This window comes from Salvelinus fontinalis, chromosome 6, assembly GCF_029448725.1.
Source record: "Salvelinus fontinalis isolate EN_2023a chromosome 6, ASM2944872v1, whole genome shotgun sequence".
Classification (NCBI taxonomy): Eukaryota; Metazoa; Chordata; class Actinopteri; order Salmoniformes; family Salmonidae; genus Salvelinus; species Salvelinus fontinalis.
In genome coordinates, this window is record NC_074670.1 from 78,177,714 (window position 1) to 78,406,976 (window position 229,263).

Consider the following 229,263-nt stretch of genomic DNA (forward strand, 5'->3'; position numbering starts at 1 on the left):
TCAGCTCTAGACCCCATGGCAGCAGTATAGTTAACTGTTCAGCTCTAGGCTCCATGACAGCGGTATAGTTAACTGTTCAGCTCTAGGTCCCATGGCAGCGGTATAGTTAACTGTTCAGCTCTAGACCCCATGGCAGCGGTATAGTTAACTGTTCAGCTCTAGACCCCATGGCAGCGGTATAGTTAACTGTTCAGCTCTAGACCCCATGGCAGCGGTATAGTTAACTGTTCAGCTCTAGGTCCCATGGCAGCAGTATAGTTAACTGTTCAGCACTAGACCCCATGGCAGCGGTATAGTTAACTGTTCAGCTCTAGGCCCCATGGCAGCGGTATAGTTAACTGTTCAGCTCTAGGCCCCATGGCAGTGGTATAGTTACCTGTTCAGCTCTAGGCTCCATGGCAGCGGTATAGTTAACTGTTCAGCTCTAGGCCCCATGGCAGCGGTATAGTTAACTGTTCAGCTCTAGGCCCCATGGCAGCGGTATAGTTAACTGTTCAGCTCTAGGTCCCATGGCAGCGGTATAGTTAACTGTTCAGCTCTAGGCCCCATGGCAGCGGTATAGTTAACTGTTCAGCTCTAGACCCCATGGCAGCGGTATAGTTAACTGTTCAGCTCTAGGCTCCATGGCAGCAGTATAGTTAACTGTTCAACTCTAGGCCCCATGGCAGCGGTATAGTTAACTGTTCAGCTCTAGGCCCCATGGCAGCGGTATAGTTAACTGTTCAGCTCTAGGCTCCATGGCAGCGGTATAGTTAACTGTTCAGCTCTAGGCCCCATGGCAGCAGTATAGTTAACTGTTCAGCTCTAGGCCCCATGGCAGCGGTATAGTTAACTGTTCAGCTCTAGGCCCCATGGCAGCGGTATAGTTAACTGTTCAGCTCTAGGCCCCATGGCAGCGGTATAGTTAACTGTTCAGCTCTAGGCTCCATGGCAGCGGTATAATTAACTGTTCAGCTCTAGGCCCCATGGCAGCGGTATAGTTAACTGTTCAGCTCTAGGTCCCATGGCAGCGGTATAGTTAACTGTTCAGCTCTAGATCCCATGGCAGCGGTATAGTTAACTGTTCAGCTCTAGATCCCATGGCAGCAGTATAGTTAACTGTTCAGCTCTAGGTCCCATGGCAGCAGTATAGTTAACTGTTCAGCTCTAGATCCCATGGCAGCGGTATAGTTAACTGTTCAGCTCTAGACCCCATGGCAGCGGTATAGTTAACTGTTCAGCTCTAGATCCCATGGCAGCAGTATAGTTAACTGTTCAGCTCTAGACCCCATGGCAGCGGTATAGTTAACTGTTCAGCTCTAGGCCCCATGGCAGCGGTATAGTTAACTGTTCATCTCTAGGTCCCATGGCAGCGGTATAGTTAACTGTTCAGCTCTAGGCCCCATGGCAGCAGTATAGTTAACTGTTCAGCTCTAGGCTCCATGGCAGCAGTATAGTTAACTGTCAGCTCTAGGCCCCATGGCAGCGGTATAGTTAACTGTTCAGCTCTAGACCCCATGGCAGCGGTATAGTTAACTGTTCATCTCTAGACCCCATGGCAGCGGTATAGTTAACTGTTCAGCTCTAGACCCCATGGCAGCAGTATAGTTAACTGTTCAGCTCTAGACCCCATGGCAGCGGTATAGTTAACTTTTCAGCTCTAGGCCCCTTGGCAGCGGTATAGTTAACTGTTCAGCTCTAGACCCCATGGCAGCGGTATAGTTAACTGTTCAGCTCTAGGCTCCATGGCAGCAGTATAGTTAACTGTTCAGCTCTAGGCCCCATGGCAGCGGTATAGTTAACTGTTCAGCTCTAGACCCCATGGCAGCGGTATAGTTAACTGTTCAGCTCTAGACCCCATGGCAGCAGTATAGTTAACTGTTCAGCTCTAGGCTCCATGGCAGCGGTATAGTTAACTGTTCAGCTCTAGACCCCATGGCAGCGGTATAGTTAACTGTTCAGCTCTAGACCCCATGGCAGCGGTATAGTTAACTGTTCAGCTCTAGGCCCCATGGCAGTGGTATAGTTACCTGTTCAGCTCTAGGCCCCATGGCAGCGGTATAGTTAACTGTTCAGCTCTAGGTCCCATGGCAGCAGTATAGTTAACTGTTCAGCACTAGGTCCCAGGGCAGTGGTATAGTTAACTGTTCAGCTCTAGGCCCCATGGCAGCGGTATAGTTAACTGTTCAGCTCTAGACCCCATGGCAGCGGTATAGTTAACTGTTCAGCTCTAGGCCCCATGGCAGCGGTATAGTTAACTGTTCAGCTCTAGGTCCCATGGCAGCAGTATAGTTAACTGTTCAGCTCTAGATCCCATGGCAGCGGTATAGTTAACTGTTCAGCTCTAGACCCCATGGCAGCGGTATAGTTAACTGTTCAGCTCTAGATCCCATGGCAGCAGTATAGTTAACTGTTCAGCTCTAGACCCCATGGCAGCGGTATAGTTAACTGTTCAGCTCTAGATCCCATGGCAGCGGTATAGTTAACTGTTCAGCTCTAGACCCCATGGCAGCGGTATAGTTAACTGTTCAGCTCTAGGCCCCATGGCAGCAGTATAGTTAACTGTTCAGCACTAGACCCCATGGCAGCGGTATAGTTAACTGTTCAGCTCTAGGCCCCATGGCAGCGGTATAGTTAACTGTTCAGCTCTAGGCCCCATGGCAGTGGTATAGTTAACTGTTCAGCTCTAGGCTCCATGGCAGCGGTATAGTTAACTGTTCAGCTCTAGGCCCCATGGCAGCGGTATAGTTAACTGTTCAGCTCTAGGCCCCATGGCAGCGGTATAGTTAACTGTTCAGCTCTAGGTCCCATGGCAGCGGTATAGTTAACTGTTCAGCTCTAGGCCCCATGGCAGCAGTATAGTTAACTGTTCAGCTCTAGACCCCATGGCAGCGGTATAGTTAACTGTTCAGCTCTAGGCTCCATGGCAGCAGTATAGTTAACTGTTCAGCTCTAGGCCCCATGGCAGCGGTATAGTTAACTGTTCAGCTCTAGGCCCCATGGCAGCGGTATAGTTAACTGTTCAGCTCTAGGCCCCATGGCAGCGGTATAGTTAACTGTTCAGCTCTAGGCCCCATGGCAGCGGTATAGTTAACTGTTCAGCTCTAGGCCCCATGGCAGCGGTATAGTTAACTGTTCAGCTCTAGGCTCCATGGCAGCGGTATAGTTAACTGTTCAGCTCTAGGCCCCATGGCAGCGGTATAGTTAACTGTTCAGCTCTAGGTCCCATGGCAGCGGTATAGTTAACTGTTCAGCTCTAGATCCCATGGCAGCGGTATAGTTAACTGTTCAGCTCTAGATCCCATGGCAGCAGTATAGTTAACTGTTCAGCTCTAGGTCCCATGGCAGCGGTATAGTTAACTGTTCAGCTCTAGATCCCATGGCAGCGGTATAGTTAACTGTTCAGCTCTAGACCCCATGGCAGCGGTATAGTTAACTGTTCAGCTCTAGATCCCATGGCAGCAGTATAGTTAACTGTTCAGCTCTAGACCCCATGGCAGCGGTATAGTTAACTGTTCAGCTCTAGGCCCCATGGCAGCGGTATAGTTAACTGTTCAGCTCTAGGCCCCATGGCAGCGGTATAGTTAACTGTTCAGCTCTAGATCCCATGGCAGCAGTATAGTTAACTGTTCAGCTCTAGGCCCCATGGCAGCGGTATAGTTAACTGTTCAGCTCTAGACCCCATGGCAGCGGTATAGTTAACTGTTCAGCTCTAGACCCCATGGCAGCGGTATAGTTAACTGTTCAGCTCTAGACCCCATGGCAGCAGTATAGTTAACTGTTCAGCTCTAGACCCCATGGCAGCGGTATAGTTAACTTTTCAGCTCTAGGCCCCTTGGCAGCGGTATAGTTAACTGTTCAGCTCTAGACCCCATGGCAGCGGTATAGTTAACTGTTCAGCTCTAGGCTCCATGACAGCAGTATAGTTAACTGTTCAGCTCTAGGCCCCATGGCAGCGGTATAGTTAACTGTTCAGCTCTAGACCCCATGGCAGCGGTATAGTTAACTGTTCAGCTCTAGACCCCATGGCAGCAGTATAGTTAACTGTTCAGCTCTAGGCTCCATGACAGCGGTATAGTTAACTGTTCAGCTCTAGGTCCCATGGCAGCGGTATAGTTAACTGTTCAGCTCTAGACCCCATGGCAGCGGTATAGTTAACTGTTCAGCTCTAGACCCCATGGCAGCGGTATAGTTAACTGTTCAGCTCTAGACCCCATGGCAGCGGTATAGTTAACTGTTCAGCTCTAGGCTCCATGGCAGCAGTATAGTTAACTGTTCAGCTCTAGGCCCCATGGCAGCGGTATAGTTAACTGTTCAGCTCTAGGCCCCATGGCAGCGGTATAGTTAACTGTTCAGCTCTAGGCCCCATGGCAGCGGTATAGTTAACTGTTCAGCTCTAGGCCCCATGGCAGCGGTATAGTTAACTGTTCAGCTCTAGGCCCCATGGCAGCGGTATAGTTAACTGTTCAGCTCTAGGCTCCATGGCAGCGGTATAGTTAACTGTTCAGCTCTAGGCCCCATGGCAGCGGTATAGTTAACTGTTCAGCTCTAGGTCCCATGGCAGCGGTATAGTTAACTGTTCAGCTCTAGATCCCATGGCAGCGGTATAGTTAACTGTTCAGCTCTAGATCCCATGGCAGCAGTATAGTTAACTGTTCAGCTCTAGGTCCCATGGCAGCGGTATAGTTAACTGTTCAGCTCTAGATCCCATGGCAGCGGTATAGTTAACTGTTCAGCTCTAGACCCCATGGCAGCGGTATAGTTAACTGTTCAGCTCTAGATCCCATGGCAGCAGTATAGTTAACTGTTCAGCTCTAGACCCCATGGCAGCGGTATAGTTAACTGTTCAGCTCTAGGCCCCATGGCAGCGGTATAGTTAACTGTTCAGCTCTAGGCCCCATGGCAGCGGTATAGTTAACTGTTCAGCTCTAGATCCCATGGCAGCAGTATAGTTAACTGTTCAGCTCTAGGCCCCATGGCAGCGGTATAGTTAACTGTTCAGCTCTAGACCCCATGGCAGCGGTATAGTTAACTGTTCAGCTCTAGACCCCATGGCAGCGGTATAGTTAACTGTTCAGCTCTAGACCCCATGGCAGCAGTATAGTTAACTGTTCAGCTCTAGACCCCATGGCAGCGGTATAGTTAACTTTTCAGCTCTAGGCCCCTTGGCAGCGGTATAGTTAACTGTTCAGCTCTAGACCCCATGGCAGCGGTATAGTTAACTGTTCAGCTCTAGGCTCCATGACAGCAGTATAGTTAACTGTTCAGCTCTAGGCCCCATGGCAGCGGTATAGTTAACTGTTCAGCTCTAGACCCCATGGCAGCGGTATAGTTAACTGTTCAGCTCTAGACCCCATGGCAGCAGTATAGTTAACTGTTCAGCTCTAGGCTCCATGACAGCGGTATAGTTAACTGTTCAGCTCTAGGTCCCATGGCAGCGGTATAGTTAACTGTTCAGCTCTAGACCCCATGGCAGCGGTATAGTTAACTGTTCAGCTCTAGACCCCATGGCAGCGGTATAGTTAACTGTTCAGCTCTAGACCCCATGGCAGCGGTATAGTTAACTGTTCAGCTCTAGGTCCCATGGCAGCAGTATAGTTAACTGTTCAGCACTAGACCCCATGGCAGCGGTATAGTTAACTGTTCAGCTCTAGGCCCCATGGCAGTGGTATAGTTAACTGTTCAGCTCTAGGCCCCATGGCAGCGGTATAGTTAACTGTTCAGCTCTAGGCTCCATGGCAGCGGTATAGTTAACTTTTCAGCTCTAGGCCCCATGGCAGCGGTATAGTTAACTGTTCAGCTCTAGGCCCCATGGCAGCGGTATAGTTAACTGTTCAGCTCTAGGTCCCATGGCAGCGGTATAGTTAACTGTTCAGCTCTAGGCCCCATGGCAGCGGTATAGTTAACTGTTCAGCTCTAGACCCCATGGCAGCGGTATAGTTAACTGTTCAGCTCTAGGCTCCATGGCAGCAGTATAGTTAACTGTTCAGCTCTAGGCCCCATGGCAGCGGTATAGTTAACTGTTCAGCTCTAGGCCCCATGGCAGCGGTATAGTTAACTGTTCAGCTCTAGGCTCCATGGCAGCGGTATAGTTAACTGTTCAGCTCTAGGCCCCATGGCAGCAGTATAGTTAACTGTTCAGCTCTAGGCCCCATGGCAGCGGTATAGTTAACTGTTCAGCTCTAGGCCCCATGGCAGCGGTATAGTTAACTGTTCAGCTCTAGGCCCCATGGCAGCGGTATAGTTAACTGTTCAGCTCTAGGCTCCATGGCAGCGGTATAGTTAACTGTTCAGCTCTAGGCCCCATGGCAGCGGTATAGTTAACTGTTCAGCTCTAGGTCCCATGGCAGCGGTATAGTTAACTGTTCAGCTCTAGATCCCATGGCAGAGGTATAGTTAACTGTTCAGCTCTAGATCCCATGGCAGCAGTATAGTTAACTGTTCAGCTCTAGGTCCCATGGCAGCAGTATAGTTAACTGTTCAGCTCTAGATCCCATGGCAGCGGTATAGTTAACTGTTCAGCTCTAGACCCCATGGCAGCGGTATAGTTAACTGTTCAGCTCTAGATCCCATGGCAGCAGTATAGTTAACTGTTCAGCTCTAGACCCCATGGCAGCGGTATAGTTAACTGTTCAGCTCTAGGCCCCATGGCAGCGGTATAGTTAACTGTTCAGCTCTAGGCCCCATGGCAGCGGTATAGTTAACTGTTCAGCTCTAGATCCCATGGCAGCGGTATAGTTAACTGTTCAGCTCTAGACCCCATGGCAGCAGTATAGTTAACTGTTCAGCTCTAGGTCCCATGGCAGCAGTATAGTTAACTGTTCAGCTCTAGGCCCCATGGCAGCGGTATAGTTAACTGTTCATCTCTAGGTCCCATGGCAGCGGTATAGTTAACTGTTCAGCTCTAGACCCTTTGGCAGCGGTATAGTTAACTGTTCAGCTCTAGGCTCCATGGCAGCAGTATAGTTAACTGTTCAGCTCTAGATCCCATGGCAGCAGTATAGTTAACTGTTCAGCTCTAGACCCCATGGCAGCGGTATAGTTAACTGTTCAGCTCTAGGCCCCATGGCAGCGGTATAGTTAACTGTTCAGCTCTAGGCCCCATGGCAGCGGTATAGTTAACTGTTCAGCTCTAGATCCCATGCCAGCGGTATAGTTAACTGTTCAGCTCTAGACCCCACGGCAGCAGTATAGTTAACTGTTCAGCTCTAGGTCCCATGGCAGCAGTATAGTTAACTGTTCAGCTCTAGGCCCCATGGCAGCGGTATAGTTAACTGTTCATCTCTAGGTCCCATGGCAGCGGTACAGTTAACTGTTCAGCTCTAGGCCCCATGGCAGCAGTATAGTTAACTGTTCAGCTCTAGGCTCCATGGCAGCGGTATAGTTAACTGTTCAGCTCTAGACCCCATGGCAGCAGTATAGTTAACTGTTCAGCTCTAGGCTCCATGACAGCGGTATAGTTAACTGTTCAGCTCTAGGTCCCATGGCAGCGGTATAGTTAACTGTTCAGCTCTAGACCCCATGGCAGCGGTATAGTTAACTGTTCAGCTCTAGACCCCATGGCAGCGGTATAGTTAACTGTTCAGCTCTAGACCCCATGGCAGCGGTATAGTTAACTGTTCAGCTCTAGGTCCCATGGCAGCAGTATAGTTAACTGTTCAGCACTAGACCCCATGGCAGCGGTATAGTTAACTGTTCAGCTCTAGGCCCCATGGCAGCGGTATAGTTAACTGTTCAGCTCTAGGCCCCATGGCAGTGGTATAGTTACCTGTTCAGCTCTAGGCTCCATGGCAGCGGTATAGTTAACTGTTCAGCTCTAGGCCCCATGGCAGCGGTATAGTTAACTGTTCAGCTCTAGGCCCCATGGCAGCGGTATAGTTAACTGTTCAGCTCTAGGTCCCATGGCAGCGGTATAGTTAACTGTTCAGCTCTAGGCCCCATGGCAGCGGTATAGTTAACTGTTCAGCTCTAGACCCCATGGCAGCGGTATAGTTAACTGTTCAGCTCTAGGCTCCATGGCAGCAGTATAGTTAACTGTTCAACTCTAGGCCCCATGGCAGCGGTATAGTTAACTGTTCAGCTCTAGGCCCCATGGCAGCGGTATAGTTAACTGTTCAGCTCTAGGCTCCATGGCAGCGGTATAGTTAACTGTTCAGCTCTAGGCCCCATGGCAGCAGTATAGTTAACTGTTCAGCTCTAGGCCCCATGGCAGCGGTATAGTTAACTGTTCAGCTCTAGGCCCCATGGCAGCGGTATAGTTAACTGTTCAGCTCTAGGCCCCATGGCAGCGGTATAGTTAACTGTTCAGCTCTAGGCTCCATGGCAGCGGTATAGTTAACTGTTCAGCTCTAGGCCCCATGGCAGCGGTATAGTTAACTGTTCAGCTCTAGGTCCCATGGCAGCGGTATAGTTAACTGTTCAGCTCTAGATCCCATGGCAGCGGTATAGTTAACTGTTCAGCTCTAGATCCCATGGCAGCAGTATAGTTAACTGTTCAGCTCTAGGTCCCATGGCAGCAGTATAGTTAACTGTTCAGCTCTAGATCCCATGGCAGCGGTATAGTTAACTGTTCAGCTCTAGACCCCATGGCAGCGGTATAGTTAACTGTTCAGCTCTAGATCCCATGGCAGCAGTATAGTTAACTGTTCAGCTCTAGACCCCATGGCAGCGGTATAGTTAACTGTTCAGCTCTAGGCCCCATGGCAGCGGTATAGTTAACTGTTCATCTCTAGGTCCCATGGCAGCGGTATAGTTAACTGTTCAGCTCTAGGCCCCATGGCAGCAGTATAGTTAACTGTTCAGCTCTAGACCCCATGGCAGCGGTATAGTTAACTGTTCATCTCTAGACCCCATGGCAGCGGTATAGTTAACTGTTCAGCTCTAGACCCCATGGCAGCAGTATAGTTAACTGTTCAGCTCTAGACCCCATGGCAGCGGTATAGTTAACTTTTCAGCTCTAGGCCCCTTGGCAGCGGTATAGTTAACTGTTCAGCTCTAGACCCCATGGCAGCGGTATAGTTAACTGTTCAGCTCTAGGCTCCATGGCAGCAGTATAGTTAACTGTTCAGCTCTAGGCCCCATGGCAGCGGTATAGTTAACTGTTCAGCTCTAGACCCCATGGCAGCGGTATAGTTAACTGTTCAGCTCTAGACCCCATGGCAGCGGTATAGTTAACTGTTCAGCTCTAGGCTCCATGGCAGCGGTATAGTTAACTGTTCAGCTCTAGACCCCATGGCAGCGGTATAGTTAACTGTTCAGCTCTAGGCCCCATGGCAGCGGTATAGTTAACTGTTCATCTCTAGGTCCCATGGCAGCGGTATAGTTAACTGTTCAGCTCTAGGCCCCATGGCAGCAGTATAGTTAACTGTTCAGCTCTAGACCCCATGGCAGCGGTATAGTTAACTGTTCATCTCTAGACCCCATGGCAGCGGTATAGTTAACTGTTCAGCTCTAGACCCCATGGCAGCAGTATAGTTAACTGTTCAGCTCTAGACCCCATGGCAGCGGTATAGTTAACTTTTCAGCTCTAGGCCCCTTGGCAGCGGTATAGTTAACTGTTCAGCTCTAGACCCCATGGCAGCGGTATAGTTAACTGTTCAGCTCTAGGCTCCATGGCAGCAGTATAGTTAACTGTTCAGCTCTAGGCCCCATGGCAGCGGTATAGTTAACTGTTCAGCTCTAGACCCCATGGCAGCGGTATAGTTAACTGTTCAGCTCTAGACCCCATGGCAGCGGTATAGTTAACTGTTCAGCTCTAGGCTCCATGGCAGCGGTATAGTTAACTGTTCAGCTCTAGACCCCATGGCAGCGGTATAGTTAACTGTTCAGCTCTAGACCCCATGGCAGCGGTATAGTTAACTGTTCAGCTCTAGGCCCCATGGCAGCGGTATAGTTAACTGTTCAGCTCTAGGCTCCATGGTAACTCCTGTTGGACGTGGCCATAAAACTCTGATAGAAGAAACAGATGCCTGTCCACAAGGTGACCTGTCATATTTCATCTCTGTCTTCTTTCAATAACTACAGAAGAGATGCAGCCCCAACAACCACTCTCTTTTAGATAAAATTGTATATCTATCCATTTGTATGTGTTACTTTGAAAATGTGAGAAATTACATTTCAAATACTTTCCTCTCTTCCTGACCATTATTTAAAACATGATTAAATAAATAACTGTACACACAGCAAATACTATTGCACACACACGCACGCACGCACACACACACACACACACACACACACACACACACGAACACTCATGTAGTGTTTCTCTGTTTGTTTGAGGAGGGTAACAGTGGTCCTATACAGGTCTCAGGGGCGTCACAACCTTTCAGTCTTCCCTGATGATGTAGAGGGGTCCTCAGCTGTCCAGCTCTATGCTAACCCACCCCTCCCTGAGAAATGCCCATTAAAGAATTAGAATGTTCCCCTTCAATGCGCCAGCCAGTAAAGAGACCCACAAACATATAGCACACTAACAAAAGATGTACTGTTAAGAATCCTACCATGACTCCTTAAGGAGTCCTACCATTACTCCTTAAGGATCCTACCGTTACTCCTTAAGGATCCTACCATTACTCCTTAAGGAGCCTACCATTACTCCTTAAGGATCCTACCATTACTCCTTAAGGATCCTACCATTACTCCTTAAGGATCCTACCGTTACTCCTTAAGGATCCTACCATTACTCCTTAAGGATCCTACCATTACTCCTTAAGGATCCTACCATGACTCCTTAAGGATCCTACCATTACTCCTTAAGGAGTCCTTAAGGAGCCTACCATTACTCCTTAAGGAGCCTACCATTACTCCTTAAGGATCCTACCATTACTCCTTAAGGAGCCTACCATTACTCCTTAAGGATCCTACCATTACTCCTTAAGGATCCTACCGTTACTCCTTAAGGATCCTACCATTACTCCTTAAGGAGTCCTTAAGGAGCCTACCATTGCTCCTTAAGGATCCTACCATTACTCCTTAAGGATCCTACCATTACTCCTTAAGAATCCTACCATGACTCCTTAAGGAGCCTACCATTAGTCCTTAAGGAGTCCTTAAGGATCCTACCATTACTCCTTAAGGATCCTACCATTATTCCTTAAGGATCCTACCATTACTCCTTGAGGATCCTACCATTACTCCTTAAGGATCCTACCATTATTCCTTAAGGATCCTACCATTACTCCTTAAGGATCCTACCGTTACTCCTTAAGGAGTCCTTAAGGATCCTACCATTACTCCTTAAGGATCCTACCATTATTCCTTAAGGATCCTACCATTACTCCTTAAGGATCCTACCATTATTCCTTAAGGATCCTACCGTTACTCCTTAAGGATCCTACCATTACTCCTTAAGGATCCTACCATTACTCCTTAAGGATCCTACCATTACTCCTTAAGGATCCTACCGTTACTCCTTAAGGATCCTACCATTACTCCTTAAGGATCCTACCATTACTCCTTAAGGATCCTACCATGACTCCTTAAGGATCCTACCATTACTCCTTAAGGAGTCCTTAAGGAGCCTACCATTACTCCTTAAGGAGCCTACCATTACTCCTTAAGGATCCTACCGTTACTCCTTAAGGATCCTACCATTACTCCTTAAGGAGTCCTTAAGGAGCCTACCATTACTCCTTAAGGAGTCCTTAAGGAGCCTACCATTGCTCCTTAAGGATCCTACCATTACTCCTTAAGAATCCTACCATGACTCCTTAAGGAGCCTACCATTAGTCCTTAAGGAGTCCTTAAGGATCCTACCATTACTCCTTAAGGATCCTACCATTATTCCTTAAGGATCCTACCATTACTCCTTGAGGATCCTACCATTACTCCTTAAGGATCCTACCGTTACTCCTTAAGGAGTCCTTAAGGATCCTACCATTACTCCTTAAGGATCCTACCATTATTCCTTAAGGATCCTACCATTACTCCTTAAGGATCCTACCATTACTCCTTAAGGATCCTACCGTTACTCCTTAAGGATCCTACCATTACTCCTTAAGGAGCCTACCATTACTCCTTAAGGAGCCTACCATTACTCCTTAAGGAGCCTACCATTACTCCTTAAGGATCCTACCATTACTCCTTAAGGATCCTACCATTACTCCTTAAGGATCCTACCATTACTCCTTAAGGATCCTACCGTTACTCCTTAAGGATCCTACCATTACTCCTTAAGGATCCTACCGTTACTCCTTAAGGATCCTACCATGACTCCTTAAGGATCTTACCATTACTCCTTAAGGAGTCCTTAAGGAGCCTACCATTACTCCTTAAGGAGCCTACCATTACTCCTTAAGGATCCTACCGTTACTCGTTAAGGATCCTACCATGACTCCTTAAGGATCCTACCATTACTCCTTAAGGAGTCCTTAAGGAGCCTACCATTACTCCTTAAGGATCCTACCATTACTCCTTAAGGATCCTACCATTACTCCTTAAGAATCCTACCATGACTCCTTAAGAAGCCTACCATTAGTCCTTAAGGAGTCCTTAAGGATCCTACCATTACTCCTTAAGGATCCTACCATTATTCCTTAAGGATCCTACCATTACTCCTTGAGGATCCTACCATTACTCCTTAAGGATCCTACCATTATTCCTTAAGGATCCTACCATTACTCCTTAAGGATCCTACCGTTACTCCTTAAGGAGTCCTTAAGGATCCTACCATTACTCCTTAAGGAGCCTACCATTAGTCCTTAAGGAGTCCTTAAGGATCCTACCATTACTCCTTAAGGATCCTACCATTATTCCTTAAGGATTCTACCATTACTCCTTAAGGATCCTACCATTATTCCTTAAGGATCCTACCGTTACTCCTTAAGGATCCTACCATTACTCCTTAAGGAGCCTACCATTACTCCTTAAGGAGCCTACCATTAGTCCTTAAGGATCCTACCATTACTCCTTAAGGAGCCTACCATTAGTCCTTAAGGATCCTACCATTACTCCTTAAGGAGTCCTTAAGGAGCCTACCATTGCTCCTTAAGGATCCTACCATTACTCCTTAAGGATCCTACCATTACTCCTTAAGAATCCTACCATGACTCCTTAAGGAGCCTACCATTAGTCCTTAAGGAGTCCTTAAGGATCCTACCATTACTCCTTAAGGATCCTACCATTATTCCTTAAGGATCCTACCATTACTCATTGAGGATCCTACCATTACTCCTTACGGATCCTACCATTATTCCTTAAGGATCCTACCATTACTCCTTAAGGATCCTACCGTTACTCCTTAAGGAGTCCTTAAGGAGCCTACCATTACTCCTTAAGGAGTCCTTAAGGAGCCTACCATTACTTCTTAAGGATCCTACCATTACTCCTTAAGGATCCTACCATTACTCCTTAAGGATCCTACCATTACTCCTTAAGGAGCCTACCATTACTCCTTAAGGATCCTACCATTATTCCTTAAGGAGTCCTTAAGGATCCTACCATTACTCCTTAAGGATCCTACCATTACTCCTTAAGGATCCTACCATTACTCCTTAAGGAGCCTACCATTAGTCCTTAAGGAGCCTACCATTACTCCTTAAGGAGCCTACCATTACTCCTTAAGGAGCCTACCATTACTCCTTAAGGAGCCTACCATTAGTCCTTAAGGATCCTACCATTACTCCTTAAGGAGCCTACCATTACTCCTTAAGGATCCTACCATTACTCCTTAAGGATCCTACCATTACTCCTTAAGGAGCCTACCATTAGTCCTTAAGGATCCTACCATTACTCCTTAAGGAGCCTACCATTACTCCTTAAGGATCCTACCGTTACTCCTTAAGGATCCTACCATTACTCCTTAAGGAGTCCTTAAGGAGCCTACCATTACTCCTTAAGGAGTCCTTAAGGAGCCTACCATTGCTCCTTAAGGATCCTACCATTACTCCTTAAGAATCCTACCATGACTCCTTAAGGAGCCTACCATTAGTCCTTAAGGAGTCCTTAAGGATCCTACCATTACTCCTTAAGGATCCTACCATTATTCCTTAAGGATCCTACCATTACTCCTTGAGGATCCTACCATTACTCCTTAAGGATCCTACCGTTACTCCTTAAGGAGTCCTTAAGGATCCTACCATTACTCCTTAAGGATCCTACCATTATTTCTTAAGGATCCTACCATTACTCCTTAAGGATCCTACCATTACTCCTTAAGGATCCTACCGTTACTCCTTAAGGATCCTACCATTACTCCTTAAGGAGCCTACCATTACTCCTTAAGGAGCCTACCATTACTCCTTAAGGAGCCTACCATTACTCCTTAAGGATCCTACCATTACTCCTTAAGGATCCTACCATTACTCCTTAAGGATCCTACCATTACTCCTTAAGGATCCTACCGTTACTCCTTAAGGATCCTACCATTACTCCTTAAGGATCCTACCGTTACTCCTTAAGGATCCTACCATGACTCCTTAAGGATCTTACCATTACTCCTTAAGGAGTCCTTAAGGAGCCTACCATTACTCCTTAAGGAGCCTACCATTACTCCTTAAGGATCCTACCGTTACTCGTTAAGGATCCTACCATGACTCCTTAAGGATCCTACCATTACTCCTTAAGGAGTCCTTAAGGAGCCTACCATTACTCCTTAAGGATCCTACCATTACTCCTTAAGGATCCTACCATTACTCCTTAAGAATCCTACCATGACTCCTTAAGAAGCCTACCATTAGTCCTTAAGGAGTCCTTAAGGATCCTACCATTACTCCTTAAGGATCCTACCATTATTCCTTAAGGATCCTACCATTACTCCTTGAGGATCCTACCATTACTCCTTAAGGATCCTACCATTATTCCTTAAGGATCCTACCATTACTCCTTAAGGATCCTACCGTTACTCCTTAAGGAGTCCTTAAGGATCCTACCATTACTCCTTAAGGAGCCTACCATTAGTCCTTAAGGAGTCCTTAAGGATCCTACCATTACTCCTTAAGGATCCTACCATTATTCCTTAAGGATTCTACCATTACTCCTTAAGGATCCTACCATTATTCCTTAAGGATCCTACCGTTACTCCTTAAGGATCCTACCATTACTCCTTAAGGAGCCTACCATTACTCCTTAAGGAGCCTACCATTAGTCCTTAAGGATCCTACCATTACTCCTTAAGGAGCCTACCATTAGTCCTTAAGGATCCTACCATTACTCCTTAAGGAGTCCTTAAGGAGCCTACCATTGCTCCTTAAGGATCCTACCATTACTCCTTAAGGATCCTACCATTACTCCTTAAGAATCCTACCATGACTCCTTAAGGAGCCTACCATTAGTCCTTAAGGAGTCCTTAAGGATCCTACCATTACTCCTTAAGGATCCTACCATTATTCCTTAAGGATCCTACCATTACTCCTTGAGGATCCTACCATTACTCCTTAAGGATCCTACCATTATTCCTTAAGGATCCTACCATTACTCCTTAAGGATCCTACCGTTACTCCTTAAGGAGTCCTTAAGGAGCCTACCATTACTCCTTAAGGAGTCCTTAAGGAGCCTACCATTACTTCTTAAGGATCCTACCATTACTCCTTAAGGATCCTACCATTACTCCTTAAGGATCCTACCATTACTCCTTAAGGAGCCTACCATTACTCCTTAAGGATCCTACCATTATTCCTTAAGGAGTCCTTAAGGATCCTACCATTACTCCTTAAGGATCCTACCATTACTCCTTAAGGATCCTACCATTACTCCTTAAGGAGCCTACCATTAGTCCTTAAGGAGCCTACCATTACTCCTTAAGGAGCCTACCATTACTCCTTAAGGAGCCTACCATTACTCCTTAAGGAGCCTACCATTAGTCCTTAAGGATCCTACCATTACTCCTTAAGGAGCCTACCATTACTCCTTAAGGATCCTACCATTACTCCTTAAGGATCCTACCATTACTCCTTAAGGAGCCTACCATTAGTCCTTAAGGATCCTACCATTACTCCTTAAGGAGCCTACCATTAGTCCTTAAGGATCCTACCATTACTCCTTAAGGATACTACCATTACTCCTTAAGGATCCTACCATTACTCCTTAAGGATCCTACCAATACTCCTTAAGGAGCCTACCATTACTCCTTAAGGATCCTACCATTACTCCTTAAGGAGTCTACCATTAGTCCTAGGTTAGGATCTTCTGTGATATCTCAGAGGCACACTGGCTCTGGCAGCCAAAGCAGCCAAATACTCCACCTAAACGTGAATTGATTCTCAATTGCGGTACGGTTATAGAAAGATAAATCCCTCTACTTTCATATCACATAAAAAGTATTTCACAAATGCAAAATCTACACTTACTGTATACTGTTTTAACCTGTTTTAACCAGCTTTATCACAGTTGCAAATGACAGTATTTTTCAGTGACAACATATTTCTGGAGGTCCTTCTTCCACTACATACAGGAGCATGCTAGATAGCTAATTAGCACAAGTGGTCCCTCTGTCTTCTGTCTTCGACAAACAAGCCCTGTAACATGGAGATATGGCCGCGAGGGAACACTAACCCCATAATTAAAAAGGTGTGTATCAATTTTCTGTACAGCACTTTGAGATATCAGCTGATGTACGAAGGGCTATATAAATAAATTTGATTTGATTTAACCTTTTGGTTTTTTGAAAAGTATTTCTTGCTGATATGAAAGATAAGGTCCTTATGCTTTCAAAACAGGTCAGACCGAGCGTCGGGGCTCATCACAAAACTCCCCAGTACAGAAGACCCCTTCGTCTAATGACTCCTATGTGTAAAGGTCACTCTAGAACACATAGACAGGAAGGAAGAGAAGGTCTTACAGTCTTATTTTAGAATGTATGCATTTATTATTTTAGAATGTCTACATTTTTTCCCTCATTAATCTACACACAATACCCCATAATGACAAAGTGAAAACAGGTTTTTTGAAATGTTTGCAAAGGTATTTAAAATGAAAAACAGAAATGCCTTATTTACATAACTATTCAGTTCCTTTGCTATGAGACCAAAACATTTCTGCAGCATTGAAGGTTCCCAAGAATGCAATGGCCTCAATAATTCTTCAATGGAAGAAGTTTGGAACCACCAAGACTCTTCCTAGAGTTGGCTGCCCGGCCAAACTGAGAAATTGGAGGAGAAGGACCTTGGTCAAGGAGGTGACCAAGAACCCAATGGTCACTCTGACAGAGTTCCAGAGTTCCTCTGTGGAGATGGGAGAACCTTCCAGAAGGACAACCATCTCTGCAGCACTCCACCAATCAGGCCTTAATGGTAGCGTGGCCAGACGGAAGCCACTCCTCAGTAAAAGGCACATGACAGCCTGCTTGGAGTTGGCCAGAAGGCACCTAAAGGACTCTCAGACCACGAGACACAAGATTCTCTGTTCTGGTGAAACCAAGATTGAACTATTTGGCCTGAATGCCAAGCGTCATGTCTGGAGGAAACCTGGCACCATCCCTACGGTGAAGCATGGTGGTGGCAGCATCATGCTGTGGGGATGTTTGTCAGCGTCAGGGAGACTAGTCAGGATCAAGGGAAGATGAACGGAGAAAAGTACAGAGAGATGAAAACCTGCTCCAAAGCACTCCGGACCTCAGACTGGGGCGAAGGTTCACCTTCCAACAGGGCAATGAGGCTAAGCACACAGGACCTCAGACTGGGGCGACGGTTCACCTTCCAACAGGGCAATGAGGCTAAGCACACAGGACCTCAGACTGGGGCGACGGTTCACCTTCCAACAGGGCAATGAGGCTAAGCACTCAGGACCTCAGACTGGGGCGACGGTTCACCTTCCAACAGGGCAATGAGGCTAAGCACTCAGGACCTCAGACTGGGGCGACGGTTCACCTTCCAACAGGACAATGAGGCTAAGCACTCAGGACCTCAGACTGGGGCGACGGTTCACCTTCCAACAGGGCAATGAGGCTAAGCACTCAGGACCTCAGACTGGGGCGACGGTTCACCTTCCAACAGGGCAATGAGGCTAAGCACACAGGACCTCAGACTGGGGCGATGGTTCACCTTCCAACAGGGCAATGAGGCTAAGCACACAGCCAAGACAACGCACAAGTGGCTTTGGGCTAAGACTGAATGTCCTTGAGTGGCCCAGCCAGAGCCCGGACTTGAACCCAATCGAACATCTGACCTGAAAATAGCTGTGCAGCGATGCTTCCCATCCAGCCTGACAGAGCTTGAGAGAATCTGCAGAGAAGAATAGGAGAATCTCCCCAAATACAGGTGTACCAAGCGTGTAGCGTCATACCCAAGAAGACTCAAGGCTGTAATCACTGCCAAAGGTGCTTCAACAAAGTACTGAGTAAAGGGTCTGAATACTTTAAAAAATGTCAGTTTTTAAATTTGAATTAAATGTGCAAAAACTTCTATAAACCTGTTTTTGGTTTGCCATTATGGGGTATTGTGTGTAGATTGATGATGGGAAAAAATATTTAATCAATTTTAGAATAAGGCTGTAACGTAACAAAATGTGGAAAAAGTCAAGAGGTCTGAATACTTTCCAAATGCACTGTAGTCTACTAATATTGATCAGAACACCTAACCCTCAAATCTCCCTGAACTAACCCCCAAACCTCCAACCTCCCTGAACTAAACCCTGACACCTGACCCTCCAACCTCCCTGCTCCCTCTCTCTCTCTGTGTGAGGAACTGACCCTCTAACCTCCCTGAACTAACCCCTGACACTCCAACCTCCCTGCTCTCTCTCTCTCTGTGTGTGAGGAACTGACCCTCCAACCTCCCTGCTCCCTCTCTCTTTCTGTGTGAGGAACTGACCCTCTAACCTCCCTGAACTAACCCCTGACACTCCAACCTCCCTGCTCCCTCTCTCTCTCTGTGTGAGGAACTGACCCTCCAACCTCCCTGCTCCCTCTCTTTCTCTGTGTGAGGAACTGACCCTCTAACCTCCCTGAACTAACCCCTGACACTCCAACCTCCCTGCTCCCTCTCTCTCTCTCTGTGTGAGGAACTGACCCTCCGACCTCCCTGCTCCCTCTCTCTCTCTCTGTGTGAGGAACTGACCCTCCAACCTCCCTGAACTAACCCCTGACACTCCAACCTCCCTGCTCCCTCTCTCTCTCTGTGTGAGGAACTGACCCTCCAACCTCCCTGCTCCCTCTCTTTCTCTGTGTGAGGAACTGACCCTCTAACCTCCCTGAACTAACCCCTGACACTCCAACCTCCCTGCTCCCTCTCTCTCTCTCTGTGTGAGGAACTGACCCTCCGACCTCCCTGCTCCCTCTCTCTCTCTCTGTGTGAGGAACTGACCCTCCAACCTCCCTGCTCCCTCTCTCTCTCTGTGTGAGGAACTGACCCTCTAACCTCCCTGCTCCCTCTCTCTCTCTCTGTGTGAGGAACTGACACTCCGACCTCCCTGCTCCCTCTCTCTCTCTCTCTCTCTCTCTCTCTGTGTGTGAGGAACTGACCCTCCAACCTCCCTGCTCCCTCTCTCTCTCTGTGTGAGGAACTGACCCTCCGGCCTCCCTGCTCCCTCTCTCTCTCTCTGTGTGAGGAACTGACCCTCCAACCTCCCTGCTCCCTCTCTCTCTCTGTGTGAGGAACTGACCCTCTAACCTCCCTGCTCCCTCTCTCTCTCTCTGTGTGAGGTACTGACCCTCCGACCTCCCTGCTCCCTCTCTCTCTCTCTCTCTCTCTCTCTCTCTCTCTCTCTCTCTCTCTGTGTGAGGAACTGACCCTCCAACCTCCCTGCTCCCTCTCTCTCTGTGTGAGGAACTGACCCTCCAACCTCCCTGCTCCCTCTCTCTCTCTGTGTGAGGAACTGACCCTCTAACCTCCCTGCTCCCTCTCTCTCTCTCTGTGTGAGGAACTGACCCTCCGACCTCCCTGCTCCCCCTCTCTCTCTCTCTCTCTCTCTCTCTCTCTCTCTCTCTCTCTCTGTGTGAGGAACTGACCCTCCAACCTCCCTGCTCCCTCTCTCTCTCTGTGTGAGGAACTGACCCTCTAACCTCCCTGCTCCCTCTCTCTCTCTCTGTGTGAGGAACTGACCCTCCGACCTCCCTGCTCCCTCTCTCTCTCTCTCTCTCTCTCTCTCTCTCTCTCTCTCTCTCTCTCTCTCTCTCTCTGTGTGTGAGGAACTGACCCTCCAACCTCCCTGCTCCCTCCCTCTCTCTGTGTGAGGAACTGACCCTCCAACCTCCCTGTTCCCTCTCTCTGTGTGTGAGGAACTGACCCTCCAACCTCCCTGCTCCCTCTCTCTCTCTCTGTGTGAGGAACTGACCCTCCAACCTCCCTGTTCCCTCTCTCTGTGTGTGAGGAACTGACCCTCCAACCTCCCTGCTCCCTCTCTCTGTCTGAGGAACTGACCCTCTAACCTCCCTGCTCCCTCTCTCTCTGTGTGAGGAACTGACCCTCCAACCTCCCTGCTCCCTCTCGCTCTCTCTCTGTGTGAGGAACTGACCCTCTAACCTCCCTGCTCCCTCTCTCTCTCTGTGTGTGAGGAACTGACCCTCCAACCTCCCTGCTCCCTCTCTCTCTCTCTCTGTGTGAGGAACTGACCCTCTAACCTCCCTGCTCCCTCTCGCTCTCTCTCTGTGTGAGGAACTGACCCTCTAACCTCCCTGCTCCCTCTCTCTCTGTGTGAGGAACTGACCCTCCAACCTCCCTGCTCCCTCTCTCTCTCTCTCTGTGTGAGGAACTGACCCTCTAACCTCCCTGCTCCCTCTCTCTCTCTCTCTCTCTCTGTGTGTGAGGAACTGACCCCCAACCTCCCTGCTCCCTCTCGCTCTCTCTCTGTGTGAGGAACTGACCCTCTAACCTCCCTGCTCCCTCTCTCTCTGTGTGAGGAACTGACCCTCCAACCTCCCTGCTCTCTCTCTCTCTGTGTGAGGAACTGACCCTCCAACCTCCCTGCTCCCTCTCTCTCTCTCTCTGTGTGAGGAACTGACCCTCTAACCTCCCTGCTCCCTCTCCCTCTCTCTCTGTGTGGAAGTGAGCTAGTATAAAATACCACATGGTCAATGAAGCATTATAATGGTATGGAGGGGAACAAGAGAGGTCTTTTAGAGACTGGTATTGTAGATTTATTGGTCTTCCTTCATCCCTGACACACACTGGAATCTACAGGATCCTACAGCTGGGTTGAAATTATTCCTAAAGTTTGTCTGACTGACTGGACTTTAAGCTTTAGTCTGCCTTGTTTGCTGGACCCTCTAGAAACCAATGCTTCATGCTCGCCTTGGTCGATTTGGCAAGCCCTCCTGTGTGTTCAGTCAAATATTTGTGTGGTAGACCTAAATCAACATGAATTTAATGATTAGCTCCAGTGTGAGGAAGTCCCAAGGCTGTAGAGGTAGAGAGGTATTACTTTACAGCAGCTTAAGTCAACTTCTGGGTCGGCATCAAAGCTGCAGCAACTCCCAGTCTCCCTCGCTGGATCTTGAGGGCTTTAAAAGTATTCTGTTTGGCATAAAAGCTGAAGCAGTGTCTGAGGGAAACACCTTGGAATGTGTCTTGTTCCATTCGCCCAAATACTACCCATCGAGGGCAGACAGGGCAGAAAGGGCAGACAGGGCAGACAAGGCAGAAAGGGCAGACAGGGCAGACAAGGCAGACAGGGCAGACAAGGCAGACAGGGCAGACAGGGCAGACAAGGCAGACAGGGAAGACAGGGCAGACAAGGCAGACAGGGCAGACAGGGCAGACAGGGCAGACAAGGCAGACAGGGCAGACAGGGCAGACAAGGCAGACAGGGCAGACAGGGCAGACAAGGCAGACAGGGCAGACAGGGCAGACAGGGAAGACAAGGCAGACAGGGCAGACAGGGAAGACAGGGTAGACAGCAGAGCTCTGTGCAGTTGGTTAAAATGTGGTCTAGATCCTGTAGCTGGCACCCTGACAGCGTAACTAACCCTGGCAGTGTAATTAACCCTGGCAATGTAATCTAGAATGTTCCTTATCACTGTTAGCTTGTGTCATCATTATCCTTTTACTAAAACATATTGGATTCACTTTTGAATAGTTTGATGCATTATTCGTAAATGTGCATAATATTACTAGAAATCATTCATCAGTGATTGTATTGCCTTCAAGTGTAGAATTACACCACATATAACAGACTGACCCCCCCCCCCCCCCCCCCCCCCCCGCACATAGACTACTGCAGCATAGCTACTGGAGGCTGAGATGGGAGGGGTCGGGGAACACTGTGGCCCTGTCTGACGATACTCCTGGACCAGGCCAACCAGGCAGGATATAACCCCACTCACTTTGCCAAAGCACAGCCCCCACACCACTAGAGGGATATCAACAGACCACCAACGTCCTACCCTGAGACAAGGCTGAGTATAGCCCACGAAGATCTCCCCCACCGCACGAGTCCTGGGGGGGGGGGGGGGGGGGGGACCGGACAGGAAGATCAAGTCAGTGACTCAACCCACTCAAAGTCGAATATAGTGAAAAAAGCCTGGCACGACGTGACGCACCCCTCCTAGGGACGGCATGGAAGAGCACCAGTAAGCCAGTGACTCAGCCCACGCAATAGGGTCAGAGGAAGACAATCCCATTTAGCAATGTATTCATCCCTGCTTGCTGAAACACTCTGGGTGAGACAGTTGTATTAACAAAAAGCAGTTTTGTCAGAGTTCCCAGTCCAGGGTTCCCAGTCCAAACCAATGACTGAATCTATTGGCTGAGAAACTTTGTTCAGGTCAAACTGAGAATTTCTGTGGTAAAATAGATGTCCTGGCTTTGATACTCTCTACAGTGGATATCCTCAGAAGGCTAGATGACGTGGCTATGAGAAGTTCTACAGTAGATGTCCTCAGAAGGTGAAATATCCATGTATCTAATGGCTGACCCAGGCATTAGCTTGAGGAGCTGATGCAAGTCTTCATGTCTCAGACGAGGGATGGCATTGCATTTGGCACTAATTTGATGACCAATAAATGTATCTCAAAAATATATTTGTTCACGTGAATTAATCTATTTTCTTTCCATATCATTACTGTATTTGTGGTAAAATAAGATTGACTCCGTTAGTTTGACTTATTTTCGTATTTTCTTTTTTGTGCAAAAGGTTTTCATTCCCCACGCCTATCTTGGCTCACTCCCCACGCCCCTCCCCAGAACTGTTTCCTTCACTATATATTCATGGTCGCATCGTTATCGGACTTGTCTGGAGTGCGGAGGCGGACGGAATAAAGGGGAAAAGGTCAAAAATGCAGCACTTAACTTTATTCACTCTGGCGCTCACCTTGATTGCAACGATTTGTTTGGCAAAGTCACCCTATCAATCAGTTCTTCAACACAGCAGGATAAGAGGCCGGCAGCATGGGTAAGGCTGCTAACTTATTCAAGTGATGATGTGCACTTAGAACCTTCTGCGCTATGCAATTCACAGCAAACATGACTTTTGTTCGTATAATTACGAAGGAGGATTGTTGTTTTATGTTAGAAAAATATAGAACCTACAACGCCTACTAATTTTTTAATGGCATACTTTGTTGTGCTTCACAACTGCAAAGCAATGAAATATTCTCTCATCTCTTTTTAGACCCAACGTGTGCGCGATGCAAAAGATACAAGGGACTGACAAGAAATACTTCACCAACTGCAAGCAATGGTACCATCGCAAGATCTGCGGCAAGCAGACGTGAGTGTAATATAAACACGTTATTAACATGCATGTTGATTTTAATGGTTGACAGTGAGTTGATTTATTATAACGTGCTGCGTCAATATATTTGTATTTAGCCTACTGGTGTAGACTATAAATCTAGTGTGGATGGATAGGATGCGCTTCATCAGAAAGGATGAGGATCCCAAACTTTTTGTTGGTCATTTGTGCTGAGCAGACCATTTCCTTTATTGTTCATTTAGATACGCAAACAATAGATTTCAAGAAGGATTTATGAGTTTTCCACTGGTTTAAATGAGGAATTTTCCTTTCGTGTGGGTTTCATGAAGGAGAACTCCCAACTAAGATTGTCAAGCTGAAAACATTAGACCTTCACCTCTATTCTGCTGGAAGCTGCAGGGGTAAGGACGGAAACCAACAGATGTGGGATGTAAACCATAGCATAGATGTACAGTAAATGGCGTACAGTGAGAAGGAATTGCTTTGACTTTGAGTTATGCTCAAATTAGTCCCAAACACCAGCTTGCATAAAATCTCCCCATCTTCAAAGAGTAAGTGTGATGAAGGTGACCGTTTTAAAGAGTACATAAGTGAAATTCCTTCCTGAATCAGTAGCCACAAATAGTTACGTCGCGAACGAAACATAATGACTCGCTGTTGTAAAAGTGACATGCAGTGAGGTCTGTTTTCAATCATCTTCTGGGATTGAGGTTGTTATTACAAAACCTTGTTAAGATTGGTTCAGTTGGTAACCAGAATGTTAAAGTGGGAAATGCTTTTTCTTCATCATTTTACGAGAACCTATCCTGCGGTCATTGGGTTCTGCCAGGACAGTCTGATGCCAGTGTAGATGAGACAGGGAGTGCGTTCAAAATGGGAGAGAACTTCTCCTTCGGTCGTTGAGATCTGCCAGGACAGTCTGATGCCAGTGTAGATGAGACAGTGAGTGTGTCCCAATTGGCACCCTATTCCCTATATAGTGCACTACTTTTAACCAGAAACCTATTACTTTTGACCAGGGCCCCTAGGGTTCCATTTGGGATGAATAGTCTGCTATAATGCAAGATGTCCCAACAGTCATGGGAGAGGAAAAATGTTAATGACTTAATGGTCCAAGTAGCCTAGTGGTTAGAGCATTGGGCCAGTAACCGAAAGGTTGCTTGATTGAATCCCAGAGCTGACAAGGTAAAAAATCTGCCGTTCTGCCCCTGAACAAGGCAGTTAACCCGCTGTTCATAGGCCGTCATTGTAAATAAGAATTTGTTCTTAACTGACTTGCCTAGTTAAATATATATATTTTTTTAAATCGTGAATTTCACAGCAGAAAGGCATCCGCATGCCTCCCAGCCAAAAGAGTTTGTGCATATATTATGATGACGTTTCTGTTCGTTTTGGACTTCGGTAAGGTATTTTTTGGGGGGGGGTTGTTTCGGGCACACAACATTTTTTTCTTGAAGCAAGCCCAAGTCAGTAGCCAAGGTATACACCCCCCCCCCCCCCCCCCCCCCCCCCCCGTTGGTGATTCGTCAATAGTTGCGATTCTTCAATAAATACTTTGTTGTCATTCAACGAGAGACGACTCGTTTTCAATCAAATTTTTGCATTTAGAAATACTGCACCAAAAATCTTAGTTAGATGTAAAATTGCGAAATTGACTTCGGAAATGACTCGTCCATGAATCATTGAGTCATCCGCTTTGCTGCTGTATCCTCTTCTCTTTTTGTGACGTTGACATGGACTGGAAGTTTGATAAGTTTCAGTGTTAGTATGGGGAGATAAATAGCTGGGTTCGTTAGGTAGTTAGTTTGGACGAGATAAATAGCTGGGTTCGTTTGGGGGAGATAAAGAGCTGGGTTAGTTAGTTTGGACGATATAAATAGCTGGTTTAGTTAGGTAGTTAGTTTGGGGGAGACAAATAGCTGGGTTAGCTAGTTTTTGGGAGCTACATAGCTGGGTTAGCTAGGTAGTTAGTTTGGGTTAGTTAGGGAGTTAGTATGGGGAGATAAATAGCTGGGTTAGTTAGTTTGGGGGAGAGAAATAGCTGGGTTAGCTAGGTAATTAGTTTTGGGGAGATAAATAGCTGGGTTAGCTAGGTAATTAATTTTGGGGAGATAAATAGCTGGGTTAGCTAGGTAATTCGTTTTGGGGAGATAAATAGCTGGCGTTAGCTAGGTAGTTAGTTTGGGTTAGTTAGGGAGTTAGTATGGGGAGATAAATAGCTGGGTTAGTTAGGGAGTTAGTTTTGGGGAGATAAATAGCTGGCGTTAGCTAGGTAGTTAGTTTTGGGGAGACAAATAGCTGGGTTAGCTAGGTAATTAGTTTTGGGGAGATAAATAGCTGGCGTTAGCTAGGTAGTTAGTTTGGGTTAGTTAGGGAGTTAGTATGGGGAGATAAATAGCTGGGTTAGTTAGGTAGTTAGTTTGGAGGAGAGAAATAGCTGGGTTAGCTAGGTAATTAGTTTTGGGGAGATAAATAGCTGGCGTTAGTTTGGGTTAGTTAGGGAGTTAGTATGGGGAGATAAATAGCTGGGGTAGTTAGGTAGTTAGTTTGGAGGAGAGAAATAGCTGGGTTAGCTAGGTAATTAGTTTTGGGGAGATAAATAGCTGGCGTTAGCTAGGTAATTCATTTGGGTTAGTTAGGGAGTTAGTTTGGGGGAAACAAATAACTTGGTTAGCTAGGTAGTTACACAGTAGATCATGGATACCCTGTGTCTCTCTAATCAATCAGTCCGGGTAGTGTTAAATAGCTTGACCACCTCTGAGGGTAAAAGGACAACTCGGGTTACCAACATCAATCTTCCAGATTGGCCCTGTCCTGGACAATGGGCAGTAAAGGCACTGACAGCCTTACACAGTAGCGGTGGTTTGATCGACGTCAATGTTAACGTCCCTGCAGGGGGCAAGATGCTATTGGTTATTGCTCTGTCTAACATTCCTCTGAGACTTTGTTGTAGGTTTTGTATGGCATGGGAAAGTCATGTGTCGACCAATGCACCTGTAACGGATGTGAAATGGCTAGCTAGTTAGCGGGTACGCGCTAGTAGCGTTTCAATCAGTTACGTCACTTGCTCTGAAACCTATTAGTAGTGTTGCCCCTTGCTCTGGAGCGATGGGTAACGACGCTTCGTGTGTGTCAGTTTGTTGATGTGTTGATGTTGATGTGTGCAGAGGGTCCCTGGTTCGCGCCCGTGTTGGGGCGAGGGGACGGTTTAAAGTTATACTGTTACACACCATTATACTGCCTTGCCCTGCAGTGCACGGGAATGGGTGTGTTAAGGAAACAGGCATTTGCTATTTAAGATAAGTGGGTCTTGGTGTGTGAGTGTGTGTGAGAGAGAGAGAGTCTTCTGTTCCTGGATTTGTCTTGTTATTTTATCTCCCTTGATGAGTATTGTGAAATTATCTGGATGTTTCCTGTATAATTTTTTATCACAGACACAAACTTGATGACTATGTAACGGGAGACGTTTGCTGGCGATTCACAACAGTGTTTCTTTCATTGGAAATCTCCTGAAAGTTGAAGAGGAAGTGAAACTTTGCTGTGGGCGCTGGATGTTTTGGAGGAAATGATGGCTTTAGAGGGTACTGTTGAGAGACTTCCGTCCCTAAACGCACACTAATCATTCATAAGGGAGCCATGAAAAATGTGACTTTTTCCATAGCAAGCCAGGCCTAACTGTCAATTTGAGAAGGCTGGGACTGGGAGATTGAGAGTTGGGCTCAAAAGGACAAACCTGGGCTCGTGTCAACAAAGGTTTCAAAAGGCTTTTATCTGCTTGGATTTAATTATGTTTCCAGACAGAGACAGACATCCATGGAAAGAGAGAGTCGAGTTAAAATACTATGTAGAACATTTATAATACTGGTATCCTTTAGCCTGTCTGTAGTGCCGGAGGTGCAGGGGTTTGCCGTTTTGGGACTATTAGATTGGCCTGTTATTACCAGGCAAGCAAAAAACAAATCACAGAACGTTTTTTATTTTTTTTTATTCAAAAAGGGATGCACCGATATTACATTTTTGTCCGATACGATAACCGATATTTAAAATTTTCACGGCCTTTTAAGCATTCTAGTACGGTTAAATAGTTAACACACACACACATGGACGCAGCGGTCTAAGGCACTGCATCTCAGTGCAAGAGGCGTCACTACCGTCCTTGGTTCGAATCCAGGCTGTATCACAACCGGCCGTGATTGGGAGTCCCATAGAGCGGCACACAATTGGCCCAACGTCGTCCGGGTTTGGCCGGGGTAGGCCTTCAATGTAAATAAACATTTGCTCTTCACTGACTTGCCTAGTTAAATAAAGGTTCTCACACACCACACTGACCAAAACATTTTTTTGTTGCCATTTACGTATGTCCCCATTACCAGTAAAACAATCAAAACCTATCTATTTCACTTACTTGCTGTGCTGTTTCGTTGTTCAGTCGTTTCATTCTCAACCAGGATTTCTTCATACATGTCCCACAGTGAAGTTTCAGCTCTGTCCGTGGCCTCTCTTCCTCGGTGCGCACTGTCACTGTGTCTGTTTCCATCTTGTCCAGCTGTGTCTGTAACATTTCACGTAAACCCTGTTTCTTGTCTGCATCGAAGTAGCGGTCCTTGTACCTAGCAAATCAAATGTTATTGGTCACATACACATGGTTAGCATATGTTAATGCAAGTGTGGCGAAATGCTTGTGCTTCTAGTTCCAACAGTGCAGTAATATCTAACAAGGAATCTAACAATTCCCCAACAACTACCTAATACACACAAGTGTAACAAGTAATCTAACAATAGCATCGAGCATGGTGGCGACACAGTAAAGAGGCTCCGAGAGAATGACACCGAATTGCTTGTTCACCTCGAGTACTTTTGTAAGTTTTAACCCCACGGTCTGTGTGGGCAGTTTTGTTGAGCAGGCGTTTCCATGACAGAGGGTATCACGTCTGTTGTTGATGGGCTTATGTCTCCAGTCAGTTGTTCGAATGGAGCCAGAAGTGTGTTCATGTTTCAAACATGTTCTCAAATGCCATTGAAATGGCAGCAGCAGTATGAGAACCAGCACATTCTTGAGCATGAAATAGGGCTTTCCTCAGTACTAAATCCTCGTCGACCCACTGTGCTGTCAGACTCAGCATGCTCATGGGGCTGACATCACTAGTCCAAATGTCAGTCGTGAAGCTAATAGCAGCTTATAGATGTACGTTTCAACAATACTGTCTAACTCCGGTAGGGCAACATCTGAAAAATAGTGTGTACTGGTGCTCGACCAGTCGGCGAAAGCCAACATCAGCCACGACAGAGAACGGTTGATTGTCAAGGACAATGAATTCCATTATCTTGGCGTTAATGGATTTTGCCTTTGAGTTGTCTCGCTGATATTTTCTTACTCTTTTCAAATGACTGCTGGACTTGAACTTGTTTAGTTGTTGGAAGTGTGAGCTTAGTATCTTTATGCTTTTGTTCTGTGTAGCGCTGTATTTTCCGTGGCGTCATTACGCCATCTTCTTACGTTATATAGGTATGCCTCGTCAGCTTTGACGTCGGTTTTGCACATCGGTGTTAAACTAGACATCGGGCCGATGCCTATGTTGTAATTTTTCACAAATATCGCCCGATTCCGATATGCTCACGATATATCGTGCATCTCTAATTTCAAATAGTATTTGAACCCAGGTCTGGATGGAGGGCAGTTTTGAACACTGTGGTGTGTTAGCAACTTTCATCGTCCTGATCTGAACAATCCCTGTCTGTGTGACTGAGTGGCCACTGGGCTTAACATGTAATGGGTTCGGATGTAGGCCATGGGGACGTGGTGCTGCTGGTGCTAGAGAGGTTACAGGTCACTTGAGGAGAGAACCCATAACTATGAGTCACCAATAACACTAACAACACTCCTTAGTTACCTCCCAAAGCCCCACTCTCAACGTCAATGCATTGGTTCTTTTGTTTTCTCAGCAATCACACTATGTTTTGAAGTAGTAACATTTCACCAAAGGTGAATCCCAAAGCTAACAGGTCTATAAAGCTTTATACACGCTTACTTTTACTACAAATTACATCTTGTTATTTTGTCTGGGAAAGGAACGTTTTTGTTGTCTATTCTTAATCAATAAAGCAAGAAAAAATGTTGTTTGTTTGTTGATACAGTACCTATGAATATAATGCCAAAGTGAGAGATGACTGTGTGGGAAATCCAAGTCTGTCTAGCATGCTGATTTCAACATGGAACCCATAAAGTCAAATGGGCCTTCGGTGTCTTCTTTAGTACTTCCTGTATGGTGGACAGCTTGCCTCAACACTTAGAAGTCTCAATGTACACTGTGTTTGAATTATACGACCTTCCTGTTTATTTTGTCAGAAATCCATGGCTACCATCTTTGTTTATGCTTGCGGAGAACAAATCAAAGTTGAGTTACCATCTGTTTTGATAATCAGTCTGGTCTGGTTTCCTGGCTACTGTGTTTTACAGGGTTTCCCCGTAACCCCCCCCCCCAGCGCGCTCTCGCAGAATGTTTGGATTGTCCCCTAACCATGTTCCTGAGCTACCAACTACCCTCTCCCTAGGAGTATAACAGGAGCTGATAGCTCAGATCATTGCCTGGTCTTTAACAGCTTTTACAGTATAGTTCATTATGCTTGAAGTGGGTTGTGGGGACGGTGTGGTTAACTAGGGTTGACGTAACCAAGTGGGTATAGACTGTGTGTGGCTCAGGTAGTTTTCCATTGACTTTCATCAATGTTAGGACTCAGAGTTGGTCCTCTTTTTTACATTTTAGTCATTTATCCAGAGTGACTTACAGTTAGTGTATTCATCTTAAAATAGCTAGGTGTGACAACCACATATCTCAGTCATAGTAAATTGCCTAGCGGTTAGAGCGTTGGGCCAGTAACCGAAAGGTTGCTGGATTGAATCCCCGAGCTGAAAAGGTAAAAATCTGTCGTTCTGCCCCCCTGAGCAAGGCAGTTAACCCGCTGTGGATGTCGTTTAAGGCAGCCCCCCGCACCTCTCTGATTCAGAGGGGTTGAGTTAAATGTGGAAAACACATTTCAGTTGAAGGCATTCAGTTGTATGACTCGTACATCCCTTTCCTTGACATTTTCCTCAGTAAAGAAGCTATGGGGGGTGGGGGGGGGGGGGGGCTACAGCTTGAAGAGAGGGTTTCAGATGTTTTCAGAAGATGGGCAGGTACTCTGCTGAAGAGTTTTGATTGGTCTGAGTGGGATCTGACCTCCCTTGGGAGGGTCAAGAGACCAGAGCTGGAGTACTTGGGTTGGAGTGTAGCAAGGGGCTGCAAAATGCCAAATGATTTTTTGTGTAGCATTCCACAGCTTTTGCCTTGTCTTTCTTTGTGTGTTATATATTGTTAATGTTGCCACTGTGTTCCATACTATAACCTATGTGTGACACTGTTTGATTAGTAATACGAATGTTTACACAATGGACCAGCATCCTTTTAGTCATTTTTCTTGATTTCTGGTTGTATGGAGAACTTGCCACCGAATGTACAATTAAAGTCAGAAGTTTACATACACCTTAGCCAAATACATTTAAACTCAGTTTTTCACAACTCTTGACATTTAATCCTAGTAAAAATTCCCTGTCTTAGGTCAGTTAGGATCACTACTTTTATTTTAGGAATGTGAAATGTCAGAATGATTTATTTCAGCTTTTATTTATTTGATCACATTCCCAGTGGGTCAGAAGTTTACATACACTCAATTTGTATTTGGTAGCATTGCCTTTAAATCTTCCACAAGCTTCCCACAATAAGTTGGGTGAATTTTGGCCCATTCCTCCTGACAGAGCTGGTGTAACTGAGTCAGGTTGGTAGGCCTCCTTGCTCGCAAATGCTTTTTCAGTTCTGCCCACAAATGTTCTATAGGATTGAGGTCAGGGCTTTGTGATGGCCACTCCAATACCTTGACTTTGTTGTCCTTAAGCCATTTTGCCACAACTTTGGAAGTATGCTTGGGGTCATTGTCCATTTGGAAGACCCATTTGCGACCAAGCTTTAAATTCTTGACTGATGTCTTGAGATGTTGCTTCAATATATCCACATAATTTTTCTCCCTCATGGTGCCATCTATTTTGTGAAGTGCACCAGTCCCTCCTGCAGCAAAGCACCCCCACAACATGATGCTGCCACCCCTGTGCTTCACGGTTGGGATGGTGTTCTTCGGCTTGCTAGCCTCCCCCTTTTTCCTCCAAACATAACGATGGTCATTATGGCCAATCAGTTCTATTTTTGTTTCATCAGACCAGAGGACATTTCTCCAAAAAGTACGATCTTTGTCCCCATGTGCAGTTGCAAACTGTAGTCGGCTTTTTTATTGGGGTTTTGGAGCAGTGGCTTCTTCCTTGCTGAGCGGCCTTTCAGGTTATGTCGATATAGGACTCGTTTTACTGTGGATATAGATACTTTTGTACCTGTTTCCTACAGCATCTTCACAAGGTCCTTTGCTGTTGTTCTGGGATTGATTTGCACTTTTCGGCACCAAAGTACGTTCATCTCTAGTAGACAGAACGTGTCTCCTTCTTGAGCGTTATGACGCCTGCATGGTCCCATGGTGTTTATACATGCGTACTATTGTTTGTACAGATTAACGTGGCACCTTCTTGCATTTGGAAATTGCACCCAAGGATGAACCAGACTTGAGGAGGTCTACAATTTATTTTTATTTTTATGAGGTCTTGGCGGATTTCTTTTGATTTTCCCATGATGTCAAGCAAGGAGGCACTGAGTTTGAAGGTAGGCCTTGAAATACATCCACAGGTACACCTCCAATTGACTCAAATTATGTCAATTAGCCTATCAGAAGCTTCTAAAGCCATGACATAATTTTCTGGAATTTACCAAGCTGTTTAAAGGCACAGTCAACTTAGTGTATGTAAACTTCTGACCCACTGGAATTGTGATACAGTGAAATAATCTGTCTGTAAACAATTGTTGGAAAAATGACTTGTCATGCACAAAGTAGAGGTCCTAACCAACTTGCCAAAACTATAGTTTGTTAACAAGAAATTTGTGGAGTGGTTGAAAAACGAGTTTTAAGTGTATGTAAACTTCCAACTTCAACTGTAGCTAGTTAAAAGCTTCCTTTTCGTGGATATATACCACTTATCTTTTACTTAACATTAAGGTTCACATTTTTATCAGGTAGCTTAGTGGTACACCTTTGCTTTGCTGTTCTCTTTTTGTTTTTACTGGACGGGAGCCTGTGTTTCACTATCGGTCCCTTAGTCCCCTTTTAGGAGTTTCCTTTGGCCAACCCTGGGTCAGTGGATTCCTCTGCTCCCTCTCTCTCTCTCTGAGGAAATTAGCTTTTATTACCTTCCAGGACCAGCTGAGCCCAGTTTAGATTTATTGTGGAAATATCTTAAATGCACAAAATGGCAGAACTATGTGTATAGCATGTGGTTGAATCATTTATCCTAAGACATATTGCTCAGTCTTTTGTAGCCTGGTCACAGATCTGTTTGTGGCAAGACAACACAAACAATATCTGCGACAAGGCTAGAGTCTTTTGATTTGAAAGGGTCATGAGAAAACTGACCTGTTGTTTTCATCTCTGATTGGCTGTGTGTTCTTATTGGTCGACAGGGTGATCAGCTATGAGTGTTGCCCCGGTTACGAGAAGCTTCCAGGAGAGAAGGGTTGTCCTGCTGGTAAGAAGAAATATGCAAATCGAGTTATAGCTCACTCACTTACTATCCGTATAATGCAACAGCTAGTTATCAATGTGGGAGAATTATTTCTAGACAAGACGCCTGTCAAACAAAAACATGGCATCTCACTTTGGTTGAGAAATATACACCCATCAAGTCGACATTTCATACATTCCCCCATATGACGTTTAAGAGTGTAATTTTTTCCAGCCCTGCCATTGGTGAACATCTACAACACGCTGGGTATGGTTGGAGCCGCCACCACTAAGATGTACTCAGAGAGGGCTCAGCTGAGGGAGGAGATCGAGGGACCAGGGAGCTTCACCTTTTTCGCTCCCAGCAACCAGGCCTGGGCGGCCCTACCCACTGTGAGTCTCGTCTTCACAGGAGAGGGATACACTGAGAGAAAACCAGAAAAATGAAGTATAATTCACCCCAATCCTGTTGCATCTAGAGATATTGTGTTACGCTACGTGGTGTCCGCCTAATCAACCACATTAGAGTTTCAAAGTTCCTTTTTAGGAGCAGTAGCTATAACCAAGTTCATGTCTTTTTTAATATATATGTATTCAGACCCCTTCAGACGTTTTCCTCATTTTGTTATGTTACAATCTTATTCTAAAATTGATTACATTTAATGACATTTCCCTAATCAATCTACACACAATACCCCATCATGACAAAGCAAAACGTTTTTTTTGTTTTGCGAATGTATCAATAATAAAAAACAGAAATACCTTATTTACATAAGTATTCAGACCCTTTGCTATGAGACTCAAAATTGAGCTCAGTTGCATCCTGTTTCCATTGATCATCCTTGAGATGTTTCTACAACTTGATTAGAGTCCACCTGTGGTAAATTCAATTGATTGGTCATGATTTGGAAAGGCACACACCTGTTTATATAAGGTCCCACAGTGCATGTCAGAGCAAAAAACAAGCCATGAGGTCAAAGGAATTGTCCTTAGAGCCCGGAGACAGGATTGTGTCGAGGCACAGATCTGGGGAAGGGTACTAAAACATTTCTGCAGCATTGAAAGTCCCCAAGAACACGGTGGCCTCATTCTTAAAATGGAAAACGTTTGTAACCACCAAGACTCTTCCTAGAGCTGGCCGCCCGGCCAAGCTGAGCAATCAGGAAGAAGGGTCTTAGTCAGGGAGATGACCAAGAACCCGATGGTCACTCTGACAGAATTCCAGAGTTCCTCTATGGAGAAGGGAGAACCTTCCAGAAGGACAACCATCTCTGCAGCACTCTACCAATCAGACCTTTATGGTAGAGTGGCCAGACGGAAGCCACTTCTCAGTAAAAGGCACATGAGAGCTCGCTTGGAGTTTACCAAAAGGCACCTAAAGGACTTTCATACCATGAGAAACAAGATTCTCTGGTCTGATGTAACCAAGATTGAACTCTTTGGCCTGAATGCTAAGCGTCACGTCTGGAGGAAACCTGGCACCATCCCAAAGGTGAAGCACGGTGGTGGCAGCATCATGCTGTGTCGATACTTTTCAGCGGCAGGGACTGGGAGACTAGTCAGGATCGAGAGAAAGACGAACAGAGCAAAATACAGAGATCCTTGATGAAAACCTGCTCCAGAGTGCTCAGTGCTTCAGACTGGGGCGAAGGTTACTTTCCAACAGGACAACGACCCTAAGCACACAGCCAAGACAACGCAGGAGGGACATCGGGATAAGTCTCTGAATGTCCTTGAGTGGCCCATCCAGAGCCCGGAATTGAACCCGATCGAACATCTCTGGAGCGACCTGAAAATAGCTGTCGCATCATTTATACCCAAGAAGACTCAAGGCTGTAATCGCTGCCAAAGGCGCTTCAATAAAGTACTGAGGAAAGTGCCTGAATACTGATGAAATTGTGTTATTTCAGTTTTTTTTTTTTATACATTTGCAAAAAATTCTAAAAACCTGTTTTTGCTTTGTCATTATTGGGTATTGTGTGTAGATTGATGAGGGGGGAAAGAACGTTTTAAACCATTTTAGAATAAGGCTGTAACGTAACAAAATGTGGAAAAAGTCAAGGTGTCTGAATACTTACCGAATGCACTGTATATACTGAACAAAATATAAACGCTACATGCAACAAAAGTTCATATAAGGAAATCTGTCAATTGAAATAAATTCATTAGGCCCTAATCTATGGATTTCACATGACTGAGAATACAGATATGCATCTGTTGGTCACAGATACCTTTAAAAAAAAAGGTAGGGGCGCGGATCAGAAAACCAGTCAGTATCTGGTGTGACCACCATTTGTCTCATGCAGCGCGACATCTTCTTCGTGTAGAGTTGATCAGGCTGTTGATTGTGGCCTGTGGAATGTTGTCCCACTCCTCTTCAATGGTTGTCCGAAGTTGCTGGATATGGGCAGGAACTGGAACATTCTGTCATACACGTCGATCCAGAGCATCCCAAACATGCTCAATGGGTGACATGTCTGGTGAGTATGCAGGCCATGGAAGAACTGGGACATTTTCAGCTTCCAGGAATTGTGTACAGATCCTTGCGACATGGGGCCGTGCATTATCATGCTAAAACATGAGGTGATGGCAGAGGATAAATGGCACAAAAATGGGCCTCAGGATTTCATCACGGTATCTCTGCGCATCCAAATTGCCATCGATAAAATGCAACTGTGTTCGTTGTACGTAGCTTAAGCATGCCTATTCCATAACCCTACCTCCGCCATGGGGCACTCTGCTCACAACGTTGACATCATGAAACCGCTCGCCCACACGACACCATACACGTGGTCTGCTGTTGTGAGGTCGGTTGGACATACTGCCAAATTCTCTAAAACAACATTGGATCCGGCTTATGGTAGAGAAATTAACATTCAATTCTCTGGCAACAGCTCTGGTGGACATTCCTGCATTCAGCATACCAATTGCACTCTCCCTCAACTTGAGACATCTGTGGCATTTTGTTCTGTGACAAAACTGCACATTTTAGAGTGGCCTGTTATTGTCCCCAGCACAAGGTGCACCTGTGTAATGATCATGCTGTTTATTCAGCTTCTTGATATGCCACACTTGTCAGGTGGATGGAATATCTTGGCAAAGGAGAAATGCTCACTAACAGGGATGTAAACAAATTTGTGCACAACATTTGAGAGAAATAAACATTTTGTGCGTACGGAACATTTCTGGGATCTTTTATTTCAGCTCATGAAACATGGGACCAACACTTTACATGTTGCATTTATATTTTTTGTTCAGTGTATATTGTTAGCTTGTGACTGATTGTTATTCTGATGAAAATATGACTCTGGTTTTTATGTAGGAAATCCTGGATGCTCTGGTGAGCAACGTGAATATTGAGCTGCTCAACGCACTCCACTACCACATGGTGAACCGCCGTTTGACCTCTGAGGACCTGAAGCATGGATCTGCCTTCCCCTCCATGTACCAAGACTTCAACGTTCACATCCACCACTACCCCAACGGAGTGAGTAGCATCTGTCCAATGTTAATGTTGCATTATATTGGAAGCACAGGCGGTTGGTTACACCTTAATTTGGGGAGGACGGGCTCATAGTAATGGCTGTAATGCTATTGACACATCAAACACAGGGTTTTCCATCTGTTTGGTATCATTCCATTCACTTCATTTCGGTCAGCCATCCTGCCCTCACCAGCCTCCTGTGATTGGAAGGTATATGATGTTGTGACCTGGCCTGGGCCCAGATCTGTTTGTGCAATATGACCAAGGAAGTTGGAACCTCTAGAGAGACAAGCTCAACGACAAAAAGACACATGAACAGACATTTCGTGGTCTAAAAATCTTTCTTTTTCAAACGGTCACGTTGACCATCGATCGAAAGACAGCTGAACAAAAGATCACAACATGTTCTCTCGTCATTGCAGATTGTAACGGTGAACTGTGCTCGTCTGGTGAAAACAGACCAGCATGCGACCAACGGGATCGTGCACGTCGTGGACAGAGTCATCACCGCGGTTACCAACAACGTGCACACTTTCATCGACACCGATGATGATCTGGAGACGCTTCGTGTAAGTAAACGACTTTAACAGTTTGTCACTTCATCCATTCATTCATACAGAACTCTCTTACCATTTTATACATGTTAAACATATGATATGATTCAGTGTTGATTCAGTTTGTGATTCTATGTTTTTTAGACTGCTGTTGCTGCTGCTGGTCTGACCCAAATGCTGGAGAGCGATGGTCACTACACGGTGTTCGCTCCAACCAACGAAGCCTTTGAGAAGATCCCCACTGAAATGCTCAACAGGATCCTGGGAGACCCCGTGGCTCTGAGAGGTGAATCCAAAGGACAGTTGGATATAGAACGGGGAGATAGATATTGGAAATAGAACGGGGAGATAGATATTGGATATAGAACGGGGAGATAGATATTGGATATAGCACGGGGAGATAGATATTGGATATAGAACGGGGAGATGCATATTGGATATAGAACGGGGAGATAGATATCGGATATAGAACGGGGAGATAGATATCGGATATAGAACGGGGAGATAGATATCGGATATAGAACGGGGAGATAGATATCGGATATAGAACGGGGAGATAGATATCGGATATAGAACGGGGAGATAGATATCGGATATAGAACGGGGAGATAGATATCGGATATAGAACGGGGAGATAGATATCGGATATAAAACGGGGAGATAGATATCGGATATAGAACGGGGAGATAGATATCGGATATAGAACGGGGAGATAGATATCGGATATAGAACGGGGAGATAGATATCGGGTATAGAACGGGGAGATAGATATCGGGTATAGAACGGGGAGATAGATATCGGATATAGAACGGGGAGATAGATATCGGATATAGAACGGGGAGATAGATATCGGATATAGAACGGGGAGATAGATATCGGATATAGAACGGGGAGATAGATATTGGATATAGAACGGGGAGATAGATATTGGATATAGAACGGGGAGATAGATATCGGATATAGAACGGGGAGATAGATATTGGATATAGAACGGGGAGATAGATATTGGATATAGAACGGGGAGATAGATATCGGATATAGAACGGGGAGATAGATATCGGATATAGAACGGGGCGATAGATATTGGATATAGAACGAGGAGATAGATATTGGATATAGAACGGGGAGATAGATATTGGATATAGAACGGGGAGATAGATATTGGATATAGAACGGGGAGATAGATATTGGATATAGAACGGGGAGATAGATATTGGATATAGAACGGGGAGATAGATATCGGAGACGGAAACCCAATGACTTATTAACGTGAAGTAAGTTCTACTTGTGTCTGTACTCTCTATCCAGACCTGCTGAACTATCACATCCTGAAGAACATGCAGTGTGCAGAGTCTATCACATCTGGCAGTCCTCTGGAGACCCTACAGGGGACTGTTCTGGAGGTGGGCTGTGATGGGACTGACATGACCCTCAACGGGAAGGCCATCGTCCAGATGAAAGACCAGCTGGGGACAAACGGAGTCGTCCATTACATCAACGAGCTCCTCATCCCAGACTCAGGTATTCAAATCAGAGCCAGATCCTTAAGTTGAGAGTTGTTGCGTCAACGCCAAATATAAGGCTGTAATTCAAGCTATTGGACTTCTACCTTCTTTTATGAGATTATTAGTAATGGTCATTTAGTCTGAGAAGGTCTCTGACTGCCATAGGAGTTGAGAATCTGAGAAGGTCTCTGACTGCCATAGGAGTTGAGAATCTGAGAAGGTCTCTGACTGCCATAGGAGTTGAGAGTCTGAGAAGGTCTCTGACTGCCATAGGAGTTGAGAGTCTGAGAAGGTCTCTGACTGCCATAGGAGTTGAGAGTCTGAGAAGGTCTCTGACTGCCATAGGAGTTGAGAATCTGAGAAGGTCTCTGACTGCCATAGGAGTTGAGAGTCTGAGAAGGTCTCTGACTGCTATAGGAGTTGAGAGTCTGAGAAGGTCTCTGACTGCCATAGGAGTTGAGAGTCTGAGAAGGTCTCTGACTGCCATAGGAGTTGAGAATCTGAGAAGCTCTCTGACTGCCATAGGAGTTGAGAGTCTGAGAAGGTCTCTGACTGCTATAGGAGTTGAGAGTCTGAGAAGGTCTCTGACTGCTATAGGAGTTGAGAGTCTGAGAAGGTCTCTGACTGCCATAGGAGTTGAGAGTCTGAGAAGGTCTCTGACTGCCATAGGACTTGAGAGTTTAGTATACGTGTGTCTGTAAGGAATGCTACTGCAACGAATATAAAGTAGATTCAACTCAATAATTCATGTTGAGACAAGACCTCAAGGCTACTTAAATGAAGAGTCTTCTCCATCTCTGTTCAATGAGAAATGTTCATTTATGTACTGATCTTTTTTTAAGTTAAAACCTTGTTGGAACTGGCCCAGGGATCCGCCGTTACCACAGCGACCAAGCTGTTTGTTGATGCTGGTCTTGGCTCCCACCTTTCTGGCTCAGAGGCTCTGACCATCCTGAGCCCTCAGAACGAAGCTTTCAAAGGTAACATCGATCGATGGCGCTCCCTCCATCTTTTTCTCCCCCCATCTCTATCTCTTTCTCTCTCTCTCTCCCTCGTTCTCTCTGTGTCTCTCTCTCTGTGCTAACAAACAGGAGTGACTTGAGCCATGATTCTTGAGCCATTTCATAAATCTGATAACTTCTGTATCTATTGTTAACAGAGGGGGTGACGATGACTGGTGAGCTGAAGAAGCTGTTGAAGAACCACATCCTGAAGGAGCAGCTGTCTTCCAGTTTACTGTACCACAGACAAGAGCTGGAGACTCTGGGAGGAATCAAACTGAGAGTGCTGGTCTACCGTAACGTAAGTACCACAGATCAAATCCCTCTGGAGGACCTACAGCTGGCATCCGATGATACAGAAGCCTCAGTGCAGATTGAGCTGATTTAGGAGATTTATCTAAAAGTAACTCTGAGCACAGTTGTTCTTCTGGAAAAAAGACAATACTCTTCCTAAAGGTTAAAGGTTAACTCATTATGTAGATTACCCTCTTCCTAAAGGTTAAAGGTTAACTAATTATGTAGATTACCCTCTTCCTAAAGGTTAACTCATTATGTAGATGACCCTCTTCCTAAAGGTTAAAGGTTAACTAATTATGTAGATTACCCTCTTCCTAAAGGTTAACTCATTATGTAGATGACCCTCTTCCTAAAGGTTAAAGGTTAACTCATTATGTAGATGACCCTCTTCCTAAAGGTTAAAGGTTAACTCATTATGTAGATTACCCTCTTTCTAAATGTTAACTCATTATGTAGATGACCCTCTTCCTAAAGGTTAACTCATTATGTAGATTACCCAAAATACACTATACCAAATTATAAAGCATGATTGTGCTGTTTTCATATTAACAATGAACAGTTTCTGTCTGGTCAATTCTCCAAATGAGTCAGGGAAGTAGGCCTAATACGTGAAGTTATAACCCCGGAAACAGGTGTTGATCCAATGACACGAGAGAGTCCCTCTACACATCCTCCTACTGTAGAATAGTTATCTAGAATGTTGTTTCACACCGTTTTTCACAGCTCTGTTCTCTCCTGGGTGGCAGAGGAAGGTTGTTCCGGCAGCAGTTCTCACATTTAAATGGGATTTCCAGACGACCACAAGAAGCTTTTTTTCCAGAGAGAGAGAGACCACTTGTGAGCCATCGGTTCAGAGTGAAGGGAAGACAGGAAGGGAGCCATGTGTCAGGCAATGTCCCAAATGGCACACTATTACCTATATAGTGCACTACTATTGACCAGGGCGCATGGAGTTCAGGGCCCATAGGGTTCTGGTCAAAAGGAATGCACCTGCTGTCTCTACCTCTGAATGATCGGCTATGAAAAGCCAACTGACATTTACTCCTGATGTGCTGACCTGTTGCACCCTCGACAACCACTGATTATTATTATTTGACCCTGCTGGTCATCTATGAACGTTTGAACATCTTGGCCATGTTCTGTTATAATCTCCACCCGGCACAGCCAGAAGAGGACTGGCCACCCCTCATAGCCGGGTTCCTCTCTAGGTTTCTTCCTAGGTTTTGGCCTTTCTAGGGAGTTTTTCTTAGCCACTGTGCTTCTACACCTGCATTGCTTGCTGTTTGGGGTTTTAGACTGGGTTTCTGTACAGCACTTTGTGACAGCTGATGTAAGAAGGACTTTATAAATATATTTGATTGATTGATTGATTGATTGATTGATTGATTAAGGTAATGGGATGCCATTTGGGATGCAATCATGGTGATGGGTGGAGCAAACATTACTCTAACCTCTGTCTGTTCCCACCTCTCTCTCTCTCTCTGTCTGTTCCTCTCTCTCTGTCTGTTCCCCTCTCTCTCTGCCTGTTCCTCTCTCTCTCTCTCGCTCTCTCTCTCTGTCTGTTCCTCTCTCTGTCTGTTCCCACCTCTCTGTCTGTTCCTCTCTCTCTCTGTCTGTTCCTCTCTCTCTGTCTGTTCCCACCTCTCTCTCTCTCTCTCTCTCTCTCTCTCGGTCTGTTCCTCTCTCTCTCTCTCTCTCTCTCTCTCTCTCTCTCTCTCTCTCTCTCTCTCTCTCTCTCTCGGTCTGTTCCTCTCTCGCTCTCTCTCTCTGTCTGTTCCTCTCTCTCTGTCTGTTCCTCTCTCTCTCTGTCTGTTCCCACCTCTCTCTCTCTGCTTGTTCCTCTCTCTCGCTCTCTCTCTCTCTCTGCCTGTTCCCCTCTCTCGCTCTCTCTCTCTCTCTGCCTGTTCCCCTCTCCCTCTCTCTCTGTCTGTTCCTCTCTCTCTCTGTCTGTTCCTCTCTCTCTCACTCTCTCTCTGTCTGTTCCTCTCTGTCTGTCTGTTCCCTTCTCTCTGTCTGTTCCTCTCTTTCTGTCTGTCTGATCCTTTCTCTCTGTGTATTTTAATAACAGAGCCTGTGCATAGAGAACTCCTGTATCGCTGCCCACGACAAGACTGGACGTTTTGGCAGCATGTTCACAGTCGACAAGGTCCTGACTCCCCCAATGGGCACCATCATGGATGTCCTGAAGGCTGATGACCGATTCAGGTGAGAGTCATTGAATCAGTGAATGAATCAGTGAATGAATCAGTGAATGAATCAGTGGAAAGGCTTACCAATGTTGTCCTTAATAACATCTTGAGGCAATATGATTCAATTTCAGAAGAACAAGAACAGACATGTAGCATATGTACAAAAGAGGGCACACTGTAAAAATAAAAAGTCTCAGAACACCATGATTGTGTAATGAAAACGTGACAAGTAGTACACCTAAACTGAAATCTGGTGTTTGAATGTAAACCCAATGTAAATGGTATGATACACATCATAGATTTTAAAACAGAAGTACTCTGAAACACCCAAAGTCGTTCTTCAACCTGAATATTGTTAATTTTACGAAAGTGTTGTGAAGACACTTTTTTGGGGGGGTTTCAGTGAATGTAAAAGGCAACGTCAGAACACAAAGTTCACATACAATCAGTTTAGAAATGCAAATGGTTTATAGTCTAAATATTGATTGATGAAGGAGGCTTATAGGGAATAGTTTTTTTCACCTTTGTTTTTTCAATGCTTTATTTAGACAGATTAGAAACAGGAGGGGCATTACGGTGGTACATTTCCTCTGAATTTTACCCACCCAATCACACAGCCACACTATTAGAAATTATTCTGGGGTTAATTGAAATGAACACACACACAAAAAAAACATATACTTAATCAAAATGAATGCAAGTCGTGCTAAACCTGTTGTCTAGCAGTAACGCCCTCGGATTAGAGACGTCATTCCTCTCCCAACCGCTCTCCCAACCGAAGACCGGAGTTAAATTCCCTGTTCCAACCCTTCAGTCTGTTTCTCCCACCTATCTGTAATCACCTGTTCCAACCCTTCAGTCTGTTTCTCCCACCTATCTGTAATCACCTGTTCCAACCCTTCAGTCTGTTTCTCCCACCTATCTGTAATCACCTGTTCCAACCCTTCAGTCTGTTTCTCCCACCTATCTGTAATCACCTGTTCCAACCCTTCAGTCTGTTTCTCCCAGCTATCTGTAATCACCTGTTCCAACCCTTCAGTCTGTTTCTCCCACCTATCTGTAATCACCTGTTCCAACCCTTCAGTCTGTTTCTCCCAGCTATCTGTGATCACCTGTTCCAACCCTTCAGTCTGTTTCTCCCATCTATCTGTAATCACCTGTTCCAACCCTTCAGTCTGTTTCTCCCAGCTATCTGTAATCACCTGTTCCAACCCTTCAGTCTGTTTCTCCCAGCTATCTGTGATCACCTGTTCCAACCCTTCAGTCTGTTTCTCCCACCTATCTGTAATCACCTGTTCCAACCCTTCAGCCTGTTTCTCCCACCTATCTGTATCCCCTTTGTCATTTCATAACGGTCTATTTTTAATGTATGCTAGTCGTTTCAATGAGTTGTTCATTTAAATTTACCAAAATAATGTAAAAATTAATCAAACTTAATATGTTGTTAAAAACGTAAGTATCTTTCATGAGTATAACCAACGAGAGAAAATTGAGTGATTGAACTCATTGGAAGTCTTTGGTTTTAACCACATTGCATTTCCTTGTCTTGCCACGTGATTCTGTTTTTAGAGGATTGTGGGTTATAATTTTTTGTTGTTGACTTTTTCATTCTTTCACACAATGTTGTATGAATGTTTTGAAGAAAGAAACTTATATTTCTAAATTAGTATTAAGCTTGTTGTGCCATGAGGTGTAATGGATCATGATGAACGCACATCGAAACCGTCAGACAAATTGACGTTCAATGAGCACAGCACCCATTCCCACATTCATGGTTGTCAATGGAAGAGGCAAGTGCAGAATCCTCACGTCTTGCAGTTTTACATCCAGTTAGTGCCGGTGGTTTGAACACTACGCTTGACAATGCCTGCCAAACCCCAAACCGGTATAAAAATGGCAAATTATCAAATACATAAAACAATGTTACCATTAAGACACCAGACAAAGTGATTTAATTCTGCATTAGACAGGATTCAAAACATCATAATAGTGTTTAGAAGCTTTAGAGAGAGGAAACGACACCAAAAGAGACGGTATCTAATTCTGCACTGAACAGGACACGAAACACCAAAATAGTGTTTTCAATCTTTTTCGGTTAGTGCTCCCAGTCACTGGCAAGGTGTTGCACAACACTTGATTAAGTGGTGTTACGTCACACCATGTCATGTTTCAGAACATCTCAGGATGATGCGTTTCAATACTCCATCAATGTGAAAAGTTTTGTCTCCTTCAAGTTGGTGGCAGCTCAGTTGCCACTGGTTTTGGTGTTACAATACACTTCATTTTAACAGTGTAGCTTCTGCCTACGTAGCACAGCGTGTGTTCTTCTTCTGTGGCTATAGCCCCCAAGCGTCTTAATGGTTTTTCCAGAACTGAAAGGCTCAAAGGCAATATGCTGCTTCATTTCCACCCACATTCAGAGACCTGGTTCTTTTTCCGTTTACTCTGTATGTTTTCACTACCATTGTTCTGTTCTTCCATGATTCAAATGATACATGTTTGGTATATTTGGCACATCAGAAACCACAACTCTTCGATGTGGTAAAATCTTTCCTATTAGTCAACTCAAGTCCTCTTTCTTCCTCTGAAGATGTTTTAGCAAACTGTCAGTGTTGGAAATCAGTCAGCTGTCAAGTCTTCTTTGTTGCTCTGAGGGTGGTCTTTCTAAGTGTGTGTTCCCTTCTTTTTTCCAGTCTGTTGGTCGGTGCCATCCAGACGGCTGGCATGACAGAGCTGATGAACCAGGCCGGTCCCCATACCGTGTTCGCTCTCACCAACGATGCTTTCAGCGCCTTGCCAAAGGCTGAACTCAACAAACTCATGGGTAAGGACATGCCCTGGCTCCAGACATTCTAGTTTTTCTAGAACAAAGCCAGTCTCAAACGAGAACACAGGGTTGAGGTCTGGTAATGTAAGACTAGGATAATTATAACAGATACCGCTCTGCCATATGTGCTCTATCACATGTATGTTGTGTATGTCGTGTATGTCATATGTAGTGTATTTGGGTGACTGACATCCTGCCTTACAAACAACCAAACTGTGAACAGGTTTCACATGACTGGCTTTGCAAAACACTGTACTTTTCCAGCAAAGAAAAATCAATGGCACCAAGGACAATCTGATTTGTCCCACAGTGAGAATATATTCGGCAGACAGACAGAACTATTTGAATGAACCTAATAACCCATCTACACCCAGGAAATGATGACATGGTAGAATGCATCTTGGATGCTAGCACACGTATGAATGCCAAACAGCTGTGGTTAACAGGAGAACAGTTGTTCAGTTACAGTATGACCTACCTACAGTATACTGCAGCTACAATTACTGTTTGGGTATATAAAATAATGTATAATGAATAAACACTGCTGTTTGTTAAAAGATTGCCTAACTGTTTTGCAACAACACCTGTTTAGATGAGCAGGACACGTTTAGACAAATAGAATCATGTTCAATGACTTCAAGTTCAATGACTTCATGTTCAATGACTTGAGAATGTAGCTGTAATGCTAAAGTTATGCCAAGTACCTTAACTCATCAGTTTCATGTTACGCAACCAATTAATTTTCACTTTTTAAGCATTCATTCTTCAGCAGTGTTTTAATGCAGACTGGTAGTTTTCCTATTTCCTCAGTTTGTAAACGTCTAGACCATAGAGATACAACATGATCCGGTAGGTGTTCTAATATCAGCTTGTTGTCTAGGCAACCCCCAGGAGCTGGCCGGTGTGTTGAAGTACCACATGGCTAAGGAGATTCTGGTCAGTGGAGGAGTGGGCTCCCATACCAGACTGAAGCCTCTGCAGGGAGACAAACTGGAGCTGAACATGGTACAGTAGGCCCTCGTGACTGTTTGATCCTGGAACACACGATCCTGGAACACACGATCCTGGAACACACGATCCTGGAACACACGATCCTGGAACACACGATCCTGGAACACACGATCCTGGAACACACGATCCTGGAACACACGATCCTGGAACACACGATCCTAGAACACACGATCCTAGAACACATGATCCTGGAACACACGATCCTGGAACACACGATCCTGGAACACACGATCCTGGAACACACGATCCTGGAACACACGATCCAAAAACACACGATCCTGGAACACACTATCCTAGAACACACGATCATGGAATACACGATCCTGGAACACACAATTCTGGAACAATTTGATCCTGGAACAATTTGATCCAATAACACAATGTTTGATATTGATACTACTAACATGTGTACCACCAGTTCTACCAGTACTAACATGTAATAACAGTATGAACATGTACTAACATGATCCGAACTGAAAGGCTACTAACATGTACTGGTAGTGCATGGTAGTACTGGTAGTGCATGGTAGTACTGGTAGTGCATGTTAGTACTGGTAGTGCATGGTAGTACTGGTAGTGCATGGTAGTACTGGTAGTGCATGTTAGTACTGGTAGTGCATGTTAGTACTGGTAGTGCATGGTAGTACTGGTAGTGCATGTTAGTACTGGTAGTGCATGGTAGTACTGGTAGTGCATGGTAGTACTGGTAGTGCATGGTAGTACTGGTAGTGCATGGTAGTACTGGTAGTGCATGGTAGTACTGGTAGTGCATGGTAGTACTGGTAGTGCATGGTAGTACTGGTAGTGCATGGTAGTACATGGTAGTGCATGGTAGTACTGGTAGTGCATGGTAGTACTGGTAGTACTGGTAGTGCATGTTAGTACTGGTAGTGCATGGTAGTACTGGTAGTGCATGGTAGTACTGGTAGTGCATGTTAGTACTGGTAGTGCATGGTAGTACTGGTAGTGCATGGTAGTACTGGTAGTGCATGTTAGTACTGGTAGTGCATGTTAGTACTGGTAGTGCATGGTAGTACTGGTAGTGCATGTTAGTACTGGTAGTGCATGGTAGTACTGGTAGTGCATGGTAGTACTGGTAGTGCATGGTAGTACTGGTAGTGCATGGTAGTACTGGTAGTGCATGGTAGTACTGGTAGTGCATGGTAGTACTGGTAGTGCATGGTAGTACTGGTAGTGCATGGTAGTACTGGTAGTGCATGGTAGTACATGGTAGTGCATGGTAGTACTGGTAGTGCATGGTAGTACTGGTAGTGCATGGTAGTGCATGGTAGTGCATGGTAGTACATGGTAGTACATGGTAGTACTGGTAGTACTGGTAGTGCATGGTAGTACTGGTAGTGCATGGTAGTACTGGTAGTACATGGTAGTACTGGTAGTGCATGGTAGTACTGGTAGTGCATGGTAGTACTGGTAGTGCATGGTAGTACTGGTAGTGCATGGTAGTACTAGTAGTACTGGTAGTGCATGGTAGTACTGGTAGTGCATGGTAGTACTGGTAGTGCATGGTAGTACTGGTAGTGCATGGTAGTACTGGTAGTGCATGGTAGTGCATGGTAGTACTGGTAGTGCATGGTAGTACTGGTAGTGCATGGTAGTACTGGTAGTGCATGGTAGTGCATGGTAGTACTGGTAGTGCATGGTAGTACTGGTAGTGCATGGTAGTGCATGGTAGTGCATGGTAGTGCATGGTAGTACTGGTAGTGCATGGTAGTACTGGTAGTGCATGGTAGTACTGGTAGTGCATGGTAGTACTGGTAGTACTGGTAGTGCATGGTAGTACTGGTAGTGCATGGTAGTACTGGTAGTGCATGGTAGTACTGGTAGTGCATGGCAGTACTGGTAGTGCATGGCAGTACTGGTAGTGCATGGCAGTACTGGTAGTGCATGGCAGTACTGGTAGTGCATGGTAGTACTGGTAGTGCATGGTAGTACTGGTAGTGCATGGTAGTACTGGTAGTGCATGGTAGTGCATGGTAGTACTGGTAGTGCATGGTAGTACTGGTAGTGCATGGTAGTGCATGGTAGTACTGGTAGTGCATGGTAGTACTGGTAGTGCATGGTAGTGCATGGTAGTGCATGGTAGTACTGGTAGTGCATGGTAGTGCATGGTAGTACTGGTAGTGCATGGTAGTGCATGGTAGTGCATGGTAGTGCATGGTAGTGCATGGTAGTGCATGGTAGTACTGGTAGTGCATGGTAGTACTGGTAGTGCATGGTAGTACTGGTAGTGCATGGTAGTACTGGTAGTGCATGGTAGTACTGGTAGTGCATGGCAGTACTGGTAGTGCATGGTAGTACTGGTAGTGCATGGCAGTACTGGTAGTGCATGGTAGTACTGGTAGTGCATGGTAGTACTGGTAGTGCATGGTAGTGCATGGTAGTACTGGTAGTGCATGGTAGTACTGGTAGTGCATGGTAGTACTGGTAGTGCATGGTAGTACTGGTAGTGCATGGTAGTACTGGTAGTGCATGGTAGTGCATGGTAGTGCATGGTAGTGCATGGTAGTACTGGTAGTGCATGGTAGTACTGGTAGTGCATGGTAGTACTGGTAGTGCATGGTAGTACTGGTAGTGCATGGTAGTACTGGTAGTGCATGGTAGTACTGGTAGTGCATGGTAGTACTGGTAGTGCATGGTAGTACTGGTAGTACTGGTAGTGCATGGTAGTACTGGTAGTGCATGGTAGTACTGGTAGTGCATGGTATTGCATGGTAGTACTGGTAGTGCATGGTAGTGCATGGTAGTACTGGTAGTGCATGGTAGTACTGGTAGTGCATGGTAGTACTGGTAGTGCATGGTAGTACTGGTAGTGCATGGTAGTGCATGGTAGTACTGGTAGTGCATGGTAGTGCATGGTAGTACTGGTAGTGCATGGTAGTGCATGGTAGTACTGGTAGTGCATGGTAGTACTGGTAGTGCATGGTAGTGCATGGTAGTGCATGGTAGTGCATGGTAGTGCATGGTAGTACTGGTAGTACTGGTAGTACTGGTAGTGCATGGTAGTACTGGTAGTGCATGGTAGTACTGGTAGTGCATGGTAGTACTGGTAGTGCATGGTAGTGCATGGTAGTGCATGGTAGTGCATGGTAGTGCATGGTAGTGCATGGTAGTACTGGTAGTGCATGGTAGTACTGGTAGTGCATGGTAGTACTGGTAGTGCATGGTAGTACTGGTAGTGCATGGTAGTACTGGTAGTGCATGGTAGTACTGGTAGTGCATGGTAGTACTGGTAGTGCATGGTAGTACTGGTAGTGCATGGTAGTACATGTTAGTGCATGGTAGTACATGTTAGTGCATGGTAGTACATGTTAGTACTGGTAGTACATGTTAGTACTGGTAGTGCATGGTAGTGCATGGTAGTACTGGTAGTGCATGGTAGTACTGGTAGTGCATGGTAGTGCATGGTAGTACTGGTAGTACTGGTAGTGCATGGTAGTACATGTTAGTACTGGTAGTGCATGGTAGTACATGTTAGTGCATGGTAGTACTGGTAGTGCATGGTAGTACATGGTAGTACTGGTAGTACTGGTAGTACATGGTAGTACTGGTAGTACATGGTAGTACATGGTAGTACATGGTAGTACTGGTAGTACATGGTAGTACTGCTATAACATGTACTAACATGTAATAAGAGTACTAACATGTACTACCAGTGCTAACATGTACTAAAATATAGTAACAGTATGAACATGTACTACCAGTACTAACATGTACTACCAGTGATAACATGTACTACCAGTGATAACATGTACTACCAGTGATAACATGTACTACCAGTACTAACATGTACTACCAGTGATAACATGTACTACCAGTACTAACATGTACTACCAGTGATAACATGTACTACCAGTACTAACATGTACTACCAGTGATAACATGTACTACCAGTGATAACATGTACTAAAATATAGTAACAGTATGAACATGTACTACCAGTACTAACATGTACTACCAATACTACCAGTACTAACATGTACTACCAATACTACCAGTACTAACATGTACTACCAGTGATAACATGTGTACCACCAGTACTAACATGTACTACCAGTACTACCATGTACTACCAATACTACCAGTACTAACATGTACTACCAATACTACCAGTACAAACATGTACTACCAATACTACCAGTACAAACATGTACTACCAATAGTACCAGTACTACCAATAGTACCAGTACTACCAATAGTACCAGTACTACCAATACTACCAGTACTACCAATACTACCAGTACTACCAATACTACCAGTACAAACATGTACTACCAGTTAATGATACCAGTCTACTATTTATGATTTTGTTTTCATTGGAGAAAATGTAACTTTTTTTATTGTGTACTTCTATGGCTTACATAATTTGTGCACAACGTATTGATATACAGTACCAGTCAGAAGTTTGGACACACCTACTCATTCAAGGGTTTTCTTTATTTTTACTATTTTCTACATTGTAGAATAATAGTGAAGACATCAAAACTATGAAATAACACATCATGTAGTAACCATAAAAGTGTTAAACAAATCAAAATCTATTTTATATTTGAGATTCTTAAAAGTAGCCACCCTTTGTCTTGATGACAGTTTTGCACACTCTTGGCGTTCTCTCAACCAGCTTCACCTGGAATGCTTTTCGAACAGTCTTGTTGAGCACTTGTTGGCTGTGCTGAGCACTTGTTGGCTGCTTTTCCTTCACTCTGTGGTCCGACTCATCCCAAACCATCTCACATTGTAGTGTATGCCAATGTAGAAAATAAAGAAAAACCCTATTTTCTTTACTATGTAGATGAGTAGGTTTGTCTAAACTTTTGACTGGTACTGTACATTCTTTCAACATGACTTGATTGTCGTGAACCCCTATTATGAAAATATTAAGTATCACCTTATAAATGCCCTGTATGTTTTTTCTCCTTCAGAGGAACCAGACCGTGTACATCAACAAGGTCCCAGTGGTTGAAGCCGACTTGATGGCCACCAATGGAGTTGTCCACGCTGTGGGAGCCATCATAAAGCCACTGTGTAAGAGCAATCGCTTTACTGTCCATAAATACTGAATAAACCATCTCACATTACTGTATTTTGGCATACTGTATTATCCTCCAATTGTCATTCTAAACCTGTCTTGTTCTCTCTCTCCATCTCCTTCAGCTCCTAAGGTTGACAGGGAACAGGCTGATGACCCCATCAGGACTGCCTCTTCCATGAGAGTAAGACATTTATAGACAGTTAACTTATCATGTCTCTTTTGACTGATTTATTAGATGCCCGTCGTTTTAAATCTGCAGCTATGTGAATGTACATTATCTTAAAAGAGATTTGTTTTTGTAGATGTATATCTACAGTTGAAGTCGGGAAGTTTACATACACTTGGGTTGGAATCACTAAAACTCGTTTTTCAACCACTCCACAAATTTCTTGTTAACAAACTATAGTTTAGGCAAGTCGGTTAGGACATCTACTTTGTGCATGACACAAGTAATTTTTCTAATAATTGTTTACAGACAGATTATTTCACTTATAATTCACTGTATCACAATTCCAGTGGGTCAGAAGTTTACATACAATAAGTTGACTGTGCCTTGAAACAGCTTGGAACATTCCCGAAAATTGTGTCAGGGCTTTAGAAGATTCTGATAGGCTAATTGACATCATTTGAGTCAATTGGAGGTGTGGATGTATTTCAAGGCCTACCTTCAAACTCAGTGCCTCTTTGCTTGACATCATAGGAAAATCAAAAGAAATCAGCCAAAACCTCAGAAAAAAAATTGTAGACCTCCACAAGTCTGGTTCATCCTTGGGAGCAATTTCCAAATGCCTGAAGGTACCACGTTCATCTGTACAAACAATAGTACGCAAGTATAAATACCATGGGACCACGCAGCCGTCATACCGCTCAGGAAGGAGACGCGTTCTCTCCTAGAGATGAACGTACTTTGGTGCTGAAAAGTGCAAATCAATCACAGAACAACAGCAAAGGACCTTGTGAAGATGCTGGAGGAAACAGGTACAAAGTATCTTTATCCACAGTAAAACGAGTCCTATATCGACATAACCTGAAAGGCCGCTCAGCAATGAAGAAGCCACTGCTCCAAAACCGCCATAAAAAAGCCAGACTCCGGTTTGCAACTGCACATGGGGACAAAGATCGTACTTTTTGGAGAAATGTCCTCTGGTCTGATGAAACAAAAATAGAACTGTTTGGCCATAATGACAATCTTTATGTTTGGAGGAAAAAGGGAGAGGCTTGCAAGCTGAAGAACACCATCCCAACCGTGAAGCACGGGTGTGGCAGCATCATGTTGTGGGGGTGCTTTGCTGCAGGAGAGACTGGTGCACTTCTCAAAATAGATGGCGTCATGAGGATGGAAAATTATGTGGATATATTGAAGCAACATCTCAAGACATCAGTCAGGAAGTTAAAGCTTGGTCGAAATGGGTCCTCCAAATGGACAATGACCCCAAGCATACTTCAAAGTTGTGGCAAAATGGCTTAAGGACAACAAAGTCAAGGTATTGGAGTGGCCATCACAAAGCCCTGACCTCAATCCTATAGAAAATTTGTGGGCAAAACTGAAAAAGTGTGTGCAAGCAAGGAGGCCTACAAACCTGACTCAGTTACACCAGCTCTGTCAGGAGGAATGGGCCAAAATTCACCCAACTTATTGTGGAAGGCTACCTGAAACGTTTGACCCAAGTTAAACAATTTAAAAGCAATGCTACCAAATACTAATTGAGTGTATGACCCACTGGGAATGTGATGAAATAAATAATTCTCTCTACTATTATTTTGACATTTCACATTCTTAAAATAAAGTGGTGATCCTAACTGACATAAGACAGGGAATCTTTACTAGGATTAAACGTCAGGAATTGTGAAAAACTGAGTTTAAATGTATTTGGCTAAGGTGTATGTAAACTTCCGACTTCAACTGTAAATATTGTTGTATTCCTTTATTCACAGACGGACTCAAGAATCGGAGTCAAAAATGGTAAATATCCTTGGATCTCTTAGTCTCGTGTGGTGCATTCCACAAAACAAACTTCTGTTGAACTGGTGTTAAATGTTGTTTTGATCTCTTGTTTCAGATGATCTCTTCCAGAAGGTCAGGAAAAGTATCTCCAGCAGAACGATGACTCGCATCCAGTAAATTAAGAGATAAACATCAACACAAATCAGTGGATTGTTCCTTTTGTTTATGGAATATATTCTTATCTGGAAAAGAAATTAAAATAGGAAGTCTAATGGATCTAATTTTGTCAAAGATGGTAAATATTAACCGATCTCTAGATGAAGACAGAGATGGGGTATATTTTAGTGGAATATCTTGTATAATTGCTTTCATATACCAAAGACCGAAGATTTGAATTACTTGTCTATTGTCTTATGTGAAAAATGGACAACCAAAGCACAGCAACTAGCTATGACTACATATAATGTAGTTTCATCAAAGTCTTTTGAATGTTCACATGTGACTTCTGTTTTTAAATGTAAACGCAGAGTGGATTTTCATGATAAATATATACTGTATTTTGTTTTGATATGATAGATGTAGCATGTTTGCATGTTTGGGCTGGAACGGAAAAGCTATTCGGGCGTACGCAAATAAGTTCTGATTCTCTTATGATTTTTTCTCCATTTTTTTCATTAAACCTGTTGAACAATAATGCACCCATAGTTATGTCACATGCTTTCCATTTGTAACACACTGTAGCAATATATTTATGTGTGTAACGGTCCTGACCTGTTTTATGTTGTTTTTTATGTGTTTATGGTCAGGGCATGTGTTTTGGGTGGGCAGTCTATGTTATCTGTTTCTATGTTGGTTTTGGGTTGCCTGGTATGGCTCTTGATTAGAGGCAGGTGGTTTGCGTTTTCCTCTAATTAAGAGTCATATTTAGGTAGGGCGTTCTCACTGTTTGTTTGTGGGTGATTGTCTCCTGTGTCGTGTCGATGTATGTACCATACGGGACTGTTTGGCTGTTCGGTTTCGTTTCGATGTCGTCTGTTTCCTGTCCGTGAGTTTACGTGTAGTTGTGTAAGTTTATGTTCAGGTTTCGTCAACGTCGTTTTCTTGTTTTGTTATTTCGTAAGTGTATTTGTTTTCGTGTTGCCATCATCGTCGTTAAATAAAAGTATGGCTTATTTCCCTAATGCTGCGTATTGGTCTGATGATCCTTCTCCTCACCTCGTCCGAGGATGAGGAGAAAGACAGCCTTTACAATGTGTGGAAACCAAAGAATAATGTCTGCACATCCCCAAAAAATTAAAATGTTCATTTTGTAGTTTGTTGGGATTTATTCAAGCTCTATCCATGACGACACCTAAGTGTTTCAAGATATTGGCACGGCACTTTTTTATATTATATCATATTATCTGCATAAAAAATGGCTTTTAGTGTCTTTTTAGTGTCCTACTTTTGACCATGGTCCATAGGGCTCTGGTCAAAAGGTAGTGTGCTGTATAGGAAATAGGGTGCCTTTGGGACGTACCATACTCAATGTCTGAGAACAATGTCTTCCTTTTGTTTGAATTAGACAAACTCCTGCTGAAAACCACCAAAACAGGTCCAACGTCAACACCTCACTGTACAGGAACTGAAAACTGAATTGGGACATTTTTCAAAGTTAATCTCATCCATGTGATATCAATAATAATTGAATCCAAGACCAATACCTTCAACTCACCGCTCACTAACATTGACTTTAATGTTAAGTTTTAAAAACTCTTTGAAGTTTGTTTCTGTATTTCCTCTGGAGGGGGAAAAGGAAGAATTGTTCTCTGTAAAGAATTTAGAACATAGGAACCCTTACTATGAGTTCCAGTTTCTTGGTTGAGCGCCTGGGAAGGGCCGTGTATAGGAGTGTTGTAAGGGAGAGAGAGAGGGATACAGATACAGATGCTCCCAGTTGGCAGGCCTCCCGGAAACAATGAATGAAACATTCCAAAAGTTTTATACTCTAGAGCAGACACTACCAAGCTGTTGGAGCTACAGGGGGCAGAAAGACCACTGACTAGGAGCCCTGGTCAGGAACTGGAGGCCACTGACTGGTCTGGATGCCAAGAAACTATTTAACAAGTCTAAATATTATGAGACAGATTATAGAGAAGGCGAAGGTCACGGCACTCATTAGAGCTCTGGAATTCCCACCGGATTCTAGAACTCTCTAATGTCAGAGTTCGGATTTTATAAGAGACTAATAGATGGAGCAAAGACTGTCAGGAAGAGTAATACTGCTGTTACATCCATAACCAAACATGTAGTGACTTAATGATGTTGCTGGATGTCATGTAGTTTATTACATGCTACTAGTAGCCTATAGTATATTGTTTCAGCAAGACATGGTAGATTGGCACACCATTTTAAAAGCAAAAGTCATGCAGGTTCAGAGGGTTTCTATGTCAAAGTGACCATTGTTTAAGTTCAATCCTCTGTTTCATTCCTTCTTTACCTTAACTGTGCCCTCCTGGACTGTGATGAAGTCGGCCTAGCGCCCGTTATTGCCCTGTAATATCGAACACGTGTGGAACTATTAAAAACACCATGGTTTTAGTATTGCTTTTACTTCATGTATTCCTCTACTGGTCCTGTTCCTGTGGCTTTAACACTTCTTCAAGACACCTAGCCATAACATTATCATCCCTGAAGACAGCTGTGACCCGTACTAGGAGAGGAAAGACAGGTTGCCTACTAAGCCTAGCCTGAGAGCTTTGTTCTTTCTATATTAAAGTTGTAATTCCGACAATGATCACTCATCTCTGACAGAGCAGGATGTTTCACAACATCAGCGACGAGGGTGTCTTGACCTGACATTCACCAGTTATACCTAAAGTTTCTATAGCCTGGTACCAAATCAAATCAAATGTTATTGGTCACATACACATGGTTAGCAGATGTTAATGCGAGTGTAGCGAAATGCTTGTGCTTCTAGTTCCGACCATGCAATAATATCCAACAAGTAATCTAACAATTTCACAACTACTACCTTTTTCACACAAGTGTAAAGGAATGAATAAGAATATGTACATATAAATATGTGAATGAGCGATGGCCGAACGGTATAGGCATGATGCAGTAGATGGTATAGAGTACAGTATATACATATGAGATAAGTAATGTAGGTTATGTAAACATAATATAAAGTGGCATTGTTTAAAGTAAATAGTGATACATTTTTTACATCCATTTTTTTTAATTATTACATCCAATTTTTTTTTATTATGAAAGTGACTAGAGATTTGAGTCAGTATGTTGGCAGCAGCCACTCAATGTTAGTGATGGCTGTTTAACAGTCTGATGGCCTTGAGATAGAAGCTGTTTTTCAGTCTCTCGGTCCCAGCTTTGATGCACCTGTACTGACCTCTGGAATTAAAACAGACCCAAAACATCGCTGACCCCCCCTCCATATTTCATGAGGTGTGGTATGAGGTATGAGGTGCCTCTCCTTGTGTGGATCTCTGTTTCGACGCCAAACACGCCGATGCTGTATCTGACCAAAACGTTCAATTCTGGTCTCATCTGACCAGAACACCTTCTTCCAGTCATAATTTAAATGACTTTTGGCAAACTCCAAGCGCTTGCGTCTGTGTCTTGGGGGTCAGAAAGGGCTTTCTTCTGGCAACCCTTCCAAAGAGCCTGTGGTTGTGGAGGTGGCGTCTGATGGTGATTTTTTAAACCTGGTGACCCCAAGACGCCACCAAGTCCTGCAATTCTTTCAGTGATTCTTGGGGATTTGTCCTCCTCCCTATCCTGGGGGGAAAAATGCATTTACCCGTGAGGTTTTCAACTGTTCCATATCTTTTGAATTTTTTAATAATTGCCCTAACAGTACTCAGTGGTATATTCAATTGTTTGTGGATCTTCTTGTAGCCATTACCAGATTTATGAAGGTCTACGACCATCTGTCCATTTTGAACTGCCAGTTCTTTTGTTTTCTTCATGGTGTTGAATGACAGCGGGATATTGCATGTGTGTTACCTAATTTTTATACCCTAGTGAAACAGGAAGTAATGTAATGGCTCAATATAGTTCCTTAAGACTTAGATAAACTTAAATAAGTGGAATTTAAGTTGTGGTTTAATTTTTGGTAGATGTTTGTCACGTTCCTGACCTGTTTTCTGTTGTTTTTGTATGTGTATGATGGTCAGGGCGTGAGTTTTGGGTGGGCAGTCTATGTTTTCTGTTTCTATGTTGGTTTTGGGTTGCCTGGTATGGCTCTTAATTAGAGGCAGGTGTTTTGCGTTCTCCTCTAATTAAGAGTCATATTTAGGTAGGGTGTTCTCACTGTTTGTTTGTGGGTGATTGTCTCCTGTGTCGTCGATGTATGTACCATACGGGACTGTTTGGTTGTTCGTTCGTTTTGATGTAGTCTGTTCCTGTCCGTGAGTTTTACGTTTTAGTTATGTAAGTTCGTGTTCAGGTTTTCGTCTACGTCGTTTTCTTGTTTTGTAAATTTGTAAGTGTTTTGTTTTCGTGTGCCGTCGTGTTAAATAAAGAGATGGCATATTTCCCTAATGCTGCGTCTTGGTCCACTGATCCTTCTCTCCTCTCCTCATCTGAGGAAGAGGAGGACAACAGCCCTTACAATGTTATTTACAATAATCTTTAAGGGTGCCATTAATTGTGAAACCTTGATTTGGAGGACATTGATTTTTAATTAAATCAATAAATTATTTATGGTTGGTTCCATTGAAACATTAATAAAGTACAGTATTTCTCACATGTTGGTATTTTGAGTTTATCTCTATAATTATATTGTTTATATTTGTTTAAGCATTGTTTGTGCATTGCCAGTCAGGGGTGCCAGTAATTTGAGCCTACTGTATGTCAAGAGAACACCCAAGATGCTGATGGTAATTTGGGGAACAGATCAAATAGGTCTCAAACCAGGGTCGGTAGTAACACCCCTTGCTACTGAGATGCTGTATCTCTTGTGTTATTGTGAAAGAGCTATCAATGAAGATCTACAAACCAATTCATTTCCTTCCATCAAAGGGAGAGTATCTGTGTATTGGGTGATTCATAGAACATGGGACTTAAAATATATATATTTAACTCGGCAAGTCAGTTAATAACAAATTATTATTTACAATGACGACACTACCCCGGACAACACTGGGCCAATTGTGCGCCACACTATGGGACTCCCAATCACGGTCGGTTGTGATACAGCCTGGAATCAAACCAGGGTCTGTAGTAACCCCCCTTGGCACTGAGATGCTGTGCCTTAGACTGCTGCGCCACTCAGGAGACCTTATTGGCTAAAATAATAGCCTACAGGCAAAGTAAATAAATGAGGACAGAGTAAACTGTAGTCCTATTTTTCAAACCATATTAAAAAAGAAATGAGGACTTATAGTAAACTGTAGTCCTATTTTTAAACCATATTAAAAAAGAAATTAACATAAATGAGAGGTGAAGGAATGAAAAGTACAAAACAGACAGACACCAAAAAGGTTTTCCGTACCTCAAGCCTTGAAACCCAGTATCATCATGTCTCTTCCGTCTGTTATTGACATCGCTGTGTACTTGCAGAAGGTGCCGTCCCTCGCAGTTCTGTTCTGCCTGTTAAGACTTCTAGACCCATTGTAGGAGTTTGGGTCTCCCCGACAGCATTACCTTACTGTTAGGCTTTTTCATTCTGAGGATACTGTAGGTACATGATTCTCCCAAACTGCCCTAACAAGCAAAAATACAGTAACTGCTCATTTGGTTGAAAATAAGTTAATGTCATTTTTGCTACATTAATATACATACTTAATCATGTGGACAAGTATCCTGCCTTTATTGTATTGTGTTTTGGAGAAAATAGGGGTCATGTTAGCAGTAACTGCATAGTTAGTGTGAAACCAAGGTAAATAAAAGCTATTTTTCTCAGATCCATGCTATGAGTGGTGTGGGTGGCAGGTAGCCTAGTGGTTAGAGCATTGGGCCAGTAACTGAAAGGTTGCTAGATCAAATCTCTGAGCTGACAAGGAACAAATCTGAACAAGGCAGTTTACCCACTGTTCCCTGGCAGGCCGTCATTGTAAATAAGAATTAGTTATTAACTGACGTGCCTGTTTAAAAAAAAAAAGAGAGCAGGTACTCCCTGTTTGGTAGGTAGGGCAGCTGTATCATGTCCATTGTCTGATTAAGATATAATTTAATCTACCTACATCATTTTGATAAATTATCTTCAATATTCCAATGTTTAATATATTTCTCTGTCTGTCTGTCTGTCTGCCTTCCTGTCTGTCTCTGTCAGTCTGTCTCATCGATAAGAGAACTTGCTACGTGTGAAGGAAGACTGCCCACTAGTGGCTGATCCTTCCAGTTGTATCTTTTGGAGCAGCTGTGGCCACTGTTTAACAAACGCCGATTGGACGTGTAGAATGAGACAAAACAAAACGCCACAAACACAGATGAGCGGCGCACATATCGTTATTCACTGTGTATTTATTCCTTGTGTCATTCTTTAAAATGTTTATTCTATTTTTAGATTTATCGTTCTCTCTGCATTGTTGTAGATGGACCCGTAAGTAAGAATTTCCCTGTTAGTATACACCTGTTGTTTACGAAAAATGTGACAAATACGATTTGATTTGATAAAAAATAGGATAGATAGATTTTGATTCAAGAATAGGGCTAGCTAGAAGAACGTGTGAATGAATTTATTTTCATGGATGAAATCAATTCTAATCATATTTCATTCATATTTTGAACATATGTTTTATGTATACTTGCAATAGGCTTCATTCCATGTAACAGTGTAAATTTTAGTTAGGCTACATTGTAACAATGTTTCGAGATTTGAATTCTAGGGTTGTGCTTCGGCTCTGGTACGTCACACAAGTTGGCTCCATGTTGTCTGGGGTTCACTTCACGAGAGAAAGAGAGGTAGAGTACCAGTACCATGTCAATGTGCAGGGGTAAAAGGTATATGTAGCTACCTTATGTACATATAGGTAGGGGTAAAGGATAGATAATAGACAGTAACAGCTGTATACTGTAGGTAGAGATAAAAGGATAGATAATAGACAGTAACAGCAGTATACTGTAGGTAGGGGTAAAGGATAGATAATAGATAGTAACAGCTGTATACTGTAGGTAGAGATAAAAGGATAGATAATAGACAGTAACAGCAGTATACTGTAGGTAGGGGTAAAGGATAGATAATAGACAGTAACAGCAGTATACTGTAGGTAGGGGTAAAGGATAGATAATAGACAGTAACAGCAGTATACTGTAGGTAGGGGTAAAGGATAGATAATAGACAGTAACAGCAGTATACTGTAGGTAGGGGTAAAGGATAGATACTAGACAGTAACAGCAGTATACTGCAGGTAGTGGTAAAGTGACTAGGCAACAGGATAGATAATAGACAGTAACAGCAGTATACTGTAGGTAGGGGTAAAGTGACTAGGCAACAGGATAGATAATAGACAGTAACAGCAGTATACTGTAGGTAGGGGTAAAGGATAGATAATAGACAGTAACAACAGTATATTGTAGGTAGGGGCAAAATATAGATAATAGACAGTAACAACAGTATACTGTAGGTAGGGGTAAAGGATAGATAATATTTTTTTATTTTTTATTTAACCTTTATTTAACCAGGTAGGCAAATTGAGAACACGTTCTCATTTACAATTGCGACCTGGCCAAGATAAAGCAAAGCAGTTCGACACATACAACAACACATAGTTACACATGGAGTAAAAACAAACATATAGTCAATAATACAGTGAAAAAAAAATAAGTATATATACAATGTGAGCAAGTGAGGTGAGATAAGGGAGGTGAAGGCAAACAGATATATGTATAAATAAATAAAAATATAAAAAGGCCATGGAGGCGAAGTGAGTACAACACAGCAAGTAAAATAAAAACTAAAAAAACACTGGGATGGTTGGTTTGCATTGGAAGAAAGTGCAAAGTAGAGACAGAAATAATGGGGTGCAAAAGAGCAAAATAAATTAATAAATAAATACAGTAGGTAAAGAGGTAGTTGTTTGGGCTAAATTGTAGATGGGTTATGTACAGGTGCAGTAATCTATGAGCTGCTCTGACAGCTGGTGCTTAAAGCTAGTGAGGGAGATAGGTGTTTCCAGTTTCAGAGATTTTTGTAGTTCGTTCCAGTCATTGGCAGCAGAGAACTGGAAGGAGAGGCGTCCAAAGGAAGAATTGGTTTTGGGGGTGACTAGAGAGATATACCTGCTGGAGCGCGTGCTACAGGTAGGTGCTGCTATGGTGACCAGCGAGCTGAGATAAGGGGGGACTTTACCTAGCAGGGTCTTGTAGATGACCTGGAACCAGTGGGTTTGGCGACGAGTATGAAGCGAGGGCCAACCAACGAGAGTGTACAGGTCGCAGTGATGGGTAGTATATGGGGCTTTGGTGACAAAACGGATGGCACTGTGATAGACTGCATCCAATTTATTGAGTAGGGTTTTGGAGGCTATTTTGTAAATGACATCACCGAAGTCGAGGATTGGTAGGATGGTCAGTTTTACAAGGGTATGTTTGGCAGCATGAGTAAAGGATGCTTTGTTGCGGAATAGGAAGCCAATTCTAGATTTGACTTTGGATTGGAGATGTTTGATGTGGGTCTGGAAGGAGAGTTTACAGTCCAACCAGACACCTAGGTATTTGTAGTTGTCCACATATTCTAAGTCAGAGCCGTCCAAAGTAGTGATGTTGGACAGGCGGGCAGGAGCAGGCAGCGATCGGTTGAAGAGCATGCATTTGGTTTTACTTGTATTTAAGAGCAGTTGGAGGCCACGGAAGGAGAGTTGTATGGCATTGAAGCTCGCCTGGAGGGTTGTTAACACAGTGTCAAAAGAAGGGCCAGAAGTATACAGAATAGTGTCGTCTGCGTAGAGGTGGATCAGAGAATCACCAGCAGCAAGAGCGACATCATTGATGTAAACAGAGAAGAGAGTCGGTCCAAGAATTGAACCCTGTGGCACCCCCATAGAGACTGCCAGAGGCCCGGACAACAGACCCTCCGATTTGACACACTGAACTCTATCAGAGAAGTAGTTGGTGAACCAGGCGAGGCAATCATTAGAGAAACCAAGGCTGTCGAGTCTGCCAATGAGGATGTGGTGATTGACAGAGTCAAAAGCCTTGGCCAGGTCAATGAATACGGCTGCACAGTATTGTTTCCTATCGATGGCGGTTACGATATCGTTTATGACCTTGAGCGTGGCTGAGGTGCACCCATGACCAGCTCTGAAGCCAGATTGCATAGCGGAGAAGGTGTGGTGTGATTCGAAATGGTCGGTAATCTGTTTGTTGACTTGGCTTTCGAAGACCTTAGAAAGGCAGGGTAGGATAGATATAGGTCTGTAGCAGTTAGGGTCAAGGGTGTCCCCCCCTTTGAAGAGGGGGATAACCGCAGCTGCTTTCCAATCTTTGGGGATCTCAGACGACACGAAAGAGAGGTTGAAGAGGCTAGTAATAGGGGTGGCAACAATTTCAGCAGATAGTTTTAGAAAGAAAGGGTCCAGATTATCTAGCCCGGCTGATTTGTAAGGGTCCAGATTTTGCAGCTCATTAAGAACATCAGCTGACTGTATTTGGGAGAAAGAGAAATGGGGAAGGCTTGGGCGAGTAGCAGAGGGGAGGGCAGTGCTGTTGTCCGGGGTAGGGGTAGCCAGGTGGAAAGAAATAGACAGTAACAGCAGTATACTGTCGGTAGGGGTAAAGGATAGATAATAGACAGTAACAACAGTATACTGTAGGTAGAGGTAAAAGATAGATAATAGACAGTAACAGCAGTATACTGTAGGTAGGGGTAAAGGATAGATAATAGACAGTAACAGCAGTATACTGTAGGTAGGGGTAAAGGATAGATAATAGACAGTAACAACAGTATACTGTAGGTAGGGGTAAAAGATAGATAATAGACAGTAACAGCAGTATACTGTAGGTAGGGGTAAAGGATAGATAATAGACAGTAACAGCAGTATACTGTAGGTAGGGGTAAAGGATAGATAATAGACAGTAACAACAGTATACTGTAGGTAGGGGTAAAAGATAGATAATAGACAGTAACAGCAGTATACTGTAGGTAGGGGTAAAGGATAGATAATAGACAGTAACAGCAGTATACTGTAGGTAGGGGTAAAGGATAGATAATAGACAGTAACAGCAGTATACTGTAGGCAGGGGTAAAGTGACTAGACAACAGGATAGATAATAGACGGTAGCAGCAGTATTATGTGGTGGGTATGAACGTGTGTGTGGCGTCAGTATGCATGTGTGTGAGTGTGTGTGGCGTCAGTATGGATGTGTGTGTGCGTGTGTGTGGTGTCAGTATGTGTGTGTGTGTATCACAGGAGGTTGGTGGTACCTTAATTGGGGAGGACGGGCTCGTGCTAATGGCTGGAGCAGAATCAGTACAAAAGGTATAAACACAGGTGTTTGATGCTATTCCATTCAGCTATTATTATGAGCCAGCCTCCCCTAGTGTGAATGTGTGTGTTGGGGTGTCAGTGTGAGCATGTGTGAGTGTGTGGGTAGAGTCCAGTATGTGTGCATAGTCAGTGCAAGAGAGTTAGTGCAAAAAAGGATAGCCATTTGATTAGCTATTTAGCAGTCTTGTTTAGCAGTGTTATGGCTTAGGGGTAGAAGCTGTTCAGGGCCCTGTTGGTTTCATGACTTGGTGCACTGGTACCGCTTGCCGTGTGGTGGTAGAGAGAACGGTCTATGGTTTGGGTGGCTGAAGTCTGACATTTTTTTGGGCCGTTCCTCTGACACCGCCTGGTATAGAGGTCCTGGATGGCAGGGAGCTCGGCCCCAGTGATGTACTGGGCTGTACTCACCACCCTCTGTAGCGCCTTGTGGTCGGGTGCCTTGCAGTTGCCATACCAAGCGGTGATGCAACCAGTCAAGATGCTCTCAATGGTGCAGCTGTAGAACTTTGAGGATGTGAGGGACCATGCCAAAATCTTTTCAGCTTCCTGAGGGGGAAGAGGTGCTGTCGTGCCCCCTTCACAACTGTGTGGGTGTAGGTGGACCATGTTAGTTCCTTAGTGATGTGGACACAAGGAACTTGAAGCTTTCGACATGCTCCACTACAGCCCCATCGATGTAGATGGGGGCGTGCTCGCCCCTCCATTTCCTGTAGTCCACGATCAGCTCCTTTGTCTTGCTGACGTTGAGGTGCGAGATTGTTCTCCTGGCACCACACTGCCAGGTCTCTGACCTCCTCCCTATAGTCCGGCACAGTGGAAGTGTCATAATACCCATAAAACCTAGCGGTAAAACCCGGTAATGGTTCCAATCCTTTTTTTCCCATAATTTTTTTGCATCTGTGACTTTATAACTACTTCATATAAAAGTCTGTTTTTTTTAAAGTTTTTTTTTTACAGTTTCTTAAATGTTCTACAGCTGTAAAGTCAATCAATCAAATGTAACTTTATTTATATAGCACATTCAATCAATCAAATGTAACTTTATTTATATAGCACATTTCGTACAACGGCTGCATTTCAAAGTGTTCACAGTCGTTGGATGGGGTGATGTCTGGAAAGTGAGGGCACAGATAACGAAGAGGAGGGCATCAAGGCATTCAAAATGGCTACAGGGATGGAGATGCAGGAGTCAGGGCTTTGGCTCACGGGGTCTGGGATCCTGGGTGCCTCACCGGATGGTCTGGTGGGAGCCACAGCAGCGGTGAACGTCAAGTGTCCGTATGGTGCAAGGGACCTTACCATTGAACCATTGAAGAGGCACTTAAGTCGAAGAATTTCTATATCCAGGAGGAGGGAGGGTTTTACAGTCTCTGTGAAGACCAGGTCCAAATCACTGGAAGGGACTCTTGCTTCTTCATTGTGTGGACCACCAAAGCCTCCATCACCATCCCCATGACGACTGCTGGGAGACATATTGCTGGACTAGAGGATTTTGTCAAGGACCACATGCTCCCAAAGTTGGCACTGAACAGTGAACATCTGTAAATATCTTGTAAATCTTTTTATTCCAATCAGTTTTTTGGGGTGGGGTGGGGGGAGGGGGGGCACTGAATCAGCGTTCTCGTTGGTTCTCCTGTCAGTACCTGTTTTCAAGGAAGCCAATATTCCACATAGTTCATACACACACACTAGGCTGCCAGAATAGGTTATATCACATACAAATGTAAATTATTTCTTATCCCCTTTTGTTGTGTGGAGCTTCCTTTTCTGGTAAATGCAAGATGAGAGAGTACATCACTTCCATCAGATCTCATTGTTGAGGGTGTTGTCGATCATGCACTGCTTCTCGTGGGATGAGCCTGATGTTCCACATGTCACTCCTCATGTCTAAAACATGGGGAAAAATGGGACGTCAAGTCAAAATTGATTGGGGGATCATCTGAATGGGACTGATATGCAGGGACGTAACGTAAGCAGTGGTGATGAGAGCAGTGGTAGGCGACGATGATTTGAAGAGAATTAAATTCACCTTCTTAGATACATTACTCAACCAGTACTCAACCAGTACTCAACCAGTACTCAACCGTAGCATTGGATCGTTAGAGGTTCGTTTGTCTTCTTCAACCTCGTGTTGCGTTCCGGGGGGCGTGACTATCGTAGACCTCGCTGCAGCTGTGGTCTGTTTTAGTCTGATAGGTTAGTTCTTAACCTGTCTAGGATCAGCGTGGCGCTAGCGGCACACCCCCCCCCCCCCCACTGAAAAACCAGTGCCGCGAAATTCAAAAAAAATATTTTTTTAAAATATTTAACTTTCACACATTAAAGTCCAATACAGCTAATGAAAGACACAGATCTTATGAATCCAGTCAACATTTCCGATTTTTAAAATGTTTTACAGGGAAGACACAATATGTAAAGATGTACATCTATTACCTAAAAACACATTAGCATATTCCACCATCTTTTATTTGTCCACCAACACCAGTAGCCATCACCAATTCGGCTAAACTAAGATATTTATAGCCCCTAACCAACAAAAAAACTCATTAGATGACAGTCTGATAACATATTTATGGTATGGGATAGGTTTTGTTAGAAAAAAGTGCATATTTCAGGTATATGGCATAGTTTACAATTGCACCCACCATCACAAATGGACTAGAATAATTACAATGAGCAACGTGTTTACCTAACTACTAATCATCAAACATTTCGTAAAAATACACAGCATACACGAATCGAAAGACACAGATCCTGTGAATACAGACAATATTTCAGATTTTCTAAGTGTCTTACAGCGAAAACACAATAAATCGTTATATTAGCTTAGCACATAGCAATTAGCAGCCCAGCATTGATTCTAGCCAAAGTGAGCGATAAAAGTCAACATCGCCAAAAGATATTAATTTTTTCACTAACCTTCTCAGAATTCTTCCGATGACACTCCTGTAACATCACATTACAACATGCATATACAGTTTGATCGAAAATGTTTATATTTAGCCACCAAAATCATGGTTAGACAATGTGAAATGTAACTCGGCTGGTCAGAATTTGTCCTTGCGCCACTTAGACAGTGATCTACTCTTATACATAAATACTCATAAACGTGACTAAAAAATATAGGGTGGACAGGGATTGATAGACAATTTAATTCTTAATACAATTGCGTTATTACATTTTTTAATTTATCCTTACTTTTCAATACAGTTTGCGCCAAGCGAAGCTACGTCAAAAAACATGGCGTCCTAAGCCACTAAAATGTTTCGACAGAAACACGATTTATCATAATAAAAATGTCCTACCTTGAGCTGTTCTTCCATCAGTATCTTGGGCAAAGGATCCTTTCTTGGGAGAAATCGTCTTTTGGTGGAAAGCTGTCCTCTTGCCATGTGGAAATGTCAACTACGTTCGGGATGAACTGAAAAGCGTGTCCAACTTTTCACATCGTTGCAAAAATAAATGTCACAAAATCGCACTAAACGGATATAAATTGCTATAAAACGCTTTAAATTAACTACTTTGTGATGTTTGTAACTCCTATAACGAGTGAAAAGATGACCGGAGAAATATAACAGGCTAAACTAATGCTTGGAACAGGAGAGGGTCGGTGTCTTCCACGCGCGTTACGCAGCAAGAAAAGACTTGCTAGCTAAAGGTTTTTTTCATTTGTAGGGCCTGTGAACGAGCAATCGAGCCCGTTGGAATCGTCATCACGTAAAGGCATCCAGGGGAAGACGTAAGAAGTGTCCGTATAGTCATAGCAACGACAGTGCCCGTTTAAATGACTTCAGAAAAGTGGCCAACGTTTCTCAAATCTGACTCCATGTCAGGGAAATTGCTGTAGAATGGGCTCTGTTCCACTTAGAGACAAAATTTCAACTCCTATAGAAACTATAGACTGTTTTCTATCCAATAATAATAATAATATGCATATTGTACGATCAAGGATTTTGTGGGAAGCCGTTTAAAAAATTAGCCACATTAGCATAAATAGTCTAAACAGCGCCCCCATCCCCAACAGGTTAACTCAATCTTTTATACCCTCGGGTAAAACGCTCTCTGGAGGCGTGGCTAGTTTCGAGGCAAGGCATCGTAATTACTATGATCTCGTTAGAGAACTAAAATCACAATCCTATCATCACAAAAAATATCCTTGATATTTTCTACACAACGTAAAGAATGTAAACCTATACACAGTGTACACAACCTATACACAACGTTTTCATTATTACGTCTTTATAACAATTTTTATGACATCACAAAATAGACATACATTTTCCATATTCCATCTCTCATCATTCCCAACATTCAGATGTTGAAATATATTGTCCATTGTTTGACGTTGAAGTTTTGGGCGGCAACCTTTTCTGTAAAAACAGAACATTCCTTTCTGCTGCATTACAATTTACTATCGACGTGAGGTGTCATAAAACCCCCACATTAACCCGACCCCCCCCCCCCCCCCCCCCCCCGCCGGTGAGTGGGGTCTATTAAATGCTGATCCACTGTAACCTGCTCCTTGGATCCTCACAGGAGAGTCATGACACATATCAGTTTGCAAACAATGTAAAAAAAATGTACTGAGTTGATGAAGTAGTTCATTTTTTGCTTTCTTGAGTAAGGCCGCTCCAAAATGCAGTGGAGGAGGGACAGCCAGCGAAAAACACAGAGTGTAGGGGTTAGTAATCTTCTCTAGTTGCGCCGTGATTGGCTCAGTGTCCTGTCACTCATGGGGACACTAAGTCACCGCAATATCTACATAGAGAGCTAGAAAGTTCAAGCCGCCTTGCTTTTTCCACCACTGGGTGCTGCCATAGATTTACATTAGCAGTGCCCATCCAAGAAGGCTCAAGGTCACTGGCCACAGATAAAATGACGTCAAATTACATTATATCTACCGTAGCTTTGATTGGACTGATCAAGTCAACATCATACTTTCAAAATCTTAGCTAGCAAGCTAGGCAAGCAGTCATCATAAATCACCTCGACAATCTACTAGCAAATCATTTTCAATCCTTGTCAAATGAAGAGAAATTATAGATAAAACGTATCGGTGCTCATCGGCCATTGGACATAAACATTACAAAACAAGTTGGAAATTGCAAATTCAACAATAAGTGGTTTGGAAGTAATTAGTGTCTAATTGCAAGCGTTGCAAAGCAATCACTATTTTGCTTCCCCTGCCATTCGGTGGAGAGGGTGTGTGGTCCAACTCTGGGTTTAAGAGTCTCTTTTCCAAGCTTAAAATGATAAACATTCACACGCAACACCATGGGCCAGAAAAGGTTGAATACTTTGGCCATGTTTTCAATCCAGCATGACTTCTGCGCTTTCAAGACAACTGGGAACTGGAAAAAAACGAGCTCCAACTGGGAAAATACATTTTGAACAGTCATCCAACTCGGAATTCCAAGTCGGGAACTCTGGCCTCTTTCTAGAGCTCCGACCTGAAGATCACTGACGTCATGATTCAACCTTGTTTTTTCCCCAGAGTTCCCAGTTGTCTTGAAAGCACCATAAATCCAGAGAATCCCAGACTTTGATGACAAAGTTTCATAACCAAATTTGCCCACAAGAAGGACCGCCGCACCACCTTCCTATTCAAGTGAGCACAGCACAACTGTGAGTCTTGTATGCTGCTGCATAAATTATGTAATATGCCAGGGAGATATGCATATTGTAGCTAAGAAAGTAATACTAAGTGTATGTTGTGTAGTAAGCTGTTAGTAGCCCATGTGCCACTAACCCTAATAATTTGGTCCCTTTACTCCTCATAACTTAGCCTACTGTTCTGACTTGGTGGTGCACATGTAGCAAATAGCCTGTTTTAGAGAAATGTAATCATAGAATATTGTAAGAGCTTTCATTGTCTGCCTATATGCCCCCGTTATTTATCCTAAGGTGCTGACTTGGTGTACAGGGAGAATACTGTAAGAATGCCCATGTTCTGAATTCTGTCGCTGTACATTTCAAAATGTATATTATAAGTTATATTGACTACGTCCATCGTAGCTCGCTCATTAATGTCTTAATCGAAATTATGGATTGCTTCTTATCCGCTTATTGTTCCCTTATGCCATTGTTTGTACAACTCAATTGTCAGTAGAAACCACATTTGTTTAAGCAAGTCAGCCATATCAGCTATGTTTTTAAAAAAGGTAGTAAATGAGGCTGAATTAATTGTTTCGCTGCCAGACAAGGCTCCGCTGATAGCCAGGTGTAGAGGTGGTAAGGATTCACTCCATGGTGCTGAAAAGAAAGCTCTGCTGTTGGAACAGCTTTATGTAGGACCTAACAGTTTGTGGGCACCATTTGTCACCGTAATAGTGCAATTAATGTATTGTTCAGTGTTGTGTTGTGTAGTGGCTTTGCTAGCATGCATCTAAAACAAAATGTGAGTTTGCCCTACCAAGATTTACATGCTGAACATAAGGAATTTTGGCACTGGCCAGCAGACCACAATTTCTATATTCAGGTCCTAAATCTGTGGCATGCGATGTTTGTAAAGGCAAAATGTCATTGCTGTCTCAGGCTAGTTTGGCACATAGTGTACTAGCCCAGTCTGAAAAGTACTAACTAGCCAACTTTAGCTAATGTAGCTAAATAGCCAACCAAGGTGCTTAACTAGCTAGCCCACAAGGCGATATTTCGCTAGCTAGTTAGTTAACATTAGTTCACCATTCGTGTAGTCAGACTTTTCGAAGTGGTGACATGCTAGGTAACCAACTATCCTTGCCTTGTCGTCTGCCTCACGTTAGCTAGCAAGTCTGACTACACGAACTGTGAGTTAACGTTAACTAGCTAGCTAAATATCCCTTCCACGCTAGCTACCATGTCACCACTTGAAAAGTAACGTAAACGCACCCCATTCCGTACAAATGTGCGTAACCGCGACATTCAAACGAGGCTACAAAGAAAACGGATTGGACTGTAGCGACTGTGTTGACTTCAAAATCGGGGGTGTGAACTAGGTTTCTATTCAAGCGTTGATCGACATGGTAATGGCTCTATAGTATTGGAGAAAAGTTGAAAAAACTGACCCTCCGTTACATCTTGGCGTGTCATGTCGTAACGTACAGCACGCATAAAGCAACTACAATCTCTCTCCGCCAGGTGTAGCACTTCTCTCATCGTTTAAAAACAAGAAATGGACAGTGACGGGGGTAAGGGGGAGATACCTAGTCATTTTTTTCGTCATCATTGCATGCGATCATCATTCTCAAAGCCGCTGTTTACTTCTAAGATCACTTTAGCACCGCCCTAAAAACCCGATTCAAATTCGACACAAACCTTCAAATAGGTATGTAATGACACATTATACAAACTCTTTATAGTGTTTTATTTACATTTTAGAGGCGATAAGGTGATAAGTTGGACAGATCGAGTGAAAAAAGCAATTTTACCACACGACACCTGTCCTTCTCACTATCAAGCATTAGTTTCGCTTCCCCACCCGCCACTTAAAAAAAGACCCAACGGGGCTCATTGCCTGCTTGAATTATGCAGAAACGGGCAGTGTTTAGGTCATGCAATTGATTTTGTTGGAAAGGGGAGAAATTATGCTTTACAATGGTATTGACATTACAGTTGATCTGGAAGTATTACGTTTTTGGGGCGCTAAAATAAGGGCAATTGTACGGACCAAGGCGATGTACGAGTTTACGTGAGTTTACGTTAGCTGGCTAGCTCACTAAAGACGTGTCAATAAAAAGGTCACAACAATCATAATGCTAACCTATGCTGGTTTTCTTTTTTTACTTGTAAGGAAGGTATCGCGCGTTGTACACATAACTACAGTCGGTGGGTATCTAGCTCATTTTCATAAGCACCTAGCTAACCACAGATCTTTGACCTAATCCAAATGGCTCGTTAGCAGCTAGCAAACAGGGCTTACTTTATCACACCGCTCCAGCGATGCATCTGGCTTCCAGAGGTCGGAAAACGATAAAAGGCACATGTGTGCTTATCGGAGTACTGATAACTGATCTGGTACATAGCACAGAACCATCCTTGCTTCTGATCGACAGAGAGACCTAAAGAGCCAATTTATGCTTGATCCGAAAATGTGGTCGGATGGTGTGATGCCACCGGAGGCACGCAGAGGCCAAATTTAACTCCGTATCGCATCCCCATTCGCCTCTCATTTTTTTAACCAATGCAGAGAGCTCTGTATAGCTCCGCATTGACATGATTGGTTGACGGTAGGTGAGGCGGGCGGGAGGTACTGTATAAACACAAACTCCCTTCACGACAGCTCCGCAAAGTGCAAGAAGTATGAATGCCCCGACTTCTGCAGAGGCCATATGACCGTAAATGCTGCACGGCCAATGCAGATGTCGGAATGACCATGCAACACCTTTAAGGTTAGCTAGTTCGCTACAAAGGCCAGAAGGTAATTCATTAAAATGTTGTAATTTATAAATGCTATGGTAGCTAGCTAGGTAATTTAAAAAATGCTAAACAAGAATACACACGAGAAACACTATCAATTATTTACACGAGAAACTGAATAGTCTAATAATATCTACTTTCTAGGTTACTTGCTACTTATCGATGAGTTTGCATTGAGAAATGTGCCTTGAGGCATGATGTCAAAGCTTGCCACAAGATGTGTAGTTCTGTATGATAGCCATATTAGCAGCTAATTATCATTTCGTTTTTTGGTGGTTATTACTGGCAAATACTGTATATTGATAAAAGGGACCTTGTCCGAGAGAGATTTGCGTGGTTATCAAAACGTCACACAAGGGTAAGCCTATACGAAACACAGACCTTATATGAAGTAGTTCTAAAATCCCCTACACAAAAATGAATGGGGAAAAAAGGATTGGAACCATTTGTGGGTTTTACCGCTAGGTTTTATGGGTATTATGACTCCTACTGTGGAACTCAATAGGCTGCCTCAACGTCTTCAGTCCTACTACTGTCGTATCGTCAGCAAACTTGACAATGGTGTTAGAGTCGTGCGTGGCCACACACTCGTGGGTGAACAGGGAGTACAGGAGGGAATTTAGCACACACCCGTGAGGGGCCCCCGTCTTGATGGTCAGCGTGGCGTTTGTGCTATTGCCTACCGTCACTGCCGAGGGGCGGCCCATCAGGAAATCCAGGATCCAGTTGCAGAGGGAGGTGTTCAGAGTCAGGGTCCTGAGCTTGGAAGGGACTATGGTGTTGAATGGTGTTCCTTTGTCCAGGTGGGTGAGGGCAGTGTGGAGTGCAATAGAGATTGCGTCATCTGTGGATCTGTTGGGGGGTATGCGAATTGGAATGGGTCCAGAGTGTCTGGGATGGAGGTGTTGATGTGAGCCATGACACGCCTTTCAATGCATTTCATGGTTATAGATGTGAGTGCTACAGGGCAATAGTCATTTAGGCAGGTTACATTGGTGTTATTGGGCATGGGGAATATGGTGGTTTGTGAATAGGTTGAAAATGTTAGGGAAGACACTTGCCATCTGGTCAGGGCATGCTCTGAGTATGCATCCTGGTATTCCATCTGGCCCTGCGGCCTTGCGAATGTTAACCTGTTTAAAGGTCTTACTCACATCGGCTACGGAGAGCAAGATCACAAATTCATCCGGAACAGCTGGTGCTCTCATGCATGGTTCAATGTTGCCTGCCATGAAGTAAGCATAGAAGACATTTAGCTTGTCTTGTAGGCTAGCGTCTCTGGGCAGCTCGAGGCTGGGTTTCCCTTTGTAATTTGCGATAGATTGCAAGCCTTGCTGAAAGAGAGTGACCCAGCTCTTCATATTTTACTGGTTTGTGACTCACTGACACCGTCCCAGGTTAAAGGCGAATAAAGCAGACCAAAAGTGAACACACACAGGAACTTTAATCACACACAGGAGAAGATCAACACAGGTACACCACCAGTCAAAAGTTTTAGAATACATACTTATTCAAGGGTTTTTCTTTATTTTTACTATTTTCTACATTGTGGAATAATAGTGAAGACATCAAAACTATGAAATAACACATATGGAATCATGTAGCAAGCAAAAAAGTGTTAAACGAAAATATATTTTATATTTGAGATTCTTCAAATATCCACCCTTTGCCTTGATGACAGCCTTGCACACTCTTGGCATTCTTTCAACCAGCTTCTTGAGGTAGTCACCTGGAATGCATTTCAATTAACAGGTGTGCCTTCATAATTTTTTGGGGGTGGAATTTCTTTCCTTCTTAATGCATTTGAGCCAACCAGTTGTGTTGTGACAAGATAGCGGGGGTATACAGAAGATGACCTATTTGGTAAAAGACCAAGTCCATATTATGGCAAGAACAGCACAAATAAGCAAAGAGAAACGACAGTCCATCAATACTTTAAGACATGAAGGTCAGTCAATAAGGAACATTTCAAGGAGGAGGTATTATGGATGAATGTATGCATATCAAATGGGCTACAACAGTGAATCAAATGGAACAGAACTTCAATAGCACAATAGGTAAGGACTGTAAATAACCAGGTATTACATAATAGTACAATTATAAAAGCAGAGTTAATGTCAACATCTTACTTAATACCATACAATGAGGCTAAGGAAATGGGCAACATAAAAAGGAAGCATTAAACTAATGGTAATAATGACCAATACTAATAACATACCATTGTAATAGCTCTTTAGTGATATATAAAGCCAAGCTCAACTTAGTCTGTGTTTACACATCCCATACACATACTGTATGTCCACCCACACTCACAGACTAGAATAACACCGTTCAGATACAGCAATATTATTTTGTTTAACTAGCCAAGTCAGTTAAGAACAAATTATTATTTACAATGACGGCCAACCCCGGACCAAACCCTAACGACGCTGGGCCAATTGTGCGCCACCCTATGGGACTCCCAATCGCAGCCGGTTGTGATACAGCCTGGAATCTAACCAGAGTCTGTAGTGACGCCTCTAGCACTGAGATGCAGTGCCTTAGACTGCTGCGCCACTCGGGAGCCCATATTTACTCCCTTGGAGAGTGTGGGGCAGACTGGCTAGCCAACCAGGACCTGGAGAGACTGCACAGCTAGAACGTGCACATCAATCAATCAAATGTATTTATAAAGCCCTTCTTACATCAGCTGATGTCACAAAGTGCTGTACAGAAACACAGCCTAAAACCCCAAACAGCAAGCAATGCAGGTGTAGAAGCACGGTGGCTAGGAAAAACTACCTAGAAAGGCCAGAACCTAGGAAGAAACCTAGAGAGGAACCCGGCTATGAGGGGTGGCCAGTCCTCTTCTGGCTGTGCCGGGTGGAGATTATAACAGAACATGGCCAAGATGTTCAAACGTTCATAGATGACCAGCAGGGTCAAATAATAATAATCACAGTGGTTGTAGAGGGTGCAACAGGTCAGCACCTCAGGAGTAAATGTCAGTTGGCTTTTCATAGCCGATCATTCAGAGTATCTCTACCGCTCCTGCTGTCTCTAGAGAGTTGAAAACAGCAGGTCTGGGACAGGTAGCATGTCCGGTGAACAAGTCAGGGTTCCATAGCCACAGGCAGACCAGTTGAAACTGGAGCAGCAGCACGACCAGGTGGACTGGGGACAGCAAGGAGTCATCAGGCCAGGTAGTCCTGAGGCATGGTCTTAGGGCTCAGGTCCTGCGAGAGAGAGACAGAGAAAGAAAGAATTAGAGAGAGGATACTTAAATTCACACAGGACACCGGATAAGACAGGAGAAATACTCCAGATATAAGACTGACCCTAGCCCCCCGACACAAACTACTGCAGCATAAATACTGGAGGCTGAGACAGGAGGGGTCGGGAGATGCTGTGGCCCTGTCCGACGATACCCCCGGACAGGGCCAAACAGGCAGGATATAACCCCCCCACTTTGCCACAGCACAGCCCCCACACCACTAGAGGGATATCTTCAACCACCAACTTACCATCCTGAGACAAGGCCGAGTATAGCCCACAAAGATCTCCGCCACGGCACAACCCAAGGGGGGGGCGCCAAACCGGACAGGAATATCACGTCAGTGACTCAACCCACCCAAGTGACGCACCCCTCCTAGGGACGGCATGGAAGAGCACCAGTAAGCCAGTGACTCAGCCCCTGTAATAGGGTTAGAGACAGAGAATCCCAGTGGAGAGAGGGGAACCGGCCAGGCAGAGACAACAAGGGCGATTCGTTGCTCCATTGCCTTTCCATTCACCTTCACACTCCTGGGTCAGACTACACTCAATCATAGGACCTACTGAAGAGATGAGTCTTCAATAAAGACTTAAAGGTTGAAACCGAGTCTGTGTCTCTCACATGGATAGGCAGACCATTCCATAAAAATGGAGCTCTATAGGAGAAAGCCCTGCCTCCAGCTGTTTGCTTAGAAATTCTAGGGACAGTAAGGAGGACTGCGTCTTGTGACCGTAGCGTACGTGTAGGTATGTACGGCAGGACCAAATCGGAAAGATAGGTAGGAGCAAGCCAATGTAATGCTTTGTAGGTTAGCAGTAAAACCTTGAAATCAGCCCTTGCCTTAACAGGAAGCCAGTGTAGAGAGGCCAGCACTGGAGTAATATGATCAAATTTTTGGGTTCTAGTCAAGATTCTAGCAGCCGTGTTTAGCACGAACTGAAGTTTATTTAGTGTTTATCCGGGTAGCCGCAAAGTAGAGCATTGCAGTAGTCTAACCTAGAAGTGACAAAAGCATGGATACATTTTTCTGCATCATTTTTGGACAGAAAGTATGATTATTTTTTATTTATTTTAAATTTAAGGGGTGGATCAGCTTAATATTGTGGAAAGATTGTTGCTTCCGTCAATGTAATTGTCTGCCTCATTTCCAATCTCCAATATATTTTTTTTCGTAAAAATATATATCCATATACATAAGTATAGATATATATACACATATATACATACACATACCTATATAGATATACATACTTTTTTAAGAATATACCTTTATTATTCCCCGCAAACCCTACCACCCTTCCCCCAATTGGAGTAAACTAATAAACAATAACACTTAGGCTTCTACCTTAAGTTTATACATCTTATACACATTTTACAGACACAATCTATTTTACAATAGTTATATTTTGTTTGTTTTTAGTCCTTCCTCTATTTCTGATGTCCATCCAGTTTGATTTCTATTTGTAACTGTGGTATTTCACAAAATATCTGACCCTATATACATTTTACAGACCCTGTATGTTTTACATTGGTTATCTTGTTATTAGTCCCACCCTTCAACTCCATTCAACCCCTCCCATCTATCTCTCAACACCATCCATTTTGGATTTCTATTTGCCATATATTTTTCAACTGTGCTGTGATGCTTGACAAAAGTACTGAACCTTTGTATTCTCATAGATTCTACAGATTGTAAATTAAAAATAATTTTTTTTGCTAAAATAATTATTATATTATTGATTGATTGACTATGGCTTTTCAAATCACCCAGTATTGCTATCTGCAGCGTTAGTTCTAGGCAAATGTTGCAATTCTTCAGCCATTCCTGGACCTGTGACAAAAAACGAGCTACATGTGGACAATACCAAAATAAATTATCTAATGACTCTGCCTCCTCACAGCAAAATCTGCAGAGCTGGGAAAATTGTATCCCCCATATATATAACATTCTATTGGTTGCAAGAATTTTGTATAGTAATTTAAATTGAAAAATTTGAAGTTTTGAATCCGGTGTTGTTTGTGTATCAATTCATAAACCATGTGCCATGGAATGGGTACATCGAAAATCTCTAAAAAATATATGTTTTTATTTATCACACTTTTCTTTAACCATTTATGTTCTCTAATACAGGGTTGACATACTTTCCCCCCCCTTCTAAATTATATGAACAAAAAATATTCAATTTCATTTGGAATGGCAAGCCAGACAAAATTAAAAGGGCCTATTTAAATAAAGAATATGAATTCGGAGGGCAGAAATTATTAAATGTTAAAGCATAAGACCTCTCACTAAAGGCATCAGTCATACAAAAGTTATACTTAAATCCAAACTGGTTCTCTCGTAAATTGGTATGAATGTCTCATCCTATGTTCAAGAATGGCCTTTTTCCCTTTATTCAGATTACACCTGCTCACTTTCAGGCGTTTGAAAAGGAAATGATCTCCAAAATATCGCTAATTTTATATTCAAGCCTTAGCAAGTTGGTTGCAATTTCAGTTCAATCCACCTGAAAAGACAGAAAAAATAATACAACAAATATTGTGGTTAAACTCAAATATACTAATTGATTAAAAAAACATATTTTTCGAAGAAATGTAAAAAAAAAAAAAGGTATAATTTTTGTGAATGATATAAATGGGACTGGTGCAGTTATGTCACACACACAGCTAAATGTCTGCTCTTCCCAAAATTACAACCAACTAATTGCAGCATTACCACAAAAATGGAAGAGGCATGTAGAAGGAAAAAGCAAGTCACTAGGTGTAGGCAAAACCATAAGCAAATAGGTTTAACTGTGATATAACTAAAGAGTTAATCAGGGTGATTTTTCCACAAATAGACATGGTCCTTTCCATGGTAGCAAGATCTTATCTATTTTTGCTAACTTTCTATAAAAATGTATTGGAGTGAGATCATTTCTTTCTTTTGGGGTACTCGGTATGAGTATGTCCACATCTCCGTCAGTGTCAGAGTCGCGTGTATAGGTGGCAGGGAAGTCAGGCGCAGGAGAGTCAAACGGAGTGTAAAATGGAGTCTTTTAATGAATGTCCAGGTAACATGCTCCATAACACTCATAAGAAAAGAACATAAACAAATAAGGGTACGAAGACCCGTCGCGCACCTATACACAAACAATAAACAATCTCTGACAAAGACATGAGGGGAAACAGAGGGTTAAATACACAACAGGTAATGGATGGAATTGAAAACAGGTGTGTGGGAAGACAAGACAAAACCAATGGAAAATGGATCGATGATGGCTAGAAGACCGGTGACGTCGACCGCCGAGCACCGCCGGAACAAGGAGAGGCAACGACTTTGGCAGAAGTTGAGTCAGACCATTTAATTGGTAAACTACACGGTAATGTAAAATTTGCATTTTTTAGTGGCCCAATACGTAATATAGTACACTTATCATAATTTGGTTTTAATTCAGAGAGGATTGCAAGTTTGATTATTGCAATGTTACGTAGATGGGAAAAATATCTGTCCTTGAAGCAGTCTTGATATGTTCGTCAAAAGAGAGAGTAGGGTCAAATCAAATTGTATTTGTCACATACACATGGTTAGCAGATGTTAATGCGAGTGTAGCGAAATGCTTGTCCCAACTATGTAATAAAACCTAAGATTTCCTGGGGTGACAACGTAAGAAATAACACATAAAACAAAATACTGCATAGTTTCCTAGGAACGCGAAGCGGCCATCTGTGTCAGCACCGAGTAACGCCGAGGTCCTTCAGTTTTATTTGAGACGACTCTATAACCATCAAGATTAATTGTCAGATTCAACAGAAAATCTCTTTGTTTCTTGGGACCTAGAACAAGCATCTCTGTTTTGTCCGAGTTTAAAAGTAGAACAATTGCCACCATCCACTTCCTTATGTCTGAAACACAGGTGTCCAGGGAGGGCAATTTTGGGGCTTCACCATGTTTCATCAAAATGTACAGTTGTGTGTCATCCGCATAGCAGTGAAGTTAACATGTTTTTGAATGACAAAGGTAAAATATACAGTGAAAACAATAGTGGTCCTAAAACAGAGCCTTGAGGAACACCGAAATGTACAGTTGATTTGTCAGAGGACAAACCATCCACAGAGTCAGACAACATAGCTCCAGAAAGCAAATATACAAATGCTTACACAAACAGTGATATAGCATCCTGTAGCACCTGCCACATCCATGGAACGAGTGCACTGGGAGTCAGGAAGCAAGTTCAGGAAGTGCATAATATAATTAACACAAACAACAGACAGGAAACAGAAACAATGATGCCTGGGGAAGGAACCAAAGGGAGTGACATGTATAGGGCAGGTAATCAAGGAGGTGATGGAGTCCAGGTGAGTCTGACTCGCAGGTGTACGTAACGATGGTGACAGGTGTGCGCCATAACAAGCAGCCTGGTGACCTAGAGGTTGGAGAGGGAACACACGTGATTGTCAGAGTCGGTGGACATAGTGAGACTTCTTATAAACGTCTGAATTAGTGTCCAGGTCCTTGAAAGGATCAGCTCTAGCATTTAGCTCAGTGTGGATGTTGCCTGTAATTCATATGCTTCTGGTTGAGGTATGTACGTACAGTCACTGTGGGGATGATGTCATCGATGCACTTATTGAAGAAGCCGGTGACTGATGTGGTGAACTCCTCAATGTTATTGGATGAATCCCAGAACATATTCCAGTCTGCTAGTGAGACAGTCCTGTATTGTCTGATTCAGTGGACCACAGATCACAGTATCTGCTGATGTACGATTATGATAATTTTTCTTTACAATATATTTCTTTACACAAGCTGCTCATGGGCAATTCCACAGGAACAGAGTGATGGTGAGACTCAGATTTTTCATTTTAAAATGTATGTCCAATAAAGACACATCATTGCGAAGTTAAACAAATCATTACAACTCTATGCACAAGGACTGCTTTTAATTATTTTCACAGAACAGTTAAAAAAAACTAATTTTTATTGTATTCTATTTGGTTACATTTTATTTTATGCACTTTGAGATTATTCTGTATAATGAAAAGTGTTTTACAAATGTAATAAATAATAATAATTATTTACTTGACGAGCAGTGCAGATCCAACGTTTGGTAACAGAATGACAGCACAAACAGCACAAACCGTCATTCTGTTACCAAACTTTGCATCTGAACTGTTCTTCAAGTAAATGTGTTTTTGTGGACTGTTCTGTGGAAATTGTTTTAAAAGGAATCATTTTACATAGAGTTGTATGGTTGCAATCGTTGGCTTTTGTTTGACATACTCAGATTTTTCACTTTAAAATGTATCAGCATCACTCTGTTAACATGGAATAGCCCTCATTTGAAGAAGACTCGTGACAAAGTGTAAAATAGAAGAAACTGATGATCAAGAACATTTGAGAGTAAAATCTCTCATTTAGCGGAGGGATATGCGCTCCGCCTCCCAGTCTACTTGACGCTTGGACAGAGGAGTCGGGGAGAGTTTGGGAAAGGCTTTGGGGGGAAAAAGTCACACAAAAAAAACGGCTTTAAATAGAGAAAAGTACTAAGGAAGCGACCAGCCTGCCTCAGTTCTTGAAAGGTATGCGATTAAATGATAGCTTATCCACTAGATAAGCATGTTTCCATGGGTAGGCTACACAATTACCAAGTTTTAATCAGTAAAGCTAGGCTTGGGTACTTTTCCAGAGGGGGTGGGGTGTAACTAGCTAGCTAGAGAAGTGATTGAAAAAGTTATCTCTGGAATGGTGGAGGAGAACGTAGCTAGTTAGCTAGAATGGGGGGGGATAAAGACGATATTTGTGGTCAAAATAGGACGTGTTAACGTCAGTCATGTAAAACCACACGAACAACTTTGATTGTACCATCAATTCGGTTCAACTCGATAACCAACTGGCTAACTTTAATACACTTGTAGCGTGTTGAGCTAGCTAACGGTAGCTACTTGGCTAAGTTTAACCAACTAGCTAACGAGATAGCAAAATTAGCGAAATAGATGAAAATGAATATTTTCCACTCTTAGCCATAATCACTTAACGTTAGCTACATGCGTAATTATTGATATAGATCTCTGACACGAAATACACATGGCTAGCTAGCTATGTGTATTTCATCAAATTGTATACTTACTAGTTAACATGTCATGCTTAGCTAGCTAGCAAGTACAGTTATTGTCTACTTTGGAAGTAAGCTACTTTGTCACAGTGTTCAATGTAACTAACTACGTCGACAACGGTGTATTCTAGGGAATCGGGACATGTTGTGTTGATTTCAAGCTTCAGTGGTATAGTGGTTGTGATTATGGATCATGTACCTTAACAAGCTTTGAATAATGTGTTTTAAAAAGATACACAATATGAAAGTCACTAGATAATGTATTCAACCCCGTAGCTGAGATGTTGCCACCCAGTTTAATCCAGTATTCAGGCATTTTGATTTGTCATCCTGCAGTAATGATGATGTCAGACCTCCGGGATAGTGTGGGTGTCTGGTGTCAGATAAATGATCAGGCAATTAGGCAATATTCTCTTGAGTATCTCCTTGGGTGGGGATGGGGAGACATCTCATGCTTAGTTACCTGAACCATCCTTTGTTTCGCCCTTCACTTTCACCGTGTAGCCAGAGCTTGCCATGTCAGAATTGTCTTAAAGTTCTGTTATTTTCTCAGTCTGAATGTTGCTATACATTTCGCTGTACTTCTCAGCTTCATCTCAACAAGATTCTGTTCTGCCCAATGGTTATTCAAGTGAGGCACTCTCAAAACCTAGTACCCATGGTGACGGTCAGACTCTTCATCCAGACACTGTTTGTGTTGTTGCTACAGGACAGCCAGGCAGGAAAAGACTTAGGTGTGAAGTGATGTTATCAGTCACTGGACTCTGTGCACCTCGTTTCCTGTCGTTATTGTATTGCTGTCGTCGCTCACTTGGCATTACAGCCTCACAGAAACCAGCCGACTATTTAGACGGGCTGTGTCCAGAGAGCTTGCTTACCTACCTATAACCTAGTTATCCATATAGTCATGGATGAAACGACACACCTGCATGGATATTTAGAGTCAGTGAATAGCCTAGCTAGTATCTGCTACATTTAGTTGTCATTGTATTCCCTGCCATCTCACTTCATCACACATGCAAAGCTCACAATTTTTCCCTGTGGTGACTGAAGTGTAGGGTATATTTCATTGCCTATAAGACTCCACTACTGCTTTTTTCCTCTATTGTAACAATGGAACATGAAGCTCTAAACTGCCTAGTGTTGTTGGACAGCTGTGTGCCGTAAGGGAGGGATATGATGAGAAAGGAGCTTTCACTGGCCTCACATCCTCTCTGCTAGGGCTGTTTTTCAACAGCTGTGTGGCAATGCCTGTATTTTCTGTCTTCTTTCTGTCTCTGTCCACCCAGTATGGCTGTCCCAGACTAAAAAGTAAAATCTTGGTTGACCGAGAGGCGTCTGTTCTTTTAACCAATCGATTCGACCATTTTTTTTTTTTTTTACCATATATAGACACACCCTATGTTTGAATAAAATCAACTACATGTAGGCTACTGAGCAAGTCTGATGCTTTAAGCACCGCGATTTTTAAAAATGAAGACGCAAATTACTGACGAGGGAGCCAGAGATCAATATAGCAAATAAACCTGTTCCCGACCCTTCTGCTGCTGCTGGCTTTTGCCGATTCTGCCTTTTATGCTCCTGCAGTTGCCGTTAATAGGCTACACCAGTGGTCGGCAACCTTTTTCTATTTGGAGTGCCAAGTTAACATAACATTTTCGCTGGTCTGTGTCAGTTACGATTTTCATATGCACATTTTCGTGGAACAGTTTAATTTATAATAGTCTTCATAGTTCAAAATCAATAGCATGTGGTTAATCAAAATTCTATTTAAATGTAACTTCTGTTGCCATTGGCAATAGGTAAAAGTAGCCTACATAAAGCCAACAAATAAAAACATTGCAGCTCACATGTAGAAAATAGCCTGATTTAAAAATATTATTATTATTTTTTTTTATATATATATATCTATCCTATAAATCACCTTGGCCACCCATGGCCTGTCTTCAAGGAACTTGAAACATTGTATGAACTGACACAGCTGTAGGATATTTGTGCAAGGGATAAGAAGTAATCGGGTAGGCCGATTTTTATGACGTCACGCTCTGATCCGGTGTAAACATTTTTTCCCCTTTCAATGCTGAGTGGTCATCGAAGGGGAGAGAGCTGGAAAGATTTGTCAAATAGGCTACGTTAAGGAACTATTGTCATTCTCAATGGATGTAGAGACGGACTTAGTTTACTTGCTGTTTTGAGGTAAAGAAAACACTACTTTGAGAAACTCCACAACTCGTTAGTGGTGGTGCGCTAAGCCAATCCAGAAATACGATCAGATCCCCAAATGGCCACATTTTTATAGGCCTACATTTGCACGCAGGCCAGGTAGCCGATAGGCATAGTAGTAGGCCTAATCAGGTGCACATCCTTACTCAAGATTGACAGGAGTGCTCCAAACCAAAAGACGATTACTAAATTAACAAGTCATAAATGGAATGAAATAAACCAAAACCTTCCTCACAAGTGTAGCCTAGGTTGTGCTCTCTGCGAACAACGTGTCCACTCCAACAATGTAAGACTGTAATAATACATTCAATATATTAACAGAATTTACCGTAACCAAACAAACATTGTAGATTAGTAATGATGGTAAATGTGATACTGGTGTGCCATCCCCGCGGCCTCCACTATGGACTAGTCCGCTCAGACAGGCATCTCGTGTGCCATAAATCATTTTTTATTTATAAACTGGGTGGTTCGAGCCCTGAATGCTGACAGCCGTGGTTTATCAGACTGTATACCATGGGTTTTGACACATTTATTTTTACTGCTCTAATTAGGTTGGTAACCAGTTTATAATAGCAATAAGGCACCTCTGGGGTTTGTGGTATATGGCCAATATACCACGGCTAAGGGCTGTGTCCAGGCACTCCACATTGCGCTGTGTCTAAGAACACCCCTTAGCCGTGGTAAATTGCCCATATACCACACCCCTTGTGCCTTATTGCTTAAATATTTGCCACTGCTCAACTAAAAAATCTTGGTCAACCAACTCTTTGGTCCTTAAAAAGCTGCTGTATGTGAAATATTGTCTGCTATAGGGTGGTAAATGACAAAACCGCATGACTTTTGTTTCCAACATTAGGGCTGTTTTCCTAAACAAGTCAAATCCGCTAAGTGTTTTGTTTCCTTGCCACGATACTAAGGAGTATGGTGATACTGGTATCGCCCTGGCCTTAGATGTCACCTGACCTGAGGATTCTGTTGTGCAATATATTTCTAACACAGCTTCTCTTCTTTTCCCCCTCCAGGTTCCACACTAGACCTTTACCCAAGCTGTAGCCACCTCATCATATGGTACGGACCTAACCAGAGAGACAGAACGAGAGAGGGAGAAGAGGAGGGAGATAATAGGTCCTTTTCCTATTTATGCCTGCCTATTGACTAGCTACGTTTTGTAAATCCTCTGGGCTGTTGTGTCCCAGAGGCCTGATCTCAGCTGAACTTGTTCCCCAAACTGCACTCCCCTCAGTGGGGTTGGTTGTGACCCAGCTCCAGGGTACATCCCACCTCACGGCAGGCTCTCCTTTCCTGAGCAGCAGCAGCTGTGTCCTGCCTGCGTCCTGCCTCTATTTCCTGTCCTTGGTGTGCAAGGCTAAGCCTCCTCTCTACACTCCCCTTCCCCAAACACAGACTCTCTCTCTCTCCCTGTTGTACACAATCCAAGAAGAGGACTCGTCAATCCCCTAACTTCCTGGTACATTTCTCTCTCCCTCCACTCCTTCTCACCCCGGACAGCAGCACCATGACCTCTATGTCCAGCCTGTTCTCCTTCACCAGTCCAGCTGTGAAGCGTCTGCTGGGGTGGAAGCAGGGGGACGAAGAGGAGAAATGGGCTGAGAAGGCTGTTGACGCCCTGGTCAAGAAACTGAAGAAGAAGAAGGGAGCCATGGAGGACCTGGAGAAAGCCCTCAGCAGCCCAGGGCAACCCAGTGAGTGACCCTGTCTGTCTGTAGTGTACTGTGTGCGTGCGGTGTCATACTTTGTCAATTTCAGGCCAGGTGTGTGTGTGTGTGTGAGGCAGACGGTGTGTGTCTATCTCTGGATCATAGAGTATTCTAGATGACTAAGAGAGAGATCATCATAATACTTGGTCCAGATATTTTCTCCCCTTTCCTAAAACCCGTCTCTCCATCTCCTGCCCTGCCAGGTAAGTGTGTGACCATCCCTCGGTCTCTGGATGGTCGTCTCCAGGTATCCCATCGTAAAGGTCTCCCCCACGTTATCTACTGCAGAGTGTGGAGGTGGCCCGACCTACAGTCTCACCACGAGCTCAAACCTCTGGAGGTGTGTGACTACCCCTTCGGCTCCAAGCAGAAGGAGGTCTGCATTAACCCCTACCACTACAAGAGAGTAGAGAGCCCAGGTACATCTTGTTTTCGTTCCTATTACAATATCGACTCAATCTAATGCATTGCAAGACCTTAGCCTATACGTGTGATTAATTTGTGGCTGTTGTCCACGTCTTTCAACAAGAAATGCGTAGGACACAGTAAGGCTCATTTGTCTTAAGTTACCGTTTAAGTGAATGCAGAGTACGGACTATTCATACTATATAGATTAGAGTTTCCAATAAATTTGCCTCAAGTTGATTTTCATCAAAACAATATGGGACATTCTGGCTGCGTCCTTAGAGATAAATGTGTTCTCTTGTCTCCTCGCGCGCGACGTGATATTTACCTTTTGTATTGGTTAATGAAGAGCTGTCAGTCAGGGAGGGGGAGGAGCAGAGCACAGGACAAGGACTTTCAAAATGACCTGATCAATAGGATCTGCGTCATATAGTATGTTTTTGTTGTTGTTGAATGTAATGGGAAACAAGAAGAGAACTGGTATTGAAAGCACTTTCATTCAAATGTGAAGGCTAGATGGATGCAAGTCCTTTCAGTTGAAATGCACAACAGTCCCAAATGACGACATTCCTTCATTAATGTGTAGTACCTATGTTTTCACTGGTTTCAGATGAAATACTGTACAGTGTCTCAAGGTTTATTTTTTAAAGTCTCTTCAATCCCAATGTGTATATATATTTTTTTAAATTTCTTCTCTACCAGTGCTGCCTCCGGTGTTGGTGCCTCGCCACAGTGAGTTCAACCCCCAACACAGCCTCCTGGTCCAGTTCAGGAACATGACTCACAACGAGCCCCACATGCCCCTGAACGCCACCTTCCCAGAGTCCTTCCAGCAGCACAGCGGGGGCAGCGTCACCTCCTTCCCAATCTCCCCAAACTCCCCCTACCCTCCCTCCCCAGCCTCCAGCGGAGGGGTGGGCACCTACCCCAACTCTCCTGCCAGCTCCGGGCCCTCCAGCCCCTTCCAGCTTCCAGGTAGATGTCAGTATACACTCCTATCATATATCATGCACCTATGTGTTTATTGATAGTCAGTTACCATGGCTGCTATTACGACATAATATGCTGTTAGCTTATGTCATGTATTCACACTTGTACACTTCACCTGGTCTCACACTGCCTTTGACCTCTGTGAGAATGTAAATAGAAATTAGTGGAGGACAATTTGGTGTGATTTCTAACAGTTTGTGATGATAAGTCCATGATACAAACCAGGGTCCTCTGACAGCCAGGGGGAACAATCAAAATGCCAACTAAAGAGTAACAAAGCCTGGCGTCAGGTTGAGTGTTAGTCAGTGGGCCCATCGCTAGGCCCAACATAGATAGATACACATCAGAATAGGAGCTATCTATCTCCAGCCAGTGAGATTTGCTGATGAAAAGATGCATGAGCTGCTGTAGTCAGGCATAATTGCAGCAGGAAATATGGCTTTTTGTATTTTTTTTGTAGCTAGTGCTGTCACTTCTATGTGCTACCCAGACCCCTCTTTTACGCTGCTGCTACTCTCTGTTTATTATCTATGCATAGTCACTAACTCTACCTACATGTACATATTACCTCGACTAACCGGTTCCCCCGCACATTGACTCGGTACCGGTACCCATTTCTATATAGCCTCGCTTGTTATTTTACTGCTGTTTAATTATTTGTTGCATTTTTATATATTTTTTTCTAATTCCAAATCAAATTTTATTTGTCACATGCACTGAATACAACAGGTGTAGTCCTTCAAGTGAGATTCTTACTTACAAGCCCCTAATCAACAATGTCATTTAAAATATATGAATAAGAAATAAAAGGAACAAGTAATTAAAGAGCAGTAAAATAACAATAGCGAGACTATTTACAGGGGGGTACCGGTACAGAGTCAAATGTGCGGGGGGCACTGTTTATTTGAGGTAATGTGTACATGTAGGTAGAGTTATTAAAGTGACTATGCATAGATAACGGAGTAGCAGTGGTGCAAAAAGAGTGGGTGGGGGGCAATGCAAATAGTCTGGGTAGCCATTTGACTAGATGTTCAGGAGTCTTATGGCTTGGGGGTAGAAGCTGTTTAGAAGCCTCTTGGACCTAGACTTGACGCTCCGGTAGCGCTTGCCGTGCGGTAGCAAAGAGAACAGTATGACTAGGGTAGCTGGAGCCTAAGACAAATTTTTTGGGGCCTTCCTCTGACATCTCCTGGTATAGAGGTCCTGGATGGAAGCTTGGCCCCAGTGATGTACTGGGCCTTACGCACTACCCTCTGTAGCGCCTTATGGTCAGATGCCGAGCAGTTGCCATACCAGGCAGTGATGCAACCAGTCAGGATGCTCTCGATGGTGCAGCTGTAGAACCTTTTGAGGATCTGGGGACCCATGCCATATCTTTTCAATCTCCTGAGGGGGAATAGGTTTTGTCATGCTCTCTTCACAACTGTCCTGGTGTGCTTGGACCATGTTAGTTTGATGTGGACACCAAGGAACTTGAAGCTCTTAACATGCTCCACTACAGCCCCGTCGATGAGAATGGGGGCGTGCTCGATCCTCCTTTTCCTGTATTCCACAATCATCTCCTTTGTCTTGATCACGTTGAGGGAGATGTTGTTGTTGTCCTGGCACCACACGGCCAGGTCTCTGACCTCCTCCCGATAGGCTGTCTCGTCGGTGATCAGGCCTTCCGCTGTTGTCAACGGCAAACTTAATGATGGTGTTGGAGTCATGAGTGAACGGAGTACAGAAGGGGACTGCGCACGCACCCCCGAGGGGCTCCTGTGTTGAGGATCAGCCTGGCGGATATGCAGAGGGAGATGTTTAGTCCTGAGCTTTGAGGGCACTATGGTGTTTAACTCGGAGCTGTAGTCAATGAACAGCATTCTCACATAGGTGCTTTTTTTTTTCCAGGTGGGAAAGAGCAGTGTGGAGTGCAATAGAGATTGCATCATCTGTGGATCTGTTAAGGCAGTATGCAAATTAGAGTGGGTCTAGGGTTTCTGGGTTAATGGTGTTGATGTGAGCCATGACCAGCCTTTCAAAGCACTTCATGGCTACAGACGGGAGTGCTATGGGTCAGTAGTCATTTAGGCAGGTTGCCTTACTCACTGTGTCCAAGAACGCTATGGCGGTTTGCATTAAACATGTTGGTATTACAGAATCGGACAGGGAGAGGTTGTAAATGTCAGTGAAGACACTTGCCAGTTGGTCATCGCATTCTTGGAGTAAATGTCCTGGTAATCCATCTGGCCCTGCGGATAGCATGATCACAGTCATCCGGAACAGTTGGTGCTCTCATGCATGTTTCAGTGTTATTTGCCTTGGAGCAAGCATAAAGTAGTTTAGCTCATCTGGTAGGCTCGTGTCACTGGGCAGCTCTCGACTGTGCTTCCCTTTTGTAGTCTGTAATGATTTGCAAGCCCTGCCACATCCGACGAGAGTCGGAACCTGTGTAGTACAATTCGCTCTTAGTCCTGTATTGGCGCTTTGCCTGTTTGATGGTTCGTCGGCGGGCATAGCGGGATTTCTTAAGTTTCCGGGTTAGAGTCCCGCTCCTTGAAAGCGGCAACTCTACCCTTTAGCTCAGTGCGGATGTTGGCTATAATCCATGGCTTCTGGTTGGAGTATGTACGTACGGTCACTATGGGGACGACGTCCTCAATGCACTTACTGATGAAGCCAGTGACTGATATGGCGTAGTACTCAATGCCATCGGAAGAATCCCGGAACATTCCAGGCTGTGCTAGCAAAACAGACCTGTAGCTTAGCATCTGCTTCATCTGACCACTTTTTTTTTATTGACGGAGTCACTGGTGCTTGGTCTGTCTGGTCTGTAGGAAGACCAGTCTTCTCATTAGAAAACATTACCAACAGTCCCCACTCACACACCACTTGAAACTTTTCTCAATTTCTGTGTTCATCAGTGGTTGTGTAATACAACACTTATGGGACTGTCCATACATTAGTGTTCCATGTGGCGGATGTGTGTGAAACCCTACACCTGTTTCCGGGTAGAGAAAGATCCTGTGGTGGTGGATGGGTTTTAACTGCTCTTGGGAGTTGTGTATATGTGTCCGTCCTGTCTGTGTGTGTGTGGACAGCCATTTGTCATCAGCAGCATCTGGTCTCCTAACTATCCGTCCATTGTGGTGTTTTTCCTCCAGCTGATACCCCACCCCCGGCTTACATGCCCCCTGACGAGCAGATGGGACAGGAGGGGTCCATGGAGACCAGCAGCAGCGTGCCCAGGAACATGCCTAGTGGGGGTGAGGAGTCTGACCTTCAACTTTTACACTTTATGATTTTTTTATTTTCTCCACTTTAAGCAATCAGGAATTCCTGCTTTCAGACATCATCCTTCATTCATTGGAACTGATTTATTTATCCTATTTGTCTGCGTTGACCTGATCACATAGCAGTCAGTACAAACTGAAATCCTACTGTTCCCTGGAGGGAAATGAGGTACAACATACTACGGGGAGTCGCACTCTAGTGACTTCGGTTGTAGGATCTATACTGATCAACAATATAAACCCAGCATGTAAAGGGTTGGTTTCATGAGCTAAAATAAGAGGCCAGTAATGTTCCATACACACTAAAAGCTGATTTTTCTCATTTGTTTTACATCCCTGTGCAATTCGCTTTTGCCAAGCTAATCCATCCACCTGACAGGTGTGGCATATCAAGAAGATGATTAAACAGCTGGATTACATAGGTGCACCTTGTGCTGGGGGACAATAAAAGGCCACTCTAAAATGTGCAGTTTTGTAACCCAGCTGGAAAAGGGACAGCCCCCCACCCCCCCTCAACGGCTTACACTTTTAGGGGATAAACATGGACAAGTTTTCAAACGTGAGACTGTATAGCCTGGATGAAGTCAGACCCCTTATAGATGCAGTAAAGAGGTCAATCGAACTGGACCAAAACAATGAAATTGCCATGGAAACGTGTGGGGGGGGAAATATCCAGTGTCTCCTCATTGCCCCCCAGCGAAACTAACCTACATTTAGGGTATTGTTTACATGTATGTCACTCTTTTGAAGAAAAAATCGGAGTATAATGCTTGTATGGATGTCAAGACCAATACATGGTCATGTGATCACCAATCAACTGCATTACAGTTTCTAAAAAAAACACCGATTTCTGAATGCTAGCTATGCTAATTACCTTATACGAACGGGAATTAGCATTTAGCAGCCACTTCTAAACCTGAAAGGGGACTACTACTACATTAGGGGGTATGCTGAGTAGTTGGACAAAACAAGTCTTGTAACGGATTTAGGCAATTTTCTGGATACGATTAATATCACTGATAATTACAAAAAAGACTTTCTCATGTCAGTCGTATAAGGTTTTACGTGGTCTAATTAACTCAACTGGCTAGTTTACCTGTCTGTAAAGAGAAGGGTGGGCTGTACGTTGATCCTGCTGCTCTGATTGGATAGAGTGACGCTGTATTTCTCCATCTCCACTTGCGTCATAATTACACCCCTATCACTTTTCCTCTGTTTTCGGTCTGATCATTTAGATTACTGCTGCCTGCTACTGTGATGCATCACATGGCGAGGACGTTTGCTGTCAAGCTATCGATGTGCGTAATATCTAATAAGCAGGGCAAGGGTAGGAAAACAAGATTAAACGTGGATGTTTAATCCGACAAATTTGGCTGCCCGCTGCAAATTGAGAGCACACACGTTTGCACGCTGCTCCTAATCTGCAGCTTTTTGGCAGTGAGATTGTGCAGAGGTATTTTGCCAAAATCGACTTAAAACGCATATTAAAACACTTGTTTTTAATGTATTTATCACAACTCATCCTATCCGACTATCAACTTTACATTTCCGGATATGATTATGAAAAAAAAAGAGTATGGCCATTTCTGCACACCTCTATTCTAAATGTTATGCAGCCAAATCGGACTTAAGTAACCACATTTGTGGGCTTGTTACAATGTCTGCGTTTCATTGACCACTTTACCTCATCTATGTACATGGCGCTCTGGCAATGGCTGACGTAGCACCCTGTTTGGTCGGAACCAAACATGGGCGCATTGATGTTACTGTAAAGTTTTTGTGGAGGGGCTCAGACCCTTGCTAAGGCCCCTCGCTCCAGGGGGGTTACCTGAGCCAAGAGCTCGGTGGCTGCTTCCTCATTGGAGGTGCCCGCGAGCCCCACTCCCTCCAACTCCAGGAAATAGAAATGTGATTGCCATAACGCCGGGGGAAAGACAATGAGCTGCATTCGCCGGACGTTATGTTTGCTAGCTGATGTTAGCCATGATAAGGCTTCTAGGCTAGCAGTCCTCTTTGACAGCAGCATGTTCCGTTTAGAATAACCAAGCGATTTAACGCTAGCTACGTATACTAAACAAGTGAGCTATCAACGCAATTCCACCGTTAGGAAGCTGGAATAGCTAGCAGCAGTAGCTAGCTTGCCTCGGCAAGTTGGCAAACCTGGCTAGCACGATATGCAGCGCTTGTTAGCTAGCTTGGTCTCAAGTCTACGTAAGACCGGATCACCAAGGTGGGACCTGGACCCTTCTGGGAAGGAGAGTCAAGCGGTGCTTAACCAAGGCAAACGCATGAACCTGGTCGCCCTCTCTCTTCGAATACTTCCCCGTAACCGGAGACAGAGCATACAGGAGCCGGGAGACATTCGACTAGACCGACCCATAACCGGAGACAGAGCATACAGGAGCCGGGAGACATTCGACCAGACCGACCCATAACCGGTGACATTCGACCAGACCGAACCGGAGACAGAGCATACAGGAGCCGGGAGACATTCGACCAGACCGACCCATAACCGGAGACGGAGCATACAGGAGCCGGGAGACATTAGACCAGACCGACCCAAACAATTTCCGCGTCCCTCAACTTAGACTCAGCTGAGGTACGGACACCCGGGAGAGGAAGTCCGTATCGGGAACACCAAGCCCCCTAAAAAAAAAAACTCCACAATTGACACGAGAACCTGCGCTGCGGACTAGTAGGGGAACAGTGCCAGCCTTCCCCTAGCACAAACTGATTGGCGCGAGGGCAGTTTGAGTGTGCGCCGAGACATACAAGATGACAAACGTGAGTGTTGCAAACCCGTACCCGGCTTATTAGTGTCACCCCATGATTCTTCACTGTCACTACTTTGCAGGACTGATGTGCACACAGGATCATCGAGTTCAGACGAGTGCCCTGTTTTATTAGTCTGGCAATAAAACGCAAAGGTGTTCAGGTTATGAATTTACATTCCTCTAGCTCGGTCTTCACCATAGTCATAAATGATAGACCAACATGGATATAATAACACAATGTTATCGTATAGTTTTACAAAGAATGCACATCACGAGAACACATGTTGTATTTTACAGTAACGTGAACCAAGGCTTAAAATACAACCAATCAGCTAACTTCAGAGATGCTATTATAAAAATACATTTTCACCACATAAATAAATTACAACATACCTGCCAATTATTATAACTTTTGTAGTATTTTAACTTGGCAAGACAGTTAAGAACAAATTCTTATTTTCAATGACGGCCTAGGAACAGGGAGTTAACTGCCTTGTTCAGGGGCATAACGACAGTTTTTTACCTTGTCAGCTCGGGGATTTGATCTTGCAACTTTCCGGTTACTAGTCCAACGCCCTAACCACTAGGCTACCTGCAGCAATAAAGCCCAGAACGTAGGTGTGAGATTCAGATTATTATGAATCTACCTTCCTCCAGCTCCTGTACATGAAAATACAACTTTGTCTTGACCGTTTCTGGCGACGTTAGCCATTTGACACCACGTTAGCTAGCAGAGTTGGCGTTCAGAATATATGTTTAGCGCCAGGTAGTTAACATCATGATACTGAGAGTTTGATCCGTATACATTCATAAGGAACTTTATACAGTTAGATGAGACAATTATAAAGGATTATAACATGTTATATCCCAAAATGGAGTGGAGCTCAACTTTCTACATACCGTCTTCGCCATAATCCTAAATAAAGGGTAACTCAAATATGGCGACACTGGTGAACTTGACACCAGACCAATAGCAGTTTATACCAGGAGAGGCCGTAGGAACATGTATCAGAGACACAACATCTTGGAACTTATTCCTTTTTAGAATGAGAATATACCACTAAGGGACCATTTAGTTGGCGCAACGTAAGACTGTCTCGTTTTCCAGTTTGTTTTAAATAGCGTTCACACCAAGGTGATGAGCTGAATAATTAAAGGAATGAATCCAAGCCTCACGTTAATCACCTGTGGAAGGCTTGTCTCCCAGTGAGGCACAGATTTCATTGGCCTCGTCAGGTGTGATTGTCGCAGGAGTGTGACTCCCCATAGTATGTTGTACCGAAGTTGAAAGGGAACTATGGGTACTACAAATGCACCACATCATTCATGAATTGATCAAGTTTTAAATTATACATTTCAAGATTACGCATCCATTTCCCTTTGCAACAAAGAAGGATCCCTGTAGATGTGGAGTATGAGGAACCCGAGCCACTGGTCTAGAATTGTGTACTATGAGTTGACCCTCTGCTCCACCTTGTCCCTGTAGATGTGCAGCCAGTGGAGTATGAGGAACCGAGCCACTGGTGCAGTATTGTGTACTATGAGTTGAACAACAGAGTGGGTGAGGCCTACCATGCCTCTTCTACCAGCGTTCTGGTGGACGGCTTCACCGACCCCTCCAACAACAAGAACCGCTTCTGCCTGGGGTTGCTCTCCAACGTCAACCGCAACTCGACCATAGAGAACACACGCCGCCACATTGGCAAAGGTGAGAATAAACACATTGAGATTAGTTGAGGTTGTGAAGATTGAAATTAGATGAGAGGTTTAGAGAGTGGAGACGGAATGGTGACAAACATGCATGACATTCAACTAAAACGTGCATTTAAAAAAAATTGATTTTGTATTCTGGGTTGTTTATTTGCTAGGTATTACTGTACTGTTGGAGCTAGAAACACAAGCATTAGGTATTACTGCACTGTTGGAGCTAGAAACACAAGCATTAGGTATTACTGTACTGTTGGAGCTAGAAACACAAGCATTAGGTATTACTGTACTGTTGGAGCTAGAAACACAAGCATTAGATATTACTGTACTGTTGGAGCTAGAAACACAAGCATTAGATATTACTGTACTGTTGGAGCTAGAAACACAAGCATTAGGTATTACTGTACTGTTGGAGCTAGAAACACAAGCATTACGGTATGTATTACTGCGCTGATGGAGCTAGAAACACAAGCATTATATATTACTGTGCTGTTGGAGCTAGAAACACAAGCATTAGATATTACTGTTGGAGCTAGAAACACAAGCATTAGGTATTACTGCACTGTTGGAGCTAGGAACACAAGCATTATGTATTGCTGCACTGTTGGAGCTAGAAACACAAGCATTATGTATTACTGTACTGTTGGAGCTAGAAACACAAGCATTATATATTACTGTACTGTTGGAGCTAGAAACACAAGCATTATATATTACTGTACTGTTGGAGCTAGAAACACAAGCATTAGATATTACTGCACTTTTGGAGCTAGGAACACAAGCATTATGTATTGCTGCACTGTTGGAGCTAGAAACACAAGCATTAGGTATTACTGTACTGTTGGAGCTAGAAACACAAGCGTTATATATTACTGTTGGAGCTAGAAACACAAGCATTATGTATTACTGTACTGTTGGAGCTAGAAACACAAGCATTATATATTACTGTACTGTTGGAGCTAGAAACACAAGCATTATATATTACTGTACTGTTGGAGCTAGACACACAAGCATTAGGTATTACTGCACTGTTGGAGCTAGAAACACAAGCATTTTTCTTTTTTCTCTCACTCTCTCAGGCGTCCACCTGTACTATGTAGGAGGTGAGGTGTATGCAGAGTGTCTTAGTGACACCAGTATCTTCGTTCAGAGCCGTAACTGTAACTACCACCATGGTTTCCACCCCACCACGGTGTGTAAGATCCCTAGTGGCTGCAGTCTAAAGATCTTTAACAACCAGGAATTTGCTCAGCTACTGGCCCAGTCTGTGAACCATGGCTTTGAGGCTGTCTACGAACTGACCAAGATGTGCACCATCCGCATGAGCTTTGTAAAGGTGATATACAATTACATTTATGATTCAACACTGCTTTATGATCTTGTCCATTGTTTTAAAAAATAGATGTTTTGTGGAAACAACTTTTTAAAATTATCTTAATTTCATTGAAATCGAAACTCTGCAATGTTGAGAATAACACTGCAATGGAAAACAAGCATTTCTGATTGGACAAATTTGCTTTTTCATTACTTTTTTTGACCATTTACTGAATATGACCCAGCTTTAACTTTCTCTCTCTCGCTCCCCCCCAACAGGGCTGGGGAGCTGAGTATCACCGACAAGATGTCACCAGCACCCCCTGTTGGATAGAAGTGCACCTTCACGGCCCTCTGCAGTGGCTGGATAAAGTGCTGACACAGATGGGCTCTCCTCTCAACCCCATCTCTTCAGTGTCTTAATGGTGCCCCCCATACCAGACTCTCGACCCCATCTCTTCGGTGTCTTAATTGTGCCCCCCATACCAGACTCTCGACCCCATCTCTTCAGTGTCTTAATGGTGCCCCCCATACCAGACTCTCGACCCCATCTCTTCAGTGTCTTAATGGTGCCCCCCATACCAGACTCTCGACCCTATCTCTTCAGTGTCTTAATGGTTCCCCCCCCCCCCCCCCAAGACCAGACCAGCCAGGCTGGGAGGTTCTTTTACACATTTTTAAAAAACATTTATTTTTATTTTTATGTTTTAATGAGTGAAAGGAGATGTTAAAAGGCTGAACTGTTTACAGTATCTGGCTGCAGAAGGGATGTTGAACCCAGAGCAGCAGAATTAAAGAAAGAAAAATGGAGGCTACAAGCAGAAGATAAAAGTAAAACCTACAGAAGAATATTCAGAGTAGCGGCACAAAATAATGGACAAAGTACTGCTCTGAGTCATCCACTACCAACCATGTGCTTATTCTATTGAGAGTAGTAGGACTGGAAAGCATTTACCTTACTTTATATTTGTAATAATTTTTTTAAAGGATTTTGCATAAAATGTTTTAATGATTTTCTTTTGGTATTTTTTCGGTAAGAAAATAATGAAATGTATCACTACTACTACACATTTACCACAGTCAAACTACTTGTAATTTTACTTTGCAAACTTTTTTTTCCTTTGCCGTGTTTTCTAATGCCAGATATTTTACATATCACGGTATAGATATCATTGTTTACTATTAGACTCAGATCTCATGTTTCCATTTTTATAGTTTCTATCACTAGAAAAACTTGAGTTACTGACATTTTTAAATAAAGTATGTCTAACTGATAACTATGATATGAGTTCATTACTGAATGTTTTGAACAGGTGACAAAGCTAGAAACATCACACTTCTCAGAGAACTCATCAATAAAGTTGTTAATGGTGCTGGGTCGGTTCTCTGTACACACAGTGTATGTTCAAGTGACAGAATGACTTTCTGTATTCATTAACCATTTTATTTTTTTGTATCTTGTGGAAGTAAGTTTGTGTAGGGTACAGTTAGTGGCATTATTCTGATATGACTGAATTAACTTCATTAGCACAGTTAACCGGTAGTGGGTAACAGTGACTACATGTTATTCACCTGATTTATATTATTTTTATCACTTTTGTGATAAAATGGGTGGGTACTCTAGTTGCGATGCTGACATTTTAATGGTGCGGCACTACAGTCATTACGGTTAATAAAACCCCATCATTTGATTGGCGCTAGTACGTGGTAGGAAATCAACTTGCCAGACCACCATTGGTAAAATATATATCCCTGTTCATCTATTGGTCCGCGTTGAGTTACCGTATGTCTACTAAAATATGGTCTTAAATGTCACCAGGGTACAAATCCAATGCCAAAAATAAACCGGGGTACGCTGGTGTGAAAACCCATGCACTCCCATTTAGAACAGTCAGTTAGCTAACGGTAGCTAGCTACAACACTAACGGGTATTCTGCAAATCGAGTGTCACGGTTTCTATTGGAATGCAACGTCAGTTAGCTAACTATCTAATAGCTTTTCTTCGTTTAACAGCCAACAAACAGTTTCCATCGAACGCATATACACTTCAATCTCTTGCTAGTTAGCGAGTTTGGATTTCCCCGGAAGTGAGGTGGCCACTTGGAGGAGCAAGCCAAAGATAAACACGTATCGGAGACTCAGGCGTCTTTGGGGCTGGGGTGTAAATGTTAGTAAAATAGACAGCGAAATGCTTGAAGGGAAAAGTAATTGGTCGTAATATAGTTGAGGGACTTGATACATCTTGTAATCATAGTGAACGCCCCAATCAAAGCGTTGGAACAAGCTCAACAAGTGCATTCTGTGACAAAAACGACATCGAACCGTGAGTAGCTAACGTTAGCTAGCTATCTAGCTGTCCATATTAGTTTCGCACTGCAGTGACATTACTGTACAGCTAACTACTAAAATAGCTGGCTATGCAGAGAAAGAGCAGCCAAGCTAGCTGTCCCTTCCAGCCCAGATTAGCTAACACATCCCCTCAGCTATAACATTGCATTGTTAACTAGCTAGGTATTGGCTGTCTTGTTAGCTATCTTATTAACTTGTCATCCGATACATTTACCTAGCTTGGTAGATTAAGTATGGCATGTCAACAAGGCAGTTTTAGTTTGAACGAAATTGAACCTGCTGCTACTAGCTGTTTATTATCTATGCATAGTCACTTCACCCCTACCTACATGTACCCTGCACACTGGCATATCTAATGCATTGTTAACTCACCCCAGTACCCTGCTGCTACTCGCTGTTTTATTATCTATGCATAGTCACTTCACCCCTACCAACATGTACAAATGACCTCAACTAACCTGTACCCTGCACACTGGCTCCGGACGGGTACCCCCTGTATATAGCCTCGTTATTGTTATTTTATTGTTACTTTTTATAATTTTTTACATTAGTTTATTTGGTAAATATTTGTTAAACTCTTGAACTGCACGGTTGGTTAAGGGCTTGTAAGTAAGCATTTCACTGTAAGGTCAACAATTGTTGTATTCGGCACGTGACAAAATTAGATTTTGCTGGGGACAATAAAAGGCCACTAAAATGTGCAGTTTTGTCACACAACAAAATGCCACAGATGTCTCAAGTTTTGAGGGAGAGTTCAATTGGCATGCTGACTGCAGGAATGTCCACCAGAGCTGTTGCCAGAGAATTTAATGTTAATTTCTCTACCATAAGCCTCCAACGTTGTTTTAGAGAATTTCACAGTACATCCAACCGGCCTCACAACAGCAGACCACGTGTATGGTGTCGTGTGGGTGAGCGGTTTGCTGATGTCAACGTTGTGAACTGAGTGCCCCATGGTGGCGGTGGGGTAGTATGGGCAGGCATAAGCTATGGAAAGCGAACACAATTGCATTTTATCGATGGCAATTTGAAATGCACAGATATACCGTGACGAGATCTTACGGCCCATTGTTGTGCCATTCATCTGCCACCATCACCTCATGTTTCAGGATAATGCACAGCCAGCCCCATGTCGCAAGGATCTGTACACAATTCATGGAAGCTGAAAATTGTTTCAATTGACTTATTTCCTTGTATGAACTAACTTTGTAAAATCTTCAAAATTGTAGCATGTTGCGTTTTTTGATTTTTGTACAGTTCAAACATTGCTCTGTTTACACTTGCCCCTAGGCAGCTGTCAACATACATGTATTTATTCAGTGACTGTTACTTGTTAGTTAGCTATCTAGTGAGCTATAAGGAAGAAATTGGATTATCCAACAGCCAGGATTATGAAAAGACAATATCCTAACCTGCTCTACATTCTGATTGTCGTCCTACCACACCGCTGTAGATACTGCCTACACATGGTGCGTGCAGCCCTGGTGACTGCCACCAGTCTGGCTCTGACTGGCGCTGTGATTGCCCATGCCTACTTGCTCAAACACCAGTTCTACCCCACTGTGGTCTACCTCACCAAGAGTAGCCCCAGTATGGCAGTGAGTACACAGTAGTTCTCTACATTCCCCTGTTTGATATGTTTATCAGATGTATGGTCTGTAACGTGGCTTTCCCTCCCCTCTCCTCTTTGTGTCAGGTGTTGTACATCCAGGCGTTTGTGTTGGTGTTTCTTTTGGGAAAGTTCATGCGTAAAGTCTTCTTCGGACAGCTGAGAGCTGCAGAGATGGAGGTATGGACCAATTTATAAATGGTATTTCAGTGTTTGTTTACTCCTGCTTGGTTTATTAGATTACCAGATCTGTATTTCTCAACAACAGACACTGGACTTCTATGTAATGTAATGCTGTTGTTGCTTAGGCCTGTGATGCAACCATCATACCCTCTACTCATTCCTGAGCTGTGTTGTCTCGGTTACACATCCACCATATTTGTTAGACTGATGCTGGAAAGGAAAATCTGAAAACAAAATGTCAAAGCCAGTACAGGTTGGGTCAGTATGATAGTGTAAAAAGCTTATCACTAAGATTCAACTTCCTCTTCCTTCAGCATCTGATAGAGCGATCCTGGTATGCTGTCACAGAGACGTGTCTGGCCTTTACCGTGTTCAGGGACGACTTCTCTCCCCGCTTCGTTGCCCTATTCACCCTGCTGCTCTTCATCAAGTGCTTCCACTGGCTGGCTGAGGACAGGGTGGACTTTGTGAGAGGCTGTTACATGTTAAACACCTTTGTATAGATATTTCACATAGTTCAGACATTTTCGTTTCTTTACAATAAACATGTTTACCATCTATAAAGTGACAAGGAATGTGAAAGGAAAGCATGTGTCTTGTCTGTTCTGATGGTATTTTCCCACCTTCTCACTCAGATGGAGAGAAGTCCTAATATATCCTGGGTCTTCCACTTCAGGGTGCTCTGTGAGTATGGGTTATATCTCTTCAAGGTGTTAAAGGCCCACCCAGTGATATACAGTATCTTTGTAATGGGCCCTTCACTGGTTTACAGTACAGTATGGGTTATACTGTCTTTTAATAGACCCTACAGTGTATATCAGTACTGTAATTATTACTACTTATTGGAGTGTTACTGATTTAGTCACAGCTATGTGAAACTGGTGTTTTTAGTACCAAGTGTGTTTCTTAAAATAAAGCTATATGCAAATATATCAGACTGATGCACCTGGTGCACACCAGTAAAACAACACATCGACATTGTAGCTTGATAATGCAACTGGCATATCTGGGCAAGAACGTCTAGGCCTGTACTAGTGTGTTCAGTCAAAATGACTGGGAGGAGTGGACAGATTATCTAAATCATTGTGTCTCTCTCACACAGCTCTGATGGTGTTGCTGGCAATCCTGGACTTCCTGTTTGTCAACCATGCCTGTCACAGTATCATCACACGAGGGGCCTCTGTCCAACTAGTCTTTGGATTTGAGGTTTGTTAAACTATAAATTGTCATTTTCTGAATCTGTCATGTGACACTTTATTCCTATATGCCTGCTATATATATATACACTGCTCAAAAAAATAAAGGGAACACTTAAACAACACAATGTAACTCCAAGTCAATCACACTTCTGTGAAATCAAACTGTCCACTTAGGAAGCAACACTGATTGACAATACATTTCACATGCTGTTGTGCAAATGGAATAGACAAAAGGTGGAAATTATAGGCAATTAGCAAGACACCCCCAAAAAAGGAGTGATTCTGCAGGTGGTGACCACAGACCACTTCTCAGTTCCTATGCTTCCTGGCTGATGTTTTGGTCACTTTTGAATGCTGGCGGTGCTTTCACTCTAGTGGTAGCATGAGACAGAGTCTACAACCCACACAAGTGGCTCAGGTAGTGCAGCTCATCCAGGATGGCACATCAATGCGAGCTGTGCCAAGAAGGTTTGCTATAATTTCCACCTTTTGTCTATTCCATTTGCACAACAGCATGTGAAATGTATTGTCAATCAGTGTTGCTTCCTAAGTGGACAGTTTGATTTCACAGAAGTGTGATTGACTTGGAGTTACATTGTGTTGTTTAAGTGTTCCCTTTATTTTTTTGAGCAGTGTATTAGTAATTTTCATGGTCTTGATGAATCAAAGCAGTTGGTTATACTTCAGCACAGTTCTCAGAATAATAACACTGTTGTTGTTTAGTATGCCATCCTGATGACAATGGTGCTCACCACCTTCATCAAGTACACCCTCCACACTGTTCACCTCCAGAGTGACAACCCCTGGGACAACAAAGCAGTCTACATGCTCTACACCGAGCTCTTCACTGGTATGATACCTATATCGCTAAAGATGCTCTTCACTGGTATGATACCTGTATCACTAAATATACTCTACACTGGTATGATACCTGTATCACTAAATATACTCTACACTGGTATGATACCTGTATCGCTAAAGATGCTCTTCACTGGTATGACACCTATATCACTAAATATACTCTTCACTGGTATGACACCTATATCACTAAAGAGATGCTCTTCACTGGTATGATAACTATATCACTAAAGAGATGCTCTTCACTGGTATGATAACTATATCACTAAAGAGATGCTCTTCACTGGTATGACACCTTTATCGCTAAAGAGATGCTCTTCACTGGTATGATAACTATATCACTAAAGAGATGCTCTTCACTGGTATGACACCTTTATCGCTAAAGAGATGCTCTTCACTGGTATGATAACTATATCACTAAAGAGATGCTCTTCACTGGTATGACACCTTTATCGCTAAAGAGATGCTCTTCACTGGTATGATACCTTTATCGCTAAAGATGCTCTTCACTGGTATGACACCTATATCACTAAATATGCTCTTCACTGGTATGATAACTATATCGCTAAAGAGATGCTTTAAAGGTCCAGTTTCTTGGGTCCACATTGAGCTTCGTTAATTCACATTAAGCCACATTTCTTAGAATGAAAAGCATGTTTTTGTCCAAGACTAGGCTTGTTTTGGGTCCAGGAAACTGGTCATATATAATATAACATTCCACTTCAGTAAAAAATCTCTCCACTCTTCCCTCCCAGGTTTCATCAAGGTCCTCCTGTACATGGCTTTCATGACCATCATGATAAAGGTTCACACCTTCCCCCTATTCGCCATCCGGCCCATGTACCTGGCTATGAGGTGAGCAACACCGCTACTCTAAACTCTAGATTAAAGATACCGTTCTAGAATTCTTAGACCTGGAAGCCAGGGCTCTCTGAAGACTCCATCTGTTACCCGGCCAACTGATTGTCTTCTCTATCGTTTTGTTGTTATTAGAGACAGACGTAACCATTAGAACACTTGAATTTCTGGATTCTGTCCTCTGTTCTTTAGGCAGTTCAAGAAAGCAGTAACAGATGCCATAATGTCGCGGCGAGCCATCCGCAACATGAATACACTGTGAGTGTGCAATGCATCTGGGTTTTGTTTGTTTGTTATTTTGGGTATCCACAATGGAGAAAAAAAATTAGTTCCTCTTACCATATTCATCATTTTAGGATGGAAAAACATTGACTAAACATCAGTGGACTAGTCCATGGTCAATGAACTCTATGTGTATCTCTGCAGTTACCCAGATGCTACTCCTGAAGATCTGCTGGCTTCAGACAACGTGTGTATCATCTGTCGTGAAGAGATGGTGACTGGAGCCAAGAAACTTCCTTGCAACCATATCTTCCACTCTAGGTATTTTAATGGATACATCTACGCTATACTTATTTTAGACAGAAAGGTATCAGAAAGTAGAAAATAAGATAACATTTTTGATATTTGACTTGTCATTTTTGTCCCATTTATTGTTTTGGCTGGTCCTGTTAGTTTTCTGCTGTTTATGTCACCAACTCTGTGTAGCTAACTAACCTTTTCCTTCATTTTGTATCCCAGTTGCCTTCGCTCCTGGTTCCAGAGACAGCAGACGTGTCCTACATGTCGTATGGATGTCCTCCGGGCCTCTAACCCCAATCAGCCCCCCACCCCAGCCCCTGCCCAGCCCCCTGCCCCAGCAGCACCCGCCAACGCCCCTGTCCCAGGACCACCTGGGAACGGTGGGTAGCACCACACAGAGCAACACGTCAAATATCGCAATGGCTTCCTCTGCACTGATAGTTAAACTGGAACAGGTTAAATATTTAGATATCTGATAGTAACCTAGTACAAGTTTCATGAAGTTACTATATATCTGATAGGAACCTAGTAATAAGCTCAGCAAAAAATGAAACGTCCTCTCACTGTCAACTGCGTTTATTTTCAGCAAACTTAACATGTGTAGATATTTGTATGAACATATCAAGATTCAACAACTGAGACATGAACTGAACAAGTTCCACAGAAATGGAATAATGTGTCCCTGAACAAAGGGGGGTTCAAAATCAAAAGTAACAGTCAGTATCTGGTGTGGCCACCAGCTGCATTAAGTACTGCAGTGCATCTCCAGATTTGCCAGTTCTTGCTCTGACATGTTACCCCACTCTTCCACCAAGGCACCTGCAAGTTCACTGACATTTCTGGGGGGATTGGCCCTAGCCCTCACCCTCCGATCCAACAGGTCCCAGATGTGCTCAAAGGGATTGAGATCTGTGCTCTTTGCTGGCCATGGCAGAACACTGACATTCCTGTCTTGCAGGAAATCACGCACAGAATAAGCAGAATGGCTGGTGGCATTGTCATGCTGGAGGGTGGAGGGTCATGTCAGGATGAGCCTGCATGAAGGGTACCACATGAGGGAGGAGGATGTCTTCCCTGTAACGCACAGCGTTGAGATTGCCTGCAATGACAACAAGCTCAGTCCGATGATGGAGGGTCCATGACGGACCCTCCACCTCCAAATCGATCCCGCTCCAGAGTACAGGCCTCGGTGTAATGCTCATTCCTTCGACGATAAACGCAAATCCGACCATCACCCCTGGTGAGACAAAACCGCGTCTCGTCAGTGAAGAGCACTTTTTGTCAGTCCTGTCTGGTCCAGCGACGATGGGTTTGTGCCCATAGGCGACGTTGTTGCCAGTGCTGTCTGGTGAGGACCTGCCTTACAACAGACCTACAAGCCGTCAGTCCAGCCTCTCTCAGCCTGTTGCGGACAGTCTGAGCGCTGATAGAGGGATTGTGCGTTCCTGGTGTAACTCGGCAGTTGTTGTTGCCATCCTGTACCTGTCCCGCAGGTGTGATGTACCAACCATTACTGGGTTTCTTTTTTTTTCCTGAGTTTACTTTCATGAAGTTACTAGACACCTGATAGAAACCCAGAAATAGTTTCATGAAGTTACTAGACACCTGATAGAAACCCAGTAATAGTTTCATGAAGTTACTAGACACCTGATAGAAACCCAGTAATAGTTTCATGAAGTTACTAGACACCTGATAGAAACCCAGTAGTAGTTTCATGAAGTTACTAGACACCTGATAGAAACCCAGTAATAGTTTCATGAAGTTACTAGCTGTAAACTGGGTTGACTCCCAAGCGGCTGACTGACATGCGTCCTCTTGTCCCCTTGTCTCATCTAGTTGGCCCTGGAATGATGCCCCACTTCCCCCCAGGGCTGTTTCCTTTCTGGGGCCCCTTCCCTGGAGCGGCCCCCCCTGCTGGTGCTCCTGGCGCCCCAGGAGCCACAGAGGTCCCTGGGGCCACAGAGGCAGCTCAGACTCAGGGAGCTGGTGAGTCTCATTTCTACTCTCTGGTACTAAGGCATCTGTCAAATTGTCAGTATTATCTTTTCTGAATGGGAGGGTAGACACAGACCAATCTTCACATTCTAGTCAATTAGAGGTTTCCCTGACCTAGATGACGAAAATGGCCCGTTCAATAGAGAATGTTTTTTGGTACAGGACTAGACTTTCTCTGGGTCTGGAAGACCAGCCCTAAAGTGTCTCTCCTAATATTCTGTGAACATTGAAGTCATAATTTCTCCTTGTGTGAATCAGGCACGGGTCAGTCCACTGGGGCCAGTACAGTCGGTGCTGCTCCTGCTCCAGGAGGCCCTATGCCTGGGTTCCCCTTCCCCTCCTTCCCACCCCCACCGTTCCCCTCACCTCCATGGCTGACTATGCCACCACCTCCACCGTTTGGTAAGATCTGGATTCATTCCTACTTACTCCTTCACTTAAAAAGGAAGCCTCCATCATGAAAATAGTATTGTAGATGGGACACCATTTTCAACATTTCTAGCAACAGTTTTCTTATTTACCCTGTTGCCGAGGGAGGGCTAAGATGTTCACAAATCTGTATTAAGGCTGGCATCTTGAATAACCTTGTGTTCTGTCCCAGTGTCATCCATGCCCCCTCCTCCCCCGGCCCTGTCCACCATGTCAGAGGCTGAGCTGAGGGAGCTGGAGCAGGACGGCCGTAGAGGCCTGGAGGCCAGACTGCAGTGTCTCCACAACATCCACACTCTACTGGACGCTGCCATGCTCAACATCCACCATTACCTCACTACCGTCGCCACGCTCACGTAATGATGTCTTGTTTTCATTTTTATGTGGGTCAACATTTCCCTTGTTGTTTAGCATATGATTATCATACTGCTCCTTTGCTCCTCAGTCCTCCTCAGTCAGAAACCAGCAGCGCTGCTGGCGAGGCCAGTGGATCATCTCCTCCCTCCACTAGTGCAGAAACCCAGGAGAATGACTCTCAGAGCAGTACAGGTAAGTCCTCCTATTGACTGACTGATATTGTGAAGTGAACATGAATCATTTTGTAGGAATCTGGACTAGCTGTTAGTGGGATTTTGAAGCCGTATGTTTTACACTGTAGACACATTTTCTCACTTTTGTTTCGCTCCTCTGTCTCTTACTCTCCAGCCGCTGAACCTGAAGCTGTGAATGGGGCCACAGGTTTCTCCCAGCCAGACTCTACCACGTTGGGCGACAGTGAAGACAAGCGCGATGAAGAGGAAGGAGATGGAGAGGAAATCGGCGACGACGGAGAGCCCAACCCTTCAGAGCTGAGGCGCCGTCGTCTCCGCAAACTCGAGACCACACCCCCTCCTCCTGACCACTGATACATGCCTACTGATGCATTCTGGGAACTGACTTATCAATCAATACATTATTGATTACCAATCAATAATAAGAGATGTATTTTATTTTTCTCTTTTCCCTCCTGGCTCTGTGTTTTGTGCTGTTTAAACTCACAGCCAAGAGAGAGGAAGAAGGATCAACTGTTGTTCCACAACCTTTTTGTTGCTGGAACATATTAAAAACAAGATTTATTTTCTTTTTCAACTGCCTGACATCTTATGATCCATATGCAGGTGTTTTGTTCCACCACTCTTCACCCAATACTGAGGAGTGATATTCAAACACACAGACCCAACTTCTTCAAATACAGACCTGACCGGAGATCGGTATTATTCAAATGCGGACCAGACTTCTTCAAATGCAGACCGGACCTCAGACCTGATTTCTTTAAATAGACCTGACTTCTTCAAATGAAGACTGGACCTCAGACCTGATTTCTTTAAATAGACCTGACTTCTTCAAATGAAGACTGGACCTCAGACCTGATTTCTTTAAATAGACCTGACCTGACTTCTTCAAATGCAGACCGGACCTCAGACCTGACTTCTTCAAATACAGACCTGATCTAAGAGCTGACTTCTTGGTCAGTGACAACAAAGTGGACAGTGTTTTAAATCTCAGATCACTGCTACTTCTCCTTCTACCGTGGAGTCAATCCAACTGTGAGAGGTTGCTTTTTCTTCGTGACTGTAAAATGGATCCCCCTTACTGTCCTGCTTGTCAGACCGTGTTACAGGGAGGTCTGACCCTTTTTGAGTTAAAGGAAGCGATGTCTGAAATGGGCCCCCTATTCCCTATGTAGTGCATAGGTCTCTGGTTGAAAGTAGTGCACTATCTAGGGAATAGGGTGTAGCCATAGCGTCCTGAGTGATGGAGGTTATACTTTTTGTTTTTGTAATTTCTGATTTCTCAAGATTTTGCTGCGGGCGGGGTTATTATAACTTAATAGGAAAGTGGGTTGATTTAACTTGTACATACTGTAAAGTTTTACTAGGATGATCTGTACATACTGCAGAATAAACCATTGAAATGAAATGTTGCTGTTGTCAGAGCTCACGTCATGTCTTTGTTGGGGTGTACTACATCGACGGGTTCACTATCAGGAGCTGAATATTCATGGCTGGGTTCACTATCAGGAGCTGAATATTCATCTCTGCTATCTAGGAAAGACAGACCAACACAAACTACTCAGCTGGTGGCAAACCTATCGCCTCTTGTGTTTCCTCTTCGTTTTTCACATTTACTATTTACTATAGTGGTAGTGTAGAGCCTCTTCAATCAATCCATAGCATTGACAATTTGCTCTACAGCGCTAGTGACAATTAAAGACAATGTTCCCGGAGTCTGCATTCACGGTAAACGCTGCATATGTCAGCTCAATAGGAAATTACCTTTAATTTTAATGCGATGGCTCCGTGATGTGAATTGAATCCAGCCCTAAACTGAGGAAAGGAGCACCAACCTAGAATAAATGAATTTTTGTTTACATGTGTTGAGACGCATTATACTGAACAAAATATAAATGCAACAATTGAGGTAAAGGAAATCAGTCAATAGAAATAAATGTCCTAATCTATGTATTTCACATGACTGGGCAAGAGCACAGCCATAAAATGACATGAGGCAATTTATGGCAGAGAAATAAAAATTCTGACAGCTCTGGTGGACAATCCTCAAGTCAGCATGCCAATTTAAATCAAATTGTATTGCACGCTCCCTCAAATAGAGACCTGTGGCATTGTGTTGTGACAAAATGGCACATTTTAGAGTGGCCCTTGATTGTGCACCTGCGTAATGATCATACTGTTTAACCAGCTTTTTGATATGCTGGAATATCTTGGCAAAAGAAAAATGCTCACTAAACAAAATGTGCACAAAATTAGAAATAAGCTTTTATTCGTATGGAACATTTCTGGGATCTTTTATTTCAGCTCATAAAAACACAAGAACAAATCTTTACATGTTGTGCTTTTTTGTTCAGTGTAATCACACATGTACACAATCTGAGTATATTCTGTTTCGCTATGAAGCCCCTAGAAAATTCCCTTATAAAATGGATGCTGGTGAGAAGGAAGAGGTATTTGGTCCATAACTGCTAAAACGACAGGCGATATCTGATTAAATAAGTTAGTTTACTTCAATGTACAATCACATAAAATGACAAACTAATCTGTTGTCTGCATTACTTATGAAAGTGGTCAGTGCCTGTAAGCTAGACGGCAAGTAGGAAACAATACCTTTACAAAATAATGACATTTAGTCCCGTCAGAAAAGTTGAAAATAAACTTTCTATAATGGAATGAATATAGCCTGAGTGTCAGTGTTTGTCCTCTTGCCACCTCCGTTGACATGACATTGACTGACAAGGAGTTGACATGAAATAGCACAGAGACTGCAATCAAGCTAATGAATACACAGGTCAGAGGACAAACACATTGTGACAAATCATAGGAATTAAACGAGGCTCCGTTGGAGATGTCGGTCATCAGTTGATCAATTAAAAAAAAAGGTGCATAGTTACTCTATTTAGTGACGAGTTTGTGTGTGCAAAAACACAATCAATTGGAATGAGGTATTGCTGTCTGCAGTTGGAAGTGGTCAAAGCCAATTTATGCTTGAAAATGTGGTGTGAGGCTCCGTATGGAGGGTGTGACAATTGCAGAGCCTCCAGGGGCCAAACTCTGTACCACATCGCCCTGCGCCTCCCAAATGTAACAACGCGGAGGGTTCCACATAGCTCCGCATTGACATGATTGGTTGACGGTAGGTGAAGGCGGGAGATCCGGTATAAACACAAACTCACTTCCTTGACAACAACTCGGCGAAGCGCAAGAAGTACGAATGCCCCGACTTCCGCAGACGCCGAATCACTGTAAATGCTGCACGACCAAAGTAGATGTCGGATCGACCACGCAGCGCCTTCTAGCAACCTGGGAGAGAGAGCGCTTCACTGCAGACAGACAGGATCAGGGTACGATCCAAAATGGCATCCTCTAACCTATAATCGTGCACTACATTTGACTAGAGCCCTATGGCCCCTGGTTAAAAGTAGTGCACTATAAAGGGAACAGGGTGCCATTTGGGACAGAGGATCAGCTAGTTCTGTGGCGTAGAGTAAAAGGAGTGGTGTTGGTTCTGGTCCAGAGGGTTACTGGCGAAGACGAGAGGTGTCGTCTCCTTGATGGATCCATACCAGCTGGTGAAAAGAGACAACAGTGTGAACAGTAGTCATTTGTTGTTGTAAATAACCATACAGGTGAATTGATTATTACACAAGTAGGTCATGTCCAGGGTTAGGGCCAATCAATACCATTTGAATTTTAAAAAGTAGACTGAAATTCCAATTTCCACATGGGTTTTGCCCCAACCCTGGTAATGTTCAACAGACAGTTGATTACCTTTGGTGTGGATGTGAGCTGTTGACCCAAGGAGCACCTGAGTCAGAGTCTTCCCCTGCTGGGTCATCAAAGAAGTACGGCCGCGGTACTCTGTTGCTGACAGGCAGATTACTGCCCTGCGACAGAAGGAAGAAACACGTCAGAATGGGACTACACATACAAATCCAGAAATGGAAACCAAACATAGGTGAAGTGAAACGTAGGGAGAGCGACCCTAGAGAGCTGGTCAGGAAAGAAAGAGAACAGAAACTAACATCTTCTTGAGGCGGTTGGCGGACTCTGAAGATGAGGATGAGGAGGCTGGTGGGAAGCAGCTCCCATATGAAGAGAATTGCACCGAACGCCAAGTAACCCCTGTCTCCCAGTTCACTACGCAGGTCTGCCTGAGGAAAGAGGAGCAGTGTGTTATTGTGCATGTTTTGAGGTTGAGAGAGACTACATTGCAGACGGACTCCACAGAGTCACTGATCTAAAAATCAGCTTGCATTCCCAATAACTACAGACGACACCGACGTCCGCTACGGACACCGACGTCCGCTACGGACACCGACGTCCGCTACGGACACCGACGTCCGCTACGGACACCGACGTCCGCTACGGACACCGACGTCCGCTACGGACACCGACGTCGCTACGGACATCGACGTCGCTACAGACGACGACGTCGCTACAGACGACGACGTCGCTATCGCTACTGATAATGTATCAACATTAGAGATTCTGTGACTTTCTCAAATAGATCCCCTAAAAAAAAAAGACAGATTTCCCAGTGACATTTTGCCAATGTCGCTGGAAAAATGCAACCATTTTGTATGTTAACTATACAACGCAACATTTAATGTGTTGGTCCCATGTTTCATGAGCTGAAATCATTTTCCATACACACAAAAATATTATTTCTCTCAAATTTTGTGCACAAATCTGTTTACGTCCCTGTTAGTGAGCATTTATCCTTTGCCTGACAGGTGTGGCATTTCAATAAGCTGATTAAACAGCTCGTTCATTACACAGGTGTGTGGAAAATAAAAGGCCACTAAAATGTGCAGACGTGTCACAACACAATGCCACAGATGTCTCAGGTTTTGAAGGAGTGTGCAATTGGCATGCTGAATGCAGGAATGTCCACCAGAGCTGTTGCCAGGCTCCCCAGTGGGTGGGCCTATGCCCTGCCAGGCCCACCCATGGCTGCACCCCTGCCCAGTTATAGGAAATCCATAGATTAGGGCCTAATGAACTCATATCAATTGACTGATTTCCTTATATATGAACTGTTAACTCAGTAAGATCTTTGAACCTGTTGCATGTTGCGTTGATATTTTTGTTCAGTGAAACATAAATGAAGCTGTTTACCTGGTCAGAGATATTGTACCAGTCGAAGTCAAAGGACTCCACTCTGTGGTTCTGGGACAGTATGAGGACAGCCAGGTTGTAGCACGCTCTACTAGCAAAGAGCAATATTACACCTGCTCCTAGTACCGCAGTCTGGCACACTGTTGTTCCCTGGGGGGATGAAGATACATACCAATCTGCACGTAGTACTGATTGACTTGGAACTACTCATTCAATTCAACTCCAAAATGAATTCAAATTCAAATGCTGCTGACAACCATCTAAAGTATAACATTTCCACCTCCAGAAATAAACCCAGTAACATTTTGGTTCAATTATTTTAACATATTAGACCACGCATGGTCCATATGATCAGATATGTTTTTAGCAATAAGAACTTTCTCCATCACTGTAACTAGATATTCTACTATGAGGATGCATCATTTTTCAATTCATTACTCATTTTGTTTGCAGAGATTTTGCCGTGGCACAACGCCACAATTAAATGAGTGCAGCCGAAACACTGGATTTTTATCTAGGAGACAGGTTAATCTCATTCACCAGACACTTCCTCCCAGTTAGCTTGGGGATAAAGGTTAGGAATAGCTAGGTCACTTACAGTTAGTGGAGAATGAATGTCATTAAAGCATTCATTATTTTAGGGAAGAATCACATTCCTGACTAGAGAATACAAGATTGTCATGTTGAATTCGCTTTTAAGGAATAGCTGATTAACTACAGTCAGGACTCACCTTACTGTGCAGGTAAGGGCTGGTGGGTATCTAGAGTCTGGACTCACCTTACTGTGCAGGTAAGGGCTGGTGGATATTTACAGTCAGGACTCACCTTACTGTGCAGGTAAGGGCTGGTGGATATCTACAGTCTGGACTTACCTTACTGTGCATGTAAGGGCTGGTGGATATCTACAGTCTGGACTCACCTTACTGTGCATGTAAGGGCTGGTGGATATTTACAGTCTGGACTTACCTTACTGTGCATGTAAGGGCTGGTGGATATCTAGAGTCTGGACTCACCCTACTGTGCAGGTAAGGGCTGGTGGATATCTAGAGTCTGGACTCACCTTACTGTGCATGTAAGGGCTGGTGGATATCTACAGTCTGGACTCACCTTACTGTGCAGGTAAGGGCTGGTGGATATCTAGAGTCTGGACTCACCCTACTGTGCAGGTAAGGGCTGGTGGATATCTAGAGTCTGGACTCACCCTACTGTGCAGGTAAGGGCTGGTGGGTATCTAGAGTCTGGACTCACCCTACTGTGCAGGTAAGGGCTGGTGGATATCTAGAGTCTGGACTTACCTTACTGTGCATGTAAGGGCTGGTGGATATCTAGAGTCTGGACTCACCCTACTGTGCAGGTAAGGGCTGGTGGATATCTAGAGTCTGGACTCACCCTACTGTGCAGGTAAGGGCTGGTGGATATCTAGAGTCTGGACTCACCCTACTGTGCAGGTAAGGGCTGGTGGATATCTACAGTCTGGACTCACCTTACTGTGCAGGTAAGGGCTGGTGGATATCTACAGTCTGGACTCACCTTACTGTGCAGGTAAGGGCTGGTGGATGGGGAGCGTCGGGTTAACAGAAGCAGTAATGCAGCTAGACAGACAGCCTCAAATATGAAAAGGAGGTCGTTGACCAGCACTCGTATCAGAACCAGATTCCATGTTTTAGCCCCTGCTCCTCCACTGCCCCCGTTCCAGCCGAGAGCAGCACACACCCCATTGACACACAGGAACACACCACTCAGGGTGGCGTAGAAGCACCGCGCCCAACATCTGAGAAGAGAAAGACTTGTCAATGCAAATTATTTAAATAAAGCTACTTCAAAACCACTAAAATAAAGGACACAAACAGCAGCAAGTAATTTCAGGGAAGTGGAACTCACAGTCCATTGCCGGGCTCAGTGTCAGGGTTGTACTTCTCTCTCACTTTGAGTAATACCTGTACACACAAAGGAGAATAGAAACCAGACGATAGTTCAAATAAACACATACTAGTCTTTAACAAATACTTTCATAGTCTCACATCCTGAAAACCAAATCTTACATGCGCTGGCCAGCTTCTCCATTTAACAATCTGTCACAAGTGTCAGACTAATGCTTTTCATAACAAATCATAACTCAGAAAAACTTGTCCTGCAAGCATGTCATGTGATCTAAGATATAATACATATGTGTCTTACCTGAGTGAAGTAGAGGTTGATGAGACTGAGGGTGAAGAACTGCAGACAAACAGGAAAGCAGTAGAGGAGCCAGTAAAACACTGTGGCCAGGTGATTGGCTTCCAGGGCATTATGGAAGTAGAAAGAGAACAGAGTGGTTCGAAGAGCCGCCCAGAGAAGACAGAGGAACAGAAACACACTCTGGTAGCTCCAGCGCTTGTGTCGGTAGAGAAAGAGGAGCCAGAGCTGAACGTAGACTACCAAGAAGAGACTTCCGTAGAGAGTAGTGTAGAGGATGGTAAATCCAAGCTGGACTGATGGGGCCACTGCCGGGTGCAGAGGGAAAGGTGTAGGCAGGGTAGAGTTAGAGGGTAGAATTGGTGTGACTGGAACATCCATTGAGGTGAATGGGAATATTCTGTGTCACTCACTGTCTGGCAATATATAGTTCTTTCCCTTGTATATAAAATGATCAATATGATCACATCTATTAGCGTTCAAAATAAATACGGGAGGATTTCAGTGTGTCCATTTTTAAAAATGGGATTAAAACGCTATCTTCAGAGTGGTTTGAATAACATGGTCCTCTGCCTCAGCACTTTGTCACTGTGGTAGAGATAGTAGAGACAACTGTAAAGAGAGACAACAAAAGAAAAACGTGTTGTGAAAAGACAGAAACCCTACAGCAGACTACACTGTGACTTATAGGCTAACTTTATTTATAAAGTAGGTCGTTATGCAATACATGGAACTCTGTGTACAGAACAAGTTGTCACAAGAAAAATGTGTACAGCTGACTCTTAACTTAAGGTGCTTACAGACGGGCCACGGTAAACGGCAATTGAACCGCGAAGAAATCCGCCTACTGTGTGTAGTGACAAACGGTCCCGGTTGTTGTCAGCTCGAATGTTGTCATTAAACACATGGTTTAGAAGATAAACGATGCTCGTTGTTTTTAACCAACGCTGCTCAAGACATCAGCTAATTTCATATTTGAGCACCGCTCACTGGAGCGAGCAGCACAAACCGTGCTTCTTGCGTTTTTCCGCCTGCTGCCCTACTCCCGTTGAAGTCTATGAGACCCTCGCTGCCCATCTGTAAGTGCCTTAACATCAAAAACTATCCTAACTAGAACAATACGTAGCTAGCCACAAGCCTGTGGTAGGGGAGTTTGAGACATAGCTAGCTAGCTGAGTAACAGTCCAAGTTGGTCTGATTAAATCAGGCTGTAATACACAATTAACGTTCATTGGTAACTTATATACAGCCTGAAACGAATAACTGCAACATCGTGCACATGACAAGCTCAAATGTTGAATAACGTTTCTTTTTAACTTTCTCTACCTGTTTTCTGTGCGAGTTGTCTTTCAGCTGCTCGAAATGTGAGACAAAATATCCACGGGAAAGTATCGCTCAGCCGACCGTTTAGAGCGCTGGAACTGAAGTTGACGTTTCTATCACCTGGCGCATGAGCTAAACAGTTCATATACACCGCTTTCACAAAGTATTCATACCCTTTGACCTTTCCCACATTTTCTATTACATTTAGATTTTTTTTTGTCACTGGTCTATGCACAATACCCCACAATGTCAAAGTGGAATTATATTTTTCTTAATGTTTACAAATTTAATTAAATACATTTAAAGCTGAAATGTCTTGAGGTAATACATATTCAACCCATTTGTTGTGGTAAGCCTAAATAAATTCAGGAGTATAAATGTGCTTAGCAAGTCATGCATGGACTCACTCTGTGCAATAATGTGTTTAACATGATTTTTGAATGACTACCTCATCGCTGTACCCAAACACACAAAATGATCTGTAAGGTCCCTCTGTCGAGCAGGAATTTCAAACACAGATTGAACCACAAAGACTAGGGAGATTTTCCAATGCCTCACAAAGAAGGTCACCCATTGGTAGATGGGTAAAAAAAAAAAAAAAAAAAATTGAGCATGGTGAAATTATTACACTTTGGATGGGGTATCAATACACCCAGGTACTACAAAGATACAGGCATCCTTCCTAACTCAGTTGCCGGAGAGGAAGGAAACCGCTCTATTACAGAGTTTAATGGCTGTCATAGGAGAAAACTGAGGATGGATCAGCAACATTGAGGTTACGCCACAATACTAACCTAATTGACAGAGTGAAAAGAAGGAAGCCTGTATAGAATAAAAAATATTCCAAAACATGCTTCCTGTTTGCAACAAGGCACTAAAGTAATACTGCAAACTATGTGGCAAAGCAATTAACTTTTTGTCCTGAATACCTAGTGTTGTGTTTGGGGCAAATCCAATATAACATATTACTGAGTACCACGCTTTCAAGAATTGTGCTGGCTGCATCATGTTATGGGTATCACGTTATGTTATGTTACTGCAGAGCTTTTTCAGGATAAAAAATAAACAGAATGGAGCTAAGCACAGGCAAAATCCTAGAGGAAAACCTGGTTTAGTCTGCTTTTCACCAGACACTGGGAGATGAATTCACCTTTCAGCAGGACAATAACCTAAAAACACATGGACAAATCTACACTGGAGTTTCTTACCAAGCAGTCAATGAATGTTCCTGAGTAGTTGAGTTACAGTTTTGACTTAAATCGGCTTGAAAATCTATGGCAAGACTTAAATGGTTGTCCAGCAATGATCAACAACCAATTTGACCGAGCTTGAAGAATTTGGAAAATAATAAATGTGGAAATATTGTACAATCCAGATGTGCAATGCTTTAACAGATTTACCCATAAAGACTCACATCTGTAATCGCTGCCAAAGTTGATTCTAACATGTATTGACCCAGGGGTGTGAATACTTATGTAAATTAGATATTTCTGTATTTCATTTTCAATATGTTTTAACATTTTCATTATGTGTAGATGGGCGATAGAGAAAAAAATAATGATTTAATCGATTTTGAATTCAGGCTGTAACACAACAAAATGTGGAATAAGTCAAAGGGTATGAAGACTTTCTGAAGCCACTGTACCTGCTGACTGCAGATAGTATGCACACGTTTGTTCATGACTGAAGGCATGTGCATATGACGGAAGTACATGCACGCAATGGCACACTAAACTAGGTTGTTCTTATTATTGCTCAGTCTGATGAAGTCAGCAGGCCTTTACATGGTTTTGCGCATGTGCCAGGTAATAGAAATGTCAACTTCAGTACCGGTGTGGTAATACTTTGTGGTTCAATCTGTGTTTGAAATTTGCTGCTAGACTGAGGGACCTTACAGATAATTTGTCAGCACAGATGGTTTGTTTACGTAGCAGGTTAGGTTAATTAACGTGGAGGTTAAGTGAATTAACGTAGCAGGTTAGGTTAATTAACGTGGAGGTTAAGTGAATTAACGTAGCAGGTTAGGTTAATTAACGTGGAGGTTAAGTGAATTAACGTAGCAGGTTAGGAGAATGAGGTTACAGTTAGGGAAAATAATTAGGGTTTGCTACAGTTGTCAACAACTACTGTCCCTGACGTGACCACTAGACAGAGCTGTAGGTTTAAGAAGTCAGGTTAACAATGCAGGGTTTGTCTCAAATTTCGACCATCTGAAGGACCAACACCACCGTCAACCGGTAGATTAAGTTCAAATGTATTGTAACAACCCAGTATTGTGTTCTGTGTTTGTGGGTGTGGGTGTGTTATGGTTCTCATGGCTACTAGCTGGGGTTAAATATGTCAGGACAGATGGAAAGGTTGGGGGGGGTATGATGGGTAATCCCGCGGGATTTGGAAATGCATAAAGAGGGATGAGTGTCTCATATCTCTCTCTTCTGTTCGGGCCTTGATCTGTTCCTATGAGAGTGACCTTAACTCGACATGTATAATTGTGTACGTTCGGCATCTAGCGGCGTGGGCTGTGGCCTGAACAATAGCCCAGTTTAGGAATAAACCTGTGTTCTAACCTGTACACCTAGAGTCCGTCTCTTTTCTCTTTAATGACCCAGCCGGGTCATTACATTGGTGTCAGAAGTGCTTTCGAACTAAGGGATCGAGACTAGGTGAGTTAGGCCGGGTTGGCTTTAGCGTGACTCGCATCTACGGTCATGATGCCTGGGGCGAGGCGGAAAATTAAGGAAGAGTCGGACAAAGTGTCCGTTGTGGGCTCGGGGGTACCCGGTCGGGAGGGTCAGGCGGCGACTGCCGTAGAGGGGCTTGAGAGCCACTTGGCGGGAGTTAAATTGTCAGTCAGTAAGATGGCAGAACTGGCGGGTTTTCCTTCACATCGCTCGAGAGCAGACGTCACAGCGACGGGGATATCGACGTCACCGGGTGCGGAAATGGCTGGGCCTGCTTATGTAAACAGAGATGGCAGCGACCTATTGCCATTAGCCACGGTAGCGGCTAAACTACCAAAGTGCCATTTCATGCAAAGGGAGGTGGCGTTCCTGGGGCAGCTGGGTGGTGAGGGCATCAGCACGATGCCAGACAAAGTAGAGGCTGTGAGGGGGTGGCCAGTTCCAGGGGGGAAAAAAGAGGTTAAGAGCTTCCTGGGGCTGGCATCCTACTATCGTAGGTTTGTGAAGGGGTTTGCGGGGGTAGCGGCTCCTTTGAACCAGCTACTCAAGGAGGACACTGTTTTTCAGTGGACCGAAGAGCACCAGCGGGCGTTTGAGGCCCTCAAACGGGCCCTGATGGAGGCCCCTGTCCTGGCCTCACCAGACCCAAACCGTCCGTTCATCCTGGACACCGACGCAAGCAATGAGGGTTTGGGGGCTGTGCTGGCTCAGCGTGGGCCTGATGGGGAACACGTAGTAGCTTATTACAGCAGAACTTTTGATAAGGCTGAAAAACGCTACTGCGTGACAAGGAGAGAGCTTTTGGCTGTCGTGGCAGCAGTACGCCATTTCAAGTACTACCTGGGGGGCCTGCCGTTTGTGGTCCGGACGGATCACTCCGCCCTGCAGTGGCTTCTCTCCTTCAAGGAGCCAGAGGGTCAGATTGCCCGCTGGCTGGAGGAGCTACAACCCTACGACTTCCAGGTGGAGCACAGAGCCGGCCTTCGCCACAGCAATGCAGACGCCTTGTCCAGCCGCCCGTGTGCTGAGGATGGCTGTGGGTACTGCGCCAAACGGGTGGAGCGAGAGAGAGAACTGTGCAGGGAGGAGGGAGTCACCGCCACGGTGAGTCAGCTGAGTGTGACAGAGTGCCGGGAGCTTGAGGCTGTGGACGTTGGGGAGTGGAGGCGTCGCCAGGAGGAGGACGCAGAGCTGCGTCCTGTGCTGCGGTGGGTGGAAAAGAGAAGACGACCGCCGTTGGGGGACGTAGCCCCTCTATCACCAGTCACCAAAGGACTGTGGGCTAAATTCACAGTCCTTAGAGTGACTGAGGGAGTGCTCCAGAGGGGGTGGAAAAAGCCAGCGACTGGAGAAATTACGTGGCAGGTAGTGGTGCCCAAAAGGCTGCAGGGGAGCGTGTTACAGCAGCTTCATGGGGGAGTAGGCGCAGGGCATTTTGGGGTCTCCAAAACGTTAAAGCGCATGCGTAAAGGCTTCTATTGGGCCAGGCACAGGAGGGATGTTGAGGACTTTTGTAGGCAGTGCGACGAGTGTGCTGCTAAAAAAGGACCTCCAGGTCAGTCACACGCCCTCCTACAACAATTCCCAGTAGGGGAGCCCATGGAGAGACTGGGGGTAGACATAGTAGGGCCGTTTCCAACCACAGACAGCGGTAACAGGTGGATTCTAACCGCTATGGACTACTTCACCAAGTGGCCGGAGGCTTACGCTCTCCCAGACCAGGAGGCGGGGACAGTAGCTGATGCATTGGTGGGGGGAATAATCAGTCGGTTTGGGGTGCCACAGTCTATTCACAGCGACCAGGGGAGAAACTTCGAGTCACGGGTGTTCACAGAGTTGTGTAGACGGTTAGGCGCGGAGAAGACGCGCACTACTCCGCTTCACCCCCAGAGTGATGGGCTGGTGGAAAGATTCAACAGAACATTAGCACAGCAGCTGGCCATCGTTACCTCAAAACACCAGAGAGATTGGGACACCCACTTACCGTTTATTCTTATGGCGTGTAGGTCGGCTGTTCAAGAATCGACTGCGTGCTCCCCAGCACTACTAATGTTAGGTCGTGAGTTGCGCACCCCAGCCGAACTGACGTTTGGCCACCCTCCTGATAATGACGACCAGGTTTTGCCTGGCCCGAACTATGTGTGTCGTCTGCAGAACCGGTTAGAAGCGGCTCACACCTTCGCAAGAGAGCAACTCGAGAACGCAGGGGTGCGCCAAAAGCGCCACTACGACTCGCACGCTAGGGGGAGGCACTTTGGAGCGGGAGAATGTGTGTGGCTTCACAACCCCACGCGCAAGAAGGTGCGGTGCCCAAAGCTGGACAGTGCATGGGTGGGGCCGTGTCTGGTGATAGAGAGAGTGGGGGAGGTGACGTACCGGGTGGAGGTCCCTCCACGGAGCAGGAAGGTGGTGGTCCACCGGGATCGATTGGCACCCTACAGAGGGAGGAAAACGGTAGGGAATGGGAGTGAGGTCTCTGATGTGAGCCCACGGGAACAGTCTAACGAGGAGACTCTAGCGCAACCTGAGCCTGGGGAGGGGGCTGCTTCTTCGGAGGGCGCTGGAAATGACATTGGGGCAGAGGAGTGTTCTGGGGGTTCACCGGTGAGAGTCACGGGGAGGCCCAAGAGACTGATGCGACCTCCGGGTCGTTTTAAGGATTTTGTTGTGTAACCCTAGGGGCTAGGGTTTAGAAAGGGGGGGGCTATGTAACGACCCGGTATTGTGTTCTGTGTTTGTGGGGTGTGTTATGGTTCTCATGGCTACTAGCAGGGGTTAAATATGTCAGGACAGATGGAAAGGTTGGGGGGGTATGATGGGTAATCCCGCGGGATTTGGAAATGCATAAAGAGGGATGAGTGTCTCATATCTCTCTTCTGTTCGGGCCTTGATCTGTTCCTATGAGAGTGACCTTAACTCGACATGTATAATTGTGTACGTTCGGCATCTAGCGGCGTGGGCTGTGGCCTGAACAATAGCCCAGTTTAGGAATAAACCTGTGTTCTAACCTGTACACCTAGAGTCCGTCTCTTTTCTCTTTAATGACCCAGCCGGGTCATTACAGTATTTTTATTCAACCTTCTGGCTTGTAGTAAAACGTTTAAACGATTTTGCAGTTATTAGTTTGGGGCTGTTTATATCAACTCATTGTGTATTACAGCCTGATTAATCAGACTGTCCAAATCGGTGTTGTTTACTTTCTACATTGGGGATTTCCCACTCCAACTAGGCGACTTTATCCCCTTCAATTTAACCCTCTGTATGTCAAAACAACTTCAAACTAGCAGCTGACTCGGAAAATATAACCTGAAGACTAACTAAACTAACCTAATCTTCAGTGCTGACGGTGTGATTATCTGCGTAGCTAAAATAACAGCGCGATAACGTTAGTTAGCCAGCTACAGTCAGCAGCTAATTAGATCAACTGGCTTTGTGAAAACTCACGTTATGCGGGCCAGCTAACGTTACTTCTTCCTTTTACTCTATAGCTCAATGTAATACAGACATGGTGGCAATGTTAGTTTGATCAGTTATAAAATAAGTAAACACTAACCTTTGTTACCTTATTCGAAGATATCGCTCCAGACAAGGAGGTTTACAAAATGTAATCTCGATTTACTTCCTAGTAGTCAGACATGACGTAGTACAGTGGGGGCGGGGTTTATATTCAAAGCAACTCTAGTACCAAACCTGTAGGGGTCAGCTGTGTTCTATTCTTTCTGTGATCGCTCTTTCGATCAACGTCGACCCCAGGGGGTGCGTAATGACACTACACACATATCCATGTAGGTAGACACACACACACACACACACACACACACACACACACACACACACACACACACACACACACACACACACACACACACACACACACACACACACACACACACACACACACACACACAACACACACACACAGTTGGGATAGAGAGAGAGGAGAGGTGGGGGAGGCAGGGAAAGGATCAGGGAGAGAGAGAAGTGAGGGAAGAAGAGAGAGAGAGAGGGAGAAGGAGGGACGGGGAGAGAGGAGGGAAAGGGAGATAGGTGAAGGGAGGGAAATAAGGAAGGAGAGAGAAGAGGGAGAGGGATGGAGAGGGACGGAGAGGGTGAGAGAAAGGGGAGAGGGTGGGAGGGGGACGGAGAGGATGAGAGAAGGGGGAGAGAGTGTGAGAGAAGGGGGAGAGAGTGGGAGAGAGGCTGAGAGAAGGGGGAGAGGGTGGAAGGGGTGAAAGAAGGGGGAGGGAGAGAGAAGAGAAAGTGGGAGTATACTCCCCCTACCTTGTCACAACACAACTGATTGGCTCAAACGCATTAAGAAGGAAAGAAACACACCTTCTGAAAAAGGTGCAGGAATTGGACTGCCGAGGACTGGGGTAAAGTCATTTTCTCTGATGAATCCCCTTTCCGATTGTTTGGGGCATCCGAAAAAAAGCTTGTCCGGAGAAGACAAGGTGAGCGCTACAATCAATCCTGTGTCATGCCAACAGTAAAGCATCCTGAGACCATTCATGCGTGGGGTTGCTTCTCAGCCAAGTGAGTGGGCTCACTCACAATTTTGCCTAAGAACACAGCCATGAATAAAGAATGGTACCAACACATCCTCCGAGAGCAACTTCTCCCAACCATCCAGGAACAGTTTGGTGACGAACAATGCCTTTTCCAGCATGATGGAGCACCTTGCCATAAGGCAAAAGTGATAACTAAGTGGCTCGGGGAATAAAACCGATATTTTGGGTCCATGGCCAGGAAACTCCCCAGACCTTAATCCCATTGAGAACTTGTGGTCAATCCTCAAGAGGCGGGTGGACTAACAAAAACCCACAAATTCTGACAAACTCTAAGCATTGATTATGCAAGAATGGGCTGCCGCCAGTCAGGATGTGGCCCAGAAGTTAATTGGCAGCATGCCAGAGCGGATTGCAGAGGTCTTGAAAAAGAAGGGTCAACACTGCAAATATTGGCTCTTTGCATCAACTTCATGTAATTGTCAATAAAAGCCTTTGACACTTATGAAATGCTTGTAATTATACTTCAGTATTCCATGGTAATATCTGACAAAAATATCTAGACACTGAAGCAGCAAACTTTGTGAAAAATAATAATTTTAATTAATTTGTGTCATTCTCAAAACTTTTGGCCACGACTGTACAATGTAGAATATTGTAAAAATAAAGAAAAACCCTTGTTCTAAAACTTATGTATATATATTTGTTTTAAGTACACAAATACGAACCATCGTACACCATGATCATACCACATCCCTTCCTCAGTTTTCCCTCAACAAGGGGAAGGCAGTTCTCTCTTACAGGGGTGGAACATTGTCACAGGACGGAGCGAGATGCAGCTTTAAATAAATGAAAAGGTGTGTTTGAGTAGCCTGTCTCTGTCGCACTCAGCCTATTCGTACTCACCAAGTGTATTGGCTGGATGCACTATGAAGTGGTAATGCTTCTCTCTCTCTCTCTTTCTCTCTCTTTCCTCTGTCTGTCAGTGTGCGTACGTTTTGACTTTCCCTCTCATCCCTTTACACTCTCTTATCTCTGTACACTTGGCTTTGCAGCGGCCCTCATCCCTTTACACTCTCTTATCTCTGTACACTTGGCTTTGCAGCAGTCCTCATCCCTTTACACTCTCTTATCTCTGTACACTTGGCTTTGCAGCAGTCCTCATCCCTTTACACTCTCTTATCTCTGTACACTTGGCTTTGCAGCGGTCCTCATCCCTTTACACTCTCTTATCTCTGTACACTTGGCTTTGCAGCAGTCCTCATCCCTTTACACTCTCTTATCTCTGTACACTTGGCTTTGCAGCGGCCCTCATTCCTTTACACTGTCTTATCTCTGTACACTTGGCTTTGCAGCGGCCCTCATCCCTTTACAATCTCTTATCTCTGTATACTTGGCTTTGCAGCGGTCCTCATCCCTTTACACTGTCTTATCTCTGTATACTTGGCTTTGCAGCGATCCTCATCCCTTTACACTCTCGTATCTCTGTATACTTGGCTTTGCAGCGGCCCTCATCCCTTTACACTCTCTTATCTCTGTACACTTGGCTTTGCAGCGGTCCTCATCCCTTTACACTCTCTTATCTCTGTACACTTGGCTTTGCAGCGGTCCTCATCCCATTACATTCTCTTATCTCTGTACTCCTTTCTTCATCACGCTTTGAAAGTCTTATGAAATGTGATTTTAGTTGGATAGAGCTTCCTTTAAATAACTTGTATTTTTGTGTAATCATGTGTATCTTAAATACAGACTCAGAAGCTTCAAACTTAATAAGAAAACAATTTGACTATTTCTAAATTTCTAAATCAGAATTTCATAAGACTTTCAAGAAAGACAATCATAAAATACCGTGTTACAAGTACACAGCATATGAAGAGGATGGGAACGTTTGAATAACTCAGAAATGGATTAATAACCCACGAGGCCACCGCCCTGGCGCAGAGGGTTAATGATCTGGCTGCAGATTCCAGGTTGAAACCCACATATTCTTAAAACATATTTAAAAAAATGTATGAAATTGAGGCTCAGATAAACTCTATTAAAAGAGAATTACATTTACATTTAAGTCATTTAGCAGACGCTCTTATCCAGAGCGACTTACAAATTGGTGCATTCACCTTATGACATCCAGTGGAACAGCCACTTTACAATAGTGCATCTAAATCTTTTAAGGGGGGAGGGGGGGGGGGGTCAGAAGGATTGCTTTATCCTATCCTAGGTATTCCTTAAAGAGGTGGGGTAGAGATGATGTCTTTATTTCATCCAGATATATAAATCCAATCAGAAATTCCTAATTTTGACTAACTGTAAAAAATAAATAAACATTGTGTAAAAATTGACTTTCAACTATTAAAAACGCACCTGATATATTTCCTTCTTTGAGACGCTTGATATGGTCCCCTCTGGCTGATTTTTTAAAAAATCTGAAAAGCAAAAGTGATCCTAACCCATTCATAGATGCCAACTGCTTTAGCGCCTATTGACGATAGTATCTTCTGGTCGGGGGAATTTTGTTAAGATCCCTGCGTTTTAAGGGTCATCTTTATGGCCCTTAAAACACATCTTTATGACCCTTAAAACACATCGTTATGACCCTTAAAACGCATCTTTATGACCCTTAAAACGCATCACTTGCGGTACGATTTTGGAAACATAAGGAAAGTATCTTCCATATTAGCAAGAAATGATTTTCAGAAAAACAAAAGGGTAAATTACTGCACATCTTTACAGGGTTAGTGTTTCCACACGGCCATATCTCCATGTTACAGAAGACATAGACTACCTGTGCTAATTAGCTATCTAACGTGCTCTGAACACCGGTGTGTAAACTAACTGGGGAGGAAGTGTAGTTCAACTGGAGACACACATAGCTTGTGGATCTATGCTAACCTGCTACAGTTTAATAAAGGTTAAATAAAAATAAATTTTTTATTTGAAAGATTATTTTGAAAAGATAAGGTGGATATCAGCATTTGTTTCAACGACTATTGACGTTTATAAACGTTAAAAACACAGCGTCGGAATTGCAGTTGACAATGGAGCCAATCGTGGGCGAATGTCACCGCTGAGAACCTGACATACGAAGAAGAAGGGTTTTCGAGAGCTAAAGTGATCCAAGATCAACACTCATAGTCTTAGATACCTTGTAAACATGGGCCCAGAAGTAAGTCTTAGATACCTTGTAAACATGGGCCCAGAAGTAAGTCTTAGATACCTTGCAAACATGGGCCCAGAAGTAAGTCTTAGATACCTTGTAAACATGGGCCCAGAAGTAAGCAGATCAAGAGGGAGGCTGAAGTGACGGTGAATAACAGTTACCAGTATTTCCCCGGGTTATGGCTAAGAAGGCTAAAAAGAAAGGGTGGATTTTTGCTGATTGACCATACTGCCATGGCGACCATACTGCCATGGCGACCATACTGCCAAAATAAGATATAAGAGCTTCCCTGGTGGTGCAGAATATTAAAGACCTGGTTTAGGAACCAAACTATATACAGGTTCAAACCCCACATGTACAGATTGTCAATATATGTCTTTGAATCACCTATAATAAAGTTCTCTAATGTGAATTTCCGTTAAATCTGGAGAGAGACATAACTGGGATGTTTTCCAATCTGCTTTAAGGAGCTACACATTTGCATACTGAGAATGTTGTGGTAATATTAGGTCAAACTTAAATATAACATATTCTAAATGTTCTTGAAATGCTCTGAGGACCTCGAAGACGAGATGAAATGTATATTGCGTGAACCTCAATGATATATTTTGTTAAACCTAAAGCAAATATGCTATGAACGTTGTTTAATCGGCATTTCATTCTTACGACATCAAGGAAATGTCCTGTGTAACCTACAGTAACTTAAACATTGTATGAATGTCATCACAACTAAGCATATTTTGTATTTTGGAAACATATCTCTTGTAATGTACCCACACTGTTCCGACAACCTATCGAAATGTTCTGGGAACATTTGAAGAACTCAGAAAGGCTGTTCTGTCAACATTGTAACATCTAAGGAATGTTTTGTGCACCCTGACGTCAGCACCACTTGACTGTTTTAGTGTTATTGGGAACCTATCGCTTGTCATATCCGCACAATGTTCCCACAATCTAAAGAAATGTTTTAGGATTTTTTTAATGTTGCAACATTAGAATGTATTTTTTTTTCAACCTAATAGAAACATTGTAATGATCAGCACAACTAGACAGTTTTTTTGTGTGTTTTGGAAACATATCTAGTTGTCATGTCCACACGTTCCCACAACCTAACAAAACATTCTGGGAACTTTTTAAAGAACTGACTAAATGTGTTCTGGGAATGGTCTTGTAACATCAGGTGAATGTTTTTTTTGCATCCTAAAAGAAACAATGTAGAATCATCCGCTCAACTGGGCCGTTTTTGTGTTTCGGGAACATTGTTGTCCCCACAATGTTCTCACCAGACTGTTCCCTCAACCTAATAAAACATTCTGGGAACAGATTACATTTTTTTTCTGGGAATGTTCCTGCAACATCAGGCTAATGTTTTATACAAACATTCTATAATTATAATGTAACCATGACTGGACAGTTTTTGTTTTATGAGAACATTTGCAGCAACCCAACGAATGTTCTGGGAACTTTCACTGAACCAATTTGGGTTTGCTGGGTAGCCAGCTGGAGGCTCAGCTCACCATGGTAACAACTGAAGGAAGCAGTTAAATATCATTTCTCTTTTTTAAATATTAATGACATTTTGTATTCTGGTAGGCCTACTTCTCCCAACACATGGTAGTTTATTTAGTAGAATTAATCAATTGCATCATATTGTAAGTGCATGTGTGCACTTTGCAGTTATCTTTGCCACATCAAACATGATAATGATGATGATGATAGACATCAGATTTATTTATAAAAAATAAAATAAAAAGGTGTACATTCACCCTCTTTTCGCCCCAATTTCGTGTCAAATGGCAGTCATTTGTCAGTGTGTGGTGACAGACTCTTGATATCTACTCTGCCATTTGTCAGTGTGTGGTGACAGACTCTTGATATCTACTCTGCCATTTGTCAGTGTGTGGTGACTGACTCTTGATATCTACTCTGCCATTTGTCAGTGTGTGGTGACTGACTCTTGATATCTACTCTGCCATTTGTCAGTGTGTGGTGACTGACCTGTCTAGGTGTCTATCTACTCTGCCATTTGTCAGTGTGTGGTGACTGACTCTTGATATCTACTCTGCCATTTGTCAGTGTGTGGTGACTGACTCTTGATATCTACTCTGCCATTTGTCAGTGTGTGGTGACTGACTCTTGATATCTACTCTGCCATTTGTCAGTGTGTGGTGACTGACCTGTCTAGGTGTCTATCTACTCTGTCATTTGTCAGTGTGTGGTGACTGACCTGTCTAGGTGTCTATCTACTCTGTCATTTGTCAGTGTGTGGTGACTGACCTGTCTAGGTGTCTATCTACTCTGTCATTTGTCAGTGTGTGGTGACTGACCTGTCTAGGTGTCTATCTACTCTGCCATTTGTCAGTGTGTGGTGACTGACTCTTGATATCTACTCTGCCATTTGTCAGTGTGTGGTGACAGACTCTTGATATCTACTCTGCCATTTGTCAGTGTGTGGTGACTGACCTGTCTAGGTGTCTATCTACTCTGCCATTTGTCAGTGTGTGGTGACAGACTCTTGATATCTACTCTGCCATTTGTCAGTGTGTGGTGACTGACCTGTCTAGGTGTCTATCTACTCTGTCGTCAGGTAGTCGTCAGGTAGTCGTCAGGTAGTCGTCAGGTAGTCGTCAGCACTATAAAAGTGATAACAACACGAACCCCAGTGAGGAGAGAAAAAACATTAGAGACTGGGCTCTGGATTGTTATTGGCTGAGAAGGAAGCGTGCGTCAGCTTGTTGTCGTTGCTTGGCGAGGGAGAAATCATACTGGACAGATTATAGACTACATCCCCGTGGAAGGAAAAGGAGCGGACATACACAGGTCCCTCTCACTGTCACGATGCGGGGCATGCAGGAGAGTCTGTGGGTCCTACCTCTGATACTACTGGGGCTGTTACAGCAATGGGCTGCAGGCGACTCATTCAGTCAGGTAATTCCTGCTGTAAATGGATGAATATATAATATAGCCTAGTTATATTACGATTGATACAATATAATTTCCTTAGAAAATATGGTTGGGATAACTAAATTGCGACACAGGCTAATCTTTTACATGTGTCATATTTGCTTTATCGTTTCGGTGGAGTAAAATATTATTCTGTTTATTTCACAATCCAGTGCTTGTTGTTCAAATAGAAATAATCAATCTGGGGACAAAACTAAATATTTACCTATCCTTGGAGCTTTAATCAGAACAACAGTTTTCAGCTGTTCTAACATAATTGCAAAAGGGTTTTCTAATGATTAATTAGCATTTTATAATGATAAACTTGGATTAGCTAACACAACGTGCCATTGGAACACAGGAGTGATGGTTGCTGATAATGGGCCTATGTACGCCTATTCCATAAAAAATCTGCCGTTTCCAGCTACAATAGTCATTTACAACATTAACAATGTCTACACTGTATTTCTGATCAATTTAATGTTATTTTAATGGGCAAAAAATTAGCTTTTCTTTCAAAAACAAGGACATTTCTAAGTGACCCCAAACTTTTGAACGGTAGTGTAAATTTTCTAGCTTTTTTGCAAATGCAACAAATTTCGATGTGAAAACTGAAATGGTTAATTTATTTATTTTTAGTAGATGCTCTTATTCAGAGATTTAAAGTAGTGAGTGGATACATTTTCAAACTACGCCTCCATAGAAATCAAACCCACAACTCTAGCATGGCAAACATCTGGCTCTACCAACTGAGCCACGTCATCACATCACAAACTACTTGATGTCTCAATGTACTCCATTACTGTATTGGTGTTTTATCTCCATGGTGATAGAAAGTCTACAGGTACAAACCTAGATGACCAGCCTATGTACAATACAGTAATGTACATTTACATGAAGTGGTTTGTAAGGATTGTAAATTAAAACGGCACAAAAAGTGGTTATTTGATCAAGAAAAATATTTAGTTTGATGTGGATGTTTTGTGTTTTTGGTTTAAAAATAGTTTTGGTTTATTTCATTCAATTTCTGAGTTTTGTGTATTTATTCATTGTATTTTCATCTTAAAATACCTGATTTCTTCTTATCCCTTGCGCAAATAGCCTACAGCTGTGTCTGTCCAGAGCTCACTCTGGCAGGGAAACTCTGAGGGCCCAGAATAGTTGATACAACGTTACAAGTTCATTGTTGATACAACGTTACAAGTTCCTTCCCCCACAGATCGGTAGAAATGTTAAGATGAATTGTAAATTGACACTCCACATGAAAAAGGGTTGCCGACTCCTGGTGTAGCCTATTACCCACACCTTCGGGAGCATCATGGCAGGTGGGGGGAGGAGGAGGGTTGGGAATATATATTTTTTGTTCTGGTTATCTTGATCTCTTGCTCCCTCTTTGAGTCATTTGTGTGTCGTAATTATTTAATCAAACAGTGTGCTTAAAGCAGATGTGTCCAATTCAATCCATAGAGGGCCAAGTGTCTGCAGGTTTTCACTTTTCCCTTGTAGTTGATTGATGAATTAAGGTGCCTGATTAGTAAAGAACGCCCATCACCTGGTTGTCTAGGTATTAGTAAGGAACTCCCCTCGCCTGGTCATCTAGGTCTTAATTGAAAGGAAAAAACCATAACCAGCAGACACTAGCCCCTCGGAATTAGATTAACACCTCTGGCTTAAAGCATCAGACAAGCTCAGTGCATGTAGTTGATTTTATTAAAAACACATAGGGTGTGTCTATACATAGGGTGTGTCTACACATAGGGTGTGTCTACACATAGGGTGTGTCTATATATGGAAAAATACACGTTTACAAATTTAGACCAATCAACTGGTTGAAAGAACAGACGACTCTCGGTTGACCAAGATGTATTTTAAGCGGGGACAGCCCTAGACAGATAAATACACATGATTTATTATGTCAAACAAGGAGAATAATAGTGCTTACATTCTTGGTCTACAAGACTAGAGTGGTAGACATCACTATTGGATGTCATTGATTAGTTTAGATTTTTGTTGAAGATTGAAAACCGGGTCTACATGCATTTGGCCTATTTTCTGAGACTAACAGCTGATAGCACCACAAAAAAAAGCACATGCATAAATATACACTAGAGAATATGCATAAATGTTTAAACGTGTGTGTGTGTTGATCTTCAGGTGTGTGACCCATCAAAAGATGGCACCATCTATAACTACAATGCTAAGACCCTGAATGGGAGTCGTTCAGTCTCCCTCAGTGAGTACATAGGGAAGACCGTCCTCTTCGTCAACGTAGCTTCTTACTGAGGACTCACCTTCCAGTACCTGGGTAAGACTGTCTGGCTTAAGACTAACAGTATAACAGTAGGCTAACAGTTGAATTAGCTAACAGTAGGCTGACAGTTGAGTTAGCTAACAGTAGGCTAACAGGAGAGTTAGCTAACAGTAGACTAGCCCCACGCTTAAGCTTGATCGATATACCGTTGGTATGATTATTATATATTTTTTTTTTTATATATTATTTTTTGTACTTTTACCCCTTATTTCTCCCCAATTTTGTGATATCAAATTGGTAGTTACACTCTTGTCTCATCGCTGAAACTCCCCTATGGAGAGGAGAGGCGAAGGTCGAGAGCCACGCGTCCTCAGAAACACAACACTGCCAAGCCGCTTTGCTTCTTGACACATTAACCCGGAAGCCAGCCACACTAATGTGTCAGAGGAAACACCGTCCAACTGATGACCGAAGTCAGCTTGCAGGTGCCCGGCCCGCCACAAGGAGTCACTAGAGCACGATGGGAGAAGGAAATCCCGTCCGGCCAAACCCTTACCTAACACAGACGACACTGCGCCAATTGTGCGCTGCCTCATGGGTCTCCCGGTCACGGCCTGCCGTGACACAGCCTGGGATCGAACCCGGGGCTGTAGTGAAGCCTTAGACCGCTGCGCCTCTCGGGAGGCCCGCACAGTGTGATTTTCAATACGTTTTATTGTGGGGGGGGGGGGGGGGTGTCTGCGTGCTACACCAATGCTTATTACTAAGAAGTCTAAGATGTGTCAAATAAATGACATCAGGGCTCCCGCTATGCATTTGGTTAACTAACTTGCTGGCTAAATGGCTAGAGGTCAAGATTCTTGGTTACAGCAGAGACGTTCAACCCCCTCCTGGAACAAGATCCCTGTTGCCTATTTTTTTTATTTTTTTTATAGCGCCGCTTCTGTACACATTCGGTATACCCTGGTATGGTACAGAGACGGTATGAACATCTGGATACAGCCCAACCTTACCCACACTTAGGTTATCCTCAAAACCCCACAACCTGATTCCTTGTAAATCCATCTTACAATGAGCAGGTCCATGCATAGACTAACAGACTTGACTGACTGACAGGCCTAGATTCAACCAGATCAAGCGTTATCCGGCGTTAGCTGACACCCACATAACTAATGTTTTGGCAGTGACGGAGGTGGAACTGCATTGGAGCTGTCAAATCAGTGAGCAGCTGTTCTTGTGATCATTGTCAGGAAGCCACACCCACCTCACTTGAGTTTGCAGTCAGAAGGAGGAAGTGTAGGCTATATAGAAATAATGACGCTCACATAGAAATTCTCATTATTTTGTTTCATGATTTTTCTATCAGCCTAAAGGAGGTGTAGATTACATCTCACATTCCGGTGTTGACTTGTAAACAAAGGCTGCATGAGATTTCTGTGAATGCAACTCCGTGCAGCCAATGGGAAAGTCCACTTTAGGTATAATGCCCGGGGGTCGCTTTTGGATTTGACAGCTCTAACGCAGTTCCAACTCCGACATGACAAAACAACCCACGCTGTAGTTGTCGGCTAAAGCGGATCTGATTGAATGAAACCCGTAAAGCACTCTTCAACAAAGAGAAAGAGGCTAGTCCATATGTGACGCGACGAGGAAGAACTATAGTGTACGTCCTACTTAATGTACGTTGTTTTGAAAGCTGATTTTGTCCTCAATTTACCCAAGGGTTTATTATGTTGTTATTGTTCAACCTTTAATCCATCTGTGTGTGTGTGTGTGTGTGTGTGTGTGTGTGTGTGTGTGTGTGTGTGTGTGTGTGTGTGTGTGTGTGTGTGTGTGTGTGTGTGTGTGTGTGTGTGTGTGTGTGTGTGTGTGTGTGTGTTTTCTAATCAGAGTTGAATGCACTACACAAGGAGATGAAGGATTATGGGTTCACCATTCTCGGGTTCCCCTCCAATCAGTTTGGAAAACAGGAGCCAGGAGACAATCATGAGATTCTGGCCTCTCTAAAGTAAGTATTGTTTGTCTCAGAGATCCGTTAACATGAAAAAAAACGTACGTCATTAAACGGACAGATTATGATGGGGTAATTGTATATTATGCTAATTAGATTTATGCTGGGGCGCAGACATCGACCTTAGGGGGTAAAACAGACATAGTGGTGTAATGTATACGATATACATCACCAACGTTTTATTACATAGGGGAAATAAACCTGAAACTTGAAACTAATCCAATTGTCCCGAATGCAGGGAACAAGACAGCAATACTTCTGTCAATCAATAGAGCTTCTTTTAGTATGGAAAAGAACATCTAAGGAACGATATACAAATCCCTGAGGTATAAACCCACTCTGGGAAACATATACAAATCCCTGAGGTATAAACCCAATCTGGGAAACATATACAAATCCCTGAGGTATAAACCCAATCTGGGAAACATATACAACATTCCTATGGGATCTGGTCCCTCTGGCCCACCTTAGATTCTCTCCCTCTGGCCCACCTTAGACTCTCTCCCTCTGGCCCACCTTAGACTCTCTCCCTCTGGCCCACCTTAGACTCTACTCCTGGCCAGCTTAAACCCCATGTACACCAGACTAGAAACCCTGGTTTCACCAGCGTCTGCCTTCAGTATATTTGGCTTTATAACCTGGGCTGTTAACCTCTGGTGAAAGCAGAGTTTGTATGTATAAGAGGCTTAACAGTGTTGTGGTTCGTGTTCGTGTCACATAGTCTGTCTATCTAGGGCAATAGCTCAGTGAGTGAGGCTCCCTTTAAAAAGGTCCGTTAAGTGGCTCAAAAGCATGTCTAGGCAATGTCCCAAATGGCACCCTATTCCCTAAATAGTGCACTACTTTTGACCAGAGCCTCATGGGGCCTGGTCAAAAGTAACACACTATATAGGGAATAGATTGCCATTTGGGAAGCACACCAGTGATAAGCGTATCTATCTCTCCTTGGGTTCCAGGCATGTCCGACCAGGAAATGGATTCGTTCCAAACTTCCTGCTTTTCCAGAGGGGGGATGTGAACGGAGACACAGAACAAGGAGTCTACACTTTCCTCAAAGTAAGCAAGTGATTAGGGTTGAAAAAATGTGGACACACACCCAAAATGTCCTGGTTTTACAGAAATCCTGGTTAGACGATTCCTGGAATCATAAGGAACCAGGACTTGTGGAAAACTGGAACATTTGGGGAAATTTACCAGAATTCTGCCATCCTTCAGGTGATGGCTGTTGTCATCCTAGTGTACAGCGGGTCAATAACCCTTTCTGGGCGACTTACTTCCCACTATAATCCTGACTGAATTCTTGGACAGATACTGTGGAAGTGACAGTTGGCAAAATCACCCTGTAACAGATATGCAACTGGGTTACACAGAGTGAAACACACCATGTAAACTACACTACATACTGGGTCTGGTCTCCTTACTATGTCATGTTGTGACAGAGTGAAACACACCATGTAAACTGCACTACATACTGGGGCTGGTCTCCTTACTATGTCATGTTGTGACAGAGTGAAACACACCATGTAAACTACACTACATACTGGGGCTGGTCTCCTTACTATGTCATGTTGTGACAGAGTGAAACACACCATGTAAACTACACTACATACTGGGGCTGGTCCCCTTACTATGTCATCATGACATTCAGGGGGGGCTATTGGGTGCACACCTAATAGGCTTATTAGTAAAGACGTGTCATTTAACAGTAAAAATGTATGACATTTTAATGTGACATGAACACAACCAGTTATGTTTTCATCTGATTGTCAAACAAATGACGTCAAAAAGTAGGCTACCTGCAGCTGTACATGTTTGTCCACTCCAAAATAATTACAGCATATAAACAGTGCACTGTGCATTTACAATATTACTATGTTTTACCTTTATTTAACGAGGCAAGTCAGTTAAGAACAAATTCTTATTATCAATGACGGCCTAGGAACAGTGGGTTAACTGCCTTGTTCAGGGGCAGAACGACAGATTTGTACCTTGTCGGCTCGGGGATTTGAACTTGCAACCTTTCGGTTATTAGCCCAAAGCTCTAACCACTTGGATACCCTGCCGCCCCCGCATGCGCCATTTGATGAATGGAAATAGACACCTGTTAAAAACAGTGTAATGACATCCGGTGATTGTCACGAGGCAGACTACAGTAGGTGTATCACGGATGCCAAGGGAAGCAATGCTTCCCCAAAAATGTAAAAAAATATATTTCTTCATTATTTTCCTTCAATTAGCAAGTGGCTGGATCTACAGTTGAAGTCAGGAAGTTTACATACACGTTTTTCAACCACTCCACAAATTGCTTGTTAACAAACTATAGTTTTGGCAAGTCGGTTAGGACATCTACTTTGCGCATGACACAAGTCATTTTTCAAACCATTGTTTACAGACAGATTATTTCACTTATTCACTTTTCACTGTATCACAATTCCAGTGGGTCAGAAGTTACACTAAGTTGACTGTGCCTTTAAATAGCTTGGAAAACTCCAGAAAATTATGTCATGGCTTTAGAAGCTTCTGATAGGCTAATTAACATCATTCGAGTCAATTGGAGGTGTACCTGTGGATGTATTTCAAGGCCTACCTTCAAACTCAGTGCCTCTTTGCATGACATCGTGGGAAAATCAAAATTAATCAGCCAAGACCTCAGAAGAAAAAATTGTAGACCTACACAAGTCTGGTTCATCCTTGGGCGCAATTTCCAAATGCCTGAAGGTACCACGTTCATCTGTACAAACAATAGTACGCAAGTATAAACACCGTGGGAACACGCAGCCGTCATCCTGCTCAGGAAGGAGACGCGTTCTGTCTACTAGAGATGAACGTACTTTGTTGCGGAAAATGCAAATCAATCCCAGAACAACAGCAAAGGACCTTGTGAAGATGCTGGAGGACACAAGTACAAAAGTATCTATATCCACAGTAAAACGAGTCTTATATCGACATAACCTGAAAGGCCACTCAGCAAGGAAGAAAGAAGCCACTGCTCCAAAACCGCCATAAAAAAAGCCAGACTACGATTTGCAATTGCACATGGGTACAAAGATCGTACTTTTTGAAGAAATGTCCTCTGGTCTGATGAAACAAAAATAGAACTGTTTGGCCATAATGACCATCGTTATGTTTGGAGGAAAAAGGGGGAGGCTTGCAAGCCGACGAGCACCATCCTAACCATGAAGCAGAGGGGTGGCAGCATCATGTTGTGGGGGTGCTTTGCTGCAGGAGGGACTGGTGCACTTCACAAAATAGATGGCATCACGAGGAAGGAAAATGATGTGGATATATTGAAGCAACATCTCATGACATCAGTCAGGAATTTAAAGCTTGGTCGCAAATGGGTCTTCCAAATGGACAATGACCCCAATCATACTTCCAAAGTTGTGGCAAAATGGCTTAAGGACAACAAAGTCAAGGTATTGGAGTGGCCCTCACAAAGCCCTGACCTCAATCATATAGAACATTTGTGGGCAGAACTGAAAAAGCGTGTGCGAGCAAGGAGGCCTACAAACCTGACTCAATTACACCAGCTTTGCCAGGAGGAATGGACCAAAATTCACCCAACTTATTGTGGGAAGCTTGTGGAAGGCTACCCGAAGCGTTTGACCCAAGTTAAACAATTTAAAGGCAATGCTACCAAATACAAATTGAGTGTATGTAAACTTCTGACCCACTGGGAATGTGATGAAAGAAATAAAAGCTGAAATAAATCATTCTCTCTGCTATTATTCTGACATTTCACATTCTTAAAATAAAGTGGTGATCCTAACTGACCTAAGACAGGGAATTTTTACTTGGATTAAATGTCAGGAATTGTGAAAAACTGAGTTTAAAATGTATCTGGATAAGGTGTATGTAAACCTCCGACTTCAACTGCATATCACATGAGAAAGCATCTGAGTGAGCGAAACAGCACCCCTCTGTCTCTGTATTTGTAGCCCATGTATCTGATGCTGTCTGGCCAAAACGGGTATGACATGGGATCCTTACTGTAGCTCCCATAAAATCCTTATGAGAGGACAACACAACCTGCCTAACCCTAGTTCTAACCCTGCCTTCTAAAACTGTTCTAACCCTGTAACCCTGCCTTCTAAAACGGTTCTAACCATGCCTTCTAAAACTAACTGTTCTAACCCTGCCTTCTAAAACTAACTGTTCTAACCCTGCCTTCTAAAACTAACTGTTCTAACCCTGCCTTCTAAAACTAACTGTTCTAACCCTGCCTTCTAAAACGGTTCTAACCCTGCCTTCTAAAACTAACTGTTCTAACCCTGCCTTCTAAAACAAACTGTTCTAAACCTGCCTTCTAAAACTAACTGTTCTAACCCTGCCTTCTAAAACTAACTGTTCTAAACCTGCCTTCTAAAACTAACTGTTCTAACCCTGCCTTTAAAACTAACTGTTCTAACCCTGCCTTCTAAAACTAACTGTTTTAATCCTGCCTTCTAGAACTGTTTTAACCCATTATTCTAGAACAGTTCTAACCCTGTCTTCTAGAACTGTTCTAACCCTATAATCCTGTCTTCTAGAACTCCTGCCCACCGGTAGGGGACAGCTTTGGGAACCCCACCAGCAGGCTGTTCTGGGAGCCCCTGAAGATGAACGACATCAAGTGGAACTTTGAGAAGTTCCTGGTCGGACCGGACGGAAAGCCCGTGATGAGGTGGTTCCCCCGGGTCACAGTGTCTGAGGTTCGGATGGACATCATCAAATACTTCAATCAACTCTTATCCCAGTCCACCCAGCAGAACATTGACTAAGGTTTTACTGTGGTTGTGTCCCAAATGTACAGTATTCCCTATATAGTGCATTACTGGAAATTCATTACATGAGGAATAGGGTGTCATTTGCAACTCAGCCTGTGTTGTCATCAGGGCTGGGGTCAATTCCATTTCAGTTGAGTAAATTCCTGAATTGAAATGGGATTCATTCCATCCCCGATATGCTGGATTAGACTTTTTTAAAATAGATTTATTAGAGATCGCCTCTTTAGATACATGAAGTCACAGTTTCCAGGGTTCAGATTAAACTTCTTTCTGGACTAAAAAGCCCTTTCAATTTGAAATCCTCCAATGACCATGCTTCACATTATAATTTCAGGCTTAATCTGGATCAGGAGAACCAAAATGGTCCAACAACACTTCCCCCCCCATCCTTTTCAACCCCCCTCCCCTTGTAAAAAGCAGACATATGTAGAGTAAAAAGCAGACATATGTAGAGTAGAAGGTGTAGAAATCAGTTGATGGTGGTACTGGGTACGGGTTGTAGGTCATAAAGGAGGTGGCATGTTGTATGAAGGTGAGGCTTGAAAACAGTGATTCTGTGGTGCCAAGCCTGAGTTCTAGGGTCCAGGCCAGTCCTTCAGTGCATTCAGGCTGGGCCTGGTAACCCTGGGAGCCATACTACCTCCTCGTCCTACCAGCCAGACCAGACGCCTGGTTACCCACTGCTGCTGCCCGACTAATTCATGTCAATAAATCACATCAATGCAACATGGAGCGTGGTGCCAGCTTCTTCCTGTAAACGATGATGCCCTGGTGTGTGGCCACTCACATGCTTTTACAAAACGTCCAGGTCAACAATGGTTTGTTAAGAGAATCTGTCCTTTTAAAGTTGAAAAACAAAAACTTAAAAATGAAAATAAACACCAGAGTAAAATGTACAAAGACATTTAGGATATGTTTATTAAGCCAGTCAAATACAAAACATCTCATCACATCAGTAAATGTGCTTTTGCCTCCTGCAAAACTCCAGAACTACAAACCAGAAAAAGGACAACCGTCAAGAGGAAAACAAAGCATTACTTTCAAAGTGCAATTCAACCTTTAAAACGTCACCATTCAACTATCGGACCCATTCTGGAATCTGTCTTTGAAAAGAAAAGACTGTTCCAACTATTTACAGTGAACATTGTGAATTAAACACCCATCTTTTACCAGCAGTCTGAATGAAACAAAACACAATAAGGATAATACGATACATATGTCAACCCTATATAGCTTTGAGTTATTGGTTTGATTCAGGAGACACAGAACATTAGTTCACCACCAAATCAAAGCACACATCAGGAGGATTGGAGCTCTAGGGGTAGTGACCAATCCCCCCCCCAAAAAACCAACCCCTTGCCACCTAAACTCCAGACACTAGTCGAGATAAAACATTGGAAAGGTATAAGCAATATGGTAACAATAAATCCACCTTGTCGTACAATGGAGTTTTTATTGTTGCCATTGTGTCAACACCGATCCAATCCTCTCAGATCAACAGAAGTACCTGAGGTAAAAAGGTACACGGCTGGGAATTCAAACCGGCTCTATTGACATTGTCACAAAGGTTCACAGGACTGTCGGATAGATACTGTAGATAGATCGGCGTTAGTATGGAGCTGCTGGTCTTAGAGGGGCATTGAGACAGAAGCCAGCAATGGGACCCACATGGCACCCTATTCCCTATATAGTGCACTTCTTTTAACCAGAGCTGGGAGCAAGAGTAGTGCACTATACAGGGGATAGTGTGCCATTTGGGCAGCAGTCCCTGTCTGGCGGAGGTGGTTTATCACTGGGCTGTTACTGAGGTAATGGCTAGCTGACTGAACCTTAGGGGTTAGTCGAGTCTCAGTTTTAAAAGCTTCATTTCCTCGCCTCCGACTGATGCAAAAAGGACATGACTGACAGGTTAAAGCAATATGACGGAGACCAATTGTACCCTGTTAACGCGATATAAATTCACATATTAATGCACTTACAGCGCCTATACTGACCATACTGCTAGCGGAGCGCTCAGGCAGGCTAACGTTTAAAGTAACCAGAACAGGCACTACACATTACAGTAGTAATATCTAACTGTCAGCAGTAGGGAAGGAAACGAGACCAGGAAAGGAAGCCATTCAAGACTATTGTGACAAAGCCTGGGTACACTACGACCAATGACCCAATCCTCCAGACATGACTGGACAGCTTTGTGGGTAAATATGTTGAGGACGTGTAAATATATATATATTGGAATCGATGATCAAATATTTAACCCAATGAAATCAAAGCAAAAGGTGCTGCATTGAAATGACATTGGTCATTTTTGGCCAATCAGGTGCTCTTGTGAGGGTGTGTGTGTAACGAACATACGATGTCAATAGCTACAATATATTGGGAGTACACTAACATAGAAATAACAGCATTACTAAAGACAAGTGATTTACATTTAGTCAATGCAACCATCAAAACAGTAGATTATAAATAAATGATCAATAATAACCACAGCCATGTTTTTTTGGCATGATAATACCAGCTAAATTCACTTCCCAAGTTTGATGTATTATAACGATCACTTTATGAACAGTTACACTCATAGTACAGTTCTAGAACACCAATGGTACTGAAAAACAAAGAAAAACCACGGTTACGCTTCTATGATTCCAATTCCAAGGCAATTTATCTATATAATTATATATCGTTGGAATGAATACAAGTAGAATTGGATGTTACTGACATGGGAGAATGGACCCCTTAACCCTACAAGAAACAAAACAGCTTTGTAAATAAAAAAATCCAAATAATAATTATAATATTTGCAGTGGGATGATCGTCAACAGCTGATAATCACATAGGTATATTGTTTTAATATTACATTTCGATAAATTTAAACCTATTACACAAAATGACTTCAGTTCCTGCATAGAATCATATAAAGCAGATATTGAATCTCCCCAAAAATAATATGAGGTTAAAAAAAAGAAACACATCTAAATGGTAATATTGATGTATTATAATTCTGAAGAGCGAAAACAGTGTTTGTCTCACAAGTAGGCTTATAAAAAGGCAAGTATCAACAACATTACAACAGGATATCTACAGTTCAGTAGGAAAATTATAGTTCAAATCACACCGGGTCAACTGAAAACTGATTCATGCTTCTACCACCCAGCTGGCTCCATGGTGAGGCAACGAAAGAACGAACGGTGGAGAGGCCCTTAGTGCTTTCCAGGGTCAATATTCTGTCGCTCTCTTTTTACAAACCCAGTTGCTGTGGACTGATCTATAGACAGAGTAGAGGAAAACGTTTAACATCTCACTGATCACACAATCAGCCACTCAGAGAACAAAAGAAAAAGCGAGAGAGAATGAGAAAGCAAAAGAGACCATTTGTGAATGGATGAGAGACAGAAAAAAAAAAGTGAGAGATTTGCAAAAAATTAAATATGTTTTCCTGGTAGGGTTGCAAAATTCTGGGAACTTTCCCAACCAGAAATCCTGGTTGGAGGAATCAGGATTTCCTGCTTATGTATCCTTATTCCGGGTGATCTTCAAACCAGGTGTGAAGGTAAATTGTTTGTGCGTTTATAATAACCAATTCGACTGGGTTCATGCAAGTGACTGATTGATCGTGCGTGGGAGGAATCCTCACTATCAGTATCTGCAACTTGGCAGTACGCACAGAACATTGTTTTGAGAACGGAAAGGGATATCTCAGATTCAAGCCTCGTGAGGTATTGGTCGGTCACATGCATGAAGCAAATGTTAATGATGACTTATTATAAATAATGCATTAGCTAAAATCAATCAAATATAACTTGTCTGTGTAAGCAGTACAGTGGTTCTTCCTTTAAAAGTTTTGAGCTTATGCTGTGACTGTTTGTGGTAAATTGCGTAATTCTGGCAACAACGGCTGACACTTCCATAACGGGCCATAGAATAGTGCAGCACCTCGCAATCTGTGCTGCAGTACGATGCAACTTTTAAAAGGAAGAACCACAGTATATACACAGTGCTTTCGGAATGGATTCAGACCCCTTCATTTCCCCACATTTTCTAAAATTGATAAAAATGGTTTTTTTTACCCTCAAATTTACACACAATACCCCATAATGACAAAGCAAAAACTTGAGACTTCTTGGATATGACGCTACAAGCTTGGCACACCTGTATTTGGGGAGTTTCTCCCATTCTTCTCTCTGCAGATCCTCTCGTGCTCTGTCGGATTGGATAGGAAGCGTCGCTGCACAGCTATTTTCTGGTCTCTCCAGAGGTTTTTGATCGAGGTCAAGTCCGGGCTCTGGCTGGGCCACTCAAGGACATTGAGACTTGTCCCGAAGCCAGTCCTGCATTGTCTTGGCTGTGTGCTTAGGGTCGTTGTTCTGTTGGAGCAGGTTTTATTCAAGGATCTCTGTACTTTGCTCCATTCATCTTTCCCTTGATCCTGACTAGTCTCCCAGTCCCTGCTGCTGAAAAACATCCCCACAGCATGATGCGGCTACCACCATGCTTCACTGTAGGGATGATGCCAGGTTTCCTCCAGACGTGACGCGTGGCATCCAGGCCAAGTAGTTCAATCTTGGTTTCATCAGACCAGAGAATCTTGTTTCTCATTGTCTAAGAGTCCTTTAGGTGCCTTTTGGCAAACTCCAAGTGGGCTGTCATGTGCCTTTTACTGAGGAGTGGCTTCCGTCTGGCCACTCAACCATAAAAGCCTGATTGGTGGACTGCTGCAGAGATGGTTGTCCTTCTGGAAGGTTCTCCCATCTCCACAGAAGAACTTTGGATCTCTGTCAGAGTGACCATCGGGTTCTTGGTCACTTCCCTGACCAAGGCCCGTCTCCCCCGATTGTTCAGTTTGGCCAGCTCTCGGAAAAGCCTTGGTGGTTACAAACCTCTTCCATTTAGGAACGATGGCGGCCACTGTGTTCTTGGGGACCTTAAATACTTCAGAAATGTTTTGGTACCCTTCCCCAGATCTGTTCCTCGACAGAATCCTGTCTCGGAGCTCTACAGGCAATTCCTTCGACCTCATGACTTGGTTTTTGCTCTGACATGCACTGTCAACTGTGGGACCTTATATAGACAGGTGTGTGCCTTTCCAAATCATGTCCAATCAATTGAATTTGCCACATGTGGACTCGAATCAAGTTGAAGTATCAAGGATGACCAATGGAAACAGGATGCACCTGAGCTCAATTTCAAGTCTCATAGCAAAGGGTCTGAATACTTATTTAAATAAGGCATCTGTTTTTAATAAATGAACACATTTCTAAAACCTGTTTTCACTTTGTCATTATGGGGTATTGTGTGTAGATTGATGTGGGACTTAAAAAAAAAATGTAATCCATTTTAAAATAAGCCTGTAACGCAAAATGTTGAAAAAGTCAAAAAGGGTCTGAATACTTTCCGAATGCACTGTAAGGGGACTGCCGTGGCAGAGCTCACTTCAGACCGGTTCTTTATGCATCTAAGTTTGACTGACCTCTCCAGCTTGCTGTTAAATCATTATTAATTTAAGATTGACTTGGAATGTCCATGTGTAGAATTTCCTTTACATTTTGGCGTCTCGAATGGGATGATTGATTCGGCCTGCAGAGCTCTCCAGTGAGGGTTTGCGTGGGAAACCCGTGCCGCATTTTATGAAACGTGAGGGAAATTCCCGCCTGACCAAAAGACGATGAGGACTAACCCAGACCAGAACCTTACTGTGAGCTGCCCAGGAGGAGACAGTCAATTTAAATGAATTTGTATAAAATCAAGAATAAAACTAAACAAAATTAAGGGAGGGTACCACTAGTCTTGAGTAATAGCACGAGGTGTTATTCTATATGTATGGGATGCGGCGAAACTATAGAGTCTATAGCATCTATGACTACAGACGCAGACTACAGCTACTGTAGACAGTATAGATACTGTAGAATCTATGGCGACTGTAGAGGAACCTTTTGAAGATACATATGGCTGTGGAAGAAGGCTAAAGCTAGTCTTCTAGGAAAAGACTAGAGCGAATAACAGTACCATGCCCCGCTGACAGCTGTCTGTGGGCATTTATTGGAAGTGTCTACGTGGTCTGCAGCCACTGATAATAGCACAAGGTGTTATTTTATATGTATAGGAAGATACATATGGTGCATAGGAAGTAACGACAAGAGAATCTTTGAAGATGCAAATGGAGTAATAACAGAGATTACTGAGTGTGTTTGGGAATAGTACTAAGTGAATGTGGCTGTGAGTGCGGAAAGGATGTGTTAAGCCGATTTAAATTTGGATAATAACGAATATTATTGCAATTAAGTGCTGAGGGAATGAGAGCCGTCAGGGGACTAGCTCCGGTGTGAAAGAGGTGCGTGTCTGAATGAATACCCCAACCAGGTTCTGTGTGATCTGAGTCCACCACCGCCCCTCAATATACAGGTAGTGAGCACTGACAGGAGAAGCCATTGAAAAATCTGAGAGGGTAACAGCTGAGATGGGTAAGGGCTGTAACAATGAAGGCTAGGGTTTATTGATGCCCTCGGACACTGAGATTTCCTCGACCGGGATATGTGTACTTCTCTGGCTGGTCTGGCTGCACTCTGATCATTGGTGTTGGTGTGGATGTAAATATCCAAGTTGATTAATGTTATATAGGGATTTTGTATGTGAAAGGAAAGTGTACTATATCCGAATATGCTGTTAAATAGAACACTAGTGTAAAGGAGGAATTTGTGAAGAGTATAAAATGGGTCACTAGAGATTTGATAAAGTAACAATGTATAATGGGTTAGCAGAGTTTAACCTCCTAGTAGAGACTTATTATAGACAGAGCACGCCATCTATATGGGACTGATAGACAGTGCCAGCCCAGTTATAGTGAAAGTTGATCCCAGAAAGAGACTAGTCTTGAGAGCTAACTTAAAAAAAGGAAGGTCCCTCAAGTTTCTCTTTCCTTCTAAATTATCAGATGTATTTTATAAATTCGGTGCATTACTGTTAATCTTAAAATAGACATTTATTAAAGTGTGAAGCATAAAAGTGAATATCCAACAGAAATTGGGAATACATCTATAGAGTAACATTGTTAGGGTAGACTAAAATGAAAACAATGCCTTCCAATAACGAGAAAGTAATGTTTGTTTTGTTTTTAAACCTTAAAATAGGGGTAAAAGCAGAACATTGTTTGAGAGTGATCCGTGTGTATTAGCAATAGTGATTGGAAGGGTCTTGAGAGTCCTAGTTGAAGGAAACAGATATGAAGACAAGTGAAAGTAACAAAGTAAATGGCAATATTAGTGGCTTTCAGATAGCACCTTAATGCAACGTCTTAGTAATTTGAAGAAGTAAATGTTTCTATACAAGGTCACATGACGAACAGAAGGATTAGGCCTTGGGACTGATAATAAATTAGAGGCTGCCATCTGTTGTTGTGTTAGAGATAAGCTTCCTATGTACCCATAGATAGGCCGCCAGTACTCAAAGAGGCTGTAAGGGACAGTGGGAATATAATAAGATACGCTTTTGACCATTTCCAATTATTATTATTTCTCAATTTGATAGTTTGAATATACCAGTGATTTAAGTAAGTAAGAAGGTAAATGTAAATCTAAAGCAAAAATCTGTTTCCATTACGTGGAACTGTGTCCAGATTGTATGTAGATCCAAGAGCTGATAAACCAGCACCAACTTTTTGAAGGTCCTAGCAGATTTGTTAAACAACATATTTTGACTAGTTGATGTCACAGGGACATAAATGTCAATGCAACAGGTCAAAAAGATCAGATTAAGAGAGAGGGGCTCTGGGATGGTTTACTTTAGAAGGTGCCCATTCCGCTCAACAGGACAGTATCATGTGATGTGTCTGAAGTATAAATCTGTATACGGTTTTATCAAGACTTCCTGCCCACGATGCAGTAAACTGGATTAAGATGTTTTTGAACTGATTAAAATGTAGCATCGTGAAAACCAAGTACATGTTTATTTTCCGTGGTGGCAATACTGTGTTTGATTTATTGTGTGGGATCTTTTTATTTTGGTTTCAGTTGGTTTTTTCAAAAGGTTAGAAAGGACGGCACCTTAGAGTGCACACTATTTAAAATGTTCTGAAGTATTTATTGTCCGAGTTTTGATTGCACACATGTAAATTATCTTGATAAGTATTGTACTGAAAAACCCAATATAAAATAATGAGTCTGAGGTACAGGGAAAGAAATGGAAATAAACATTCACTTAACTTCTCCTGCATCCAGGTCATTTGGTGTGTTTTTCCCTGGGTATGGAGTTGCATGTGCCCTAGACCAAATTCGTGACATCTCTAGACACATAGCGAATATTGGCAATGCTACTTGAAATGCCCTGGAACAATACTTATGTCCCAGATCACTCTTCTAATAGAACTGATCTCGCCGAATACATTGCCACTGCTGCTTAAAATAATTCCCCACAGAGTGGAGGCTTGCTACTTGGTTGGAATCCCTGTTTGGAAGTGGGGAATCCCAAATTGCCAAAATGGGCTGCAGCTTGTGTTTTTTTTGCTTAGTTTGCCTAATTGTGTTTTTAACATGCTGTGTATGTGTGTGTATTTATGATAGATTCACTCCCGTTAATAGAAGTTGAACCTTTATTATGATGTTAGTATTACCATACTAATTAGATTTCAAACCCTTCATTCTGGGTTGTACAGTGATGAAGTGTCTGGTTTTGTGTTGATTTCCCTTACTTTAATAGAAGTATAGAACCTTTTGATAGAAGCTATAAATCTAAAAATGGCAATTTCCACAAATTTTGGAAATGTTACCAGAATTTTTCAACCCTTTTCCCATTGGCCATAATTTGTGTCAGCATACCCGTGTTCTCTGGAGGTGGCCTGGATCCTTCCCCTGCTCCGGGTCCCCTGGAGCCTCTGGGCTGGGGGAACGATTGCTGCCACGGGTTTCCCTGATGGACCAAAGCAGAACAGAGAGCACAATGTCAGTCAATCACATTTTATTCATATAGTCCTTTTTACACAAGTTGTCACAAAGTGCTTTACAGTAACCCGGCCTAAGCCTCCAAAGAGCAAGTAGCTGCTTACTGGCAAGGGGGAAAAGCTCCTCTGTCAGCAGCTATGATCTAAGAGTAGCGACTAGGGGTCCATTTGGGATTAGGTTACCATATTCACTAGGAACCAAACGGACCGACTACCTGAACTAGTCCAATAAGAAACACGTAATTTTTCGCTGATATATTGTGATACGGACCCTTACCGTTGTGAGGGGCGGGAAGTCGCCACGCCCCGGTGGCGCTACGCCCCCGGCAGAAACTGTTGGGTTGGTGGGTATCCTGGGGTGTATTGGCCAGCCGTCCAGCCCTCCTCCTGGAGCCACCTGCACAAAGGGACCACAGTAGGGAGGGCTCAGAGGGCCGTTCATGGTGCCTGAGGAGGGGTCTGAGGTACGCCTCTCCTGCTGCTGCTGGCCCTACCAGGGAACACAGGGACACAAACCTCGGTAACCCCGGTCAGAGTAATGCAGGGCAAGCAGGCAGGTAGAGGAAGCACAGCACCCAGTCACTTGGATTTTATGCAACATATCTAGTTGATCTATGTCTGGAAATACGGAGGGGTTGTTTTCAGCCAGGCAGAGGAATGTTCCAGTAGTTTTGAGATATAACTGGAGTAAAGCACAGCCCTAGTTGGTGCTCCTCAGAGTGGAAGGAAGTTAAGCACACAGACATTTTTACTCATCTAAATCAGGAGAAAATCCATCCTATTGCTGTCATTACTTCAAAAGAGGTCTAAGTGCTAGGTGAAACTAGACTGATAGGTTTACCACCACAGCCATGTGAAGACAAGCCCCGTCTGTCTGTTGGACTGAGGGGTTAGCCTATAATGTCCTGTGCTAATTGACTAGGTTCACCACAGCCATTTGAAGCCAAGCTAAACCGGTCTATAGCGGGAGATGAGAAGGGACTGAGGCCTGGTGACTACAGTACCTGTCTATAGCGGGAGATGAGAAGGGACTGAGGCCCGGTGGCTACAGTACTCGTCTATAGCGGGAGATGAGAAGGGACTGAGGCCTGGTGGCTACAGTACCCGTCTATAGCGGGAGATGAGAAGGGACTGAGGCCTGGTGGCTACAGTACCCGTCTATAGCGGGAGATGAGAAGGGACTGAGGCCTGGTGGCTACAGTACCCGTCTATAGCGGGAGATGAGAAGGGACTGAGGCCCGGTGGCTACAGTACCCGTCTATAGCGGGAGATGAGAAGGGACCGAGGCCCGGTGGCTACAGTACCTGTTTATGATGCTGCATCTGTAGTCTCTCCAGCTTGCATCTCTCTGTTCTCTCTCTCTGACACTCGTTCTGGGCCTGGTGAAGCTGAGCGGAACAAACCAACTCAAATTTATGAACCCACATCAGGAAAACCCATACATGAGAGGTGGAGGAGATGAGAACCTCCCTATTCAATGCAAAGTGCTGTGAAACTGTGTCTGTGTCCCAAGTGGCACCATCTTCCCTATACAGTGCACTACTTTTGACCAGGGCCCATAGCATTGTGCACCTACATAGGGAATAGGGGGCCATTTAGGACACAGCAGAAAGCAGCTCCTAACCTGATTGGTGAGGTTGGTCATCTGACCCTGCAGCCTCTCCACCTGTCTCCTCAAGTCCTCCTTTTCCTCGTTCATTCGTTCCCTGTCGCTCCGCTCTTTCCTGAAGTCCTCCTCAAAGATCTTCACCTGAGAGAGTAGATACAGGATGATTACCTCGGATACTAAGTTGGTGAGTTCAACTTTTTTTCCCCGGAAGACCTGGGACACCAGGTACGTGAAATAAAATACAATTTTTATTCTCACATGTGCAGAATACAACAGGTGTAGTAGACCGTACCATGAAATGCTTACTTACACGCCCTTAACGCTATTTCTTGAAGTGCATTGTTGGTTAAGAAAATTACAAAATAAACTAACAATAACGAGGCTATATACACAGGGGATACTGAGTCAATGTGTGGGGGTACAGGTTAGTTGAGGTAATTTGTACATGTAGGTAGATGCATAGATAGTAAACACTGACTAGCAGCAGTAGGGGTTTCAATGCAAATAGTCTGGGTGGCCATTTGATTAATTGTTCAGCAGTCTAATGGCTTGGGGGTAGAAGCTGTTATGAGCCTTTTGGACCTAGACTTGGCGCTCCCGTACCGCTTGCCGTGCGGTAGGAGAGAGAACAGTCTATGGTTTGGGTGACTGGAGTCAGACAATTTTTTTTAGCCTTCCTAGTATAGAGATCCTGGATGGCAGGAAGCTTGGCCCTGGTGGTGTACTGGGCCGTACGCACTACCCTCTGTAGTGCCTTATGGTCAGATGCCGAGCAGTTGCCATACCAGGCAGTGATGCAACCAGTCAGGATGCTCTCGATGGTGCAGCTGTAGAACCTTTTGAGGATCTGGGGACCCATACCATATCTTTTCAATATCCTGAGGGGGAATAGGCGTTGTCGTGCCCTCTTCACGACTGGCTTGGCGCTCCACCACAGCACTGTCGATGTGAATGGGGGAATGTTCGGTCCTCCTTTTCCTGTAGTCCACGATCGGCTCCTTTGTCTTGCTCACATTGAGGGAGAGGTTGTTGTCCTGGCACCACACTGCCAGGTCTCTGACCACCTCCCTATAGGCTGTCTCATCGTTGTCGGTGATCAGGCCTACAGCTCTTGTGTCGTCAGCAAACTTAATGATGGTGTTGGAGTTGTGCATGGCCACGCAGTCATGGGTGAACAGGGAGTACAGGAGGGGACTGAGCACGCACCCCTGAGGGGCCCCTGTGTTGAGGATCAGGGTGGTGGATGTGTTGTTACCTACCCTTACCACCTGGGGGAGGCCGGTCAGGAAGTCCAGGATCCAGTTGGAGAGGGAGGTGTTTAGTCCCAGGGTCCTTAGCTTACTGATGAGCTTTGTGGGCATTATGGTTTTGAACGATGAGCTGTAGTCAATGAACAGCATTCTCACATAGGTGTTTCTTTTGTCCAGGTGTGAAAGGGCAGTGTGGAGTGCAATTGAGATTATCTTCTGTGTATATGTAGGGGCGGTATGCGAATTGGAGTGGGTCTAGGGTTTCTGACATGATGGTGTTGTGAGCCATGACCAGCCTTTCAAAGCACTTCGTGACTACAGATGTGAGTGCTACAGGGCGGTAGTCATTTAGGCAAGTTACCTTCGCGTTCTTGGGCACAGAGACTATGGTGGTCTGCTTGAAACATGTAAGTATTACAGACTCGGTCAGGGATAGGTTGAAAATGTAAGTAAAGACACTTGCCAGTTGGTCCATGAAATATAGCCAATCACTGAACTGGATCAATTAGCTCAGAAAGTGTCTGACTGACCTGTTCCATTAACACTGCTATCTGGGTGAGCAGCTCCTGCCTCCTCAAGTTACTAGGCCCGTCACCGTGGTTACCACTGGCGCCCTGGACCGGTGGCTGCTGGGAGGAGGGGGGAGGGTGCAGGTTCAAGGCCTCCTCTAGAGCCTGAAGGGTGGCAGGGGGAGACAGAGTAAGTTAGATAACACACACACACACACACAGTACACACAGAGTGTACACACACACACAGAGTACTGACCCTGTTGAGGCGCTGTATCTCTTTCTCCTGGTACTCTCTCTGTTTACTGAGGGGCAGCAGCTGATCCTGCAGGTAACGAACCTTCTGCTTTAACTCTGTGGTCTCAGAGTTCAGACACTCCTTCTCCCCCTGAAAACATTCATACAACAACATTGGCACAACGTGCTTCAACTCCACTGTTTCAGAGTTCATTCACAGTTTTAATCCAGACTGAATGGATGTGAAAGTCAGACGAGTAATGTTCCATGTGTCAGAGACTGTCAGGTTAAAAGTTGACCTGACGGTAACCTAATGGTGACCTATCAATAACATGATATCATAGGAAAACATAATCCGGGCATGTTTTTGAAAAAAGGTCAAAATGTCACAGTAGCTGACGTTTTTCTCAGGTTTTTTTCAGTCGATGGGAAAAGCTGTGTCCGAGGGTTGATGTTTTTCTCCTTTGTCTTTCTCTCTCTCTCTCTACCTCATTCTCTTCCCTCCCTCCTTTCACCCCTTCATCCCACTCCCCCCCTCTTCTCCTTTCCCTTCCTCAAACCTGTCTGTTGACCTCTCAACGTCAGCAAGACAAAAAGGAGCTGATCGTGGACTACTGGAAACGGAGGGTCGAGCACATCCCCATTCACATCAACGGGGCTGTAGTGGAGCGGGTCGAAAGTTTCAAGTTCCTCAGTGTCCACATTACCTAGGAGCGATCATGGTCCTAACACAACACAGTCGGTAAGAGGGCAACGCCTCTTCCCCCTCAGGAGGCTGAAAAGATTTGGCCCTCAGATCCTCAAAAATGTTCTACAGCTGCACATTGAGAGCATCTTGACTGGCTACATCACTGCTTGCTATGACAACCATAAGGAGTTAGAGTGTAGTGCGTGCGGCCCAGTTCGCTCTGCTACCGCACAGCAAGTGATACCGGAGCACCAAGTCTGGGACCAAAAGGCTCCTGAACAGCTTCTATCCCCCAAGCCATAAGACTGCTGAACAGTTAGTCAAGTGCCTACACTGACTATCTGCACGGTCTCTCTTGCAACGGCTCTATGCACACTCACTGAACTTTACCCACACATAATACACAACACCCACGCTGCTGCTACTGTTTATTATCTATCCTGATTTTACCTAGTCACTTTTACCCGTACCTACACCGCCTTCAGAAAGTATTTCCCCCACATTTTGTTGTTTCAGCCTGAATTTAAAATGTATTACATTTAGATTGTTGTCCCTGGCCTACACACACACACATAAAATACCCAATAATGTCTAAGTGGATTTTTAAAATAGGTACAAAAGTATCTATATCCACAGTAAAACGAGTCCTATATCGACATAACCTGAAAGGCCGCTCAGCAAGGAAGAAGCCACTGCTCCAAAACCGCCATAAAAAAAGCAAGACTACGGTTTGCAACTGCACATGGGGGCAAAGATCATACTTTTTGGAGAAATGGCCTCTGGTCTGATGAAACAAAAATAGAACTGTTTGGCCATAATGACCATCGTTATGCTTGGAGGAAAAAGGGGGATGTTTGCAAGCCGAAGAACACCATCCCAACCGTGAAGCACGGGGGTGGCAGCATCATCTTGTGGGGGTGCTTTGCTGCACGAGGGACTGGTGCATTTCACACAATAGATGGCATCATGAGGATGGAAAATGATGTGGATATATTGAAGCAACATCTCAAGACATCAGTCAGGAAGTTAAAGCTTGGTCGCAAATGGGTCTCCCAAATGGACAATGACCCCAAGCATACTTCCAAAGTTTTGGCAAAATGGCTTAAGGACAACAAAATCAAGATATTGGAGTGTCCATCACAAAGCCCTGACCTCAATACCATTGAAAAAATGTGGGCAGAACTGAAAAAGTGTGTGCGAGCAAGGAGACCTACAAACCTGACTCAGTTACACCAGCTCTGTCAGGAGGAATGGGTCAAAATTCACCCAACTTATTGTGGGAAGCTTGTGGAAGGCTCCCCGAAATGTTTGACCCAAGTTAAACAACTTAAAGGCAATGCTATCAAATACTAATTAAGAGTAAGTAAACTTCTGACCCACTGGGAATGTGATGAAAAAAATAAAAGCTGAAATAAATCACTACTATTATTCTGACATTTCACATTCTTAAAATAAAGTGGTGATCCTAACTGACCTAAGACAGGGAGGTAGGTAGCCTTGTGGTTAGAGCGTTGGGCCACTAACCGAAAAGTTGCTGGATCGAATCCCTGAGCTGACAAGGTAAAAATCTGTCCTTCTGCCCCTGAACAAGGCAGTTAACCCACTGTTCCTAGGATGTCATTGTAAATAAGAATTTATTCTTAACAGACTTGCCTAGTTAAATAAAAAATAAAAACATGTTATTTTTAATAGACAGACCTGAAAGCCAGATCAGTGGCAGAGGGAGCGAGCGACCGCTAGGCAGGCAGCTTCAAGTCAATTTAATGGACCAATATCCTCTTCAGAATTTAAAACCGCAAGACCATTCTATCCAATGGAGGTAAGAAATGCCTGTGTGTCGATTCGAAACCGCCCATATGACCCCCAATTACGTCACTTCCTGTAAATCACAGGAAGCTGAAATTCGATGTCCTGCAAGGCCAGACCAGGGGCCAGACCGGGGGCCAGACCGGGGGCCAGACCGGGGGCCAGACCAGGGGACAGACCAGGGGACAGACCAGGGGCTATCCTTTAAACCAAAAGTGCTAACGAACAGCAGCCTGATTTATGAAAGGACAGAACCACTGGAGCCAGTCGTTTTACAAATGATGCTGACAGACCAGGGGAGAGTGACTGCCACTTCTCATTGAAGAAATGAACTTCAAGGCTTCCCATGGCATAGTTTTCAGAAAACAGAATCCCCATTATAGTGAATGGGAAAACAGCTATTCGTGGTCAATCTTGAGAATCATGTTATATATATATATATATATATATATATATATATATATATATATATATATATATATATATATATATATATATATATATATATATATATATATATATATATATATATAACTGCACACAAGGATAATTCAGTTGCTACTGGTATCCTAGCAATACCTCGCTCGTCCCTCAACTTGAGATAATCAATGAGAGTGGGTAGCACTGAGCTAGCCTACCAACGTCACTTCCTGGAGTAGCTTAATCTGTGCATGTTATGTCTCCATAAATCTATGACTTCCTTGGCTTCAAATGCGCTACTGTGTCCATTCATATACAGTCGTTGTGACAAACAGACAGATGAGAGACACTCAATGGACCGTGGCTGAGTGGGCTGGAGCAGTTCTCCTCCACACCGACACGCGTGTGTTCCCAGCAGTGAAGACCGCACACTCACCAACACACACACACGTGTTGGGTTTGTATACGTCTTGAGGACATTGTTGGGTCTGTACTAGGTTTCTGTGTGTTCTCACCTGTACGTTCTCGATCTTGGACTTGGCGAGCAGCAGCTTCTTATCGTAATCCCGCTGCCTCTGTTCTCGCTCTGCCTCCAGCTCCTGCACGGCCTTCTGGGAGTCCGCCAGCCTCTGACGCAGGTCTGTGATCTGTTTTTTTGGGGGGGGGTTCAAACTGTTTTAAAACAGGGGGTATTGGTGTCTTTTCAACGAGACAAACAGGTCATCATTTCATATAGAGGTGATTGGAGTAGCAGAGAAAGTAACAGTGACAGTGATCGGTGATCGGGTTACTATGTGTAAACAAGACTGTACCTCGGGTTACTGTGTGTAAACAAGACTGTACCTCGGGTTACTGTGTGTAAACAAGACTGTACCTCGGGTTACTGTGTGTAAACAAGACTGTACCTCGGGTTACTGCGTGTAAACAAGACTGTACCTCGGGTTACTGCGTGTAAACAAGACTGTACCTCGGGTTACTGCGTGTAAACAAGACTGTACCTCGGGTTACTGCGTGTAAACAAGACTGTACCTCGGGTTACTACGTGTAAACAAGACTGTACCTCGGGTTACTACGTGTAAACAAGACTGTACCTCGGGTTACTGTGTGTAAACAAGACTGTACCTCGGGTTACTACGTGTAAACAAGACTGTACCTCGGGTTACTGTGTGTAAACAAGACTGTACCTCGGGTTACTGTGTGTAAACAAGACTGTACCTCGGGTTACTGTGTGTAAACAAGACTGTACCTCGGGTTACTGTGTGTAAACAAGACTGTACCTCGGGTTACTGTGTGTAAACAAGACTGTACCTCGGGTTACTGTGTGTAAACAAGACTGTACCTCGGGTTACTACGTGTAAACACCGCATAGTAAACAAGACTGTATCTCTGGTTACTATGTGTAAACACCGCATAGTAAACAAGACAGCACCATTTCCATCAAGTTACTATGAGTGTTTCAGATAATCTCTGCTATATTACGTATTCCATACAAAGCTGTTTACTACGAGGTGGTGTGTGTGTGTGTGTGTGTGTGTGTGTGTGTGTGTGTGTGTGTGTGTGTGAGTGTTTTCGTGTGAGATAACGTACCTTCTGTTCAAACTGTGACTTCATCGAGATCCACTGGACATCCCACTGCTTGTTCACTTCCAGTACCTGTTATCATCATCACAAGGGAAATATGACTGAAACCAATACGTCATTTATAGACTTCCCAAAAACGAAACAGGACACCTAATCAAGCGTGAGTTTCAAATGGCACCTTATTTCCTATATAGTGCACTACTATGTATGGACCCTGGTGAAAAGTAGTGCACTATAAAGAGAATAGGGTGTCATTTGATCTGCAACCCATCCATTTTTTTTCTCTCACAAAGACCTTTCCATGTGGAAAGAGGACAGCTGATGTAACGTTGAGAGGGACTCACATCTTTCCTCTGCTTCTCTAGAAGCTTGATCTTCTTCTCGTATGCCTCTGGGTCACAGGGCTTGGCCGGGGCTTTCTCCTTCTCTGTGGCATTCCCACTCTGCTGTAGGACAGGGATATAAAACATGACGATTCTTAAAAAGGAATAATCCACTCAAACTATTTTTGGTTTGTCCCCTGTTGATAGTCCCAAAATGTTTTTTTTCTTTCTTTCTTTCATGTCAGCAATCACATTGTCAAGATACTGACCAGTACATCCCCGGGGTCAAGCTTCCTGCCATCCAGGACCTCTATACCAGGCGGTGTCAGAGGAAGTCCCCCAAAAAATGTTCTCTCTGCTACCTCACGGCAAGCGGTACCGGAGCGTCAAGTCTAGGTCCAAGAGGCTTCTAAACAGCTTCTACCCCCAAGCCATAAGACTCCTGAACATCTAATCAAATGGCTACCCAGACTATTTGCATTGCCTCCGCCCCCCCTCTCTTTTACACTGCTGCTACTCTCTGTTATTATCTATGTATAGTCACTTTAATAACAACCTATATGTACATAATACCTCAATTACCTCGACACCAGTGTCCCTGCACATTGTACCAGTGCCCCCTGTATATAGCCATACTATTGTTATTTACTGCTGCTCTTTAATTATTTGTTGTTCTTATCTCTTTTTGTTGTTGGTGGTATTTTATTAAAACTGCACTGTTGGTTAAGGGCTTGTAAGTCAGCATTTCACTAAGGTCTACTACACTTGTTGTATTCAGCATTTCACTGTAAGGTCTATTACACCTGTTGTATTCAGCATTTCACTGTAAGGTCTACTACACCTGTTGTATTCAGCATTTCACTGTAAGGTCTACTACACCTGTTGTATTCAGCATTTCACTGTAAGGTCTACCACACCTGTTGTATTCAGCATTTCACTGTGAGGTCTACTACACCTGTTGTATTCAGCATTTCACTGTGAGGTCTACTACACCTGTTGTATTCAGCATTTCACTGTAAGGTCTACTACACCTGTTGTATTCAGCATTTCACTGTAAGGTCTACTACACCTGTTGTATTCAGCATTTCACTGTAAGGTCTACTACACCTGTTGTATTCAGCATTTCACTGTGAGGTCTACTACACCTGTTGTATTCAGCATTTCACTGTAAGGTCTACTACACCTGTTGTATTCAGCATTTCACTGTGAGGTCTACTACACCTGTTGTATTCAGCATTTCACTGTAAGGTCTACTACACCTGTTGTATTCAGCATTTCACTGTAAGATCTACTACACCTGTTGTATTCAGCATTTCACTGTAAGGTCTACTACACCTGTTGTATTCAGCATTTCACTGTAAGGTCTACACCTGTGGTATTCAGCATTTCACTGTAAGGTCTACAACTGTTGCATTTGGCGTATGTGACAAATACAATTTGATATAAGACTTTCAAAATGCAAATGATCACTGGCCACATTACGATGCATTTTGCAATACATTTCTTTTAAACATCATTCACAGAGCCCACTCTGCAACAGGACAGGGCTATGAAACATTGCTCTTAAATTCCGTGCACTACTACTACTACAGATCACCATTTATACAAGTCGTGAATAAAAATATATATATTTGAAAAAAGCATTTGCAAGAAAGTCCTGGGAAGTCGCTCACAGACATTCTACACGGACCAATGAGACAATGAGAATTATCACACACCAACAGTAGAGTAGTACTACAATGTGATATGAAAATGGGGAAGTCAGTCACATCCTCCTACTGTACAGTACGTGAGGATGTGATAAACATGCTAACTGTTCCACTACTGTGATGCCTGGCAATGGTCTGACTCATACTGACAACACCCAATATGGAAACTAGAGTATTTAAATCTACAGTATTTACTGTAACAGCACACATAATTAAATGATGCTGTGGCTTCCTAGACATCTATGCTGATCATTTCCCCCTTTCTCTCTCCCAGCTTTTAATCCTCTGAACCAGACAGGTGCCCTTCCATCCATTCTGCCACAGGATTTCCATACCTTCTGTGGTGTGCTGACCTCCATCTTGGATCTAACGCTGGCAGTTTCCTCTTTCACCACATCTTCTTTGGCTTCTGGCTGCCCCTCGCTCTCTGCTGCGGTCTCTCCTCCTCCCGTTACCAGCTCTTTAAGCTTCAGGTTCTCCTGTCTGCAGTGACCAGAGAGTGAAAGCAAGGTTAGTGTTACTCTGCAGTTACAGAGATATCTAGAATATCTATCCCAGTGTTTAGTAGAGTAATGTGCAGCTTGGCAGAGCCCTAGGATATCCTCTGGGAAGACCCCACTGAGGTAGGGAGAATATTAGAGCAATTCCTGAGTCATCAAAAACGATCAACTTTGACCAACTGTCACTTCACTTCACTTGAAGCTCTGTAGTCGCTGGACAGAGAATCATCGTTAAAAAGAAAAACAAAAGTCCACTCACTGTTTACTGAATACCAAGTGTTTCTTGCCTTTATTTAAACTCAAACAAAGTTCTAAACTTCACGTGGGAGCAGAAAACAGCAAAGTCAACATTCAGTTTAAATTCACAATAATAAACTCAAACGCCTCCTCTCCCCTGGGGAGCTGGAAGTCCAACTGAATCCAGAGAAAATACAAAACTCACCTCAGGAGTTCCAAGTCTCCGTTTCTGTACTGAAGGTCCTCCTCCATCTTCTTTCTCAGCTCGTTGTTCTCTTGTCTGAGCTGCTCACAAAGAGTCTAGATAAACAGAGGAACAGGCATTAGTAACACAGCACTCTCCGCCTGTAACAAGACACACACCGTTCCCCCTGACCGAGGCAGTCCTGTTGGGTTCCTCCACTTCCTTCCCCATCAGATTATATCACATCCACCATCATCATCATCATCATCATCATCATCATCATCATCATGGTGGGCACATCAATGGTGAGAGACTTTGGCCTCCCTCCTGCCCACTGTTCTAGCCAACTACTCTAATATTGGCACCATAGTCACTCACTCTCTGCCCCGATGTCGTGCTATAGAAGGGGTTCGGAACGTTACAGCCCCGATGTCGTGCTATAGAAGGGGTTCAAAACGTTACATCCCCGATGTCGTGCTATAGAAGGGGTTCGGAACGTTACAGCCCCGATGTCGTGCTATAGAAGGGGTTCGGAACGTTACAGCCCCAATGTCGTGCTATAGAAGGGGTTCGGAACGTTACAGCCCCAATGTCGTGCTATAGAAGGGGTTCGGAACGTTACAGCCCCAATGTCGTGCTATAGAAGGGGTTCGGAACGTTACAGCCCCGATGTCGTGCTATAGAAGGGGTTCGGAACGTTACAGCCCCGATGTCGTGCTATAGAAGGGGTTCGGAACGTTACAGCCCAGATGTCGTGCTATAGAAGGGGTTCGGGAACGTTACAGCCCCGATGTCGTGCTATAGAAGGGGTTCGGAACGTTACAGCCCCGATGTCGTGCTATAGAAGGGGTTCGGAACGTTACAGCCCCGATGTCGTGCTATAGAAGGGGTTCGGAACGTTACAGCCCCGATGTCGTGCTATAGAAGGGGTTCGGGAATGTTACAGCCCCGATGTCGTGCTATAGAAGGGGTTCGGGAACGTTACAGCCCCGATGTCGTGCTATAGAAGGGGTTCGGGAACGTTACAACCCCAATGACGTGCTATAGAAGGGGTTCGGAATGTTACAGCCCCGATGTCGTGCTATAGAAGGGGTTCAGAACGTTACAGCCGCCTCGCTGCCCTAAACAAGTTCCTGAAGAAACTATGCAAAGGCAGGAATGTCTCATTTGTGACCATTTTTACTTGCTGTGGGAGCAACCAACATCTCTTCAAAAGAGGGGATTCGCCCTAACCGCAGGGGTTCAAGCATTACCTCAAACATAGCGAACTGCTTAAGAGACTGACGGTCTGAGTTTGGTAGCACTCCAGTCCTCCATGTCATAATAAGCAGCAGAGGACATGGAATTCGTATTACAGTGCCTTCTGACCATTGACTTTTTCCACTTTGTGCACGGTGGTGGCAGCATTGTCCTGTGGGGATGTTTTTCAGTGGGAGGGACAGGCAGACTAAAGCTTGGCACAACTATATTTGAGAAGTTTCTCCCATTCTTCTCTGTAGATCCTCAAGCGCTGCCACGTTGGATGGGGAGCGTCGCTGCACAGCAATTTTCAGGTCTCTCCAGAGATGTTCGATTGGGTTCAAGTCCGGGGTCTGGATGGTCCACTCATGGACATTCAGAGACTTGTCCCAAAGCCACTCCTGCATTGTCTTGGCTGTGTGCTTAGGGTCGTTGTCCTGTTGGAAGGTGGACCTTTGCCCCAGTCTGAGCTCTGGAGCAGGTTTTCATCAAGCATCTCTGTACTTTGATCCGTTCATCTTTCCCTCAATCCTGACTAGTCTCCCAGTCCCTGCTGCTGAGAAACATCCCCACGGCATGATGCTGCCACCACCATGCTTCACCGTAGGGATAGTGCCAGGTTTCCTCCAGATATGACGCTTGGCATTCTGGCCAAAGAGTTCAATCTTGGTTTCAACAGACCAGATAATCTTGTTTCTCATGGTCTGAGAGTCATGGTCTGTCCATGATAAGGCATTACTGATTTCTTGTCATCTAACTCAACCAGACAGGTCCTAAAAGACACCTACACTACTGCCCAGTTGTGTGGTCATGTGCGGCAAAGAAGGACATAGGAAAATTGCAGTTAGACCAGAACTCAAAGTAGATGAGAGATTGACTGCATCACTGTTGGTCTTTGTGCGAGATGTTGAAGGTACCAAACTGTCCGTTCAAGCAGTTGGCACAGTTCGGACACTCATCTGTATCAAGACATGCAGCCAGACGGTCCTGTACAGAGGCTGGGAAAGGCAGTGTTAAATAGAGCCATGAATACATGGAACTCTGCCACCCCAGGTAACTCAAGTTAGCATTGAAACCAGATTAAAATAACATTTTACTGTATGACAGGGACTGTCACATGACATTTAAAAATATATATGTTTTGTATTTTGAATGATATTATGCATATTCTGTATTTTATTTGAGGTGTTTGGTTTCCTATTTGGACCCAGGAAGAGTAGACGCTGTCTTGGTTTTGTTTCCTATTTAGACCCAGGAAGAGTAGACGCTGTCTTGGTTTTGTTTCCTATTTAGACCCAGGAAGAGTAGACGCTGTCTTGGTTTTGTTTCCTATTTGGACCCAGGAAGAGAAGATGCTGTCTTGGTTTTGTTTTCTATTTGGACCCAGGAAGAGTAGACGCTGTCTTGGTTTTGCAACATAATTTGGTTCAGCATCAGGAATGACAAACTCCCAATTGTTGTTCGCTATACAGGTGACATGATGAATTTCCAGTTTTCAAAATATACCTGTGTGGACAAGCTGTTTACTTCTCTGCCTGCCTAGCCATTTGTCTACCTGCCTGGCTTTCTCCCAATCTGCCCCTCTCAGTTACCTGTAGGAGGGACGTCCTCTGCTCGTTCTTCTGGACCTTGGAGGAGAGGTGGTGGAACTCGACGGCCATGCGTCCCAGGTGGGCTAGGAGCTGGTTGGGGTTGGACGCCTCAGCAAAGATACTAAATGAGCTTTCTAGACGCTGCAGCTGGCTGGTTAACTCCTGGTTCTCCTGAGGTAGCTGCCCTGTTCCTGCACCAGCCTGGAAATCAAATCAAACTTTATTTATATAGCACTTTAAAACAATACATTTCTAGAAAAATATGAAATTAAGATAGATCAAAGAAGAGAGATAAACAATAGTAAAACAACAGAGGACCTGAGAACGACACCAAGAAGACTCAGTCACAGCCTCTGTGCCACCATACAGACTGGACAATCAGAGCCTCTGTGCCACCATACAGACTGGACAATCAGAGCCTCTGTGCCACCATACAGACTGGACAATCAGAGCCTCTGTGCCACCATACAGACTGGACAGGACAATCAGAGCCTCTGTGCCACAATACAGACTGGACAGGACAATCAGAGCCTCTGTGCAACCATACAGACTGGACAGGACAGTCAGAGCCTCTGTGCAACCATACAGACTGGACAGGACAGTCAGAGCCTCTGTACCACCATACTGACAGGACAGGACAGTCAGAGCCTCTGTACCACCATACTGACAGGACAGGACAGTCAGAGCCTCTGTACCACCATACTGACAGGACAGGACAGTCAGAGCCTCTGTACCACCATACAGACAGGACAGGCAGAGCCTCTGTACCACCATACAGACTGGACAGGCAGAGCCTCTGTACCACCATACAGACTGGACAGGCAGAGCCTCTGTACCACCATACAGACTGGACACATTAATCAAGTAATGTCAAAACATAAGATTTCTCTCTCCAGTTTTGTGGATACTGGATGTATAAAAATAAGGAAAAGTCCTATCTGAATTATACAGCCTGTAGATAGACAGTCCCCCTTGTGTGTCAGTCTCAGTCCCACTGACTGGTCATGTAAGTTGTGCTCCCTATCCTATATGCAATGCAAAACTCCATTAAGATTGAGTCAGAGGTGGTGTAACGTTTATAAAAAGCTCAGTGTAGTGGCTACCGAGTGGCGCAGCGGTCTAAGGCACTGCATTGCACGCAGTAGTGCTAGAGGCGTTACTACGGTCCCGGGTTCATATCCCGGGCTGTGCCACAACCGGCCGTGGTAGGGAGTCACATAGGACGGCACACAATTGTCCCAGCGTCGTCCGGGTTAGGGGAGGGTTTGGCCAGTGGGGCTTTACTTGGCTCATCACGCTCTAGCGACTCCTTGTGGCGGGCCGGGTGCCTGCGGGCTGACCCCAGCTGCCAGGTGAACGGTGTTTCCTCCAACACATTGGTGCGGCTGGCTTCCGGGTTAAGCTGGCGGGTGTTAAGGAGCACGGTTAGGCGGGTCATGTTTCAAAGGACGTATGGACTCCACCTTCGCCTCTCCCGAGCCCGTTGGGGAGTTGCAGCGATGAAACAATTTGGGAGAATGGGGGGGGGGGGGGTAAAATACAAATAAATAAAATAAGAAAAACTCAGTGTATAGCCTTGAAGAAATAGTTTTCCTATCCTTTGGGTGATGAGGCATATATCAGTGACGGTCATATGTCATGTGACTCTATACCATATCTGTCCGGAATATCCTGTGACATATTCTTCCCTGTCAAGCATTCCCTAACAGCGTGTGTGTGTGTGTGTGTGTGTGTGTGTGTGTGTGTGTGTGTGTGTGTGTGTGTGGTCAGTAATAATCGTGGACATTCCCTGTGCTGACTCATGTTGAGCTCACAGTATTGAGTTAGTTAGCGGTTGACTCACAAGAAAAAGAGAGAGAAGAGAAGCTCCTGATATGGGAGAAATGACCAGAGAGAACAGAGAGCTAAGGAAATGAAACTTAAGGAGCTGCTTTCAAGCTCTTAGATTCATCACCAGGTATGACATGTTCAATGTTTTAACTGCGTTGACTAGAAGTTATGACACACATATATACAGTGCATTTGGAAAGTACTCAGACCCCTGGGGGTTTTACACATTTTGTTACAGCCTTATTCCTCAATCTACACACAATATCCCATAATGACAAAGCAAAAGCAGGATTGTAGAAATGTTTGCTAATTTATAAAGCAATTAAACTGAAATATCACATTTACTTAAGTATTCAGATTCTTTCCTCAGTACTTTGTTGAAGCACCTTTGGCAGCAATTACAGCCTGGAGTCATATTGAGTATGACGCTACAAGCTCGGCACACCTGTATTTGGGGAGTTTCTCCCAATCTTCACTGCAGATTCTCTCAAGCTCTGTCAGGTTAGATGGGGAGCGTCGCTGCACAGCTATTTTCAGGTCTCTCCAGTGATGTTCGATCAGGTTCAAGTCTGGGCTCTGGCTGGGCCACTCAAGGACATTCAGAGACTTGTCCCGAAGCCACTCCTGTGTTGTCTTGGCTGTGTGCTTAGGGTCGTTGTCCTGTTGGAAGACGAACCTTCGCCCCCAGTCTAAGGTCCAGAGCAGGTTTTCATCAAGGAGCTTTTCAGACAAGAGAATCTTGTTTCTCTGAGGAGTGGCTTCAGTCCGGCCACTCTACCACAAAGGCCTGATTGGTGGAGTGCTGCAGAGATGTGCTTTTCCAAATCATGCCCAATTAATTGAATTTACCACAGGTGTACTCCAATCAAGTTGTAGAAACATCAAGGATGATCAATGGAAACAGGATGCAACTGAGCTCAATTTTGAGTCTCATAGCAAAGGGTCTGAATATCTATTTAAATAAGGTATTTCTGTTTTTTTATATTTTACAAATTTGCAAAAATGTCTCAAATCCAGTTTTTACTTTGTCGTTATGGGGTATTGTGTGTAGATTGATGAGGATTTTTATTTAATTAATCTATTTTAGAATAAGGTTGTAACCGAAGGCACTGAATATACACATATTACAATCTTGCTGAATGTGATCCTTCTAGACACAAACAGATGCATTGACTGGTTCTGAATGTAGGCTACACACACACCTTTATGGATTAAACTGAATCTATTACATAAAGAACCTGGATCATTTCCAAACATCCCATTTGAGCCCCGTTATTGTGAGCTAGCCCCGTGTGAAAATTGTTACTTACCGTCTGGGTATCGGCGGTCTTCTCCATATTCACCACCTCAAACTCTGACAGACCTTCCTAGAAGCGCCAAACAGAACAATGACAAACTGAAAATAGATCCAGACTGAACTTCTGGATGGCATTTTTATGTCTCTGCGTCCAGTAAGAAGTAAGTTAGAGGTAGTTTGGCGAGCCAATGCTAACTAGCATTAGCGCAATGACACTGGAAGTCTATGAGAACAGCTAGCATGCTGCGCTAACGCTAGTTAGAAACTTCCTTCAAACTACACATAGAGACATAAAAATGTAATCCACGAGTTCACCTGACTCCGGGGAAGTAGAAAAAGGGCTTCATGGCCAAACCCCCAACTAAGATGCCTAATTATATAATCATTAATTGTGAATTTAGAACATCGCTAGCCATTGTTAAATCTCTAAATGGTATGTACCCTATATCAGTCCACCGAATCCCAGCCGTCTTATCAGTCGACTCTGGACTACTGGGAGTACGCTACAAAGTGAAAGTGTGTGTGTAATTGTACATGCTGAACAGCTTTCAATATATCTAGGAAAATATCCATATCAGGCCACAGGTGAGGCAGTGGCAGAGAATGTAGTGATGAGGCTTTGTGGAAGCTTAGATTGGCACCACGGACAATTTCTTAACTTCACTGTCATTGGGCAAACAAGTTGCTCGCAAAGAACACAAGTCCGGCTGGCACCATGAACAAAGTGAGACGGGAGCTCCCTCCCTCTCTGTACAACATAAAACACCTGCACAGCCGTTGTACAACGATGCTGAAGACTGACAAGACAACAGGACTCAAAGAGAGAACCAGAGACTATTGCTCCTTTCAGTTAGCCTTTGCTAGAAGCCAGAAACCAGTTGGGACAGACGTAAAAGCACCACCTGACATGTAAACGTTATGTCTCAGATGTAGGCTAATGAGACTGTACTTCATGGGCTGCTCAGCCTGATCAATAATATCTAGAAAATATGAAGTACTCTATAGCTATAAAGTAAAATCTGTTTACTTACGCTGGGCTGTTCATGATTTAGGGCCTTCCCCGTTGAGAGACACGGCTGACTCTCTCTCTGGTCCATACTGGGCTGGCGGTGAAGCTTCCCCTGACCTGAAACAGTCAGGAGTCACCGTTATAGGGTCGTAATATAGTCACACCACCGTTATAGGGTCGTAATATAGTCACACCACTGTTATATAGTCACACCACCGTTATAGGGTCGTAATATAGTCACACCACTGTTATATAGTCACACCACCGTTATAGGGTCGTAATATAGTCACACCACTGTTATATAGTCACACCACTGTTACAGGGTCGTTATATAGTCACACCACTGTTATAGGGTCGTTATATAGTCACACCACTGCTATAGGGTCGTTATATAGTCACACCACTGCTATAGGGTCGTTATATAGTCACACCACTGTTATATAGTCACACCACTGTTACAGGGTCGTTATAGTCACACCACTGTTATAGGGTCGTTATATAGTCACACCACTGCTATAGGGTCGTTATATAGTCACACCACTGCTATAGGGTCGTTATATAGTCACACCACTGCTATAGGGTCGTTATATAGTCACACCACTGCTACAGGGTCGTTATATAGTCACACCACTGTTACAGGGTCGTTATATAGTCACACCACTGCTACAGGGTCGTTATATAGTCACACCACTGCTACAGGGTCGTAATATAGTCACACCACTGTTATATAGTCACACCACTGTTATATAGTCACACCACTGCTACAGGGTCGTAATATAGTCACACCACTGTTATATAGTCACACCACTGTTATATAGTCACACCACTGTTATATAGTCACACCACTGTTATATAGTCACACCACTGTTATATAGTCACACCACTGCTACAGGGTCGTAATATAGTCACACCACTGTTATATAGTCACACCACTGCTACAGGGTCGTTATATAGTCACACTACTGCTACAGGGTCGTAATATAGTCACACCACTGCTACAGGGTCGTAATATAGTCACACCACTGCTACAGGGTCGTTACATAGCCACACCACTGTTACAGGGTCGTTATATAGTCACACCACTGTTATAGGGTCGTTACATAGTCACACCACTGTTATAGGGTCGTTACATAGTCACACCACTGTTATAGGGTCGTTATATAGTCACACCACTGCTACAGGGTCGTAATATAGTCACACCACTGTTACAGGGTCGTTATATAGTCACACCACTGCTACAGGGTCGTTATATAGTCACACCACTGTTACAGGGTCGTTATATAGTCACACCACTGCTACAGGGTCGTAATATAGTCACACCACTATTATAGGGTCGTTATATAGTCACACCACTGTTATATAGTCACACCACTGCTACAGGGTCGTAATATAGTCACACCACTGTTATAGGGTCGTTATATAGTCACACCACTGTTATATAGTCACACCACTGCTACAGGGTCGTAATATAGTCACACCACTGTTATAGGGTCGTAATATAGTCACACCACTGTTATAGGGTCGTTATATAGTCACACCACTGTTATATAGTCACACCACTGCTACAGGGTCGTAATATAGTCACACCACTATTATAGGGTCGTTATATAGTCACACCACTGTTTTTATTTAACCTTTATTTAACTAGGCAAGTCAGTTAAGAACACATTCTTAGTTACAATGACGTGCCTAGGAACAGTGGGTTAACTGCCTTGTTCAGGGGCAGAACGACAGATTTTTACCTTGTCAGCTCGGGGAATCGATCTAGCAACCTTTTCAGTTACTAGTCCAACACTAACCACTAGGCTACCTACCGTTATAGGGTCATTATATAGTGTTAGCAACCACCTATAGAAACCTCAGGAAAAGCTTGCTGTTACAGGTCCAATGCAGCCGCTTTTACCTCAACATTAAATAATTTGGTCAAAAAGACACAAAAATTGATTCTTAGCAAAAAGCAATTTCTCAAGTAAGAATTTAGCTAGGACTGTCTGTGATTGGTCTGAGTGGGGAGGGGAAACTAAAAATATGTAATTGGCAGAGAGATTTGGATCTCTTTCTTATTGGTCTATTAACAAATTTACTGCATAGTGATGTCACCATGGAAGGCCAAAACTCCATCCAACTAAAACAGGTTGAAATTTCAGCTGGCCTTTTTTCAAACAGATGGCCTTTTTTCAAACAGCTGGCCTTTTTTCAAACAGCTGGCCTTTTTTCAAACAGCTGGCCTTTTTTCAAACAGCTGGCCTTTTTTCAAACAGCTGGCCTTTTTTCAAACAGCTGGCCTTTTTTCAAACAGCTGGCTGTACTGGGCCATTGATGATAACATACTGCTGTAACTCATGAATAATCAGGTAGGAAACCCATCTCTGACAGCATACCTTGTGTCTCAGTCTGAACAGGTCCTCCCATACACAGACTGGTAGCGAAGCTGGAGGTAGAAGACTTCAGGGCCTCGTTGTCTCTGACCAGCTCCTCTACACGCTGACGCAACTTAGAAGCCTCCCACTGAGACTCCTCCAACAGGTCTCCTACACACCAGACAGACAAACCATCAGTAACAACAACCGTATTTACAGTAGTAACAAACAGCTCCTACACACCAGACAGACAAACCATCAGTAACAACAACCGTATTTACAGTAGTAACAAACAGCTCCTACACACCAGACAGACAAACCATCAGTAACAACCGTATTTACAGCGGTAACAAACAGCTCCTACACACCAGAGACAGCTAGAAACATCTTGATTTGAAGTAGGCCTAGTCACTTGTTCATTATGGGTTGTGGCATATAGCTGAATATGTTATTCACAGTCTACATGACCTATAATACATGACGGATAGACAGTAGCTAGTGCTTCTGATGACTAACAACTAAATCATGCCGACCCTGAGAACATTACTCATTACAGAGAAACAACACATAACCAAAGAATGGACTACGCCAACACTCACTAGTCCCAAGTCACTACAGAGAAACTCCCTGCAAACATTACAGCACATAACACAAGAATGGAATCAGGTCTAACCACATTGTTCCTACAAGGCTATGAGAATGGAATTTGTAGCTAGAACGTATAGGTCACAACACTAATCTAGACAGATGAGTGTGATGAGGGTTGAGGTCCTGGTTGTGTGGGGTTTGGTCTTGAGATCTGTCAGATCAAATGTAGTTAACCCAGGTCTACTGCTGTACTGTACAGTGGCATTGGTACAACGTCACAAGTACCTACACTAATAGAGATATATGAGGGGGGGGGGGGGGGGGGGGGGGGGTTGTTTAAAGAGCTGTAGTCTTACATGGAGTCATTTGAAATCCCCCGAACTAAAATCTTATGTAATGTGGTCAAATGCCAGATTACATTCTGTCCACTAGAGATTAGGATCATAATTAAGAGCTGGTGATCCAGACCAGAGAGGTAGTATATATCAGATTAGGATCATAATTAAGAGCTGGTGATCCAGACCAGAGAGGTAGTATATATCAGATTAGGATCATAATTAAGAGCTGGTGATCCAGACCAGAGAGGTAGTATATATCAGATTAGGATCATAATTAAGAGCTGGTGATCTAGACCAGAGAGGTAGTATATATCAGATTAGGATCATAATTAAGAGCTGGTGATCTAGACCAGAGAGGTAGTATATATCACAAAAGCAGGTACAGACCTAAGCTCTTGAGTCCCTTCATCCTCTCTCTGAGCACGCTGTTCTCTTCCAGTAGTAGTCTGTAGCTTCCCCCTCCACCGCTGCTGCCCTCCTCTCTGGCCTTAGCCTCGCCCCCGCCTGGGTCATAGATACGATAGGGCCCTTTTCCTTCCATTGCCACTGATTCACTTACCAGGCATGGTGCTGGGAACTGGAGGAACAACAGAACAGAAACGTCAATAGGAAAGAACCAATAGAAAAAAGAGGGGCAGAGATGTGTGGGAGGTTTCAGTTAGGGAATGTGTTTTGACTCAGTAACTTTTGTGACAGTATGGGGAAATAGGCTCATGTCATGTTTACCGTTTGTCATGGGAGGAACCTAGACTTCAGTAGCCAGATCCCAGATCTGTTTTTGCTATCACATCAACTCCTTGGAATGGCAATGAGTGACAAGGAGTTGACTAACTGATCTGGGACCAGGCTAAGTCAATAGCTATATCACAGAAGGCTAAGGGGGAAACTAATAGACATTGAGATGTTTAGCCTACCATAACAAAATGCATACCACATACAAGAGGAAAACGTACTAACCTCATACAAGAGGAAAACGTACTAACCTCATACAAGAGGAAAACGTACTAACCTCATACAAGAGGAAAACGTACTAACCTCATACAAGAGGAAAACGTACTAACCTCATACAAGAGGAAAACGTACTAACCTCATACAAGAGGAAAACGTACTAACCTCATACAAGAGGAAAACGTACTAACCTCATACAAGAGGGAAACGTACTAACCTCATACAAGAGGGAAACGTACTAACCTCATACAAGAGGGAAACGTACTAACCTCATACAAGAGGGAAACGTACTAACCCCATACAAGAGGGAAACGTACTAACCCCATACAAGAGGGAAACGTACTAACCCCATACAAGAGGGAAACGTACTAACCCCATACAAGAGGGAAACGTACTAACCCCATACAAGAGGGAAACGTACTAACCCCATACAAGAGGGAAACGTACTAACCCCATACAAGAGGGAAACGTACTAACCCCATACAAGAGGGAAACGTACTAACCCCATACAAGAGGGAAACGTACTAACCCCATACAAGAGGGAAACGTACTAACCCCATACAAGAGGGAAACGTACTAACCCCATACAAGAGGGAAACGTACTAACCCCATACAAGAGGGAAACGTACTAACCTCATACAAGAGGGAAACGTACTAACCTCATACAAGAGGGAAACGTACTAACCTCATACAAGAGGGAAACGTACTAACCTCATACAAGAGGGAAACGTACTAACCTCATACAAGAGGGAAACGTACTAACCTCATACAAGAGGGAAACGTACTAACCTCATACAAGAGGGAAACGTACTAACCTCATACAAGAGGGAAACGTACTAACCTCATACGAGGGAAACGTACTAACCTCATACGAGGGAAACGTACTAACCTCATACGAGGGAAACGTACTAACCTCATACGAGGGAAACGTACTAACCTCACAAGAGGGAAACGTACTAACCTCATACAAGAGGGAAACGTACTAACCTCATACAAGAGGGAAACGTACTAACCTCATACAAGAGGGAAACGTACTAACCTCATACAAGAGGAAAACGTACTAACCTCATACAAGAGGAAAACGTACTAACCTCATACAAGAGGAAAACGTACTAACCTCATACAAGAGGAAAACGTACTAACCTCATACAAGAGGGAAACGTACTAACCTCATACAAGAGGGAAACGTACTAACCTCATACAAGAGGGAAACGTACTAACCTCATACAAGAGGGAAACGTACTAACCTCATACAAGAGGGAAACGTACTAACCTCATACAAGAGGGAAACGTACTAACCTCATACAAGAGGGAAACGTACTAACCTCATACAAGAGGAAAACGTACTAACCTCATACAAGAGGAAAACGTACTAACCTCATACAAGAGGAAAACGTACTAACCTCATACAAGAGGAAAACGTACTAACCTCATACAAGAGGAAAACGTACTAACCTCATACAAGAGGAAAACGTACTAACCTCATACAAGAGGAAAACGTACTAACCTCATACAAGAGGAAAACGTACTAACCTCATACAAGAGGAAAACGTACTAACCTCATACAAGAGGGAAACGTACTAACCTCATACAAGAGGGAAACGTACTAACCTCATACAAGAGGGAAACGTACTAACCTCATACAAGAGGGAAACGTACTAACCTCATACAAGAGGAAAACGTACTAACCTCATACAAGAGGAAAACGTACTAACCTCATACAAGAGGGAAACGTACTAACCTCATACAAGAGGGAAACGTACTAACCTCATACAAGAGGGAAACGTACTAACCTCATACAAGAGGGAAACGTACTAACCTCATACAAGAGGGAAACGTACTAACCTCATACAAGAGGAAAACGTACTAACCTCATGTCTAGGAAGTACTAACCTCATACTGCCTAATACAGGGGAAGTACTAACCTCATACTGCCTAATACAGGAGAAGTACTAACCTCATACTGCCTAATACAGGAGAAGTACTAACCTCATACTGCCTAATACAGGACAAGTACTAACCTCATACTGCCTAATACAGGAGAAGTACTAACCTCATACTGCCTAATACAGGAGAAGTACTAACCTCATACTGCCTAACACAGGAGAAGTACTAACCTCATACTGCCTAACACAGGAGAAGTACTAACCTCATACTGCCTAACACAGGAGAAGTACTAACCTCATACTGCCTAACACAGGAGAAGTACTAACCTCATACTGCCTAACACAGGAGAAGTACTAACCTCATACTGCCTAACACAGGAGAAGTACTAACCTCATACTGCCTAACACAGGAGAAGTACTAACCTCATACTGCCTAACACAGGAGAAGTACTAACCTCATACTGCCTAACACAGGAGAAGTACTAACCTCATACTGCCTAACACAGGAGAAGTACTAACCTCATACTGCCTAACACAGGAGAAGTACTAACCTCATACTGCCTAACACAGGAGAAGTACTAACCTCATACTGCCTAACACAGGAGAAGTACTAACCTCATACTGCCTAACACAGGAGAAGTACTAACCTCATACTGCCTAACACAGGAGAAGTACTAACCTCATACAGGAGAAGTACTAACCTCATACTGCCTAATACAGGAGAAGTACTAACCTCATACTGCCTAATACAGGAGAAGTACTAACCTCATACTACCTAATACAGGAGAAGTACTAACCTCATACTACCTAATACAGGAGAAGTACTAACCTCATACTACCTAATACAGGAGAAGTACTAACCTCATACTACCTAATACAGGAGAAGTACTAACCTTATACTACCTAATACAGGAGAAGTACTAACCTTATACAGGGGGAGAAGTTTGGTTATATAACAAGCATTGTGTTGGTTCCCCACCCTAAACCATTTACAAAGTAAAGAGTCTTTAACACCACCATCAAAAGGGAATTTCTGCAAAAGCTATTTCGAGACACAATCATTTGAATGTGTAACATACACACACTGATGTTATCACTCAATGACTTGAACACAAGGATGTAACAATGCCACACTGGGAATGCCGCTTAGAAAAATGACCATGCAATATTTAAACTGAACTTCCAACCAGACAGATGAGAAACAAAGACATTGTACAGAAACCAGATGATTTAAAAGACCCTTGCTAGTGCAGTCGACATCCGCTGCAAAATATAATAATTAAATGAAAAGACAAGACATTCTTTTGGAAAACTTCACCATTCACACCAATTGAAGCTGGATGTTGTCATGAGATGTGATGACATCAACCTAACGTTACGACAACACCACATCATGATCCAACTCACTCTGGCGTCTTTTCGGCCTCTCTTTCTTTCTTCGTTCATTATTGATTAGAAGAGACGGCTAAAGTATCCAGTCCAGAAAAGATAAAGGTCCCTGATTAGATGACAAGCGAGAACAACATCTCCCGCGGTTTAGTAGTTAGTAGCGACATCCGACAGTTACACTAGCTTAGCTAATGTTAATGACTAGCCACGAAGCTAGCTAACGTTAGTCATCAGTTGCTATGCTAGGATGCTGGAAAACCGTCAGCTAACAATTACGACATCAGACTGTTTAGCAAGCTAACATGATGCTTACTTGAACGATAGCTAATTAATATTATCGTTAGCTAGCTATCTGTCAAAGTATTCCTACAAGATAACCTGGCTAACCCGTTAGCTAGTATTTGCATGACAATCAGCTAACATGACAGAATATATCTTACAGATAACTAACTAGCGTTAACTAGCCATTTGCTACGCATCAAAACCAGTGTGTTTCCTGACAACGTAGCTAGCCAGCTTTAAATACATTTCATGGTAACCAAAGAACAAAGAGATCGTTGGGTTGTATTAGCTACCTTTCTGCTTCAGTGGCTCCTTCGATTTGCCCAGACACCAATTGCGGAAGTGGTCTCTGCTGTAACCTGGGAAAGTCCACCTCGCTCTCGTCTGATGTAAACAGCTGTGGTTGACAACCGGGCCGACCAATGCAGACGCTTGACACAGACTGGTTTAATCTTTAAAGAGACAGTGCAGGGTTTTGCTCCAAACCTTGGTAATGTAGGGATTGGGGAGGGGGGGGGGGGGGGGGGGGGGCATGCTCGACTACAGTCAGAGCAAGGCTTTAACCGGTTACCAGGGCTTCAAAGCTACAACGGTTAGTTGAAACAATAACAGAGCAGACAACACGCCTCTGCCTCTGGTATGGACCTGGAGTCATGTAACCATTCTCAAATTCATAGACAGAGCTATAGATGCAAGGACTGACCATCCATGATATAACTTAATCGATGTTTCATTTGATTTGATAACAATTATAGTTTTAACCATGTTATGAGGCTATACAGTGTTTGTTTACTTTTAAGTTGTTTACAAACATTGGAGTAAAACAAGTTTATATTTCGAGTTCTGATGGGGTATGACAGTTGAACTAAGCTCATGAGGCATTTACCAATTGTATTCTTCAAGAATCAATGTGTATATATCATTAATTTATTAGTCCAAAAAATGATGTAACAACTAAGGATTCTAGCTGTTAGCTCCACACCTCTAGACAGAGGCTGTAGTACAGTCGCATAGGACTTCACTACTCCTTTACAGCTCCACACCTCTAGACAGAGGCTGTAGTACAGTCACACAGACTTCACTACTCCTTTACAGCTCCACACCTCTAGACAGAGGCTGTAGTACAGTCACACAGACTTCACTACTCCTTTACAGCTCCACACCTCTAGACAGAGGCTGTAGTACAGTCACATAGACTTCACTACTCCTTTACAGCGCCACACCTCTAGACAGAGGCTGTAGTACAGTCACACAGACTTCACTACTCCTTTACAGCTCTACACCTCTAGACAGAGGCTGTAGTACAGTCACACAGACTTCACTACTCCTTTACAGCTCCACACCTCTAGACAGAGGCTGTAGTACAGTCACACAGACTTCACTACTCCTTTACAGCTCTACACCTCTAGACAGAGGCTGTAGTACAGTCGCATAGACTTCACTACTCCTTTACAGCTCCACACCTCTAGACAGAGGCTGTAGTACAGTCACACAGACTTCACTACTCCTTTACAGCCCCACACCTCTAGACAGAGGCTGTAGTACAGTCACACAGACTTCACTACTCCTTTACAGCGCCACACCTCTAGACAGAGGCTGTAGTACAGTCACACAGACTTCACTACTCCTTTAAAAGCTCTACAATAGGCTGAATTATTATTTCCATGATGTTCTATCTGTGCACATATGAACTTTGGAACAACCTTAATAAAACTGCCAACACCAGCATGCATAGGCTTACTGCAGATAGTTTTCAGAGCCTCAGTTATTTCAAAAATTGGAAACTCATGATGGGTGACCTCCAAACACTAGATGCAACCAAAACCAATAATGTAAATACAATAAGGCCTAAACATGAACTGCTATTGACAAAAAAATAGGTGAGATAGTGCGTCTGTACCATAGAGATAGATAGAGCACTCATTTTTGTATCTGTTCCATTATGGCGTCTGTGACAGCATGGGCAGCGCCATTGAGGCTATCTCCATTTTGAAGACGTACATTTTCTTCTTCACGATTGGCTGATCCCTCCTGATGACCCGGTTGGACATGAGTCCTACAGAGTCACAAGCAGGGATCAGCCAAGAAAGTTGGAAGTCCCACCTAGTTGACTACATTAAAATGGTGGAAGCCCTAAATTGAGCTGGCCATGCTAATACAGCCTTTTGGCCACTAGAGGCCTCTCTCATTCTCTATGGTCTGTAGGACCCATTGGACACCATATTCAGGGTTGAGGAGTAATGTAATCTGATTACAAAAAAACATTAAGTGTAATCAGTTACATTACCAGCAAACAAATTGTAATCAGATTATCGATACTTTTGAAAAACTAGATTATTACTTCTTGGATTACTTTTAAATTCTGAAAGGATGTTTTCTAAATGACATTCAATTCAGCATTGAAAAAAAGCGCAAGTTTAAGTTTGTTCCACCTCAGCGAATCTGACTGCAAATCAGGGACCACTATGATAACATACCAAATGTGTTTTATGGATCCTTTTTATCTTCTAATTAATACCTCTTAAAGGGAAGGTCATCTGAACGTAATCAGATTACGTTACTGAGTTTGGGTAATCCAAAATTGACATTACTGATTACAATTTTGGACAGGTGACTAGAAACTGTAACGAATTACATTTAGAAAGTAACCTAGCCAACCCTGGCCATAACCAGCACTCCAAGCTAACCTTAAGGCCTACAAGACTGAACAACTTTGTTGCGGTGTGGGGGCGACACAACAGTTCACTCATGTCAGGCCAGGTAACCATCACAATGGTTAAAACTTGGCACACTGCTATCTTTTCATACTTCCCTTTCCATCAAACCCAGTCGTGTGTCACGCAGACAACCTAGGTTCAAACCCAGTTGGGACTAAAGACAGTGTTAGCCCGCTGACCTAAAGCTTAATCAAATCTGTTTTTCGACAACATTAATCTTCTAGCGCTGCAAAAATTCACATTTGGCGTTACGTAACCAACAAAACATGTTTATATTGTTAAACAAGAAAAACATAAAATAGTAATTTTGTTTTATTGCTTATCTTGAACATCGGCTCACTGGTTTAGAATAAAGTAGAATAGAGTACAGCAGAGTAAAATAGAGTAGAATAGAGTACAGTAAAGCAGAATAGAGTAGAATAGAGTACAGTAGAGCAGAATAGAGTAGAATAGAGTACAGTAGAGCAGAATAAAGTAGAATAGAGTACAGCAAAGTAAAATAGAGTACAGTAGAGCAGAATAAAGTAGAATAGAGTACAGTAGAGCAGAATAAAGTAGAATAGAGTACAGCAAAGTAAAATAGAGTAGAATAGAGTACAGTAGAGCAGAATAAAGTAGAATAGAGTACAGTAGAGCAGAATAAAGTAGAATAAAGTACAGCAAAGTAAAATAGAGTAGAATAGAGTACAGTAGAGCAGAATAGAGTAGAATAGAGTACAGTAAAGTAAAATAGAGTAGAATAGAGTACAGTAGAGCAGAATAGAGTAGAATAGAGTACAGTAAAGTAAAATAGAGTAGAATAGAGTACAGTAAAGTAAAATAGAATAGAGTACAGCAGAGTATAATAGAGTACATTAGAGTAGAATAGAGTACAGTAGAGCAGGATAGAGTACAGTAAAGTATAATAGAATAGAGTACAGTAGAGTAGAGTAGAATAGAGTACAGTAGAGTAGAATAGATTAGAGTACAGTAGAGTAGAATAGAGTACAGTAAAGTAGAATAGAGTACAGTAAAGTAAAATATAATAGAGTACAGTAGAGTAGAATAGAGTACAGTAGAGCAGGATAGAGTACAGTAAAGTATAGTAGAATAGAGTACGGTAGAGTATAATAGAATATAGTAGAATAGAGTAGAATAGAGTACAGTAGAGTATAACAGAATAGAGTATAATAGAGTACAGTAGAGTAGAATAGAGTACAGTAAAGTAGAATATAGTAGAATAGAGTACAGTAGAGTACAGTGGAGTAGAATAGAGTACAGTAGAGTATAATAGAATAGAGTATAGTGGAGTACAGGAGAGTATAATAGAATAGAGTAGAATAGAGTACAGTAGAGTAGAATAGAGTAGAGTATAATAGAATAGAGTATAGTGGAGTACAGGAGAGTATAATAGAATAGAGTAGAATAGAGTACAGTAGAGTAGAATAGAGTAGATGGAGCCAGATCTAACACAAATCTCCAATCTCTATTTAAATATTTATTTTAGTCCAGGACTCAGATTCATCTGTCCGGGTGGATACTGGCCCTTGATCTAGTGGGCCCTGGGCATGTGAGAAGTGGGTCGTCAGTTATGAGAAAACATCGAAAATCACATACAATTGTTTTTCTTAATTTGTGTCGTTGGAGGACGATTTGGGTCATGGGAGGACGTTTCTCTTTTCGATCTTGAGCACTTTGGTCATTCAAGTGTCACAAAAACATTTAAATGAATATATTTGAAATATCAAAAGTTATCAAAAGTTATTTTCTTCTTTCTAGGAATGAATGTCAAAGAATTTGCTATAATACATGGCTCAATTTTTGTCTCAAGCACAAAATACTGTGAAAAGTCCACACCTGGACTGTAGCTTGGTTGGATATCTGCTGAATAGGCCGGTCTGGAAAAGCTGGCTGATATTTGCACTGTTCAGTATAGGGTTTGTTTTTCATAACTCAGATTTACTGTTACTGCACACCAATAGTAACATGTTTATCATTTTTTATTTTGGAGTGATTACAGAAATGTCATGTTATAATTTCGGATGTGTTTTTTTTATAACAACAAATATGACCTATAATTACTCCCATACTAAGGTTAGCCATTTAAAAAAAATCTAATCAGTAAAAGAGATATGACATCACATAAATGGAATTAAATGTTTTTATAACATATTACATTGGGGTGGCAGGTAGCCTAGTGGTTAGAGCGTTGGGCCAGTAACCGGAAAGGTTGCTAGATCGAATCCCCGAGCTGACAAGGTAAAAATCTGTCGTTCTGCCCCTGAACAAGGCAGTTAACCCACTGTTCCTGATAGGCCATCATTGTAAATAAGAATTTGTTCTTAACTGACTTGCCTAGTTAAATAAACATCAAAACATTAATTTTAGATTACTGGAAGAGTATCATATTTATATTTTTGATGTATTTGTCTGAAATAATTAGAATCATATTCTAGATTAAATGAACCTTTTTAATATTAACAATTATTCACAAATCAAATTGCATTTTTTTTTAAACTAACTTGATTCGCCCATGTACGCACATTAGATGATTCATTCAGCGTGACCAAGTCAGAGTCAAAAAGCCTCAACAAAGAACTCTTTATAACCTAGACAAACTATCTTATAACATCAAACAAAACGACATCTATATATACAATTTGGAAAAGAGTGAACAAACATAAACTCACCCACACATTGAGCGTGTGTCCGAGAGATGCATTTTAAGGAAATTGGTGAATAAGGGGGGGAAGCAATTTCAATGTTTTTAGAGAGACATGGGGAATTCCCACATAGAGAAAGGGCCTGATACAGTTCATAGCCTCAACAGAAGAGAACAGAGCAGAGCAGGGCGACCTGGGTTCCGTCTAACTGCGCAGTAGTGTAGTCTGGCCTAAAGTGAACAACACAACCAGAGAAACAGACACAGTCGATACTCTCCGTCTGCTACTGTATGTGTTAGTTATATTCTACACAGGAACACTAGAGTTGCAATGTACTCTTTGTGAATCAGAACTAAAGCGTGCTGGAAATTACATTAAATGTCTCTTTGCACATTTAGTTGACATAACACAGAAATTAATGTCCATACAGTAAAAGGCCTAATAACCAAGTTTAATCTCATTTATATTAAACTTGCATAGTTAAATAAAGGTTCAAAAAAATCTATGAATGTATAATAATTAACATGAAATAGGGATCATTTTGAGGTTGTAGTCTTTGTTTAAATGAGCAGTGTTGGGCTGCTGCAAGGTGCAGTTTAAATGAGCATTGTTGGGCTGCTGCAAGGTGCAGTTTAAATGAGCAGTGTTGGGCTACTGCACGGTGCAGTTTAAATGAGCAGTGTTGGGCTGCTGCAAGGTGCAGTTTAAATGAGCATTGTTGGGCTGCTGCAAGGTGCAGTTTAAATGAGCAGTGTTGGGCTGCTGCACGGTGCAGTTTAAATGAGCAGTGTTGGGCTGCTGCAAGGTGCAGTTTAAATGAGCAGTGTTGGGCTGCTGCACGGTGCAGTTTAAATGAGCAGTGTTGGGCTGCTGCAAGGTGCAGTTTAAATGAGCAGTGTTGGGCTGCTGCAAGGTTCAGTCTACAGTCTACATGTTGCCATGGATCTCTTGGCCTGATGTAGGGGATTTCCTCCTCTCTCAAAACACTTTTTTCTTCTTTCCGCTTTTAACTCTGAGACGCTTGACAACAGCTGCACTCACGAATACAGCTCATCACATACAGTACATCATACAGTACATCATACAGTACATCATATGTTATGCAGTACATCATACAACACATGTTATAGAGTACATCATACAACACACGTTATACAGTACATCATACAACATACAGTACAACATACAGTACATCATACAGTACATCATACAGTACATCATACAGCACATCATATGTTATGCAGTACATCATACATCACACGTTATACAGTACATCATACAACATTCAGTACATCATACAGTACATCATGCAGTACATCATACAACATTCAGTACATCATACAGTACATCATACAGTACATCATATGTTATGCAGTACATCATACATCACACGTTATACAGTACAACATACAGTACATCACACAGTACATCATACAGTACATCATACAATACATCATAAATCATACATTACATCATACATCATACAGTACATCACACAGTACATCATATCTTATGCAGTACATCATACATCACACGTTATACAGTACATCATACAACACACAGTACATTATACAGTACATCATACAATACATCATCCATCATACAATATATCATACATCATACAGTACATCATACAGTACATCATATGTTATGCAGTACATCATACATCACACGTTATACAGTACAACATACAGTACATCACACAGTACATCATACAGTACATCATACAATACATCATAAATCATACATTACATCATACATCATACAGTACATCACACAGTACATCATATCTTATGCAGTACATCATACATCACACGTTATACAGTACATCATACAACATACAGTACATTATACAGTACATCATATAGTACATCATACAATACATCATCCATCATACATTACATCATACATCATACAGTACATCACACAGTACATCATACATCATACAGTACATCATACATCATACAGTACATCATACAGTACATCATACATCACACGTTATACAGTACATCATACAGTACATCATACATCACACAGTACATCATACAGTACATCATACAGTACATCATACAAAATATAGTACATCATACAGCACATAATACATCATACAGAACAGCATACAGTACATCATACGTCATACAGTACATCATACATCATACAGTACATCATACAGTACATCATACAGTACATCATACATCACACGTTATACAGTACATCATACAACATACAGTACAGCATACAGTACATCATACATTATATCATACATCATACAGTACATCATACAGTACAGCATACAGTACATCATACGTCATACAGTACATCATACAGTACATCATACATCATACAGTACATCATACATCACACGTTATACAGTACATCATACAACATACAGTACATCATACAGCACATAATACATCATACAGTACATCATACAGTACATCATACATCACACGTTATACAGTACATCATACAACATACAGTACATCATACAGTACATAATACATCATACAGTACATCATACAGTACATCATACAGTACATCATACAAAATATAGTACATCATACAGTACATAATACATCATACAGAACAGCATACAGTACATCATACGTCATACAGTACATCATACATCTTACAGTACATCATACAGTACATCATACAGTACATCATACATCACACGTCATACAGTACATCATACAACATACAGTACATCATACAGCACATAATACATCATACAGTACATCATACAGTACATCATACAGTACATAATACATCATACAGTACATCATACAGTACATCATACAGTACATAATACATCATACAGTACATCATACAGTACATCATGCAGTACATCATACAGTACGTCTTACATAATACAGTACACCATACACTACATAATACAGTACATCATATGTAATACAGTACATCATCCATCATACAGTATACCATACATCATACAGTACATCATGCAGTACATCATACAGTACATCATACAGTACATCATACAGTACGTCTTACATAATACAGTACACCATACACTACATAATACAGTACATCATATGTAATACAGTACATCATCCATCATGCAGAATACCATACATCATACAGTACACCATTCATGATACAGTACACCATACACTACATCATACAGTACATCATATCTCATACAGTACATCATATATCATACAGTACATCATATGTCATACAAAACATCATACATCATACAGTACATCATACATCATATAGTACATCATACAACATACAGTACATCATACATCATACAGTACATCATACATCATACAGTACATCATACAGTACATCATACATAATACAGTACATCATACATCATATAGTACATCATACAACATACAGTACATCATACAACATACAGTACATCTTACAACATACAGTACATCATACAACATACAGTACATCATACATCATACAGTACATCATACAGTACATCATACATCATACAGTACATCATACATCATATAGTACATCATACAACATACAGTACATCATACATCATACAGTACATCATACAGTACATAACACAGTACATAATACACTACATCATACACTACATCATATGTTATACAGTACATCATATATCATGCAGTACATCATATATCATACAGTACATCATATGTTATACAGTAAATTATACGTTATACGGTACATCACCCACCATATAATACATCATACAGTACATCATACAGTACATCATACATGATACAGTACACCATACACTACATCATACAGTACATCATATGTAATACAGTACATCATCCATCATACAGTACATCATACATCATACAGTACATCATACATCATACAGTACATCATACAGTACATCATACATCATACAGTACATCGTACAGTACATCGTACATCATACAATACAGCATATGTTATGCAGTAGATGATGCATCACACAGTACATCATACATCATACAGTACACCATACACTACATCATATAGTATATTATACATTATACAGTACATCATATATCATACAGTACATCATCCATCATACAGTACATCATACATCATACAGTACATCATACATCATACAGTACATTATACAGTACATCATACAGTACATCATACATCATACAGTACATCATACAGTACATTATACAGTACATCATACAGTACATCATACAGTACATCATACAGTACATCATACATCATACAGTACATTATACAGTACATCATACAGTACAGCATACATCATACAGTACATCATACAGTACATTATACAGTACATCATACAGTACGTCATACATAATACAGTACACCATACACTACATCATACAGTACATCATATGTAATACAGTACATCATCCATCATACAGTATATTATACATCATACAGTACATCATACATCATACAGTACATCATACAGTACATCATACATAATGCAGTACACCATACACTACATCATACAGTACATCATATATCATACAGTACATCATATATCATACAGTACATCATATATCATACAATACATCATACATCATACAGTACATTATACAGTACATCATACATTATACAGTACACCATACACTACATCATACAGTACATCATATGTAATACAGTACATCATCCATCATACAGTACATCATACATCATACAGTACATCATACATCATACAGTACATTATACAGTACATCATACAGTACATCATACATCATACAGTACATCATACAGTACATCATACAGTACATCATACAGTACATCATACATCATACAGTACATCATACAGTACATCATACAGTACATCATACAGTACATCATACATCATACAGTACATCATACATTATACAGTACATCATACAGTACATCATACAGTACATCATACAGTAAATCATACATCATACAGTACATTATACAGTACATCATACAGTACAGCATACATCATACAGTACATCATACAGTACATTATACAGTACATCATACAGTACATCATACAGTACATTATACAGTACATTATACAGTACATCATGCAGTACATCATACAGTACATTATACAGTACATTATACAGCTCATTACATTCAGTAGAGTGAGACATTGTGAGGCCTCTTGTCAGTAGTCACAGTAGTTGTCTGACATGACTATATTTTAACCACAGGAGGTTGTTGGCACCTTAATTGAGGAGGACGGGCTCGTGATAATAGCTGGAGAGGAATGAGTGGAATGATGTCAAACACATGGTTTCTACAGTATGTGTTTGATGCCATTCCATTTGCTCCGTTCCAGCCATTATTATGAGCCTTCATCCCCTCAGCAGCCTCCACTGATTCTAACTGTACATGTAACTAACTATACACTGAGTGTACAAAACATTAAGAACACCTTCTCCTAATATTGGGTAGCACCCCCCCCCCCCCCCCCCCCCCCACGTTCCACCCCCCGTTCCACATCGATGGCCCATGTTGACTCCGATACTTCCCACAGTTGGGATTTGGCTTGATGTCCTTTGGGTGGTGGACCATTCTTGATACACACGGGAAACTGTTGAGCGTGAAAAACCCCAGCAGTGTTACAGTTCTTGGCACAAACCGGTGATCCTGGCACCTACTACCAGACCCCGTTCAAAGACACTGACATTTTGTCTCGCCCATTCATCCTCTGAATGCCGCACAACAACAACAAACAATCCTTCATTGTTTAACCTGTCTCACCCCCTTCATATACACTGCTTTAAGTGGATATAAAAACTGAGATCAACAAGGGATCATAGCTTTCACCTGGCCAGTCTATATTATGGAAAGAACAGGTGTTCTCAATATTGTGTACACTAACTGTACATGCCAGAGAAGATATATAATTTAGAGATCTCTCTTACAGTCCTGCCAAGGTGTATGAAATAAAGAACAGAATGGATGTGATTAAAAAGAAAATGGCAATTATATTATCAATGAAAACCCTTTTGATGACTGTGATGACGGGCATCAACCCTGTCTTTAATGAGACACAGTGATTTATGAGGACTGAGAAGACCACAACGCCCTGTTTTTTAAAGATTGGTTCACTTTTATGTACTGTTGGTTCAGTGAGAGAGGCATTGAGTGAATTATATAAAAGTGCCGTGTCCAAAGTGGTAGCCTATTCCCGAATAGAGTACCATTTGCTATTCCCTAAATAGTGCACTACACTTGACCTGGACCCGTAGGGGTCTGGTTAAAAGAAGCGCACTGCGTAGGGAATAGGGTGTTGTTTAGGATGTATGTAGGGAGTTTCCTGATTCTAAAGCTCTGCCCAGTGCCCTTCTGGCAACATCAATAGTTAATCATTGAACTGCACCCAGAAGCTACCCAGGTAGCGAAACATAGTGAACCACAGTGACACGTACCAAATGGCACCCTGTTCCCTATGTAGTGCACTACTTTTGACCAGGGCTCATAGGGCTCTGGTCAAAAGTAGTGCCCTATATAGGGGATAACGTGCCATTTGGTACGTTAGAGACATTGACACGGTCCTGCTGTATCTGGAGCACTGTCAGCAGAGATCAACACGAGGCTTTAAAATGATCTCAGCCAAATGACATGCAATATGTGCATTTTTACACACAATATGGACCGAAGAGGAATTTGGTTGAAAGGTATTCAATGCTGTTTGAACATCTATGCATGTTTATATGTATTTGTTATAATATAGGTCATATCTTATCAGTCAAATCTGTCTTTAAAAAAAAACAGACAAGGAAACAGAATACAGTACTACCACGCATTTCTTTAATTATCAGGCGCAACAATGTAACGTTCCTAAAACCATACAGTATTCATTGGATGGATGACCTATTGACCTATCGCATTGTAGAAGCGTTATACAAAAAAAAAAAAAAAACACTTCAAGTCTTCAATAGGTTGACAGTTAGACACATAGCCAAGCAGTTTCCTTTCTCTCACTTTCAATGTAAATACCACGAACAGTACAGAAGTTCTGTTTAAAAAAAGAAAGAAGAAAGGTTTGACATGAAGAAGACAGGCTAGCTGACACGGAGGTGACAGCACAGAGCTTTGGCTTCTGTTCCACTTCTTTAGAAATGCATCATTAGTTAGTGACAGGTGTACATGGTTAGCACCCTAAAATCACTTGAACCAAATTACATCTGCGATTACTTCAAGGAAGCTAGGAAGGCTGAACGGAACAGGGACTATGTGGGGAGGCTGTTGAGGTCATAGGTCACTTTGGCAGAGGAGTGGCAGCGGTGAGGGACAAACAGAGCAGACTGACTATCCCCACTGGGTTCAATGGGGATGCACGCACAGCACAGTTGACCGGTAGATTGACAGCTTCAGTTGGTGTTCTAGAGGGTTCTAGAAGCTCCACTGGTGTTCTAGAGCCTTCTGGAAGCCTGCCGGGTGGTTCTGGTTCTAGTCTTGTCCTCCACACAGCATCAGCAGGGTCTTACGGTAGTCTCCTGAGGTATCACCCTGAAAGAGGAAGCAACAGCTTTTTAGGAACTTAAAAACGAAAACAGTCTCCGTCCCAAATAGCCTATTTAGGAAACGGATTTTCAACACAAAATTGAACACATATTGAGAGGAAGGAGTATTTAGTGTCTCTTTTACTGAGTGTTTACGTTATTATATCACATATTATATAATTAAGCAATAAGGCCAGAGGGGGTGTGGTATATGGCCAATATACCACGGCTGAGGGCTGTTCTTACGCACAACGCAACGCGGAGTGCCTGGACACAGCCCTTAGACGTGGTATATTGGCCATATATCACAAACCTCCGAGGTGCCTTATTGCTATTATAAATTGGTTACCAACGTCATACCCGTGGTATACGGTCTGATATACCACGGCATTCAGCCAATCAGCATTCAGGGCTCGAACCACCCAGTTTATAACTTAGATTATATTGCATATTTTATAACTTAGATTATATCACACATCATATAGCTATATAAATATTATAAGTTATAAGTTATTCAGAGTGGCGGTACTAATCAGTGATGCAGCTCCCACAGTAAAAGCATTGTCAACTGAGTAACGTCACACAGACACATACAGTACCTCACAGAGACATACAGTACAGTACATCACAGAGCCACATACAGTACCTCACAGAGAAACACAGTACAATAACAGAGACACACACAGTACAGTACCTCACAGAGACACACACAGTACAGTACCTCACAGAGACACACACAGTACCTCACAAAGACATACAGTACAGTACCTCACAGAGACACATAAAGTACATCACAGAGACACATACAGTACAGTACCTGACAGAGACACACACAGTACAGGACATTAACAGAGACACACACAGTACAGTACAATAACAGAGACACACAGCACAGTACATCCCAGAGACACATGCAGTACCTCACAGAGACACACACAGTACAGTACCTCACAGAGACACACACAGTACAGCACAATAACAGAGACACACACAGTACAGTACAATAACAGAGACACACAGCACAGTACATCACAGAGACACATACAGTACCTCACAGAGACACACACAGGACAGTACCTCACAGAGACACACAGTACAGTACAATAACAGAGACACACACAGTACAGTACCTCACAGAGACACACACAGTACAGTACAATAACAGAGACACATTCAGTACCTCACAGAGACACATTCAGTACCTCACAGAGACACATACAGTACAGTACCATACAGAGACCCACACAGTACCTCACAGAGACACATACAGTACAGTACCTCACAGAGACACACACAGTAGCTCACAGAGACACATACAGTACAGTACATCACAGAGACACATACAGTACAGTACAATAACAGAGACAGACACAGTACCTCACAGAGACACACAGGGTTAGTGGAAAAACATTAATAGAAAGCAAAGAAGTTATCGCTTGTCAGAACCTAAGTTCAAAATTCATTTTGAAATACATTATTCATGCAAAACGGCATTTTACACAGTAATAAGAATGTCTCCAAATCGAGTTCGATTTTATTGTATTTTTATGGCACAACAACTGCATTGACAGCACGTGACACCTCCACTCTATCAACCGATCCGTCAATCAATCTCCACCATTCCATAATAGCTCTTCAAGTCAAATCAAATCAAATTTTATTTGTCACACGCGCCGAATACAACAGGTGTAGACCTTACCGTGAAAATGCTTACTTACAAGCCCTTAACTAACAATGCAGTTCAATATATACTAAATAAACTAAAGTAAAAATATCTAATAAAATCTAAAAGTAAAACAAGATAATTACATAACAATAACGAGGCTATATACATGGGGTACCGGTACCGAGTCAATGTCCGGGGGTACAGGTTAGATAAGATCATTTGTAAAGTGACTATGCATAGATAATAAACAGCGAGGAGCAGCAGTGTAAAAACAGGGGGTGGGTGGGGGGGGGGGTGGGGGGGCTATAATATAGGTCCTGGATGGCAGTAAACTTGGTCCCAAGTAATGTACTGGGCCGTACACACTACCCTCTGTAGCACCTTATGGTCAGATGCCGAGCAGTTGCCATACCAGGCGGTGATGCAACCGATCAGGATGCTCTCAATGGTGCAACTGTAGAACTTTCTGAGGCTCTGGGGACCCATGCCAAATCTATTCAGTCTCCTGAGGGGGAAAAAGTTTTGTCGTGCCCTCTTCACGATGTGAGTTTGTTGGGGATGTGGACACCAAGGGACTTGCAGCTCTCAACCTGCTCCACTACAGCCCCGTCGATGTTAATGGGGGCCTGTTCGGCACTCCTTTTCCTATAGTCCACGATCAGCTCCTTTGTCTTGCACACATTGAGAGAGAGGTTGTTGTCCTGGCACCACACTGCCAGGTCTCTGACCTCCTCCCTATAGGCTGTCTCATCGTTGTCGGTGATCAGGCCTACCACTGTTGTGTCGTCTGCAAACTTAATGATGGTGTTGGAGTCGTGCGTGGCCACGCAGTCGTGTACGAACAGGGAGTACAGGAGGGGACTAAGCACGCACCCCTGAGGGGCCCCTGTGTTAAGGATCAGCGTAGCAGATATGTTGTTGCCTACCCTTACCACCTGGGGGCGGCCCGTCAGGAAGTCCAGGATCCAGTTGCAGAGGGAGGTGTTTTGTCCCAGGGTCCTTAGCTTAGTGATGAGCTTTGTGGGCACTATGGTGTTGAACGATGAGCTGTAGTCAATGAACAGCATTCTCACATAGGTGTTCCTTTTGTCCAGGTGGGGAAGGGCAGTGTGGAGTGCAATTGAGATTGCATCATCTGTGGATCTGTTGGGGCGGTATGCAAATTGGAGTGGGCCTAGGGTTTCCGGCATGATGGTGTTGATGGGAGCCACAACCAGCCTTTCAAAGCATTTCATGGCTACTGACGTGAGTGCTACGGGGCGTTAATCATTTAGGCAGATTACCTTAGCGTTCTTCTTAGGCACAGGGACTACGGTGGTCTTCTTGAAACATGTTGGTATTACAGACTCGGTCAGGGAGAGGTTGAAAATGTCAGTGAAGACACTTGCCAGTTGGTCCGCGCATGCTTTCAGTAAACATGCTGGTAATCCTTCTGGCCCTACGGCTTTGTGAATGTTGACCTGTTTGAAGGTCTTGCTCACATCCGATGTTCAGAAGCTCTTTTCGGGTCATAAGAGACGGTAGCAGCAACATTATGTACATAAATGAGTTACAAACAATGCAAAACAAACTAACAAAATAGCACAGTTGGTAAGGAGCCCGTAAAATGGCAGCCGTCCCCTCCGGCTCCATTATCATATCCTCCTCTGGGACAAAGCTAATATCATAGACATTATTTAAAGGCCACCCTATCCTGCAGAAGTTATTACTGGGTGAGTGTCCCAAATGGAACCCTATTCTCTCCAGGACCCATAGGGTTGTGCACTACATAGGGTATAGGGTGACATTTAGTACACAACCCAGTTTGTTTTTCTACTTTGTTTTAATTTATTTTTTTATACATGTGAGAGCCAGTATAGATCTGTTATTGAGGCACTTCCTGCCTCGGCATCTCCTAGCCAATCACGCTTGGCGGCTTACATAGAGGAAGTCGAGCATGCTGGGGAAATTCCTAAACAGCTGTATTTTGGCAGCCGCAGCGCCAAAAGCCCCACCCAACACAGGAAGCTATAGAGAACCATTCCCCGTTCCACCCGTCTCAACCAAAAGAGGATGTGCAGCGGAGTAGTACGACAGAAAACAAGACAGACAGACAGACAGACAGACAGACAGACGCACGCACGCACGCACGCACGCACGCACGCACGCACACACCAGACAGTGCGAGGGTACAGGGACAAGTAAAGGGACATGTAAAGCACAGCAGACAGTAGACAGCATTGTGTTAATCGCCATGTAAAATATAAAAACTTAAAACCATAGTTTCTACCTGGATGAATTCATGGAGAGAGCAGTCGTGAGTCTCCTTGAACTCTTTGCGAATATTGAAAAGGTCGACTTCGCTGCGTGAGACCATGATGCGGATGAGAGCCCTGTCGTCTGTGCCCATTCCCTGCAGAGAGGAAAGAGCGACATGGTTATCCATATAGCTGGATCCCTAGTATTCACTGTTGATGTATCAACATCTATACTCTTACTGGGGTCCACACAAACACAACACAAAACACAACACACAATACAAAACACAAAACAAAACAAACACAATACAAAACAAACACAACACAAAACACAATAGAGAATAAAAAACAAACACAACACACAATACAAACACAAAACATAATACAAAACAAACACAACACAAAACACAATAGATAATAAAAAACAAACACAACACACAATACAAACACAATACATAATACAAAACAAACACAACACAAAACACAATAGATAATAAAAAACAAACACAACACACAATACAAACACAATACATAATACAAAACAAACACAAAACACAACAGAAACACAACACAAAACACAATACAACACAAAACACAAAAACAATACAAACACAAAACAATCACAATACAAAACACAACACACAATACAAACACAAAACATAATACAAAACAAACACAATACAAAACAAACACAAAACACAACAGAAACACAACACAAAACACAATACAAAACACAACACACAATACAAACACAAAACATAATACAAAACAAACACAATACAAAACAAACACAAAACCCACAACACAAAACACAACACAAAACACAACACCAAACACAATACAAAACCCACCACAACACAAAACACAATACAAAACACAATACAAACTACAATAAAAAACACAATACTAAACACAATAACAAACACAATACAAAACACACACAAAACACAACACCAAACACAACAAAAAACACAACAAAATACAAACAATAAAAAACACACACAAAACACAACACCAAACACAACAAAAAACACAACACAATACAAACAATAAAAAACACAACACAAAACACAATACAAAACACAGCACACAATACAAAACACAACACAACACAAAACACAATACAAACACAAAACATAATACAAAACAAACACAATACAAAACAAACACAACACAACACACAATACAAACATAATAAAAAACAATCACATTACAAAACAAACACAACACAAAACACAAAACGCAATACAAAACATAATACAAAACAAACACAAAACACAACACAAACAAAAAGCACAATACAATACACAACACACAACAAAATACAACACACAACACAAAACACAATACAACACAAAAACAATACAAACACAAAACAATCACAATACAAAACAATCACATTACAAAACAAACACAACACAAAACCAAAAACGCAATACAAAACATAATACAAAACAAACACAAAACACAACACAAACAAAAAACACAATACAATACACAACACACAAGAAAATACAACACACAACACAAAACACAATACAACACAAAAACAATACAAACACAAAACAATCACAATACAAAACAAACACAACACAAAACACAAAACCCACAACACAACACAAAACAAAACCCACAATACAAAACACAATAACAAACAAAACACAACACAACACAAAACACAACACAAAACACAGCACAAAACACATACAAACACAAAACTTAATACCAAATAATCACAATACAAAACACAATACAAAACCAACACAAAACACAATACATAACACAACACACACAACACAAAACACAATACAAACACAAAACATAATACAAAACAATCACATTACAAAACACAATACAAAACAAACACAAAACAACACACAACACAAAACAAAACCCACAACACAAAACACAATAAAAAACACAATAACAAACACAATAAAAACCACAATACAGAACACATAGTACATAGCCTACCAGGTAGACATAAACAACAACATGAACTGCTCAGAGAATCCCTTCCCTGCTAGTACTAACAGCTAGCCTCGTAAAAACTGCATTTAGCTAGCTATCCACAGGCCAGTGAAATATAGTGGGACTGCAATGGGAGCCATTTTGTAACAGAAGACAAAATAGACCTACCTTCATGGCTTTGTACAGGCGCTCAGCAAAGTAACTAGGCTGGTTCTTTACACTCCGAACTGCAGAGAGAAAGAGAGATATGATAGGTCAACAAAAACGAAATATTACAATACCCAAACCTGTAAGATGTAATTTGTCAACAGCCTCAATGGCCTATACTCCACCCTGGAGTCAAGGGCCTAAATAGGTAAGTACGTAAGTAAGCAGTCTATGCACAACAATCCTTACCTATGCCATACATGGCCTGTTTCACGTCTCCAGACATCTCCTTCTTGATGATCTGTTCAATGTCCTTATTGCTGCATCGGACAAACTCTTGGAACACTGAAAAACAGAAATGACATGCCAATCATCGATCGCAAAAGCCAGATATTGAGGCTTGTGTACCCAATAATATGTCTATCTAATACCGCATTAGTGCTAAAAGAGTGTTTCTCTGGTACCTCTCCTGAGATGAGGTCAGTAGTGATAAACAGTGTTTCTCTGGTACCTCTCTGAGATGTGGTCAGTAGTGATAAACAGTGTTTCTCTGGTACCTCTCCTGAGATGTGGTCAGTAGTGATAAACAGTGTTTCTCTGGTAACTCTCCTGAGATGAGGTCAGTAGTGATAAACAGTGTTTCTCTGGTAACTCTCTGAGATGTGGTCAGTAGTGATAAACAGTGTTTCTCTGGTACCTGTCCTGAGATGTGGTCAGTAGTGATAAACAGTGTTTCTCTGGTACCTCTCCTGAGATGAGGTCAGTAGTGATAAACAGTGTTTCTCTGGTAACTCTCCTGAGATGTGGTCAGTAGAGATAAACAGTGTTTCTCTGGTAACTCTCCTGAGATGTGGTCAGTAGAGATAAACAGTGTTTCTCTGGTAACTCTCCTGAGATGTGGTCAGTAGTGATAAACAGTGTTTCTCTGGTAACTCTCCTGAGATGTGGTCAGTAGTGATAAACAGTGTTTCTCTGGTAACTCTCTGAGATGAGGTCAGTAGAGATAAACAGTGTTTCTCTGGTAACTCTCCTGAGATGTGGTCAGTAGAGATAAACAGTGTTTCTCTGGTAACTCTCCTGAGATGTGGTCAGTAGTGATAAACAGTGTTTCTCTGGTAACTCTCTGAGATGTGGTCAGTAGAGATAAACAGTGTTTCTCTGGTAACTCTCCTGAGATGAGGTCAGTAGTGATACACAGTGTTTCTCTGGTAACTCTCTGAGATGTGGTCAGTAGAGATAAACAGTGTTTCTCTGGTACCTCTCCTGAGATGTGGTCAGTAGTGATAAACAGTGTTTCTCTGGTACCTCTCTGAGATGTGGTCAGTAGAGATAAACAGTGTTTCTCTGGTAACTCTCCTGAGATGTGGTCAGTAGTGATAAACAGTGTTTCTCTGGTAACTCTCTGAGATGTGGTCAGTAGAGATAAACAGTGTTTCTCTGGTAACTCTCCTGAGATGAGGTCAGTAGTGATAAACAGTGTTTCTCTGGTAACTCTCTGAGATGTGGTCAGTAGTGATAAACAGTGTTTCTCTGGTAACTCTCTGAGATGAGGTCAGTAGTGATAAACAGTGTTTCTCTGGTACCTCTCCTGAGATGTGGTCAGTAGTGATAAACAGTGTTTCTCTGGTACCTCTCCTGAGATGTGGTCAGTAGTGATAAACAGTGTTTCTCTGGTAACTCTCTCTGAGATGTGGTCAGTAGTGATAAACAGTGTTTCTCTGGTAACTCTCCTGAGATGTGGTCAGTAGTGATAAACAGTGTTTCTCTGGTACCTCTCCTGAGATGTGGTCAGTAGTGATAAACAGTGTTTCTCTGGTAACTCTCTCTGAGATGTGGTCAGTAGTGATAAACAGTGTTTCTCTGGTAACTCTCTCTGAGATGTGGTCAGTAGTGATAAACAGTGTTTCTCTGGTACCTCTCCTGAGATGTGGTCAGTAGTGATAAACAGTGTTTCTCTGGTAACTCTCCTGAGATGAGGTCAGTAGAGATAAACAGTGTTTCTCTGGTAACTCTCCTGAGATGAGGTCAGTAGTGATAAACAGTGTTTCTCTGGTAACTCTCCTGAGATGAGGTCAGTAGTGATACACAGTGTTTCTCTGGTACCTCTCCTGAGATGTGGTCAGTAGTGATAAACAGTGTTTCTCTGGTAACTCTCCTGAGATGTGGTCAGTAGTGATAAACAGTGTTTCTCTGGTACCTCTCCTGAGATGAGGTCAGTAGTGATAAACAGTGTTTCTCTGGTAACTCTCCTGAGATGTGGTCAGTAGTGATAAACAGTGTTTCTCTGGTAACTCTCCTGAGATGTGGTCAGTAGTGATAAACAGTGTTTCTCTGGTAACTCTCCTGAGATGTGGTCAGTAGAGATAAACAGTGTTTCTCTGGTACCTCTCCTGAGATGAGGTCAGTAGTGATAAACAGTGTTTCTCTGGTACCTCTCCTGAGATGAGGTCAGTAGTGATAAACAGTGTTTCTCTGGTACCTCTCCTGAGATGTGGTCAGTAGTGATAAACAGTGTTTCTCTGGTACCTCTCCTGAGATGTGGTCAGTAGTGATAAACAGTGTTTCTCTGGTACCTCTCCTGAGATGTGGGAAGCTCCTGGTACAGAGGATACTCATGAACTTAATCTCCATGTCGTCAGAGTCTTCGTTACAGGCATCGGCCAGTTCCTGAAAAGAGCATCAACAATATTCCACAATAAACCCCATTGAAAATGGAACGAGCGCGAGCCATGTTGCATGATGTACTCACCTGGGCGTCCACCAGTGCTCTGTCACAGTCGGCTGGACCCTGCTCTCTCGCCCCCTGAGGGGAGGAAGAGCACAACAGGTATTTTTTTTAATGTAGACTTCACTCACTCCTATAGAATATATATGGACGGCCATATTATGGCTCTTTGTTTTGTAGACGTATGAGGAAATAAACGTTACCTGCACCAGCGATGTGAGGATCTGACTGAAGCGTCCTGAGGTGTCCGACTGGATAGCTTCTTCCATACTCTTCTTATAGCCTGCAAGACATCAGACCAAGATTAATACATGGTTATTATTCATGAATCATAGGTGTTTATAGCTACAGTAACGATCAGCGCTTCAGCGGGTTATGGCTTAGTAACAGCTACCAGAACAACTGGCTCCCCCTAAAGGCAACAATAGGTACCACAGGTGAAAGAACAAATAAAATGATATTTTTTATTTGAGGCGTACACATATTTTGCAAATGTTGTTGCCGGTACAGAAAAAATGTATTTGTATTCTAGCTCCAACAGTGCAGTAATATCTAATGCTTGTGTTTCTAGCTCCAACAGTACAGTAATACCTAATGCTTGTGTTTCTAGCTCCAACAGCGCAGTAATATCTAATGCTTGTGTTTCTAGCTCCAACAGTACAGTAATACCTAATGCTTGTGTTTCTAGCTCCAACAGCGCAGTAATATCTAATGCTTGTGTTTCTAGCTCCAACAGTACAGTAATACCTAATGCTTGTGTTTCTAGCTCCAACAGCGCAGTAATACCTAATGCTTGTGTTTCTAGCTCCAACAGTAATATATAATGCTTGTGTTTCTAGCTCCAACAGTACAGTAATACCTAATGCTTGTGTTTCTAGCTCCAACAGTACAATAATACCTAATGCTTGTGTTTCTAGCTCCAACAGTACAATAATACCTAATGCTTGTGTTTCTAGCTCCAACAGTAATACAAAATGCTTGTGTTTCTAGCTCCAACAGTAATACATAATGCTTGTGTTTCTAGCTCCAACAGTACAGTAATATCTAATGCTTGTGTTTCTAGCTCCAACAGTACAGTAATATCTAATGCTTGTGTTTCTAGCTCCAACAGTACAGTAATATCTAATGCTTGTGTTTCTAGCTCCAACAGTACAGTAATATATAATGCTTGTGTTTCTAGCTTCAACAGTACAATAATACCTAATGCTTGTGTTTCTAGCTCCAACAGTACAGTAATACATAATGCTTGTGTTTCTAGCTCCAACAGTACAGTAATACATAATGCTTGTGTTTCTAGCTCCAACAGTACAGTAATACCTAATGCTTGTGTTTCTAGCTCCAACAGTACAATAATACCTAATGCTTGTGTTTCTAGCTCCAACAGTACAGTAATACATAATGCTTGTGTTTCTAGCTCCAACAGTACAGTAATACATAATGCTTGTATTTCTAGCTCCAACAGTACAGTAATATCTAATGCTTGTGTTTCTAGCTTCAACAGTACAGTAATACATAATGCTTGTATTTCTAGCTCCAACAGTACAGTAATACATAATGCTTGTGTTTCTAGCTCCAACAGTACAGTAATACATAATGCTTGTGTTTCTAGCTCCAACAGTACAGTAATACCTAATGCTTGTGTTTCTAGCTCCAACAGTACAGTAATATATAATGCTTGTGTTTCTAGCTCCAACAGTAATACATAATGCTTGTGTTTCTAGCTCCAACAGTACAGTAATACATAATGCTTGTGTTTCTAGCTCCAACAGTACAATAATACCTAATGCTTGTGTTTCTAGCTCCAACAGTAATACATAATGCTTGTGTTTCTAGCTCCAACAGTACAGTAATACATAATGATTGTGTTTCTAGCTCCAACAGTACAGTAATATCTAATGCTTGTGTTTCTAGCTCCAACAGTAATATCTAATGCTTGTGTTTCTAGCTCCAACAGTACAGTAATATCTAATGATTGTGTTTCTAGCTCCAACAGTAATATCTAATGCTTGTGTTTCTAGCTCCAACAGTACAGTAATATCTAATGATTGTGTTTCTAGCTCCAACAGTACAGTAATATCTAATGATTGTGTTTCTAGCTCCAACAGTACAGTAATATCTAATGATTGTGTTTCTAGCTCCATCAGTGCAGTAATACAGTACCTAGCAACACAAAACAATACACACTAATACCCCCAGAATTAAAAGAAAGAAATTAAGAAATATCAGAACGAGCTGCAATATCAATAAATACTGTATGTATATAATGGTGGATATAGACAGTATGGACAGTAGTTATATAGGATGGTGAGTATAGACAGTAGTTATATAGGATGGTGTGTATAGACAGTAGTTATATAGGATGGTGTGTATATACAGTGTAGACAGTAGTTATATAGGATGGTGTGTATAGACAGTAGTTTTATAGGATGGTGTGTATAGACAGTATAGTCAGTAGTTATATAGGATGGTGTGTATAGACAGTAGTTATATAGGCTGGTGTGTATAGACAGTAGTTATATAGGATGATGTGTATAGACAGTAGTTATATAGGATGGTGTGTATAGACAGTAGTTATATAGGATGGTGTGTATAGACAGTGTAGACAGTAGTTATATAGGATGGTGTGTGTAGACAGTAGTTATATAGGATGGTGTGTATAGACAGTAGTTATATAGGATGGTGTGTATAGACAGTATAGACAGTAGTTATATAGGATGGTGTGTATAGACAGTATAGACAGTAGTTATATAGGATGGTGTGTGTATAGACAGTATAGACAGTAGTTATATAGGATGGTGAGTATAGACAGTATAGACAGTAGTTATATAGGATGGTGAGTATAGACAGTAGTTATATAGGATGGTGAGTATAGACAGTAGTTATATAGGATGGTGAGTATAGACAGTAGTTATATAGGATGGTGTGTATAGACAGTAGTTATATAGGATGGTGTGTATAGACAGTGTAGACAGTAGTTATATAGGATGGTGTGTGTAGACAGTAGTTATATAGGATGGTGAGTATAGACAGTAGTTATATAGGATGGTGAGTATAGACAGTAGTTATATAGGATGATGTGTATAGACAGTAGTTATATAGGATGGTGTGTATAGACAGTATAGACAGTAGTTATATAGGATGGTGTGTATAGACAGTATAGACAGTAGTTATATAGGATGGTGTGTATAGACAGTAGTTATATAGGATGGTGTGTGTAGACAGTAGTTATATAGGATGGTGTGTATAGACAGTAGTTATATAGGATGGTGTGTATAGACAGTATAGACAGTAGTTATATAGGATGATGTGTATAGACAGTAGTTATATAGGATGGTGTGTATAGACAGTATAGACAGTAGTTATATAGGATGGTGTGTATAGACAGTATAGACAGTAGTTATATAGGATGGTGTGTATAGACAGTAGTTATATAGGATGGTGTGTATAGACAGTGTAGACAGTAGTTATATAGGATGGTGTGTATAGACAGTAGTTATATAGGATGGTGTGTATAGACAGTAGTTATATATGATGGTGTGTATAGACAGTAGTTATATAGGATGGTGTGTCTAGACAGTAGTTATATAGGATGGTGTGTATAGACAGTATAGACAGTAGTTATATAGGATGGTGTGTATAGACAGTAGTTATATAGGATGGTGTGTATAGACAGTAGTTATATAGGATGGTGTGTATAGACAGTAGTTATATAGGATGGTGTGTATAGACAGTAGTTATATAGGATGGTGTGTATAGACAGTAGTTATATAGGATGGTGTGTACTTGGTGGAGGCTGGCTAGTGGTGACTGTGTAACAGTGATGGCCTGTGTGGCAACAACCACTGCTTATAACACAGACTAGAGGGCTATTATTATTATGGAGTGTGCTATAGGCCTCACCAGCCCGGTAGGCAGCGTTCATGGCATGGATCTCCCCGTTGCTCCTGGTTACCAGGATCTCAATCAGAGAATGTTCGTCTGTCCCCGCCCCCTGGCAAAATATGGAAATAATTAGTGTGACTCCCGGAATAGGAATGAGATGTTGTCATTCTGGTTTGTTTGAGCAGCCAAACATTGCATGTATTCTAAATGCTGGGATTTACATTTGAGAATCTTTGGATTTAGTCAACACGGAAACCCCTACCTTGGTCAACACTGTGTCTGCCAGTCTGACTCAATAATGGGTCTCCCTCTCCCTCTCCCTCTCCCTCTCCCTCTCCCTCTCCCTCTCTCTCTCTCTCTCTCTCTCTCTCATCAACATTGCCAAAGTAAGTGAAGTAGATAATAAACAAAAGTGAAATAAACAATACAAATGAACAGTAAACATTACACTCACAGAAGTTTCATTTCAAATGCCATATTATGTCTATATATTCTCTCTCCTCTCCTCTCCTCTCCTCTCCTCTCCTCTCCTGTTCTTGTCGAAAGGCACATTTTTTTTTTTTATTCCTAGTTTGTCATATCGGTCTCAAACATAAATCCACCCACTGGAGAAAGAATCTGTAGAATCTGCATGTCCCTTGTCTGCGGAACATACTAAATATGTATCACACAGAACAGACAATGTTATCTCATACTAAGACTTGTCTACTAGATATGTATCACACAGAACAGACAATGTTATCTCATACTAAGACTTGTCTACTAGATATGTATCACACAGAACAGATGATGTTATCTCATACTAAGACTTGTCTACTAGATATGTATCACACAGAACAGACAATATTATCTCATACTAAGACTTGTCTACTAGATATGTATCACACAGAACAGACAATGTTATCTCATACTAAGACTTGTCTACTAGATATGTATCACACAGAACAGACAATGTTATCTCATACTAAGACTTGTCTACTAGATATGTATCACACTGAGAGATCCACCATCTCCACAAACATTCAGTGTTTCTATACAGTTCTATATATTATATACATTGACCGCCACCTCCTCCTACCTCCATCGCTTTCCTCATCATCTTGGCGTCAAACTCAGCGGGCGTCAGCATCAGGCCGATAATCAGCCTCTCCAGGTTCTTAGAGAGCTCAGACTTCAGATCCTTCATCAGGTCCTATAGGAGAGGTCATAGTTAACACACAGAACAGAAGACCATCTTATCCTGTGTACATCTGTAGCCCATGTGTGGAACTACTGGCACAAAATGGCTGCTGTGCATCGCCCACTCACTGGAATGACGCCATCACATTCCAGCACACTGATTGAGTTTTGGATACGGTGGGTTTCACAGTACAATGTAAAGCGCGAGTGTCGGGGGATGTCTGTCTTACCCTGCCGAGGATGGACTTAAAGGCCTGTCTGATCTCCTGTCTCTGCTCGTTGCTCCTGTTAGCCACAATGTTAATGATGACGTCTTCATCTGTGCCTGAAGACATGATGGGAACAATGGTTATAAATACCTGTTTTTATCAAACACTTCCACATATATGTTTAATACAATATCCTATGATGTATGAAGAACAACAATGTCATTAACACGGTTAGAGTGAAGTACCAAAGCCTTTCATGGCTTTCCTCAGGTTCTGAGCATCATCAGCCGGGTCAAAATCACTGGCAGGACGGATAGTTGGTCTGAGCTGAAGAAGAGAGGATGAGAAGGGGCAGGGGTCAAATCAGATATAGTACACACACACACACAGACACACACAGCGAGCCAGCCAGCCAGCCAGCCAGCCAGCCAGCCAGACAAACAGCCAGCCAGACAGACAGCCAGCCAGCCAGACAGACAGACAGCCAGACAGACAGGACAGACTTCAAAGGGTCAGAGCAGCAAACATGCACAGATGTGCAGTCCAGGAACAATCTCAGACTGAGTGTTGTCACGGGAACCAAATATCAATTCATCTTCTATCACTATTGTTTAGTTTATGATCAGAAGTCCTGGAGGGAGGCCTCGAAAACAACCAAAATCAGAGTATGTTTGTGCGTGTCTGTGTGTCCATGTCTGCACAGGATCATTGTAACAGGAACTGTCTGTATTTCAACAGTGTAATTAGTGAAATGTTGTGAAGGGGGGGTTGAGGAGCCACAGCAAGGAAAGAGATGGTAGAGTTATCAGCGCGGGTTGAGGGGCCACAGCCAGGGAAGAGATGGTAGAGTTATCAGCGCGGGTTGAGGGGCCACAGCCAGGGAAGAGATCCTTGTAAAGGTAATGAGATGCATGCCAGAGGACAGAACAAACATGCAATCTATACTATAAGCAACTCTGAAATGGCACCCAATATAGTGGGCTGTTTTTGAGGGGCAAAATTAGCAAAACAAATGTGTGCCAAATGGAACCCTATAAAGTGCACTAGTTTTGATCAGAGCCCAATTAGTGCACTACATAGGGCCATTTAGGACACAGATTGAATGGGGGGAATAGAGTGCCATTTGTGAGTAGACGGCAGAGGGCAGAGGGCCGAACCTGAACTTTGGTCATGGCACTTGTTTCCCACATCTTGTAGGCTAGCTGAGCTGCCTCTGGGAAGAACTCTCCTGCTAGGCTGCAATGACCAATTATATACCAATGAGTCAAGGAGTACGGAACACAGTGAATCACAAAAACAGACAGCGGTTTATAAGCCTATCTGGGCTGGGCATCCTGAAGATAAAAGACACTGTAATAATACAATGTATCTAATTGAATCTAACCATGAGTCAACATAACAGCCCCAACAACAAAACCACAGAGCTAACCCTGACTAGGGCTGTTGCGGTGACCGTATTACCGAGTCATGAAGGCAGTCAAATTCCACGTGACCGTAATTAGGCTTCTCCAAGCTCTGATGCTGCTGATGGTCATAAGTAGGCCACCAAACTTGATCACTGCCTTGTACTCTGCCCTCTATTGTCCCTCTAATCACTCTGACATCATTGCAAATGTCATGGAAAATCTAATCAAACACTTCATGAGAACCCATGAGCTCATGTTGCGCAACATTTCTATAGGCTATGCAATTGCGCGAGAAAACAGAGTGATGGCCTCTATTAAAAAGAGGAGGATCGCATCAGCTTTCTATAGGCTAGGCCTGCTATATTTATTTCCCAACTTTCCTAATATTATATTGTATTCTTCATACTATTAAATAATATAAAATAATGCCACGGAATTGTAAACAAATCTTGTCTGCTAAATGAACTAGAGTACCCCACAGCCGTATGCATAGCCAGATCAGGGCTTAACATGAGGACAACTCAGAGTATGATATTCTGTTCTTCTGAAATAGACTACGTTTTCTTCATATCATGTTTCTTTTGACCTGTCTAAAATAAACAATGGATTTATTGTGAAGGTGTAGGCTATATTACATGGATTTATTAGACTTTTTAAAATGTAGATGTTCCAAAGGTCAGCCTCAGTGACTTGTAGGCTGTGTGTGGAAGCCAGAAGATGTTAAATGTGTTTCTGTTAATTAACAGGTCAGTTACTGAGACTGACTGTTATTTGCTTGACAATCACCGGCTGACGAAATTTCATGACAGCCACAGCCCCAACCCCCCCAACAACAAAACCAGAGCTAACCCTGACCCCCCCAACAACAAAACCAGAGCTAACCCTGACCCCCCCAACAACAAAACCAGAGCTAACCCTGACCCCCCCCAACAACAAAACCAGAGCTAACCCTGACCCCCCCAACAACAAAGCCAGAGCTAACCCTGACCCCCCCCAACAACAAAACCAGAGCTAACCCTGACCCCCCCAACAACAAAACCAGAGCTAACCCTGACCCCCCCCAACAACAAAACCAGAGCTAACCCTGACCCCCCCAACAACAAAACCAGAGCTAACCCTGACCCCCCCCAACAACAAAACCAGAGCTAACCCTGACCCCCCCCCCAACAACAAAACCAGAGCTAACAAGGGGATTTATGGCGGATTTTAAGATGAAATCATCAACCCTGTTACGGTCAGCTTTTCACAGTCAGCCTTGTTGCTATATTTGGCACTGAATAGTCATTTATTTATTTTTACTTCTTGAGATGGGAAAACATGTTTTTTATTAAATTGAACGTGTGCTCTTTATGAAAGAATGTAAAAACAAAAAATAGGTGAATTCAAAAGTTTATTTTTAACCAAGTCAGAATTTAATTGTTGGAACAACCCAGCTGTAGCCCGAGCCTACACTAGCCTGGTCACAGGTCTGTTTGTACTCTTGCCAACTTCATTGCTGTCCTTGTCAAGCCAAACATCATGTTGGCATGACAATAAGTGACATGCACCCTTTAGGCTTGCCCTTTGAGAGTTATATATTAACAGTATTTCTCCTCTGACTCATTCCTGAACTATGACAACATTTAATTCTAAATTCTCTCACTTTTCAGTGAAGCTTTGGGTTTCAGCTCTTTGGCTTAATGTTTCCTCAGAAAAGGCATTATTAAATCTGCCAAATGTGAATAAATTGAGATGGTGCAATGTCTCCCCCAAGTGGTGTACATGAATTACTGCAAAACACAGTCATGATGAGCTCTATCAATCAGCAATAACTAACTTACTCATCATCTCCTCCACACAGGGCGAGCAGAGTCCTCTTGTAATCTCCTGATGTGTCTTCCTGTTGGGTAGAAGACCAGACAGAACATTAAGATACCATGTTAAAAGATATACAGAGATATGTACAGATAAACAGAAAGCTACTTAGACAGACAAGGAAACATGCAGATAGACAGAGATATCAGATATACAGGAGATAGAGAGGGAGATATACAGATAGAGAGTTAGTTAGATAGACAGGGATTACAGATAGACAGATAGTTAGTTAGATAGACAGATAGACAGAGAGTTAGTTAGATATACAGATAGACAGATAGTTAGAACGACAGATAGACAGGGAGATATATAGATAGTTAGTTAAGTAGATAGACATATAGCTAGTTAGGTAGGCAGATAGCTATTTAGATATACAGATAGCTAGTTAGATATACATATAGCTAGTTAGATAGACAGGGATATATGCAGATAGACAGATAGTACGATAGACACATAGATAGTTAGATATACAGATATCTAGTTAAATAGACAGATATAGAGGGAGATATACAGAAAGACAGATAGCTAGTTAAATAGACAGACATAGAGGGAGATATACAGAAAGACAGATAGCTAGTTAGATAGACAGACATAGAGGGAGATATACAGAAAGACAGATATCTAGTTAAATAGACAGACATAGAGGGAGATATACAGAAAGACAGGTAGCTAGTTAGATAGACAGATATAGAGGGAGATATACAGAAAGACAGATAGCTAGTTAAATAGACAGATATAGAGGGAGATATACAGAAAGACAGATATCTAGTTAAATAGACAGGGAGATATGAAGATAGACAGATATCTAGTTAAATAGACAGACATAGAGGGAGGTATACAGAAAGACAGGTAGCTAGTTAGATAGACAGGGAGATATGAAGATAGACAGATATATAGTTAAACAGATGGCTATTTAGATAGACAGCTAGTTAGATAGACAGAGAAATATACAGATAGCTAGTTAGATAGATTGGGAGATATACAGATAGCTAGTTAGATAGATAGATAGATAGATAGATAGATAGATAGATTGATAGATAGATAGATAGATAGATAGGGAGATGTGCCGATATACAGATAGCTTGTTAGACAGCTAGTTACAGTAGATAGACAGATAGCTAGTTAGAGTAAATATACAGATAACAGGTTAGATAGACAGATACAGTGAGGCAAAAACGTATTTAGTCAGCCACCAATTGTGCAAGTTCTCCCACTTAAAAAGATGAGAGGCCTGTAATTTTCATCATAGGTACACTTCAACTATGACAGACAAAATGAGGAAAAAAAATCAGAAAATCACATTGTAGGATTTTTTATGAATTTATTTGCAAATTATGGTGGAAAATAAGTATTTGGCCAATAACAAACAAGCAAGATTTCTGGCTCTCACAGACCTGTAACTTCTTCTTTAAGAGGCTCCTCTGTCCTCCACTTGTCACCTGTATTAATGGCACCTGTTGGAACTTGTTATCAGTATAAAAGACACCTGTCCACAACCTCAAACAGTCACACTCCAAACTCCACTATGGCCAAGACCAAAGAGCTGTCAAAGGACACCAGAAACAAAAGTGTAGACCTGCACCAGGCTGGGAAGACTGAATCTGCAATAGGTAAGCAGCTTGGTTTGAAGAAATCAACTGTGGGAGCAATTATTAGGAAATGGAAGACATACAAGACCACTGATAATCTCCCTCGATCTGGGGCTCCACACAAGATCTCACCCCGTGGGGTCAAAATTATCACAAGAACGGTGAGCAAAAATACCAGAACCACACGGTGGGACCTAGTGAATGACCTGCAGAGAGCTGGGACCAAAGTAACAAAGCCTACCATCAGTAACACACTACGCCGCCAGGGACTCAAATCCTTCAGTGCCAGACGTGTCCCCCTGCTTAAGCCAGTACATGTCCAGGCCCGTCTGAAGTTTGCTAGAGAGCATTTGGATGATCCAGAAGAAGATTGGGAGAATGTCATATGGTCAGAAGAAACCAAAATATAACTTTTTGGTAAAAACTAAAATCGTGGAGGACAAAGAATGCTGAGTTGCATCCAAAGAACACCATACCTACTGTGAAGCATGGGGGTGGAAACATCATGCTTTGGGGCTGTTTTTCTGCAAAGGGACCAGGACGACTGATCCGTGTAAAGGAAAGAATGAATGGGGCCATGTATCGTGAGATTTTGAGTGAAAACCTCCTTCCATCAGCAAGGGCATTGAAGATGAAACGTGGCTGGGTCTTTCAGCAAGACAATGATCCAAAACACACCGCCCGTGTGGAGTGGCTTCGTAAGAAGCATTTCAAGGTCCTGGAGTGGCCTAGCCAGTCTCCAGATCTCAACCCCATAGAAAATCTTTGGAGGGAGTTGAAAGTCCGTGTTGCCCAGCAACAGCCCCAAAACATCACTGCTCTAGAGGAGATCTGCATGGAGGAATGGGCCAAAATACCAGCAACAGTGTGTGAAAACCTTGTGAAGACTTACAGAAAACGTTTGACCTCTGTCATTGCCAACAAAGGGTATATAACAAAGTATTGAGATAAACTTTTGTTATTGACCAAATACTTATTTTCCACCATAATTTGCAAATAAATTCATTAAAAATCCTACAATGTGATTTTCTGGATTTTTCCCCTCATTTTGTCTGTCATAGTTGAAGTGTACCTATGATGAAAATGACAGGCCTCTCTCATCTTTTTAAGTGGGAGAACTTGCACAATTGGTGGCTGACTAAATACTTTTTTGCCCCACTGTAGCTAGTTAGATACACATATAGCTAGTTAGATAGATAGGGAGATATACATATAGCTAGTTAGATAGAAAGGGAGATATATATATATAGCTAGTTAGATAGACAGATAGCTAGTTAGATAGACAGATAGCTAGTTAGATAGACAGATAGTTAGTTAGATACACATTGATAGTTAGTTAGATACACAGATAGATCGATAGATATATAGGGAGATATACAGATACACAGATAGCTAGTTTCGATAGACAGATATCTAGTTAGATAGACAGGGAGGTAGACAGTAAGTATAGAGTCATAAAGTCACTCTTATTTCAGTCACTAGACAAGGTAACTAAGAACTAAGACAGAACTTCAAAGAAGAGGCATTGTACCATCTAGAGGTTACAGTCTATAGGATAAAAGCATCTATGGGTTTAAGATAAGTTAAGTTGTAGCACCTTGATCATGTTGTACAGGGACTTCTCATAGCACATACGGAAGCACTCCCGGATATCCAGCATGTCTATCTCAGAACGACAGATCATGATCCTGATCAGAGTGTTGTCTTGCGTACCAAGACCCTGGAGAGAAGGAGGGATGGAGAGAGAGGGAGAGATTGAGGGGGGAGAGAGAGTGAGGGAGATGAGAGATAGAGAAAGAAAGAAATAGAGAGAAATAGAGACAGAGACAGAGAACGACAGACACAGAGAGAGACAAAGACAGAGAGACAGACACAGAGAGAGACAGAGACAGAGAGAGACAGACACAGAGAGAGACAGTGACAGAGAGACAGACACAGAGAGAAACAGACACAGAGAGAGACAGAGACAGAGATGGAATGTTGGTCAGAGTGAGGTTGGTCAGAGTGAGGTTGGTCTGACTGAGGTTGGTCAGAGTGAGGTTGGTATGACTGAGGTTGATCAGAGTGAGGTTGGTCAGAGTGAGGTTGGTATGACTGAGGTTGGTCAGAGTGAGGTTGGTATGACTGAGGTTGGTCAGAGTGAGGTTGGTATGACTGAGGTTGGTCAGAGTGAGGTTGGTCAGAGTGAGGTTGTTATGAGTGATGTTGGTCAGAGTGAGGTTGGTCAGAGTGAGGTTGGTCAGAGTGAGATTGGTCAGAGTGAGGTTGGTCAGAGTGAGATTGGTCAGAGTGAGGTTGGTCAGAGTGAGGTTGGTATGACTGAGGTTGGTATGACTGAGGTTGGTATGACTGAGGTTGGTCAGAGTGAGGTTGGTCAGAGTGAGGTTGGTCAGAGTGAGGTTGGTATGAGTGAGGTTGGTATGACTGAGGTTGGTATGAGTGAGATTGGTCAGGGTGAGGTTGGTATGAGTGAGGTTGGTATGACTGAGGTTGGTCAGAGTGAGGTTGGTATGAGTGAGGTTGGTATGAGTGCAGCTGAGCCTGAAAGAAGAATAAACCGTTGAGGTTTACCTTCATAGACTTGTAGAGGCGCTTGGCAAAGTACATAGGTACACTCCTGATGCACTGGACTGTAGGAAACAGTGAGCACAAGACAGACATGTTGAAATAAGAGTTCATGGATGACTTGACTAGGTATGATCTTTTAGCCTGATTAAACCAGACTGAACAACGGTGAGTGAACTCAACGGTTTTCAATTTGATTTCGATTTGGTTCAGTCTGATTTTAACCAGACGGAAGGATCTTCATGTGTGTTATCAGAAAGAGTCAACACGTACCGACAGCCAACATGAGTCTCTCAAAGTCCCCAGACAGCTCACTCTTGATACTGTCCTCTATGGGCTTCTCTGCTATCTCCTGGTACTTATCAAACACTGCAGGAAGAAGACAGAGAACGGAGTCATTCCCTGGCATGGTGTCCTAGTCAGTGAACTACTGAGACCAGACCACAGACACATAACTCAACAGCCTGATACAACCCTGTGTGTTGTGGGTGTGAGAAGAAATGACCGATTCACACAAGTAGATGTCGCACTGATGTCATAATGGATACGTTCCAAATGGAACCCTATTCGTGACATAGTGCACTACTTTTAACATCTATGGGTTATAGACAGAGCACTATGTAGGGAGTAGGGTGCCATTTGGGATGTATAGCCAGTGTTCTGGTCAGGCTGAGGTTATGATACTGTTGTCGCGCTCAGCCTCATGTTTATGTACCCCGGTGTTATACTCACCCATCTGGAGGTGGTTGACACCGCGGTTTCCCAGCAACATAATGAAAATGGACTCCTCTGTGCCCCACTGCTCCTCCCCGGCTGCAAACAGCGCCTGAAAGTGTTGAAAAGTGTTGAAAAGTGTTGAAAAGTGATAGTTACAGACAGGTAGAAAGGAGTGAAGTTGATCGGGTTAGGAAGGGGAAGGGAAGAAACAGCTGGTGGGTTTGTATTGTGGTGAACGTGTTCTACTGCTTTAAAACACTCACCTGAGCATCTTCCTCCACTAGGTCTGCATGCACTACTCCTGGTTCATCTCTGGTTCCCTGGAAACACACACACACACACACACACACACACACACACACACACACACACACACACACACACACACACACACACACACACACACACACACACACACACACACACACACACACACACACACACACACACACACACACACACACACACACACACACACAATGTCTGACTAAACAGCTACACATAATGCTTTGGTTAGGACAACAACAAGTTAGTTAACAGATTGGTTATATCTACTGACAACAACAAGTTAGTTAACAGATTGGTTATATCTACTGACAACAACAAAACACTCAACCTGGAGAAACAAGCTATTGACAGCCTTTCAAATAATCAAATCCTATTAGATCCACTATGGCTACTGGCATAGCATGAACTAACCTGGAGTAAAACAACCAGCATCTTCTTAAAGTGTCCGGACGTGTCTCCTGTAACATCCTCCTCGATGTCTGAGCCATAAGCTGAAGAAATACAACCAGGATTTGACTGGAATGTGCTGTGTTCGTTATGTGTCATACAGTAGCTGTACAGATGTCTAATGTTCATTTGACCAGTTTCTCACAGCAGGAAAATAATACTAAAGCAACAGGAAATGTGAATTCAAGTGGAAATTACAAACGTCACACTACACGTTTGCATTTCCTGCTTTGCAGGAAAATGTTCAGCAGCAAAATAGTGATCAAATTAAAATGCTACATCTGTATTTGCTGTATGTCATGTTGTAGTTGTATTTGAAGTGTCAGCTGAATACAGGTGGATTTCATACTGTAGTTTATTTCATTTATTTACTTTTATTTAAGGTGCCCTTATCAGGTGCCCTGATGAACGGCTCTGGACCAGTCTGACACCCCCTGGATGTGACCCCGTCTGTTTCACCTCTGTACTGCCTCTCCTCGAGCCTTCCTCCTGGTGCCGACTGCCTCAACCCATTAATGAACGACCTTGCCTGCCATGATCGGCCATTAACTATTTGTTTGGGTTTTTCAAAATTGCATGTCTTTCTTTTGTTTGTTGTTGCTTAAAGAGCTTTGAGAGTGTAATGGAAAGCGCTATAAAAGTTGTATTATTATTATTATATGGTGTACATTATGTCATACTGTAACTGTATTTGGCATTTTGCTCTCATTATAATCATGTTCTGATGTTAGAGATCGATTGTTTGATGGACATTCAGCTTCTAATGGGATGAAGAAAATACTATTGAAGTCGGAAGTTTACATAAACTTTAGCCAAATAAATTTAAACTCAGTTTTTCACAATTCCTGACATTTAATCCTAAAGTAAAAAATTCCCTGTCTTAGGTCAGTTAGGATCACCACTTCATTTTAAGAATGTGAAATGTCAGAATAATAGTCGAGAGAATAATTTATTTCAGCTTTTATTTCTTTCATCACATTCCCAGTGGGTCAGAAATTTACATACACTCAATTTGTATTTGGTAGATTTGCCTTTAAATTGTTTAACTTGGGTCAAACATTTCGGGTAGCCTTCCACAAGCTTCCCACAATACATTGGGTGAATTTTGGCCCATTCCTCCTGACAGAGCTTGTGTAACTGAGTCAGGTTGGTAGGCCTCATTGCTCGTACACACTTTTTCAGTTCTGCCCACAAATTTTCTATAGGATTGAGGTCAGGGCTTTGTGATGTCCACTCCAATACCTCAACTTTGTTGGCCTTAAGCCATTTTGCCACAACTTTGGAAGTATGATTGGGGTCATTGTCCATTTGGAAGACCCATTTGCTACCAAGCTTTAACTTCCTGACTGATGTCATGAGATTTTGCTTCAATATATCCACATAATTTTCCATCCTCATGATGCCATCTAGTTTGTGAAGTGCACCAGTCCCTCCTGCAGCAAAGCACCCCCACAACATGGTGCTGCCAACCCCGTGCTTCACGGTTAGGATGGTGTTCTTCGGCTTGCAAGCATCCCCCTTTTTCCTCCAAACATAATGATGGTCATTATGGCCAAACAGTTCTATTTTTGTTTTATCAGACCAGAGAACATTTCTCCAAAAAGTGCGATCTTTGTCCCCATGTGCAGTTGCAAACCGTAGTCTGGCTTTTTTTATGGCGGTTTTGGAGCAGTGGCTTCTTCCTTGCTGAGTGGCCTTTCAGGTCATGTCGATATAGGACTCGTTTTACTGTGGATATAGATACTTTTGTACCTGTTTCCTCCAGCATCTTCACAAGGTCCTTTGCTGTTGTTCTGGGATTGATTTGCACTTTTCGCACCAAAGTACGTTCATCTCTAGGAGACAGAATGCGTCTCCTTCCTGACCGGTATGAAAGCTGCGTGGTCCCATGGTGTTTATACTTGGACACTACTGTTTATACAGATGAACGTGGTACCGTCAGGCATTTGGAAATTGCTCCCAGGGATGAACCAGACTTGTGGAGGTCTGCAATTTTTTTAATGAGGTCTTGGCTGATTTCTTTTGATTTTCCCATGATGTCAAGCAAGGAGACACTGAGTTTGAAGGTAGGCCTTGACATACATCCACAGGTAGACCTCCAATTGACTCAAATGATGTCAATTAGCCTATCAGAAGCTTCTAAAGCCATGACATAATTTTCTGGAATTTTCCAAGCTGTTTAAAGGCACAGACAACTTAGTGTATGTAAACTTCTGACCCACTGGAATTGTGATACAGTGAATTATAAGTGAAATAATCTGTCTGTAAATAATTGTTGAAAAAATTACTTGTGTCATGCACAAAGTAGATGTCCTAACCGACTTGCCAAAACTATAATTTGTCAACAAGAAATTTGTGGAGTGGTTGAAAAACGAGGTTTAATGACTCCAACCTAAGTGGATGTAAACTTCCAACTTCAACTGTATATCTTACCATCTAATGGGAGGTAGGAAATATATCTTACCATCTAATGGGAGGTAGGAAATATATCTTACCATCTAATGGGAGATAGGAAATATATCTTACCATCTAATGGGAGGAATAAATATATCTTACCATCTATTCTAATGGGAGGAAATATATCTTACCATCCTTGTATGCTTCCACCAGGTTGTGTATCTGTTGGTTGTTCCTGGAGGCTAAGACTTCAATCAGGCACTTCTCATCTGTTCCTGCCCCCTTAGAAATAAAGCATTACATTAAATACATAATGGCACATGTTAGGCTGTGTAACAGTTGGTGTCTGATGTGGCTATTCTCAATTCTGATCATTTTCCTGTTTCTTAACTTTTTACTTCCTAAATATAATCATTTGATGACATCGTGGATCTCTGCTACAGAATCTCACTTTGATGGCATCGTGGATCTCTGCTACAGAATCTCACTTTGAGGGCATCGTGGATCTCTACTACAGAATCTCACTTTGATGGCATCGTGGATCTCTGCTACAGAATCTCACTTTGATGGCATCGTGGATCTCTGCTACAGAATCTCACTTTGATGGCATCGTGGATCTCTACTACAGAATCTCACTTTGATGGCATCGTGGATCTCTTTGGCGTCATGGTAGGCCTGGGGTCTCATCAGACTGACGATGAGACGTTCAAACTTCCCTGTCAGCTCATACTTCAGGTCATCGATCAGGTTCTGGGGAAGAGAGACATGTCTGTTGGGAAGTTACCCTCTCGTCGTGGTGTGAGCACACTAAATTGTGAGTAGCAAATGGACTGGAAAAACTTACCTCAAAGAATTCAACATAATTGGTAAGAGACACATGTCTGTTATGAAGTTATTCTGTCATGTTGTGTGAGACAATATGCAGAAGGCTCAGTAAGTTGAAACATCAAACAGCTAATTTTTGTAAGTATAACTGTGGCAGTTTAGGGACAATAATCAAACTTTAAAGGACTTTGCTATTCCTACTAGATGTAACAGAAAGCCTACACGGTTACATTATTATTTGTAGTGGAAGTTTAGAAGCGAAACGGACACTAACGTTCGCTGCACACTACATTCCCAGACTGTTAGCTAACGTTAGCACAAAACAAATGTTAGCTAACGTCTGGAATTGAACTAAGAATATATTGTACCTTCTAACAAATGGGCACACTGAATACTGTAATTTGTGATAAAGCTTTATTTTACACCGTGGTTTTAGCTGGTACTTACCTGATCCAGTATTGACCAGGTATTAACTATAGATCATAGAGTGGGTCACAGTAACCAATGGATACTCAAAGCATTCAACACCAAATGATACATAGTGATGTTTATGTAAATACAAAAAAAACCCCACAAACGGTCATTTCTATGCAATCCAGGTCCAGCTCTGGAAAGGTACAGAAACGTGAGGATAGACGTGATGTTGGATGTTATGATGTGATGTTCCTGTACCTTCCCATAGCTAGACTTGTACGCCTGTACAATCTCCTGTCTCTGAGCATTGCTTCTGCCAGTGACCAAATCCAAGATGGCCTCCTTGTCGCTGCCTGTAGAGAACAGAGGAAGATCATCAGTAACATCATCAGCAACATTTGACCTTCAAACTTTCTAAGCCAGAGCTGCCCAACCCTGTTCCTGGAGAGCTACACCATTGGATGATTCTATTCTGTTTCTATGAACTACACTCCTGTACATTTTTGCTCCAACCCCAGTTGTAACTAATCTGATTCTTATTAACCAGCTAATTATTAGAATCAGGTGTGCTATATTAGGGTTAGTGTGAAAACCTACAGGAGGGTAGCTCTCCAGGAACAGGGTTGGAGTTAAAACGTACAGGATGGTATCTCTCTAGGAACAGGGTTGGAGTTAAAACCTACAGGAGGGTATCTCTCTAGGAACAGGGTTGGAGTTAAAACCTACAGGATGGTATCTCTCTAGGAACAGGGTTGGAGTTAAAACCTACAGGATGGTATCTCTCTAGGAACAGGGTTGGAGTTAAAACCTACAGGAGGGTAGCTCTCTAGGAACAGGGTTGGAGTTAAAACCTACAGGAGGGTATCTCTCCAGGAACAGGGTTGGAGTGAAAACCTATAGGAGGGTAGCTCTCCAGGAACAGGGTTGGAGTTAAAACCTACAGGAGGGTAGCTCTCCAGGAACAGGGTTGGAGTTAAATCCTACAGGAGGGTATCTCTCTAGGAACAGGGTTGGAGTTAAAACGTACAGGATGGTATCTCTCTAGGAACAGGGTTGGAGTTAAAACCTACAGGAGGGTAGCTCTCTAGGAACAGGGTTGGAGTTAAAACCTACAGGAGGGTAGCTCTCCAGGAACAGGGTTGGAGTTAAATCCTACAGGAGGGTATCTCTCTAGGAACATGGTTGGAGTTAAAACCTACAGGAGGGTATCTCTCTAGGAACATGGTTGGAGTTAAAACATACAGGAGGGTATCTCTCTAGGAACAGGGTTAGTGTGAAAACCTACAGGAGGGTATCTCTCCAGGAACAGGGTTGGAGTTAAAACATACAGGAGGGTATCTCTCTAGGAACAGGGTTAATGTGAAAACCTACAGGAGGGTAGCTCTCCAGGAACAGGGTTGGAGTTAAAACCTACAGGAGTGTATCTCTCCAGGAACAGGGTTGGACAGCCCTGTTCTAAGCAGTTGTGAATACTGGTTTTGGAGTTGTGCACCTCTAGCCTGGTTAATAATAAACCAGACAGAACTGAAGTAAACTGAAACAAAGATGTGCAGTGTTCTGTTTGGTTTTACCAGGCTAGCGTACCCCTGCCCTACAGTGGACACTAAGTGTAGCTACAGTGTTACTCACCGATGCCTTTCATGGCATTGTAGAGAGTCTCAGCATCTGCACTGGCATCAAAGTCTGGAGCATCTGTTACTGTGCCTCGGAACCCCTGTAAGAACATTCATTACCTTTAATCAACCTCATTCACAACACTGGCCCGGGGCACAGTTTCAGAGGAGGGTTTTATCAACTTTATCGGCTCAGTTGTTAAAGAACACAATCTTCTTCTTCAGTTTCATAGGAGGGAAAAAGGGTTGATTGAGCCAACTGGATGCTGGGTATAACTAGTTGGGCACAGAAGAATGAACGAGGGGCCAGGAATTACTCTGGGCCAGGAATTACTCTGGGCCTATCCCAGGGTTAATTAAAGTCACAGGGGAGTGGGAGGCCGTATAAGGGGCCATGGGTGTGTATGTGGGCTGTGTAGGAGAATGTTACGGCCTTTGAGGGGTTGTGTGGGTGTGCAGGGGGCACGAAGTGGGTGTGTAGGGGGCAGGAAGGGGCTGTGTGGGTGTACATGGGACAGGAAGGGGCTGTGTGGGTGTACATGGGGCAGGAAGGGGCTGTGTGGGTGTACATGGGACAGGAAGGGGCTGTGTGGGTGTACATGGGGCAGGAAGGGGCTGTGTGGGTGTACATGGGACAGGAAGGGGCTGTGTGGGTGTACATGGGACAGGAAGGGGCTGTGTGGGTGTACATGGGACAGGAAGGGGCTGTGTGGATGTACATGGGACAGGAAGGGGCTGTGTGGGTGTACATGGGGCAGGAAGGGGCTGTGTGGGTGTACATGGGACAGGAAGGGGCTGTGTGGGTGTACATGGGACAGGAAGGGGCTGTGTGGGTGTACATGGGGCAGAAAGGGGCTGTGTGGGTGTACATGGGACAGGAAGGGGCTGTGTGGGTGTACATGGGACAGGAAGGGGCTGTGTGGGTGTACATGGGGCAGGAAGCGGCTGTGTGGGTGTACATGGGACAGGAAGGGGCTGTGTGGGTGTACATGGGACAGGAAGGGGCTGTGTGGGTGTACATGGGACAGGAAGGGGCTGTGTGGATGTACATGGGACAGGAAGGGGCTGTGTGGGTGTACATGGGGCAGGAAGGGGCTGTGTGGGTGTACATGGGACAGGAAGGGGCTGTGTGGGTGTACATGGGGCAGGAAGGGGCTGTGTGGGTGTACATGGGGCAGGAAGGGGCTGTGTGGGTGTACATGGGGCAGGAAGGGGCTGTGTGGGTGTACATGGGACAGGAAGGGGCTGTGTGGGTGTACATGGGGCAGGAAGGGGCTGTGTGGGTGTACATGGGGCAGGAAGAGGCTGTGTGGGTGTACATGGGGCAGGAAGGGGCTGTGTGGGTGTACATGGGGCAGGAAGGGGCTGTGTGGGTGTACATGGGGCAGGAAGGGGCTGTGTGGGTGTACATGGGGCAGGAAGGGGCTGTGTGGGTGTACATGGGGCAGGAAGGGGCTGTGTGGGTGTACATGGGGCAGGAAGGGGCTGTGGCTGCAGTCACAGAGGGCTGACAGGCAGACAGACAGCTGACACTGGTCTGTCCCCCTGCCTACAGCTGCACCCTCTAGAACAGCAGTGTGTGTAGGAGGGAGGAACAGGGAGTCAGGTTACACACACACAGACCTGCTCACTCTGCAGGGGTCTGACACGGCTTCAGAGAAGCCTCCAATCAACACAGAAACAATCAAATACAATACAGCCGCCAGGGCTGCAGTTCAATCAAACATGCAGTGCGGAAAATACCAGTGTTCATGTATTTCTTATCCTGTATCTGAGAAACATATCCGTTCAGCTGCTGTTTCTGTGGAGATTCTTTCGGGTGCATTGAGGCACACAGCCAATGTCTCCTACCCAGAAATCCAGCCAGCCAGGCAGCCAAGGAGGCCACTGCCCATGCTCAAGATGTGGCCCTACTACAGCTCTACCATAGAGATCATCACTCCCCAGGACAGCTGGGAGGTCCCACCCACATAGCAACAGGACCAAAACAATGGGCCCATAGCAACGGTCATTTCAGCAAATAGTGTTCAGGCAGCAAATAAGTGTAGTAGAACATAGATAATCACATTATCTTCAGATGATACAAGTGACTTACCAGAGCTATTCGTTTTTGTTGATAAAGCTTAAACTACAGCAGTGCTTGGCTGCTCGTTACTTCCATCCAGATACTGCACTATCCTTTGCACCAGTCTGTCTGTACTATGGTCAACTTGTGGTTGTCTTGCCAAGGCAATGCAGCTAGGGTGGTGGAGTGCAGAGGTCATGTACAGCGTTATGAATCAAACCCACTACTCTGGTGTAGCTGATACCATGCTCCAACCCTCAGATCCAGCAGAACCAAAAATGACATGGTTTTGATATTAGATAGTCTAGCAGGGCCATCCTTAGACATGGTTTTGATACTAGATAGTCTAGCAGGGCCATCCTTAGACATGGTTTTGATACTAGATAGTCTAGCAGGGCCATCCTTAGACATGGTTTAGATACTAGATAGTCTAGCAGGGCCATCCTTAGACATGGTTTTGATACTAGATAGTCTAGCAGGGCCATCCTTAGACATGGTTTAGATACTAGATAGTCTAGCAGGGCCATCCTTAGACATGGTTTTGATACTAGATAGTCTAGCAGGGCCATCCTTGGACATGGTTGTGATACTAGATAGTCTAGCAGGGCCATCCTTGGACATGGTTTTGATACTAGATAGTCTAGCAGGGCCATCCTTAGACATGGTTTAGATACTAGATAGTCTAGCAGGGCCATCCTTAGACATGGTTTTGTTATTAGATAGTCTAGCAGGGCCATCCTAGCAAATCTCCTCTTATTGACTGGACTTACGTGAGCGGAACCTGGGAGTCCGAGGCTAGGTATAAGATAGAGAAGGTGTCCTGTCATATGCCTTCTGGAGCTCTCTCTGTGTGTCTGCCAATAGCATGTCCAGGTTACCAGAGGGAAGAGTGACACATTATACTAGCCTACTGCCATTACAACAAACAGAAGCGCCAGGGCTGATGACTGCTGCTAGTGAATGAATGATTCTCATCTGACACCTCCTTTGTCCTTGCATCATTATCATACAGTCATTATGGAATAGGATACGTTTATCCTTATAGCTATACTGTAGCTACACATAGCACTGAGAGAATGGCAAAGAGACAGGATTACCATATTGACTTACCATTCCCATATTTGGTCTTTTAAGGATATGCAGGAAACAATCGACCTGCACGACAAGATATGTGAAGCAGAAATGAGAACAGAGAAACTTGTTGACATGCTGTTTAAGATGGTATCAATATCAATCAATCGAATGTATTTATAGAGCCCTTTATATAACCGGCAGTTGTCACAAAGTCCTTGAGACAACCGATATACAGAAACTGAGCCTAAAACCCCAGAGAGCGAGCAATGCAGATGTAGAAGCACTGTGGTCATGAAAAACTCCTTAGAAAGAGGAGGAACTCGGCTCTGAGGCGTAGCCGGTCCTCTTCTGGCTGTGCCATCTTATCGATCCTAATTGTCAATGTGAATAGGATATGATTGTGAACAACATGTATGGCTGGATGAACTAAGAGATGCTATTGGATCATGGGCTAATGAAAATATACTTGATATGTCATTGAATGGTGGTGGTGGTCAGGTTTCTGCTCTTTCAGTACAACACCATCCAAAGAACCTGCACCAGGGAAGACTGCATTGGAAAGTCAAAATACTGTTTCATAATAAATGTCACTAGTGGGCTTGCTACAGATTCCTATAGGATTATGCAGGGAGAAGACATGAGGGGGACCAAGGAGGCCATTTTGAATTGGATTACTTGTAGGGTTGTTGGCTTATGGCCTAGTGGTTAAAGCATAGCCACGTTTTCCACAGGAAACATGTTGTCTGCTCTTCTCCTGCAGTTCAGTAAGGCTACAGTGTTCCCTTTCAGAGTGGTAGTTAGCTTTAACATCTGGTGAGGTGGAGAAAGGGACATTTAATAAAGAAACATCTACTTTTAACAAAGGTCAAACTTGTTCTCACACTCTTGTTGAACTGTACGGTATCTTCTCAATGTAGAACTAAAACCCACATGGTCTATGATGATGGATTCTACAGTAGATGGAACAATTATGAAATTGTGTATAAGTAAAGGGAATCCTGTCAGACTTCCAAATGGGATGTAAGTCATTTAAATTCTCATTAAGAATATATATCACAGGAGAAGCACTCAGTGAGGACAAGCTGTCCTCTGGCATAGCACACAGTATTGCTGTCAATTGTAGAATTTCAGACAGTTTCTCCATTAGTGAGAATATGTTATTAGAATAAGCCTACAGCAGTGTTTAGTCTCCTGAAATATCCATCAAGCACGGTTCGGTCCGATCATCTGCTATATCCACAGAACATGTCCACGACCACACCCCATCTCTCAGTCTTCCACCCCAAAACTATACAACTTTTTATTCATAAAGCATAACTTTCTTTGGTTTGAATCCTGTTTAAAACACATAACTTAGAATTATACTGTTTACACAATGGACATCAATGATAAACAGGACTCATGTCTATGCTCAATCCATTACTATACATTTACGACATTGTTCAATCCAGTTCTCTCTGTTGTTCTTAAAACTTAGAATCTTGGTTTGTAAAATGGAACTGGTCTGTCTGTCTATTATTCTCCTATCATAGACTTGGGCTGGGCTAATAATATCCTAAACAAACCGTTATAGCTCCGTTATTGTCTTTACATGACTTGCGCCAATATTATCTTAGTCTATATTGTTGAGCATTTGACACTATAGAAAATTCACTACAAAGCAAACACCAAACTCACCTCTTTTACCGAACTAATTTGATCCAAATCAACCCCGCTGCAGTCCTGACCTCCTCTATCCTGTTTTTATCGGTTGCGTTTAGTCCGGTGTTGAAAACGCCAGCTGTCTTATTCCCTGTCCTCGAGCTCACGTAATAACTGCGGTGCTCACCAGCGGTGCGTCAAAAGAGTTTCCCCTTTCTAACAGGGAGCCCGTCCACGCTAGATAAAAACGGTGTTATGATAAATGAAAAAATGTGTAAACAACTTATTCACTCGTGCTGTGTGGTTTTTCTGTACGCCCCATATACACACTAAGCACAGACCGTCTTTTAGACGTCTTTTTCTGGTCTTGTCAATTCAGAGAAGGGTAGAATTGCAGCCTGCAAATCGGGGCGTTCCTGCATGTGGCCATTCCCGCCTCTATGGGAACCCCTCTTTATACTTTGTCAATTGTTAACCTAGAACAGGCGGGAGGCATGTGGGAGCTCCAGTGGTGCAGCGGTCTTAGGCACTGCATCGCAGTGCTAGAGGCGTCAGTACAGACCCTGGTTTGATCCCCGGGCTGTATCACAACCGGCCGTGATTGGGAGTCCCATAGGAAGGCACACAATTGGCCCAGCGTCGTCTGGGTTTGGGGAGGGTTTTGCCGGAGTAGGCCGTCATTGTAAATAAGAATTTGTTCTTAACTGACTTGCCTCGTTAAATAAAGGTTAAAAAAAGAAGGTAAAACCCACCGAAGAAGGGGCAGGGGTAACAACGATAGCTTGCTAGCTAGCCGTGCACCAGTAGACAGTGTCCTTCGTCCACGCCTGTGAGCATGTTAGCTAGCACATAGATACACAGTGTCCCTAAATAGCAAGGTAGCTAGTTAGCTAACACACAGTGTCTGCTGTGCTAGCAGGAGGGAGGAGTGACCGGTAGACAGTGTCCTTCGCCCCACCTGTCGGTCACTGTTTTCCCGAAGTTCTGTTAATGATGGTGAGGCCCGGTGTTCGTCAGGCGGGGGGGGAGCGAAGGACACTGTCCACCGGTGTCAGGAACCAATGGGGTGCTTGAGTGGGGGCAGGAACCAATGGGATGCTCGAGGGGGGGGGGGGGGGGGTTCCTGCAGATGCAGGAATGATCACATGCAGGAACGCACTGATTTGCGGGCTGCAGTTACTATTGTCTGGTCCAGCCATTTTTTGGGGGTCTTTTTTTTGGTGTGGTCCGGCCTTGATTTCAACGTCATTGGCCTTGATTTGGCCCAAACGTCTATGTTTGGTTCATATATGGTCCAGTCCGGACCGCATCCACAGGCGTTCGGTCCGTACTGGCCTATATTTGGCCCAAGTACTGATGTCTATAATTGGCTCAGATTTGTTTTGGTACTGTACTGTACTCTACTGAATTAAACTATACTGTACTGTACTGAATTAAACTGTACTGTACTCTACTGAATTAAACTGTACTGTACTCTACTGAATTAAACTGTACTGTACTGTACTCAACTGAATTAAACTGTACTGTACTGTACTCTACTGAATTAAACTGTACTGTACTGTACTCAACTGAATTAAACTGTACTGTACTGTACTCAACTGAATTAAACTGTACTGTACTGTACTCTACTGAATTAAACTCTACTGTACTGTACTCTACTGAATTAAACTGTACTGTACTCTACTGAATTAAACTGTACTGTACTCTACTGAATTAAACTGTACTGTAATCTACTGAATTAAACTGTACTGTAATATACTGAATTAAACTGTACTGTAATCTACTGAATTCAACTGTACTGTACTGTACTGTACTCTACTGAATTAAACTGTACTGTACTGTACTCTACTGAATTAAACTGTACTGTAATCTACTGAATTAAACTGTACTGTAATATACTGAATTAAACTGTACTGTACTGTAATCTACTGAATTCAACTGTACTGTACTGTACTCTACTGAATTAAACTGTACTGTACTGTACTCTACTGAATTAAACTGTACTGTAATCTACTGAATTAAACTGTACTGTACTGTACTCTACTGAATTAAACTGTACTGTACTGTACTGAATTAAACTCTGTAATTTACCGGACTGTACTATACTCTACTGTACTCTACTGTACTGAACTCACCATACTGTACTGTACTGTTCAAACTTGTAAAACATAACCTAGACGTTCATGATTTGTTCAGATTTTTTCTGGTCCGGACAACCAAATGTGTATTGTTTGGGGGCGGAGCTCATTAAAATAATACCCAGCATGCTTTGCAATTGTTTAGTTTTCCATTTAGATTTGGGTCATTCAGCAGACCATCTTATCCAGAGCGACTTACAGACAGTGCATTCAAATAAGGTAGATGAACAACAACATATCACAGTCATAGCAAAGAAAAAATATGAATGTGACTGTTATACCGAGAATGTTATTGGAGTTGAAGTGGTCTAGTGGTATATTTTGTGATTGGACTCCAGATGTATAGCTTTTGAAAAAGCTAACAAAAGTGCATTTGACAGATGGGAGCAATGATAAATATTATATGCTCGCACACTGCAGTTGACTCCTCTTTCTTATTTTAAATGGATTCAAAAAATGATCTTTGTCTTATAGTGCTTCCTTCATTGAGAATGTACTGTACAAATTTGGCCATGGAATACATGACCAAAAAATATGTATTTTCAATGTCTGTAAATTACATATTTTCAACTTTTATTCATAAACCTTAAAATGAACCTGATTTCAGCTATGTTTACTATGTTACGTCTATCCCTGAGTCCAGGTTGCATGCAGAGGAGCCACCACCACTAGAGTGAATACTCCCCTTTTTTATGTTACAATCATGTTAAAATATGAGAGGAGACAGTATTGAAACAAAGATACAACATGCAGGGCCTTCTGTACAACCATATTAGATCTAGTATTCCACTGTTATAACAGTTTGAACTTTAGTGAGAGCGAGAGAGAGAGACTGGTGTGTGTGAGATGTGAGGCCTGCCGGTTTGTGACTATGCCGGAGCAGAGCATGCCTTGTGAGCGATTGTGACTGGGCTATTTCTGTCTCTGCTGGCCATAGAGAGAGCCATTCCAGTAAGACGGTGCGGAATGTAAGTCTAGATTGGAGAGAGAGGGATAGAGAGTGAGAGAGAAGGAGGTGGGAGGAGAGATAGAGAACGAGGGGGAGAAAGAGTGAGAGAGAGCGATAGAGAAAGAGAGGGGGAGAGACAGAGAGCAAGTGAGAGAGAGAGAGGGGGCGAAGAGAGAGAGCAAGAGAGAGGGGGAAGGGGCAGAGAGATCAGAACTGGGGGAACAAGAGAGAGGGGAGCACGAGAGAGAGACAGAGAGAGCGAGAGAGAGAGAGAGAAAAAGGGGGGTAGAGTGTGAGAGAGAACGAGAGAGGGGGAAGGGGCAGAGAGATCAGAATTTGGGGGAACAAGAGAGAGGGGAGCATGTGAGAGAGAGAGAGAGAAAGGGGGTAGAGTGTGAGAGAGAAAGAGAGGGGGGAGGGCCAGAGAGATCAGAATTGGGGGTAACAAGAGAGAGGGGGAGAGAGAGAGAACGGGCAGAGATTTCAGAGTGTGAGTAAAGAGAGAGAGAGAGGGGGGGAGAGAGAACGAGCAGAGAGTTCAGAGTATGAGTAAAGAGAGAGAGAGAGAGGGGGGGAGAGAATGAGCAGAGAGTTCAGAGTATGAGTAAAGAGAGAGAGAGGGGGGGGGAGAGAGAACTGGCAGAGAGTTCAGAGTGTGAGTAAAGAGAGAGAGAGAGAGAGAGAGGGGGGGAGAACGAGCAGAGAGTTCAGAGTATGAGTAAAGAGAGAGAGAGGGGGGGAGAGAGAACTGGCAGAGAGTTCAGAGTATGAGTAAAGAGAGAGAGAGAGAGGGGGAGAGAGAGAATGGGCAGAGAGTTCAGAGTGTGAGTAAAGAGAGAGAGAGAGAGGGGGGGAGAGAACGGGCAGAGAGTTCAGAGTGTGAGTAAAGAGAGAGAGAGAGAGAACGAGCAGAGAGTTCAGAGTATGAGTAAAGAGAGAGAGAGAGGGGGGAGAGAGAACGGGCAGAGAGTTCAGAGTGTGAGTAAAGAGAGAGAGAGAGAGAGAGAGGGGGGGAGAGAGAGAATGGGCAGAGAGTTCAGAGTGTGAGTAAAGAGAGAGAGAGAGGGGGGGGAGAGAGAACGGGCAGAGAGTTCAGAGTGTGAGTAAAGAGAGAGAGAGAGGGGGGGGGGTAGAGAACGGGCAGAGAATTCAGAGTGTGAGTAAAGAGAGAGAGAGAGAGGGGGGGAGAGAGAACGGGCAGAGAGTTCAGAGTGTGAGTAATCTTTGTTAACCCAGAAGTAAAATCGTGTGTAATTTGGTCAGCTGAGTGTTGGTACTGTGTTAGAAAGTGAGAGTTCCAGCAAAAGGAAACTCTCAGCCAAAGCACCCCCTTCCTTCCGATCAGTTTCTACTCACGCGTGCTGCGTTCACGTGCTATTGGAGTTATCGGAAGCTCCTAGTTTTCAGTGAGAAATTCCACTTGAACAACCCTCCAAGTCAGAATCACAAGTGAGATTTGCAGACTTTTTACCTTTTAATTTTTACATTTTCAACCAAAAGATGACAACAAATTCAGTTTTGACAATTACAAAATTATCAATGTGGAGAATGTAGCTAGTTTGACCTTATGTCAACGTTATGCAAGCTAGCTAACTTTATTATTAGCAATGTTAGCAAGCTAGCTAAAATCTTATTGGTTGAGCAATTGTTCCGACTTCAAAGGCACATAAACACAATCACGTCAGACTTACCACTTCCCACCACCCAGTTTCCCATTTCCCACGAGCACATGAAGCCACCCTAAGCACCGTCTTTGTCCAATCATCATACATCCAAATAACCAGTGATGAAACCCCCCCAAAATTAGCTAATGTTGCTCGTTATCCAGTCCCCCCAGGATTTCGCTTGGATTATTTGAGATATTTGTGGGCAAAATGCTTGATTTTTCTGGGGAAATTCTGACATTTTGCATAACAATATGTGATGATTTTGTCCAATTTTTTTACGAAAATGTGCTGAAGAGGGAAAAAGTTTTTTGACGTGACATATTATGCAGTAAATGTGTGATGATTGGTTGAAATTGTGAGCTCTGGTTTTTTACTGCGGTGATGGGTCAGATCATATTGCAACGATTTTACTGTTATATGCAGAAATAATGTGGTGATAGGTCAAATTTATTAAGAAGCCCTCTCATAATATTTGGCAATCGTGGAATCCTTGAAGGACTGGTTGTCCTTCCCATTCAGTCCCATTCTTCATCTACACGCATAATCTGCCCATGGGTGTAAGGGAATGAGAAAGAGAGAGAGAGAGAGAGAGAGAGAGAGAAATAGAGACATTGACAACCCTCATAGCTGGATCATGACTGTACGTACATCACTGCCAGAAATACTGACCACTACTTCTCCCCTGTTACTCAGAGCTTCCCGGAAGTCACCTGGCTTTCCTGCTCATGCACCTTACAGCACAAACAGAGTAGACTGTTTTTGGAGATTCAAATGTTCCCAACCCCCTCCAAAGTATGATGGCATTTTGAGACTTTTTAGAAGATTAGTCCATCTGCCAATGTATGCTGTCTTTGATACCTTTCAATCACATCCCAGGGAAAGATAAGTCTGTTTTTCTTTGCTTTTCCCTGAGCAGAATGTGAAACAATTCCCTAGATTACTGTCCTACTGTCATAGTTTTACAACAAAATGTAACTGTCTACATTAACGAGTGCGCTGAGTCGGGAAGCAAGCTCAGGGAGGGAGTGTTTTAATAAAATAAACAGAATGTAATACAAAACAAGAAACACTAACAGCACACAGACATGAAACAGAAACAATGACGCCTGGGGAAGGAACCAAAGGGAGTGACATATATAGGGAAGTTAATCAGGGAAGTTAATCAGGGAAGTTAATCAGGGAAGGTAATCAGGGAAGTTAATCAGGGAAGTTAATCAGGGAAGTTAATCAGGGAAGGTAATCAGGGAAGTTAATCAAGGAAGTTAATCAGGGAAGTTAATCAGGGAAGGTAATCAGGGAAGTTAATCCGGGAAGTGATGGAGTCCAGGTGAGTCTGACGACACCAAGTGCGTGTAATGATGGTGACAGGTGTGCGCTATAACGAGCAGCCTGATGGCCTAGAGGCCGGAGAAGGGAGCACACGTGACAGTACCCCTCCCCGACACGCGACTTCAGCCGCCAGATGCCGATCAAAATGACGATCCCGGGGATCAGGAGCGGACCGGTCACCTCTGCTGAGGCACGGGAAACCTGTCAGTCCGACTGAGACGCGGGAGCATGGCGACCTAGACTCCGGAGAGAGCATACGTGAACGTACCCCCTCCCCGGTGCGTTTTGCTTCAGCTGCAGGACGCCAACCAAAGGGACGATCCCGGGGATCAGGAGCCGACCTGTCACCCCTGCTGATGCGTGGGACCTGTCGCCGGCTGGGGTGCGGGAACCTGACAGACCAACTGAGGCAGGTGAGCCTGGCGATCCGGCTGAGGCATGAGAGCCTGATGAGCCGGTGGAGGCATGAAAGCCCGACGAGCCGGCTGTAGCAGGGGAGCCTGTCGATCTGTCTGAGGCATGAGAGCCTGTAGCGGCTCCCAGACCCGATGCAATTCCCACCGAAACAAAAAACAAGAAACACTCCCTGATGCTTCCCTTAGGTGAGGCGTCATTCTGTAACGTGTGCGCTGAGAGTCGGGAAGCAGGCTCAGGGAGGGAGTGCTTACATCTGGCAGTGATGTAAGTACAGTCATGATCCAGCTATGAGGGTTTATTACATCCAAATGTTAATTATGAAAGTGACTAGAGATTTGAGTCAGTATGTTGGCAGCAGCCACTCAATGTTAGTGATGGCTGTTTAACAGTCTGATGGCCTTGAGATAGAAGCTGTTTTTCAGTCTCTCGGCCCCAGCTTTGATGCACCTGTACTGACCTCACCTTCTGGCTGATAGCGGGGTGAACAGGCAGTGGCCCGGGTGGTTGTTGACTCAGGTTAGGACTCAGGTCACTCAGGTCACTCAGGTCACTTGACTCAGGTCAAAAGTAGTGCACTATATAGGGAATAGGGTGCGGTTTTGGACACTGCCTCACCATGCATGTGGACTTTACTGAGGTTCAGTGTGATTCTGCCTCCTCGTTATCTCTCTCTGCTTATTAACCTTCCTCACGAACCATGACTGTTCTGTTTCACAGCAGCAGTATGTGTGTGTGTGTGTGTGTGTGTGGTGGTGGGGGGGGGGGGGGGGGGGGGGGGGGTGTGTGTGCGCGTGTGCGTGTGCGTGTGCGTGTACGTGTGTGTGTGTGTGTGTGTGTGTGTGCGCGTGTGCGTGTGCGCGTGCGCGTGTGCGTGTGCGTGTACGTGTGTGCGTGTGTGTGTGTGAGCATGACTCTTCTGTTCTTCTGTTGTTTTCCCGAAGCACCTCTGTGGTTTAACATGACTAATATCATTACTGGCACTCTGAAGAACTTATCTGTGTTATTAAGATGTGCAGATATGGGGCCCTGGGGCAGGAGGCCTGAGCCATGAGGAGATTGGTCAAAGGTACACGGGCGTGCACTGGAGCAGGTGGGCAGGGCAGGGGTGGCCTGGGGGTGGAGAGGCAGGCCTGGGGTAGTGAAAGAAAAGGACTGGCCATAGGCCAGATGGGCTGGTTCATCTTTAGCCCAGTTAGAAGAATTGTAATGATTTGACTAATAATAGAGGCCTCAGGGGGGGAAATGGGCTTGTGTGTTAGAAATGCCCGGGCCGATTTCTGATCCCAGTCCGTCCCTAAGTAGGGAGGTGGACGCCAGGAGAGATTAGGGTTGGCTGAAGTCCCTGTACGGGAGACGAGAGGAGGCTCAGGGGGAAAGAAAACGAAACAACCCCACAGTCACAAAGAGTAAGTGTACAGCCCGAACCAAGGTTATAAACCATGAAAGCAGCTTTGTCCCCTTCTCTCTCTCTCTCTCTCTCTCTCTCTCTCTCTCTCTCGCTTGCTCTCTTTTTCATCTTAATTATCTAGCTAACAAGACCGATAGGGATAATTATGACTTCATCTATCAGTTAATAGTGATTATTTTGCCATTTTCTGTCAGGGTTGATAGTTAGAGCTGCCTGTCAGCTGTTGACAGAGAGAAACAAAACCTCGTCCCCAGAGTCGGCCCTAACTGAGATGCTGGGGACAGGGCAACAACGCAGGGGGTGTCATGGTGTCGTGGTGTGCAGGGTGTGTCGTGGTGTTGGCTGATAAATAAACTGTGTGGACAGACAGCTACAGTGGGTTTTGAAATGATTGACACCCTTGATAAAGAGAAGCAAAAAAATGACTGTATAAAATAAACAAATCAAATGCTTAGCTACAGTAGTACCAAAATAAAGGTGAAACTTCAGTAAACGAGGAATACAAAGTATATTGAAAACAGGTGTGGTTCCTGAGTTAATTAAGCAATTAGCACCCCATCATGCTTAGGGTCATGAATGAAAATGCTGGGCAGGACATTCTTTTGGTTACCATGGCTATGCCCCAATAGGATGACGATGCTCCCGTCCACAGGGCCCGAGTGGTCACTGAATGGTTCGATGAGCATGACAACGATGTCAGCCACATGCCATGGCCGTCTCAGTCACCAGATCTCAACCCAATTGAACACTTCTGGGAGACTCTGGAGCGGCGCCTGAGACAGCGTTTTCCCACCACCATCAACAAAACATCAAATAACGGAATATCTCGTGGAAGAATGATGTCACATCCCTCCAATAGAGTTCCAGACACTAGTAGAATCTATGCCGAGGTGCATTGAAGCTGTTCTGGCTCGTGGTGACCCAACGCCCTATTAAGACACTACATGTTGGGGTTTCCTTTATTTTTGCAGATACCTGTATATTGTATGCTAGCATTTTGGGGGAAATTATATTATTTTATACTAATACAATTGCTCAGAGAAAGCGATTTTGTTTAACAAGTAATATTTTTGTTTCTCAAAAAGGTAGGGTTCAAAATTATACCTTTCAATACATCACCTTTTTCTAAGATGTTTTATGAGTTCTAGAACACATTAGGAGGGATCTTAGACCATTCCTCTATACAGAATCCTACCAGATGTTTTATGAGTTCTAGAACACATTAGGAGGGATCTTAGACCATTCCTCTATACAGAATCCTACCAGATGTTTTATGAGTTCTAGAACACATTAGGAGGGATCTTAGACCATTCCTCTATACAGAATCCTACCAGATGTTTTATGAGTTTTAGAACACTGTCACGCCCTGACCATAGAGAGCCTGTTATTCTGTATGTTGGTTAGGTCGGGGTGTGACTAGGGTGGGTCATCTAGGTAATTATACATCTATGTTGGCCTGGTATGATTCCCAATCAGAGGCAGCTGTTTATCGTTGTCTCTGATCGGGGATCATATTTAGGCAGCCATTTCCCCTTTGTGCTTTGTGGGATCTTGTCTATGTATAGTTGCCTGTGAGCATTATTATTTAGCTTCAAGGTTTGTTTGTTCTTTTGTTCTTTTAAGTTTTCTATTCCAAAATAAAGGATGGAAACATACCACGCTGCATCTTGGTCTACTCTTTATAACGACCGTGACAAACACATTGGGAGGGATCTTAGACCATTCCTCTATACAGAATCTTTCCAGATCCCTGATAGCCTTTGCGCTTCTGGACTGCCCTCTTTAATTCAAACCACAGGTTTTCAATAAATGTAATTTCTGGAGACAGAGATGGCCATTGCGAAATGTTGGTTTTGTGGCCAATTGAATATTTGTTTTTAGATTCTGATGTGGTTATTGGGGTTGTTGTCTTGCTAGAAGATCCACTTGTGGCCAAGTTTCAGTTTGATGGCAGATGCAGACAGGGTTTTGACAGAAATGTCCTGGTACTGGGTAAAATTCATGATGCCGTTGACCTTAACAAGGGCTCCAGGACCAGTGGAAGCAAAATAGCCCCATAACATCAAAGAGCCACCACCATATTTTACAGTAGGTATGGGGTTCTTTTCTGCTTATGCATTCTCATTCTCAAACCCACCACTGGTGTGTGTGGCCAAAGAGCTCTATATTCATGTCATCCAACAAATTTAAACGCCTGGTGTTCGCTAAATGGCATTGGATAAATTGACCCAAAGGGGTAAGTTGAGCTACCCTTGATTCTAGGAAACCATAAACAAAATAAATAATTTGACCAACTATTTAGGAAGAGGTCATACTTTCATGTAGTCTGTGAGTCTCTATAAGCTTCATTATGAGGTCTTAAACCTAGCTTGACAGTGCATCCTCGAAGCTGTAAGGGCTAATATAGGTGAAATGTTAACCTTGGGGTTAGGGTTACAAAAGTCCTGGAACTTTCAATAAATTCCCTGGTTTTCCGAAATCCCGGTTGGAGCATTCCAGGAATTAGGGGACAATAAGCAGCAAATACAGAATCCTTCAACCATTTACTTTGTTTACAGACAGTAGAGTAAAACATGCTCATATTTACAAGCTATATTCTTTAAGAATCAATGGTTGCATATCATTCATTCACAAGTCCAAAAATGGATACAGCAACTGCAGATTGCCCTTTTAATAGTGTAAAAAAAGAGTGCAAAGTGTTTCTTAGGTGTGTTAAAAGAAACTTAAAATTATTAAAAGACAGAAAGCGATTGTGATTGTGTTGAATTGTGTTTGGAAAATAAAGATGGACATGGTTTTGAAAAGCTAGTGGTAATATTTCATTCAGCACAGAAATGTATAGACGGCTCAACTTACCCTGTACCACGGCCCATACCCACGGTAAGTTGTGCAAAGAGACCACTTTTTTGTGGTCTATGTTTTCAAAACTGCAATGTTTTCAAAACTGCTATGTTTACATTAATTCTGATTATTTCCAGGCATACACAACATCCTGAAATATGTGTATATATCTTTGTTAGAAATAATGTGATATTTCCCTACCAGCACATTCGAGACAAAAACCTTGTTGCCTCTGCCAGTAGGCTGAAACTTGGCCGCAAGACAATAACAACAAGTACAACTTGACCGTCAAGACAATAACACCAAGTACAACTTGACCGTCAAGACAATAACACCAAGTACAACTTGATCAGCAAGACAATAACACCAAGTACAACTTGATCAGCAAGACAATAACACCAAGTACACAACACAATCCACAAAGAAATAGTTAACTGGCAATAAAATCAACATTTTGCAAAATGGCCATCTCAGTCTCCGGACTTGAAACCCATTGAAAAGCTGGGGTTTGAATTGAAGAGCGCAGTCCATAAGCTCAGACGAGGATATCAAAGATCTGGAAGGATTCTGTATGGAGGAATGACCTAAGATCCCTCTTAATGTGTTCTCCAATCTCATAAAACACGTGAGGAAATGTCTCAGTGCTGTTATTCTCATAGTGAGGTATTGAAAGGTATTAAAACAAGGGTGTCAATAATTTTGACCCCTACCTTTTGAAGAAACAAAAATATTACTTGTACAAGATCTCTTTATCTCTTTAAAAAGAGCATACAACATAGAACTTCTATCGTAAGGTGAGTACACGTTCTATTGATTCACACACCTGTTATTAGATATTACATTTCTAATTCACGTTTTTTATATGACATAAATGTTTAATAAACATGTATTTACATGACATACATTACTTGTTAAACAAGATCTCTTTCTTTCTTTAAAAAGAGCATACAATATAGCTCAGTATTTA

The 229,263-nt window shown here is 43.2% G+C and overlaps 6 protein-coding genes and 1 pseudogene across 18 annotated transcripts; 4 read left to right on the forward strand and 3 right to left on the reverse strand.

Annotated features, from left to right (window-relative positions):
- The first annotated feature begins 22,688 nt into the window (after positions 1–22,688).
- Positions 22,689–53,731, forward strand: LOC129858500 (transforming growth factor-beta-induced protein ig-h3-like). The gene is made up of 18 exons (XM_055927774.1): positions 22,689–22,735; positions 22,984–23,241; positions 23,461–23,559; positions 33,135–33,199; positions 33,410–33,567; positions 36,497–36,661; positions 37,081–37,227; positions 37,357–37,498; positions 38,521–38,733; positions 39,560–39,697; positions 39,877–40,019; positions 42,084–42,220; positions 44,898–45,028; positions 45,912–46,036; positions 50,983–51,085; positions 51,215–51,273; positions 53,028–53,055; positions 53,153–53,731. The coding sequence occupies exons 1-18, from the start codon at positions 22,704–22,706 to the stop codon at positions 53,212–53,214; spliced, it is 2,205 nt and encodes a 734-aa protein (XP_055783749.1). The 5' UTR covers positions 22,689–22,703; the 3' UTR covers positions 53,215–53,731.
- Positions 53,732–79,563: 25,832 nt separating this feature from the next.
- On the forward strand, positions 79,564–96,242 carry LOC129858501 (mothers against decapentaplegic homolog 5-like). 4 transcript variants are annotated; one of them, XM_055927778.1, is made up of 9 exons: positions 79,564–79,678; positions 84,458–84,560; positions 84,945–85,138; positions 85,357–85,572; positions 86,261–86,539; positions 89,692–89,793; positions 94,081–94,302; positions 95,378–95,634; positions 95,892–96,242. In XM_055927778.1, exons 3-9 carry the CDS (start codon positions 84,952–84,954, stop codon positions 96,033–96,035), a joined length of 1,407 nt encoding a protein of 468 aa, XP_055783753.1. In that variant the 5' UTR covers positions 79,564–79,678; positions 84,458–84,560; positions 84,945–84,951; the 3' UTR covers positions 96,036–96,242. The 4 variants fall into 4 exon arrangements, with proteins under 4 accessions (XP_055783753.1, XP_055783751.1, XP_055783752.1 ...); XM_055927776.1 differs by lacking the exon at positions 79,564–79,678 and adding an exon at positions 80,515–80,676; XM_055927777.1 differs by lacking the exon at positions 79,564–79,678 and adding an exon at positions 80,515–80,676 and having other exon boundaries at positions 84,948–85,138.
- A 1,221-nt stretch (positions 96,243–97,463) lies between these two features.
- Positions 97,464–107,577, forward strand: LOC129858502 (E3 ubiquitin-protein ligase synoviolin-like). Its single transcript, XM_055927780.1, has 16 exons — positions 97,464–97,935; positions 99,415–99,559; positions 99,658–99,750; positions 100,068–100,220; positions 100,389–100,437; positions 100,856–100,959; positions 101,676–101,802; positions 102,566–102,665; positions 102,861–102,926; positions 103,095–103,211; positions 103,410–103,570; positions 105,027–105,176; positions 105,444–105,587; positions 105,787–105,970; positions 106,060–106,163; positions 106,320–107,577. The coding sequence occupies exons 2-16, from the start codon at positions 99,428–99,430 to the stop codon at positions 106,517–106,519; spliced, it is 1,884 nt and encodes a 627-aa protein (XP_055783755.1). The 5' UTR covers positions 97,464–97,935; positions 99,415–99,427; the 3' UTR covers positions 106,520–107,577.
- An 840-nt stretch (positions 107,578–108,417) lies between these two features.
- Positions 108,418–121,120, reverse strand: gpr137 (G protein-coupled receptor 137). Of its 3 annotated transcripts, none has more exons than XM_055927781.1 (8): positions 121,019–121,120; positions 113,465–114,073; positions 113,168–113,223; positions 112,817–113,057; positions 111,287–111,436; positions 110,191–110,319; positions 109,937–110,052; positions 108,418–109,734 (listed from the first exon to the last, which is right to left on the reverse strand). In XM_055927781.1, the coding sequence occupies exons 2-8, from the start codon at positions 113,840–113,842 to the stop codon at positions 109,635–109,637; spliced, it is 1,170 nt and encodes a 389-aa protein (XP_055783756.1). In that variant the 5' UTR covers positions 113,843–114,073; positions 121,019–121,120; the 3' UTR covers positions 108,418–109,634. The 3 variants fall into 3 exon arrangements, with proteins under 3 accessions (XP_055783756.1, XP_055783757.1, XP_055783758.1); XM_055927782.1 differs by having other exon boundaries at positions 121,028–121,117; XM_055927783.1 differs by lacking the exon at positions 121,019–121,120 and adding an exon at positions 114,788–115,343.
- Positions 121,121–127,841: 6,721 nt separating this feature from the next.
- LOC129858505 (glutathione peroxidase 3-like) lies at positions 127,842–137,827 on the forward strand (annotated as a pseudogene).
- A 168-nt stretch (positions 137,828–137,995) lies between these two features.
- On the reverse strand, positions 137,996–177,334 carry tnip1 (TNFAIP3 interacting protein 1). Of its 8 annotated transcripts, none has more exons than XM_055927789.1 (19): positions 172,135–172,244; positions 171,578–171,635; positions 167,724–167,913; positions 166,432–166,581; positions 164,073–164,167; positions 163,055–163,111; positions 159,915–160,115; positions 157,105–157,199; positions 156,498–156,645; positions 154,475–154,573; positions 154,137–154,202; positions 153,065–153,196; positions 149,658–149,786; positions 149,420–149,563; positions 147,655–147,780; positions 147,335–147,418; positions 146,308–146,520; positions 145,909–145,999; positions 137,996–140,366 (listed from the first exon to the last, which is right to left on the reverse strand). In XM_055927789.1, exons 2-19 carry the CDS (start codon positions 171,614–171,616, stop codon positions 140,302–140,304), a joined length of 2,124 nt encoding a protein of 707 aa, XP_055783764.1. In that variant the 5' UTR covers positions 171,617–171,635; positions 172,135–172,244; the 3' UTR covers positions 137,996–140,301. The 8 variants fall into 8 exon arrangements, with proteins under 8 accessions (XP_055783764.1, XP_055783762.1, XP_055783767.1 ...); XM_055927787.1 differs by having other exon boundaries at positions 146,302–146,520; XM_055927792.1 differs by having other exon boundaries at positions 146,302–146,427; positions 154,475–154,576.
- A 6,585-nt stretch (positions 177,335–183,919) lies between these two features.
- On the reverse strand, positions 183,920–217,929 carry LOC129858506 (annexin A6-like). Its single transcript, XM_055927794.1, has 25 exons — positions 217,584–217,929; positions 215,943–215,987; positions 212,784–212,868; positions 211,413–211,507; positions 210,552–210,665; positions 210,107–210,197; positions 207,483–207,562; positions 207,047–207,103; positions 206,799–206,892; positions 206,340–206,435; positions 206,073–206,131; positions 205,099–205,221; positions 201,879–201,937; positions 199,810–199,888; positions 198,898–198,979; positions 198,674–198,768; positions 198,343–198,456; positions 197,283–197,373; positions 193,586–193,665; positions 193,407–193,460; positions 193,231–193,324; positions 190,907–191,002; positions 190,679–190,737; positions 188,572–188,694; positions 183,920–184,643 (listed from the first exon to the last, which is right to left on the reverse strand). The coding sequence occupies exons 2-25, from the start codon at positions 215,949–215,951 to the stop codon at positions 184,584–184,586; spliced, it is 1,989 nt and encodes a 662-aa protein (XP_055783769.1). The 5' UTR covers positions 215,952–215,987; positions 217,584–217,929; the 3' UTR covers positions 183,920–184,583.
- Positions 217,930–229,263: the final 11,334 nt, after the last annotated feature.

What these genes read in the sequence shown, in the direction of transcription:
- LOC129858500 (XM_055927774.1), top strand. Translation starts at nt 22,704, where the DNA reads ATGAGAAGTTCTACAGTAGATGTCCTCAGAAG. An exon ending in AGACCCCGTGGCTCTGAGAG is followed by an intron (nt 37,499 to 38,520) that starts GTGAATCCAAAG and finishes CTCTCTATCCAG; the next exon opens with ACCTGCTGAACTATCACATC. An exon ending in GGACTGCCTCTTCCATGAGA is followed by an intron (nt 51,274 to 53,027) that starts GTAAGACATTTA and finishes CTTTATTCACAG; the next exon opens with ACGGACTCAAGAATCGGAGT.
- LOC129858501 (XM_055927778.1), top strand. Translation starts at nt 84,952, where the DNA reads ATGACCTCTATGTCCAGCCTGTTCTCCTTCACCAGTCCAGCTGTGAAG. An exon ending in CTTCCAGCTTCCAGGTAGAT is followed by an intron (nt 86,540 to 89,691) that starts GTCAGTATACAC and finishes TTTTTCCTCCAG; the next exon opens with CTGATACCCCACCCCCGGCT. An exon ending in ACGCCGCCACATTGGCAAAG is followed by an intron (nt 94,303 to 95,377) that starts GTGAGAATAAAC and finishes TCACTCTCTCAG; the next exon opens with GCGTCCACCTGTACTATGTA.
- LOC129858502 (XM_055927780.1), top strand. Translation starts at nt 99,428, where the DNA reads ATGGTGCGTGCAGCCCTGGTGACTGCCACCAGTCTGGCTCTGACTGGC. An exon ending in AGCTCAGACTCAGGGAGCTG is followed by an intron (nt 105,177 to 105,443) that starts GTGAGTCTCATT and finishes TGTGTGAATCAG; the next exon opens with GCACGGGTCAGTCCACTGGG. An exon ending in ACTACCGTCGCCACGCTCAC is followed by an intron (nt 105,971 to 106,059) that starts GTAATGATGTCT and finishes TTTGCTCCTCAG; the next exon opens with TCCTCCTCAGTCAGAAACCA.
- gpr137 (XM_055927781.1), bottom strand. Translation starts at nt 113,842, where the DNA reads ATGGATGTTCCAGTCACACCAATTCTACCCTCTAACTCTACCCTGCCT. An exon ending in GCCCTTACCTGCACAGTAAG is followed by an intron (nt 111,437 to 112,816) that starts GTGAGTCCAGAC and finishes TCATCCCCCCAG; the next exon opens with GGAACAACAGTGTGCCAGAC. An exon ending in GCCAACCGCCTCAAGAAGAT is followed by an intron (nt 110,053 to 110,190) that starts GTTAGTTTCTGT and finishes CTTCTGTCGCAG; the next exon opens with GGCAGTAATCTGCCTGTCAG.
- tnip1 (XM_055927785.1), bottom strand. Translation starts at nt 171,616, where the DNA reads ATGAACGAAGAAAGAAAGAGAGGCCGAAAAGACGCCAGA. An exon ending in TGTTCAGACTGAGACACAAG is followed by an intron (nt 164,168 to 166,431) that starts GTATGCTGTCAG and finishes TGACTGTTTCAG; the next exon opens with GTCAGGGGAAGCTTCACCGC. An exon ending in TAGCAGTGTTAATGGAACAG is followed by an intron (nt 147,781 to 149,419) that starts GTCAGTCAGACA and finishes CTACTCTCTCAG; the next exon opens with GTGAAGATCTTTGAGGAGGA.
- LOC129858506 (XM_055927794.1), bottom strand. An exon ending in TGCTGGTTGTTTTACTCCAG is followed by an intron (nt 207,104 to 207,482) that starts GTTAGTTCATGC and finishes GTGTGTTTCCAG; the next exon opens with GGAACCAGAGATGAACCAGG. An exon ending in TGATGAGGAAAGCGATGGAG is followed by an intron (nt 197,374 to 198,342) that starts GTAGGAGGAGGT and finishes ATATTTTGCCAG; the next exon opens with GGGGCGGGGACAGACGAACA.